This window comes from Leucoraja erinacea, chromosome 39 (assembly GCF_028641065.1).
Source record: "Leucoraja erinacea ecotype New England chromosome 39, Leri_hhj_1, whole genome shotgun sequence".
NCBI classification, from domain to species: domain Eukaryota; kingdom Metazoa; phylum Chordata; class Chondrichthyes; order Rajiformes; family Rajidae; genus Leucoraja; species Leucoraja erinaceus.
The window spans coordinates 3722266-4010623 of NC_073415.1; the positions used below are offsets into that span (position 1 = coordinate 3722266).

Sequence of the window (288358 nt, forward strand, 5' to 3'; positions counted from 1 at the left end):
GTGTGAAAAATATTTTTCTCATCTCGGTCCTAAAAGATTTCCCCCTTATCCTTAAACTGTGACCCCCTTGTTCTGGACTTCCCCAACATTGGGAACAATCTTCCTGCATCTAGCCTGTCCAACCCCTTAAGAATTTTGTAAGTTTCTCTAAGATCCCCCCTCAATCTTCTAAATTCTAGTGAGTACAAGCCGAGTGTATCCAGTCTTTCTTCATATGAAAAGTCCTGCCATCCCAGGAATCAGTCTGGTGAACCTTCTCTGTACTCCCTCTATGGCAAGAATATCTTTTCTCAGGTTAGGAGACCAAAACTGTACACAATACTCCAGGTGTGGTCTCACCAAGACCCTGTGCAACTGCAGTAGAATCTCCCTGCACCTATACTCAAATCCTTTTGCTATGAATGCTAACACACCATTGGCTTTCTTCACTGCCTGCTGCACCTGCATGCCTACTTTCAATGACTGGTGTACCATGACACCCAGGTCTCGTAATGGAGAGAGGAGAGAAGAGGGTGGAGGGGGAGACGGGGAGAGAAAGGGGAAGGGGTAGCGAGATTAGGGGAGAGGTAGGAGAGGAACATGGGGAAAGAGAAAGAGAACTGAGGAAGGTAAAGAGAGGATGTAGAGCAGTGTTAGAGGATGGAGAGGGAGAGAGAGAGCACGAGGAGGGAGGGGGATGGGAGGCGATGAGAAGGGTGATGGATCGGGACACAGGGAAAAAGGCATAAAGTCCTGGAGCTGATCAGCAGGCAGACAACATCTCTGGGGAACCTGGGCAAGTGACATTTCGGGTCGAGACCCTTCCTCAGACTGAATCAGGAATGAGAAATCAGAGGAGGTTCAGTGCAGAGAGGGGAGAGGGAAAGTGGGAGAGGGAAGAGTGGAGATAAGAGAGGTAGAGTGGATGGGGGATGGTGGGAATGGGGAAATAGAGGAGAGACAGAAGGAAAAAAAGATGTGAAATCAAGGAATGGGGAAAAGTGATGAGGGAAGGTGGGAGCAAGGAATATGGTGAAGGAGACAGGGAGGGAGAGGAAAATATTTGGACATTTTTTGGAGGGTTTGGCGGTTCGACACAGGGTCATTTTCATATGGTTTGATTTTGTTCCTGCTTCCAGTTAATCCTTTTGCTGACCTCAAGGTGATCACTATGGCCCCATGTTTGGCTGAGACCTGGTGTTCACACTGGCTGGCAAATCCCAGATCTAAGCCCGATCCTGTGGCACAGAGAGACCAGGACCAACCCCTTATCACCAGGAGTGGCGGTGGTGGCGGGTGATACAAGCACAGTAACGAGTACTTGTGCAACTTTGTTGGTGCTGAAATGTGGCAACTATTTTGTGTATTGCGTGCAAAAGCAAATAATTTCTCTGTAGCTAGGTACATGTATGTGACAATGCAGTATCATTTACTCACGTCGCAGCGGCCTCTGCAGTCCGTCTGTCTTTTTATTATTTTTTGTCTCGTTTGAATGTAGTTTTTATTTTATTTTTTTGTGTATGTGTGTGGGGGGCGGTGGGTGGGGGAAACTTTTAAAATCTTTCCCCTGCACGGAGAACCCAACCTTTTCTCTGTCGGGTCTCCGTTGTCGTTGGGGCCGAGCACCGTGGAGCGGCCTCCAGCAGGAACGACCTGGGGCTCCAGTCGCGGAGCCTGCGGACCTACTCACCATCGCAGAGCTGGCCGAGTTCGGAGCGGGTGGAGCGGTGGTGGCGAGCTGCTGCGACCCGACCCCGGGGATTTGGAGGCTCCAACCGCAGGTCTGGCAGACAGGAACACCGGGAGCCCGCGGGTCCCTACTGGGAGACCGCTTTTCGGGGCTTCCGCAACGGCGACTGCACCCGCCCGAGTTGCAGGGTTGAAGATTACCTGGTGCGGGTCCTTACATCACTGCCCGGCGCGGCTTGGAATGGCTGCGGGACTTTGCTAGCGCCCGCCGGGGGCTCCAACACCAAGACCCGGAGCGTGGCCTTGCATCACGGTGTTAATGGTCACGGGACAATTATCATCGCCCGCCGGGGGCTTTGACTTTGACTTTGACTCTGACTCCGGGAGGGGAATGGGGAGTGCAGGGGAGGGATAAGTCTTTGCCTTCCTTCACAGCGAGGAGGAGAGGAGATGCGCTGTGATGGATGTTTGTGTAAATTGTGTTGTGTCTTGGGTCTTTCTTGTGTGTATGACTGCAGAAACAACATTTCATTTGAACCTCAATGGGGTTCAAATGACAAATAAATTGTATTGTATTGTATTGTATTGAATCATTAAATCATTGAACCATTGAACAGTGGCATTTCAGCGGCTTTTGGATCGGCACATGGATATGTGGGGAATGTAGGAATATGAATCACATGCAGCAGAAGTTTAACTTAGATTAGTTTGACAACACGGTGCCTCAGGAAGGCCGTCAGCATCCATAAAGACTCCTCACACCCTTGTAACGGACTGTTCGAACAACTTCCCTCCGGCAGACGTTACAAGGCCTTCTACGCCCGCACCTCCAGACGCAGGAACAGCTTCATTCCCAGAGCTATAGCGGCTCTGAATCGGCCCTGCTGAGTGCCCCCCACCCCCATGGACAGTCTCCCTTGGATGGTCACGGACAGACACATCTGCACTTTAGTCTGTTTACTGTTTTAATGTTCTTTTTACAAACCATGTTCTCGGGGTATCTAAATTTAAATTAAATGAGTTATTTAAGTTATGACATTGGATGGAAGCTGCATACCAAATCTCGTTGCACTTATGTGCAATGACAATAAAATATATTATTATTATTATTATTATGTTCACCATGGACATTATGGGCCGAAGGGCCTGTCGCTGTGCCGTGCTGTTCTGTGCTCTATACTCTATGTATCCACCTACTACTTGTGTAGGAAAGAACTACAGATGCTGGTTTACATCGAAGGTGGACACAAAATGCTGGTTTAGCTCAGCGGGACAGGCAGCATCTATGGAGAGAAGGAATGGGTGAAGTTTAAGGTCGAGTCTGAAGAAGGGTCTTGACTTGAAACGTCACCCATTCCTTCTCTCCAGAGATGCTGCCTGTCCCGCTGAGTTACTCCAGCATGTTGTATCTACCTATTACCTGCTCTCTTTAACCCACCCATCTCTCCACTTCATTATACTGGACACTGGTTGCTTAGCCTCTAGACATTCAGTCTAGCAGAAGGTTCCTGACACAAAACATCAACTGTCCATTTCACTCCACAGATGCTGAAGGATTGAGTTCCTCCAGTTGCATTTTTTCTCTTGTGCCTAGAATGATCTTTCATCTTTTCTTCCCTCACTACATTTCCCTTTCTCCAATATTTCCTCAGTCATTCTTCTTTCTTTCGACATTTGGACTTTAGAGATACAGCTCGGAAACAGGCCACCCGGCCCACCGAGTCCGCACCAGCCAGCGATCACCCCGTACACTAGCAGTATCCTACACGCTAGGGACAATTCACAATTTTACAGGCGCCAATCGATCTGCAAATCTGTACATCTTTGGAGTGTGAGAGGAAATACCTCACGCGGTCACAGGGAGAATGTACAAACTCTGTACAGACAGCACCCGTAGTCGGGTGCCAGCTCCAGCTCCATCTCCAGCCCTAGCTCCATCTCCAGCTCTAGCTCCAGCTCCATCACCAGCTCCATCTCCAGCTCCATCTCCAGCTCCATCTCCAGCTCCATCTCCAGCTCCATCACCAGCTCCATCTCCAGCCCGAGCTCCATCTCCAGCACCATCTCCATCTGCAGGATCGAACACAGGTCTCTGGTACTGCAAGGCAGCAACTCTACCGCTGCCCCACTATACCACCCTTTCTCATTCCCCTTTCTCTGCTTAGAGACTGTTGGTCTCAGTTACGTGTCCTGCATATGCCGGCCCCCTTATTGTGTTTTCATCAGCTCCCACTTCCAGCAAGTTACTGCAACAAACATCTCCAGGTTGACAAGAGGGAGCGGTGGACTTAACGAATGTGTTGGTGCCATGTGGTCCTCCAGAAATTCCTGGGCCAGACCCCCCCCCCCCCCCCCCCCCCTTCGCAGAAGGTCGCAGTACTTACATAGAAAGACTCCAGCAATGAGAATGCCTGCAGACAGCAGAATGGAGAGGCCCAGGAGAAAGGAGATGACAAAAGGCCGATGACATCCTCTGGCAGCTTCTGATCTTCGACCTGTAAATGAATACTGGATGGAGCAAGGAAAGTGGTTTGGAAATTATGCTCGGTGTTGAACGTTGCGGTCATTGCCTATAATTGTATTCTGCCATTCCTGTGTGTAAAAGATGTCCCTCAGGTTCCAGCTAAATCTTCTGCTAAATCTAAAGCACATCAGCGCCTCTACTTCCTGAGAAGATTACGGAGAATCGTTATGTCAAAGCGGTTTTGAATTCTTTGAAATAATCGCCGGAACCTAGAAGTAGTGGAAACCATTTTCGACCATTAGGGAGACTGACAAAAACCTCCGGGAACCGCACGGGAACCTTGGGTGGGGCTCAAAGTCTCCAGAGGTTTCCGTTCAGGTTTCCTAAGTGGGACAGGGGCATTAGTGTGTAGGGAGTGGATGCTAAAGTGGGATAACATAAAACAAGTGTGAGCGGGTGATCTATGGTCGGTGTGGATGCAATGGGCCAAAGGCTCTTTTTTCTTACAATCAATCAACAAGGGAGATTATTTGGCCGGAAAGGTTTGCATCCAATTAGAAAGTGAGCTTTCACTGCAGTAATTGATCTGAAGGTTTATATTCTGATGTTAATTATTCAGCAAATGACTTCTCAGGGAACCTAATCCCTTTCCAGGAGCTGGCTGCCACTGTGTACCTTGTCTGCTCTCCTTTCTCCCCTTCACTTCCACACTCTGCTGGTCAGGGCACGTTGCACTGATGGTCTCTCCGATGACATCCAGCTCCATGGTTTCTGCCCGCAGAACGATCCCCCTTTGGGAAGAGAGCACATGCGTCTGATGATGGGTCTCGACCTGAAAACGTCACCCGTTCCTTCTCTGCAGAGATGCTGCCTGTCCCGCTGTGTTACTCCAGCTTTTTGTGTCTATCTTCAGTTTAATCCAGCATCTGCAGTTCCTTCCTGCACATGTGGATGAGTTCAGCTTCCCGACATGACTTAATAGATAGACACAAAATGCTGGAGTAACTCAGCGGGACAGTCAGCATCTCTGGAGAGAAGGAATTATTAAGGATTTGGACATGCTAGAGGCAGGAAACATGTTCCCGATGTTGGGGAAGTCCAGAACCAGGGGGCCACAGTTTGAGAATAATGAGTAAGCGCTGACCCTGAGATAACGCGGTGGAAATGGTTACCAAGTAATCGTGTTTAGCAATCTCACTGTAATCTCACTTCCTGTCTTTCAAGCCACTGTTTGGAGAAATAAAACGATGTCTTATTCCGGTGGGGGAGGTGGGGACGAATGAACAGGCAAAGGTTTCATGTCTGGATCCTTTCTTTAGGTCGATTCAAGTGACCAAGAAAATCCATTCCCTCCCCAGATGCCGCCTGACCCATCGAGTTCCTCCAGCACTCAAGACTCTTATCATCTGCAGTTTCCTGTGTCCCCGATTTCTGTCATTTTATTCAATGCCTTGTGAACATTGCAGGATACAAAGTGCTAGAGTTATTCGGCAGGTTAGGCAGCATCTCTGGAGAACATTGATGGGTGATGTTTTGGGTCGAGACCCTTCTTCAGACAGTAAACATTGACAACCCTGAACCAGTATGGAATGCGTGAAGAAAAATATCTTGGCAGCATTTGCACAGATAATCCAGCTATCTCAACAGCAAATGTATTTTCTGTACAATGAATTACATAGTAAAAGCAATGTCAACATTTTGTTGCTCCTCAAATCCATGGGCAGCAACACCAGATGTTCAGGCATTAACACTTGCAGTGAAATTGTGAATGTGGATTCTGTATCATGAGTTGTCCACTGAAGCTATAGTTCCCATTGTGTTCTGATGCATCCTCACACTCTGCCCCTCTCTTTCCACACAATCCACCCCAAACCCACCTGTCCACTCAGCCCCCTCCCCTCACAACCACCCGTTCCCTCTTCCCAGATCCCTCCTGATACCCATTTGACTCTCCCCCATTTTCTCCCCACGCTCACTCCATTCTTTCACCCTTCATCCCCCTGGCTTTCTCCACACTCCAGGCCCCAACCTTCCTCTCTCTCCATACATTGCCCCTGACTCTCCCTGTGCCACCGCATCTCTCTCACACCCTCCCCCTGTCTACGCAATCTCCCTCTCCCACCATCACATACCCTCACCACACTCCAACAGTGTCTCTCACTTCCTCTCTCATATCGTGTAACCCTCCCTCGCACTTGTTTGTCCATCCATATTAACGGGACGGAGGTGGAACGTGTTTCCAGCTTCAGGTTTCTGGGGGTCAACATCTCTGATGACCTCTCGTGGACCCTGGTCAAGAAGGCTCACCAGCCTCTCTTCTTCCTGAGGACACTAAAGAAAGTCCATATCTGTCTCCTCAGATTCTGGTGAACTTCTACCGCTGCACCATGGAGAGCATCCTTACCAACTGTATCACAGTATGGTATGGCAACTGCTCTGTCTCCGACCGGAAAGCACTGCAGAGGGTGGTGAAAACTGCCCAACACATCACCGGTTCCTCACTCCCCTCCATTGAGTCTGTCCAAAGCAAGCGCTGTCTGCGGAGGGCGCTCAGCATCGCCAAGGACGGCTCTCACCCCAGCCACAGACTGTTTACCCTCCTACCATCCGGGAGGCGCTACAGGTCTCTCCGTTGCTGGACCAGCAGGTCCAGGAACAGCTTCTTCCCTGCGGCTGTTACACTACTTAACTCTGCACCTCGGTGACTGCCAGTCACCCCCCCCCCCCCCCTCCCCACTCCTTTCCCCAGAAAAATTGCACTCTTGCTACTGTATGTACATATATATATATATATACATTGCTGTTCCATTATTCTATGCTCGTTCTTCTGGATGAGATACTAACTGCATTTCGTTGTCTCTGTACTGTACACTGCACAATGACAATAAAGATTGTATCTGAACCACCCTTCCCTTCATTCTCAACCCACCCAATCTCCACACACCAAGCTTCCCCATCAAAGCCATTTCTCCATGTTGGCTGTCTATGTGGAGTTTGTGCGTTCTCACCCTGACCATGTGGGTTTTGTCCGGGTGCTCCGGTTTCCACCCACACTCCAAAGACGTGGTTATTGACAGGTTAATTTGTGGAATGAGCTTCCAGTGGAAGTGGTGGAGGCAGGTTCGATTTTATCATTTAAAAATAAATTGGTTATATGGACGGGAAAGGAATGGAGGGTTATGGTCTGAGCGCAGGTAGATGGGACTAGAGGAGAATACGTGTTCGGCACGGACTAGAAGGGCCGAGATGGCCTGTTTCCGTGCTGTAATTGTTATATGGTTATATGGTTATAATTTAGCTTTGGGAGAAATTGTACATTGCACCCCGTGTGTAGGATAGTGCTAGTGTATGGGGTGATCGATGGTTGGCATGGACTTGGTGGGCCGAAGGGCCTGTTTCCGCGATGTATCTCTAAACTAGACATGGAGCAGGTGATCGATGGTCAGCATGGACTCGGTGGGCCGAACGGCCTGTTTCCACGCTGCATCTCTAAACTAAACAAAACTGATCCCAAATTCGCTCTTCCATACTTCATTCTATTTCTCGATTCTCCGACCTTCTCACTCCCTCTTGCTACTGATATTCTAATATCACAATCAACATCACTCTTTGCTGTCCCATTCCATCCTCACACCTTCCCCACCCTCTCGCCACATTGTTTACAACACCAGCTTTACTGTAGACAGTTAGAGAGGCAGCGTATGAAACAGTCGGCTCACCGTGTCTGCACTGACCAGCCATCACCCCCTACACTAGCACTGACCTACACACTGGGGACAATGTACACTTCACGGAAACCAACTAACCTACAAACCTACACGTCTTTGTAGTGTGGGAGGAAACCAGAGCACCTGAAGGAAACCCATGCGGACTCGGGGAGAATGTACAGACTCCATACAGACAGCACCCATAGTCTGTATACAGACAATAGACTCCATACAGACAGCACCACACCTCTTCCTTACTATGCTATCTCTCCGACCATACCCCATCTTCCTCTTTCACCATCTCCTATCTCTTCATGTTGTCTTGCTCACATCCTCACCTTCCTCTTTTCATACTGTCCCCCAGCTCTGCACTCTGCCAGTCTTTTTGTCTGAATGCCTATCGCACAATGTTCCTCTCTCTCCCTTTCTTTTCACAATCTGCTTCCCACACGTTTGCTCACTTTCTCTCTCTCTCTCTCTCTCTCTCTCTCTCTCTCTCTCTCTCTCTCTCTCTCTCTCTCTCTCTCTCTCTCTTCATACCCCCTCTCTCTCCCCTCCCTCTCTCCCTCTATCTATCTCTCTGTCGCTCTCTCTTCTCCTCCTCCCCCCTCTCTCTCTTTCCGTCCTCGCCCTCACTGTATCTCTCTCCACACTCTCCATCTAAAACGATCACACTTTCTCCGCATTATCCCCTCTCTTCCGACGCTTCTCCTGATCCATTGCGTCATGTCCACCTTGCATTGATGGTGATTCTAGTTGACCTCCACCATGTCCCACTGGGACCCTGGTCAAAGACACTGGTCAATGACTTTGTACATCAGTCTAATGACACACAGCACATTATTGCCTCGTCACAAGCATCTTGACCCCTGCCTCAATGCCGGCTGCGGGCTTCATCACTTACCCGGGTCATGGGATCATTTGATGTCAAGTTCCAAGCCTGGCTGAGTACGTCAGATGGAACAGAAGAATAGAAGGCTGAGAGGGAAAGGTTCCAACCCTCTGCTGATCGTCTCTGACTTCCCAGCCCCGTGGAAATGTGATAACGAGAGGAAGGGCCAATTCAGGATAAATAATGTAGGGTGTGAAGTGAGATCGGCATTCTGATTTTACATTTGCTATTTCCATTCTGTGCTTTTTTTAATTTCACCCCAACAACATCAGAAACATTCACGAAAATTTTCAATTTGTTGTCATTTTGTCAGAGAGAGGAAAGGACATACACGTGCCCACCAAGTCATAGCAAAAGGATTTTGGGGAAGTCCAGAACAAGGGGTCACAGTTTAAGGCTAAGGGGGAAGTCTTTTAGGACTGAGATGAGAAAAACAATTTTCACACAGAGAGTGGTGAATATCTGGAATTCTCTGCCACGGAAGGTAGTTGAGGCCAGTTCATGGGCTATATTTAAGAGGAAGTTAGATGTGGCTAAGGGGATTAGGGGGTATGGAGAGAAGGCAGGTACGGGATACTGAGTTGGATGTTCAGCCATGATCATATTGAATGGCGGTGCAGGCTCGAAGGGCCGAATGGCCTACTCCTGCACCTATTTTCTATGTTTCTATTCGGGAGTAGGTTTATTACTATCATGTGTAGCGAGATCCAGTGAAAAATCATTTTGTTTGAAAATCTCTGTAAAAATTGTGCAGGATGGGACTAGGGGAAAATAATTGTTCGGCACTGACTTGCGGGGCCGAGATGGCCTGTTTCCGTGCTGTAATTGTTATATGGTTATATGATTCCGTAATCCTGCATTAGTTTTAGATGTTTATTCAGAGTGCAGGTCTATCCACTGCTTTTCTCCCTCTCCTTGTATAGGGTATATTCCTCTGCTGGTGTAGATATATGGCACGTTCCCACTGATCTACAGTGGATGGTGCTGATTCCTTTTGATACCATTTAGGATACAACAGCATGGTAAGTTTACTTCTGGTTTAGTTTCGAGATACACCACTTAATCAGGCCCTTCGGTCCACTAAGTCCATGCCGACCAGCGATCCCCGCACACTAACACTATCCCACACACACTAGGGACAAGTTACAATTTTACCGAAGTCAATTAACCAACAAACCTGTACGTCTTTGGATTGTGGGTTGCAACCGGAGCACCAGGAGAAAACCATGTGGGTCACGGGGAGAACGTACACACTCCGCAAAGACAGCACCCGTAGTCAGGATCGAACCCGGGTCTCTGACGCTGTAAGGCAGCAACTCTACCGGTGCGCCGCTGTGCCGTCTGAGTTCAATGGCACACCAAACCTCAAGGGCTTGGCACTGTAATGCAATCTAGCTAGGCCGCCATCTATAAAGAGCAATCGGGAAATTTATGCAGGAGGTGAACTCATTGTTGTCAGGTTCGTATTGGAGCCACCGATGAATTGCAGACAGGGGCGGATTAAGGCTCACTGGTGCCCTAAGCACTGACCAATCTTGGTGCCCCCCTCCTTTCCACACTGACCCAGTCCATTTTAGTTGTTGACCTGTCTGACCAGATATACAATGCAGGTTGCAGCAGTACAAAAATGTATTCATATGATAACACAATATACTGTACAAACTAAGCCAAGCTTGGGCTACATACATTTCTACAAAAATGCAATACAACATCTATTTTAATATTTCACAAGTTAAATGTATCAAAGTTCCAATATTCATGACCTGAAAGGCATTTTTCTACATTTCATTTTTGCAAAATCACTGATAACATCCTCGAAATTAATACTTCTCAGAATGTCTGCTTGAATTGTTAATATACACAGTGAGTCGAGTCTTTCTTGAAGCATAACTGATTTATTTGGGGATTTTACACGTTTCAGTTGTTAGAAAGACCTCTCTGTTGTGCAGTTGGTGACCATTAATGTTAAACATATTCTTAAGGCAACTTCAACATTTGGAAAGGCACTCTCTAGTTTGTCTTCTGTAATTGTGTTGTAACGTTCCATGTGAGTGAAATATGTTTTCTTGGTTGTTTTAAACTTATGAAGAACATATGAATGGAACTGCTGAAGCTCTGTAGACAAAGTGTTGTTCATGTCATCTGGATAAACATCAATGAGTGTCTGACAAGTCTTTGAGTACCTTTCACTTTCTGATAATTGGGAATTAGCACCTTGTTGGGTGGCATTAGGAGCATCAGTCAGACAAGAGAATCTGTCTGCTATTTCAGTGTACACCTTTCGTCTCCTCCTCATTTCCGTTTCTAACTTTTCAACAATTACATAAAAAGTGGAGATACGGAATTTTTTACAAATTGCCATTAGTTTTTTTTTCTTTTTACCCTTTTCCCAACTTTGAGGTGCCCCCTTTGGCCCTGGTGCCCAAAGCACGTGCTTAGTCTGCTTAATGGTTAATCCGCCCCTGATTGCAGACTATTCATAGTAATAGTTAGAGGGTTTCTTTACAATATGCCAACATCCATGGTCCTGTGCTCTGTAGCTAAGTGAGGAAATGCATTGATTTTGATCTTCCAGAATTCCTTAGATCTCAGGATACTTCGCTTGGTTTGGAAGCCGGCAAATGAAGCTCACAGTTTGTGAGAGAATTAAAACAAAAACAGGGAAACGCAGAACAACTTAATTTAGCAACAGTACAAGACAACTTAGTTCCATTTATTGTGTAGGAAGGAACTACAGATGCTGGTATATACCGCAGATAGGCACAAAGTGCTGGAGTAACAGCGGGTCAGGCAGCATCTCTGGAGACCCTTCTTCAGACTGAGCGTCAGGGGAGAGGGAACTGGAAGTATGAAAATGTTCAGAACAAACCAGAGCTGACACCAATGACCCAGGAAAGGTGAAGCCCACAATGGTCCATTGTTGGCTGTGTAAGAGGTGACAACGAAGGGGTATATGGATTGGAACAGTGGAACAAGCAGGATGACCAGGGTGGGAGAGGGCTGTAGAAAGAGGGAATGCACAGTGGGAGTGAGTGAGGGTATGAGTGGGTACGGGAATGAGAGGACATTCCCACAGAGATTACAATGTGCTGGAGTAACTCCGTGGGGCAGGCAACATCGGGTGGCTCCTTTGGATATACCTGAATGGTGGTTCATTGCGATGTTGGTGTAGAATAAAGGAGCAATGCAGAATCTGATTAGTGGGCTTTACTTTGGATACAGCGGGGAGAGGGAGGATTACGCACCCATATAGCCAAACACAGCTGACGGCTGCTCACCTGTTACACAGGTGTGGGACATTTACAGACAGACTGGCTGAGTGTTTTGTCCTGACTGTAAAGACCGGGGGGAAGTGTCACTCTTCTGGCTTTTCACAGATGAAGAAATGAGTGGAACTGCATGGCCAATCGTGCCATGTTCCGTCGGGATGCATCAGAGCGCAGTCTTCATCCCGTTGTTGATCGGGTTGAGTTTCCCCCCAAAACCTGAGGGGGAAAGAAAATGCGCATCCATTGGACAATTCAGGAAAGGACCATTTCTATTTAACCCGTTGCCCCAATACAGCTGGGTAGAAATCTCTCCTGAATCTGGAGGTATACGTTTTGTCAACCACTAGCCCTGAAGAATGGTCTCGACCCGAAATGACACCTATACCTTCTCTCCAGAGATGCCACCTGTCTCGCTGAGTTACTGCAGCATTTTGTGTCTGTCTATCCCTGCACGAGGGGCGAGGGGAGAAGAGGCAGCGAGGCTGGTCCTCGATTACATAGAAACATAGAAAATAGGTGCAGGAGTAGACCATTCGGCCCTTCGAGCCTGCACCGCCATTCAATATGATCATGGCTGATCATCCAAATCAATATCCCATACCTGCCTTCTCTCCATACCCCCTGATCCCTTTAGCCACAAGGGCCACACCTAACTCCCTCTTAAACCTAGCCAATGAACTGGCCTCAACTACCTTCTGTGGCAGAGAATTCCACAGATTCACCACTCTCTGTGTGAAAAATGATTTTCTCATCTTGGTCCTAAAATACTTCCCCCTTATCCTTAAACTGTGACCCCTTGTTCTGGACTTCCCCAACATCGGGAATAATCTTACTGATTATGAGATGAGAAAATTATTTTTTACACAGAGAGTGGTGAATCTGTGGAATTCCCTGCCACAGAATGTAGTTGAGGCCAGTTCATTGGCTATATTTAAGAGGGAGTTAGATGTGGCCCTTGTGGGTAAAGGGATCAGGGGGTATGGAGAGAAGGCAGGTATGGAATACTGAGTTGGATGATCAGCCATGATCACATCGAATGGAGGTGCAGGCTCGAAGGGCCGAATGGCCTACTCCTGCACCTATTTTCTATGTTTCTATGTTTCTAAATGCAGATAATGTTTTACAAAACAAACGAGACAAAGTGCTGGAATTACTCATTGGGTCAGTCAAAATCTCGGATAAGTATCATTTTTTAACCAGGTCTCTTCTTCAGACTCCATGAGTTACTCCAGCACTTCGTATCTTTTTTAAGAAAGATCCTGGAGGAAAGATCCTCCAGAACCAGCGGCCACAGTCCTAGAATAAAAGGGAGGCCATTTAAAACTGAGGTGAGAAAAAAAAAATTCACCCAGAGAGTTGTGAATTTATGGAATTCCCTGCCACAGGCAGGTGGAGGCCAAATCACTGGATGGATTTAAGAGGGAGTTAGATAGAGCTCTAGGGGCTAGTGGAATCAAGGGATGTGGGGAGAAGGCAGGCACGGGTTATTGATACTGGACGATCAGCCATGACCACAATGAATGGCGGTGCTGGCTCGAAGGGCCGAATGGCCTCCTCCTGCACCTATTTTCTATGTTTCTATGTTTCTAAGGATGTTTCCAGAATGATGGAAGGTGTGGGTCAGTGGCACTGGGCAACCTCCAACATACTGCAGAATGTTCTGAAATTAAAGAGGACTGGAATGGCCGCGAGTGTAAGTACTGTATCTTACCGTGGGATGCTAAGCAGCACTTACTTTACATTCAAGTCATAATGTGTCCCATCTACCCAACGCCAGGTGCCTTCCACAGCAGTGTCATGGAGTCCAATCCAAGAAGAAGAATCCATATTCTGCACAATGTACGTCTGCCGGATAAGAACAATGTCTCAATGTGAACAGATGTCTTGTGTTAGCGGCACAAGCAAAGGATTGTCTGTGTGGCCAGTCACGGTGGCGCAGAGGTCGAGTTGCTGCCGTGCCAGCATTGGCTCGACGGCCGAAGGGCCTGTTTTTATTCTGTATCTTCTAAAGATCCATTGAAATGCTTCTCATTATGCTGCATGGAATGAACAAATGTATGGAATGATATGATAAAGGAGACAGAAATGTAGACTTGGAGAGTCGTGGGGTCATAAAGGCAACCTGGCCTGACTAGTCTGAAGAAGGGCTTCAGCCCAAAATGTTGCCAATTTCCTTCACTCCATAGATGCTGCTGCACCCGCTGAGTTTCTCCAGCATTTTTGTGTACCTGGCCTGACCTTGTCGTTGCAAACCAGCAATGCCCATCTACGCTAGTTAAATTCCCACGTTTTTCACCCATCTCATTCCCCACCCAACAGTGAAGAGTAAATAGTGTTTTATTGTCATAGTATGTCCCAGATAGAACAATGAAATTCGCACTTGCAGCAGCACAGCAGAATATGTAAACATAGTGCACTGCAAACAATATAATAAATGAGAAAGAAATCATTTTTTCCAAGAAATGTTGGATCAAATTTGGGATAACAATAACAATTGGGATAATCATAACAATAAAAGTCAAGTTCAAGTTCGTGAGTTTATTGTCATGTGTCCCTGTATAGGACAATGAAATTCTTGCTTTGCTTCAGCACACAGAATATAGTACGCATTTACTACAAAACAGATCAGTGTGTCCATATGCCATAATACCATATACCATAATAATATGGTATATGGAACCATGTAGTTCAGAGATTATTTGAGGTTGTAGTGTGTAATAGGTGTAATGAAGAGGCTATTCCTGAACATCCAGGAAGTTCCTGAACCTGGACTGCATCCGGATGTAATAATGTAATTGGCAAGTGGTCCAACCCAAAGATCATGATCTTTGGTCCTACCTGCTCCAGATTACTGTTAATGACCAAGAGCTTGGCTTTCATCATGGCACAGACGTCTTCAGCTTCACCCCACTCTTTTTTACCCGATGAAAAGTAATAAAGTCTTCCATTGAAACGTTTCCATTGCTGGGACAAGTCTGTGCAGACATTTAAATGCAAGTTAGAAGCACTTGAGAACTATAGAGACTCACAATTTCCCCCCCCCCCCCCCCCCCCCCCCCCCCCCCCCCCCCATTCAGATTTTTCACATGGAATATATTTGCATATTGTTTCACACAAATATAAGTGATTAACCCCGCACATTGCATTACTTAAAGGGCCGTCACCAATCCAAGCTCTCACCAATCTGCAACCCTACGATCAACGACTATTACACCTCAACAAATAAAGGAATGTGGGGTTGAAGAAGCTCAAAGATTCTGTGCCTTGATGAACTCCAATATCTGGGGGATTAACATTGATCTGGAGCAGGTCGGGCCCACTTACATCAGGATAGTGAATGTTTAAAGGGATGGGTGATAAATGGTGAAATTAAACTAGCACGAATGGGCAGTTTCCAGGAACACACATGAACACCCGTCCTCGACTAACTTCAGTGCCCACTGAACTGCATCGGTTCCCCGGGCAAACAACACCTGAGTTACTGACTTCTGATCCTTGCACCAAACCCCCACCAGGCTTTACACCCCCTCCCAACCCCGATCCCCATCCACCTCCTCTTCTCGGAAACCTTCTCCTACAACTTCCCAGAGATCACTGACATATTCCAATTCTCAAATTTGATCTAACATTTCGTGGAAATATAGAAACCACAGGGCCTCTGGCCTTCACCCTTCCACGTACACTTCCCTTTCAGGGCAGCTAAGATCCTTGGATGAGTAGGGACAAGTAACTGAGTAGGTTTTAACTCCCCATCCCATATAACATCATTATAGGATAAACGTTTGTCGGCACTGGGCCTGTACTCGCTGGAGTTTAGAAGAATGAGGGGGGACCTCATTGAAACGTACAGAATAGTGAAAGGCTAGTATAGAGTGGATGTGGAGAGGATGTTTCCACTAGTGGGAGAGTCTAGGACTAGAGGCCTTTTGTGGATGAGTCATTAAATGATGGCTATACTTACTCTCCTTCAATTTTGTAATCTCAGCCCGAAGTTCGGCGACTGTGATGACGATCTTCGCAAGGGTTACTGCAACTGAAGAGGGGCAACAGTTTAGATTGGGAGCCTGTGTCTCAATGAACTTGTATCGGAGCCAACACTCCGGGTTCTTTCCATAGTTCAGAGATAGACACAACAAAGCTTGAATAACTCAGGCAGCATCTTTGGAGAGATGTTTCGGGTCGAGACCATAAAATTGAATGATCACCGCAAATCTCAACCCGTTTAACCCGGGTAAATTGTTGGGCGGGTTTAGCAATGCCCTGCATTCATATTATACCAGTAGGATTAGTCCATTCCGCCCATCAAGTCTACTCCGCCATTCGATTGTGGCTGATCTATCTTTCCCTCTCAACCCCACGTTAAAATCGGGTCGCGACCGTGCTTACCGGAGATGTCGCGGTGCTGATGACGTCATCAGTAAGCGCCGTGGATTTAACGGAGGGAAACCGATTTTAAATGAAAAATACAGCTACAGGTCAGAGTCCTCAGAGGAAAGTGTCAAAACAACTGCTGAAGTCTCAAGAACACCAAGAAACTGCAACACTAACCTCTGGAGTGGATTCTGGAATGGCTACACGATCTAAGACTGAGTTGATCACAAAAGAGAAAACTGAAATGGAGGAATTAAGGAACTCGGTAAGAGATTTGAAAGAAGATGTGAAAGCTGGAAATTTAAACTTGATTGCTGGTAATGAAAAAATACTTGCGGGCATTGGTGCTCTGCAAAAAAAAGTTGATGATGTGCAAGAAGAGCTAACGGGGAAAATTACTAAGGTGGCAGAAGAGTCCACAAAGATGTTTGAGGCTGTGCACGAAACTATTTCCGCAAATGCAAATGCAGTGAAAGATTTGGAAGCTGTTGTGGAAGAGATGGCTGGAGAAATGGAGGCAATGAAATCAGAATTACACAGCCTTAAGAGCCAATTTACAAAAATATCTGATAAATGTGTTGACCTAGAAGCTCGCTCAAGACGTCAAAATATACGAATACGTGGAGTGAAAGAGGGAGCTGAGGGGGAAAACGCTCGTGAGTACACTGCCAATTTAATTAAACATGTACTCAATTTACCTGAAGCACCAGTAATTGAAGAAGCACATCGACTACCCAGATTTAAACCAAGATTCACAGGAGAACAAGCCTACCCACGACAGATTATAGTCAAACTTCGGGATATCCCAACAGTGGAAGCGCTGTTGAAAAAAATTAAATACGGAGAGAAGATGATATATGGAAATGATTCTATTAAACTTCTACGGGACTACCCTTATGAGATTGTGCTAAAGAGAAGAAAGTTCTCACAGACCAGAGAAGCTCTCTACGGTGTCAAGGGCGTCATATCTGGTGTGTTTTATCCGGCGAGGATGCGTATCACTTTTAAGGGAATCTCAAAAACATTTACCGATCCGGTAGAATCTCTTAAATACGCACGAGAAATCGTTGTTAAGGCAGCAGCAGAAGAAGATTGATCACCAGACGTCAGGACCTAATTAATGTGCTTATTCCCCCAACAAGAATATTAGTAGAAAATGTAAAAAGTGAATAACATCAAGATTTAAAAATGGCTATTTGCAACAGATTTTCCATGACACTTGTCTAGACATTATAATCTTCTCTCGAATTTAATTCAAGGACATGCGATGTTTAAACCAGGAAAACAGATATAAGCACATCTGCCGAAGCTGAGAGAGAGTGAAAAACATCACATGACCTATCTACATATTTTCACAGACTGTGTAAATATAGAGAATTATTACTAATTAACTACTAACAATACTAATACATAATACATAAACTGTTATTAATAAATATGTGTTATAACGTAGATAACATTGTAATCTCACAGGTTTCGCAGCTCGAGTGGGGAGGGGAAGAAACTCAGACACCTGGCTTAATTCCAGGAGCCTGACTCTGGTTAACCCTTTCAACGAACAGCTCACTTTTAACAATACTAAAACCAATTACAAATAGTTAAGAGATAAAGAGAGAGGAATATGTGTAACTGAATAACTGATTAGATTTGATAAGTCGGAATGAAACATATATATATATATATATACTGTAATGGGGTGAAATAGAACTGATTTGGAAACGGTACCTACCCCCTAGGTTATGAGCAATAAATTCAGCGGGGCTAACCTCATAACAGCTACGCCGGAAGCAATATTGATGTCATATCCCACAGACGAGTGGGCCACTCACTACGGTGTAGGAAATCCAGACACCGGATATTTACTTTATATACTTTTTTTTTTTTATTACCACAATATGTCACATTTGTGTGTTTTTTTTTCAAGGACAATCGCAGAGGGGAACTACCAAGAAAGTCTATAATATAAATGCTTCCAAAATAACCAGAGTCCTGAGGTATGGATGCACCATAATAAGTACGGTCATTAAAATTGGTAAAAATGTATGACGACAATCAAAGGAAAATGGGAGGAGTCACACTATGTAGTTGGAATATAAGGGGTATTAATGAACCTATTAAAAGGGGCAAGATACTAGCTCAGTTGAAAGCATATAACACGGACATTTCGTTCCTACAGGAAACTCATCTTAAACATCAAGATCAGATGAGATTGAGGGCTAACTGGATAGGCCAAACATTTCACTCTTCATTCACTTCTAAATCTAGAGGCACTGCAATTATTATCCGTAAAGGAATCCCATTTAAATCAAAGAATACTATTTCAGATAAGGAAGGGAGATATCTTATAGTAGCAGGAGAGATCAATAATATGCCAATTACGCTGGTAAATATATATGCGCCCAATTTTGATAACCCTCAATTTTTTACTAAAATTCTGAATAAAATTGCCGAATTTAATTATCAAAATGTTATAATCGGAGGAGACTTCAACTGTGTTTTAGACCCTTATTTAGATAAATCGATGCAAAAACAAAAAGGTAATATGAAATCTAAAACCAGTGAACTCTTACATACATATATGGAAAACACAAATATAGCAGATGTATGGAGGATTGCAAATCCGACGGGAAGGGACTACTCATTCTATTCAACGGTGCATAAAACATATTCACGGATAGATTATTTTCTTGTTGATACAAAATTAATTACACACACTATGAATCCTAAATACCACATTAATGCGATCTCAGATCACTCTCCTTTAACCTTTGTTTTAAAATTAGAAGGAATGTCTATGAATAAATCGTTCTGGAGGTTTAACTCGCAACTTTTAAAAGACCCACAAGGGAGTATATATCTAAAAAAACAGATGGACTTATTCTTTGAGATAAATGATACACCAGATATATCCCCCACGCTATTATGGGAATCCTTTAAAGCATTTATTAGAGGAGTCATTATTTCATTTCAAGCTTACCAAAATAAAAAGAATAAGAAAGAACAAAGACATTTAGAAGAACAAATAAAACAATTAGATACAGATAATGCTAAAGATCCAACTATGGATAAACATAATAAAATCCTACTATTGAAATTCAAGCTGAATAAATTATTGTCAGAGAAAGTTATAACATTATTCCAAGTTACAAAACAAGAACACTTTGAATTCGGGGACAAACCCCACAAACTCTTAGCACGCCAGTTGAAAAAACGGGAAAAAGAGAATGCAATACTAAAGATTAAATCAGACAGTGGGGAATTATTAACACTACCCAAGGATATCAATAAAAGATTTGCTCAATTCTATGAAAATTTATATACATCTAAAACGTCAATAGATAATAATAAAATTTCAGAATTTCTGGAAGATTGTAACCTTCCAAAATTAGAATTGAGGGAACAAGAGGAACTGGGAGCAATAATCACTTCTAAGGAAATAGAAGACACAATAAAAACACTAAAGAATGGTAAAACACCAGGACCAGACGGATTCAGTAGTGAATTCTATAAAGCCTTTTATGATATAGTTACCCCACGATTACAGAAAATGTATACACACGCTTTTAAAGAGCAAAGCTTACCCGAAACATTAGCAGAATCAACGATCACATTAATACTTAAAAAAGATAAAAACATAGAAGAACCAGGCTCATATAGAGCTATTGCTTTGTTAAATACGGATCAAAAAATAATAGCGAAAACACTAGCCAGTAGATTAAGCAGGTACGTTAGTAGATTAATAAATGGAGATCAAACAGGATTTATACCTAAGAGACATTCATTTAATAATTTGAGACGTTTGCTTAACATAATGCACTCACATAAACCTCACGACCAAGAGTTATCTATTATCTCACTGGACGCAGAAAAAGCGTTTGATCAAGTAGAATGGGATTATATGATTAAAGTATTGCAAAAATTCCAATTGGGAGAAAACTTTATCGCATGGATAAAACTATTATATAACAAACCTACGGCTAGAATATTAACTAATAATATCTTATCCTCGAAATTTGAACTATCAAGGGGCAATAGACAAGGATGTTCATTATCACCGCTGTTATTTGCTTTGGTAATTGAACCCCTTGCTGAAAAAATAAGAACACATCCGGATATCTATGGTTATAATACAAAATACTCAAAGAATAAAATATCCCTATATGCCGATGATGTACTACTGTACATCACAAAACCACAAATTAGTATTCCAAACATATTAAACTTAATAGAGGACTTTGGATCCTTTTCAGGATATAGAATAAATTGGAACAAAAGTGAAATTATGTCGATAAAACCAAAAGACTCAACACAGCTTCGGAAATTTCCCTTTAAAATAGCCACAGAAAAATTCAAATATTTGGGAATTGAAATTACTAGAAATTACCAGGATATGTTTAAAGCCAATTATAATCCTTTACTCAAGAAACTGAATAATCTGATTAAATTCTGGAAAACACTTCCGATGTCCTTAATAGGCAGAATAAATGCTATTAAAATGGTTTTCTTACCACAAATTCTATACCTATTTCAATCAATACCTATATACCTGCCAAAAAAGTTTTTCAAAAAATTGGACTCAGACATTACAAATTTTATATGGGATTATAAATCCCATAGAATACAAATAGCACACCTTAATAAACGAAAAGAGCTGGGGGGTCTAGCGCTCCCTAATTTTATGTATTATAACTGGGCAGTAAATATTAAAAATATGATTCACCTGCTGGACAATTCTGTACAGCAGGCGGACTGGATGGTAATGGAAAAAGGGGACTGCTCCCCGAGTAATATAGGAGCGACCATCCTCTCACCAACAAATTTGAATAATAAAAATTATAATAAAAATCCAATTATACATAACACAATAAGAACATGGAAACAAATAAAACAGACTTTAAAATTAAGAAACCTATCTCTTTTAATACCAATAGTCAATAATCCATCGTTTAAACCATCAATCATAGACAAATCATTTATACAATGGGAAAGAATGGGAATTAAAACGCTCGAAGATCTGTATGAATTAGGGAATCTATTATCATTTCAACAACTACAACTGAAATATAATTTGAAAAATAACCAATATTTTAAATATCTTCAAATTTGTGATTATCTGAAAAAACACACAAAAAACTATCATAAGATGCCTTCCGACTTATTGGATGAAGCAATGAAGACCAAGGCGGAATCAGCTAATTTAATATCGTACTTATATAATATCATTTTAAACATAGAAATACCCACAACAGATGGAATTAGAAAAGATTGGGAACAAGAATTAGATATAAAAATCTCAAAAGAGACCTGGGATAATCATTTACTACAGGTGCATAAATGTTCGATCAACGTACGGCATACGCTCATCCAATTTAAAACATTACATAGATTATATTATTCAAAAACTAAATTAAATAAAATCTTCCCTAATGTTTCACCAATCTGTGATAAATGCCTATGTCAAGAAGCTACCATAGCGCACTCTTTTGTTTTTTGTACAAAAATCCAAAAATTCTGGTATGAAATATTTGATATTTTTTCGAAATTGATCAAAATAAAACTGGTACCAAAACCAGAATGGATTATCTTCGGAATATCGGAAGATAACCCTGAATTAAACGTGTTTCAGAAGAATTTATTTAATTACGGGCTAATAATGGGAAAAAAGCTTATACTTAAATTCTGGAAAAATGCGCCGACACCAACAATAAAAATGTGGATATCAAATATGTTTGAAACATTACATCTGGAAGAGATGAGATTCCTCCTAGCAGGTAAAGCAGACCAATTTCAAAAGACGTGGTCTATGTTTCTGGACCTATTACAAGCATGAGGTGCAATAGTAACCTAAAAAAAAAAAAAAAAAAAACAAATATATAAATAAGCGGAATCAGGACCTGGTAACGGGAGGTTACTTCCTTCTCTAACTTCTTTCCTAAAAACACGACTTGGTTGGTAGTCCCCTTTCTGCGGAGTTTAATGTTATAATAGAGCGATTGTTTCTACTTTCTAAAAATTTCTCTCTTTTCTAGGGTCCCTTTTCTCACTTTACTTCCTTCTCTAACTTCTTTCCTATGTTGGGCTTTCTTTTCCTTAACGTTTAAGATACAGATACATACAGATAGGACAGATTTGGAGGGATATGGGCACAACGATGGGCTTCGAAGTGCTTTCATACTTCACAAATGTTCTTGAACCCAAACAGGTAGACAAAATGTGCTGGAGAAACTCAGCGGGTGCAGCAGCATCTATGGAGCGAAGGAAATAGGCAACGTTTCGGGCTGACATCCTTCTTCTTTAACCCAAACACATGTTTGAAACCAATTTCAGACTCCGGGTGAGAGGTTCTTTCTTATTTCTATTTGACTGCTTAAAAAATGCTTGAAATCTGAGCCGCCTAGTTTCAGGCTCATCTACTTAGGGGAGTATAGGTTTAAGGTGAAGGGGGAATGGTTTAATAGGGGTAACATTTTCACACAAAGGATAGTGGGTGTATGGAACAAGCTGCCAGATGAGGCATTTGAGGTAAGGACTATCCCAGCATTTAAGAGACAGTTAGACACAGGTACATGGATCGGACAGGTTTGAATGGATATAGACCAAACAAGGGCAGGTCGGACTAGTGTAGCTGGGACATGTTGGCTGGGACATGTGAGCAAGTTGGGCAGAAGGGTCTGTTTTCACCCTGTATCACTCTATGACTCTTAGTAGGTGTTACTAAACACCTAAAAAAATAAAGCGCCCTGTTAACCCATAGTGATCTACAATGATGCCACACTGCAGACATCCATGCGGGTGCTAGCTTCACAGCTCCGGACACAAAGCAAACGGTGGTTAAATGACAAGTAGACAGGTACATGGATGTTTCCTTGCGGTCTAACCACCTGCTTCAATACTACGATAGAGAACGGCCAGGTTGAATTTATACACTCACCCGCGGCTCGCACACTGTCCATCGGAAAATCAGCGCCCGACCTCTTCGTTTCACTCAACCCCCGTATCACTGAAATGGAAACAAGGCTTTGGTTCTCATGTCTCCGACACAATTATCCTCCACCACAACGCCACGGCACATTGCTGTCCATTGTTCGAGGCAGACAATGAAATAGAAATGTTCTGCTTGAAATGTCTTAGATCACAGGGGTTGGACAGGCTAGATGCAGGAAGATTGTTCCCGATGTTAGGGAAGTCCAGGACAAGGGGTCACAGCTTAAGGATAAAGGGGAAATCCTTTAAAACCGAGATGAGAATAACTTTTTTTCACACAGAGAGTGGTGAATCTCTGGTACTCTCTGCCACAGAGGGTAGTTGAGGCCAGTTCATTGGCTATATTTAAGAGGGATTTAGATGTGGCCCTTGTGGCTAAGGGGATCAGGGGGTATGGAGAGAAGGCAGGTACGGGATACTGAGTTGGATGATCAGCCATGATCATATTGAATGGCGGTGCAGGCTCCAAGGGCCGAATGGCCTACTCCTGCACCTGTGTTTAGTTCTATGTTTCTATGTTTCTATCACAGCTGCGAATACCCTGTCCCATATAGGAAACCTGAACGGAAACCTCTGGAGACTTTGCGCCCCACCCAAGGTTTCCGTGCGGTACCCGGAGGTTCCCGGAGGTTTTTTGCCCGAAATGTTGCCTAATCCTGCCCCTAATTTGGTGGTAAACCAGACATTTAAAGTATGATGAGCTACTGAGAGGAGAAAAAAGGACCCAGATGTTGAGCTAACCCAAATTTCACTTGCTATTATATTACCGCCTACATAGACCTTCAGCTGATATCAGGTCCTCCCTTGGTCTCGACCCGAAACATCACCCATTCCTTCTCTCCAGATATGCTGCCTGTCTTGTTGAGTTACTCCAGCTTTTTGTGTCTATCTTCAGCTCTTCTATTTCTCTCGCCAATGGAATTATTGTCACTTCTGAAATTAACGCGTTATTAACAATTAATTACTGAAATTAACATGTTCCTCAATCGGCGTTTGAAACTGATCAGAGTTACAAGCACTGGGAAACTAAACTACAAGGGAAAAGATAAGCATCTGCGAAGCGAAAAACTTCACTTGAGTTCATAGCTTTAGCAATGGAGTATATAGACCACGGTACTTGTTGCCCATTCAATTGTGACTTTATTTCACGACATGAGAAAAATTCTGGTTATTTTACGATTTGACTTCACCCAGTTTCGCTGTTAAGATTGGCAAGGTGGAACAAGTTTCAATGTTTGGACTTACTCAGCATAACCAGGACACCAAGAGTGAAAACCGACAGCAGAATGCTGAGGCCATGAAGAGTGTAGATGATCCTCGGTGCGAGATTTCCTCGAGAGGGATCTGCTCCAGGTCCTGCAAAGCCCAATTGAAAATCATCACTGAAAACAAACGCGGAAATCACTGGAAGGACCTGCAGATGTTGGTTTAAATCGAAGGTAGACACAAAATGCTGGAGTTACTCAGCAGGACAGGCAGCATCTCTGGAGAGAAGGAATGGGTGACGAGAACATTCGGGTTTCGGGTCGAGATCCTCCTCCGACTGATGTCAGGGGAGTGGGCGGGACAGAGATAGAATATAGTCGGAGACAGTAAGACAGGTGGGGGAATTGGGAAACGGGAGGGGATGGAGAGAAGTTCATACCGCTAGGGTGTAAACTACCCAAGCGAAATATGAGGTGGTGTTCCTGTAATTTGCGCTGGGCCTCACTCTGGCGATGGAGGAAACCCTGGCCAGAAAGGTCAGATTGGGAATGGGAGGCGGAGCTAAGGTTCTGAGCAACCGGGGGATCAGGTAGGTTAAGAAGGACTGAGCAGTGGGTGTTCAGTGAAACGATCGCCGAGCCTGCGCTTGGTTTCGCCGATGTACAGGAGTTGATACCTGGGACAGCGGATACAGTAGAAGAGGTTGGAGGAGGTGCAAGTGAACCTCTGCCTCACATGGAAAGACTGTCGGGGTCATTGGATGAACCTCTTCACTGCTCCACCCATTCTGTTTTCACTTCCAAACTTAAGGGCCTGTCCAACTTGTGCGTCATTTGCACGTCACGCAGATGGCGCACGAAGATTTTGTACGTCCCAAAATCCTGGCGATCGCGCGTCTGCCTACGTCACCAAGCACCATGCGCGCATCACGTGACGTGTAAATTACGCGCAAATGACGCCCAAGTGGGACAGGCCCTAACCGACCCAGGATCACATCCTTACACCACTAACCTCTGTCATCTCAGGGCAATTCAGATCTGAATTCAAACTATTCACAGTAGATCCCACACAAAGTATTCTTTTGGATCTGACTACCATTAGGGGATTTATCGTATGTCTTGCTAAATTCCAAGTCGGCAATATCCACCGACATAGAGTTATGGAGTTATAGAGTCATACAGCGTGTAAACAGGCCCTTCAGTCCAACTTGCCAACACGTTCCACCTTCACTAATCCCACTTGCCACTTGGCTCTGATCTTTCCAAACCTTTTAGACTGACTTTTTCAATTCTGGCGTTATGATTCTTAGGATAAGTAAAACGGGGGTAAAAATATCACGAAGTTCCTGAGTGAATTCATCTGCCCCACTAATTGCGATAAATCCAAGGTTTTCTTTGGTTATGTGAAACCTCTGTATTCAGAGATACTAATCACGTCCACTCTTCCCTGTCCACCGTTGAATGAATGCAGACACGTGAACAATATTTGCTTAGTTTAGTCTAGTTTTGTTTAGTTTAGTTTAGAGATACAGCGCGGATACAGGCCATTCGGCCCACCGGGCCCGCACCGACTAGGAATCCCCGTACATTAACACGAGCCTACGATCACTAGGGACAACTTACACTTATAGCAAGTATAGAAACCCCAAGTCAATTAACCTACAAACATGCACGCGTTTGGAGTGTGGGAGGAAACCGAAGATCTCAGAGAAAGCCCTCGCGGTTATGGCGAGGACGTGCAAACTCCGTACAGACAACACCTGTGGTCGGGGTCGAATTCGGGTCTCCGGCGCTGTAAAGCGTCAACTCTACCGCTGCGCCACAGTGCCGCTTATTTAAGCACAACCCTTAATTAGATTATTTGTTCACGCGATAAAAGACATTTAAGACGATAACACTTCCCCCAAACGGCTTAGTTCAACTGAGCTCAACGCCAAATGATAGAATGCACATCAATAAAGAAAAGCTGAAGAGAGCGTAGAGAGTGTTTTTCTTGACCAGGCTACAGTAGTGCCACTTTCTACAGAGTACAAGTGAAAACTTCACCGAAAACACATGATAGAGACGGCCAATTGAATTTAGTTCAAACATTTTCCGATTGGGATTTGGGGAAATGTCAGAGCAGGGACTTTTATTTGTCAACGTCTTTCAACTGTCCAAAACAAATGCCTTCAATCTTAGAAAATACACCCGCAATACGCTGGGATTTTGCTGGGCAGAGGATTGAAGTGTTGCAAATGCACGACAACGGGATTAACATCTTATTCGCTCAGATAAGATGGAAGAGCAGGAAACGAAGAGCATTCTCCAGCCCCAGAATCAACCCTTCTTGTTCGGTAACATTTCCCCACCCCTCCCCCTGAATCATCATTTGCAGTCTCTGCTGAACTGAGCATGTGAAGAAAATTCCAATTCATTCAGTGTAACTGAAATATAAACATTCCACATTTCTCCCCGTTCAACCCCTGATATTCACCTGGCTGTGGATTCCCGCTCTGTTGTTGTACTCTACGGCCAGACATACGAAGAGTTTCATAATCTTCCATCTTGTTCTCTGCTAGAAGACCTTCTTGCCATTGAGGAAACAGGAGGATGTGATGCAGCTTTTGATCGCACCCAGTTCCGCAAAATGCATTTTAGTTTCAAGTATCACCCAACTTCCTTAAAATGCAATTACTTCAACTTCTTGTTTTTGAGTTCCTTGCAAAGCCTCTGAATTGAAGAAGCTGAAAGCACAGAGCCACCACTGGCCTGAACACGCTCCTACTGTACATTCGGGGCTTTTAGACTGAGCCCAATATCCGTTAGAAACTTATGCCCCTGTCCCACTTAGGAAACCTGCACGGAAACCTCTGGAGACTTTGGGCCACACACAAGGTTTCCGTGCGGTTCCCGGAGGTTTTTGTCAGTCTCCCGACCTGCTTCCACTACCTGGAACCTCCGGGAACTGCACGGAAACCTTGGGTGGGGCACAAAGTCTCCAGAGGTTTCCGTTCAGGTTTCCTAAGTGGGACAGGGGCATTACTGTATAATTCCAGATAGACAAAAATGCTGGAGAAACTCTAGGCAGCACCTATGGAGAGAAGGAATAGGCGACGTTTCCGGTCGAGACCCTTCTTCAGACTGATTTCGGGAGGGGTGGGGTGGGAAAGAAAGAAAGAGGCGGAGACAGTAGGCTTGTGGGAGAGCTGGGAAGGGCGGATAAAGCAAGGACTATCTGAAATTAGAGAAGTCAATGTTCATACCGCGAAATATGAGGTGCTGTTCCTCAAATTTGCGCTGGGCGTCACTCTGGCAACGGTGGAGGCCCAGGACAGAGTTCGGATTCGGAATGGGAGGGGGAGTTGAAGTTGAAGTGCTGACCACCGGGAGATCAAGTTGGTTATTGCGAACTGTGCGGAGGTGTTGGGCGAAGCAATCGCCAAGCCTACGCTTGGTCTCACCGATGTAGAGAAGCTGACACCTGAAACAGCTGATGCAGTAGATGAGGTTGGGGGAGGTGCAGGTGAACCCCTGCCGCACCTGGAAAGACTGCTTGGGTCCTTGGATGGTGTCGAGGGTGAAGGTAAAGCGAGTATAGATGAGGCTCTCACCAGGGTCTCCTCCATATCCTGCAGCTCTGCTCTCACTCACAACAAGGACAGAGTCCCCCTTGTCCTCACCTTACACCCTACCAGCCGTCACATACAACATATAATCCTCCGACATTTTCGCCACCTCCAATGTGATCCCACCACTTGTCACATCTTCCCATCTCCTCCCCTGTCTGCTTTCCACAGAGACAGCTCCCTCCTAACTCCCTGATCAATTCGTCCCTTCCCACCTGAACCTCCAGGCACTTTCCCTTGCTACTGCAAGAAATGCTACACTTGTCGCTTTACCTCCCCCCTTGACTCCATCCAAGGACCCAAGCAGTCTTCCCAGGTGTGGCAGAGGTTCACCTGCACCTCCTCCAACCTCATCTATTGCATCCGCTGCTCTATGTGTCAGCTGCTCTACATCGGTGAGACCAAGCGTAGGCTTGGCGATCGCTTCGCCCAACACCTCGGCTCGGTTCGCATTAACCCATCTGATCTCCCGGTGGCTCAGCACTTCAACTCCCCCTCCCATTCAGAATCCGACCTTTCTGTCCTGGGCCTCCTCCATGGCCAGAGTGAGGACCACCGTAAATTGGAGAAGCAGCGCCTCATATTCCGCTTGGGCAGTTTGTACCCCAGCGGTATGAACATTGACTTCACTAATTTCAGGTAATCCTTACTTTCTCCTCCCCTTCTCAGCTCTCCCTCAGGATACTGGCTCCACCTCTTCCCTTCTTCCTGTCGCCCCCCCCCCCACCATAAATCAGTCTGAAAAATAGTTTTCAACCGAAATGTTGCCTATTTCCTTCGCCCCGTGGATGCTGCCTCACCCGCTGAGTTTCTCCAGCATTTTTGTCGACCTAATCAAGAATATGTCAATCTTTGCCTTACAAATATCCATTGACGGTCCCCATGGCCTTCTGTGTCAATTAATTCCACAGATTCACCACCCTCTGTCTCAAGAAATTGTTCATCAACTCCTTTCCAAAGGTACGTCATAAAGGTACATCCTAATCTGAGGAAGGACATTCTTGCCATAGAGGGAGTACAGAGAAGGTTCACCAGACTGATTCCTGGGATGTCAGGACTTTCATATGAAGAAAGACTGGATAGACTCGGCTTGTACTCGCTAGAATTTAGAAGATTGAGGGGGGATCTTATAGAAACTTACAAAATTCTTAAGGGGTTGGACAGGCTAGATGCAGGAAGATAGTTCCCGATGTTGGGGAAGTCCAGAACAAGGGGTCACAGTTTAAGGATAAAGGAGAAATCTTTTAGGACAGATGAGAAAAACATTTTTACCACAGAGAGTGGTGAATCTCTGGAATTCTTTGCCACATAATGCCGTTGAAGCCAGTTCATTGGCTATATTTAAGAGGGAGTTAGATGTGGCCCTTGTGGCTAAAGGGATCAGGGGGTATGGAGAGAAGCCAGGTACAGGATACTGAGTTGGATGATCAGCCATGATCATATTGAGTGGCGGTGCAGGGTCGAAGGGCCGAATGGCCTACTCCTGCACATATTTTCTATGTTTCTATGTTTCTGTTCAGAGGCCATTGGCTTTGGTTCTAGACGCTGTCACCAGTGGAAACATCCTCTCCACATCTTTCACTTTTCGGTAAGTTTCAATGTGGTGGCCGCTCATCTTTCTGAATTCCAGCGATTACAGGGACATGCTGAACTTTGAAATCAACATTGACTCCCTCTGGGGGGAACTGTGAGATGACACACACAATTACCGCAAAGTGCTAGGATAAACACTGGCACTCCTCTGAGTATGGAGATCGATATTTGTAACATCGAGCACAAGACTACGTCTCCCTAATCCCTCCCACCGCTGACAAGGAATACATTCAGACCCGAAGAGCCAGAACTGTAAAGCTTGTTTTATTAAAGCAGATGGTTAGCAGGTACAAACATGGAGAGAGAAAACACGTTTCTGTAGATTATTTCTAGAGAAAAATAAAATCATTCTGGGACAATCCTGTTGTTGCAGACTCGGCCATTGAACTGCCTCCCAGAAAATCAGGGGAGTTGGGATTTGGAAGGAAGTAGGCATGTGGTCGGTGGAAGGAAGAAGGTGATATTGGGTGGAGAGGATTTGCGGACGTGGTAATAATTAAAGGGAAGAGATTTCTTTCGGGGATGCTGTGTTTGAGTTGTGTTATCCTTCTCTGCTGGGAATAGCAGTTTGAACCAGAGAAGCGCAGTTGAAGCAAGTTGGACTACGAGCAAAGCTTTAATTTGAAGTTTGCATAAACGAGGTGACACTGTTAGGGCGATCGTAAGCGATGGAGGTGGGTGGGTGGGGGGGGGGGGGGGGGGGGATGGGGGGGGGGGGGGGTGAGGCGAGGGGTTGAGGCGGGGGAGGGTGGGTGGTTACAGGGAAGTGAGAGGAGTGTACGGAGAGGATACGCTATCAACCAGACTTGTTTTATGACAGCGGAACCTTGTGCTGTCAGAGCGAGCACCGAGTGCCAGCGGTATCGGGAACTAGACAGATGTATATATATCCATCAAAGGAGAGCGCTGGAGAATACAGTTACGAAAGAGCATTGTGAATAGAGGACTTCCCAGGAGAGCTTTGGTTCTAAATTGCCGGATACTGCAGTTGTACAGGGTCTTGGTGAGACCACACCTGGAGTATTGCCTACCGTTTTGGTCTCCTAATTATGAGGAAAGACATTCTTGCCATAGAAGGAGTACAGAGAAGGTTCACCAGACTGATTCCTGGGATGTCAGGACTGTCATATGAAGAAAGACTGGATGGACTCGGCTTCTACTCGCTAGAATTTAGAAGATTGGGGGGGGATCTTATAGAAACTTACAAAATTCTTAAGGGGTTGGACAGGCTAGATGCAGGAAGATTGTTCCCGATGTTGGGGAAGTCCAGAACAAGGGGTCACAGTTTAAGGATAAAGGAGAAATCTTTTAGGACCGAGATGAGAAAAAACATTTTTCCCATAGAGAGTGGTGAATCTCTGGAATTCTTTGCCACATAATGCAGTTGAAGCCAGTTCATTGGCTATATTTAAGAGCGAGTTAGATGTGGCCCTTGTGGCGAAAGGTATCAGGGGGTATGGAGAGAAGGCAGGTACAGGATACTGAGTTGGATGATCAGCCGTGATCATATTGAATGGCGGTGCAGGCTCGAAGGGCCGAATGGCCTACTCCTGCACCTATTTTCTATGTTTCTATATGACGTCGTGAGGGAGCGGAAGCACCAGGGATTAAGTTGCTTTATTCTGCAATATTGGATCTTGGTCTCACAGCAAAGGTTATTGAGGGTATTGAGTCTTTAGAGCCGCAGGGTGGAGATAAAAGAGCAAAGCTTAATGTGAGCACTGAGCATTGGGCCAGATATAATGATTAGGGGGTAGATGTGATCAGAAGACGTCTGATCGTGCTTTTCTTTATCAATCCCAGTACTAGACTGCTGCCCGCCCGTTCTATGTACGTGGTGTATCGATTTACAAAGAGCTTCATGGCCGAATTTAATCACCAGGTACCATGGATTGAGACATCATTGTTAATGGTCTTTCGCAGATGAGGTGATGTATGGAACGGCATGGCCAATCGTGCCATGTTCCACGTTCTGATAGCACAACGCAGTCTTCCTCTATTCCCGGAGATACTTGGGGTTGCCCTAATCCCCAGAACCTGAGTGAGAAGAGAAGCATGAGTCAGATTGGACAAGGGCCAGACATTCCCTCATGGTTACCTTGTGAGCTTCAAATGGTTACCATCACCCCATGCCTCAGCTTACATTGATCCAATGAATTAGTTGAAAGATACAGCCCATCCTACTCCATTTTCGCAGTACATGTCCGGTCTATATTCTCACATTCTGGGAACAATTGAAATATATAGTTTTTTTTTTCAAATTATATTTAGAAATGATGTAGGAAAACATACATCATATATAATTTAAACATAATTCCCAGAGCTATTTGACCTCAGTATTAACCAGGTTAAGTCAGATTGGTCAGATTGGATAATTCAACGATGGGAATATATTTAACAGCAAGATTGTACCCTCTATATTACGACCGTTCGGTTTCACCACCCTGTGCGTAATACCTTGTGCGTGTCTACCGGCACCAACACTCGAATAGGAAGCATGTAGTTTCCTGAACCCAAATACTGGCATACCTCTCAATACAGAGTTGGATTGAGGGCCGAAAGGTTCAATACTGAACAGTTAAAGACCCTATGAAGAATTAAGCATCTTAAGATTGGCCCAGATCACTACACTGCGCTAACTTGTGCATTAGAGCCCAGGTCCCGGCCCAATATCTGTTGACAACCTTCTGATGACTGTAAATTCCTTTTTTTTTAATTGTTCTATATCACCCCACATCTCTCCATTCCCTTTTTCTCTTCCACCTGTCTACCCGTTTCTCCAAACACTTTCTTCCACTCTCCGTTTCTTTCTCCAAAAGGCTAAATAACCTGTCCCGTGTCTTGGTACATTTTTCTCCGATTTCCGATCTTAGTTTGTTTAGACTGTGTGGTGGTAAGTTGTTCACAGTTTACCACGGGGTTTACCCCCCCTCCACCCCCCCCCGCCCCCCTTCCCCCTTCCACATCCCCAATCCTGGACTATCCACTTGTCACTTTAATTTGATGTTTCAGGGTATCTGGTTGTGTTTTATGACTGTTGACAGACCAGTGTCCCTCCTGGGATAAATAAAGTGCTATCGTATCGTATGTTATCGCACAAAGCTCTTTTGGCTGACCGCACTAAACGCGGAAATAACAAATTGATAGCGGCTCAACTCTGTGGGAACCTATAATAATAATAATCTTATTTATATAGCACATTTTTAGTCAACTAGCATTGACCCCAAAGTGCTTCACATAATTACATTACATTTACACACAGGCAAAGGTGGGTGAAGTGTCTTGCCCCAAGGACACAACGACAGTATGTACTCCAAGCGGGATTCGAACCGGCTACCTTCCGGTCGCCAGCCGAACACTTAGCCCATTGCGCCATCTGTCGTCCCACATTATTGTCCCACAGTATGGCGAGGCACATACAACCTGGATGTACTGCCTCGCCGCATGATAAACGACACTCACTTGGCATTAGATTCATAATCTGTGCCATCCACCCAACGCCAGGTTCCTTCTCTTGCACGGTCATGGAGTCCAATCCAGCTGTCGAAGAGTTGAGACCGAAAGAGGAATTCCTGTGGGAAAAGTGACAGTTTATGAACAGATTTACTAGTGTTAGTGGCACGAAGAAAAGTCGAGTTTCCAACTGCCATCGGCCCATAACAGAGTTAACCACAATATTTAATTTAATCTGCCAAGATGTATTAATGTGGACGATTTGGCCTTCCGCTGATGAAAGAAAATGCCGTAATTAGTACAAACGCTTCCCAGGCTCCAATGGCCATCTATACTGCTCCCGTCTAATAAGTCACAAGTCATAAAGTGTGCAGTTGTTTGCTTCAGAACACTCCACGAGGATCTATATGTTGGAAGGAACTGCAGTTGCTGGTTTACACCGAGATAAAATATAGAAGTCTGAAAGATGGAATTAATGGGATCCTGGGGGTTAAAACGTTTACTCAAAGGGTGGTGTGTGTATGGAGGAGGTAGTTGAGTGAGGTGCTGTCGCAATATTTAAGAAATTAAAATTATTTTCTATGTTTCTATATGGAATTCCCTGCCACAGAGGGCAGTGGAGGCCAAGTCACTGGATGGATTTAAGAGAGAGTTAGATAGAGCTCTAGGGGCTAGTGGAGTCCAGGGATATGGGGAGAAGGCAGGCAAGGGTTATTGATAGGGGACGAGCAGCCATGATCACAATGAATGGCGGTGCTGGCTCGAAGGGCCGAATGGCCTACTCCTGCACCTATTTTCTATGTTTCTATGTTTCTAAACGTTTATATACCTGCATGGGATATGTTTAGAGGGATATTGGCCAAAAGCAGGCAGGTGCTATTCATGTCGATGGGGCATGTTGGTCGGTGTGGACATGTTGGGCCGAATGGCCTATTTCCAGGCCATAGCTCTGTGACTGAACCTCACGTAAACACAATATGACAAAAAAAATGACCGTTTGTCCGCGATTTCCGGGGCATTAGAGTGTTAACAATTAGTCTGTGGGGCTAAAACCTGACCTCCGCTTCTAAGATCGAACCTGAGATCTACGACTGGCAACAAAATGCTGGGGTTACTCAGCGGATCAGACAGCATCTCCGGAGAAGAGGAATATTGCGCACTCAACTCTCTATTTGATCCACATTCTGATGTAACCAGAGACCACTTTTTTTTCTATCCACAACAGTACAACTTTCTCGGTCCCACTTAGGAAACCTGAACGGAAACCTCTGGAGACTTTGCGCCCCACCCAAAGTTTCCGTGCGGTTTCCGGAGGTTGCAGGTGGTTGCTGGAGGTTGCAGGTAGTGGAAGCAGGTAGGGAGACTGACAAAAAACTCCGGGAACCGCACATGAACCTTGCGTGGGGCGCAACGTATCCAGAGGTTTCCGTTCAGGTTTCCTAAGTGGGACAGGGGCATGATAGGCTTACATTGAATCCTTATTAATCGCACCTCACATCCATGAAGTTAATATCTATGTCGCATTAAGCACAGTTCCCAGCACTGTTCCCCGCCGAACTACACTGGATCTGCTATCAGCAAAACAATGTTGGATCTAATTAGTCAGCTCGCCTTAGATCTTTACACCGTAGCCTTCTGTATATCAGACCATGCTGTAAAATACATTGCTAAAGTATACATTTACAGCATCTACAGCCCCGTCTTCATCACCCTTCTTAGTTAAAACTGAATGTAACGAACAAAGGACTCTTACCAGCTCCCTTAAACTGGTAATGACCACAAGGTTGGAGTTCATAGAGGCACAGGAAGTTTGAGATTCATTCCAAGTTCCGCGAGTTGATGAGAAATAATACAATGCTTGATCGAAGGGTATCCACATGTCGACAAAGATAATTGGACCTGCGAAAACATCAACATTTAAGTTAGAAACAACTTGGAAACTCACAGTCCTCCAACGCCCTCTTTACCTGCCCAGGTGTTGCACGCTGAACATATTCATACATTTAAATATAATTTGGCACATTCAATCTGTCCCATGGTACATTGGTACATTGTGTGTTGGAAGGAACTGCAAGTGTGGATTTACACCGAAGATTGTCACAGATTGCTGGAGTAACTCAGGGGGGAAAGCGGCATCTCTTGAGAATAGGTGAAACCCTTCTTCTGATGAGAGTCCCCTATTCACCTATTCATTTTCTCAAGAAATGCCGCTGAGTCGGTCCCCACTCGGAATCGCTGTGTCCCAATTCAGATCGTTTCAATGAGGAATCCATGGGGACAAAATATCTCTCTGTTGTTCATTAAACTTACCTGGTATTTGAGGTGGCATCAAAGGACAGGGTTCACGTGGCAAGGTGCAGCACCGTTGAACTGTAAAAAGGGACAATACATTACATTATATCACGAGGCCCGGCTTCTCAAATAACTAGTACGCGCCTTCACTCCCGATTTACCGTAAGAACGCAATGATGCTCACCGATGTATCATGTAAAAATGGAAACCTTGTGTTCCAGGTATTTCACGGGGATTTCAGACAGCCTCAATTAACAAAAGTCAATTAACCTACAAACATGTGCGCCAGTGTAAACGGGAACACCCGGAGAAACCCTCCGTGGTCACGGGGTAAATGCACAAACACTGTCAGGGTCGAACCCGGGTCTCTGGCGCTGTCAGGCAGCAACTCTACCGCTGCGCCACCGTGCCACCCCAGTTAAGCCCGGAGAATCACAAGATCAATTAACGAGGTAGCAATCTCTCTGAATTGGAATCACGTAGATTTGTCATGATGAATTTTAAACGCACCTTTAACGCTTGTCTCCATAGCGAGCCTCGAAATATCTTCAACTGACGTCTTCGTTTCGCTCAGCAACTGTACCACTAAAATGGAAATAATGTTACCACACACATTCACGTTTAAATAGATGGGATTTGCATCCTGCGACCCATGTCGCGATTAGACGATTCATTTCATATAAGACCAGAGGGCTTTTGCTAGAAACTCACACGACCCTTGTTAGAACACAGCTTGGGAGAATGAGCACAGTTTTGATCACCGTGGGGGAATGACATACATATTGCATTGGAATATGTGGTGAGAGGATCCACAAGTACGTTTGTCAGAAATAAGAAATTTCATCGCATTAGAAAGATGCGTGAATGTGACCTTCGGAGCATTTTTTATCCCCTGTCCCACCTAGGAAACCTGAACGGAAACCTCTGGAGACTTTGCGCCCCACCCAAGGTTTCCGTGCGGTTCACGGAGGTTGCAGGTGGTTGCCGGAGGTTGCAGGTAGTGGAAGCAGGTAGGGCTTGTCAGTCCAAACTCAATTTGTTTCCCCCCATCACTTTCTTTAGCGATCCCTATTGAGGTTATTGAGTCAATCTCCCCCGCCCATCCCATGCAGCACCGCAAGCTCGGGCGAATAACCCCTGCAACTCAGCAGCAAGGTTAAGAGAATGTCCCAGACGGAGATCATTTGCAAGTAATGACCCTGGGCTAGTGGTGCGCCTGGATAGTTTTCTCTTGATTTAATTAAAAATGTACAGAAGATTCAAATTTGGTAACCTGCACCACCTCACCATTATTTAAGTTTAAATGTAAGGGGCATAAAAACATAGAACATAGGCAATAGGAGCAGGAGGAGGCCATTTGGCCCTTCGAGCCAGCACCGTCATTCATTGTGATCATGGCTGATCGTCCCCAATCAATAACCCGTGCCTGCCTTCTCCCCATATCCCTTGATTCCACTAGCCCCTAGAGCTCTATCTAACTCTCTTAAATCCATCCAGTGATTTGGCCTCCACTGCCCTCTGTGGCAGGGAATTCCACAAATTCACAACTCTCTGGGTGAAAACGTTTTTTGTCACCTCAGTCTTAAATGGCCTCCCCTTTATTCTAAGGCAGTGGCCCCTGGTTCTGGACTCGCCCAACATTGGGAACATTATTCCTGCATCTAGCTTGTCCAGTCCTTTTATAATTGTATACGTTTCTATGAGACACCCCCTCATCCTTCTAAATTCCAGTGAATACAAGCCTAGTCTTTTCAATCTTTCCTCATATGACAGTCCCGCCATCCCAGGGATCAGGCAGATAACAGTAAAAACATAATGTGTTTTGCCAAATAGCAGAGTAAGATGACCAACGGAATTACATTCAAGGAAAGGTGACATTAGCTGCGAGTATGAACCAACATGATTGCAAAACTACTGTTGAGTGGTTGATGTTGGAGTAAACTGCTCGGTATAGAATGTCTGATGAATTAGGGGAATGTGGACAGATCAGGAGGACCCAATAAATACATAACACGGGAGAGAGGCGTCAAAATACAATTTTAAAAGCGGGATCAACTGATGGTATTGGTCTGGGGTGGATTTTGTCTTTTTGAGAAACGAGAACAGTGAATTGCAGTACATGAAATAACTGGAGGTTCGTTGCTGCTATCAACACTTTCAGAAGTTTGTAAGGTCCAGTAGAAGATTGGGGCATTCAGCCCATCAAGTCTACTCCGCCATTCCATCATGGCTGATCTATCTTTCACTCTCAACCCCACTCTTCTGCCTTCTCCCCATAACGCATGACCCCCCTTACTAATCAATAATATGTTAATCTGCACCTTAAACTTATCCATTGATTTGGCCTCCACAAGCGTCCGTGGCAACGAATTCCACAGATTCACCACCCTCGGACTCACTTCCACGGGAAAACCTCGTATGTTGCGACATTCACGGGAGGGACTCAAACCCTGCAGCATTGAACTTAATCCGAGATGGACTCCAAGAGTACGTTTAATGACCCACTGGAGAATCTGAACATCTCGGCGTATCTCCGAATGGCAGACACGGAACGGTCAGATTGAATTTCACACTTACCATTGTCAAAATACCGAGCAAGTGTCATCTGGAAAACAGTGTCAGATGTCTTCCTTTCACTAATCCAACGTGTCACTGAAAAAAGAAACCAGATTTTGACTCACGCGTTAAAATATATTGCATGAACCCAACCACCCGGCCACCCCTATTCCCCAATGTCCTGAGCTCCCTTTAGGCGATGTATAGAATACAAATCTACGTTGGTTCTGCTGAGGATGTGGACGGCACTAGTAAGACCATGGGTCAGGAAACCAACACGGTTCTGTTCCCATCGTTCCATGAAACAACCCGATTGTACTAGATTGGGTACATGGTTATAGAGAAATTCTGCATGAATTTGGCCAAGAAAAGAAAAAATGTTATCTCCTAATCATGATGGGTAAGATTGTGGCTGTATCATCGGAACAGGGTTGCCTAAGGGGAGGATTAAGCCTCAAGTGTATCGAATTTTGAGTCTCAATTACGTATTTACGAGGGGAGGGGGAGGGGAGGGGGGTGGTGGGAGGGGGAGGGGGGGGGGGGGAAGGGGAGGGGCATATGATGTTTTATAAGTGATATACTAAGATTTTACATGTACATGATATTTTTTAATATGCAATACATTTTTATGTAATGTTGCCCCTTGTCTGGACCTCGAGTCCGTAATAAAGTCATTAATATTATTATTATTTTTTTTAAAAATATATAAATATATTTATTTATTAAACATTTTTTTTATTTTTTTTAAATTATTATTATTATTATTATTATTATTATTATTATTATTATTATTATTATTATTATTATTATTATTATTATTCTGTCTGAACGGTGGGTGCGGGAAAAGGCAGCAGGGGTTTCAGACAATTTCCGGAAGTCCATTTCAAGAGGCAAGGTCTCATGTGGAAGGGTTGGATCTGGGAGTTCCTCCTCGACTGTCACTGACATGATGGGCTGGATACTTTTTCTTTTGTATAGTGATATTTTGTAGCGATTGCCAACACGCACTTATCTTCCCTTCTTCACTAGGTCTGTATGGCTTTGCTGAATAAATCATCCATCGATCATAGAGGGACTTGGCAAGATCTGGCAACACCTCCCCCCTTTCCATCTACCCCTTTCCAACCAGCAGGCTTTTAGTCCAGTCAACCAAGTGTTGTTATTAACGAACACGCACTATATGGAGACGTGTGGCAAGCCAACTTCCAGGGAGTAGTTGCAGATTACCTTTTATGCCCGGTTTGACCAAGCGGAGGCTTGGCGATCGTTTCGCCGAACACCTCCGCTCGGTCCACAATAACCGACCTGATCTCCCGGTGGCTCAGCACTTCAACTCCCCCTCCCATTCAGTATCCGATCTCTCTGTCCTGGGTCTCCTCCATGGCCAGAGCGAGCAACACCGAAAATTGGAGGAACAGTACCTCATATTCCGCTTGGGGAGTCTGCATGCCCTCATATTCCGCTTGGGGGCATGAACATTGGATTCTCCCAATTTTGTTAGCCCTTGCTGTCTCCTCCCCTTCCTCAGCCCTCGGGCTGTCTCCTTCTCCTTTCTCTCCCTCCACCCCCCGTCAGTCTGAAGAAGGGTTTCGGTCCGAAACGTTGCCTATTTCCTTCGCTCCATAGATGCTGCTGCATCCGCTGAGTTTCTCCAGCATTTTTGTGTACCTTAGAAGATTTTCCATTTGGTTGTTTGCACTAGCGATAGCGTTCAGTGACATTTCAAAATAAGAAGCTTAATAACAGTAACATCACTTCATAACACATCGGTAAGTACTTCAGGGCCTGTCCAGTCAGATGGGAAACCGAGAATCATACAGCGAGGATGTTGACGTGGAAAGCAGAATAGGGGCAAATAAGGTGTGAACACAAACAGTCTTTGTTTGGTCGATGTTGGGGTCCCTTATCCCTTATCTCTTATACCTTACAGAATGCACGAACACTTAGAGATATCTGGACTTATTATAGGGAACCAGCGTGGATTTCACAATTGTTGGTCATGTTGGGGAAGTCTAGGACAAGGGGTCACAGTTTAAGGATAAGTGGTAAATCATTTAAGACCGAGATGAGAAAAACATTTTTCACACAGAGAGTGGTGAATCTGTGGAATTCTCTGCCAAATAAGGTAGTTGAGGCCAGTTCATTGGCTATATTTAAGAGGCAGTTAGATGTGGCCCTTGTGGCTAAAGGTATCAGGAGGTATGGAGAGAAGGCAGGGATGGGATACTGAGTTGGATGATCAGCCATGATCATATTGCATGACGGTGCGGGCTCGAAGGGCCGAATGGCCTACTCCTGCACCTATTTTCCATGTTTCTATGTTTCTTCCCAAAATCATCAACTTGATTAAATTAAAGGATTCAATTTGCCTCCTTGAGAAAGGATAGCAATACATTGGGCAAAGTGGGTTGGGTGCTGGTTCGGTGCAGTTGCTGCGACTTTCATTACTAACAGAAGACTTCCTGTGTGGCGGCTTTCACGTCAGAAGCCTGAATGCTCCAGTTTGCAATATGTTTGAGGGGATTCTCGTTTGAAAATCCAGGGAATCGCCAAAGAAACCGAACAACTCCAAACCTCCGGGGTTGGAGACACATAGAACCGTCAGATTGGGTGTTGCACCTACCACTGCCAGTCAAGTTAGAAATGTCCGCCATGGCGCTCGAGTCTGATGCCTTCATTTCATTCAACAGCTGTATCACTGAAAAATACATCAGGTTTTGACTTTCACACATTCAAATAAACGTAATTAGCTTCCCTTTGCATTTTTGTCTGTCCCTGTCAACCGAGGCATAGAATAAACGATAAGAACAGTTCTAATAGAAACGGAGATAGCAGCATTTAAATAGATTAGGGAATTGAGTACATGACAATTCATCGCGTTACAAGAAATGGTGATTGTCTTGCTGTTGGTGCAGAGAAAATCTACGACGACTGATCCAGAACTGAACATTTTATCTCTGATTAAGCTCCAATAAGGCTTATAGTCTTATTAATCTCTGATAACAATGTGTCTGTGACTTTCGGAAGAGAGGCATTTGAGGGGAGACTTTATTAACGTTTCACAAATTATGAGGGGCCTAGATGCATTCACTTTCTTATTTGACTTTTCAAACGAGTATTTATGCCCCTGTCCCACTTAGGAAACCTGAAGGGAAACCTCTGGAGACTTTGCGCCCCACCCAAGGAATACAGGGGAGATGAGGAAGAACTTCTCACCCAAAGTTCTGTGGAATATGCAACATACTGGCCGAAAGGGTGCCAGCGACTGAAACTGACAACACAATGAAACAGTGTACAGAAGTATTTCAAGGCCCATTGCCCTGTGCGGAATGTTTAGGGGAAGTTGGTGAATTTAAGGCAGGATTTAGCCATCTAGAAAAACTCAATAGCTCTTCAAGGAATCCTCCTTCAAGGTGATTTTCCTGTCCGTGTTGCCAGTAGAGATATAACAGAAATACAACATCCTCAAAGACCTGCTGGGTCAAACCGCTAATGCCTATAATCTCTACAGAGGAGAGACATGGCAAGCTCTGAAATTTGCCCAAGCAGTATTGCAGCATAGTTGGATTAATTTGGGTTCATAGAGATGTGATGTAGAGCATGGTTGCAAGTGATGTATCGGGTGAGTATAAGCCATCTTCACTTCGTGTTTTAGATTTTCAATCTGGTACCTTACAGCATCCGCTTCCCACATTTACTCAACTTTCCCCGAAAAAGGGTTTGATAAAAGAAAAAGCACAATGCACTTTGTAAAAGGCGTCTTGGAGACGTGGCCTTTTACATTTGAAATGCAGCTTCATACAAAACATGGTGCCATTACTAGGAACATTGCATGCAAAATTTGACAAACCCGTTTGCACACAGCTGCTGAGGTGGTGCAGGGATTCTGATGCATTATTGATCGCAGAACATATGAACGATTAGAGAAGTGTCGGCTGATCAGAGGGAGCACTTTTTGAATTTATAAGTGTGAGTCGCGTCTGCCTAATGCTGGGAAATAATTGAATCAAAGGATGGCGAAGGTCTGTGGTTGGAGTTTGTTTAACGATAAACTGCAGAATATGTGATGGGTGCAGGGTCGGTAGTTTCTATACTTCCTCTTTTGTTGCAACTTTTACAAGAGAAGCAGGGACTGCTCAGCCTTGAAATTAGCATGTGGTGGTGTCGATCGAATGTAAAAAATAACATCAGAACACCTGAACAACCGGAGGTCTCTTGGAATTGGAGACTCATAAAATCGTTTGATTGGATTTCACACTCACAGTCATTCTTCATCTGTGCAAGTTCCATCCGAAATCCAGCGTCCGATGTTTTCATTTCACCCTGCAGCTGGCTCACTGAAGTAGAATCCAGGGATGATTTCACACATTGAAACAGAAGGCATCCCCCCCCCCCCCCCCCCCCCCCCCCCCCCCCCACCCTCCCCGTCCCCCTCTGAGCTGATAATCTACTAGCCGAAGCATGGAACACAGAAGCATAGATGCCCTCTGCCCCGCTGAGTTACTCCAGCAGTTTGTGTCTCTCTCCGGCGTAAACCAGCATCTGCAATTATTTCCTACACATATTTTGCTTGGGCAGCTGACAGCACAGTGGTATGACTAGTGATTACTCTCACTTCAGCTAGCCCCGGCATTAGGACGGGGGGGGGGGGGGGGGGGGGGGCAGAGATTTAGTGGGAACCTGAAGGGTAACCTTTTCGGACAAAGGGTATTGGGTGTATTGAAGGTGGTTGGATGCATAGGAGGTGGTAGTTGAGGCAGGTACTATCGCAACGGTTAAGAAATATTTGGGCAGGTACATGGATATGACAGATTTAGAGGGATGTGGGTCAAATGCAGGCAGGTCGGACTAGTGTAGACGGGACATGTTGGTCAGTATGGGCAGGTTAAGCCTAAGGGTCTGATTCCACACTGTATCACTCTATGACTCTATAACAAAGAAGACATTTGATACTTACTCAGTCCAACAACAGTGCCGAGAGACGCGATGGATAACAGGATAGAGAGGCCAATTAAAGCACAGATGATCAGCGGGATGTGTTTTCCTCCAAAAGACATTGCGGGTCGGTCGCCACTGTCTACAAAGTGGGAGTGAAATGTTAACTGAAGGAATAAGATGAAAGCATCAAGAGAAAAACCACCGCATGCCCTTTGCCTGCATTAGATGTGGGGATTAGGCTGAGGAAAGTCGAGCTGTGATCTTTAAATCATCAAAAACACGTCTATTCAATGGACGAATCGACACATGTTGGAGGTTAAACCTCTACATTTGACAGGGAATGGAAGTGTTGAAACATAGAAACATAGACAATAGGTGCAGGAGTAGGCCATTCGGCCCCTTCGAGCCAGCACCGCCATTCAATATGATCATGGCTGATCATCCAACTCAGTATCCCGTACCTGCCTTCTCTCCATTCCCCCTGATCCCTTTAGCCACAAGGGCCACATTTAACTCCCTCTTAAATATAGCCAATGAATTGGCCTCAACTACTTCTGTGGCAGAGAATTCCACAGATTCATCACTCTCTGTGTGAAAAATGTTTTGCTCATCTCGGTCCTAAAACACTTTCCCCCTTATCCTTAAACTGTGACCCCTTGTTCTGGACTTCCCCAACATCGGGAACAATCTTCCTGCATCTAGCCTGTCGAACCCCTTACGAATTTTGTAAGTTTCTATAAGATCCCCCTTCAATCTTCTAAATTCTAGCGAGTACAAGCCGAGTCTATCCAATCTTTTTTCATATGAATATCGTGACATCCCAGGAATCAGTCTGGTGAACCTTCTCTGTACTCCCTCTATGGCAAGAATGTATTTCCTCAGATTAGGAGACCAAAACGGTACGCAATACTCCAGGTGTGGTCTCACCAAGACCCTGTACAACTGCAGTAGAACCTCCCTGCTCCTATACGCAAATACTTAACGCAGTGTATCCTTCGCCATGGTAGTTTACATAGAGGTATATTGAAGAAACATCCGCTCACCGTCCCTTTACACCTTAACATTTAACAAGCGCTCTCGACATTTTGCTTAATTTTGCTTTTTGATATCAAAGTGTCGAGAATTATAGTCCACCCACTGCAGTTGCAACCACATCAACTATTCACTCTCTAATGACTAATTTTTTTTAATTTGGTTTCGAGATAAAGCACGGAAACAGGCCATTCGGCCCACCGAACCCGCATCGATCAGCGACCCCCACACGTTAACACTATCCCACACACACTAGGGACAATTTTACACTGATTCCGAGCCAATTAACCTGCGTCTTTGGAATGAGGGAGGAAATCGAAGATCTCGGAGAAAACCCACGCGTTCCCTGGGAGAACGTACAAACTCCCTTCAAACAAGCACACGTTGTCGAGATCGAACCCTGATCTCTGTAAGGCAGCAGCCCTACAGCTGCGCCACCGTCACGCCCTACATGATATGAACCTGGCTTAGGATTTCCCGGCTGATGTCCAACTCCAGAGTCAGGTGCACCAGGAGTTTCACGCACCCCCTGGAGCTCCATGTTCTCAACTTGAAGACCTCCTTATCTTTGAAGAACATGAGTTAAAACTATTTGCAATTGGCTGCAGTTCCCCAGGTTGAACTTCAGTATTCCGTGTAAAATTTGGGGCTGAATTCCACATAATCTAACCACTTCTGTTTCTGCTTCTGCCATCTGGATCTCACGGTTACCTGCCATTTCAATTCCTCTTTCATTTCCCACAGAGACTGGTTTCTCTTCGGCCTCCTTCACTGCCAAGGTGAGTCTACACGCAAACGAGAGAAATATCACATCATATCCCACATGGGTACCTGCAAACTATCGGCGGGAAATCATTAATTCTCCAATTTCATGTAATGCCCACCCCGGTGTTCCTTCCCATTTCCTCCTATCTATCCTGGTTCTCTCACACCAACTATTTATATCACAATGCGCCCGACCCCGATCACCATATCCTCTGCCCCGTGCCCTATGTGCACATTGCCTACCCACACACTCCACCCATTGGATTCTCTCGCCCTCACTTCTTACTCGCCCCTTCTTTTTGTTCTTACTATCTGCCCACCACCGAACCCGCGCCATTTGGCGGCGTCACTCTGCTGCTTCATGTCCTATCAGGGTCGGAAACCCCATCTTTTTGTTCTCCACTTGCCACCTCCCAGCCTCTGGTGCTATCTTCACCTTTCCCACCTCAGCTGACTCTTATCTACCAATCAAGCCTTCTTCACCTGTATCCATCTATTGCATGCTGGCTCTTGCCCCACAATTCACCTCCCTATCTATAGTACCTGCTTCCCCTCGGCTCATTGACAAGTTGAAGTATCTGCATCCGAATACCCGTTTCCCACCACAGATGTTGTACGACCAGCTCAATGTCTCCAGCAGCTCTACTTTATTGCATTCATCATCTGCAGTGTATTGTTGCTCAACTTCTGCCGCTTGCCGCGGGGTTCCAGTGGCATTATCATAGATCCAGAGCATATCTCTCCAGACATATCCTATCGATGTTCCTGTCCAAATGTTGTTATTGTACCGGCCTAGACTACTGACAGCTCGTTCCACATACCATCCACCCTCACGTGAACATGTAGAAACATAGAAACATAGAAAATAGGTGCAGGAGTAGGCCATTCGGCCCTTCGAGCCTGCACCGCCATTCAATATGATCATGGCTGATCATCCAACTCAGTATCCTGTACCTGCCTTCTCCCCATACCCCTTGATACCTTTAGCCACAAGGGCCACATCTAACTCCCTCTTAAATATAGCCAATGAACTGGCCTCAACTACCTTCTGTGGCAGAAAATTCCACAGATTCAATACTCTCTGTGTGAAAAATGTTTTTCTCATCTCGGTCCTAAAATATTTCCCCCTTATCCTTAAACTGTGACCCCTTGTTCTGGACTTCCCCAACAACGGGAGCAATCTTCCTGCATCTAGCCTGTCCAACCCCTTAAGAATTTTGTAAGTTTCTATAAGATCCCCCCTCAATCTTCAAAATTCTAGCGAATTGTGCCTCTCGACCACGTGACCAACTTGTTTAATTCTTGTTTTAAATGCACAATGCGCACCCACTTCAGTATTCCCCACATTAACTCCATCTCTGGAGTGTAGAAACCACCCGCCATTTCACCGGGGAAAGCAATGTTACCCTGATTTGCGCTGAATCGCTCGATAGTCAGCCGAAAACATAATGCTAAGATCAACTAAGGCCGTTTGCCTGCATATGACCCATCTCCATCCACTCCCTACATACGCATGTGATAATATAAAACCTTCTTAAACGTCACTATCATAGTTGCCCCTACCACCACACTGGGCAACGTGTTCTAGGCACTCACCACTCATGTATACATGACGTACCACACATCTGATGTGTGCCCCTTTGCCCCTTTCATCTTAAAGTTAAGCCCTTTGGTCTTTGACATTTCCATCCTGAGTAATGGGTTCTGACTATCAACATTAGCCACATCTCTCATAATATTATTAACTTCAATCAGGTCTCCCTTCAATCTCAGGCGCTCCAGTGAAAACAAGCCAAGGCTGCCCAACTTCTCATTAGAGCTAATATCCCCTAATCCAGACAGCATTCTGGGAATCCTCTCCAAAGCGTCCGCACCCTTAGTACAATTGTGCGCCCAGAACTGCTTGCAATATTTCACATGTAGATCATCAGGTTGCCTATCTGAGCACAGTTTTTGTACCACCCCACGTGTTCTCTCTCTTCAGCTTTGCAAGTCATTCTTCGCCAGATATGTATCCAGTTCCTGTATTTAATACCACAAGTACCAGGCTCCACACTTCAGTTTCCAATCACAAGCTGCGAAACATTTCTTCATCTTTGCCCTCTTGAATTCACTTCCCCTTTAAGTTACACTGGCGACCTGGTCCTGAACACGCAAACATAGCACTTCCCACTTTACACTGACCCCTCATTTTTTTTTAATTCAAAAGCAAATTTTCTCTTATCCGTCTCTTCAATAAAGAATCAATTCCAACATCTCCAAACTACCCGTGTAATCATGGTCTTTGCTCCCAGAAGCAGTTTTCATCAGTCTGTTATGGAAATTCTCTAACGCCCTCGTTCATTTCCTACTGAGCAGAGGCTATAATGGAATCAAATGTTGAAATAGAGACCGGACCGGTTTGTTAAAGGTTCAGCTCAAGGACTATGTATTTTACGCTACAAATGATAAAATACAGATCTATGTGTGTCTTATTTACTATTTTATTATCCTGTCCACAAAGTTTAATGTGAACTGCTGTGGCGTCGGCACATGATGCCTTGTTCGGCAGTGACCACATCAACACGGTTCAGTCCTTTTTGTCTTCCAAAGAGGAGACGTGGCGATCTCTCTCTCTCCCCTCTCTCTCTCCCTCTCCTCTCCTCTCTCTCTCTCTCTCTCTCTCTCTCTCTCTCTCTCTCTCTCTCTCTCTCCTCTCTCTCTCTCTCTCTCTCTCCTCTCTCTCTCTCTCTCTCTCTCTCTCTCTCTCTCTCACGAATATCGCTCGGTAATTGGAAAGTACCCAGTCTGAAAATAGTCATGTACGAGCATGTGACTGAGAGATGACGGCCCTCAGTTCGAGCCCGTTCCTCGTGTAACCAGCGGCAGGAAACTGATGTAATGACATTTCATGGAATTAATGGGAACACATTTCGATTTAATGGAAAGTACTACGTGGGAAAGAGTGTAGCCAGAAACGACATCTCTCTAACTGAACCCCCACCCCCACACACACGTGTTCTTAAAAAAAAACAGGAACAGATCCTCGTTGACATGATCGGATGGCACGCAAACAAGACTTTTCACTGTACGTGTGAAAACAAAAAGGAACTAAACTAAATTAGTTCATATACTCGAGGGATTCATGGTTGAGAGTTTGTAAAATCATTGGTAAAGATTGCACATTCTAAGGAATGGGTGTATAAACTTATTTGTTACACAAGCAACATCTACGCTATTGAATTAATTGATGCAAGCGTATAGTTGGAATTGGAGTGCAAAATCGATTAAGTTGTACAATATACATTATAGACTAGGTACACATTGACGGAAGGAAGTGTACAATGGTGAAACTAATGAAATTAATTCAATACAATGGAATCATCATGAGGAATCGGAGTGCACGTTGTATGCAGTTCACAGCCACATTTAACCGTAATATCCCTGCATTAAGTTGCACCTGCATGGAAAGGTCTGCAATGAGATGAGCAATCAGTTAAGTTGGAATATAAGTCCGATGAAATGTGTGCATAGTGGAAGCATCGGGGTACACACATTCAATCGAATGGAATGTCAAACACAATAGAATGTGGATGGGCAATGAATGGAATTGGTTTGTACATTCATTGTAAGCAGAGCCTGAAATGTCTTGTCTAACATGTGGATATGTTTAGTTCAGTTTAGTTCAGTTTAGTTTAGTTTAGTTTAGTTTAGAGATACAGTTCTAAACTCTCAGCCCCGATGAAGGGAAGTCCGCACCGGCGCATTATGAACGCACAATGATGGAATGCAATTGTGGTGCCATTATGTATTCGCTCATTGGAATTGAGATAATGAAATCAACGAAATGGAGTGAAATCGCGAAACACAATGGATGGAATGAAGTACATGGTTGAACAAGTGGAACAAACACAATTAATGGAATGCAGTGTTCAAGAAGGAACTGCAGATGTTGGAAAATCGAAGGTACACAAAAATGCTGGAGAAACTCAGCGGGTGCAGCAGCATCTATGTAGCGAAGGAAATAGGCAACGTTTCGGGAAATATCCAGAAGCCGCATCTTGCGATGTGTGTTTCATAAACATGAAAATCTTGCAGCTAAAATAAACATGGAGCAAGGGGGTAATAACGTGAACCTCTCGGGGTTGCGCTATGATGAGAGAAATGATGACAGGTTTCAGACTGAAAAAAACAGAAACCAGTGGTTTCATCATTATTGTAGATATTATAGATATTACTTTCTGGGTTGAATCATCCAGTTAGCACGTCACATAAAGATTCTCGCTTTACGGCGGCACACATGACAATTATTGACCAACCGATGCCAATATCGGTATGTTCCAATGGGTAGGCGGATACACATTGCATATTGACATTTAGTTTAGTTTAGTTTAGAGATAACATCCACCCCCAGTCCCAGACCGTATTTTTGGCGGGAATCTCTCTGTCATCACTAGGACCCTTCAGTTCATACCACTCCAGTTTTGAAAAACATTCAACATTAGAAGCTGCTGCACTTCCTGAATTAAGCAGAAGTGATATGGAATTGTGAAACTCAGCACGTCATCTGACCATTGGTATTGTGTATCCTTGTGAGAGGCGCGGATGAGTTTACTATAATTCGACCGCGCATGTTCTTCAATGACTAGAAGGTCTTCAAGCTGAAACATGGAGCAGATGGAGTATTATGCAAACATTGATGAGGTTCACCCCAATGAACAGAATAGAGACGGTTGCCGGCCGGGAAAGCGGAATACAGGTGGGTTCCTTGGTGTTTTGTCTTTATTCTGTTCCAGCGATTGAGTTTGGCATTCAGTTTCGAAGAAGGGAGAGATGTGGGATGATTATTCTCTACTTTGATCTTGTATAAGCGGGTGCCATTATAGGTCCATTGGGATCCAGTGTCAAGAATGTGCAACACGTCTATTCCCCATCGAGTTTAGATATCTATCCTGCTGTGGGTTCCCATATTGACGAATCGGGTGTTGGACAGTTGACAGATCCCGATATTAGCAAAACACAAGGCTCCATTGCCCCGTCCTCCGGAGTAAACAAGGAAATAAATTCCGATTTTTTCTACTGATGTTTCCCTCACCTACTTGATGAGATGTCCTTCACTTGCACTTTGCAGACCGTGGCATGAAAGCGGAGGACCGTAGCGGACACAAACTCTCCGCCCCGTGCGTCTACTCTCTGCTGGGACTCAGCATCGTTTTATCGGCTGCGGCTCTCTGCGTTGCAGTTATTTTGTGTAAGTTGTGGGGAAAAAAATCTCTAAAATGTGAAGCTTGTCTTATTGTATAAAATATCAAAACGAACAAATGTGCAGATAATTATTTGATTGGTAATTGTTGCACAATACGTGCAGACCGTGGTTCCGATATTAATTGAGGGGCAGGGGGGCGGGGGCGTGTGCAGTGAGCTGAACCACATCAGGGGAATATGAGAATTAAACTCATTGTGTCTGTCGGAGGCTTTTCCACTCGAAAATGCTGTTAATACCGTGTTTTCAATGCCATTTTTGCGGTTGGAGCCGTGATAAACACACAACTCCAAAACGGATTAAAAAGCCCGGATCAATGTATATGTTGAATTCAGTTGAGAGAAGTGCAAAATTCTAAAGTGGGTCATCACTTTCATGGAATAATTTTCAAAGTAGACGCAGTTTCACTGCCTCACTTCCCAAGCAGCATGCACACACCCAACATCCCCAATTCTCGCAATATGTGTCCCCACTAAAGGAAAACGAGTGTGTACTAGGGAACTGCAGATGCTGGTTTCAACCGAAGATAGACATAAAAAGCTGGAATAACACAGCGGGACAGGCAGCATCTCTGGAGAAAAGGAATGAGTGACGTTTCGGGTCGAGACCCTTCTTCAGACTAGTTAGGGAAAAGGGAAACGAGAGATATAGATGAGGATGTAGATAAATGGAGAAAAGTGAATCTCGGGATGTCAACAGACTTGGTTAAACATCCCACTGATAAAACAATCCCCAACATAGATATTTTTGTAGTTGCCACTTCTTTCCAATGTCCTCTCTGTCTTCCTCTCTCGCTCCCTCTCGCTCTCTTTCATTTTCGTTCTCTTACTCTCCCCTATCACGACGCGCTCAGAATTAATGTGAGTAAGAATGAAACATGAAACTATTTAATATGTTGCCTTCTTTTCCAGTTACAGGAAATATTCGGAGCTTAAGCAGCTCAGTGGCCGGGCTTCAGGTTGAAGTTTCACATCTAAAGAGTAAGTTGTATAGTTATCAAAGAGAAATCTCAAATCGAATAATTTATATGGGGAAATGTCTAATTGGTGATATTGAGATGGGGGTCGCTGCACCAAGCACCTTCTCTCCCCGATTCTTCTGGCTACCAGGACCACCAGGCTTTCCTGCTACCTTGGTAGCGTTGAGATATGAAGCGGCGGAGGCAAATCATTACGTTTCGTCTACCACAAACGGTCCTTTTCAACGTACTCGATAATCAACGAAAATGATTGTGCTCATGTTCACTATGTTTCCATTTTTAATGTTACCCTTGTAGTTTTTTATTGCTTTCCCAAGTCCAAATAATATGAGTATAATACAGGGCCTGTCGCACGAGCATGCGACAAGCGCGACCAAACCGGAAGCGGGGGACGTGCGGAGGTCGAGTGATCTCCGTGCGAGTTGACGTGAATTTCGAGCGAAGTCCGCGGGGTTCGCGCTAGGCGTACGCCGTCAAGACGCTGCGTACGGCGTCGAGGCGATGCGTACGGCGTCAAGACGCGGCTTACGGCCTCAATGCGGCTGAGGGCCGACAAGCCGTCGCCGCACTGAATCTTTGAAGACGCTCAGCTTTTCGGAGCCCCGCGCGATGTCGGGCCCAGCTCGGCACAACTCCATACGGCTCCGGCGATCGAAGTGGGACCGGCCCCGCAAGGCCATAAGGCTCAAACGACCACGTTAGGTTGAGCTTGCCGCATGCACTCGCATGCTCGTGGGCCAGGCCCTTTCTTTACAGTGCCAGAGACCCTCGTTCCATCCTGGCGGCGAGTGCTGTCTGTACAGAGTTTGTATATTCTCCCCGTGACCTGCGTTGGTTTTCTCCGAGAGCTTCTGTTTGCTGCCACACGCCAAAGGTTGGAGGTTATTTAGATTGGTATAAATGTAAAACAAATGTCCGTAGTGTGAGCAGGATAGCGTTAATGTGCGGGGACCGCTGGGCGACGCGGACTACGTGGGCCAAAGGACCTGTTTCCCCGCTGTATCTCTAAACTAAACTAAACTAAATTAAAATCGCTCTCCAGCCCATGAGAAAATCTTTCACACCTGATCTCTGTTTCCAGCTGGTTGACGAATTTACTGTCTGTCCAATTACTGATACTGATATTCCTGGATTATAATATTGATCGTAAGTCTTTTGTTTGGGACCAACGTTACCGCTTTGTTGAATTCTACTTGGGAATATCAAGTGCATTCCCTTCAGAGAGATCGTCAGTTCATTTAAAATAGAAAAACTCCATCATGTTGGTCAGTGATGATTGCCTCTGACATGCCTCGAGTGCCTTTCTGCAGGCAACCAGGATCATGAGCATAGCATTGATATTTCTAGAGACTGACCCCACCATTTTAGTTGAGTGCAGAATACACAAAGCGGAAGCAGAGTCTCTGAGAAAACCAACGCAGTTCACAGGGAAAATGTTCAAACTCCGTTCAGACAAGCACCCGTAATCAGGATCGAACCCGGGACTCTGGCGCTGTAAGGTAGCAAAACTACCGCTGCGCCATCGTGCCGGGTTAGAAACATGGAAACATAGAAAATAGAAAATAGGTGCAGGAGGAGGTCATTCGGCCCTTTGAGCCAGCACCGCCATTAATTGTGATAATGGCTGATCGTCCCCAATCAATAACCCGTGCCTGCCTTCTCCCCATATCCCTTGACTCCACTAGTCCCTAGTGCTCGATCTAACTCTCTCTTAAATCCACCCAGTGATTTGGCCTCCACTGCCCTCTGTGGCAGGGAATTCCACAAAAGGTGTAATGTGGAATTGATTGTTTTGGTGCTAACTGGTGGTGACCTCTTTGCTCGTGTTTTAGACTGATCATATTTCTCACACGTTCCCCAGTGTCTCGCTCTCCAGTGCGTGAAACCAGGATCTGAAATAGGCGTTGGTTTAGTCCAGGCGAATGTCTCGGTTGTTAAACCCAGAAGCACGGACCCGGCAGATGAGGCCCCCCCCCCCCCCCCCCCCCCCCCCCCCCCCCCCCCCCCCCCCCCAAACCCCTCGTCGCGCTCCTCCAGATATTGTCTCTGACATTTACTTCCTTGTCTTCACAGAACAGCTGAGTTGCCCTCACGGATGGGTCAACTTCAAGCAAAGCTGTTATCTGTTTTCTTCAAGCTCACAAACCTGGGAGGAGGCCCAGAAATCTTGCGTGCCAGCGGACGCCCACCTTGTTGTCATTAATAATGCTGAAGAACAGGTAGGCGTTTATCCGTGACCCCGTTTGACGGCAACTTTGCCTGCTCAGCGGTGTTGCCATCCACACAGTTTAGAGATATAGTGCGGGAATGGGACATTCGGCACATCGAGTCGGCGCTGACCAGCGACCCCCGTACATTAATGCCCCTGTCCCACTTAGGAAACCTGATATACAGAAGGCTACGGTGTAAAGATCTAAGGCGAGCTGACTAATTAGATCCAACATTGTTTTGCTGATAGCAGATCCAGTGTAGTTCGGCGGGGAACAGTGCTGGGAACTGTGCGACATATATATTAACTTCATGGATGGAGGTACGATTAATAAGGATTCAATGTAAGCCTATCATGCCCCTGTCCCACTTAGGAAACCTGAACGGAAACCTCTGGATACGTTGCGCCCCACGCGCGGTTCATGCGCGGTTCCCGGAGGTTTTTGTCAGTCTCCCTACCTGCTTCCACTACCTGCAACCTCCGACAACCACCTGCAACCTCCGGCAACCGCACGGAAACTTTGGGTGGGGCGCAAAGTCTCCAGAGGTTTCCGTTCAAGTTTCCTAAGTGGGGCAGGGGCTTTAAAAACACTACAATTGGACATACAAGGCATCCATCGCTTGTAATTCGCATAATGCTACTCCGACCAGACTCACTGCCCATGGAATCTAGGCCATGAGTTCTCACTGGCCAATGTTCACCCAAATAGCCATGTAGATTAAGACAGATCAGGAAATGACGTACATGGCGACCAGGTAAAGTTCCTGCTCTCATTTAGGCCAACATTCTTGAAGCCCCCATCTTTGAAAACGGAGAAAACCTTACCAGTGGGAGCAGTACCAAACACTTTCCATATTATATCCCTCTCACTCATACCCGAGGAACATACAGCTCTGTATACATAAATGGCTGAATGTCATAGAGTAGGTGATTGATTGCACTGTTTGTCACTAATACTGCCATGAACTGTTGTTCCCACATATACTAAAACATTTTCGTTTCAATGACAGGACTTCTTAAAGAAAAAAGATGGTGTCCGTCGCTGGATTGGTCTCACTGACAAAGCCTCTGAAGATGACTGGCGCTGGGTGGATGGAACCGATTATAAATCCTCTGCAAAGTGAGTTACTTTCCAGTGCACGTTCTATTTCACCTCTGCGGTGCTGAATGTGAAAGAAAAAAACACAATGTGTCACACACACTATCCTACACACTCTAGGGACAACTTACATTTATACCAGGTCAAATAACCTGCAAACCTGTACGTCTTTGACTACGTGAGGAAATCGGAGAACCCGGAGAAAACCCACGCGGTCACCGGGAGAGCGTAAAACTCCGTACAGACAGCACCCGTAGTCACGATCGAACCAGGGTCTCCGGCGCTGAAAACGCTGTAAGACAGCAAGTCTACGTTGCGCCCAATGACAATCTCTCTAAGACAATTTCTGACCTCAATTCCTGAGCGCCAAACACAAGGCGCTCAGGAATGGAAGAAAAAGTTGGGTGATCCATTTTAATTTCTCCTGTAGTATCTCGCCATCAGAGTACCAGGATCAGTTTTCTCGATGTGATATTAGCAAGCAGACAAGACCAGTGGAGAGAGTAGCAAGGGAAAGGCTAAGAATCCACACAACATCCCCGAGGTAATGCTGCTGATAGTTTCTCCATGTTAAGAAACACCTCCCACAAATTGTTCCTACGCATCTCCAAAACTGACAACATCTCACAACTTGGGGGCACAAAGAACTGCAGATGGTGGAATCTTGAACAACGTACTGGAGGAACTCAGCAGGTCAAGCAACATCTGTGGGGCGCATGGTTAGCCTGTCCATGTCCTCCACATATGCTGTCTGGGCTTTCTGAGTACCTGCTGACAAATGTATCCAATTCCAATCGCAGCTTCTCTCAAAATGAAGTAGACGCTGCCAACATATAGCAAGACCTTGCATAGGCTAACGTGGTAAGCAATGTTCATATCACATTGCAGCAGCAACATAAACATCCATCTAAACGCAACCTTCCCCCTATATTGAAGCTATTTATCTAGGTATGTTACAAAACCTACCTGAATCGTGGCTGAGCATCTGCCCCACCCCTTGTGTGTGATTTTGGCGCTGTTTAGCGGGGGCGGGTTTAAAACGCGATTTTTACTAGGCTGTTGCAATCGAAAATGTTCAGCCTAGTAAATCATTAACGGAAAATCGCTGAAAGACCCCGTCGCAAAAGGTATTATTAGTTTTTATGGCCCTGTAAAATAGTTAGAGTAGTTTAAAAATCACTCTCTAAACTCGCAACCTCTCGCAGCCCCAGGGTTTTATAAAGCAAACAATTAAAGGTATGTACCTTATTTTTACATTAAATGGGGCATGTATATAACCCTGTATATAAAGTTTTCTATAGCGAGTAGCTCATTTTGGGCTCTTTATATCCCGCAGTATTTTTCTGGGCATTTGAGGGCACAAATCCAGCGCAATGTGAACGTTCTAAACCAGCGCGTTCACAGGAACCCACTAGAAAGCCGATTTAAATTGACTTTAATTTACAGCAATTGAACACTAAATTCCTTCCATTTGGCCTATAAATTGATGTAAATGAGATTTAAAAATCATGTTTTATTGTGAATTACTTGTGAATATTATTTGCACACTTGGGCTATTTAAAAATGTTAATCATTTATTAAGAAATGGATAGATGTTTAGATCTAGTAAATTGAAGTTTGAAATTAGCTACAATTGGGTAACTAACTAATTATATGCTTTAATTTCAGGTCATCCAAGTTAGATTATTTAATATTTGTTTCAGAATGGTTCAATCTATGATAACTGAAAATTTCATTCAGTTCTCTTAATTTTTAAGAAGGTTATGTGCTTTTGACTGTCCACGATCACAGCTTTTTTGTTATGTCCATAGAAAATCAATAGGGAACAAGATGCTAATTTCCGAGTATGAAAATAGCCATAACTTTTTTATTACTTGAGATATGAAAGTGAATTAGGTGTCAAATTAAATTTATTTTTATGCTTTATCTGATGGGATAAATTGCAGACTTGATTTTTTAAATCTCAAAATTTTGTAACATTGCTAATTTATCAAACTCTGCCCCATCACCATTTATATTTTGGGAATAGCATTGACACACAACACACATGGATCGGCTGCATAAAAACCGTGGCTCCTTGAGCAAAATAGAGGCTGGATATTCCAACTAATTTAGACAGAAAAAGCTGGAGTAACTCAGCGGGTCAGCCAACATCTCTGGCGAAAAGGAAAAAATGACTTTGCGGGAAGTGACCAGAAAAGTAACCTATTTCTTTTCTCCTGAGATGTTGCCTGATCCGCTGAGTTCCTCCAACTTTTTCTATTTTTCTTCTGTTTAAACCAGCATCTGCAGTTCCTTCCTACACATCCTGACTAATTTACTCGCCTCACAAGGTATTTTTCGCCGTGACGAGGCACGACACAGGATCGTGAAGGTAAACCTCATATTTTGCTAAGGCTAATCCATCTGCAACTTCCCACAGGAGAGCAACTCCACACATGATAGACTTCTTGGGAGGAAGCCAATAGTCCTCTTTCATCATTCATTTCCCCACTAAAGTTGCACTCTGCAAAGAATTTTACCGTGACTTGTCACATGTGACAATAAGTAAGTAAGTAAGTAAGTTTATTGGCCAAGTATTCACATACAAGGAATTTGCCTTGGTGCTCCGCCCACAAGTAACAACATGACATACAGTGCCAGTTACGAATGACTCAGAAAACACTAAACATTAATAATAATGAAATATTAATGATAAAACACCATTGATCAAGCACGTGAACCAACAAAATACCAGATCAAAGGGAGGCTACAGATTTTTGGCTGTTGAGTAGAGCAACTACTCGTGGATAAAAACTGTTTTTATGTCTGGCTGTGGCAGCTTTGACAGTCCGGAGTCGCCTTCCAGAGGGTATGCTATTCCATTCCACCCACACAACGCACCATATCTAGCTCCAAGCGTTATCCCAACACTATCTCCCAAAGCCCCTATCTCTATCTAGAGTAGTAAGAGCCGATGATCACCATTAACAACAGGGTTGACATCAGCATGCACTCCATCCTGTCATGGACATTTATTACTGATTGTTCACTGTTCCCGAACCAAAGCAAATATGTTTGCAGGATTCCTAGCAAAGGAACCGTCATGGTAGTCACTAGATCACTTGGTGAATCGCGGTTTGTCGGTCCCGGTGTTTTTGTCAGTCTCCCTTCCTGCTTCCACTTGCAACCTCCGGCAACCCCTGCAACCTCCCACCTTGGTGGGGCGCAAAGTCTCCAGATTGTCTTTTAGAGGAGTAATGAGGTAAAGGGTTAGTTAGCAATCTTGTTGTACGTGACCCCTTGGGCAAGAGTGACCATAATATGGTTGAGTTCTTCATTAGGATGGAGAGTGACATTGTTAATTCAGAAACAATGGTTCTGAACTTAAAGAAAGGTAACTTTGAGGGTATGAGACGTGAATTGGCCAAGATTGACTGGCAATTAATTCTAAAAGGGTTGACGGTGGATATGCAATGGAAGACATTTAAAGACTACATGGATGAACTACAAAAATTGTTCATCCCAGTTTGGCAAAAGAATAAATCAGGGAAGGTAGTACATCCATGGATAACAAGGGAAATCAGGGATAGTATCAAAGCGAAGGATGATGCGTACAAATTAGCCAGAAAAAGCAGCATACCAGAGGACTGGGAGAAATTCAAAGACCAGCAGAGGAGGACAAAGGGCTTAATTAGGAAAGGAAAAATAGATTATGAAAGAAAACTGGCAGGGGAACATAAAAACTGACTGCAAAAGTTTTTATAGATATGTGAAAAGAAAGAGATTAGTTAAAACAAATGTAGGTCCCTTGCAGTCAGAAACAGGGGAGTTGATCATGGGGAACAAGGATATGGCGGACCAATTGAATAACTACTTTGGTTCCGTCTTCACTAAGGAAGACATAAATAATTTGCCGGAAATAGCAGGGGACCGCGGGTCAAAGGAGTTGGAGGAATTGAGTGAAATCCAGGTTAGCCGGGAAGTGGTGTTGGGTAAATTGAATGGATTAAAGGCCGATAAATCCCAAGGGCCAGATCGGCTGCATCCCAGAGTACTTAAGGAAGTAGCTCCAGAAATAGTGGATGCATTAGTAATAATCTTTCAAAACTCTTTAAATTCTGGAGTAGTTCCTGAAGATTGGCGGGTAGCAAACGTAACCCCACTTTTTAAGAAGGGAGGGAGAGAGAAAACGAGAAATTACAGACCAGTTAGTCTAACATCGGTAGTGGGGAAACTGCTAGAGTCAGTTATTAAAGATGGGATAGCAGCACATTTGGAAAGTGGTGAAATCATTGGACAAAGTCAGCATGGATTTACGAAAGGTAAATCATGTCTGACGAATCTTATAGAATTTTTCGAGGATGTAACTAGTAGCGTGGATAGGGGAGAACCAGTGGATGTGGTGTATCTGGACTTCCAGAAGGCTTTCGACAAGGTCCCACATAAGAGATTAGTACACAAACTTAAAGCACAAGGCATTGGGGGTTCAGTATTGATGTGGATAGAGAACTGGCTGGCAAACAGGAAGCAAAGAGTAGGAGTAAACGGGTCCTTTTCACAATGGCAGGCAGTGACTAGTGGGGTACCCCAAGGCTCAGTACTGGGACCCCAGCTATTTACAATATATATTAATGATCTGGATGAGGGAATTGAAGGCAATATCTCCAAGTTTACGGATGACACTAAGCTGGGGGGCAGTGTTAGCTGTGAGGAGGATGCTAAGAGACTGCAGGGTGGCTTGGATAGGCTGGGTGAGTGGGCAAATGTTTGGCAGATGCAGTATAATGTGGATAAATGTGAGGTTATCCATTTTGGTGGCAAAAACAGGAAGGCAGACTATTATCTAAATGGTGGCCGATTGGGAAAGGGAGAGATGCAGCGAGACCTGGGTGTCATGGTACACCAGTCATTGAAGGTAGGCATGCAGGTGCAGCAGGCAGTAAAGAAAGCGAATGGTATGTTAGCTTTCATTGCAAAAGGATTTGAGTATAGGAGCAGAGAGGTTATACTGCAGTTGTACAGGGTCTTGGTGAGACCACACCTGGAGTATTGCGTACAGTTTTGGTCTCCAAATCTGAGGAAGGACATTATTGCCATAGAGAGAGTGCAGAGACGGTTCACCAGACTGATTCCTGGGATGTCAGGACTGTCTTATGAAGAAAGACTGGATAGACTTGGTTTATACTCTCTAGAATTTAGGAGATTGAGAGGGATCTTATAGAAACTTACAAAATTCTTAAGGGGTTGGACAGGCTAGATGCAGGAAGATTGTTCCCGATGTTAGGGAAGTCCAGGACAAGGGGTCACAGCTTAAGGATAAAGGGGAAATCCTTTAAAACCGAGATGAGAAGAACTTTTTTTTTTCACGCAGAGAGTGGTGAATCTCTGGAACTCTCTGCCACAGAGGGTAGTTGAGGCCAGTTCATTGGCTATATTTAAGAGGGAGTTAGATGTGGCCCTTGTGGCTAAGGGGATCAGGGGGTATGGAGAGTAGGCAGGTACGGGATACTGAGTTGGATGATCAGCCATGATCATATTGAATGGCGGTGCAGGCTCGAAGGGCCGAATGGCCTACTCCTGCACCTAATTTCTATGTTTCTATGTTTCTATGTGACGTTTTGGGTTGAGACTCTTCTTCAGACAGTAAACATTGACAACCCTGATCCAGTATGGAATGTGTGAAGAACAATATCATAGCAGCAATTACACAGATAATCCAGCTATCTGTGGATGATATAGTAAATGGATTACATAATAAAAGCAATGTCAACATTTTGTTGCTCCTCAACTCTATGGGCAACATCTCCAGATGTTCAGGCATTAACACTTGCAGTGAAATTGTGAATGTGGATTCTGTATGATGAGTTGTCCACTGAAGCTATACTTCCCATTGTGTTCTGATGCATTCTCACACTCTGCCCCTCTCTTTCCACACAATCCACCCCAAACCCACCTGTCCACTGTCAATTTCATTGTTTGTCCTCACATCACAACTCTGCCCAAAATCTATAGTCTCACGCACTGTTTCTCTCACCCAGCCCCCTCCCCACACAACCACCATTTCTCTCTTCCCAGATCCCTCCTGGTCCCCATTTGACTCTCCCCCCCTTTTCTCTTCACGCTCACTCCATACCTATCCTTTCACCCTTCTCCCCCCTCGCTTTCTCCACACTCCAGGCCCCAACCTTCCTCTCTCTCCACACATTGCCCCTGACTGTCTCCCTGTGTCACCGCATCTCTCTCACACCCTCCCCCTGTTTACACACTCTCCCTCTCCGACCATCACATACCCTCACCACACTCCAACACTGTCATATCATGTATCCCTCTCACTCAATCACTAGTATGCCTCCACCCTTCCCTTCATTCTCCACTCTCTCACTCACATCCGCCCAATCTCCACACACCAACTTTCTCCATCAAAGCAATTTCTCCATGTTGGCTGTCTGTGTGGAGTTTGCACGTTCTCCCCCTGACCGCGTGGGTTTTGTCCGGGTGCTCCGGTTTCCGCCCATACTCCAAAGACGTGCAGGTTTGCAGGTTAATTTAGCTTTGGTAGAAATAGTACATTGTCCCCCATGTGTAGGATAGTACTAGTGTATCGATGGTTGGCATGGACTTATTGGGCCGAAGGGCTTGTTTCCGCGATGTATCTCTAAACTAGACATGGAGCTGCTGTGTGACCAGGTGATCGATGGTCGGCATGGACTCGGTGGGCCGAACGGCCTGTTTCCATGCTGCATCTCTAAACTAAACTAAACTGATCCCAAATTCTCTCTTCCCTACTTCATTCCATCTCTCTATTCTCCAACCTTCTCACTCACTCTTGCTTCTGATATTCTAATATCACAATCAACATCACACTTTAAATTAACACTCCACCCTCACACCTTCCCCACCCTCTCGCCACATTGTTTACAACACCAGCTTTACTGTAGACCGTTAGAGATGCAACGTATAAAGCAGAGCTGTCGGCCCACCGTGTCCGCGCTGACCAGCGATCACCCCATACGCTAGCACTGACCTACATACTGGGGACAATGTACACTTCACGGAAACCAATTAACCTATAAACCTACACGTCTTTGGAGTGTGGGAGGAAACCAGAGCACCTGAAGAAACACCAGAACAAACCCCATACAGACTGCACCAATAGTCAGGATCGAACCCGGGTCTCTGGTGTTGTAGGCAGCAACTCTACCGCTGCGCCACTGTGCCGTCTGAGTTGAATGGCATAGCAAACCTCAGGGGCTTGGCAATATAATGCAATCTAGCTAGGCCGCCATATACAAAGGGCTCATACTGGAGCCACCGATGATTGCAGACTATTCATAGCAATAGTGAGAGTTCTTTTTTACATTATGCCAACATCCATGGTCCTGTGATCTGTAGCTAAGTGAGGCATTGTCTCCAAGGCCTCCAGGACCATCAACTCCCCCCTCCCCTCAATCCATTCCATTTACCTCCAACGTACCTCAAAACGGGCAATAAAGATCATCTCGGACCCCTCCCATCCAGCAAACCACCTTTTCCAGTCTCTCCCTTCAGGGAGGCGCCTCGGGTCACTTGCCACAAAATTCACCCGTTTTAAAAACAGCTTCTTCCCCTCAGCAATAAGAACACTAAATTCCCTCCAATAACAGACAACACTAAGGACTATTGATGTATATAGTGTTTTGTCTATTGTCTTTGTCTGTTCTTTTGCACTATGTTCTGTTGGTGAGATTTGTGATTTGTGATGTGGTATGGATACACTTTGTTACTATGATCTGTGTTGTTATATGTGTTAATGTGACTAAAGCAGTGTGCCATCATGTACCGAACCTAAATACCACCGACCCTGGTTGCGTGGCAAATAAAGATTCTATCTATCTATCTGTCTATCTATCTATCTAAGTGCGTTGATTTTGATCTTCCAGAATTCCTTAGATCCCAGAATACATCCCTTGGCTTGGAAGCCGGCAAATGAAGCACACAGTTTGTGAGAGAATTAAAACAAAAACAGGGAAACGCAGAACAACTTAATTTAGCAACAGTACAGGATAACTTAGTTCCACTTATTGTGTAGGAAGGAACTACAGATGCTGGATCATACCGAACATAGGCACAAAGAGCTGGAGTAACAGTGGGTCAGGCAGCAGCTCTGGAGACCCTTCTTCAGACTGAGCATCAGGGGAGAGGGAAACTGGAAGTATGGAAATGATCACAACAAACCAGAGCTGACACCGATGACCCAGGAAAGGTGAAGCCCACAATGGTCCATTGTTGGCTGTGTAAGAGGTGACAACGAGGGGGTATATGGATGTGAAATCAGCCAGCATTGAGACAAGGGTCAAGATGCTCGTGACGAGGCAATAATGTGCTGTGTGTCATTGGACTGATGTACAAAGTCATTGACCAGTGTCTTTGACCAGCGTCCCAGTGGGACATAGAAATTTAGGAGGGAGTTAGATGTGGCCCTTGTGGCTAAAGGGATCAGGGGGTATGGAGAGAAGGCAGGGTATTTGGAGAATGCCGTTTTCTCCTACCTGTCCCAGATATATTTTCGCGGGCTACTACCTGATGCTGAAAAATCGTTCCGACTTGCGTTCTCGCAAGTTAAAAAAAAACGATGGACAATTTAATCGCTGGAGTAAAATAAAAATCTACTTCTAACGCTGTCAACGCCGACAACGGGACGGAACTCACGTAGGGACAAAACATAAGGTAAGTCGTTTATTTTACATATAAACTTGCTTCTTAGGATTACTTTAATCAAAATGTAATCGGCACAAATGTGATTAAGGCCCCAATGTGATTAAAGCAAATGCCCAGTAGCTGCTCTGCATCATTGTCGCCGCCAGTGGCCGCTGTTATCCGAGAGATGTGAACTGTAGAGGACTGCCGTTCAGTCAAGGAACCAGCAGGTGGCGCAGCTTGTAAGAAGCTGCTTTAAGAGGTCTGGACTCGAAATGGCACTTAGCTGCCACTTATGGCATGACACAACATTATTCCCTACACATTCGGAACAATTGACCCATTGATCCGCAGATCTATCGGGATAGAGAAGGTGAGATTGGGTGTCTACATTACAAAGATCAGTCAGATAACATTATTACACTCACCATTGCACTTCCATTGGAAAATTTCCATCCGAAATAGAACCCAATGATTCGAACAGTGCGGAAGACTGTGGGGAAATTGTTGATGGACATTGGAATGATCAACCGTGTGAAATTAAACAGAGGTGGATCTGTGAGAAACCAACACAGTGATGTTCTCCTTAAATTCGAAGTTCGTGCAAAATGTGCAATGAACCGGCTTGGCAATGTTGAACATGTCGCGGGAATGTGATAGCAGTGTAGGAGGCCATTCGAATTACATGGTCTTTGCTGACATTTTGCAAAATGCTTTAGAACCTTTTCGCACCTTTTCTCCAGTAGCGCTACCCAATATTTGCCACCGTCTTCTGAGCAGATGCCATTTCAAATCCTTTAGTTGTGTGTTTCAGCCACTCGCGCAGTGGCTTTTTCCACCCCTCCAGACCCCCCCCCCCCCCCCCCCCCCCCCCCCACACACCACACACACACACACACACACACACACACACACACACACACACACACACACACACACACACACACACACACACACACACACACACACACACACACACACACACACACACACACACACACTCTATCAACCCCCAAATCCTATGTGTATCACTTTGAATTAATCCCTGCTGATTCTTGGAGCATGCTGTAATAAACTAACTTCACGACCTTAGCTTAATCAAATCCACCAGAACCCTATGTATCTCATGAAGTGCTCCACTATGTGACCCCCAAACTACTCTCCAGTATATATTCAGAGTTCGAAAGTCTCAGCCCCAGAGGCAGTCTAATTTACTACCATCCCACTCTGGGCCGTCCGACAAGATGGTTCATGACAGTCCCCTTGGTCCTCCAGTCCAACTACACAGAGGCTGTGCCTTGTCCTTTAAAAATGCTCGAACGATTTTGGCTCTGCAAACCTAACAACTATAAACATGCTTTGTTTCGTAGCTGTAACTGAACCTCTGTAGATTAAGCTGATTTATTTTCTATTCGCTGGTATGGAACAGATTTGAAAACATTATTCTTGTAATACTTCCACAGGAACTTCATATCTTTAGACAGTCGGCTCTATCTAACCTCGTATTTCTCCTCCACGCACACACACTTTCCAGCTCCCAGTCTGAGGGGCAATATTATAAACTGTTTTGTAACTATAGGATTGTTCTTTGGATCTGAAAGTTTATAAACCACTGGAACGTGATTTTCTACTTATTTTACACCGCTAAATAAATCCCACATCTGTGATCTTCAATAAACGCAATGTGTGGGATTAATTCTGCGGGTCAGTGTGTGTGTGTGTGTGTGTGTGTGTGTGTGTGTGTGTGTGTGTGTGTGTGTGTGTGTGTGTGTGTGTGTGTGTGTGTGTGTGTGTGTGTGTGTGTGTGTGTGTGTGTGTGTGTGTGTGTGTGTGTGTGTGTGTGTGTGTGTGTGTGTGTGTGTGTGTGTGTGTGTGTGTGTGTGCAGGTTTCGCTCCTGACCCTGGCATTGGAGGTGACTGAGTAAACACAGGTCGCTGATGGAATGGGAAGAACATTTGAAATGGCATCCAACACGGAGCTCGGCATCACTCTACGTCCGACAGAGAGTAACTGCTCTGCATATCGAATGTCTGGCCTACATTTGGTCTCACTGACACAGCGGAGGTGGAATTGCTATTTTACCTGCCTCAACTAATCCACCCGGCAACTTGTTGCTCCCCTTTACAGACAACTTTGAGTAAATAAGTGGAATTTCAGACTGAGATGACAAAACGGATAGAAAGCAAGTTTAATTTAATCAGGAGACTTCTCGCCTCCATTTATTCACCCGGCAATATAATGGCTAGTTTACACGGGGCGACTTGACGCAAGATGTAGCCAGAGTGGAGTGGTCGTGGTCTAGCACGATATCACACGATATAACGGGGGTAGAGTAAAGAGTTCCCACGGTACTCGGCAATTCTGTCATTTGTGCGAGTGACTTGTCCGTCTCCCGATCTTTCCCGAATGAACATCGTGGACTGTAGTGTAGTTAATCACGTGGCACAAATGATGTTACTTTGTTGTCACACACTCTATTCGTTTTTTTCACCCGAGCTCTTTAATGAGCTGAAGAATAATCTGTTTTTTTAGACAAATGTTGTTTGGTGTGATGCACCTTCTCTCAATATGTGCAAGAAGTCGTCTTTTTATTTTGTCAAATATGAATAAAGACTGTATCTCACATTGACCGTGATTATTGTGTTATTTTATGATCTACTGAGAGGTGAAACTTTCAGTCTGAAGAAACTTTCAGCCCGAAACGCCACCCGTTCCTTCTCTCCAGAGATGCTGCCTGTCCCGCTGAGTTGCTCCAAGCAACTGGTGTCTATCTTCAAAGGACTGACCAGGACTGCCTCTCTCTCTCTCTCTCTCTCTCTCTCCCCCTCCCTCTCTCTCACACAGGCATGAATGGAGGAACTCCGCGGGCCAGGCAGCATTTACGTTCCTTTCTCTCCAGAGGATGCTGCCTGTCCCGCTGAGTTGCTCCAAGCAACTGGTGTCTATCTTCAAAGGACTTACCAGGACTGCCTCTCTCTCTCTCTCCTCTCTCGCTCTCTCTCTCTCTCCCCTCTCTCTCTCTCGCTCTCTCTCTCTCTCTCTCTCTCTCTCTCTCTCTCTTCTCTCTCTCTCTCTCTCTCTCTCTCTCTCGCATCTCTCTCTCTCTCTCACTCTCTCTCTCTCTCTCTCTCTCTCTCTCTCTCTCTATCTCTCTCTCTCTCTCTCTCTCTCTCTCTCTCTCTCTCTCTCTCTCACACAGGGAGAGAGAGAGAGAGAGAGAGAGAGGGAGAGAGAGAGGTGGAGAGAGAGAGAGATAGAGAGAGAGACACACACACACACCCTCACTCCCCCCCTCCCCCCCTATCTCTCCCCCCCCCCCCCCCCTCACCCCAACTCACTCCACTCCACCCACACACGCGAATGCTGGAGAAACTCAGCGGAACGTTGTCTATTTCCTTCGTTCCATAGATGCTGCTGCACCCGCTGAGTTTCCAGTCCGCTGTCTGTCTGCATTCGCGTGTGTGGGTGGGAGTTGGGGGGAGGGGGGGGGGGGGGGAGAGGCTTGGAGCAACTCAGCGGGACAGGCAGCATCTCTGAGAGAAGGAACGGGTGGCGTCTCGCGTCGAGAGCCTTCTTCACACTCTCCCTCCCTCACTCTCACACAGGCATGAATGGAGGAACTCCGCGGGCCAGGCAGCATTTACGTTCCTTCTCTCCAGAGATGCTGCCTGTCCCGCTGAGTTGCTCCAAGCAACTGGTGTCTATCTTCAAACGCCTGACCAGGACTGCCTCGCTCTCTCTCTCTCTCTCTCTCTCTCTCTCTCTCTCCCCTCTCTCTCTCTCTCTGTCTCTCTCTCTCGCTCTCTCTCTGGGAAAGAGAGAGAGGGAAGGAGGGGGGGAGAGAGGGAGGGAGAGAGAGAGAGAGAGACGCACACTGCGAAATCTTACCTGCCTGTTTCAGTGACAGACACCCACCGCCAGTAAATGAAGACACCCCCATCTTTCAGACAAAAAGAGACACACTGACATTAATGAAATGCTTAGCTAGTTTTATTAGATTTGTATGTAAATAGCAAACTGGCTGGATTCACTCTATCCAACTTCCGGGTTCACCGTTGGCAGGAGTTCCCACGGTGACCGCAAGAGTTACTACCGATATCGCACGGGACACTTCGTTCATAAAATGTTGCAATGCTTAACCACAAGTGCACAAGACACTCTTGGACAAATTCAAACATGTTTGAATTTTCTCCCGAGTACCCAAGGTACACGATTACATGCCGTTAGCGCCACGGTGGTCCACGAATGCCGTATTGTTACCGCACGAGATTCCCACGATGTCAAACTCTGGTTACCTCTTGCGTCAAGTCGCACCGTGAAAAGGGGGTTTTAGAATGATGTAATTAAATAATGGCGGGGAACGGTAGTTTTACTCCTGCCCGGTTACGTAACCCAGGCTCTGGGTACGACCTGCTTGAGGTTTGATGTCATTACAGCAGTAAATTTTGTCTCATTTATATGTTTGTCTCATAAATGACAGACTCATTTAGTCTGTCATGAAACCTAACGGGAAGAGCGATGTATACTCGAGAGATTCCTGCTGCTCTGTGAGGTGTGGATATGAATAGAGGGAAGGGCCATGTTCCTGCATCTTCGCCATATTTGCCATTTACAGTGACATTCCACCTCCAGCATCATCTTCCCAACCCTCTACATTTCCGCTTCCGTCGGGGACCATCCCGTCCGTGACGTCACGACCCCTCTGATCCCTCTACACCCACTCCTCCACCCCTGACACTTCACATGATCAGTGCGGGAGGGGCAACACCTGTTCCGACAATGATTCTTCCCCGCCATCTAGGGGACATCGCCTTTCCATTACATCTGTCCTACCTATGGACTGCTACGACCAGGTGCCCCACGCAATATAGTGCACACGCCTCGCTCACCAAACGATGACTGTGTCCCGACCCGGAAACAGCACTGTGTCCTTCTCTCCAGAGATGCTGCCTGTCCCGCTGCGTTACTCCAGCTTTTTTGTGTCTATCTTCGGTGTAAACCCGCACCTGCAGTTCCTTCCTACATATTTCGGCATGTGGGCTTTTGCAATGCTGTGTTAGGAGAATGAAGCAAATCGGAATCTGAGCAGGTGGATGCAGCGGGGAGAGGAATAGAGGGAGAACACGGCCGACGCAGTCAAATAGCCAAACTCAGCTAATGTTTACGCACCTAAGAATCAGATGGATCCTATAATGGGATACACACATATTATGGACGCATTGCCATCACTCGCTGGAGTTTAGAAGAATGAGGGGGGACCTCATTGAAACACAGAATAGTGAAAGGCTTGGATAGAGTGGATATGGCGATGATGTTTCCACTAGTGGGAGAGTCTAGGACTAGAGATCAGAGCCTCAGGATTAAAAGACGTTCTTTTAGGAAGGAGATGAGGAGAATTCCCTTTTTCTATAGAGGGTGGTGAATCTGTGTAATTCTTTGCCACAGAAGGCAAGTCAGTGGATATGTTTACGACAGAGAGATAGATTCTTGATTGGTACAGTGTCAGAGGTTATGGGGAGAAGGCAGGAGAATGGGGCTCGGGGGAGAGATAGATCAGCCATGATTAAATGACGGAATGGACTTGATGGGCCGAATGGCCTAATTCTATTCCTATCACTTATGACCTCATGATGAGGCGGAGCTACGCGATAGAGAGTGGAAGTGAAAGCGAGAGTGTGGAGAATAATGCCCCTGTCCCACTTACGAGACCTGAACGGAAACCTCTGGAGACTTTGCGCCCCACCCAAGGTTTCCGTGCGGTTCCCGGAGGTTGCAGGTGGCTGCCGGAGGTTGCAGGTAGTGTAAGCAGGTAGGGAGACTGACAAATGCCTCCGGGAACCTCCGGGAATTACACGGAAACCTTGGGTGGGGCCCAAAGTCTCCAGAGGTTTCCGTTCAGGTCTCCTAAGTGGGACAGGGTAGAAGTGCGAGATTGTGAGCGTGTGTGTGAAAGGACACAACTACAACATTAGCACATGCCTTGGTACATTAATAGAGTCGTAGAGTGACACAGCGCGAAAACAGGCCCGTCGGCCCAACACTATCCCACCTGCCCGCGTTTGGCTCATATCCTTTAATACACGGACCCGTTCAGGGGTCAATTAAGTTCACAACGCGAGCTTAAAAACCGCAAAAAAACAGCCACAACAGGTGCGTTTGGAGTGTAGACGTGCACTAGAGCATGGAGGCCTTCATCCCCAAACAGGTGTCGCTGACCACGAACTGAGAGGAAGCGCAGTCACCGACAGAATTTTCTGCAATTAATTTCCTTCCACATCCCAACACATGCGGGTCTGTAGATTATTTGATATTTCTGATCGAAACTAAAAGCTATAAACTGGCAAACCCGCATGCTAACAGTTCAGGATTGAAAACCAAGCATCGGTTAGGCTGGTGTGGACCTGTTTACATGTCTGGTTATTTTTTTCAACGGTTCCAGCAAACGGCTTCAACGGCCTTGTCTTGTTGTCAGCTTTTTCGCAAGAAATACCATCTTGAACCATTTCGGTAAAGTTCCTCTCGTCCGTCTCAGTCTGATTCCGCTTTCCCACATCAGCAGGAGTACGCCAAGATAGTTGGGCATTTTATACAAGAAGAATAAAACTGTCCTCTCGTCCCCCACACACGCGCCTACTTTGCACAATAACAAAACACAATGTAATTCAAACGACTGCACTACATTGTTGATTCATCAATGGTCTTTCCTCCATCGTTAGATCACAATTAATGAGTGCACAATATTAGGTCACAAGGTCATAAGGAATAGGAGTAGAATTAGGCCATTCGGCCCATCAAGTCCACTCCGCCATTCAGTCATAGCTGATCTATCTCTCCCTCCTAACCCCAGTCTCTTGCCTCATTCCCATAACGTCTGACACCTGTACTAATCAAGAATCTTCATTCCCATTCACTTATTTGGGCAAATGAAGCAATGTATAGCCAAAAGCACGATGCAGATGCGAGTATCACTTAATCTAGAGTACACACTCAATAGACTGGGCACACAGACAGTAGAACTCGAGTATATTGGAACTGTTGAACTGTGTGTACACTTATTTGAATGTAGTGCGTCCAGAATGGAATGGACACATGGACTGGAACAGGAGTTCAGTGCCATGGAGTATACACCAGGTGAACAGAAATCATAAGGCCTTAAGGTCATAGGGGGGTATGACTAGAATTAGGCCATTCGCCCCATTATGTCTACTCCGCCATTCAGTCATGGTTGACCTATCTCGCCATCCTTCTCCCCATAACCTCTGACATCCGCCAAGGGTCAACTCAATTGAACTGGAGTTAGCGAAATACTGTTTAAACTTTCCACACGGGCTGACAGGTGTGGGAACATTGTTGGAGAATTCCATGAAAATGTGATGATGTGACATCGGTTTCGGGAAGTGGTGCAAAGACACGTATTAGTATTGAAAAATGGAGCGTGCAATAAGATCCCAGAAACAATCTTCGTGTTCAATATCGTATTTGTTTATGAATATCTGATCTCTTCTGGGGTCATTTTTTCCAACTGGGGTTTTACTGGCCGTGAGCATTTACATTTTCGCGGTGATCTGTATAATAAAAGATTGTCTGAGACCGCGTTAAGGATTGGAAACTCTGATGGTTCCTCTAGGCTCTTTGATACACGACATGGAAATTGGACCACACTCCAACTGGAAGCAGAAGTGGTCACGCACCAGAAAATACAGCAGAACAGGTTCTTCACAACTGAGCACTGGAGGTTCAACACGAGGAACCAGATGTCACATCTCTCCCACTGCCTCTCACGGTGTTGAGGGAGACAAAGTGTGTGTGAGAACATGGAATCAAATGAGGATTATCAAAATATCGATTACTTTTATTCCAGGCCAACGAGAGAAATCAAAAGACCCCCGGTGGAGTTGAAACCAGGTAAACACCAACAATATAATTTGTAGATTACAGTCAAACACGGAACGGCATTCGTTGGCATATTTGCAGCAATCCGCTACGAGGAAAACTGACTTATCACTGACTGAGATGGGAGACCCCTTCCACCCTTGCAACGGACTGTTCCAGCTGCTACGGTCAGGCAAACGCTTCCGTTGCCATGCTGTGAGAACGGAGAGGTTGAGAAGGAGTTTCTTCCCAGAGGCCATTCGGACTGTAAACTCCTATTTCACCAGGGACCAACATTACTGAACCACTCTATTGCTTTTTTTTTAAATTGCTGTTTTGTTTCCCCTTTTCCTTCCGCCCACAATATTTAATATGTAAAATAATATGTGATTCTGTTCCATTCTGTTTGTAGTTTGTTTGGTTGTTTGTTGGTTTGTCTTTTTGCACAATGTCCGCGAGCATTGCCACTTTTCATTTCACTGCACATCTCGTATGTGTACGTGGCGATAAACTTGACTTGACTTGACTTGACACAAAAGACCCAGTAGCAGTCCTCAAGAACTGAAGCATACATTCCACATACTCACCTTCGTACCTCACTACCGCTTGTCCGATCGTTTTGTGGTATTTCAGAGTATTTGTTTAAAAATATCCGGGAGCACGGATTTGTTAATGCGTTGAAGCTTTTAACAGATGTTGATTTTATTTATATGTCTAAGTGATTCAGAAGCATTGAGGGAGGCAAGGTGACGCTCGCCAGCCAGAGACTCGGCCTCTAGTGCTGCCTGTAAGGTGTTTGCAAGTTGTCCCTGTGAGTGACCGCGTGGATTTTCTCGGGGTCCTCCGGTTTCTTACTATATGCTAAAAACCTGAGCGTATGTGGCGTAACTGTTCCGCCTGTTTCCACGTTATTTGTTTAATTCAAAGCTGGGATATGGTGGTACGCTGCTGGCTTGAACCACACGTGTAAGGCTGTAGTTATAACACCGGTAGATAGACACAACATGATGGAGTAACTCAGCGGTACAGACAGCATATCTGGTTAGAATGAATGGGTGACCTTTCGGGTCGAGACCCTTCTTCAGGCCCAAAACATCACCCATTCCTTCTATCCAGAGATGCTGCCTGACCCGTTGAGTTACTCCAGCATTGTGTGTCTATCTTCGGTGTAAACCCGCATCTGCAGTTCCTTCCTACACGTCATGACAAGGGTGGTGGTTTGCGATTTCATTTTTGCAGAGAAAATGTGACATTCAGTCATATTGTGGTGCAACTGGCAACACTTATAAGCTGGGCAAGAACGGTAGATTTAGCCCGGCTGATCTTCCACTGAGAGTGTGTATCTACACACCCGTAGTAGTCGGTAAAAAATAAAAAACCGAGTCCGAGAGTGTGGTTCGGACAAAAATGACCGAGTGACTTCTCGAGATCCCTAGATCCGATTACTGCGGTTAGAATCCGGCATCAAGAGTTAGAACTCGTTACATCTTATGACATTCAGAACAGACTTTAAGTTGTATGACCATGTGGGTCATTTAAAAAAAAATGCAATTGCTCCAGGTGCGGTGTAAACAAGAACTTGCATCTCTACGATTGCACCCCATCCCCCTGCGCCACAAACCCCCCCCCCCCCCCCCCCCCCCGCCCCCAACGCCCCCCCCCCCCCCCCCCCCCCCCCCCCCCACCCCTGCACCCCCCCCTCCCCCTTCCCTTGTTAAAAACCAAAACATATTCAGCTGAGAGCACGGCGATAAATTACGATTTGGAAACACACATTGAAGTTCAACCTAATGGTTAGAATCCAGGTAGATATTAGCCAAAGGAACTGACGTCTGCTTCATATCAGTGGCCCAGCTCGTTGAAATTGATCAGATCCTGTAAATGAGATGGAATTGAGAACAGTGTCAGTTAGCTTAGTAGCACATTCCGAAAGTGATGTTTCTGGGATGCAGGTGGTGAAACGTTGATGAGGAAGAATGGAGGTGGCGAATGACAATAGACAATAGACAATGGGTGCAGGAATAGGCCATTCGGCCCTTCGAGCCAGCACCGCCATTCAATGTGATCGTGGCTGATCATCCCCAATCAGTACCCCGTTCCTGCCTTCTCCCCATATCCACTGACTCCGCTATTTTTCAAGAGCTCTATCTAGCTCCCTCTTGAAAGCATCCAGAGAACCTGCCTCCACCGCCCTCTGAGGCAGAGAATGCTCTTGCTTCCTTGTACCTTGTGTTCATCTGTCCGAATTACAATTATAATTTGAGTCTGTTATGTGGAACTTGTACAGAACTGGCAACTGCTGCATTCCATGAGTTGTTTAGATCACACTCTGCCGTGAATTACGGTTCTTACTTTGAAGAGAAGTGTGTGGTGGTCAGTTCATAGAATCTCCTGATATAAACCATGAACGTGTTGAAGGCGTTTCCATTCGGCCATTGTATCTCCTGCTTTCGTCAATGACTTTCACTTGCATTTTGCAGATAATGGCGACCAAGCAAAAAAGTCTGCCCTAGGAAGATGGTCTCTCCCGACTATATACACCATTATGAGTCTCTCCACTCTGTTGTCGTGTTTGACCCTCGTCGCTGTGATTATAATGAGTAAGTTTTTTTTTTTTGCGACGTTGAAACCATAATCTCAATCATCAGGATATGCATAACCCGTAAAATAATAATGCGAGAGGCGTGAGTTCAATAGTGGGCGAGAAACAATGGTTCAAGCGTTAAGGTGGTCTACTGAATGCAGGATGGTGTTACAATATCAAGGCATTCATCAAATTATCTTTTCGCTCAGCTGCCTCATTATATTTGACAATTACTTTCCGTTCAATCGGGGAAGGTGTGCTCCACAAGGCCCAACGTCCTAAAATCACAACCCCCGTATTTAAAAGGCTAATATGCACGTATATAGATCCATAGGGGTGTAACCATGCTCTATAGGGTGATTGCACGAAAGATAGAAAATATCGGGAATTATCGCGTTTGCTCACTGCATTTCATCAAAACTAAGGCATTATTGATGAAATATTTTGATGAAATGCAGTGAGCAAACCCGATCATTCCCGATATTTTGTATCTTTATATCTGCACGGCCAACAACCTCTGCTGTTGTTGCCCCTTCAGCTCTCTCTTCTCTTGACCTTCATTCTTCTTAATCTTTGGAACTCTAAAGTAGGATAACTGTGTCTCACGGTCACCCCCCGCCTCACGGTCAGCTCCTCTCTCTCTCTCTCTCTCTCCCTCTCTCTCTATCTCTCTCTCTCTCTCATCTCTCTCTCTCTCTCTCTCTCTCTCCCCCTCTCTCTCCTCTCTCTCTCCTCTCACCTCTCTCTCTCTCTCTCTCTCTCTCTCTCTCTCCCTCTTTCGCTCTGATATTCTCTCTCTCTCTCCATCGGTATCTATCTATCTATCTATCTATCTATCTATCTCTCTCATCTATCTATCTATCTATCTATCTATCTATCTATCTATCTATCTATCTATCTATCACTATCACAAATCCACACACACAATCACACAAATAACACGCACACACACACACCAATCACCCCCCCCCCCCCCCCACACACACACAATCACAATCAACCACCCCCCCCCCCACACCCACACACACACACAACACACACACACACACACACACACACACACCACACACACACACACACACACACACACACACACACACACACATCACACACACACACACACACACCTTGACATTGATCATATATTCAAAATTCAGATTGGTGGTATTTCCGTTTCACAAACATTTCATCTTTTACATTTGACCAGTAATGTGACTGATGTGATAACCAGTGCCTCTGTGCTGGCGGTGTGGCCTCATTGGGTTCAGGTGGCACAGGGCCCACGATAAAACGAGTGTCTTTGCCCCCAGGAGAATAATTGCGGCTTGAAGGGTCTGGAATGAGGGTGGGAATGAGTTTGTTGGGAAACAGCGCCAGCGATATCAATTGTCCATTCTCTTTCAGTTGCAGGAACCTATGAAGAAATGAACAACACACTCATCCAACTTAAAGCTGAGATTTTCCGCCAGGGGCAGTGTAAGTTTCGTAATCAGCTGAACAGATTTCCACCTTATTTATCCCAGAATCTACCCGAGTAGTGCACTGTAAAACCGCTCATGTTGGCCAAAACACAAAGTACTTGAGTAACTCGTCTGTGGAGGGAATGGACAGGCGACATTTCAGGTCAGGTTATGTTAATCTTTCCCTGCCACGTATCCCATTCTGCTGGTGACCAGGACCAGAGGAAATCAACCAGTGGATGAAGGTGTCAGCAACAGATACGTTGACACAACTGTGACAGTGGAAGCCTCTCTAGCTGAAGCTTATCTGGGCAGTAAATGCATCCATTCATATGAAGATAGACTGGATAGACTCGGCTCGTACTCGCTAGAATTTAGAAGATTGAGGAAGGATCTTATAGAAACTTACACAATTCTCAAGGGGTTGGACAGGCTAGATGCTGGAAGATTGTTCCCGATGTTGGGGAAGTCCAGAACAGGGGGTCACAGTTTAAGGATAAGAGGGAAGTCTTTTAGGACCGAGATGAGAAAAATATTTTTTACACACAGAGAGTGGTGAATCTGTGGAATTCTCTTCCACAGAAGGGAGTTGAGGACAGTTCATTGGCTAGATTTAAGAGGGGGTTAGATGTGGCCCTTGTGGCTAAAGGGACCAGGGGGTATGGAGAGAAGGCAGGTGTGGGATATTGATTGGGATGATCAGCCATGATCATATTGAATGGCGGTGCAGGATCGAAGGGCCGAATGGCCTACCCCTGCACCTATTTTCTAAGTCACACACAATCTGCTTCAATCACTGCAGACACAAGGCATGCAAATGCTGGAAACATATGTAGAATATAAAGTGCTGGAGTAACTCAGCGGGTCAAGCAGCAACTGTGGAGGACATGGATGGGCGATGTTTCTGCACGGGATCCTTCTTCAGAGTGAAGGTCTGCAGAAAAATCCCATTCAGAAACTCGCCAATCCATATCCTCCAGAAATGCTGCCCGACTCACTAAGTTCGTCAAGTACTTTGCGTTCTACTTCAGTCTCTGTGGTCAGATAAAGTGGTCGAATTTTACCTAAATTTCTGACTGGAGTCGTCGTTTTAATGGTGACAGCCTCATATCATTTGATTTGTCCGCTCCCAGGAAATCTCCTCTTCCCATCCACCGCCTCGCCAGCTTCGTCGTTTTAATTGCGGGTTCTCTCAGCCTTCTCCCTATGAAAGGGAAAAGTCCTGACTATTCTGTCCTTCCTGATACGGATACCCACCGTGGTCCCATCTCTACCCCGTGAAGCTTTTCCACACGTCACCCAGTGAGATGGTCTCCATTGTGTAACCCAGTAATTTAAACGTGGCACTGTGTGTATCCCTGAGGCGGTCCCGAGCGCTCAAATGCGACGCCTCGGCTCGAACCAGCACTGGACATCGAATGAGGGTTTTCAGTTCCAGATGCCCCAGGATCATCCCCTGACTAAAACAGCCACTTGGTAGCGACCAAGCTGCATCTGATGTTTACCTCAATATCGTTACAGATTCGCCACCTTGTCCGGAAGGATGGTGCTGGTTCGGTCAACACTGTTATTACTTTTCCTCAAGCGCAGATACTTGGAATGCCAGTTCATACTGTGCGTCAAATAATTCCAATCTCGTTGTCATTAACAGTATTGATGAACAGGTAGGAGTTTATTATTTGATCAAACTGTTCACCGACCCACAGATACCGAGTTGTTATTGCTCGGTCACAGTCATGTGCCGCAAGGCCGGGGAAAGTCGATTCTATAGATATAAAAGTTCAATAAAAGAATGTCCGAATGAGGTAGAAGTAACGACCCTGTCCCACGTAGGAAACCCGAACGGAAACCTCTGGAGACTTTGCGCCCCACCCGTGCGGTTCCCGGAGGTTTTTGTCAGTCTCCCTACCTGCTTCCACTACCTGCAACCTCCGGCAACCACCTGCAACCTCCGGGAACCGCACGGAAACATTGGGTGGGGCACAAAGTCTCCAGAGGTTTCCGTTCAGGTTTCCAAAGTGGGACAGGGGCATAAGAGTACGTGACAACGATGCTGGGAAGGCAGAAGGTTTGTTTGTTCAGGGGTTTATCTCACGTCTTGATGTCCGGGCCTTGCCAGCACAGCGCTGGAGGCTTGTTCGCTTGAACATACTGAGCCGACGGGCTATGTGTGAGCCCCAGCTGTTCCAGAGCAGGCATAACCGCCATATATATATTACCGTTTGATAACAGCTCATAGTCCGCCAGGGTAACAACACCTCATATTCTGCTTGGATAGCTTTAAACCCAGCGATGTGAATGTAGAGGTGTCCAATTGTAGGCAACCTCTGACTAACACCCCCCCCCCCTTTCTCCCTTGTACACCTCTCCCCACCCATACTACCAACTCGGATAAAACCCACGCAGGTCATGGGGAGAAGGTACAAACTCTGTACAGACAAGCACCCGGAGACAAGATCGACCCCGGGTCTCCGGCGCTGTAGGGCAGCAGCTACTCTGCGCCACCGTGCCACCCAATGAATACATATAGATTGTTTAACATAGACCAGATGAGGGGGTGTATGATACATAGAAACATAGAAACATAGAAACATAGAAATTAGGTGCAGGAGTAGGCCATTCGGCCCTTCGAGCCTGCACCGCCATTCAATATGATCATGGCTGATCATCCAACTCAGTATCCCGTACCTGCCTTCTCTCCATACCCCCTGATCCCCTTAGCCACAAGGGCCACATCTAACTCCCTCTACATCGTATCAGCCCTGCCCTCTAGTCGGGGGATTCCTCTTGAAACGCCCTCTGGAAAGTGGCAAACACATACACATCACCAACTGAGGTAGTATTAAACATTGATCATCGCATATATTGTTCACCCCGTTATGGCAGGGCATCGAGCTGGTTGGATGTAAAGAGTTGTGCTTCAATTAACAGGCTGATAATTAAAGTATTTGACCCTGACATTGACATTCAACCGTTATTGCCACGTGTACTGAAATACTTTCGTTTCCACGACAGGGCTTTGTAAAATGTAATCTTTCAGATTCTCACTGGATTGGTCTTCGTCGTAATGCAGGCGATGCAAAACAATGGCACTGGGTGGACGGAACCATTTATACCGCTTCTGAGGGGTGAGTTTTGTTTCCAATCGCACGTTCTGTTCCATATCTCTGAATGCAGAAACAAAGCTAAGATTGAAGTAGGAATCCTATTAACAGTTATTTTCTACGTCCTGTTTTATTGCAGAAGTTCGATTACTCCGGATTCCTGTGGTTGCAGCGGTGGGGACAACTGTAAAGAATGTTGTGGGGTGATAAATTCGGGCACATATTTGAATGCTTCAACGTGTACGACTCCTATGAAATGGGTCTGTGAGAAATCAGCTCATCGATGTCCTTCTGAATGTCACAGTTAATGCAAAATGGCAAAGAACCAGTTTGTTCACGATGAGCATGTCGTGGGAATGTTATAGCATAGAAGAAGGCCATTTGATTAAGCAATCCATGTAGACCATTTTATCGAAGATAGGCACAAAATGCTGGTGTAACTGAGCGAGCCAGGCAGCATATCTGGGGTAAAGGAACAAGTGACATTTCGGGTCGAGACCCTTCTTCAGACCCGAAACGTCACATATTACTTGCCTCAAGAGATGCTACCTGACCCGCTGAGTGACTCCAATTTTGTGTCCACCTTCGGTGTAAACCAGCATCTGCAGTTCCTACCCACACATATTGAGCATTTCACCGATGATTCCGAAATTACTAGCTTACATTCCCTGCAGCACTGCACATTAGTTTCTATCAAATCTCTTTTCGAAAGCTTCAATTGCCTATTTACAACAATCCAGCAGCAACGAGTTAGAGCAGGAACACAAACGGTGTATAAAATATTTCCTTGATCTCCCTCTCTCCCCGCCCCCTCCACCCCCACAACCCACAAAATTATTCCCTCCCATCACTCTGAAGCCATCTGCCCTAGCCCTTCAATGTGCCCTATTGGAACAGCTTCACTCTGAGAGCAATGAAATCCATGGGAACCTTATACAGCACTTTCAGATCGTCCAGAACCTCTCTGCTGTTTGAGGCTCAATTCCTTTGAGCTGTTGACCGGAGGACCATATTACAAAATGTGGCGTGCCTGGCACGGCCGGCATTTACTGCCATGTGTAGGGAATCTAATAGACAATAGGCAATCGACAATAGGTGCAGGAGTGGGCCATTCGGCCTTTCGAGCCAGCCATTCAATGTGATCATGGCTGATCATCCACAATCAGTTCCTGTCTTCTCTCCATATCCCCTAACTCCACTATCTCCAAGAGCTCTATCTAACTCTCTTGAAAGCATCCAGACAACCAGCCTCCACTGCCCTCTGAGGCAGAGAACTCCACACACTCACAACTCTCTGTGTGAACAGGTTTCTCCTCATCTCCGTTATAAATGGCTTACCATTTATTCTTAAACTATGGACCCTGGTTCTGGACTCCCCCAAAATTGGGAACATATTCCCTGCCCAACCCCTTAATAATCTTATATGTTTCAATAAGATTCCCTCTCATCCTTCTAAATTCCAGAGTGTACAAGCCCAGCCACTCTAATCTATCAACATATGACAGTCCTGCCATCCTGGGAATTAACCCCGTGAACCTACGCTGCACTCTCCCAATAGCAAGAATGCCCTCCCTCAAGTTTGGAGACCAAAACGACATAAAATACTCCAGGTGTGGCCTCACGAGAGCCCTGTACAACTGCAGGAGAACCTCTTTGCTCCTATACTCAACTCCTCGTGTTATGAAGGCCAACATGCCATTCGCTTTCTTCGCTGCTTGCTGTACCTGCATGCCTATTTTCAGTGACTGATGAACAAGGGCCACCAGATCCGGTTGTACTTCCCCTTTTCCCAACTTGACACCATTTGGAAAATAATCTGCCTCCCTGTTTTTGCCACCAAAGTGGATAACCTCACATTTAATCTGCATCTGCCATGCATCTGCCCACTCACCCAACCTGTCCAAGTCACCCTGCATCCTCATAGCATCCTCCTCACAGTTCACACTGCCACCCGGCTTTGTGTCATCTGCAATTTTGCTAATGTTCCTTTTAATCCCTTCATCCAAATCATTAATATATATTGTAAATAGCTGAGGTCCCAGCACCAAGCCACTAGTTACTGCCTGCCATTCTGAAAGGGACACGTTAATTCGTACCCTTTGTTGTCTGTCTGCCAACCAATTTTCTATCCATGTGAGCACCCTAGTCCCAATACCATGTGTTCTAATTTTGCCCACTAATCTCCTATGTGGGACCTTATCAATCAATGGGAAATGAATTTGGAAATGATCCCTGGAGCAATCTGATTCACTGCCACCCCACTCTGCACTTAGGGACACGGCATCGGTTGAGTTTAGTCCTCGTGTTGCTCCAGTCAACCACTCACATGCTACGCCCGTTAGTTCAGCTCAGTTTAGTTTAGTTTAGTTCAGTTTAGTTTAGTTTATTTAAGTTTAGAGATACTCGCCGAATCCACGCCGCCGCCGAGCAGTGCACTAACACAATCCTACACACAAGCGACAATTTACAGAAGCCAATTAACCTACAAAACTGCGCCTCTTTGGCATGTTGGAGGAAACCGGAGCACCCGGAGACAATCCACCCGGTCACAGGGGGACGGGCAAACTCCACACAGAGAGCACCGGAGGTCAGGATCCAACCCGGGTCTCCGGCGCTGTGAGGCTGCAGCTCTACCACTGTACCACCAGAAACGTTACGTTATAAACGAATGAAATCGGGCCGTGCACTCCTGCGCTGGCAACCCAGTGGGAACCCTTGACTCAGCAATGTATCACCCCAAGATTCGGTGAAGAGATGCTATATGTGAGGGCTGCTGTAAGAAGCAGGGGGAAGGGTTGATGCCGGCGCTCAGTTCTGAACACCACACTCCAGCCGGCACGGTGTCCGACAGGGATTACTGTGGGCTGGTTAGTTGCCTCTGCTCGGTGTTTTAACTGGCCGTGCAGAGCCCCAGGTCTCTCTCCGAACGTCCACTTGGATGTGATGGGCGATGCCGCCTCGCCTTCTCCCTTCTTTCGCTGGACAGCTTTCCGAAGTTCAGAGATTTCTCCAGGGTCATGAGCTTAGAATGAGAGAGGCGCATTTACCAGAAAAATTGGGGGGTTCCCCACGACTGAAAATGTTTAATGCAATGGCCTCCTCCATTGTCAGAGTGAAGGAGCAGTGCCTCATATTTCGCTTTTGCAGCTTACACCCCAGTGGTATGAATATTGATTTATCTAACATCAAATAACCCCTGCAACCCTCCCCAACCCAAGTTGTATCAGCTTCAAAGTTATTGAGTGATTATCTGTAACGCGTTCTTACCTAATAAACAGCTCACAATGACTTGTTTCAATTTGTCATCGTTACTGCTTTTTTTTGCATATCTTTCATTCATTTGTACTATATATCTCTCTACATCTCCATTCTATGTTTCTCGTTTCCCCTTTCCCAGACTCACAGTCCGAAGAAGGGTCTCGCCCCAAAACGGCAGGTATTCCTTTTCTCCAGATATGCTGCTTACCCCGCTGTTACTCCAGCTTTTTGTGTCTATCTTCGGTCTAAACTAGTATCTGCCATTCCTTCACACAGCCGATGCAATGAACCAGTTTTTCCGCTTTTTATTCCTCCCCCCTCCCCCTCCCCACATCTCCCCCCCCATCCCCACTCTCCTCCCCACCTATGTTGATGTTTAATTAAATAAATGTGTTACATTGTGCTCCTGGAGTCTCGCCTTATTCTTTGTCATTCTTATAGAAACATACAAAAGGACTGGACAACCTAGATGCAGGAAAAATGTTCCCAATGTTGGGCGAGTCCAGAACCAGGGGGCCATTGTCTTAGAATTAAAGGGGGGGGGGTCATTTAAGATTGAGGTGAGAAAAAACTTTTTCACCCAGAGAGAGTTGTGAATTTGTGGAATTCCCTGCCACAGAGGGCAGTGGAGGCCAAATCAATTGATGGATTTAAGTGAGAGTTAGATAGAGCTCTAGGGGCCAGTGGAATCAAGGGATATGGGGAGAAGGCAGGCACCGGTTATTGATAAGGGACGATCAGCCATGATCACAATGAATGGCGGTGCTGGCTCGATGGGTCGAATGGCCCCCTCCTGCACCTATTTTCTATGTTTCTATGTTTCTATGTCAGGAGAGATTAGGACGTTACAGTTCGATGCTATTAATATTCACTTGTATGGGCCAAAGGAGCTTATCCCGTGGCATGGAACCATGTGGTAATTTGCGCCTGAACGCGCGGTCTCGCCATAGAGAGCAACATGAGGAGTAAAGGTATTAATGCAAATCCGACCTGATTTTCAGTTTTACGTCTGCATCCGTTTTAAATCATTTGGGTGTCGCTGGCAAGACCATCGTTTACTGCTCGACGATGCCACATGGAGAGTGGGGGAGGGGGAAGGGTGGGGGGGGGGGGGGGGGTGGAGTAGCCTTCTCCACCGCAATTAACTTCCAGAATGTTATTTTATTAACTCCCCCCCCACCCCACCCCCCCCCCCCCCCCCCCCCCCCCCCACACACCACACACACCATCATCAAATCCCATGATTATTTGTTTTTGCTGTCCATGTAGTTTAGTTTAGTTTAGCGTGGAAACATGCCCTTCGGCCCGCCGAGTCCGCACCGACCAGCGATCACCCTTACCCTAGTTCTATCCTACACAATCGGGACCATTTACAGAAGCCAGTTAACCTACAAACCTGCACATCTCTGGAGTGTGGGAGGAAACCAGAGCACCTGGAGAAGCGCCATGCGGTCTCAGAGTGATCGCGCAAACGCCGGACAGACAGCACTCGCAGTCAGGATCGAACCCGGGTCTCTGGCGCTGTGGGACAGTAGCATTACCGCTATACAATGTGCCTCTCTAGTGAAGTGCAGAGTTTTACCCGTTTCCTTTTTCTGATAGATTCACTCATATTGTGCCCGAAATAGCACCATATATCTATATTACTAAAAGTATGTTCTTGACCGGTTTTTGGCCATCTGTGCTGCGATTTCCGAGAGAACGCCACCACCTACGGCCGTCAATTTTGACCACCTCGCTCAGAGCCCCCCTCCGCCGCATATGTGTGCCGCGGATTTTTCCCGTCGATGAAAAATGACAGATATATTAATGTTTTTACAAAATTCCCCATTCTCTCTGCTGCTCCTGCTGGTGGGAGGGGGAGGGACTATAAAACCAGGAAGTGGTGTGCCTTACTTAATCTCTGCAAGCTGGAGCTCTGTCAATTAGTCTATGTCACTGAGCTCTGAATGACATTGAACATGCCTACAGCACTGTGAGTACCCTTAATTTGGTTTGAAAATGAAAATATAGATAGGTTGAAGTAAAAAAGCACTGCCTGCAAATGGTTGTTTGGGTTGAGTAAAAAAGGCTCTCTCTCTCCCCTCTCTCCCCACCTGTCTCTCCCTATCCCTCTCTCTTTCTCTCTCTCCCCCCTCTCCTCTCCCCTCCCCTCTCCTCCCTCTACTCCTCTCTCCTCTCCTTTCCTCTCTGCTCTCCCCTCCTCTCCTCCTCTCCCCCCCCCTCTACCTCTCCCCCCCTCTCCTCTACCCACCCTCCCTCCTCTTCCCCCCTCTCCTCCTCTCCCCCTCCTCTAATCCTCTCATCCCTCCCCTCTCTCCCCCCCCTCCTTTCCCCCTCTCATCTCAACTCCCTCCCTCCCCCCTCTCCCCCCTCCCTCTCCTCCTCCCTCTCCCCCTCCCCTCATCTCACCCCCCCTCTTCAGTACATCCTCCTCTCCCCCCTCCCCCCTCTCCCCCCCTCTCTCTTTCCTTCTCCCCCTCCCTCTCTCCCTCCCTCTCTCTCTCTCTCCCCCTCTCTCCCCTCCTCCCATCCCCTCCTCCCTCTCCCCCCCCTCCCTCCCTCCCCCTCCTCTACCCCCCCCTCCCTCCCACACACCACTCACCATCCCCCCCCCCCCCCCTCCCTGCTCCCCCCCCCTCTCCTCTCCCCCCCCCTCCTCCCCCCTCCTCTCCTCCCCCTTTCTGCTCAGGAATCGAGCATCTGCAGTTCCTAGTGTCCCCAGTAAAATAAAGCAGGTGTGCAAGAAATGTGTAGAAATAGGAAGGAACTGCAGATGCGGGTTTACACCCACAGCCATCAGACTATTAAACAAACTCCGAACTGCACTTTATTTGTTTATTTATGTGTGTGATTATGTAACTGGTTTTCTCACCAACATCCGAGAAATATTACAAACCGTAATAAAAGTAAATAATTCAGACGGCAATGATCAAAGCTGTTAGAATAGTTTGGGCACGAATAGCAAAACAGGTTGACAAGTGTGTGCTTTACTCCCACCTCACCCCTCCCCAGCTCCCCAGGCGTTCGCGTCTGTTGTCCAATTCAGTCAGGCGCCATTCATTGGAATCGCTAGTTAAGTATTCAATCGTAACTGACGCGCCTTCGATAGATTGCCCTGGCACTCATTCATGGCAAAGTTGATCAGTGAGAAGAGTCTGTGGTGGATGAATCGTGTCAAACAGATGCCACATAGTTCCACAGGGAATGTGTAGTGCTCTGAAGCTTGTAAGCAGGAGCAGGCGCGGCGCACAATTTGGGACAGAATATGGATCATAAAACACAAAGATAGGTTTTGATTGGCAAAAAAAACTCTAATTTGTATCCACCTACCAATTGCCAGGCTTTGTCCCGCCCCAGCAAATAACAGCTTTCTTCCCTCATCTCCGGTCCCAACGCAAAACGTCATGTCCATTCCCCCCTGAAGCTGCCTGACCTACTAAGTTCCTCCACCACTTTGTTTTCTGCTCAGGATTCCAGCGCCTCGTGTCTGCAGTAAAATTAAGCAGGTGCTTAAGGAGTGTTTAAGAAGGAACTGCAGATGCTGGGAAAATCGAAGGTACACAAAAATGCTGGAGAAACTCAGCGGGTGCAGCAGCATCTATGGAGCGAAGGAAATAGACAACAGAAGGGTCTGAAGAAGGGTTTCGGCCCGAAACGTTGCCTATTTCCGTCGCTCCATAGATGCTGCTGCAGCCGCTGAGTTTCTCCAGCATTTTTGTGTACTTATGAAGTGTGCTTCCTTCTGTCATGAACCTGGAGACAGTTTCGCTGTCTTCTGCTCAACGAGCTGCCTCGACCATAAGAGGGCAGCAGATGACCACGTTAAGTCTTTCCCCTTTCATGCCTTGCATATGACTCCTGGACTTTCCCAGCCCGTTGACATAATCGCTTTGCGCCACCTGCTACTTGCAGCTGAAGCGTGGTCGTCGGCCAGTGCTATTGATCCTGAATCACCCCTCAATCAACCTCTCTTCACCGATCAGATGCCGTCACATGCCCTACCCTTCAATGCTTTCGACCAGCTGTCTTCCGTCCACTCCACCAGTATCAAGGGCCCCAAAATATCACCTTCACACATTCTGCCTGACTCATTGAGTTCCTCCAGCACTTTGTCTTTTACTTAAGATTGCAGCACCTGCAGGCTCTCCTGCTCGCAGTTCTCCGCTTTTAACGTTTAATGTTGAACGTTTCCCAGGTCTAAGATCCAAACAATTTATATTTTCATATATAAGCCTTTTCTTCAGTTGAGGAGTCTGTATAAAATTAGAATAAGAATTTATGTTTGGAGACATTGATGTGCCTTCTTAGCTGTCAATCAATGTGGTTAGTCCATGACAGATTATTGTTAATATTAGATACATAGATAATAGGTGCAGGAGGAGGCCATTCAGTCTTTCAAGCCAGCACCACCATTCAATGTGATCATCCACAATCAGTCCCCCGTTCCTGCCTTCTGCCCATATCCCTTGATTCCGCTATCCCAAAGAGCTCTATCTAACTCTCTTTTGTAAGCATCCAGTGAATCGGCCTCCACTGCCTTCTGAGGCAGAGAATTCCACAAATTTACAACTCTCTGGGTGAAAAAGTTTTTCCTCATCTCAGTTCTAAACGGCCTACCCCTTATTCTTAAACTGTGGCCCCTGGTTCTGGACTCCCCCAACATCAGGAACATGTTTTGTCCATCTAGCGTGTCCAATCCCTTAATAATTTAATATGTTTCTATAAGATATCCTCTCATCCTTCTAAATTCCAATGAATACAAGCCCAGTCGTTCCATTCTTTCATCATATGAAATCCCGGGAATTAACCTCGCAAACCTACTCTACCCTCCCTCAATAGCAAGAATGTCCTTCCTCAAATTAGGAGACCAAAACCGCACGCAATAACCCAGGTATGGTCTCACTAGGGCCCTGTACAACTGCTTACTCCTATACTAAAGCCAATGGACTTGAAGTAGCCATTTCCACATCCACACTACTGATGCTGATTGGGGAATGTAGTCCACCCTAGTTGCTGAAATCAATAACTAGCTTATTCGTCCTGCTGACATTGGAGGAGATGTTATTTACTCACCGTATTACCATTTATTATTTATGAGGAAAATTATATTTTCCTCACTTATGAGGAAGTTGTTTTTCTACTGATTAAAATTAATTTACTCCATTTGCTAATTGTGCTTAATCACATTTGTTCTTCAAAGCTTGTACAAGGGGGAAAAAAGGCTTGGCTTTATCTAATCTTAGGACGCCCCTAAGTGCTTTACAGTCAATGGTATACTTTTGACATATGGCCATTGCTCCCTGCACAGAAAAAGCATTTGCCAATTTGCACATAGCGAGTTCCCACATATCACAATATCACATTGAACAGAACAATGGTTTTTACTGATATTGAATGAAATATAGTACGAGAGATCAGGGAGGACATTCTCCATTTGTTTGAGAGCATCACGGCATATTTCTAATCAAAAAGGAGCAGCAGGCGAGACCTCCAAGCCTCAGATTGAAACCCTCTCTCCATGTCGATTAGATCTGCACTCAAATCCCCGGAGCATGAATTGAACAAAGAACTCTATGCAAAGAACTCTACGACATGAAGGTGCTATTCACTGAGCCATGGTTGATTCTAATAGTAAATAAGGGCTGACTTCACTGAAGAACATGCTTTTATTAAATAGGCACATAACAAAACACTGCCATATATATTATTTCCACAATTTGACAAAAAGTCAAGAAAATAATTTTGTGAGCTGGAGGATAGTTTTAGACTGACGCCTCTTGAACATATCCAGTTTATATCGTTCTATCAGTTTACAATCCACCTATTGTCAAAACCTGATTTTCCTAAATTATATATTAATCTAGTGGAAACAAGGAACTGCAGATACTGGTTTACACAAAAGTACACAATGTGCTGGAGTGATTCAGCGAGTCAAGCAGCATCTCAGGAGATCATGCATAGGTGACGTTTTGAGTTGGGATCCTTCTTCCAATTATGTTGAGAAGACTGCAACAGAATCTGCTTCCACCACATCCTCAGGTGCTGCACACCAGATTCCAACCACACACTCTGGAAGATTGGTCTTCCTCACATCCTTATTAATTCTCTTCCTCCTTATTTGAGGAGTATGTAGCACGTAACGTAGGTAGGACGTTAGTACCTGCACCGATGTACAGCGCTTTGGTCAATGAGAGTTGTTTTTAAATGTGCTATAGAAATAAAATTGATTTGACTTGACTTACTTCAGATCTGTCACCTCTCATCCTTGCCCCACACTAAAAGGCAACAGACCCCCCCCAATAACAATTCTGTCCAGACCACACATTATTTGATATATTTCCATCAAATTTATCCACAAGCCTTTTCATTTGTAAATAAAACACTCTCAGCTTTCTAATCTATCCTTGAATCTTGTGCCAGATGTGAATTGCTTTTTTAAACCCAGACTAGGGGAATCAAGAACCTGTGGGCATAGGTTTAAGGTGAGAGTAGAAAGATTTAATAGGAACCTGAGGGTAACATTTTCACACAGAAGATGGTGGGTATATGGAACTTGCTGCCTGAGGAGGTATTTGAGGCAGATACTATAACAACATTTAAAAGGCATGTGGACAGGTACATGAATAGGAAGGGTTTAGAGGGATATGGGCCAAATGCGAGCAGTTGGGGCTAGTGTGGATGGGGCATCTTGGTTGACATGTGCAAATTGGGCTCAATGGCCTATTTCCGTGCAGTATGCCTCTATCACTGTTATTGTTCCACTAGAGTCCAAACTGATGATTAGAAGGTTTCTGAACACACTGTGCTGGAGAAACTCAGTGGGTCAGGTAACATTTGCAGAGGGAATTGACAGATGATATTTCAAATCAGGATCCTGTTTTAGACATGCGTTCATAAGGGTTCATATGGTCATAAATAAGTGATAGGAGCAGGTTTAGGCCATTCGGCACATCAAGTCTACTCCGCCATTCAATCATGGCTGATCTATCTCTCCCTCCTAGTCCCATTCTCCTGCCTTCTCCCCATAACCCCTGACACCCGTACTAATCTATCATTGCAGTACTGCTGTACTTCCCTGCTTTTACATTCTAAACCTCTATAAATGATCATCTTGTCTACTTCTTACCTGCAATTGGACTAACAGTCATTGAGATAAAGGAAAGGCATGGAATCTTCCTTTATCCAGACAATTGGACAAAGTCCATGCTGTTTTGCAACAACTCTGCAAAATTTTCTCCAAGAACAGAATGTAGTTCATCTGAATAAAAAGTCAAATATTCCACAGATAATGTGCATTCAAATGTAAATTATATTTCCTCATTCACATGGAAGCTGTACTTTTCTGCTGATTAAAGTAATCTGTAAAAAAAAGTTTGCACAGCCTGAGAAAAAGGCAAACTGCTGGAGGAGCTCAGTGGGTTAGTGAGCATCACAGATATTGACCACAACACAATCAAAGGGGGCGCTGCCTGAAAAAAGTCAGCCAATATCATCAAAGACCCTAACCACCCTGGCCACATTCTCATCCAACCTCTATCATTAGGAGGAAGGCATTGGAGCCAGAATACCATCATCTCCAGGTTCAAAAACAGCTTTTCCCCCAGCAACTATCAGGCTCTTGAACTACTCTGCATGACACTAACCTAAACCTCACCTTAACAACGATCTACTATGGACTGCATTTTGGGTACACTATGTACTTCAGTTATGCACTGTTAAGTTCTGGTTACCCAGTACTGAATAATTTATTGTTATTGATTATTGTATAATTATTGGTATTAATTAAAGGGAGATGCTAAATGCATTTCGTTGTCTCTGTACTGTACACTGACAATGACAATTAAAATTGAATCTGAATCTGAATCTGAATCTGAATCTGAATCTAATTGGCCCGTTAAGCTGCTGCAAGTAAGAATTTAATTGTTCTGCTCCTGGTACAAAGGACAATTAAACATTCTTGATCTGTGCAGGGATAAGGACAGAAAACATTTTTTTATCAGCATCCTTCTTCAGACCGAAGATAGATAGACACAACATGCTGGAGTAGTAACTCAGCGGGACAGCCAGCATCTGGAGGGAAGGGAAGGAAGAGAAGAACTTTTTTCACACAGAGAGTGGTGAATCACTGGAACTCTCTGCCGCAGAGGGTAGTCGAGGCCAGTTCATTGGCTATATTTAAGAGGGAGTTAGATGTGGCCCTTGTGGCTAAGGGGATCAGAGGGTATGGAGAGAAGGCAGGTACGGGATACTGAGTTGGATGATCAGCCATGATCATATTGAATGGCGGTGCAGGCTCGAGGGGCCGAATGGCCTACTCTTGCACCTAATTTCTATGTTTCTATGAATGGGTGATGTTTCGGGTCGTGACACTTCTTCAGAATGGCCATTTCCACTCGCTGATTCTGCCTGCTGTTTGTCGTTTGCTCAAGAGTCCAGCATCTACCTTCTCTTACGTTAGTCGGAGTTATTCCAGCATTTTTGTGTCTATCATCTTTCATTTGGGTGTCTAGTTGGCGGAAATTGCCGAGTCCAGCTCCATTCTCCCGGAGATTGCCGAGTTCCACAGCTCAGTCCAGGCTCCCGGAGATTGCCGAGTCCCCGCCCCATCCCAGCTCCCGGAGATTGCCGAGTTCCACAGCTCAGTCCAGGCTCCCGGAGATTGCCGAGTCCCCGCCCCATCCATCCCCGCCTGGCCGAGTGTTCCCGGAGATTGCCGAGCGAGAGACAGGGCCGAGTGAGCCGCCGCTCGGGTGCCCGTCCGCCGGCAGCACCATGGCCACTTCAACCGAGCGCCGCGCGTTCGCTCAGAAGATTAACCGGTGAGTTCGCTCGAATCAACCCCCTTGTGGGGGGGGGAGAAGCTTCTAACTCCTCGGCGGTAACTTTTCACCGACTTGAGGAGCTTTGGGGTCGACAGTCCGTGGAGGGGGAGGGGGGACATAGAGCGAAACTGCGGGAGTTTCAATTCACTCTGACTGAGGGAGGGATCCCTAAATTTACCTCAGGAGCCGACAACAATGAGGCGGGCCGGGCCGGGCCCAGGCCCAGGCCGGGGAAGGAGGGGACCAGGCCCGGGAGGGGACCGTGGCCAGACCGGGGCCGCCGCAGGTGTGAGTCCGGCTCCCGTCCCGCACCGTTTCCCGCTCGTTGCTCCTGGAAGCGGCTTTGTTTACAGCCGTGTCCCCGCCGCTCACCTTTACACCGCTCACCCCAGCCAGGCAGCCTCCTTCCCTCCTCCCTCCCTCCTCCCTCCTCTCTCCTCTCTCCTCCCTGCCGCCCAGGTGCGAAATGTTTGCCGGACTGGAGACACAGTGTAGTTTAGTTTAGTCACAGTGATGAGGAGATTGTGTCTGTGTAAGTATATGTGTGTGTCTCTGTGTGTGTGTCTCTGTGTGTGTGTGTCTCTGTGTGTGTGTGTCTCTCTGTGTTTGTGTGTCTCTGTGTTTGTGTGTCTCTGTGTTTGTGTCTCTCTGTGTGTGTGGCTGTCTGTGTGACTGTGTGTAAGTGTGTGTGTCGGTGTGTAAGTGTGTGTGTGTTTAATTGTTTGTGTGTCTTGTACGAATTGTTTTGTCTGTATGGCTGTAGAAACGGAGTTTCGGTTGAGCCTCACTGAGGTTCAAATGACATGGAATAAATATTGTATTGTAGTCTCAGTGGTACAGTGGAAAGCTTTTTGTGTAGGAACTGCAGATGCTGGTTTAAACCGAAGATAGACACACAAAAAGCTGGAGTAACTCAGCAGGACAGGCAGCATCTCTGCAGAGAAGGAATGGGTGACTTTTCGGGTCGAGACCCTTCTGCAGACTTGTTGGGGATAAGGGAAACGAGAGATATAGACAATGATGTGTGTATATATTTATATTGTGGTATTTGGACACACTGATCTGTTTTGTATTAAATGCCTAGTATGTTCTGTGTGCTGAGCAACGCAAGAATTTCATTGTCCTATCAGGGACACATGACAATAAACTCACAAACTTGAAGTAGTAGGATTCCCAACCTGAGATAAATTTCGCCTGTGGTAAATTTGTTGATTCTGGATTTGTACATATTTATTTCACATTGACTGACTGTGTTTGGTTCTGGTTCTGTTCATCATTAGTTGTAAACAAGTGAAATAACATTGTTATGTGTTATTAAAGTTGCTGGGGTAAACGGGATGAAAAAGGTTGGGAATCCCTGATGTAGAGAGATAAAGAACGATGAATGAAAGATATGCAAAACAAAGTAACGATGATAAAGGAAACAGGCCATTGTTTAAGAGGGAACTGCAGATGCTGGAGAATCGAAGGTTACACAAAAAAGCTGGAGAAACGCAGCGGGGGCAGCAGCATCTATGGAGCGAAGGAAATAGGCAACGTTTCGGGCCGAAACCCTTCTTCAGACTGATCGGGGGCGGGGGTGGGTGGGGACAAGAAAGGGAAAAGCAGGAGGAGCCCGAAGGCTGGGGGATGGGAGGAGACAGCAGGGGGGCTGAGGAAGGGGAGGAGACAGCAAGGACTAACAAAATTGGGAGAATTCGATGTTCATGCCCCCGGGATGCAGACTCCCCAAACGGAATATGAGGTGCTGTTCCTCCAATTTTCGGTGCTGCTCGCTGTGGCCATGGAGGAGTCCCAGGACAGAGAGGTCGGAGACGGAGTGGGAGGGGGAGTTGAAGTGCTGAGCCACCGGGAGGTCAGCTTGGTTATTGCGGACCGAGCGGAGGTGTTCGGCGAAACGATCGCCCAACCTCCGCTTGGTCTCACCGATATAGATCTGCTGACATCTAGAGCAGCGCACCGATATAGATCTGCTGACATCTAGAGCAGCGATTGTTAGCTGTTTGTTGGGTGAAAATGAGAAGCAAGTGCGACTTGGGTGGGAGAGGGATAGAGAGTGGTTACTTGAAGTTAGGGAAATCAATATTCATAACCACTGGGCTGTAAGCTTCCCAAGTAAAAAACTTTTTGTTGCATGCTGTCCAGTCAGCAGAAAGACATTACATGATTACAATCGAGCCATTTACTGTGTGTAGATTCATGATAAGGGAATAATGTTCAGTGAAAGGTAAAGCTAGCAAAGTCTGATCAAGGATAGTCCGAAGGTCACCAAAGAGGTAGATAGTAGTTGTCTGAAGAAGGATCTCGACCGCAACATCACCCATTCCTTCTCTCCAGAGATGCTGCCTGTTCCGCTCAGTTACTCCAGCATTTTGTCATCTATCTTCGGTTCAATCTTTCCCTTCTCATCTTAACCTCCCTTTTCCGATTCCCCTATTCTGGGTAAAAGCCTATAATGATCAACCTATCTATCCCCTTCATAACTGTATACACCTCTATAAGATCATTCCTCATCGTCCAGAGCTCCAAGTCTTCTGTAGTAAACAAATATGGCTGATCAGGGATCAGACGTTGTGGCATACACAAGTTCACACAAGTTTATAGGAGTAGAATTAGGCCATTTGGCCCATTGAGTCTACTCCGCAAATCAATCACGGCTGATCTCTGCCTCCTAATCCCATTTTCCTGCCTTCTCCCCATAACCCTTGTCACGCGTTCTAATCAAGAATTTGCCTTAAAAATATCTATTGATGTGGCCTCCACAGCAATGAATTCCACATCCCTATCCATGCCTTTCACTACTCCACTGTCCCTCCGTCCCTCTGTCCTCATGGCCAGAGTGATTCCCTCCACCGGCATGGGAGCCCTCTGACTGGAGGTAATCGCAGGATCCGATAAGGTCTCAGTAAAAGACGGGCATCTCTCAGACACATCATGCCTGATGCTTGACATTGGGTATTGCATGTCATCGTCAAGGCAGTCACGTGACAGATAAAATACATTGCCAGCACACACAGTCAGGGAGGCAGCTCAACATATAGGTATCTCTACAGGCTGCTCAACATACAGGTATCACTACAGGCTGCTCAACATACAGATATCTCTACCGGCTTCTTAACATACAGGTATCCTCTACAGGCTGCTCAACATACAGGTATCTGTACAGGGTTCAAAGGCAGAATGTCACCACCAGATTTAGACATACACTAGCGACTGACTCAAACAGGAGACTCTGAACTGCAGCAGAGACTTCTTACCCCAGAATAATTCACCACTACTGAATCTTGGTCACAAAGTCAGGGGGGCAGGACCAAAGCAGCAGTGAGCCGAATGCTGAACCATCAGGAGTTTTGGATAGTGAATTTTGTGGACAGTGAATGTTCTGAGTTTTTATATATTCCTTTCTGGGATAATGTGTTTATTCCCATCCTGATTATGTGGAAGTTTTTATAACCCATCCAAAATATGTAGAAAGGTAAATGTACTTTTACACTTATTCCCAAGGGCAATTCCACCTGAATATTCCAAACTGGGTCCTCCTTTTCTTTTGAAGTATTATATTAAAATTATTGACATTATCGCTTTAAACAGTTTGCATATTATTATAATGCTGTGATATAGGGGAGGATACTTGCGTGTAAAAGCAAACCAACTGCAGTGTATAAGTCGGTATGTTATTGTTCATATTAGTCAATCAATGTTAATTATAATTCAACACATGAAGAATTGTGCAATGCTATCTGCACTTGTGCTGCATATGCCTTAGTAAAGCTCCAAGTCAGATCCCATAGTCTTTTTTCATGTATTCCCTATTCCTATTGTAAAGGAAATAACAGTCGATTTTCGCAGGATGCATTGTGCCTTTTCAGCAATGTGTGCTTCCTTGGGTCCAGGGAGGGACAATGAGAGGAGTGAGACTCTTTCCTTTATCACTGTATCTCATGCACAGTATCCGTTTCCCTTAACCCTATCTCGGCTTTGCTTTTAAAAACGCATTAATGGGGTATTGGTATCACTTCATTGCTACATCCCTTCCCTATCTCTATAATCTTCAGCCTTACAATCATGATACATGCCCTTCTCCAGATCAACCCCAAATGTATGTGCTCCACTGTTGATGACCTTGTGCCAGAAATTTGCCTCTTATTCCCCCCCCCCCCCCCCCCCCCCCCCTCCCATCTCCCATTCTTTCGTTGAAAATGCTTCTTGAAACCTACTGCTTTGATCAAGATTTGATTTGAGCCTCTGCCTAAACAAGTTGAGCATGGTGAACCCAGTCGATCACAGGCTTGACACTTCATTCCATCCAATTCACCTTCATGGTGTGTTGCACCAGGAAGGCTGAAAGCGTGGTCAAGGATGCTTGCCATTCTGGCCACTCCCTTTTCTCTCTTTTATCATCTGGAAGAAGATACTAGCGATCGAGAGCTCTGACATCTAGACAAAAACAGCTTCTTCCCACTGCTATTAGGCTGTTGAACCAATCACCCTTTTCACACTTCCTTCCCAGTTATGCTTCCACATACTCATAGTCATAACTCTACCACATTCAGTTATTGCATTATTGGATCTTCAATGTGTTTTTGTATGACAATCGTGCATCATTCTGCCGTTTCACACTCATTGCATTTGTTGTATTTTATCATTACTATACTATACTATTTAGTCTGTAAGCTTCATGTGCACAAAGAACATCATTGCATCCTGGTGAAAATGACAATAAACTAACCTGAGTCTTAAGGTTTTGCTTGTCAGTTACTAATGTATCTTCATGTGGTTTAGTTTAGTTTAGACATACAGTGCAGAAACAGGCCCTTCGGCCCACCGAGTCCGCACAGACCAGTGATCGCCGCACACTTACACCGTCCTACACACACTAGGGACAATTTGTACATTTATACAAAGTCAATTTACCTACAAACCTGTACATCTTTGGAGTGTGGGAGGAAACCGAAGATCTCGGAGAAAACCCAAAATAATTTGAGCAAATAGCATAGAAAGCAGATAGACATGGTCACGCTTGGAGCAAGTTATAAACTGATTCATATCAGGCAGACCTCATTGATGAAGAAAGAATATGTAAAATTACTGAACACACAAATGGTGGGTTCAATAGGGAGTGTAAGGTAGTTCTGGATTGATGAGCAGATAGATGAATGGCCTCCCATCATCCATGATCATTGCAGAATTACAAATGTAGGAGTCTACTGGTTTATTAAATATCCATAATAAAGTATTAGAGATTGTAAAGAGAAGCTGATACTTTTCTCTAGTTCTTTCAATTTTATGCAGTTTTAAGAATGAAATTGTATAAACTTAATCCGAAAATTAAATATTAGGTGAAACCCCAATAATCCAGTTCAGATATCGTCAGAGTCTGGCATCTGGTGTACTCATTTGACAATAATGTGATTCAAGATCCAGAGTGCAAGCAGGGTGCGTTGCCAGGGCTGGGGTTCTGAGGTCTGAACAATGGGCCAGATGTGAGGATGGAGCCAGGGATGGTGCCTGGAAGACTAGGAGTCAAGAACGTGGGTGGATTTGCAGCCAGGGCCCCGAGTCTAGTGCTTCTGTATTTCTTACCTCCTTTAAACGTATGGGTTGACATGACTTGTTATTATACTATTGTGTAACATGTAAAAAGAATGAAATAAAAGTAATGATAGACAAAAAATGCTGGATGAGGCATTACTCAATGGATGAGGCAGCATCTATGGAGAGAAGGAATTGGTGGCGTTTCGGGTCAAGACCCTTCGTCAGATTGGGTACTAATAAGAAAAAACATCTGATAGTCTGGAAAATCTGCTAGTCTGGCACTACCAACGTCCTAATGTTTTATTGAACATGATTCTAATCATTAAATTCCCACTTTGCTGATTTTCCACTGCTTAATTGTGGGCGGAGCACAAAGGCAAATTCCTTGTATGTGAATACTTGGCCAATAAACTTAATTAAAATGAATGGAATATTGATGTCTCTTGTATATAAAAAAAAAAAAAGAATCACCAAGAATAAGCTGTTTGTATTTTCTGTCAAGTCTTACCCTTGTATTAGTCTACATTAGAATGTGGCGTGAACACAAACTGATTTATCTTTTATGGATGCTTCAAGGAAATGTTTGGGTCCAGAAGAGAAGTGAAAATTGCTTAAAATCCAACTTCATAAATAGCAAAAATTTTGTTTGTAATATCAGTATACATTCTGCTTTTTGCCATTGTGTCTGATCAGTAATATCCTAGTTCCTCTTATTTTAAAATGTTTTGGTAATTTACAGAAATTGGTAGTTTCTACTATTTCAGTTTCATGATATAACTGAGCACTACAAATTGATAATGTACTTTTTCAATGTTTGGTTCATGCTGGGGGTTGCCCATTTGCAACCAGGGACATTTGTCCTGGATGCACCCAAAGCTTCTGCCACTGATAGATTCGCAGATGCTGTCCACAGTAATGGGCTTGCCAATTTGTTTCAGATTGATTAAAGCTGCCTGTCATTTTAACTGCCCAGTTAAAATGATAGGTGACAGATTTTTTGTGTGCGTTGGACAGACTCATCCTTTTTTAAGAATCATGGTGCATGAAGAAATACGTCAAAACTTGCAAAAAAAAGGGCACTGCTCATATTTCATCACAAAACCTGTGAGGTCCTATTTGATAACTCTTCATGCCTTGTCACTTTGCAGCCCACTTTGTGACTCAATTTGCGGGGTGTGCGTCAGCAGAACCATATTGTGACTTTTCCCAGGCCACTAATCTATCTGGTGGCTGATTATTTACATCTGGGCTGTGCAGCCCAGAATTACTTGCACAGCATGTACTACAGAAAGAGACACTGGAGTTGGCAAAGAGATAGTCAAAGTTTTGTATTTATATTGCATCTTTTACAACTTTTCTGAACTCCAAAATGTATTGTGGCCAACAGTGTCCTTTTGTAATGGAGTTATTGTTGAGGTTAGTGAAAGGCTATTAATAGGTAAAGGGAGATGCAAGGGATGTTCCATGTCGCTGCATGGACAGGTGGAGGAAGATGAAATAAGCTATGATCATTGGATGGTAATGAATGAATGAATGCATGTTTGTGGTTGAGCATTGTATTAGGTGTGCAAAGAAAATACAACTAAATATGTTTTGATTCAGAGAGATGTGTTGCAGTGCACATGCTAAAATATATTGAGTTTAAGAAGGAACTGCAGATGCTGGAAAATCGAAGGTACACAAAAATGCTGGAGAAACTTAGCGGGTGCAGCAGCATCTATGGAGCGAAGGAGATAGGCAACATTTCGGGCCAAAACGTTACCTATCTCCTTCGCTCCATAGATGCTGCTGCACCCGCTAAGTTTCTCCAGCATTTTTGTGTACCTAAAATATATTGAATCAGGTGATGGAGGACAGGGAATGAAAATGAGCAAATGCATAAAGATAGCAAAGAATGAAAACCATCAGGGCAAGGCAGCATGGAAAGAAAATCTAAATGGTACATCCATTTTAGTTTGTGTTCCCTTTCAGTCTTCAACTTTCATTATATGGTTCATCTTGTTATTTTATTTTGCTATGAATGTTTTTTAAAGATTCAGTAGTTTGTTCAGACGGGGCTAAGCACTGATCTCGTTGTCTGGGGAAGTAACCGGACCTGACTTTGTGATGGAGCTAAGTGCGAATGTAGTTAGTTATTTCACACAAGCAAGGTGCTAATGAATCATTGTTGGTACATTTAGGCCAGGCTTCCTGATATTGTTGCACTTACTTTTAAAACCAGGTCAAAAATACAATTTATCAAATTGACTGCGAAAAGTTAATTCTTGAAATTGTGGAACTGAAATGATTGAGTCATTTGATCATTTATACTTCTCTTTTACAATAGCTTGCTAAAGCTAATTGGCTTTGATTCCTTAATTGGTTTGTTGGCTGTATGTTTATTTTGCAGATATGATATTTGAGCTTGTTATGTGAAAGTCTGGTGTACACTTTGTATTGAATGTTACAATATATACATGTCTTCCACTTGTACCATTTTATGTATGTTTTTTAAAGTCGTGTGTTATTTATATATAGTAAGACATCATAAATTATTTTTATAAAAAGAAATGAAGTCGGTCATTGAGCTGAAGGCTAAAATTTACCAACCTCTATATGGCCTTAGCAATTTATAAATCCCTGCAATTATCTAAATTACTGTACGGCATGAGGTAAAATCAGTTAAATCTCTCATCTGTATCAGACTCTAGACCATGTATGAGCAATAAGTGACTGTTCCCTAAATCAAACGTCTTTAAAATGCCTGTCTGACATAAGCCAATTGGAAAAAATGTGATTCACTGTATGGATGGAGCGTCGGATATATCATCAGAACACTGCTGTTTTAGCAGTATCATTCATAATCATCAGCACAGCTACTCATTAAAGGACAACTAAAAATGATTCCAGCTTATGTCACCCAAGCTCATGATCAATTCATTCCCTGAATCATAGGCTTGGAAGAAGCCTTAACTCTTTGTCACTCATGGTTCACAGTACAAATAGTCATCTATCAGTTAACTGTCCTCAAGCAATCTTCAGCAGCTTCAGACCTATGAAAATGTATGTTTCTTCTTTGTCCGTGGCAACGGTTCACAGTAGTCACCAGGATGTTGCATTTCTCCAAGAAATCTTTGAATATATCCTCTTTTTTTCTGTCTGTCCTGCATTCCTCTCCCAGAACAGAGCTTAGAAAAGAGCATTTGCTTTGGGAATCTGGTCCCAGCCATGTGAACGCTGTGTCCTGTCCAACTAAGAATAACAAGGCATGTCATGCTGAGGATGTTGATCTATTTATCCAGTGAGTAAAATTTGAAGGAGTTTGCATTAGTTGTATTTTTCCTGGCCTTGAGATCCCTGATGTAAGTAGTTCATATCTCAAATAAGGAATCAATGCTGCTCAGCAGACCACAAGTTCAATTCCAAGAAAGGGCTTGGTTTTCATATACTCATTCCTTAATGATCAAATGTTGTGCTGGTATTTTTAAGGTGACAGTGGTGTGCTGTTTCATAACTACCCAATTACTTCACGGATATTAGTGAGTAAATAGGAGAAAAGATGTGATGATTTTAATGTGTCCTCGGCATCAGGGTATCTTACACAATAAACTTTTTTTTCTCTGTCCAGCTGCCGATTTCAGAGTGCCCACGAGTTAACACGGTAGACTCAAGAGTCTCTAAGATTAACTCACGGGCCACCAAGTTCTTACAACGAGTTTAAATGTTTTAATTTTTACCTTCAACAGTGGAAAACTTTAAACATGTTTGAATTTTATCAAGAGTTATTAAGTTTCACGGGTACCTGCCCTTACGCCACGAGCCTCTAAGTTGCGTCCACGAGTTCCGACGTTCCCGCTACGTTAATTGACGTGATTACCACGAGTTCAATTTGTTTTAAACTCGGGGTCATCCTTGTGGGTCAACTCGCACCGTGAGACGGGCGTATTAGTATAAGCTATTCTGCCATCATTTTGCATATTACACCTCTTCCAAGATTTGCCAATATTCTATTTATTTCTGACCATAAATGGCCCACTTGCCTTCTCACTATTCTCTCTTAAAGTGTTTTTTTTTTTAATTTGGTGACGTGTTTGCATGATTAACTGGCAGTTTGGAGACTTCTACAGGCAGCCAGTTTAATGTTGCTAAGCAGAATTAAAATTGTTTCAAATATATGCAATAGTTGACCCCATAGGATTGTTGGGGTTGTAACGGTCTTTTAATTTGTCATGCAGAAGCTTACTGGAGATGACAAGGTTGGATCTCTTCCTCCTACATCAACCCTCGTTTTGATATTAGTGGGTTTTTTTAACATTTGTCATTTAACCACGAGAGGCTGAAATGATCAAACACTTTTCACCAACTCTTTTTAGGATTCAATGCACGCCAGACACTAATGAGATTTATTTGGAATCATATGTCAGCAAAGTAATATATTTAATTGTTTCTAAATACTGGAACTTCAGAAATGAAGTTGAAAAAGTAAAAGCATTTATGTGGACCTGATGGCTAATGTCTCTACTGGGTTAAAATTTAATGTTGCAAAGGGCTATTTTACTGGAAATGGTGTTGCTTCTAATGTGACAAGTGGTATGAGTGGCCTGTGATATTTCTCCCCCCTTCCCCCCCCCCCCCCTTTCAATTTCAGGTTATCTGATTAAAAATTAGCACGAATCGTAGAGAAACTAAACCTCTGGTGTTATTGCAGACTTGAAGATAATCTGTCAGACCAAAACATTTTTCTCTAGCATGCTCTTGTGTGTTGGAGAAGAATGATAGAGCAGGTGTTTAATGTACTGGGGAATGAAATGTAAAACTCACCATTTTTTGACCCTGGAGTGAAAAGCTCACATACAAGTTTGTGTCCGAATGTTTTATTTCTGACTAACATTTGTTGATTTGATAGAAGCAGTGCTCCAGCACCTATCACATCTGGTTACAATCAAGTCAAATCTTTAATTAGTGCAATTACTGTCGACTGCAAGAGGTGTCAATGTATCTTAAACAGTGTCAGAACCTATTATCACATGAAAATCATTAGTTGGACGGGGGTCCCAACCCAAAGAAGGGTTTCGGCCCGAAACGTTGCCTATTTCCTTCGCTCCATAGATGCTGCTGCACCCGCTGAGTTTCTCCAGCTTTTTTGTGTAACCTCCGTTACCTATCCATGTTCTCCAGAGGTGCTGCCTGACCCGCTGAGTTACTCCAGCACTTTGTGTCTTCTTTTGTAAACTAAGATCTGCAGTTCCTTGTTTCTATCACATGAAAATTAACTGAACAAAGTTCACTATTATCTAAATCTTCTCATAGATTCTTTTTAATTTTTCCTTGGAGGTTTAAATTGTATATAATATTGCATAGCAGAATTAAATGGGGTTCTTTGTGGAAATTGAACTTGTGGAGTCAGCTTCAAAAATTATAACCTGTATGATTTACAGACGTATAAAGGGTTTACAAGATATACAAGGGAGAAACACATTACAGTATTTTCTTTATTCATTCAAGGGTTGTGGGTTTTGCACGCTGTGCCATCATTTAATTGCCAATCCCTAAGTGCCCTTTAAGAGGTGGTGGGTGGTGAGCATTCTTCTTGAAACGCTGCCATCCTTGAGGTGCTGACCAGATGACGGTGAAGAATATTCTAAGTCTGCACATACGGTAATTCAGTAGCAAACAACAAACTGCTGGAGTAATTCAACAGGTCAGGCAGAATCTGTGGAAGGAAATGAACCGTCAATATTTCTGGTTGAGACCCTTCCTCCAGATTCCAGCATCTGCTGTCTTTTGATTCACTCCACTTAATCAAGCAGTCCTGAATTTCCCTAAATAACCATCATCTGGTTTGGAAATATCAACTGAAAAGCGTTGAAATTTGTGATTGATCTATTGACATTCCTGAGTTGTTGGCAAGTTTTCATTTTTTTAATCTGAGTAGATATGCGGGTAGATTGCAGCATTAAGTGTTACTGTGTTCATTGTGGTTAATGGTTAGTTTCGTTAAGAATTATCAGTTCCTCATTAGAATAAGTGGAAAGCATCGAGTTGTGAGAATATTGGTTTCGAACATCGAGTTGTGAGAAGTTGTAAGTTATTGGTTTCCTTTCCTCTTTGAAAACCACTCACGTGCTGAGGCTTTGATGCATCATATGCTTTTGAGTGAAAATGTGAAATGCATCGTGTGCATCAGCTTGGCAGAAACTTTTAAAGCAGAATGTCCAGTCATTTTGATGCCAGTACTTTATCTCCCAGAATTGAAGTGTCGATGAAAAGATATCTTGCATGGAAACGTAAGCTCTTTTTGACACAGCATTCCACTGCCTCTTGAATGATTTAAGATTGACTTTAGATTGGTTTCGAGATACAGCGCTGAAACAGGCCCTTTGGCCCACCGAGTCCGACCATCGATCCCCGCACACTAACACTATCCTACACATCTAGGGACAATTTATAATGTTAACAAGCCGATTAACCTACAAACCTATATGTCTTTGGACTGACGGAGGAAACCGGAGAACCCAGAGAAAACTCGGGTAGGTAACAGGTTGAACTCCATATACTCCGTACAGACAGCACCCGTAGTCAGGATCTAATCCGGACCACTACCGCTGTAAAGGCGCCTTCGTACCGCCTTTTTCATCTCTCTTAACCAAGGCTACTCTGGGAGTTAACTCATCCCAGCCTGATTGCCCTTACCAGTCAGTGCGTGAACAGTATTTTTCTGTAGGACACTTTAAAATGTGCACTTTATAAACTTATGCATTTACAAACCAAACGAGAAAATATCAGGATGCATAAAAAACATGCGTGTTACTTAAGTTCATTTTCACAGATGCCTCCCATGTCCCATGAATCTATACTTTAAATTTATTGTGTGGGTCTTTCAGAATAATGTTGAGCTGCCAGGCGAAGGGTCTTCAGTTTGAAACATTAACTCTGTTTGGGAAGGAACTGCAGATACTGGTTTAAACCGAAAATAGACACAAAAAGCAGGAGTAACTCAGCGGACAGGCAGCATCTCTGGATAGAAAGAATGGGTGACGTTTTGGGTTGAGACCCTTCTTCAGACCTATTGTTTCTTTGCCCGCCAATGCTGCCTGACCTGCTGAATGTTTTCCACATTTTTGTTTTATTATTCCGCAATGTGAATGTTGGTTAATTTGCTTATCCTAACTCTGATCTTGCAGTTCCAGAGATCTGAACAGCTCACCTTGATGTGAACTATGTAACCTATCTATTTAAGTTTACTAAATACATTTGCTCTTTTTAATCAACAAATAGTACTGCGACTAAGAAGATGGAAAGGTGACAGAAGAGCAGCAATCATTGTAGAAATGAGCCCAGGGTTCGATCCTGACCATGGGTACAGTGGTACAGAGTTTTTACGTTCTCCCTGTGACCGCATGGGTTTTCTCCGGGTGCTCCGATTTCCTCCCACACTCCAAAGACGTACAGATTTGTAGGTTAATTGGCTTTGGTAAAATTGTAAATTGTTCCTAGTGTGTAGGGTAGTGTCAATGTACGGGGCGATCACTGGCCAGCATGTACTCGGTGGGCCGAAGGACCCGTTTCCACGCTGTACCCCTCTAAAGTATTTAAAAAAACAGCATGGCCCTTCAGTCCACCACAGTTCCAAACGCCCAACTTCCTATTTATACCAATCCTACATTAATCCCATTTTTGATTCTCCTCATATTCTCAATAAAAGCCCTGTCCCACGGTACGAGTTCATTCCAAGAGCTCTCCCGAGTTTGCCCCGATTCGAACTCTGAGATTTACGGTCATGGCCACTCGTCGGTACTCGGGGCTTTCGTGGACATTTTTCAACGTTGAAAAATCTTCACGAGTCTTCCCGTGCTTACCTGCCGTTAGCGAGTCTTCCCGAGTACCTGCCGTTAGCGTTACGAGCCGCTAAGAGACGTCCCCAAGCTCCGACGTACCCGCTACGTTCATTCTCCGTGCTTACCACGAGTTTGATTTTTTTTTAACTCGGGAGAGCACTTGGAATGAACTCGTACCGTGGGACAGGGCTTTAATGCTATTTTACCTTTGACCTTCACACCAATTAACAGTAGATGACCTTATAATTAAATAAATGTAGCTAAAGTTGTAGAATTATCTGAAAGTGGCGCCGAGATATAAATGACACATGCGATTTTGGTGTTGTTCTGTAACATGTAACAAACACACTAACTTTTGTTTTGCACTGCTATTTGTACTGTGACATCATTGTTTTGACGACGACTTCCTTTTTGGCAGCCCTTGGGATTAGGGATGGCTTGCTTCGGATTTGATAGGTGGAGTCTGGGATGACTAATGAGGTTAATGTGGCAGTTTCAGACCTCAACAAATGGGCCAGGAAGTGTCTGATGGCATTGGTAGTTTGTGATGTGGTGCGCTCCTTCTGTTGTGTGTTCCTGAAACATGAACTTGAAATTCTCAGTTTAGGTTCACGGGCCAGGAATTCCCGAGAGTCACAATGAAGTTGTTGCCATTTTCAAGGAGGCTTTAAACACATTCTTGCGTCTTTTTCTCCGTCTGTCTGGTAATCTTGGCCTGTGGCAGAGCTCAGAATAGAGTATCCATTCCAGTGTCGGGCATGTGAATGATGTGGCTGAACAGTGTGGTGTGCCCCTGGAGTCGACTGTAATTAGGGGACGCTGACATAGTTTATTTACCCGAGAATTGATTTTTGGAAGATTTTGCATTGGTGGTGCCTTTCAAATGCCTTGGAGGCATCTACTGTATATAGTCCAGGTCTACAAAGCAAATAGGAGCGCAGAATTCACGATTCGCTGGGCAATCATTGTTCTTATTGTCAAACTGCATCATGATCTGTGGCCAGATGCATGAAAGTGTGCATTGAGAACACATGGTTAATGTATACTGTATCTATTCGCTATTCTGTGTTCAGCTTGCCTGGGATTTGAAGATGTATCCTTGGATCTACTCAAAGTTTGAATGGCAGTTTAATCCCTTTATCCCTTATGTTTCAGAGTTTGTTTAAAGGCTTGCTTTTCAGTTGTAATTTCTAAATCGGGTGATGATTGTTATCCAGAGTAAAGTACTAAGATAAAAAGAGGTTTTGGGGAAATTCGGAGCTGCTTGATTGAGTACAGGGTTTGACTGTCAACATGCGTTAGGGTAAACACCTTAAAAATGTAGGCATAATCCAAAGTATAAATGACAGGGGTCAGAAAAAAAACCTGTTCCTCGGTAGCCCAACAAAAGATCAGCTTTTGTTAGGAATGAACGTGGAAAATCTCCGGACTTCATAGAATCTTTGTGTAAAATTACAAAACTTAAAAGGGATTCCATATGATCATGAAGGAAAGGTTAGTTAAGGAAGCCAGTCACATCGTGTAAACACAAAATGCTGGAGTAACTCAGCGGGGCAGGCAGCAACTCTGGAGAGTAATCGGGTCGAGACCCTTCTTCAAACTGAAACGTCACCCATTCCTTCTCTCCAGAGATGCTGCCTGTCCTGCTGAGTTACTCCAGCATTTTGTGTCTATCTTTGATTTAAACCAGCATCTGCAGTTCCTTCATATACATCGTGTAAACGTTCAGGTTAGAGGGAGGCTGCTTTCTGAGGTCTCCAAATGGACTATTCAATTTTCATTCCATAGTTGCATGTAGATGACTCCAAAGGAACCTGTTGCTCAGCTAGTTATTCAATGTTTAATTATTTAAAACTTGTGTGCTCATGTGGCCTTGAGAAGTATTTTTATTATCCACAGCTGTTTTTTTTAATAAGTTTTTCATGGTGGGATGGGTAGATATTGTTGGAAAGGGAAGCAGTTATTGCTCATCTACAGTTGCCCAAGGTAATAGTGAGCTCCCTGGAATTATTGATATTGGAAAGCATCTTATGGCAGTGCAATTAGACAAATGTTGACATCATATCAGAGGATAGGTGATCACAAGCTTAGATGGGTGTGTATGCTTTTAGGATGCATCTTAAAGAAAGATTCAGAAACATTATTCCACACCTGTCGTGGAAGCATGGCCACTTGTGGTCAGGGGAAGGAAGTGCGGGTTGAATGTGCAAACAACATAATCACGAGATCAGATTTCTTGTGTAGAAAGGAACTGCAGACCAAAGATAGACACAGAAATCTGGAATAACTCAGCGGGTCAGGCAGCATCTCTGGAGAAATGGAATAGATGATGTTTCAGTCGAGACCCTTCTCCAGCAGTTTGTATTGCTGGGGCTTTGATAGGGATGGCCAAAGACTAGGAATTGCCCACTGACAAAGGGGGTGTGGAAACACTAGCAACAAGTTGGTACAGATGCTGGCCTCCAAGAGTTCAAACTAAGTGCCGCCAAGGTGATACTAAAAATAATAATAATAATAATATCTTTTATGGTCATTGCACATAAGCGCAACGAGATTTGGTATGCAGCTTCCATCCGATGTCATAACTTAAATAACTAATAAAATTTAGATTTAGATTCATGTGGCAATTCAAAAAATCATCCAAGGCCTGTGGAACTTGGCTAAGCACAAAACTACTGTGTGTTGAAGGTTCTTGACTGAAGTAGTAGCCTAGCAGCCTAATTATATTGCCAGAATGGTCGTCATGGATTCTTTCTGTGGGAGAAACATACTGTGGATCCACACAGTGAATTAAGTAATGCAGATTGCAGATGCTGGCCACGATAACAAGAGCTCTGAATGGCAGGAAGCAGGCAATGATTTCCTCACAATAACTTGACTGATAAGGGATTAACAGAACACATTGTCTGTGATTCTCCTGTGTTGACATAACTCCAGGATTTCCCCAAGATTAACCCACTCATTGCCAAAGTGTAAAATTGCAGCAGTGATAGGCTGGGTCTGACCTTTCCTTATCGTTAAAGTAAACATCCCAGCCAATTTGAAAACTAGCTACAGAGATAGGAAAGTCTAACGTTTAACTTCGATTCTTAAGGGCCTGTCCCACGATGCGAGTTCACCCAAGAGCTCTCCCGAGTTAAAAAAAAATCAAATTCATGGTACCTCATCACGAGTATTTTTTTTTACTCTTGGATATTTTTCACACTGTTGAAAAAACTTCACGAGTTTCAGCGTTTTCTGAGTACCTGCCGTTAGCATTACGAGCCACTACGAGACATCCACGAGCTCTGACAGGCCCTTTAGTGTTTTGGAATAGTTTGTTTGATCTCAATGCTGTCAGATTGGGAAATCAACCAAGGTTTTTGGTTTCAATTGCTATTACAGGGCCAGGCTGTGGCTACGTGCATGCTGGCAAAGGATAAGGATGTGTTCACCTGTCAACCTGCAGTGATTAATTAACTAGTGACTCACTGTCAGCTAAAAATCTGGCCAGGCAGCCTGATTTGTGTTATAGATGAACAGAGTAGAGGCTAGACACAAAAAGCTGGAGCAACTCAGCGGGTCAGACTGGGTCAGATAGCATATCTGGAGAAAAATAAATTGGTGACCTTTCAAGTCTGAAGAAGGATCCCAACCCAAAACGTCACCTATTGCTTTTCTCCAGAGATGCTGCCTGACCTGCTGAGTTACACCAGCATTTTGTGTCTATCAGCAGTTTAAACCGGCATCTGCAGTTCATTCCTACACATCAGAGTAGAGGCAGCAGTTTGTGATTATGAAGAAAATGCACAATGGCAACAATCTACTGAAGGTACCACAGAATGAGAGAACTGAATGCTTGTGGGGTGAAAGTTGTGTGTAGACAAAAGTGCTGGAGAAACTCAGCAGGTGCAGCAGCATCTATGGAGCGAAGGAAATAGGCAACAATTCGGGCCGAAACTCTTCTTCAGGCTGTTGTTTTCTGAGTGTAAATGGAGCTGAATATCTTTTTGCTCTTGTATGAATTTGTAAATATTAGTTGGGTACTAATTAGATCTATCTGTATTTTCCCTATCAAGCAACTCGTATTCTGGTCAGTGTATAGGAAGGAACTTCAGGTGCTGGTGTACACAGAGGATAGACACAAAATGCTGGAGTAACTCAGCAGGACAGCAGCATCTCTGGAGAGAAGGAATAGGTGACGTTTTGGGTCGAGACAGTTAATCACATTGAGTCACATCCAGTGAACGTGTCAGAACTTTATTAAGGACCTGATATTTAGCAATGTACAAAAGAGATAAAGGAACTTGCAATTAAATTTTACTTGTCAATTTAAAGCCTTGGTTTTTGTGTTTTTTTTCCTGTTAATGTTTTATGTATCATTTAATGTTTTACGTATCATTCTTAACTGTCACTGTATGTCAGTTTGTCACATGCGGACGGGGCACCAAGACAAATTCCTTGTATGTGAATACTTGGCCAATAAACCTATTCTGCCACAGACGGTAGTTGAGGCCAGTTCATTGGCTATATTTAAGAGAGAGTTAGATGTGGCCCTTGTGGCTAAGGGGATCAGAGGGTATGGAGAGAAGGCAGGTACGGGATACTGAGTTGGATAATCAGCCATGATCATATTGAATGGCGGTGCAGGCTCGAAGGGCCGAATGGCCTACTCCTGCACCTAATTTCTATGTTTCTATATCATATCATATAATTGAGGCACAAGTGAGGGTTTTAACGGCAGATGAGCAGATAATTGGGTGCCTGGAAATTGGCCGCCTTTGTGGAGGTTAATTCATTTAATCTGAAGATTATTTTACTGGGTAATTATCCAGCAAAGTATCAGTGAAATGTTATTCAGTCCAGGAGCGGAGCTTTGAGTGGGACGGTGAATGAGAGCAATGCCCCATTAATGACTATAAAAGATGATCAACAACAGTTTCCACGATGATTTGTTGCTTAGGGAGATTAAACTTTTTCCCTCCCTCCTGTAAAGACCAATGTTAGGGGAAGCAATTCAGCTGATAAAAGTAGATGTTGCAAGAGTATTTGTGGGAATTCTAGTGTAAACATTCTCCCTGTCACCCAAGCAGCATGCAAGAGTGTAGGAAAGAACTGCAGTTGCTGGTTTAAATCAACGCAAAGCAAGAATTTAATTGGCCTATCTGGGACACATGACAATAAACTCTCTTGAATCTTGAAGATCGACACAAAATGCTGGAGTAACTCAGTGGGACAGGCAGCATCTCTGGAGAGAAGGAATAGGTGACGTTTTGGGTCGAGACCCTTCTTCAGACTGTAAGAGTGCTGGCTGGTCTAACTTAATACAAGAAAGAAAAGTGCCTGTGACTAATTTATTTCCTGGAAGAGATGACGCTTGGGTTCCCAAGTTATTCATGTTAAGAGCATGTTGGTAAGAAGCCACTGAATCCCGCGATTTCAGCCAGATTCCTGCCTGGCACGTCACATGCTACACATGGGGTTTTAATGGAATAATACCAAATCCACATTTGTTATTTCTCACAATGTGACAGTTAGGTTATATAGCTTGGAAGGAAATTCTGTGGAAAAGCATTACCGAAACATTTGTTCTTGCCAGACAATGAATCAATTCCTGTTGCAAAACGAACCAACAAAACAATGAATTTAAACTTATTGTTTTGATTCACTCTTCTGGAAAAGAGTTGATAAGGTATCCACAGCCTTTTTTGAATTAATGGCCCAGGATTATGCTTCATGATAAATATAAGAAGCCTCTAAGCCAAAAAAATCAGGATAATCTTGAATTTTACTGCTCAGTTATTATCCATCATCGTTTTCCTGTATTTTGCTATGAGTCAGGAATAGTAATGTTTTTAAACATCAATTGCACCATTGTTCCATTGAAGTTGCTCCATAGATGATGTAATTAGATTAAAGATAGACACAAAATGCTGGATTAACTCAGCGGGACAGGCAGCATCTCTGGATAGAAAGATTGGGTGTCGTTTTGGGACGAAACCCTTCTTCAGACTGAAGTTAGGGAGGGAGTGAGATACAGAGATGAGGAAGTGTTAGGTGTGAAAATAGGACAAAGGGGGCGGAGATCAAGTAAAATGTAGAATCGATCATTGTTGGCTAGGAGAAGTTAACAACAAAGCAAACAGAGATAAAGTGTGAATGAGGACAGTCAGGCTAGTCTGAAAACTGGGAAGGGGGGAAGGAGAGAGAGGGAAGGCAAAGGTTACTTGAAGTTAGAGAAGTCAATATTCATATCGCCGAGCTGAACACTTCTGCTCAGCCCCCTAAAGGGCCTGTCCCACTATACGAGTTTACCCAAGAGCTCTCCCGACTTAAAATAAAAAATCAAACTCGTGGTAAGTACGTAGCGGGTACATCGGAGCTCGGGTCGTCTCTTACCGGCTCGTAACGCTAACAATACAATACAATTTATTTGTTATCATTTGAACCTCTTGAGGTTCAAAAGAAATTTGGTTTCTGCAGTCATACACACAAGAAAAAGAACCAAAGCACAACACAATTTACACAAACATCCATCACAGTGAATCTCCTCCTCACTGTGATGGAAGGCAAAGTCTTATCTCTCCCCTGCACTCTTCCTGATGTCAGAGTCAAAGTCCCCGGCGGGCGATGGTAAGTGTCCAGCGGCCATTAAAGCCGTGCCGGGTGATGCAAGGCCGCGCTCCGGGTCTCGGTAACGGCAGGTACTCGGGAAACGCGGTAAGATCCTGAGGTTTTTTCAACATGTTGAAAAATGTCCACGAGAGCCCCGAGTACCTATGAGCGGCTATTACCGTAATTCTCCGAGTTTGAATCGGCGGAAACTCGGGAGAACTCTTGAATTACCTCGTACAGTGGGACAGGCCCTGAAACCTACCTGATCTCCCTGTTGTAAAACACTTGAACTCCCCTCCCATTCCCACACTGATCTTTCTGGACTGGGCCTCCTCCATTGTCAGAATGCATCCCGGTGCAAATTGGGAACACCCATATTTCACTTGGCAGCTTGCACCCCAGTGGTATTAATATTGGTTTATCTAACTTCAAGTAACCTTTGCCTTCCCTCTCTCTCCATCCCTCCCACCTTCCCAGTTCTCCGACTTGGTTGTTACCTTCTCCCATCTAACAATGATCTATTCTACATTTTCCTTGATCTGCATCCCCTTTGTCAAGGTTTTCACACCTTACACTTCCTTGTCTCTGTATCCCCCTCTCCCCTGACTGAAGAAGAGTCTTGCCCCAAAATGTCGCCCATTCCTTCTATCCAGAGATGCTGCCTGTTTCGCTGAGTTACTCCAGCATTTTATGTCTATCATTGGTTTAAACCAGCATCTGCAGCTCCTTCCTACAACATGTAATTAGATTACACAGGTTTTGGCAAAGAACTGATGAGTTCTGGTTCGAGGTATTGATTCCAAGATTCCAATTAATATATTTTTGTATTTAGTCTGAAAAATAAGCTAGTGCTTCCTAGATTTATTCTGCAATGTTTCTTGAATATTTGTAGTCTGCTCACTTTAAAACTGAGCAGTTGAGAGTGGGGAAAAAAACAGTACGTTAGACATTGTGGTGCTCATAAACAGTCATGTTGTCCAAAACTTATATGTTTTTGGGCACAACGCAAATTATAGGTATTTGAATCTTCACTACAAGTTTGTAAATATTCACTTAATTGCTATTTGCCATCTATATCAATGATTTGGTTGAAAATACACAAGGCATGATTAGTAAGTTTGCACATGACACTAAAATAGGTAATATCATAGACAGTGATGTTGGTTATGATGAATTACAACATGATCTTGGTCGGCTGGGCAAGTGGGCTGAGGAATGGCAACTGGAGTTTCAGGTTATGGCGAGTCAAATCAGGCCATGGCCTTCACAGTGAAGGTAGGGCCCTGGGGAATGTTGTCGAGCAGATGAATCTAGGAAGCCCAGGATTCCCTGAAAGTGGAGTCACAGGTAGATAGAATGGTGAAGAAGGCTTTTAGCACATTGACTTTCATCAGTCAGGGAATTGAGTATAGAAGTTGGAATGGTATGATACAGTTGTACAAAACGTTGGTGATGCTTTACTTAGAGTATCGTGTTCAGTTTTACTCATGCTGCTATGGGAAATATGCCATTGAATTGAAAAGAATGCAGATAAGATTTACAAGGATGTTATTTGGGCTCGAGGGCTAAAGGGAGAGGTTAGACCAGCTTTTTTTGCTGTGATAGGAGCATCAAGAACTGGGGGGATAGGTTAAAGGTGAGAGGGGAAAGATTTAATAGGAACCTGAAGGGCAACTTTTCACAGTGGGAAACCTTGTTAAATTCAAATAGCCATGAAAATTGTTTTAGTTCCTTTGTAGCCAAAAGTGTTCACTATGGATTATGGATACGTAGGTATTTTCTACTAGTTTTTTTCTAAACAAAAAATACATAAGGCTAAGATAAACCAAATTTGATTGAAACCTACTGTGCTCTGAAAGTGATAGCACTGTCTCAGTTCTTAGATGGGTGAGAACATACAGTCAGAAAGTTGTTCACTGAAACTGGTGGTTTATGCATATAGTCTCAGTTAGTCAGGTGCATGAAATCTAGGTGTAGTACCAACCGCATCAAAGGTTTCAGCCTTTCAAATGTGACTTTAATCTGAACTCCTGCCTTCTATGTTTGCTGGACATTGAAAAGACAATTGTGCCATTAGAATAAGTCCCTTACTCCCCTATCGTTTATCTGGTTAATACAATGGTCTTGTTTTTGTAGTCTGTGAAACATTGTCTTGCACAAATTCGCTGCTGCAGTTCTTGTATTATATAACTGCTTGATTTCCGATAAAATACTTTGGAACAGCTTGAGATTGTGAATGGAGCATTGTACACGCAAATTATTTTGTTCTTGCTCACTGACAATTTTATATCAATGGAAGTTTTTTTCTTGACGAGTTGCTGTTTGTAAGATATGAGCTGTGACTCACGAGTTTTAGGAATCCAGTTAAATCCTTCTCTTCTCCAGTCCCTTAATTGCACAAAGCAAAACAACAAATAAATAAATGATATTTTATTGTCACATGTACCTAGATACAGTGAAAAGCTTTGTTTTGCATACAACCTGTAATGGCGACTTCTCCCGCCCGAGTTGCGGGGTCGAAGAGCTCCTGGAGCGGGGCTTAGCACCACTGCCCCGCGCGGCTTGGAATGCGGGACTTTGCGAGCGCACGCCGGGGGCTCCAACATCAAGACCCGGTGTGCGACCTCGCACCACCCGGCGTGGCTTTAATGGCCGCGGGACAATCGCCATCGCCAGCCGGGGGCTTTGACTTTGACTCTGACATCGGGGGGGAGAGAGTGTAGTGGAGAGATAAGTTTATTTGGCCTTCCATCACAGCTATGTGATGGATGTTTATGTCAAATGTAATTATGTTGTGTCTGGGGTCTATTTGTGTGTAATGTATGGCTGCAGAAACGGCATTTTATTTGGACCTCCAGGGGTCCAAATGACAATTAAATATTCTCTCTTGACTCTCTCTCTTGAACCTACGCTGTACACAGTGTTGGCACCAACAAAGTTACAAAATTAAGGAGAAGTCCTATCTACTGCTGACCGCCACACATGGCAGCAGCCCCCCTCCTCCCCGCTAGTTCCCCTTTGTTCTCAAAGATAGACACAAAAATCTGGAGTACCTCAGGCAGCATTTCTGGAGCGAAGGGATGGGTGACGTTTTGGGTCGAGACCCTTCTTCAGATACATGCTGCTCCCCCTCTGTGATTCCTCCTGCTCTTCGACACCCCATCCCCCCCTTTGTTCTTGACGGGGGCCCCCCCACGCTGGGACCGTCTCATTGTTCTCCGCGGCCCCCGATAGCTGGGTCTCCCGATAGCGCTCGCTCACGGAGGCGTGGTTCCGTCGACACCAGTGGCTCAGGCCGATGGGTGAGCCGGGCCTACTGGCAGGTTCCTCCCATTGTCATTCCACGGTGGGCGAGCCGGGCCTGCTTCCCGGGAGTGTCCCTGCCCGCTGCTTATCCGGGCTGTATGGTTTTCAGTGAGAATTTGCTTGAGAATCCTTTTCATTACAGCTGTAGATGGATTCTTATCATCATGCGTTCTGTTTGAATTTCTTGCATTTCTTCTGAAGGCAGTTAGGTCAATCTTATCATTATCAAAGAGCCAACCACAGGAATAGAAGATAAATAAATAGGTACTCATTCACTTCCAAGTGGTCTTTGATATCTTGTGGGTTAGACAATTAATGACTATTAAAGCTAGTTATTTCACCATTTGCATAAACTCTACATCAGGATAATTAAACAAAGTACATATTTGCAATTTTTATGCTAATTGTCATCCCTTTCAAGTAAAGTACATTGCAGTGAATGAGTTAATTTTTAAGTACAGTAACGTTGTGAAATGGTGACGACATATTCGTCCTGCTGAGAAAGCAGACAAGACTGTGGTATAATCCCTTGTCTGAAAGGTATTCAGTATTTCGCTGGAGTAGCAATATTGATTTTTGTACTCGTCAAGAGGCTGGAGTGTTCAATTGTCGGCAACCTAACACTGAAATTCTTATTTGCTGCAGCTTTGCAGACTCATTTATGCAATATTGCAAATAAATGTACAATCAATAAATAATACAAAAAAATAATAATCAGTAAATCTAGGTAATCAGACCGTAATAATGCATAACTAAGTACTTGGTGCAACGCCAACACAGTGTGCAGTTGTTGGAGTAGGGTGGTGGTTAGTATTGTGCAGCGTTCAAGAGTCTGATGGTTGCTGGGAAGAAGCTGATCTTAAATGTGGTGGTCAGAGTTTTCAGTCTTCTGCACCACTTACCCAATGGCAGTAGTGAGATCTGAGAGTGGCAAAGGTCTTTGACGATATCGGCTGACTTCTGAGGCAGCGCCTCCTGTAGATCCTTACGATGGTGTGGAGGTCAGTGCCTGCATTAGGCATATCTCTGGTGAGGTTTGAAGTCTCATCAAAGCAGTCATCATACCTAACAATAGAAAGGAAGTGCTCAGGTGAGAAGAACCAAAACGTCAACTATTCCTTCTCTTCACACCCCCGCTGAGTTAAGGGGCTGTCCCACTGCGTCGACCTAATCTGCGAATTTAGAAGAGTTTGCCCTCGACTCAAACTCGCAGCATGGTCGACACGTGGTCCTAGGAGGTCCTATGAGTTCACTGGAACTCTCCTTCATGGTTTAGGGAAGTACCTGAATACTCGCCGCCTCAGCTAGGTCAGCATGTTGAAAAAAATTTGCGAGTAAGATTTGGTGGGCATGGTTCTTTTGAACTCGTAGTGCAGTGGAGTGGGGTCGCCATGTAGTTACAGGCAGCTAAGGGCAGTCCTAGGCAATCTCCTTTGATGACCGGGTATTTTAATTGGCTCATTGGCACTTTCAGGACCAAGGAAAACCAATCGGTAGGTTAAAAGCCGCTAAACTTTATTAAACATTGTCTGACTTCTTAAAAGTGTCTCCCCCCCCCCCCTCCTCTCTCCCTCTCTCCCCTTCTCCCTCTCCGGTCGATCCAGTTTGAGGTGTTCCAGGCGAGTGCCCTTGAGCTTGAAGGTCGAAGACACTCTTCTGAACTAGCGGATTAGGTCGCCGCAGTGGGACAGCCCCTTCACTCCCAACATTTTGTGTCTGCTCATGTTGTCACATCTCGATCGGAAAAACACCTATGCCAGGATCCTCTTCATAGACTTCAGCTCCGCTTTCAACACAATCATCCCGCAGCAGCTGGTGGAGAAGTTGGAGCTGTTGGGGGTTGATGCTGGCACATGTAGCTGGGTCCTGAACTTCCTGTCGCAGCGGCAGCAGACAGTCAGGGTGGGCAGTAGGACATCAAAAACGATAGCCGTGAGCACTGGCTCACCCCAAGGCTGTGTCCTAAGCCCCCTTCTGTTTAGTCTGCTGACACACGACTGTACTGCCAGACTCAATAACAACTTCATCAGCAAGTTCGCTGATGACACAACAGTAGTGGGTCTCATCAGTGACAACGATGAATCGGCGTACAGGATGGAGGTGGAGCTGCTCACAGGTTGGTGCAAATCCCACAACCTCATTCTTAACGTGGGAAAAACTAAGGAGATGGTGGTTGACTTCAGGAGGGCGGGGAAACAACACCATACACCTCTGCACATCGACGGAGCTGATGTGGAAAGGGTCAGCAGCATGAAGTTCCTAGGACTACACCTGTCTGATGACCTGACGTCCACGGCCAACACCACAGCTCTGGTCAAGAGAGCCCAGCAGCGACTTCACCCCCTCCGAAGACTACGGAAAGCAGGCCTCCCCACCACACACCTACGGACTTTTTACAGGGGGACTGTTGAGAGCACACTGACATACGGCATCACTTCCTGGTTCGGGAGCTGCAAGGCGTACGAACGTCACCAACTGGACAGGATAGTGAAGACCGCAAGCAGGATTATTGGTGCTCCACTCCCCTTCCTGCTGGACATATACAAGAAGAGATGCATCAACAGAGCCATCTCCATCATCAAAGACCCTTACCACCCATCGCATGACTTTTTCACCATCCTCCCATCTGGGAAGAGGTACAGGAGCATCAGCTGCAAAACCAGCAGGATGCTCCTCAGCTTCTTCCCACAGGCTATAAGACTGTTAAATGAACTTTCCCCCCTGCCAAGTATCGCGCACAAACACCCCGCTGCCAGTCGGAACGGCTGTTGAATGTTATTGAATGTTATTAGAGGGTTAAATTGTTCATGACATGTATTTTAACTTTAATTGCTATTTATTTTGTAACGAAAACTGAATGGACACTGGTCGAGAAACGTTTTTTTTGTTTCCTCTGAGTATGCGAATACTCAGGAAATGACAATAAAGATTTACAATTACAATTACAATTAAGGAGATGGCCAAAAAGTTAAAGTTAAAAGTTCAATTTCTCTTGAGTCTGAATAACATTAGAGTTCTTTTATAATATTGTAAACTCAGTGATGGGTTTGTTTGTGGTACTGAGTGACACAGGTGAGAAATGACACCCTGAAACACAAGAATACACTTTTGAAGACTAACCTCTCTGAGAGTTAGTGAGATGTGAAGAAACCTTGAAAGAATTCCCATGCGGTGGTCTGGTATTTTTCAAACTCTCCAGATCCAACAGTACTCTGCAATTAGGCTGACTGTTTATGATAAACATTTTGGCGGGTGGGAAAACTTTGTTGTTCTTTGGTTTGGAAATACTTCTTTGAGCTTGGCATCAGAGTCCATTGCTACTGGCAAACTTGTATCTGTGCTCAGAAATAAACATTAATTATACATCATTAAATTACACAGTATTCTGCAGTTTAAAATAGCAGTTCTGTTAATTTCTAAGAATTTGCTATGGTAAAGTTCCTTTGCTGTGTTTTGTGTAGTACTAATTGTAGGACATTTGATATTAATAAATGCTCAGCTGCAATTTTAAACTGATAGTTAATTATTTATACTTAAAGCCGTTGCAAATGAAAGTCACCCACCTCTTTTTGATTGTTTTATGTAGCAGTGCATATATTCGACTTATTTGTGTGGACCAGCACAACTCTGAGGTGTCTTTATCAACTGGGGTAAAATGTGTCTGCTCAAGAGCTGAGTGATAAAGACCAAACTCAATTGCAAATATGTGACTAAAGAATTGTTTGTAAAGTGGTTTGTGGTGTGATTATAGAGGCATTGAGGTTGACACGCTATTAGGCAGCGGGTTCGAGAGTATGGGAAGGCCTGAGCAATGATCAAACCATAAAATTGTTTTAATTACCCACCATGAAACGAGGCAACGTCATCTTGTGGAGCTCCTTGTTGCAAAATTGTTTAATTAGTCTTTGCTGTTTCTAGAATGCTCTCTTTGTGGGCAGAATTAAGAATCAGTTTATTTATGGCATGTCTTTAACATTCAAGGAGTGCGATTGCATTCGGTTACGTAGAATATTCAGCAGTAAAGGGTCTATTTGTTCCAATCTGTTCATGCTTAGCTGCCCCTTGACTTTCTCCATCTAAATCTATCATTGGTAGCTCACTATACCCTTCCTCATTGTTTCAGTTTAGTTTATTGTCATGTGTGCTGAGGTACAGTGAAAAGCATTGATGTGTTCATCCAGCCCCACCTTAAACGCATCAACACTGATAATTTAAACTGCCCCTTCCCTCCTTTCCCCCACCCTCTCCCATCGAACCACATTCCTCATTATTGCTCCCACTTTTTGGCATAGAAGTTTGTTCTGAATTCCTTTTTACATTACTTGGTAATTGTCTTGCATTAATGGTTGCTGGTTCGGCTATTCCCTGCAAATTGAATCATTTTCCTCCATCGTTTCTAAGAGCTCTCCCCTTAGTCTTGCTTTTTCAAAATAAAGAGATCGAGTCTGTTCACCCATTCCTAATATATATATCCTAACAATTAATGTGTTGGAAGGAACTGCAGATGCTGGTCACATTTAATTTAGTTCCTTGATAGTTTTCTCTGTGACAAACATTGAGTATTATAATGTGGTCTAATCAAGATTCGATGCAGTTTACCATACCTTCCCCAGTTTTCAATTCAACCCCTCTAGCTTGCTTTTGTTTTTTTTTAGTGGTGAAACAAATTACTGCAGCTTGGTATTTATTACCTGAAAATTTAGAAATGTTGCCGTTGCTTCGAGATTTGAAATTGGTCATGGAAGTTCTGCGTGATGTTGGCCAAGAAGTGGAACATTATTTGCAGCCTAATGTGAAGGAAGGAACTGTAGATGTTGCTTTAAACAGAAGATAGACACAAAATGCTGGAGCAACTCAGTGGGACAGGCAGCGTCTCTGGAGAGAAGGAATGGGTGATGTTACGGGTCGAGACCCTTCTTTAGACTGACCAAAGAAGGATCTCGTCCCAAAGGACCACATTCCTTCTCTCCAGAGATGCTGCCTGTCCCGCTGAGTTACTCCAGCATTTTGTGTCTATTATCTGCAGTCTTCCATTGCAACTAGCTGCCCTTTACTCCCACTCTCTGTTTGCTAACTTGTAGCTGATTAGCAATCCATCATGTTTTCTGATCTTGGCTCCACTTTCTCTCAACTTGTACTCGTTTACTATGAGGTATCACATCAAAGCCCTGTTGTAAATGTAGATGAATCACATTTATTGCATTAACATTGTCTACTTAGTCAGTTACAATCTGACAAACTTCAATTTTTCATGTATATTCATTTGCACTCGGGTGGATGATTTTAGTTTTAGTTTAGAGGTACAGTGCAGAAACTGGCCCTTCTGCCCACCGAGTCCATGCCAACCACCGATTCCCATACATTAGCACCAACCTACACCACAGGAACAATTTACAATCTTTACTGAAGCCAATTAACTTAGTATGACTTTGGAGTGTGGGAGGAAACCGGAGCACGCAGAGAAAACCCACGTGGTCACGGGGAGAACGTACAAGGCAGGCAGCACCAAAGGTCAAGATCAAACCCGCGTCTCTGGTGCTGTAAGGCAGCAACTCTACCGCTGCACCACCATGCCATTCCACCGCAACTTGGCACAAATGTTACAGAGACTTTATACACTAGTAACTGGGACTTATACACGAGATTGCAGTATTTCAGCTATTTTTGAACAGTTGCTGCAAGTTTATTAGTCAGTCAATGATTGTGGTAAATGGTCGTTTCCTGACTTATGATGCAACATTGTGGATTGTCACTGAATGACAAGCCCTGATTGCTACATGTCTGCCAGGGTTGGGAAGAGACTTTTACCCTGTACTATATAAACACTATTATGAAATACATTATTGACTGGAGTCAAAAAGAAAACGTTCACATTTCTGCTTCTCAGTGTAGATAGAGCGCTTGGAGCTAGCGGAATCAAAGGGTACGAGAAGAAGGCAGGCACGGGGTACTGATTGTGGACGATCAGCCATGATCACAATGAATGGCGGTGCTGGGTCAAAGGGCCGAATAATGGCATCCTCCTGCACCTATTTTCTATGTTACTGAATATACAGTAAATCTTTGTTTTAACAGAGCACAATGAGGAGGAACGGTGTCTGTTATTATCGATTGTCCGCTATGACTGAATAAGAGATTATCATTGCACAAGTAGAAGAAACAAGAAATGCAGATGGTTAATACACAAACAGTTATAAATTGCTGGAGTAACTCAGCAGATCGGGCAGCATCTCTGGAGAACATTGATAGGTGATGTTTGAAGGCAAGTCAAGACCCCTTCTTCTGACTCTCGGTCCAGAACTGGGCTGGGAATCTAGGTAGTTGACCGCCTTGGCTTGCTGACGACAGGGGAGAGGTGAGGAATGGCGGAGTCATTAGTTGTGGCCAGAATGCAGGTAAAGGTCGGTGGTGTTGGCGGCAGTGGGCCGTGGACTGGAAGCAAGCGGGGAGGCAGTGCAGGCCAGTGGTGGCATCAGGAACCCGGCCTGGAGGTAGCCGGGGAGGAGGTGTGGGCTGGAGGTGGCTTCGGCATTTCGGCCTAGCTGTGCACGTCGGTAAGTCCGTCCGCTGTAATCAAAATCCATTATTAAATGGAACGTAATAACAAGGATCTACTGTATTTTTGAGATTCATAGATAATAAAGTACACATTAGAAACATGGAACAAACTGGCTGGTACTTTCCTAGGGCAATTAATAATAGTGACTGTGTCTTATATTTAATCCTTGTATGCTGAATACTCTTATTCAGTAAAAAATATGGCCTGTTGAATTGGCCTCCAGTTCCTAATCACCATCTCTAGTTCTAAAATGCGTGGATTGGATTTGAGTACAAGATAGGATTCATTGTGATCTAAAGGAATACATAGATGGGCATGATATTGCTGCCATCATGCATTGAATTCTGTAAAACTCGGCAACTTCACACAAGCAAAGAGGCTGAGAAACAAGACACTCCGTGACAAATGTTGAATAGTATGCATCTAGGAAATGGAAATGTGGATTCTTTCCAAACTTCAATCTCAATCGAAACGTAAATTAGACTCAAGAGGCTGAGACTTGATTGAGACCGTAACTTGAGAATTTCCAAGATAGTATTTCGGCTGGGCTTATAATTTATTTGTTTTTGTCCTAGATAAGTGATTTCATAGTCATTATGCAATTCTGATTGAGTTAGAGGAAGAATTGTTATGAATGCAGCACGGTGACCCAGTGGTAGCTGTTTACAGCGGCAGAGACCTGGGTTTGATACTGACTGTGGTTGCTGTCTGTATGGAGTTTTGTACATTCTCTCTGTGACCACGTGGGTTTTCGCCGGGTGCTCCGGTTTCCTCCCACCATCCAAAGACATACAGATTTGGAGATTAATTGGCTTGGTAAAATTGTACATTGTCACTTATGTGTAGGATAGTGTTATTGTGCGGGGATCGCTGGTCGATGGAAACTTGGTGTGTCGAAGGGCCTGTTTCTGTGCTATATCTCTAAACTAAACTCAACAAGAAGATGTCAACTATTTAAGAGGAGACACCTGCTGGTTATTTACCTTCTGCATTTGAAATTATAAAATATTGTAGGTAATATCTTCAAAAGATAGATTCAAGAACTGTAACAAACAAGCTAGAGTCAATCACTAGCTACATTGGCGTCCTTGATTTTCTCCTGCTGTTATTGTAAGCTTTATCTCCTGCATGTTGGAAAAGTGGCTGTGACCTTGATGTTTGTAAATGTAATGAGTACCTTATATCTATTCTCTGGAGAATTGCTGAACTGAGAATTTCATAACATTCACTGCACAACCATTTAGGCCAACCTGACTCTGCCAGTAATTGTGCTTCTCACAAAGTTGTTTCAAGGACAGCTTGAAAGGAAAGGCAAGATGATCATTAACTATTGCACTTCCTTATAGTCTGAGCAGCTAATCGTAAAAGGGAGAGGCACGCTCCTCTGTCTCTGAGGGCGTGATGCCCCATTAGTTTTTAGCAGTGTTGAATTATTTGCCCATTAAAGTCAAAGCATGTAGTGATCTTCATAAAGAGCTCATTAATCTGCTCTGGATACGTGTGTCAATTTGTTTGGATCATCGTCAAGTGATCTGCCATTGGTTTAGTTTTTTCATTTTAGTCCCTACTTTTAAGATGTGGATTATAAACATGTCCGAGACGCTACATCTTGAAAATATTAGACTTGTCTTGGCAGATAAACCAGAGCATGTTTCGAAGACATGGACACCATTCATTGATTTATTACAAGGATAGCATGGCACAACACAACTTTGGATTTCAATCTAATTACGGGTTGGGTGAGGTGGGTGGGGAGGGATCTGAGGCACTTTATATCACCACTTTATTCTCTCTTTTTATTTTTGTCCTTTTATTTTTTTTTTCTATTCCTCTCTTTCATTCATTCACTCTTTGGCTACACCACTTTGGTAGTCTAGGGATTCTATTTCTGCACATCTCACTTTTTCTCCTTTCTTTTCTTCCAACTCACTAAAAAGTTAAAATTGAAGCTGTATAATAACTGTATAATTTATATGCCGTTGGTTCTATTTTTGTACATTTGCTTCTAATACATTTTTTTTTTAAATAAAGAATAATAATTTTTTCGTTTTGAGCCACAGTGCGGAAACAGGCCCTTTGGCCCACCAAGTCCACACAGACTAGCGATCCCCACAGACTAACACTATCCTACGCACTAGGAGCAATTTACAATATTTACCAAGCCAATTAGCTTACAAACCAGTACGTCTTTGGAGCGTGGGAGGAAACCGGAGCACCCAGAGAAACCTCTCACAAATCACGGGCTGAACGTACAAACTCAGTATAGACAGCATCCGTAGTCGGGATCGAACCGGGGTATCTCACGCTGCTGCAAGGTAGCAACTCTACCTATATGCCAACATGCCGCCCCATTAGTGTTGGCTCAGTGAGTTCTGATTTTGCCGTGTTCACAGTTGTCAGATTTTTGTGTATTCAAGCAAATTTTCATTATTTTGCAGGACTGTGGCAGCTGAAGTCAGGAAGCAAGTATCCGGCCAATATAGCAGCTCGCCGCAGCTGTCCAAGAAACGCAGTGGCTCCCATCAGTTGGTAAGTACACAGCTGTTCCAACATATCCCTGTCAATGGGATACAAAGCTAAACCAGATTGATGGTAGGACAAGAGATAGTTGCTACGGAGAAAGAAAAATTTGAGGTAGTTCTTTTGATAGCAAGAGGTGTACCAATACGATAATGTAACAGTAAGCACCGTGACTCGATGTTTGTGCAATAAATCACATGGAACATGAAATTAAATCCTTCCATTTTAACCCAGAACCTTGCTGGATCTTCTGCTGTGGATATTTTAGGCTAGTTGCCTGCGTAAGTTCAGAGAAAGTCTGTTATGATTGCAAATGTTGCAAACCATTACATTAACATAGGGTGACGTTTCGGGTCACATCCAGAGATGCTTCCTGTCCCGCTGAGTTACTCCAGCATTTTGTGTCTCTCTTCGCTGTAAACCGGCATCTACAGTTCCTTCTCACACATTACATTAACAAATTGGGGGTAGTCTAAATTATCAAAACAGAATGCTTGTTTGAACTTAGCTTTATGTCAAACTGTTTTTGCCTGTGGTTGCATTCTGTTATTTATTATCTATTATTCCTCCCGTATCATTTTACCTTCTGTTGAAGACTTTCCTGTGTCATGAAAACCATTCCCAATCAAGTCAGTACAGTGAGTGATTAGTGCATCTAAATGATGAGATTATTAATGCTGAATGACGTGACAAGTTTGGTTCTTTTCCATCAGTATAAATCTAGTCTAACTCATTTCCCGTAAATGCTTTATTGCCAGTAGAAAGATGAGATTTATTTTTGTCCTCCACATTTTTTGGGTTGGGTTAACTCCAGAACCCAGAGATGAAAGCCCAGTATCTAAGAAATGAAACCCACGTTCCTTGCTGTTGTTTTAATTCCCTCCGTCCTCCATTTGTCTTGGAGTAAAATATTGTTTTGTTGCATTCCATCATGACCCAGGAACCATAACTTTTTTATTTTCCTTAAGTCAGACGGAAAAAAGAATTGGAAAAAAATAGTATTTCTGGTTGACACGCTTTGGACATTAATTGAATTTCCATTTTTGCTATTCCACAAGCTTGTAGTTTGCTGTATAGTTCTTGTTGCTCTTCTGCACTGGACTATCCTGTTTGGCCTAATTGCTTTCAGAAGGTATTTTGGAGCCAGCATTCTTTACTTTACACCTAATAGATGATCCATTTGCACAGAAATCTAAGCACATTAATCTAATCGCTGTGGAATCCTTGGCTCATTTATCTCCGTGGATCTATCGCATCCTCAGTCAAGGTGGTCTAGTTTATGGACATTAAGGTTTTTAATGTGTTTAAGAAGGAACTGCAGATGCTGGAAAATCGAAGGTACACAAAAGAGCTGGATTAACTCAGCGGGTGCAGCAGCATCTATGGAGCGAAGGAAAAAGGCAACGTTTCGGGCCGAAACCGAAGGGTTTCGGCCCAAAACGTTGCCTTTTTCCTTCGCTCCATAGATGCTGCTGCACCCGCTGAGTTTATCAAGCTCTTTTGTGTACCTAAGGTTAATTGAATGATAGAATCAGTTAGGTTGAGATTGAAAAGATTCCAATGAAAATTCATGCTCTCCTCTTGAAGCTCTTGGACATAGCAGTCAGTGGATATTTGGTCTCCAATTAAGTACATCTCCAGCTAATGAGCATTATATTCAATAAGAAGCCCTTGTTTCATCTGCTTTGATCGGAGTTTGCTCCTGTTTCTCAGTTGGCTCTGTAACAGAGATTATAAGAGAATGTGTACGCAAAATGCTGAAGCAACTCAGCGGGACAGGCAGCATCTCTGGAGAGAAGAAATGGGTGATGTTTCAGGTCAAGACCCTTCTTCAGGCTCTGTCTCGACTTCAGTCCCGCTGAATTACTCCAGCATTTTGTATCTACCTTCGATTTAAACCAGCCTCTGCAGTTCTTTACTACACAAAAGAGAATGTATGATTGAACCAGCAACCTCATTGGTATCTTTTTGATCTCAACCCCTGTTTTCATCACCTAGAGAAACGGGATTAGATACCTAGACCCTGTTTCCTTTAAGGCCAATATATCCTTCCTTGGATTTTATGCCCAGAACAACTTTCAGCACTAATATATTCACCAGCCAATATTTTCTGCTGGTGTAGCGTATCCTCTGCTACCCCTTTGCATTCTCATCCTCTTAAAAGTAAAGGTTTGCATTACATTACTCTTTAAGTTTTTTTTTTCAACCTGACCAGTATTATTTTAATGCAACAAACGATCTATTGAAGGAAATCAGTTGGTTGAGCAGCACCATTGAGGGAGTGGTGAGGGGGGGATGGTTGATATTTCAGGTCAAAACCCTGCATTACTGTCGCCAGACAGGGTCATTACATTTTAATAATCTGCCATACACAAGTGGTGCCCTTATGAACTTATAAACAAACGGTTTCCTGCATCATTCAATCACTTTTCAAGCAATTCTGAATTATATTGACAACTATTTGCCATATCTTTTACCATTCAAGAATATGTCTCCAGGTTTCTATTCGAGTCTCCCTTGTTATTCTATGCCTCCTTCTATACTAGTGAGTGTCAATACTTTTTGTGATATCAGCAAGCGTACATATATCTGATTCTGTAGATAGACACACAACATGCTGGAGTAACTTAGCGGGACAGCACTGCATATATGATTTGTATTGTTTCTAAGTTGTTAATAAAAATAATGCGTTGTTAAAGTTGCATGCCTATTAGCAACTATTTAGTCTCCTAAATTAGTCAATATTTTATCTTCAATTTTGTGAACATCCCTTATCCATGTTCAAAAAGGAACTGCAGATGCTGGAGAATCGAAGGTTACACAAAAAAGCTGGAGAAACTCAGCGCGGGTGCAGCAGCATCTATGGAGCGAAGGAAATAGGCAACGTTTCGGGCCGAAAACGTTGCCCCTATTTCCTTCGCTCCATAGATGCTGCTGCACCCGCTGAGTTTCTCCAGCTTTTTTGTGTAACCTTATCCATGTTCTCCTGGAATGTACCCACTGAGTTACTCCAGCACTTTGTGCCTTTGTAATGAGAAAGTGGTAATATTTGATCATTTCTGCAGGGAAATGTTAATGTATACAGCTCCTGTGTGTTGTTGATAGCGACCATGGGACAAGGAGTGTGACTGTAATCAGCTTGGCACATGCGGCAGAACTTCACAGAGATTGCACGTATGAATCCCTCAGACGTAATGAATGTTGAATCCCATGGCAGGCACACTGATGGGGTGGTTTCTATCAACAGTGAAACACCGATAACTAGAGGCCTTCATGACGCGGATAGATCTACATCTCCGAATACAGATTTGAAAAATTCTCTTTTAAGGGGCCTTCTCTTCTATTTCTACTTTCCACTTTCTCTCTTCCTTTTTTTATTTTTTATATACACACTTCACGTTTTTCTACTCTCTACCATCTATTTTTCCACTTTTTCCCCTTTCTATTGTTTTCTTTTTCTTGTCCTGCTTACTTCCTTCTTATAACATAAAACTAGAGGTTGTACATAGAATGGATTACGGTATTACATAGTTGGCACCTAAAATTAGGTTCCACTGTACTGTTTTGTGCTGTATTAACTTCTAATAAAATAAAAAAAAAAAAAAAACTAGAGGCCTTTAGTACATGGTAACAAATGAGCAGTAGGCTCCTCTTGAGCCATTGCATTGTTACATAAAGATAGACACAAAATGTTGGAGTAACACAGCAGGAACAGGCAGCATCTCTGGAGAAAATGAATAGGTGACGTTTCGGGTCGAGATTGGAGACTGGTCTCAACCCGAAAAGTCACCTATTCCTTTTCTCCAGAGATGCCGCCTAACCTGCTGAGTTACTCCAACAGTTTGTGTCTATCTTTGGTATAACCATCATCTGCAGTTCCCTGCTACACTCATTGTTACATAACATGGCTGAGCCTTACTGCTGAACCTTTAATCCTGACTATCAAGAACAAGAGTATATTTCATTGCCACGTTAGTTGCAAGTTAGCTTTGTATTAATTTATTTTTCTTTTATCACCACCGGATGATAGCCTCATCCGCATAGCCTCAGAATAAAAGGATGTTCCTTTAGGAAGGAGATGAGGAGGAATCTCTTTAGTCAGAGGATGGTGAATCTGTGGAATTTTTTGCCACAGAAGGCTGTGGAGGTTAAGTTAATGGATATATTTAAGGCAGAGATAGATAGATTCTTGATTAGTACAGGTGTCAGAGGTTATGGGATGAAGACAGGAGAAAGGGGTGGGGGGGGAGGGGGAGGGATAGATCGGCCATTATTGAATGGTGGAGTAGACTTGATGGGCCGAATGGCCTAATTCTGCTCGCATCACTTATGAACTTATGGACGGAGTTGAGAGAGGAAGATAGATCAGCCAAGATTGAATGGCGGAGCAGACTTGATGGCCTAATTCTGCTCCTTTCACTTACGTACTTATGGATAGTTCATACAGCACTATTGAATGTTCCTGATGCCACAGTAATTTATTATGTCCCATTCTAGGTACCTCTTTCTGAAGTGGTGGAGCCTGTGGATTTTGAGGAATACCTGACATCACATCCCCTTGCTCCAGAACCAGGCCCACTCCGAGAGCTGCTTGAGTTTCCCGCAGACGATAATGAAGTAGCGTACGAGCCACGAGAATGTCGCACCATCGAACCCGCAGTCCCAGAGGAAGTGTGAGTATTTGCCCACATCATTGGATCGGACCTGGGTCATGCAGTAACAACATGTAGAAACAAAAGCTACCCTTTCGCTATCTCAGGTCCTCTTTGCTCAGCATGAGGACATAGGAGCACAGATTTTCCATACCTGTTGTCCTTGCCACTTGATCAATCAACAGTAGGAGCCCAGCGTAAGTGTGGAGGCCAGATGGTTAGGTTTATTCTTATCCTTGTCGGGAACATCTCAGTCTCACCACAGTAGCAACCTGGCATATGTTTCTCTACTCTCCAACTATAACCTTCTCTGATCCCTTAGATTTTAACACTCTTCCATACTGACAAGCTGTTTATCATTATTTGATGTTTAAGAAGGAACTGCAGGTGCTGGAAAATCTAAAGTACACAAAAATGCTGGAGAAACTCAGCGGGTGCGGCAGCATCTATGGAGCGAAGGAAATCAGCAACGTTTCGGGTTGCTGCACCCGCTGAGTTTCTCCAGCATTTTTGTCTACCTATCATTATTTGATTATTTGCAGCTACACTGCCTCACCCACATGCTCCTTCAAAGTGTTTAAGAAAGAACTGCAGATGCTGTAAAAATCAAAAGTAGACAAAAATGCTGGAGAAACTCAGCGGGTGAGGCAGCATCTATGGAGCGAAGGAATAGGTGGCATTTCGTGTCGAGACCCTTCTTCAGACTCTCCTTCAAAGTGCTCTTTGAAACCTACTTCTTTGATGAAGCTTTATGATTGCCTGTCTCAGTGTGAAATTTTGTTTGTCAATGCTCCTGGGGTGCCTTGGGATATTAATTACATTAATGTCGTTATATAGAAAAAAATAGTTATTGACATAAGCAAAATTCTGTGATACACTTGCACAATCTTATTTCTTCCAGGATGGCAATCCCAACAGATCCTGTTAGGTAAATTAGATGCAGAGCTGTACTGCTCCCAGCTGGGTGGCCAGGATTCAAATACTGGCCTCTTGGATACACATGAAAGATTAAAGTATCTGTTGAGAGAAGACCCCATAATTTTAGTTAAATTGGACCAATATTGCAGTGGATTGTTTTTAACAAAGGAAAGAGGTCTGTAGCTGTTGAATTTTCATGAATTACTTCATTCTTTCTCTTGCAGGGGAGCGGACCCTCGAGTAAGAGATGCTGTGCAGATCTACACCGAAGACTGGGTCATTGTTCACAGAAAGTGGGTTTATTGTGGTTTCTCTTTGTAAATCTTATCGTTGGTTCGGCCTGCTCTGTTCATTTATTGCAGAACTGTTTGTTTTACCCAAGGGGCGATATGCAGCAGCTGTGAGATACAGTATCGAGCTAGACATTTAATATTCAGGTAGAAAAAACCAAGGTGAAAATGAGTCCAGGCATGGAGCGGAAAAGGATGCAATATTCAAAAAGGTGCTTAGAATCTCAGAATAAATGGAGCTTTGATAGTTTGAGGCGAAGATAGACACAGAAAGCTGGAGTAACTCAACGGGTTGTACAGCATCTCTGGAGAAAAGGAATAGGTGATGTTTCAATCGAGACCCTTCGTCAGACTGAGAGTTAGGGGAAAGGGAAACGAGATACAAGGATTGGGATCACTTTTTTTGTATCTGTATAATATACTGCAAATCAAATGCGCACTATTGTAAAGCTATGCATGTTAATTTAAGAACAAAGGTCTTTAATTTTGTTCTCTCCTCTTCAATCTCAACAAAAAAAACACTTGTTCAGCTGATGTAGGAATCCGTTATTACTGACTGTCCACTGTAACCGAGTGAGGGGGGTAAAATTAAAGGGAGGGAAGAGGGAAGGAATGTGGCATTTGAGAGGGGGGTGTTCAGCAAGTGGGAATTTGTGGGCTGGGGAGCCACACATGGGGTCCGCTGGGGATGAGACCGGTACTCACGCCACCTTCACGATGCTCGCGCTCTGTGACCGGAACCTCCTGCCAGATAGAGTCAGCTCATTTGATAACTGGTGGTTGTTCATTGTCGCGTCTACCAAGGTACAGTGAAAAGCTTTTATTAGCAGTCAGCAGAAAGACAATACATGATTACAATCGATCCGTTTACGGTGTATAGATACATGATAAGGGAATAACGTTTAATGCAAGGTAAAGCCAGCAAAGTCTGATCAAGGATATTCCTTGGGTCACCAAAGAGGTAGATAGTAGTTCAGCACTGTTCTCTGGTTGTGGTAGGAAGATTCAGTTCCCTGTTAAGTCGAGTTGTCGGTAGTGGTGGGTGGTGCAATGGGAGCCTCAGTCCGCTATAACCGACATCCGCTATGTAGAAGATAGACACAAATAGCTGGAGTAACTCCGCGGAACAGGCAGCATCTCTGGAGCGAAAGAAAGGGTGCGTTTTGGGTTGAGACCCTTGTCCCACTGAGTTACTCAAGCTTTTTGTGTCTGTCTTCAGTTTAAACCAGCATGTGCAGTTCCTCTTACACATTTCGTCCACTATATAGAGGTCCGTGTGTTTACTGTTTTGCAACCCAAAGATACATATTGTATATTGAGCGCCAAGCCACTGTTTCTGATCTTCCAGTTAAAGCTGACATTGTTGATTTTAAAATAAAAACTACTTGTGTAACATTTTCTTCAGTAAGTTCAGAATCTTAGCGTTCTAAATATTTGACAAGTGGGTCTGCCAACAACCTTTCTCCATGTTTCATTTTTATACATTGATTGGCAGTCTTTTTATCTTTTGTGAGTAGTTTTTAAGCTGTGGTCAGAGCCTGCAGCGTTGGTCTGTAACTGGCAATGTAAGTGGATTGAGCTCTTTGCTGAATTATTCTGTAATAGAGTCTTCATGCAGTCATATCACAGTTCCTCTCTTATTCAACCCTTGATGGCACAATGGTACAAAACAGTAAATAGGGCCTTTGGCTTTCAGTGTCGATACTGACAGCATGTGGAGTTCTGAGTGCCACCCCCGATTGTTTCAGCATCTCGTGCTTACAGTTGTAACCTCATCTTTGATTTGTATTTTGGAAACAGGCATCAAAAGCTGAGCACTGCATTTAGCGTCAGCACGATGGATAAGCAGCGTGAGAGACAAAGGGGCCTGCCCAAGCAGATCTTTGAGACTGATGAAGTTGTCGATGAACGAGGTGCCCAAGATGATCAGGTTGGCGTTCATGTTGTGGGACCATGGAACTGTATATGCTGGCTAACACACAAAATGGCACAGAGTGACTTTAGACTTTTGAGATACAGCGTGGGAACAGGCCCTTCAACCCACTGAGTCCGCACTGACCAGCGATCCCTGCACACTAACACTATCCTACACACTAGGGACAATTTACAGAAGCCAATTAACCGACAAACATGCACATCTTTGGAATGTGGGAGCAACCAGAGCACTGGGACAAACCCCACGTTGTCACAGGGAGAACATACAAACTCCGTACAGATGGCATCCGAGGTCAGGATCGAACCCGGGTTTCTGGTGCTGTGAGGTAGCAACTTTACGGTTGCGCCACCATGCCGCCTGCTGGAGTGACTCAGTAGGTCAGGCAACAACCCTAATGAACATGGATGGGAGATGTTGTGGGTCGGGCCCCTTCTCCTCACTTTGGTCTTCATGTTGTTTCAGTGTTCCTCAAGAAACATTGCAATGGTTCTCATCTGATGACACGTTTCCTGTCTGAACCATACCAACACAAAAGGCTCCGTTTTTAAATTCTCATGCAGATTTTTCAGATATAAATGCAATGAACCATGTATGGGTCTAGTATCATGCACATTTAAAGTAAAGGAACAGAGTGAATAGCTGAAGCAAAGGTTTCAAAGGAGAAGCAGATATACAGTAAAGAATGTGTAAGGCTCTGGACTTCACTGAATAGTTACAGATAGTCATACAGCATGGAAATAAACTTTCCTGTTTGACATGTCCATGCCAACTAGATCTAAACTAGTCCCATTAATCTGCATTTGGCCCACATCACTCTAAACCTTTCCTATCTTGTCCTACAGTATATTAAATGTTGTGGTGGAATCTACTACAACTACTCCCTCTGGCAGCTTGTTCCATACACTCATCACCTACTGTGTGGAAAAGGTTACCCCTCAGATTCCTATTAAATCTTTTCCCCTTCACTTTAAACCTTTGTCCTCTGGTTCTCAATACACCTACTCTGGGCAAGAACTGTGCATTTATCCGATCTATTCCTCTCATGGTTTTATACACCTCTACAAGATCACCCCTCATCCTCCTGCGTTCCAGGGAATATAGTCCCAGCCTACTCAACCTCCCCCTATAGCTCAGACCCTCTTGTCCTGGCAACATCTGCGTAAATCTTCTCTGTACCCTTTCCAGCTTGACAACATCTGCTTCCTTGGATTGTAAGTGCTGCTGGACTGTTGGAACAAATGGGGAATGTTTCTTAACGAAAGCTGCAAGTAACTGACTACCTCTTCTTCGGTAGGATGAGTTGAAGCGGCGATCGGTGTCTCTGGATGACACACCGAGGGGGAGTTGGGCCTCCAGTATCTTTGACCTGAAGAACTCCACCGCCGACTCGCTGCTGCCCAGCCTTCTGGATCGTACGGCCATTGACGAAGTGGACAAGCGCAATGGGGAGCAGAGGAAAGAAAACCGACACGGGGAAGTGCTGGCACTCTTCCCTCCTCCAGATGAGGTAAAGAACTTTCTCTGGGGTGGGGAGGCTGGTGATAATGTGAAGCACCTATGTAATCACAAACATGTGGCTTATCATTTGCTTGTACTTACTTACTTACTTACTTACTGCCTATTATGCCTCCTGGCATGTAGGGCAGCAACGAAGGTCCTCCACTCAGCAGTGTTGATTCCTTCAGTTGCTGTTTCCGTAACATATTTGTTTTACGAGACAGGGTTGTTAGCCCAGTGCTCAACCTCCAACCTGGAGGACCAGTGGATCGCTCTTCGTCTCGCCTCTACCCTTTGACCTGTCCAGCATGGGAGACCCTAACAGGAGACTAATCTCCCGCTGGCAACATCTTGAGATAATGCAATTCTGCCATTTTACAGAAAATTGAAGGGCTTTGATGCCCTCGAATCATCTTTAACAGAACCTTAATAGTGGGAGCTTTGATGCCACCTAGTGTGCAACTGTGTCAATATTATTTATTTGATTCATGATCCTAACCACCCTCCCCAACAACAACCACCCACAGACACGACAATTGCACCCAGTATGTTAAACTATAATGTTGCCCACAAGGCTTTAGATTCTGATAAAATGAAACTGTGGATTATTCTGCCAACAAGAATCAAAGTTACCCCTGATCTCTCTTAAGACTATTATGCAGAGTGTGAATTATTATAATGCAAATGGTTCTATTTATTCCACTGAGCTTCGGTCGCTGATTTGTAACTCTCAACGTAGATTCAAAGTTACCTGGAGCCAGTCACATCTTTAGTTGACACCCTTCCTGTTCTCGAAAAGTTGTGCCATATAATTATCCCATTAAATGGGAAATACCCATTGCAATTTATTTTAGTCACCAGAATAATCTGTGACGGTAAGGTTTAATATACTGGATAGAGTAAGAACTGCCACTTTGTGTGTTATGAATATGATTATGTGCCTTGTAATGTTTCTGATACCTATGGGCAGGCACAGTGGCTCAGCAGTAGAGTTGCTGTCTTACAGTGCCAGAGACCCGGGTCGATCCTGACTATGGGTGATGTCTGAATGGAGTTTGTACATTCTCCCTGTGATCTGCATGACCACAATGCCATCACAACTGAGGCTAACCTCACCACTGCATCACCTATATCTGTCTCTTTAGTTGGTAACAAAGAAAGGGCAAAGTTTACAAAACTGCTTATTTCTGCTCTGCATTGAGAATACCCTGGGTATTTGTACCTCGCACTGTTCCGGCAAGGCCAGCTGCATAATCAAGGACGAGTTGCACCCCGGCCACTTCCTCTTCTCCCCTCTCCCTTCAGGCAAAAAGGTATAGAAGTATGAAAACGCACACCTCCAGGTTCAGGGACAGTTTCTTCCCAGCTGTTATCAGGTAACTGAATCATCCCACCACAACCAGAGAGCGGTCTTGAACTACTATCTACCTCATTGGTGACCCTCGGACTATACTTGATCAGACTTTGCCTGCTTTACCTTGCACTATACGTTATTTCCTTTTCATGTAGATACATGTACACTGTAATGTGTGTTATGAATATGATTATGTGCCTTGTAATGTTCCTGATACCTATGGGCTGGCACAGTGGCTCAGCAGTAGAGTTGCTGTCTTACAGCGCCAGAGACCCTGGTCGACCATGGATGAACATCTGGGAAGATCGGAGGGGAAGCTGGCTGGACTATGGTGCCTTCCTCACCTTGGTGCCACTGTGTTGTGTTGTGTCGTGGACTTTCTGTGTTTGTGCTTTTTTTTTAATTTCTATTTTATTTTTTTAATATGTTTTAATATTTATTATTTATTTATTTTTATGATACTGACTGTAAAGGGAAATTCATTTTGTTGTCTCTAATTGAGACAATGACAATAAATTTGAATACAATACAATACAGTACAATACAAGTAATGGCTAGATGGTAATCATATATTGTCTTTGCTGACTGGAAAGCATGCAACAAAAGCTTTTCACTGTACCTTGATACACATGACAATATACTAAGCTGAACTGAACTGAAAATTGGTCAAGGGCTAGCCCGAGGATGAATTACACAAGCAGGCACCCCTGATCTTAATAACTCTCCATTATCCCCTGCCCTGACTGCTCTGCTATGAAATAAAATTGCTCTTGTTGACATGGAAGCCATAGGTATTGAACCAGTCTAAGCAATGGGCTTGTCAGCAGGTGTTCCAAGTCTAGAAACTTGCCAGCTGATCAACCTCCACTCTGGGCATTTTATTGATGGTCATTGCTGGCTTCAGTATCTGAAGAAAACTTGCAAATGGGAAACGTGCAATGGTTCCAGCCATCGTGAGATAATATATTAGCTTACCAGATTAATCCTTGTTAATTTCTGAAGAAAGTTTACGCACCAGTTTACAGGAATTCTAAACTGATTATATTTTTTCTTCTGGCAGGATGAAGCTGTAGAACGATCCTCTATTCCTGAAGTCCCGAAAGAACATTTTGGGCAAAGAATTCTTGTAAAGTGTCTGTCGTTGAAGTGAGTAAATACCTCTTGAGAAAATGTAACTTCTCCCACGTTGTGTCGAACAGACAATGGGACAATCCATATTAACCCATGGACAAATAAATCACAAGTTTGGGTGGAGCTAACATGGGACAATATTTCATTCCGAGATCAACCAAATTCTGCAGATCCCTCACTACAATTTGTAGTTTATTTTCCTGCATTTTCCATTGATAATTATATAGGGTCATACAATGTGGAAACAGACCTTTCATCCAACTTGCCCACACTGACCAATATGCCACATCTACACTAACCCCACCTGCCTATGTTTGGCCCATATCCCTCTAAACCTCTCCTATCCTCGTACCTGACCAAATGTTTTTGAAATATTGTGGCCGAAACCAGACCCTACTGTATATGTCTTGCCGCTTTTCTGTTGTTCATCCGCAGTTTAATTGTAAGCTGATATTTAATTGTGCAAGCATTGTCTCTAAACTTGGATAGTGGGTGCCTGCACATTGTTGATTGTTATCGGTGAACTCAGTCCGGGGTGGGAGATTGCAACCTTCACTTGGTCCGCCCTGTTTCGACAGATGCAATCAACCCGGTGTGCACAATCGAATAAGATCAAATAGAACAAGTTGTCCTACAACTTTAGGCCGTGCACGCCATACGCAAGAAGAAGAAGAAGTGAACTCAGTCCCATAGTCAATCAACTGGCGGTCTTGCCATTAATAAGAATAACATTAGAGAACACTCTTTAGTATTAGTTGTAGTTTTAGAGATGCAGCACAGAAACAGGTTCTTCGGCCCACCGAGTCCGTGCCGACCCCCGTATATTAACATTATCCTACACACACACACACGGGACAATTTACATTTATACCAAGGCAGTTAGCCTACAAACCTGTGCGTCTTTGGAGTGTGGGAGGAAACGGAAGATTTCGGAGGAAACCCACGGGGAGAATGTATAAAATTAGTACAGACAGCACCCGTAGACGGGATTGAACCCGGGTCTCCGGCACTGAAAGCGCAATAAGGCAGCAACTCTACTGCTGGGCCACCCCTAGCCACCGAGCGCACCTCCCCGGACGTACCCCCGAAAGGTGTGGTGCCTAGGCTAGGTGAGGCAGCCGATCTTGACCACATCGGACTTCCGCAACTGATCAGCGGGTCGAATTTGCCGCCTGCAGCTGGGGCTCTGGAACTCTGGCCCGGCTAGTCGGCAGATTTGTTCCCATTAGCTGACTTCTGGGGCCGACTTAGCGAGCCGGTATCTCGCCCCCCCCAAGTCCTCTGTTGGTCCAGCAAAACGGATAACATTGGCAAGGCAATGGTGCTATAAAATCGGTGGTAGATCTGTACTCGTGAATATCACAACCGCATTGCAGGAACTGATGCTACTCCTGCCACTGATTTCTGTTTTCTGCTCTTTTTTAACAAAGGTTTGAAATTGAAATTGAGCCGATATTTGGAGTTCTGGCCTTGTATGATGTGAAGGAAAAGAAGAAGGTTAGTGATCCAAAGTAAAATCCTTCATTTATATGCAGTGATGTTTATTGAATACAGATGTTATTTGGTGGAATTGATGCTGTTGGAAACAAGAATCTCTTTCTGAAGGAGGAGGACGTAAAAGTATTTACAAAAAAGGGAACACTCATCGTTATTTATTTGTATAATTGTCTTTACAAATGTTCCTGGTTCTCTGTAGATGGTAGACAAATAATTGTTCAGGAGGATTTTGATCACCCTTTCTCTGTTCGTGTTAGCTAAACCCAATCCTTACTGTACCTGCCCTTGCTGTTGCTACTTTCTCATCAGCAACTGAAGACTGGAGGTATTTGTCTATTATCAGACTACAGATCCCATGACAAGTGCTTTTTAGCAGGCTCATAAGAGATTTGTGACTTTTGGCCCAACTCATCCATGCTGACCAAGATGCCCCTTCTAAGTTGCTCATGTGCCCGCATTTGATCCATATACCTCTCAACCTTTTCTGTCCATATCTGTCCAAGTGTCTTTTAAATGCTGTTATCGTATCTGCCTCAACTACCTCCTCTGGCAGCTTGTTCCATATATCTGCCACCCTCATGTTTTCCCTCAGGTTAGTATTAAATCTTCTCCCTCTCACCTTAAACATATCTCCTCTTGATTTTGATTCCCTTAAAAAGACTTTGTGCATTCACCCTATCTATCCCCCCCCCCCTCATGATTTTATACACCTCTATAAGATCACACCTCGGCCTCCTGCACTACAAGGAATAAAGCCTTGACCTGGCCAACCTCTCCCTATAGCCTAGCCCCTCAAGTGCTGGTAATATCCTCGTAATTTTTTTCTGCACTCTTTCCACCTTAATGTCATCACTCCTACAGCAGAGTGACCAAAAAATATGCATGTGCCATAGACATGCGTCAGTCTGAAGAAGGGTGTCAACCTGAAATGTCACCTATTCCTTTCGCCAGAGATCAGAGATGCTGCCTGACCCGCTGAGTTACTCCAGTATTTTGTGTCTATCTTCGGTGTAAACCAGCACCAGCACATATGAATGTGCCATATGCTTTTCAGTCATTGAAATACGGTTGCAGCTATGGTGTTGACAGCAGGTTCTCCAAACTAGTAAAGAGATCATTCCTTGTTAATCTACATTCAGGGGTTAATTTAGGGATAAAAATTGGCCGGCATCTCTCACTTTTCAAATCATTGTTGTGGGCTTGTTTCCTTCACCTATAAGCACAGAATTGTGTTGAATTACCAGAGGTCAATGCAGTGGAGATGCCAATGCCTTCCCAATGTGGGCACTGAAGTTGTCCGAACTCAGGTTCCCAGAGGAAGTTTAAGACATGCTAGTCATTACAGGAGATCTGAACTTTCATTAAGAATATCGTGCCGTTGTGCCCCATATTCCAATGTCAATGATAGATAAAAATCATCTGTATTATTATATGGAGGATTAAAACCACTTTAGAGTTTTAAGCTATGTAGCTACTCAAATTATTTAGATCAAACTAATTGCTTTATTCTTGCCGTACACTGTAGATTTCTGAGAACTTCTACTTTGATTTGAATTCTGACCAAATAAAAGGTCTTCTCCGCCCTCATAATCCCCATGCTGCTATCTCCACATTGGCCAGGTCCACCATCTTCTCCATAACGTATCCTTCTCCTGACATATTCCTCGTAATTAAGGTAAGAACTGAGCTTCCCTGTCTTTGTTTGTTAATCCCTGTTCAGATGTGTATTTGAACTCAGCGCACTGACCATGAATGGATTTTCATGCTCATTGACATGGCTAGACTTGGTGCATTTAATCCAGACTTGTTCATTTTGTATGTGATGCTTCTTTCCATTGCAGCTTGAAAAGGTTCTGCAGCAGGGTGACATTGGGGAATGTGCTGAACCCTACATGGTTATGAAGGAATCTGATTCCACGAAGGTGAGGAGGGAAACTACCTGTGTAATTGTTCACTCTGAAAATCTCTGTATCCAGTATCATAAGTTCCAGGAGCAGAATTAGGCCATTCGGCCCATCAAGTCTGCTCTGCCATTCAATCATGGCTGATCTATCTCTCCCTTTCATAACCCCATTCTCCTGCCTTCTCCCCATAACTCCTGACACCCTTACTAACCAAGAATCTATCTCTGCCTTAAAAATATCCATTAACGGCCTCCGCAGTGTTAAAGAATTCCACAGATTCACCACCCTCTGACTAAAGAAATTCCTCCTCTTCTCCTTCCTAAAGGAACGTCCTTTAATTCTGAGGCTATGACCTCTAGTCCTAGACTCTCCCAATAGTGGAAACATCCACTCTATCCAAACCTTTCACTATTCGGTATGTTTCAATGAGGTCCCCCTCTCATTCTTGTAAACTCCAACGAGTACAGGCAAACGCTCAGCATATGTTAACCCACTCATTCCTGGGATCATTCTTGTAAACCTATGATGGTATCTATGAGGAAATACGTGTTACTTTAGTACAATTGTTTCTTTGCTGAATAAAAAGTCTTAACAATGAACGTCATGAACTACAGCATAAACTAATGTTCTATGGCTGCGTTTACCTATTATAATGCTTGCTACAGTTAGTTGGATAGTTACTAAATGCTCACCTTGATGTTATAGACATTGCCCATATCACACTGTCTGCAGCTTTTGTCTCTGAGAAGGGATCTGTGACCAAGACCCAGTCTGGTGTAAAACTGATGGGGTGCTGTGTCAGTGTCAGTGGTCCCCACATCATTGGCCTGCTCCATTAGAACAACTGGACATGAAAGATGCCATGACATAAGTTAGATGGAACAGTGAGTTTCTCCAGTGCCGCAGACAATATTCCTTCTTCAGCTACAAACCAGAAGCTTTTTCATGATATTTGACGTGCATGTAGCAGATATGCCTTTAACCTGATAGCACATAACCACTCTATATGAGATATTTCCAAGAACTTAGTGCTTTGTAAAATAGTTATCCTTCCAGCTCTTTGTCAGTCTTTGCTTGTTCTTTTTCTCTTGTTCAAAGGTTATTTATTAGTCACATACACCAATTGGTGTAGTGAAATGCGTATTGCCATTGCAGCTCATAAAAAAATAATACAACGTAACAGTAATAAAGAAATTTAAACATAAAAAACATCGCCGCACAATGATTCTCATTATGAGGGAAGGCACAAAGTCCAGTCCCCATCCCCATATCAGGCCTATTGAGGCCTCCACAGTCGCCTTTATGGAGGCCCGATGTTCTTCCTTCTCCCCCTTTCCCCGGGTTGATAGAGAACTATTAACAAACACTCTTTTCCTTGTTTGTATCTCTGCCCGTAGCACAAGGAGAAGGTGGAGAAATTGAAGAATCAAGCAGAACATTTCTGCAACAAATTGGGCAAATTCCGAATGCCCTTTGCCTGGACCGCAATCCACCTCATGAACATAGTGAACAGTGCCGGGAGCCTGGAACGTGACTCCTCTGATTCAGAAAATGGTGAGATCCAAACCAGTAAAGTTGTTTGCGTAGGAAGGAACTGCAGATGCTGTTTTTTCACCGAAAATAGACACAAAATGCTGACGTCTTGACCCGAAATCTATTGATTTTCACCAAAGTCGCTGCCTGACCGGCTGAGTTCAGTTAGGTTAGAGATACAACTTGGAAACAGGCCCTTCGGCCCACTGAGTCTGCACCGACGATCGATCCCCGCACATTAACACTATCCTACACACACTGGGGACAATTTACACATATACCAAACCAATTAACCTACATACCTGTACATCCTTGAAGTGTGGGAGGCAACTGAAGATTTCAGAGAAAACCCACGTGGTCACGGGGAGAGGGTGCAAACCCCGTATAGACAGCACCGGTAGTCGGGATAAAATCCGGGTCTCAAATCAAAAGCTTTTAAGAGGCTTTTGGATGGTACATAGATATGCAAAGAGTGGAAGGGTATGGATCACGAGCAGGCAGAGGAGATTAATTTAAATTGGCGTTATGTTCAGCACAGATATTGCGGGCCACATGGTCTATTCCTGCGCTGAGGTGTTCGATGTTCAGTAGTAATAGATTGATAGAGAAATAAATTGTCATTTTACAATTGCTTTGTTTCTAGAGCGAAAGGGCACGTGGACAGACCGCAAAAAGAGAACATTGGAACGGATGAACCTTGGGGACGATGCCTGTAACTACACCAACTTTCGGCCAGCTACCTTGACGGTCACAAATTTTTTTAAACAGGTAAATAATAATGAAATATCAAGCAATGTCATGGGAATTGACTTGACCATTTAACATATTTGGTCAAGATTCCTCTCTTTTGCAGATCACAAAATCAGATTTCTTTGATTATTCCTCATTATTTGTGATTGAGTAGAGGTGTAATTTTCTTTGCATCAGGTTAACTGCTGTATGTGCCTCCACGTTACCTCTGGCAATGCTTTCCATGCACCTGCCATTGTCTCCATGAAAAAACTTGTCCCACATATCTCCTTTAAACGTTGCCCCTCCAACCCTAAAGATATACCCTCTCGTCTTTGACATTCCCAGCCTGGGATAAAGTTCTGACCGTCTAGGATGTTATACTAAAGAAATATTCAGCTGACAGCCTCAGTATTTTAAACACATTGTTCACAGACTATACCAAACCCAAATGATGCTTTCCACAGTGTCAGCTGTGTCTTACCCTGCTTCAAACTATTGTGTGTACAGCTGAAGCCAAAGGGATAAATGATTCCTGGTGTGCATAGTCTGTGAACAATGTGTTTATTGACTCGCTTCCTTATTATGTTCAGGCACTGTCTGGATTCCAAGATAGCATTGTGTTTCTTTCCTGGTCCAACAAAGAAGCATTCTCGAGCCGAGGGTTTGATGTACCAACGTCTTTTGTTTCCTCAGGAAGGGGACCGTTTAAGCGATGAAGACTTGTACAAATTTCTGGCAGACATGAGAAGACCCTCCTCAGTTCTGAGGAGATTACGCCCAGTGACAGGTAACTTACTCAATACTGAAGCGTCAATCAATGCAATGTGACAATATTAACAACTTTCTATATTGAAAAATACACGCATTGCAGTTTTTGTTGCAGATTGACACAAAATGCTGTAGTAACTCAGTGGTAGAGACAGCATCTCTGGTTAGAAGGAATGGGTGATGTTTCGGGTCGAGACCCTTCTTCAGACTGAGCTTGTTGATACCAGCTTGTTTGGCTATGCCCAGTTACCGTTTTGACTGAATTCACATTTTAGGTTATTAGCTTGCATTACAATCTATTCAAACTCCAGATTCAGGGACCGTTTCTTCCCACACATGGCAATCAAAAACTAAACTAAACTAAACTTAGGGGTATAATATGCTTTCACCCTTGTGAAAAAAGCTAAAATTGAAATTAAAACCCTAATTGTGCCATAGTTTACTGATAAATCTCCAAGATGTAACCTCTCTTCACAATGGGATCCGCACATACTGAATCATGCAGTTCTTAGACACTGAGATATGGCAACATAAGGTTGATTTGATTATAGGGTTGAGAGTAAATACATGGCACCTAGCATATTGCCGATGAGTGGTTATTTGGCCTGTATATCAATCCCTGTAAGAATCTCAAGGAAACCAACATATGGTGTCTCAGTGGTCGATATTTCACACTCTGATTAAAGTTTCTCTCAACCACAAAGATATTTGGCTTTATCAGAAATTTGGTACAGAAATGTCAGGATCAATGTTCAATCTGCATTATTACCTAAATGTTTTTAGGAGGTGGGTATAGTGAACGCTTGTTTATTCAGTATTCATGCATCCAGAATCCACGTGCATCTGGCAAACATTTGTTTTATTGAAAATCACAATTTTTATTTCAAGTGTGAAAAGATATTTTTGATATAATGATGACATTTATACACACAGGGGGGATCTTATAGAAACTTACAAAATTCTTAAGGGGTTGGACAGGCTAGATGCAGGAAGATTGTTCCCGTGGTTGGGGAAGTCCAGAACAAGGGGTCACAGTTTAAGGATAAGGGGGAAATCTTTTAGGACCGAGATGAGGAAAACTTTTTTCACACAGAGAGTGGTGAATCTCTGGAATTCTCTCCCGCAGAAGGTAGTTGAGGCCAGTTCATTGGCTATATTTAAGAGGGAGTTAAATGTGGCCCTTGTGGCAAAAGGGATCAGGCGGTATGGAGAGTAGGCAGGTACAGGGTACTAAGTTGGATGATCAGCCATGATCATATTGAATGGCGGTGCAGGCTCGAGGGGCCGAATGGCCTACTCCTGCACCTATTTTTTATGTTTCTATGTTTCTATACAGATAAGACCAGTGCCATTATAGACTGATTAGCTGGCACTTCCTGTGATGGTGATTTATGTGATTTAGTCTTCCTCTATTTTACATTAATACACTTTAATCTTATTATTAATTGCAGTGGCACATAGTTAAGTAATTTATTTCAAGTTCATGTATAGAATACATGAGGGTAATGTATAGTAGGCATTTCTGGAGACCAGCATATTCATGCATTCAGCATCCTCACTCCCCATGGATGTCAGATGGCTGAGAGTGTATACTGGTCTCAGCTTTAGCTCCAATTGCTGGCAGCAACCTCGCAGAGGGGAAAGAACATTTGTGCATTTCTATGCTCTGTCTTTACATCTTGAAATTGTTCCCCTCTGTTTGTAGCTCAACTCAAGATTGATATATCTCCTGCTCCTGAAAGTCCACACTACTGCCTCTCCCCCGAGCTACTACATGTCAAACCGTACCCAGATCCTCGAGTGCGCCCAACTAAAGAAATCCTGGAGTTTCCAGCGAGGGAGGTCTATGTACCATACACTGCATACAGGTGATAATAATTCTCATTCATATTAACTTGATAGTTGGTTTGTACCAATGCCATTGAAATAGACCAAGTGGGAGAAGAACATCTTGTGTTGTGCAATGGTTTTAATGTCCCTTAATACTATGTCTATATACCAATTATTGCTTGCTGGTCATGTCCCAAAATTCACTGGACCTTACCAAGTGCAACCAAACTATTCTGTTTCTCTGTTTCAAAATTGGTTGCAGCAAGTTCAGTGACAATGAAGAGCATAGGAATATCCTAAAGATTTGTTGGAGAGTGTATTAAATTAAGTTTCTCTCTTCCACAATGCAGAAAATGCTGGAAACACCCAGCCATAGTTAAGCTGCAGTGCCTTTAACTGCCCTCATTTCATAGCTTTTGTTCCTCTGTTCAAGCTCTCTCTATCATTCTGCAACCCCCCTCATTAACATTTAAACATATGACTGCATCCACTACTGATCTCCAGAGCAGCACTTGCCTCAACCTTTTAGGGAAATATCCATTGTTCTAACCATTGTTCCCCCAACTTCTCCAACTTAAGACTATATTGATCCCGGTCTTTCCCAATTTTGACGAATGGTCTTTAACTTAGTCATAGAGTGATACAGCGTTGAAACAGCCCCTTTATCCCAACTTACCAACGCCGACCACCATGTCCCATCTACACGAGTCCCACCTGCCTTAGTTTGGCTCATATCCCTCCAAACCTGTCCTATCCATGTAGCTGTCCAAATACTTCTTAAATGTCACAATAGTACCTGCCTCAACTTCCTCCTCTGGCAACTTGTTCCACCACCCTTTGTGTAAAAAAACTTGAAACATTAAATCTTTCCTTTCTACACCTTACAGATTTCTAAAATACTTTTATTTCTAAATCTCTGGTGATTTTTAAAAAATTTTTTTTCTCTCTTCCAGCTTTTTTCTTTTTTTAAATATTTAATTGCCAATGAGGTATTATTTGTGATATTTAATTGTAACCCTGGTTATAGGAAAAAAGCAGTTGTTTATGTAAAAGCAACTTGAGCAGGTAATATTTTAGTTGGTGTTGTATGTAAAATTGGAACCTCTGTTATAGGAAAACCCCATCTATACCTCCCATAATTGAATATACAGGCACTCCCCAAAGTACATAAGGGTTACGTCGCACAGACCCTTGTGTATCTCAAAGTCCTGTGAACAACTTATGCAGGCAATATTTTAGGTGGCGTTGCATGTAAAATCAATTACAGGTAGAGGATCCTTCCCCTCCTTTCAGAATAATTCCACTTAAAAATTTCTTTGGAAATTGACAAACAGAAAAATAGCTGTCTTGGATTGAAACAGTATAGGGGGAAACAAAACCGGTTTCCATGTAACCTCCCCGCAGTAATCAGACACCATTGTCTCTTAAGAACAGTCTGTTAATTTCACTGTGGGAGGCCTTTGAAATTGACAACATTCGCTTCCATTGTCTCTTTTACAAGGAAACTTGCAGTAATGAAATAAAAATAAACATAGCTGTTAAAGTCTTTTATTTTTGAGAATCCTACAGGAAAAATCTGAAACTCTCAGGTCTTTAGCCCCTTTACCCCCATTGATACAATTTAATATATAACTGTTTTCTCTCACACAAGGTTTGTTAGGACACAGCTATGGCAGAACTACCTGTGCTGCAACTGAGCCGAGTTGTTAGCTGGTCTTGGTCGGCTGCTCTCTGTGTGTCTGTACCAAAGATACTAAAGGAGCCTTCGGTCTGTACTATCATGTCCAGCCACCAGGTGTCCTTAGTTTTACATTGAGGGCCCTCCAGTGGCATAAACATGACGATGCAGCTTCCTTTCAAACAATTGATTAAAACTAAGTTTAGTTTTAGTTTAGAGATACAGTATGGAAACAGCCCCTTCAGCCCATCATCGATCATCTATTCAGACATATTCTATGTTATCCCACCTTCTCGTCCACTCCTTACCCACCAGGGGCAATTTACAGAAGAATATTAACCACCAAACCAGTGGGAGGAAACCAGAGCATCTTGTGGTCTCAGGGAGAACGTGCAAATTCCACACAGCCCAAATGCTGGAGTAACTCAATGGGTCGGGGAATAGAAAGATGAAATTTCACTTGGGGAACATTCTTGTCTGAAGCTGCCTGACCCACTGAGTTCCTACAGCACATTGTGTCGAACTTTCATCGCATCTGTTGAGAAATAAGAAGGCTCATAAGTCAGATCTTGCTGAATTATGCCTCTAGCTAAATCTTTCAACCACATTTAGCTGATATCAGGGTGATCCTGGTGAACCTAATGAAGAAATAAAAATGTGGACTGATTATTATGGCTATGGTGATGTTAGAGTCAGTTTAGGTACATAAGAAAAAGCAAGGGAAGGAAGAGTTAAACGTGTATTGGTGCTATTAATTATTGAGCATAACCAACAACGAGTGGCAAGGTGAATGGCCAATTTCTAGGTAGATCCGAAAAGTTCAGAAGTAGCAGCAGGGATATTGGCCCTTTGTCCAGAACAGCAAAGTGATGGCATAGGAACAAGCAACGTCTGGAGATTCACAACTTCCCTCTCAATCTTCTGACTTGCTGATTTACGCATTTATAATTGCATGCTAGTACATCATTAAGGACTCGAGAGCGTGGGGGGCACACAAAGAGTGCCGGGAAAGCACTGGATGGTGGTGGAGGCAGATAGGATAGGGGCATTTAACAGGCTTTTAGATAGGCATGTGGATGGAGGGATATGAATTAAATGCAGCAGAGGAGATTAGTTTAACTTGGTATCATGTTTAGTACACCCATTGTGTGCCAAATAACCCGATACTGAGCTGTACTGTTCTGTGTTCTATCATTACAAATATTCAGGGTGGTTTTGGCCATTTATATGGATAATTTTATTAAGAGAACCATTGTCAACGTGTGCTAATTTGTACAATGTTTTGTTTTGAAATAATATGAGAGCGCAACTGATGTGCAAGGATTCCATTTACGAGCTATAAAATATGAGCAAGATTCCCTGCATGTGGCAACTGAGTCGGGAGTGTGAGGGGTTTTGCAGTTTGTAAATGGTGTCAAACACAAATTTTTAATCTTTAAAAGAAATAAGATGCACGATTGAACATCTCAATCCTGTTTAATTTCAGTAACTTGAGGTGTGTGTATCCCCACAGGTAGTCCAGTTTGTTCAATTTGATCTGTTATAAGTGCGCTTTTAAAGTAGAAATGGAGAAATGGGGGTTGATGTGATGCCTGGGGACTAGGAGCAGAATACATGTTGAACCAGAACCCTTTAGGCACGGTGAACAATAGCAGCTGTTGGAGCAGATGGCAATACCAGCTTCTTGAGCATTTACCTAACATACTTAAAGCAGCAGAAAAGCCCATTTTAAAATGTCCGTGCTCCTGCATAGACCAACAGAAACTTCAATACCTTTCTGGATAATTGTCAGGAATTATTAACATGAATGAGTGTGTTTAACCCCACTGGGGATTGAATATTTGCCAAGTGCTTGGCTCCAGTGCACTGTAAAGAATGTTGCATGAAATGTCTTTATGTTCCTTTAATCCTCATTCAGTGCAACATTATCAATGGAACAATGACAATCAATGTCATTGCTTGCAGAAAATTGATAGGATTTTACCTACAAATGGATGTGCTCAATAGCTAACTATTTTCAAAATATTAACAAAAGCTTGTGACTGTACCTCGGTACATGTGACAATAAACTAAACTAAAATTATGGATTTATTAATACACTCCATAAAATTGTGATATAATGAAGTTTTACAAATGGTGTTCACTTTGATTAAGGCAATTGAGAAAGGGCAAGGTCTTGGTGACAAACCAAGGGACAAATTGCTGGAGTAACCCAGTGGGTCAGGCAGTATCTCTGGAGAACATGGATAGGTGGCATTTTGGGTCGGGGCAACTATCCATTTTCTCCAGAGATGCTGCCTGGCCCACTGTGTTACTCCAGCATGTTGTCTTTTCTCCAGCATCTGCAGCTCCTTGTTTTTATCAGTTTTGTTCGTGCTGCCCAAACCCTACAAATACAAATATAATCATACTGCACGCCTACATCATTCTGTGTGCATCCATTATTTTTTTCAATTTCTCTACTTTCTAAGTTTCAAGGCGTTTTCCCATGATTAACTCAAAAAGTCACTTTCACAACATTGCTCTTTGAAACAGCCCACTAATATGCCAGGTACACAAAAATGCTGGAGAAACTCAGCGGGTGCAGCAGCATCTTTGGAGCGAAGGAAATAGGCAACGTTTCGGGCCGAAACCCTTCTTCAAACTCGGGTTTCAGCCCGAAACGTTGCCTATTTCCTTCGCTCCATAGATGCTGCTGCACCCACTGAGTTTCTCCAGCTTTTTTGCGTACCTTCGATTTTCCAGCATCTGCAGTTCCTTCTTAAAACACTAATATGCCAGGTAGTTTAATCAGGAAAAAAACAAATGAAGAATAAACCTTGATAACACGTATACTTAAAAGCACATTACGTCTGCTCTCAGGATATTAACCTGCCTGTGTACAAAATTAAAAAGAAAATTTGCAAAATGAGAAAAATCTGAAATAAAAATAGTAAATATCGGAAACAGGTCAGTCAGCATCTGTGGAGGACAGAGCATTTAATTTTCCAGGACAATGACCTTTAGCAATCTTGGATTAATAATCAATGAATAAATAGACAGAAACTTTTACTTGATGGGAAGGAACACTTGATGTAAAACTTGAATAATGTTCCATAGTTCAAAAAACGAACCTGTTGAATGTATGAAACTGCAAAATAAAAGCTAATAACTGTAACAGTCCAGGTAGCAGAAAAGTGACTGCAGAATTGAAAATGGAATTTTCCGAGTAAGAATGTTAAAGGAGTTGTTGCATTTGACACAAATTTATGCGCGTGTGTTCGTGTGTGTGACAAAGAATTTATTTACTATTGGACTTCTAATTTCTCCCTCACTTGGTTCAAGTCTGCCGAGCACTACTTTATCATAAAGAGAGGTAATGCCGTTTGTTAGTGAGCTTGATGTAAAGCAGTAGGCCAACAAGTGACCATTTTAATATTCTCCCACCTGTCAAACAAGAACACACTTTATACAAAGACAGCTGTGGCTGCCTGGATATTACTTTCCACAATGATATACATTGCTGAACGGGATTTTGGCAATAATATATGCAATCGACTCCCAAAAATGAGAGTCGTACCCTCAAATGTATTCATCCCTTCTATAATTCATCCAAGAATTATATTAAATACTTGTTTGATATGTACCACTTTTAAGGATTCGAGCTGATACACGTTGTGGTTTATAGCAGTTAAATTGGAGTCTCATAAATACAACAGGGATTTGTTTTTAGCTATAGTTTATTTTCATCTACATTAAGGTGAGAGAAGTTTCAAGCTAGTTGTAAAAGATAAGTGGTGCCATTTATTAATAGATGCCAATGGCAGCCTTGGGGACAGCCTGATTTTGAACAAATGTTAGGGCCTTATTTATATATGTAGACACCACAGTATGCATTTCAGGAGTGGCTGTTGAAAGCGTTGATCCACAAGGTGTAAATTATTACAGCAGAAATAATTAATTACCTGAAATTCAGAGCATCTCAAGGGTGTGAAAGGAGCTGTACAAGCAAAGCTTGATTTGATTTTCATTACAGCTTTCATTACATTGCATGGAGGAGGTAAATTACTTTGTATTGATAGTTGGTAGACAAAAATGCTGGAGAAACTTAGCAGGTGAGGCAGCATCTATGGAGCGAAGGAATAGGTGACGTTTTGGTTCTTCTTCAGACACATCAGTCTGAAGAAGGGTCTCGACCCAAAACGTCACCTATTCCTTCGCTCCATTGATGCTGCCTCACCCGCTGAGTTTCCCCAGCATTTTTGTCTACCTTCGATTTTTCCAGCATCTGCAGTTCCTTCTTAAACATTTTGTGTTGATAGTTGTACACCTCTGCTTCCCTATCCATAGATATGGCACCTGAGAAGGGAGACCCTATTTGTCTGGTTATTTAAGTATGGGCGGCATCGTGGTGTAGCAGATAGAGCCGTTGTATCACAGTGTCAGAGACCAGGGTTAATTCCTGATTTTGGGTGCTGTCGTGGAGTTTGCACGTTCTTCCTGTGACCGCATGGGTTTCCTCCGGGTATGTTGGTTTCCTCCCACATCCCAAAGACGTGCAGTCTTGTAGGTTAATTGGCCCTCTGTAAAATTGCCCCTAGTGTGTACGGAGTGGATACGCAAGTCGGATAACATCAAACTAGTGTGAATTGGTGAATGAGGGTCGATGTGGATTAGCTGGGCTGCTTCCATGCTGTATCTTTCATTCAGGTAGCAATAAAGAGCTAGTAATTGGCAAGTCTGGTTTGCGGCTTCATTTTGAACGTGTGTTGCTCACCCTAACCCACTCTCACTGTTGCCTTAGGAACCTGGTCTATGTCTACCCACAGAGTTTGAACTTCAGCAGCCGCCAAGGCTCTGTGCGGAACATAACAGTGAAGATCCAGTTCATGGCAGGAGAGGATCCCAACAGCGCCATGCCGGTAAAAAGCTTTTTGCATCAATGTCTTGCAGCTTTAGTCTGCAAACGTGTGTTAGCAACATGCCTGCTTAGTCATGCCATCAAAGCACATATTGCAGAACCAGTGCAGTCCTTATTAATTATTGAGAAGTCCAAATGAAAGGCTTGTAAATGAGATGATCACCCTTGCAAAAAGGGGTAAATCAGCTTGATGTTATCAAGCTTTAATTCTGAGACTCGGGATAAAAGAAAGTTTAAACAAATACTTTGTTCATTAATGTTTAGTCTCACAAATATCCAGGATAACTGTGTGCTCTTCATTAGTTTTGAAGTCCTGTCAAATTATCAAAAATACTCAGAAGGGCAATAATAGAACTGTTTCTGTTATTGGCAATGGATGTTGGTCATTATAGAATCTTTAATTTCCATCTCATCAGGCTAATGGCTGAATGCCTTAAATGAAGATTAGTTTACTTTAGTTTATTGTCACGTGTACCAAGGCACAGTGAAAAGCTTTTGTGGTGTGCCAACCAGCTAGCAGAAAGACAACACATGATTACAATTGAGCCATTCACATTGTACTGATGCATGATAAGGGAATAACGCTTAGTGCAAGATAAAGCCAGTAAAGTCTGATCAAAGATGGTCCGAGGGTCTCCAGTGAGGTAGATAGTAGTTCAGGACTGCTCTCTAGTTGTGGGAGGATGGTTCATTTGCCTGATAACAGCTGGGAGGAAACTGTCTCTGAATCTGGAGGTATGCGTTTTCACACTTCTATATCTTTTGCCCGCTGTGAGAAGGGAGAAGAGGGAGTGGCCAAGGTGCGACTTGTCTTTGATTATGCTGCTGGTCTTGCCGAGCGTAGCTCCTTTAATATTGCCCTGAAAGTTTGAGATTCTCGGAAAGAATAAATGTGAGACGGTGCAATAAAATCATGACTTGAGCACGGGGAAGAAGAGGAGTGTGGAGAATTAGAACCTGCACGCAGAAGAAAAGGAATGAATAAACGTAGTATAAAAATCAAGACAGGAACCGTGCAATAGACTAAGATGCTGGAAGCCAGAGGGTCGAGAGAGATCTTACTTTAGAAGCTTTCCCAGACAACAGGTTCTGTGTTTGACAGGAGCAAGTAAGACTTCATCAAAGTTTAACTGTGGGAAGAGTTATTTAATACCAAACTTACAGGAGCAAGTAAGACTTCATCAAAGTTTAACTGTGGGAAGAGTTATTTAATACCAAACGCCCAAGCATGAGACTTTCCCACGTTTAGTGAGCCAGCATGTTCCTTTCACACTGATTTCACCCGTTGCTTCTTGATACTGATAAAGTTATATAACACATTTTCACCTGCATTTGTACAGTTTTACAGTGTGGATACTTTGCAGAAGTACATATTGTACTTGCTGCTGTATCTATACTATTTAAAGCTCAATCATCGATGCTTGAGAAAATCGCAAGATCTTTTACTCCCACGGGATCTTTGTGAAATATCAGATGTATTAACTAATTAATTCTCCGTTTGATGTTGAAATCATAAACTTTCTTTGATCTGGAATTTGGCTTCACTTGCTGCCTGCAGTGAAATTTATAATCTATATTCACCTTAAGGTTTGTTCTTTCCATTTTACTATTTTCTGCTAATAGTGATGATTCTTTACTAGACTGGTTATCTATAGTTTAGTTTAGAGATACAGTGTTGAAACAGGCCCTTCGGCTCACTGAGCCCACACAGACCGGCGATCCCCACACATCCTGCACACACTAGGGACAATTTTACACTTATACCAAGTCAATTAACCTACAAACCTGTCTTTAGAGTGTGGGAGGAAACCGATGATCTCGGTGAAAACCCAGGCAGATCACGGGGAGAATGTACAAACTCTGTACAGACAGCACCCGTGGTCGGGATTGAACCCTGATCTCCGGCGCTGCAAGCGCTGTAAGGTAGCAACTCTACTGCTGGGTACACAAAAATGCTGGAGAAACTCAGCGGGTGCAGCGGCATCTATGGAGCGAAGGAAATAGGCGACGTTTCGAGCCGAAACCCTTCTTCAAACTCTACTGCTGTGTCACAGTGCCACCCATATCATGCTAGCTCCATATCATATCCACAGTTCTTTCGTTGCAAGAGCTCAAGTAGTAAGCAAAGCCTGAGAACAAGACTCGCACACAAAATCTCTTGTAACAAGGATGGCTCCACAGTAACTAGGATCAGGCACCCAGCACTATCTTCACATGTGGAGCTACATATTTTTCTGTTCCTGACCTCTCCAACCCCATTTCTTTCATGAACAGAAAATGCTGGAAAAACTCAACAGGTTATGCAGCAGATATGGATGGAGAAAGTTAATGTTTCAGGTCAAAGACCTCTCACCAGAATGGGAAAGAGAAAACAAAATTGTCTTGTTAGTCAAATATCAGCCGTTTTAAGAGGCGTTTGTATAGATACATGGACATGCAAGGAATGGAGGAATACAGATAACATGCAAGCAGATGAGATTAGTTTATCTTGGCATCATATTTAACACAGACGTTATGGGTCAAATGTCCTGATCCTGTGCTGTGCTCTATGCATTTCTTAGCCTCCATAGAGGCTGCTTGACCTATTGAGTTCCTCTAGTAGATTGTTTTTCCTCAAGATTCCAGCACCTGCAGTTTCATGGGTCTCCAGGTACAAGGTCTTGTTTCACACAACTCCTTTCTTCACTGTTCGGTGTTGGCTTTGAGTATCTATCCATTTGTTTTCCCTGTCTACTGCATTTCATGGTTTAAGGCATGGTTTTATGTAAAGCCCTCTGTATGCTGCCACTTTTACATCCACTAGATTCTATGTATCTTTCAGCAGCTTCCACTGTTTGTTTCAGATGCAAGGCCACAAATTTGTGACTTGCTTTGATGGTTTTGTTTTCTATGATCTATGTTTTTATGTTTCTATGAACCCCTCGGAACCCCTCTAACCCTCTCTAAACCCCTTGGAACCACTCGTGTCCCTCCTAAAGCACAGTCCATCCTAACTATTTGTTTCTGCTTTGTGTATAAATGCAGGTTATCTTTGGGAAGTCCAGCTGTGCTGAATTTTCAAGAGAAGCATATTCTGCTGTGGTGTACCATAACAAGTGAGTTCCTTGTGTTAAGGCATACAAGAGAATGACATGCTATGCAGATGTTTCTGCTTGTTGCTGCAGTGTCAAAAATAAACTGCACCTTCTTTAGTTAGTGTGACTATGTCAGCTGTCCATGGAAGTTCTTCAGTTATTTGCCTCCATGGAAGGACTAAGTTCTATAGTTTAGTTTAGTGATACAGTGCGGAAACAGGCCATTTGGCCCGCCAAATCCATGCCGACCAGCGATCCCTGCACACTAACATTATCCTACACACACACACTAGAGACAATTTACAATTTTACCAATCAATTAGCCTACAAACCTGTACATTGTTGGAGTGTGGGGGAAACCAGAACACCTGGAGAAAAACACAAACATAGGGAGAACGTGCAAACTCCATACAGATAGTACCCGTAGCCAGGATTGAGCCCACGTTTCTCGCGCTGTGAAGCAGCAACTCCACCGCTGTGCCACCATGTTGCTTAGGGCATCCCTTGCATGGTGCAGCCGAATAATGGAGAGTTGCTGTTGTGTCACTTTACACCTTCGCAGCACTTTAATCTGGGCACTGCCAGAAACCGTCAGAGGTTCTGTAAAGGACCAAATTAGTAGCCCGCCTTGACAACCAAACCAGCAGCCGGTTCAACCTTTGTAATCTTTGAGTCTTGCTTATATAATGTGAAGTAGTCGGCTCACAGACGCCGATCACAAATTGGATCAATAAAACGATCTACTCTAATGACGTTGCCTGCGACCTTACACATCATAAGTAACTGTGGAAAGTGATTTAGTGTCCCCCGTCTTGTCCAGTTATCAGCAGCTCAAACGTCACTGTTTTCCCTCAATCACTCTGATGCATCATCCTCATTCCAGCGCTGGATAATTTGGTGTTGATTGATAAATTGACTTGCTTCTCGCTGAATATTGATATAGAATGCCTGAAGAAGATATTGGGAATTAAAGATGGGAAGTAGCTACGTGGTGACATTTATTGACAGGGGCTCTTAAAATAGTTTTATAGAGCAGACTGCAAACCTGTTCTTTGAGGCTACACCCACTCCACTCCATGCTGCCTTACAGTGCGAGAAACGTGGGCTCAATCCTGGCTACGGGTACTGTCTGTCTGGAGTTTGAAAAACCACCCACTTTGAAGTTTGGTAAACGTTTCCACAAACTAATTACCAATTCTTTGTGTATGAGCCTAGGCCATCAGAACCAATGACCATTTCAGTTCAGTTTATTATCAAGTGTACTGAGGTACAGTGTATTTAACTATATAAGCAGAACTAGGACTAGTAAGTCTTCAGAGCCGTCAGAGGAAATATTGAGGCAGGTGCAATAACATTTAAAATATATTTGGACAGGTACATGGATAGGAAAGGTTTAGTGAGATACATGGGCCAAACATGAGCCAATGGGACTAGCTTAGATGAGGCACCTTAGTTGGCATGGATAAGTTGGGTTTGCTTTCATGCTGATGAGACTCAGACTCATCTCTGGCCTCCTGTTATTATTAAATTGATACAACACTGAAGCAATAATGACAAGAAATACAGGGAGGACTTAAATACCATCATGGAGAGGTAGTATTAAGCAGACTAACAGTGTTAAAGACTGATAAGTCCCTCAGAGATGATAGATGTGGCGACACAGATAGCGAATGCATTGGTTGTCATATTCTAAACGTGTTTGGAGAAGTACCAGATGATTGGAAATCTGCCAAAGTGATGGCCTTATTCAAAAAGAGTGGGAAGCAAAATCTAACTATCTAGCCTGGTGGTCTAATGCCTAATAGTGTAAAATATTAGAATAATTTAAGGAGTGTACTAGATGAAGTTGGGAGCAACTTCCATAGATGCTGCTGCACCTGCTGAGTTTCTCCAGCAATTTTGTGTACCTTCGATCTTCCAGCTTCTGCAGTTCCTTCTTGAACATAATGCTTTATGTGCCAGTTTTCAACAGCCAAACAAGCTCCAGATCAGCCCGTCCCCAAGCTGGCTCTGACCCATTCATCTCGGTGACAGGTCAGATCTGCTTCCAGGGGAATAATCTCTGGAATGAAAGTGAATGACGCATCCACATTAATATTTGCTTACTTACCAGAATATTACACAAAATCTGACACATTGTGTGTTCTTTGTGGCAATTGAGGCCCTTAGATAGGCTTCTCTGAAGACCCAAAACATCATTGCTTCCTTTTCTGCAGTTGCTGTGTGTCTGACCTGCTGAGTTACTCCAGCTTTTTGTGTCAACCTTAGATAGGCAGGCACATGGATATGCAGAGAATAGAGTGATATATGGATCACGTGCATGCAGAGGAGATTAGTTTAACTTTGTATCATGTTCGGCACGGACATCATGTTCAATGTTCTTGTTTTTCCACAGATCTCCAGAGTTTTACGAGGAAATTAAAATGAAAATCCCAGCGAACCTGACAGATAATCATCACATGCTCTTCACCTTTTACCACATCAGCTGCCAGCAGAAACCCAGTTCATCGCTGGAAACACCAGTGGGCTACACGGTAAGTGGCTATGGATCGTTAAAGCAGCCAATGCAATTCTAGGCAGGGCTCCAAAGGCAGTAAAAGATAATGAATAAGGCCTTACTCATGTTAATTAAATATTAACGTTTGCTCAACATTTAAACTGGTGGGTTGGAATTGTTTCCTTTTTGGAACTATTTCCAAAATAATCTTTCTTTTGGATACTTGTCAAATACACTGAATGTTGATTAACCAGTCCTACAGTAAATTCAACAAGACTTGGCACTTAAATGATGAAATCACAACATGATGCAGCTAACAGATCCTGTTGGGATTTTATGTAATTTATCTTGCTTTTACTTGGTATTAAGTAATACCACTGGAGTTGGGTCCGTTAAGTGTTTATACTGATAGTGCAATCAAAACTACAGGCTCAAACAACTCTGCAATAACATTGTCAATGCAGGATATTATAGGGGGAATAGAAGTATTTCTGACAAGTAGGAAGGAAGCATGGGGAAACAGGGACCCGGTGAGTCGATGGAAAGTGTGGGAATGCGGCCCCAAGGAATGTGGGACTGGGTCCCAGGGAGTGGGAATGTGCGAACGGGGCTCCGGGGAGTCGAGGGGGAAAGTGGAGATGGGCCTAGGTAGTGGAGAGTGGGAATGGACCAGGAATGAAGTGGAGAGAACACCACAGGAGATCCTTCTTCCCTGTAGCAATCTAACTACCTCCTCCCCCTTCTGTCGTGGGGTAGACTGACTCCCCTTCCCCCTCCCTCCCCAAATCTTTGCACATCACCAATCCTTTCCACTCGTCACTGTGCTGCTAGTATTGTTATAGCCTCTAATTTCAAACTTTCCAACTCTCTCATTCAGTGGATCCCTTTAATGCAACACGGCCGCCTCCGAACGGGACAATTCAGCCTTCCCGTGTCCGTGGACAAGCCACCGCCCAGTTACTCCGTCCTCACTCCTGATGTAAGTATGATCAAATGCTGCATTGCTTCATCCTCTGCGTCCTCCTCATGCCTGGATTTTGTTCGGCACGGACATCATGCCTGGATTTTGCATTGAAATAATAAACCTACATCGGCTCCTGCCTTTCCTGTCTCAAGCTTGCAACCGTAGTTGCCATTCCTCCTATTCATCTGTGTAAGAAGGAGCTGCAGATGCTGGTTTAAACCGAAGATAGACACAAAAAGCTGGAGTCTGAAGAAGGGTCTCGACCCGAAACGTCACTCATTCCTTCTCTTCAGAGATGCTGCCTGTCCCACTGAGTTACTCCAGCTTTATGTGTCTATCCTCCTATTCATCTGTTTAAAAAAAAAATGTATGTTAAACATATGTATTGTATTGTATTCAAATTTATTGTCATTGTCTCAATTAGAGACAACGAAATGAATTTCCCTTACAGGCAGTATCATAAAAATAAATAAATTTGGAATATTAAAAAAATTAAATAGAATTTTAAAAAAAGCACAAACACAGGAAGTCCACGACACAACACAACACAGTGGCACCAAGGTGAGGATGGCACCATTGGCCAGCCAGCCTCCCCTCCGATCTTCCCAGATGTTCATCCGTGGTCGGGGATATGACTTGTCAACCCTTGTTAGATTTGGCATTATGAATCTTGGCCATTGGCTAATTTTCCCCAATAAGAAGATTTATTTATTTAGCGAATGCAAAGTCCTTTAGCCAAGCAGTTGCCTCTTGATCTGCTGTATGAAGGGTGACAAGTCCTCCTTTGACTCTTTGTTGAGGGCAAGCTTCAATGATGTGTTGCATTGTTTGCTGCTCTCCACAAGCACACCGTGGGGTTGGACTGCTGCCCCATTTGTGAAGGCTGGCCAAGCAGGGGCCATGTCCAGTCCTGAATCTATTCAGCGTCGTCCACTGCTTCCTTGGGAGATTGGTGCCAGGGACCGGTAGGGTGGGGTGTGACACCAGACGTGTATTTGGGATGTCCTTGGACTCCCATTCCTTTTTCCAAGCTGATTGGATGGTGAAATCAGCTGGTGGTGGGTTCTTCCAAATTGGTCGTCTAGATGGAAGTCGAGCAGTGGGTGGGTTGAAGATGTCCATGTGAATTGGCAGGTGAGGGGAGTATTTGGTCTTTTGGAGCATCCTTTGAGTGAGGACTGACTACTCGCCGGATGTGTGGAGGGGCTGAAGATGCAGTGAAGCCACATTAGGAAATGTTTGGGGCATCATCGACTTGGAGCAGATGGTATTGGAGGGCAAGAAATACAATCAAATGTTCAAATCTTGAGGCTTGAGTAAAATAAATATAATTGACTGGAGAAACAAGAAACTGCAGATGCTGGAATCCTGAACAAAAGACTACATACTGGAGGAACCCAGCAGGTGAGGCAGCATCCGTGGAGGGAATGGTCAGACAACATTTGTCCACAGATGCTGCCTGAGATGACCCACTGAATTCCTCCAGCACTTTGTGTTTTGTTACCTTTAAGGCTGCTGTGATTTGCAATTGAGAACTGGTTCTTCAGCACCTTAAAAAAAATCGATAGGATAGAGCTGGATTAACAGCTGACCTTTCTAAAACCTTGCATTATTTTTTCCTAATATGTTGATTTACAGTGTTACAGAGATGCTGCCTGTCCCACTGAGTTACTCCAGCATTTTGTGTCTACCTAGCTGGCACGTGACTGCATTAGTGTTACGCAGACAGTGGTTTTCTTTGAAAAGAGTGATGTGGGTGAAACAGAATTATTTGTGTGAATGTATGTTAGTTAACCTTGACTCCTTGTTTATAGTGATCCCTTACGTTTGACTTCCTCTGCCAGATGACATTACATTGTATTGTTGATTGTAGGCTTACAGTTAGTTTTCCCCAGCTGGCACTTTGGTATTTTGTCATTTTTCAATGGGAGGAAGGCAGACAGTTGTGGGAGAGAGGAAGTTTATCCCATTCATTAGGTATCCGCAGATTCTGCAATTCAGATGAAACTTCTTGTTGAGAATTCTGCATCCTAAATCGTATTGTGCTCCTGAGAAGGTTTGATTTACAAAGGATACTATGGAATATATGTGTAGGAAAGAACTGCCGATGCTGGTTTAAATCGAAGGTAGACTAGACACAAAATGCTGGAGTAACTCAGCGGGACAGACAGCATCTCTGGAGTCTGAAGAAGGGTCTCGACCCAAAACATCACCCATTCCTTCTCTCCATAGATGCTGCCTGTCCCGCTGGGAGACTCCAGCATTTTGTGTCTACCTATGGAATATGTGGTTTGTGGGTTAGTTAAGATCTATTAATATGGAAGTTGAGGTTGATTTTATTTTACTTGTTATTAGGATACATATTGCAATAGCAATTAGTATGTCCATATTATCCTGGATGCTTGTAATGAGCCAAAGTCTTCCATCATGGGAGTTCCTCAATTGCAGGCATTCTCACAGTGCTATTGTGTAGACAGTTCTAATATTTAGACTTCATCATTCCTATATGTCACACTCATGTTAAATTATCAGTTCTTGCCATGAACCTCATGAGCATCGAAGTTTACGTTCATATATTTATAGATGTTTTGCTCTTATTTTGTGTTCAAAAAGGTCCAGTTGCCAGGTATGAAGTGGGTCGACAACCACAAAGGAGTTTTTAATGTGGAAGTACTGGCAGCATCATCAGTCCATACCCAGGTACAAATACATTGCTTGGCTGATCCTACACTAAAAGCTCTCCAACAACTCTCTTAATACTTTGCTCCCTTTCAGAAGACAGATCTTTCTCTTATTTCGGGCGAGAAAATCCAACCGAGAGTTTGTAAATGCAAGCAATTGTCAGCATCCAGTGGAATAGTCGGAGGGATATCTTCCCAAACCTCAGATGACTCTGCAGCATTTTTGTTGAGGAGTTTTAAAGGCAATCCAGTTGCATAAAAGATTTTTAATGAAGATTACAATCATTATACTCTTGATAACTGCAAAGAGTGTATGATCCATATGGTCTTTCAAATCAACTGGACCAGTTTCATGGCTTTCCCCCACCCTAAACCCCCAGCTGCATCTTGTAACACAGCACACTCAGATCAAGCAGACACCAGAACAACCTCCTTTCCAAATGTTTATCCTGCCTGATGTGCAAATATCCCAGAATATAAACACTGGACTGAATGGCCAAGTAAACCTTGCCTCTTGACATAATTTCACCTCCAAATGAAAACAGACCTAAGATAATAGTTAAAAACACCAGTGATTTGTTATGATCTATGATATGTGGGTAAAACAATGATTGAACCTGATTCAGCATAGCCTTAAAAGGACATTGAATGAAGATTTGAACGAGAAAACAAATGATTAAAATAACAACGTAACTTGGTTGCTCCTGAGCAGCATTATTTTTTATAAATATTGCACAAAAACCGGAAATTATTCCAAATTATTATTAATTTATATCCTCGTATCCTATTTTCTTGATAAATGAATGTGACAAACAAATGTAAAATGGAATTGCTATATTTTCACTAATACTATTTTCCAAAGGCCTGGTCTATTTTTTTAGATTAATGGTATTTATTATCCATCTTTAATAATAACCGAGAGGTTATTTTAATTAAAAGGTGACTGCTGGAGCTGGATTACATGGTAGAGCAGCCTGGGTATGGATGAGGAATCATTCAAGATACCTGCACATAGAAACATTGAAAACAGGCGCAGGAGTAGGCCATTTGGCCCTTCAAGCCAGCATTCCATATGATCTTGGCTGATCATCCAGAATCAGTACCCAGTTCCTGAGTCCTAAGAGCTACATCTAACTCTCTCTTGAAAACATCCAGTGAATTGGCCTCCACTGCCTTCTGTGGCAGAGAATTCCACAGATTCACAACTCTCTGGGTGAAAAGGTTTTTCCTCATCTCAGTACTAGATGAGGAATCATTCAAGGGTACATGCACAGTGCTTGATTAATCACTTATTGTGCTTTTAATCCTTAGGACCAATTTCTGGATAAGTTTTTTACTCTAGTGCACGTTCTGGAAGAATATTCTTTCCCGTTTCGACTGAAGGATGTGATCATCACAGAGAATAATGTGGAGACAGAACTGAAGGCCAGTATAAACAACCTGCGGTCAGCAAAGATGGAACCACTTCTTCGATTTGTCCACCATGTCCTCAACAAACTCATCCTCCTAATTGTGCGGCCTCCAGTTATCAGCGGCCAAATAGGTATGAGCCGACTTTCTCCCCAAAGCTCACATGTGCCATTTATTATTTAGAACAGTTCATTATATCTCATCATTTATGCTTGCACAGAAAGCATGGCTAATAACTCAGTGCAGAATTTACCAATGTTAAGCAGTGAAACAAAGTGGCCTTTTGGATGCCATAACAATTGATAGGACACTTGAGACTAACTGAAATAATCATGAGGTCATAAGTAATGGGAGCAGAATTAGGCCATTCGGCCCATCAAGTCTACTCCTCCATTCAATCATGGCTGATCTATCTCTCCCTCCTAACCACATTGTTCTGCCTTCTCACTATAACCCCTGAACTACTCAAGATGGTTCATCCCAATGTCATTCCTGCAAAAGCAGTTACACAATGAAGGAGATGATCAGGTTTCCAGCTATTGCTACCTTGGTTTTCCAAGTAGAACATTTTCTTTGAGAGAATGCTGAAGGAAATAAATATTGTTCCAGAGGTGTTTACAAGGTTTTGGGTCATGGTTAATCTTCTGAATGTCAGGAAATTCATCTGGCCAATATGTGCACCCTGAACTAATGTCAACAAGTAAGGGTGAGTTCATCACTTTTGTAAGTGATTGGATTGATCAATTTAAAGTTGGGAAGCTACACCAATTCTAACGTATTTGAGTGAACAAATTTACAAATGCAGAAAGCTTTCCTTAAGGTTGGGAAAAAACAGCAGTGGAAAGCTTATGTGGTAGAACAAAAGACGGCGAAATGATGCATCAAGGCTCACATGTCCCTTGATCTTGGGAACCCCAAAAGATCCACGTTCATCTTATCTTTGTGATTTTCAGTCTTAACAAAATAGTTGTTGGGTGTGTATAGTTTCAGCACTTGATGTTTCATCAGCTAATAACACAATGTTCTAGTTTTAATTTCCTCGCTGTAAGTCATGTCAGGCCACGTTCCCAGGGCAACTGTAATCTGTCCACTCATTGGATTATGTGTCCTTCATTTGAAGCACAACTGCAGTGGGGTTATTGACATATTTCTTTATTCCCATCTCCTTGTGTTTGGGGGATTAATTTCCTCAACAAAGGATATCAAGATGCGACTCTTCGTCTGATGAAGAATCTCGACCAAAACGTCACCTATTCCTTTTCTACAGAGATGCTGCCTGACTCGCTGAGTTACACCAGCATTTTGTGTCTACAGTGTAAACCAGTATCTGCAGTTCCATCCTACACATATCACAATTAATACTGTACGAAAATTCATTTGTAATGTGAACATTAGCCAGGGTCAGATTTGATTTGTAGTGCTCTTGCTATATTGCATAGCACACCATTGTGAAGCCAGGTCATGCAAATCACTTGCTTTAGGGGAACTGGCAACATCCATAGCTATGGCTCCATGTGCTCTTAGTTTTCCAGGAGCAGCATTTACCTCACAACTTCACCTCCTCTCGGTTTGGCTATCTTTTGTAGCTGTATATTGCCTCACACCTCTCATGCATAATATTCAACATGCCTTTAGATGGATGTTTGGCAGACTCCTGAAGTACAACATCGGATAAATAATCGACGGAAAATTCATGGCTTGCCGCAATTTGGACTCTCCAATGGTCACATTGACACAAACTTTTCAATAAAATTAAACTATTATAAATCTGGAAATTCAAACTTGCCAAATATATTCCTGCAGCATTTCCACATCCTATGATGTGTGAGTTTAGGCGACACAGTCTCCGGGTGATCCGGTTTCTTCCCATATTCCAAAGACGTATAGGTTTATAGGTTAAATGGCTTCAGTAAAATTGTCCCTAATGTGTAGAATAGTGCTGGTATACGCAGTGGCGGACTGGGTCTAAAAATATTGGTTGCCAGGAGACAAAGGGGGCCCACCCATAACTACAATGCTATCATTTAACAGGGGCCCACTTGCCATCACTTGCTATCACTTCATCAGGGACCCACTTGCCATCGGGCAAGCTGACACCCTGGCCAGTCCGCCACTGGGTCTACGGGATGATCGCAGGTCGACCCGGACTCGGTGGGCCGAAGGGCCTGTTTCCGCTCTGTATGTCTAAAGTCTAACGGTGAAGCACACTAATGTCATATCAATGCATCATCTTTACAGTTTTAAATACACTATAAATGTTAATAAAATGGCTGTAAAATATATTGTCAAGGCAGAGGAAATGCAAATTGACAGATTAATACTTTGCCATGTTGTCACCAAATAGATTAATTTAATTCCCCGAAGAACGGAGTAAGTATATAAATCTTTTTATATTACAGTAAATCTGGGTCGAGCTGCTTTTGAAGCAATGGCTCAGCTCGTCAATCAGATCCATAAAAACTTAGAAGGAAATCAAGATCAACATGGACACAACAACCTGCTGGCATCCTATATATATTATATGTTTCACCTTCCAGACAGTGACCACCATCCGCAGTTCCCCGGTATGTATGCATGTGAATGCTGTACTTATCCTGGGATAATATGTCATTACTGCACTAAATGTTTGCCTTCGTCAGGGTGACTCGTTAGTACACTCTGAAAAACTAACTTCAAGTCCGTCAGAGTATCCATTTTTAAATGTCAGTTGGGGATTTATAATGGGAAAAATAAAAATAAATCAAGCTGACTTTGAAGTAAGAACTTAATTATATGTGCCAATTATCTGTACCCTCCACTTGAAGAATCACATACAGTGCTACTGAATGTAAATTTGTGTTCTGTCTGTGTCCAATGGACTACATTTTTGACTTTGATTTGAGATGTGCTGGAGAGCGTGCAGAGGAGATTCATCAGTTTTTGCCTTGATTAGAGGACTTCAATTTTGGGAAAGATTGGATCGGATTGTTTTCTCTGAAGTGATGGAGGCTGACAGGCAATTTGAAGTTTATAAGAGGCATGGATGGGATAGGTATTCAAAATCATTTTCTCATGAAGGAGTATCAGAAACAACTGGACATAGTTTTGAGCTGAGAGGTAGGATCTGAGGGGTTAGTTCATTACATGCACACACAGATATCTGGAACACATTGTCAGAGGTGGTGGTGGAATCAGTTACAATTTCATTGTTGAAGAGGCAGACCTTGTATCAGCAAGGCATGGAATAATGTGACCCTAATATGGACAAATAGGATTAGTGGAAGGGGACAAAAGGGTTAGCATGGCCTTGTTGGGCTGAAGGGCCCATTTCTGCACTGTGCAGTTCCGTGAGTCGTTAAGTAACCATTTGCAGTGCCACAGACATCCTGAGTACACTCCTGGTTGTCCTTCTCTAACTAATACATAGATCTTAAATTCAGCCATAACTGCTTTGTTCACATAATGTTGTCACCAGAAACTGAGATCAGTTCAATGCATTTAATATGGGGTAAATGTGTTGCTGTTTCATCTGTAGTTGTATTAATCTGAAGGTGTGTGCAGTGCCAGAGGTGTTTACAATGTTTTAGGTCACGGTTAATCTTCTGACTGTCAGGAAATTCATCTGGCTAATATGTGCACCCTGAACTAATGTCAACAAGTAAGCGAGAGTTCCTCACTTTTGTATGTGATTGGATTGATCAATTTAAAGTTGGGAAGTTACACCAGTTCCAACTTATTTGAGTGTGAACAAATTTACACATGCAAAAAGCTTTCCTAAAGGTTGGGGGGAAAAACAGCAGTGGAAAGCTTATGTGGTAGAACAAATGTTGGCGAAATGATGCCTCAAGGCTCACATGTCCCTTGATCCTGGGAACTCAAAAGGTCCACATTCATCCATTTTATTCTTATCTTTGTGATTTTCAGTCTTAACAAAATAGTTGTTGGGTGTGTATAGTTTCAGCACTTGATGTTTCATCAGCTAATAACACAATGTTCTAGTTTTATTCCATAAATAAAGGTGTTCCACAGTTAAGTGCCAATTGTCAAAAGTGTAATATCTCAGTCTCCTGCTTGGATTCAAGACAACACTTTATCTTGCTGGCAATGTGGCTATAGCATTCCCAGAATATATATCAACGTCTTTCCTTTGTTAGATTATGGAGTCTTTACCTGCTCCTGGGACATAAGGGCATAATGAATAGGAATAGAATTAGGCCATTCGGCCCATCAAGTCTACTCTGCCATTCAGTCGTGGCTGATCTATAATGATGGGCATCCAGGAAGTATCACAACAGAAGTGTCTCGTCCCGAAACGTCACCCATTCCTTTTCTCCAGAGATGCTGCCTGTCCCACTGAGTTACTCCAGCATTTTGTGTCTATCTTTGGTTTACTGTCACTTGTACCGAGGTACAGTGAAAAGCTTTTGTTCTATGCTAATCAGTCAATGGAAAGACAATATAAGATTACAATCAAACCATCCACAGTGTACTGATATATAGTGTACATGTGACTGCAGGCGGCCCACCAGGTCCCTCCTGATTCTCAGCAGCACAGTCCACCGGGTCCCTCTTTGTTCTTGACAGCATGTTGCAGCTCCATGCCACTGTGCTTTTGTATCCTTAGATGGTGAGTATTTTGGATAGTCACGTCTTTTTTATGTTTTGTTAGTTGAGCCACAGATGTTGGACAGAACACCAGCATGATCTCTCCTTTGTCTTGGACGATCTTTTGACTCCCCCTGTCAAGGCCCCTGTGTAATATTTAATTCAAAGGGTGGTTGTACTCTCTCATTGCAGCATTGGGACACAAACACATTCTCAGTAGTTGATAAAGTTATGGGTGTATTGCATATTTAGATGTATCGGTTTAATTTCAACCTTTCCTACATTATACATTCACCAATATACTGAACAAGTGTAATATCTTGCTAATCACATGTTTTATTATATTCTACTGCTTGCAGGATTAAGCAGCCCGTTATACGCAGGCCCCATTCAATATGCCACCTTGTCTCGTGCTACTGCCAGGCCTACCAGCCTAAACCTGTCTCGTTCAAAGAGCATCAGCAACAGCAATCCAGATCTTGCCACCACGCCAACAACGCCAGATGATGAGGTGAAAAAAATCATGGGTTGCAAAGTAAGTGCTAATGAATTTGCAATGTAACTCTTTATAAAGCACTGGATTGCACCTGACTGAAGCAGATATCAGTGCGCTGGCCTGCATATGCATGTTTCTGGACGTTATTCACACAACTAACAACACTGGTGGTTAAATGAGCCTGCTCTTGCCTATTGCACCTTCCATGGTTTATATGTGTTGCAGGGAGAAAGTGTGTGGGGAGTTTTATGCTTTCTGACCCAATGATATGTGAAAAAGCTAAGTTCCTATACTTGTTATGCACTTTCTGTTCAATCTTTTTTTGTTTCTGGCAAAGTTAGATTCCTGCTAACAGGTCGGACTGCTTTGTATAGGGTCCACATTATTGATCATGTATTACCAATGAATTCAATTAACCCGTTTAAATGTTGTTATAATCAGAGACATCGGAGCAGAATTAGGCCATTCGGCCCATCGTGTTTACTCCGCCATTCAATCATGGCTGATCTATATTTCCCTCTCAACCCCATTCTTCTGCTTTCTACCCGTAACCTTTGAGGCTCTCACTAGAGACATCGTTGCAATCACCAAAGAAGGTATGGAGGTGCACCCCAGTGCAACAGTCGTTGGATTTGACAGGGCCCAGCTGATCCCAGAGCTAAAGAAGACTGCTGCAACTATGACCAGAGGCAGCACCTGCGTGCTTGTATGCTTCTTTGCATTTTGTGGAGAGTGACTGTTTGATACCAGGCTTTGGGTCTGTTGTGGGAATGCGTAGGAACTGGAGCAGGCTGATTTGCATTTGGCTATCCTTGGCATGGAATCCTATCAATGCTTTTAGTTCTTTAACTGAAGTCGGAATTCAATTTTTGATTGTCGGACAAGTAAGGTGAAAAAGATTTGTCCTGTATCGTAGCACAGATTGTAATTTTAACAGCAAAATGTGCACTTAAAGAGCAGTTTATGATTTGACAACAGGGATACGGGTTCTGAAATTCCAACCAGCTTTCAAGAAGTTTCATCGACTTTAAAGCCACTTTTTAATAAAGCTAAATATTGGCCCTTTTTCAGAGTTTGTGCAGCTTTTACAGTAATATAGTCCTGCCAGAATCATAACATGGCGAGGTTGTGTTAGTTTCCCTTCTATGTGGGGAAACGAAAAACAATGCACTTGTTTTTCAACTAATTGTTAGAAATGCAACAAACATATATTCTAGCTTGGTTTATAGATCAGCCTGGTGCGGACAGATCAAAGTACTGAAGGGAGAACCATTGGCTGATAGTTGACATTTGTTGTTGTGCTAAGCCAACATGGAGCCATCTGCTCCATTTTTATTTCAATTACAGTTTTATGACTTAGAATGCTTAACTTTTAAATTTTAATCCAAAAAGTAGGGATTGGTGGTGAATGTGTTTTTTGTTCCAGATCCATCTATAATGCCATATGCCAAAACATGGATGCTTAAGGAAATGACATTTTTCACCAGTCTTTAGCTGAAAGCTGGGGTTTGAAGTCTAGAAAGTGGGCTCTATTCTATTTTGATCTTGGATATCATGCTCAGGTTCTGCACTAATAACATTTCTCGTGTTCTTGAACTCATTAGAGAAAGGGACTTGAAAACCAGCAGAAGGGATCTCCAATAAGTGTCTTGGAATTCTTCAGGTGTCTGCTGCATTGGTAGCGGGTAACCACGAGAAACGTGTCTGACATTTGGAAATATATGGCAAAGTACTTTTCAACATTGAAAAATAAAAGATCTTGGAATGATGGAGAAATCAGAAAATTGGATGATATATTGACAATTATGAAGCAAAATAATTAGGAATTAACAGATTGGTCCTTAAGTTGAATGTTGATTGCATTGAGTCACTGGCAGCTTTATCACATAATAATAAGGGTGAGGTTCATTACCCTGTAAAACTATATACAGAATGTCACATGGAACTTTGTTTCTGGTTGAATTTGTTGTTTGTGGTATCGAATGTTTCTGGTTATTGGGCTGGACTGGAGCTTCAGCTCCCACTTATAACTTATTATTATAGAAGGCAGCTGTGTGGTGTTGGAAGATATTGTTTGCGTTCAGCTTCTCCACTGTAGCAGGCCAGATGTTAGCTGTTAGTATTTATTGACTGAGAGGGGCCATTGCCTTGTGTTCTGCAGTGTGCTTATGTGATAGATTATACTTGAATGTAGCAATACCCACTGGGAAAATTCCTTCTAAGCAGTAACTTAATGGGATAATAAGGCCTGGAAATAATGTTTGATTCTGACTTTTCTGCCTCCAATGCTGGTATTCATGGCTCAATGTTAATTGCTGTATTATATTTAATGGTGATGAATAGTAAAATTGCTGATGGAAAAAAATCATGGGACTTCTTTTACTGACAGTCTGCTATACATCTGTGTTTCCAGATGGGACTGCATGCCTGTCCAAGTCTGGGATGGTGGGCACTTACTACTCTGGGAATGAGGGATATCACGATAATACTGTTCCCTTGGCGATGTACAACCAGATACTGGCTTATGTTTAAATTATGGGCTTAATGCAGGAATTTATATGAAAATGTGGCTATAAAATTACTAACTGTTTTTCAAATATTATTGCTGGTGCTTTATGGTTGGCATGCAACCAGAACAGGCCACTTAGTCCATGAAGCTGATAGTGGTTTTTTGGATGTAATCTAATCAAACTCCACTCTTCTAACCATGCCCCGTGCCTTAAAGGTTTCTTTACTTTCCTCGTTGAGAAGCTAATTTAGTTTTGATAGTTTTTAGGAATTTTTTTAAACGGTGTTTGGAAAATGGAACAGATAATCCCACTCGGGAGTCTGCCAAAAAAAGGTTGTTGTTGAGGCAAGGTATCTCTCTTGAGACGGAAGAGCAATTGGGAGGATTATGTAAAATGCTGAAGTTGCAAACAAATATTTATACGTTAGAGATACAGCATGGAAACAGGCCCCTCGACCCACCAAGTCCACACCGACCCTCGAACACCCAGTACACTAGTTCTATCCTACACAAGGGGCAATTTATAGAAGGCAATTAACCTGCAAACCTGCACATCTTTGGAATGTGGAAGAAAACTGGGAGGGAAACCGGAGAAACTCATGCGGTCACGGAGAGACTCCGTTCCAACACCTGTAGTCGGGATCGAACCCGATTCTCTGCCGCTGTAAGGCAATTGTAGGAAAGTAGATCAGAGCAAAGGCAAATACTGCATTAAATCTGATTTAAACCCCTTGTCTTAATTAGAGTATGTGGAGGCAGGCTAGCAGAAAGAAAGACCATCTGCTCCATGAAATCTTTCCATTCTGCTCCTTTTGATAATCGTAATCTGTTATTCCACTTTACAGGGTGTGGTTATTTTTCCTTGTAAATGAGATTTGAGATCCAAAATAGATCCAAAACCAGAAATATCTGCTTTGTGTATTGCAATCTCCATGCCAATCAAGTTAAGGTTACCCAGTTTGGTGGCCGATATTTTAAAGACAGAATAATGTCCAATCTCAAGGAAAAGTCTAACAAACACATTAAGACAAATTGAGGATTGCAGTTAAATCGACAGAGCACGGAAAACAGGGACATGTATTTCACACAGGATGGTGGTAATATGGAAGGTGCTGCCACAGAAGCTATCAATTAAAATGTTTAAAATGCATTTTGGATATGAACAGAGTAGAGGGATGCGAGGAAATGGGATGAATATAGATTGGGCCTCATGGACAACTTGGGATGAAGCCCTTGTTTCTGTGCTGTACAAACAACTAGGACTCTGCGACTCCATAACCCAAGTTAAAAATAATGATGTAAAATCAGGCAACCGTTTTCAAGCAAAGAGAAGCCAAAATATGGAGTTTGTAAATCTTTCAAAAGGTTAAAAGTGGACAGGTTAAGTTAACAAGAGATATAAGCTGCGTTTATATGTCAAAAATTATGAGGCTGCAGATGGATAAATGGGATGATCTGTAAAAATAAGCAGCCCAGTACCCTCAATGATTTTACCAATTCCAGAGGATTGTCCTTTCAAATGGATAAATATGAATTTCAAATTCATTGGCTGTGGTAAGGTTCTAACACTACCTACCTAGCATAATGCCCCAAAATTAATGGAGAGCCAATGTTTTCATGAAATTTTGTAAGTTGTGTTATCTAGTATGTGGTTTGCCACGATTTGCAAGTTGGCTTAGAAAAGATAGTCGGAGTAAGTCAACGTTAAATTGACCATTTAAAATGCATCCAGGATGCAGATTTATCGTGATATCCCAGCTGCTACTCTCTGTTCTCACTGTTAATGATTGTGTTATAGCTGGACTCTCGTTTTTACCTTGTGTTTCCTCCTTATCCTGCCTCCTTTACCTGCCAGGGAATCGATCGTTCACACTCCTGGGTTAATTCTGCTTACGCTCCCGGTGGGCCAAAGGCTGTCTTGCGGAGAAACCATCCCAATTCAAGCTGTGATCTAAAGCAGGTGCAGAACTGGCATTTTCGTCTTAAAACATTCATCAAAGCATCATCATCAATCACACATTGATTGCTTTCTCATTTTGCCATTTTCTACCAGGACAAACAAGTGCAGTGCAAAATCACATCCAATTCATTTATCTTATTTTCATTCTCTCTGTTCTACTAATAGGTGATGGGGGACAGCAGTACAAGGAAAGAGTGCTCTGATTCCAAAACTAAATCTTCCTTCTGTTCACCAAGCTGAGGCAAATCCCCTCGTGCACCAATCTCACCTCAGCTTCTTTCTGCGATATATCATTTTGTCCAATTGCTCTAACTATACAACCCAATCAGGGTTATGATTTTGATGTGGCATTGCTTGACAAACTGGGCATGCATCCAGTCAGAGTTGCAAGTTTGTGGTTAGAATGAGAGACCGCAAAGGCATGAGCATCTGAACACAAGGCTTATAACCCCGTTCAGCAGTTGCTATTTACTAAATGCAGCGATAGTCCCAGTGTGTACCACTGAATCGGGCAAGGCATGGTAGAGCTTTTGCTAAGTGTTAAAACGAAAACTGTGATGTTAACATTTTGCCTGTAACAGGCTTGTACCATCCCTATTTCTTTTCCTTCTGAGTAAAGGATAAACTTAGTGTGAGAGTACAGGAGCAGTTTCGAATGCACTGATCCATCCCCACGTCCCTACAACTAAGAACATTTTGCTCTTTATGTGAGTTTCTGTAGTTCCACATGGCTGATGGAACCCATGATAGAGATCCAAGAGCCTGCAAATGTTGGAATCTAAAGCACCAAACAAACTATTTGGGGAACTTAACAGGTCGAGCAGTATTTGTGATGGGAAATTGCCAATATTCATCGAGACTCTGCATTAAGACTGAGTGGAGGGGGGAGATAGCCAGGGGGGTAAAGGGGGAGTGGTGAGACGGGGCCAGCAGGTGATTAGTGGACCAAAGAAGGGGTAAAGGATAATAAACCGGTGGAATCGGGAGCGGGAGAACTGGAGTTGTGATGCAGGGGCAGGTGGATGACAGCTAGAGGCAGAATAAAAAGGTAGATGAAGAAACAAACAAAATAAAGTCAGATGGAACCAGGTGGGAAGAGGTGAGCACGAAGATGAGGGTGGAGCCAGCTATGAGCGTGTTAAGCGGGAACAGAGAGACCACCATATTGGAACTTGATAAGTAGGGAGGGTGAAATGGGGACCATGAGAAGAGGGGTGAAGGGCAGGTGGAATCCGAACCAGATTGGATGGGCAGTAGATGAAATGTTTGGGTATAGGAGGATGAAACCGGGTAGGAGAGGGGGATCAAAATGGGAGGCAGACGGGGTGTTTGGGGTGTGAAAGGGAACAAATATGGGAAAATTGGAGGTGAGTTGGAAGGAGAGTGGAGGACACAGGTGACAAGAGTCCCAATTTCAAGCAACCCATACCTACCTTGTTTTTCCAACCCCCCTCACCTTCTGATCAGCCGCCAGTCTTCCCATTTTTGTCCCTTTTTTCATCCCCCTCCAGCCCTTCATTGCCCATTTTTGAATACCTCCCTTATGATTCTATCTCCCTTCTTCCCACATGTTTCACCCACTGGATTCCCCCTTCCCTCTCCATCTGGTCCTGGTCCGACCTGCAGTCTACCTCTCCTCCAATGGTTCCCAATATCACCTTTCATATTGGGTTCTAGCACCTGTGATCCCAATTAGCACCTTCTTAGCTGTCTTCATCTTACCCACCGCTCCCCCCATCTGGCCCCATCCGGGTTTTTCTAAGAGTCTCCACCTGCCCTAGTCTCCCAACCCAACCGTGACCATGTGCCCAAGGCCCTTCACTCCTCTTTAGTCCACCAATTATCATGTTGCTCCCTTCTCTTCTCTTTGCACTGCCTCTCGCCCCTCTCCACTCTCAGTCCAGATGCAAGGTTTCGACCCGAAGCATCAACCATTCTTTCCCTCCACAGATGCTGCTCGGCCTGCTAAGTTTCTCCAGAGATTAATTGTATCCCGCGATGGCTGTTTCAATCCCGACAAACTCAGGTTGATAACGTCACAAAACTGCAGACAGAGTTTTGGTATTTATTTATTCATTCTGTAATAGTTGAACCATGGTTAGATCATATGAAGAATTGGTCTGGTCTCCATTCACAAAATTTAACATGAAGGGCAAAATTTAAATACTAATTAAATGATTAGAAAGATTATGCACGTCTAGAAAGATAGATTGTGAAGCTCTTTCCTTTAGAAAAGTAACAGTTAGTTCGAGAGATTTTTTTAAATTGAAAGATTTATTTAACAAAATAGACTTGGCGTATATTTTTGCCAATGAGAGAATCCAACATGAGAGCTCAAATCAACGCTTCAAGGCCAGTTTATTGTCACATGTATTAATTAAGGTACATTGAAATTTGAGTTGCCATATAAATCAAATATGGAATTAGAGAAACATTCCTTATACAGGGAGTTGTTGAGAATCTTCAGTTTGTTACAATGTGGAATAGTTGAGACGATTAAGAGGATGCCCAGTACAAGCGGGAAAGATTTAGAAGATGAAAATCAAAGAAACTGCAGATGAAAATTAAAATGAAAGCAGAATATGGTAGAAATACTCAGCAGCTCAGTCTGCACATGTGGGAAGAGAAATAGAGTCAGCGCTTCAGATCCAACATCCCGTGCCAGACCTGGGAAAGAGAAGGAAGCTTGTTAAGCTGCAGGTATAGTGAGGGGGAGGGGATGTTCTATGGCCAGGGGCATCAGCTGTGAACAAGGTTACATGTTCATTGGGTGAATGGGAGCCGTTAGAGAGTGAGAACATAGACAAAAGAATGTAGAAGTTGCAAAATGCAAGGCTCGCACACTAGGTCAGGCAAAAAAGGTTGAGAGGAAGCTCTTGTGGATAATCATGGGATTGGGTAGTGAAGCCAAATAGTCTGTTTCTTTGCTAATACTCCTATGTAATGTTTACTCCATACACAGTGTTGTTGGAGTATCTGTACATGTTCCTCATGAACTTGGCTCATCAGTTCTAAATGTTTACTATTGGCCTTATACCAGCCGAACGCCCAATATAATGTGCCTTGGTTACCTTCATCCCTCCTCCTTGTTTCATTCTGACTGTTTATCTTATACTCACCATCTCATTTTTTTCCCCATCCACTAATATCTGTTCTACACCATCTTGCTCCTGTCCCTCATTTCACAGGCAACTGAGCGGAGTCCCAACCGCATGTCCTCATTTTTGGACGGCTTCACTCATTCACAGCACAGTCAGCCAAGATTTTCAACAAAAAAGGTAGACGTAACAGAAATGGTTTGCAATAAATCGGGAAAATAAAACTATCTGTACATGGTGAGGCAAAGGATGGTGATGCTTACAAGTGAAATGCATTTTAAATATCTGCCTTTGGTTTGATCTGCAGATTTAATAAAGTGACTGTCCAGGTGTTTTTTAATCTTTATGATGCATAACACTGTGATTTCACAGCACAATTGATGAGGAACATCCATTTTACTAAAGGCAAAACTTGTGTAGGAAGGAACGGCAGATGCTGTTTTAAACCAAAGATAGACACAAAGTGCTGGAGTAACTCAGCCCGGACAGGCAGCATCTCAGGATGGTCTGAAGAAAGGTCTCGACAGGAAACATTACCCATTCCTTCTATCCAGAGATGTTTTCTGTCCCGCTGAGTTACTCCAGCATTTTATGTCTATCTTCGGTTTAAACTCATTATGGACAGAGAGCCTTTAGTGGAGAAGAATTCTTAACCACTTTAGTGGATGAGGACACCACACCACTTTCGTCTCAATTTTCCAGATTTTCTACTGACCATGATCCTACACTGAGCTTTGTATTTAGTCTGTAAATGCTTCTGAGGACTTACTCAAATCCCATCAAAAGGATTTTACTCATCAAAAGGTGTAACTCAAATCACATCAAAAGTTGCACTTGGTTAGTTACAAACATGCAGCAAAGCCACTGTACAATGTCAATGCAAAACTGGCACTGATCCACTCTGGGGATCAGAGTTCGGAGTTGTCGGGATGCAAACTCCAGCCCATACAACTAACATGGAAGTCACACTTCTAGTACAACATTATCTGGTCTCCTGAATGCGAGTATCACACTTCACCACAGTATAGTCCTAGTTTGACCATATGTTTGGATTTGTACATGCTTATTAAAGTCATCAAGCATGTTTACATTTTATTATTAAGCAGTGGCATTCTGTATCCATGTGAGCACTGCTCCTGCTTCAGTAGTGTGAGCCCAACTGCCCTGTATCCACTGTATCGGTGCTTGTATCAGGCTTACATTTTGATACATCCAACTACTGTGACCCAGTAATGCATCCTTTTGAAGAAATAACACCATAAGGCATTTTCCAAAAGCACTCACTCAGATTTTTGATCAGCCTCAAAGACAGGCCCACTACTTCACTGAATGCAAACTGTGCTTCCTAAATCCCCCAAGATTGAAAGAAAAAATAGATGATGTATTGATAATGTCAGGAATAGCATGCCAGATTATGTATTTTGGGGGAGATTTTTGTGTAATATAAATTGTCCCAAATAAACCCAGAATGTGTAAATGTTTAAATGTTTATTCAGCCTGTGAAGAATAATAGCTGTTATTATTTTAATATTGGAGCTGAGACATCCTAGAATTCATTTATCTGTTTTGGATTAGTACCAAAGTGTAACCTTTGACTTAACATCTTTTAAAAAGTAAACATAGATATTGTCAATGTGTAGGAAGGAACTGCAGAAGCTGGTTTAAACTGAGGATAGACACAAAAAGCTGGAGTAACTCCGCGGGACAGGCAGCATCACTGGATAGAAGGAATGGGTGACGTTTCGGTCTGAAGAAAGGTCTCGACCCAAAAACGTCACCCAATCCTTCCGTCCAGCGATGCCGCCTGTCCCGCTGGCTGAGGTACTCCAGCTTTTTGTGTCTGTCTTCGATGTTTGCAATGTGTTCCACTGTCCTCTGCCTTTGTGTGATCTCTGTGTCTGTGCTACGCAGCTTCTCCATGAGGAGTTGGCCTTGCAGTGGGTGGTCAGCAGCAGCAGTGTGCGGGAGGCAGCCATGCAGCAGGCATGGTTTTTCTTTCAGCTAATGGTAAGTGGAGTTGATGATTCAGAGTTCTCCTATACTTGTTCTCTCAATCAATCTGAAGTGTGACTCAAACTCTGACGTCTCTGAGTCTATTCAAGGACATTGAAATGCATCTAATTCAGGAAAACAACCTGTTTTGTAAGCGATTTATGGTCCTTTGGATTGAATTATTGCCATTTAGCAACATCCTACTCGTTCTAAAAACAAAATCTGTCCAGCAAATCATTCAACATCTGACAAGAAGTAAAATATCGATGCTACAACTTTGTGAGGCCGTGTACCTTAAATGTAACCAATCTTTCTTTTTGATCTCAATGATGACAGGTATGCTGTACCTCTTGTATTTTTGCTTTTTATTTCTAAGTGCTCACATTTGCCTGGTTACATATTATTCTTCATCATGACTAACTGACAGAACAGCCCGTTATACAAGCACTGTCCCAAGCTGACAGAACACCATGTTACTGGGGATAGACACAAACTGCTAGAGTAACTTACCAGGTCAGGCAGCATCACTAGTGAACAGGGCTTCGGGTCGGAAACGTTCTTCCACCTGACGAGTCTGAAGAAGGGTTCGCGAGCATTGCCACCTATTCCTTTTCCTTAGAGATTCCTTTTCCTTAGAGAAGCTGCCTGACCCGCTGAATGACGCCAGCATTTTGTGTCCATCATCAGTATAAAGCAGCATCTGCAGTTCCTTCCCACCCACCATGTTACTGGGGACATGATAGCACCTATTACACAGCGACTGCCACAGATTTTCACCATTCCCCAATTCACATGGATTGCAGCTTACTCAATACCTTGTTGCACTTTAGACAGACTTTGGAGATACAGCATGGAAAGAGTTACATTGTCTACATCTACATGGGGAGAGTCAGTGATTGATACAGTCTGTTGTAAAGCAGTCACTCTAGCCCATTCCATCGGCACTGTCACTTCTGAAGACCCCATTGTACTGACATTAGGTGTATGAAATGTGACAGGAGAGACGGGTGAATCCATTTCTCGTTTTTCAGAGAGATTCTCCCAATGGGCCACATTGCTCGGTGCTTTACCTTTGCTGAAAGTATAAGCTGGCTGCCTACAGAATGCAGCAGCGAGGTGGGGGGGAGGGGGAAATTGGATTGAAAATACCAACATTTTTGTCACCTTTTCCAAACAGTCCTTCAATTAACCTGAGCCTTTCCTGAACAAGGGAAGGCATAAATCAGCCCTGGTTCCTTGATGCTCGCTGATGAGTGACCCCCCTCTGATGAGTGTCTATATGTGTACTGACATTTGCTGACATATTTGGCCCGCTGTGATTAAATAACCTGCCAACAGAAAATCACAAAGAAGATTGAGGGGGGATCTTATAGAAACTTACAAAATTCTTAAGGGGTTGGACAGGCTAGATGCAGGAAGATTATTCCCGATGTTGGGGAAGTCCAGAACAAGAAGCCACACACAGTTTAAGGATAAGGGGGAAGTCTTTAAGGACCGAGATGAGAAAAACATTTTTTTTACACAGAGAGTGGTGAATCTGTGGAATTCTCTGCCACAGAATGTAGTTGAGGCCAGTTCATTGCTAATATTTAAGAGGGAGTTAGATGTGGCCCTTGTGGCTAAAGGGATCGGGGGGTTATGGAGAGAAGACAGGTACAGGATACTGAGTTGGATGATCAGCTATGATCATATTGAATGGCGGGTGCAGGCTCGAAGGGCCGAATGGCCTACTCCTGCACCTATTTTCTATGTTTCTATATGGATAACGAAACAACCAGCACATAAGTAGCCGAATGCTCACATGGATAAGAAAAAGGGTCTCGACCCAAAACGTCACCCATTCATTCTCTCCAGACTTGCTGCCTGAGTTACTCCAGCTTTTTGTGTCTATCTTGGTTCACATGGTGAGATAGGATTTCAGTGAAGCTGTGATGGTGATGGTGTATATTTGACATTTGTGCACCCTGCTCCATTTGTATTAGATATTCTCATTCATTCATGTACTGGAACTTAACTATTATCCCTCAACTACCCGCATACCTCCCATTGAGTGTATGAGCCTGTGTTGGAAGGGACTGCAGATGCTTGTTTAAACCGAAGAAAGACTCAAACAACTGGGGTAGCTCAATGGGTCAGACAGCATCTCTGAGTAAAAAAAGAATAGGTGATGTATAGGGTTGAGACCCTTCTTCAGACTTGCATGTATGAGACTTGCAGCTTTTCATGTGAAGAATTAACATCGCATATCCCCGGTTCTCACCATGGATATGATACTTTATGGTTGCTTATCAATTATTAGAATTACTATATACTTCCGTTTTGAGTTTGCGCAGGAATTGTTTTGGAGATCCACTGTATCGTGTGTTGATTTTCGTGTGCATGTTTTTTTGAAATAGGTGAAAAGTATGGGGCATCATCTCCATCTGTCAGACAAGCTTGAAACCCCTCGGAAACTGAGATTCCCAGAGAGATTTGTGGATGATATAACCGCTTTAGCCAACATGATCACAACGGACATTGTCAGCAGGTTCCAGAAGGTATTATTGCAGTTATTTAATAGTTTACTTGAGCTAAACACAAAGCACTAGAGTCAGACAGCATCTGTGGAGGGAATGGACAAATGGTGGTTTGGGTTGCACTCTTCTTTGGACTCACCCTAACCCTAATATTTTACTTCACTTAATATTAACAGCAGATGAGAACTCCAAGATGAGGTGGAGATGGCAGTCACTAACAGTCACTCTACAGCTTACAGTATTGTTCAGACACTCCTGCATTCATAAGACCGAAGCAGAATCTGACCATTCGGCCCATCAACTCTATGCTGCTATTCGATCTTGGCTGATCTATTTCTCTTCTCAATCCCAAAGAGTTTCACAGATTCACCATCCTCTGCTAAAGGAATTCCTCCTCATCTCCATTCATAATCCCAGTGATCAATTAAACCTAAGCCGTTAGCTTTAGAAATGTTTGAATGCTGCACTGACTGGCTGACATTTTAAATTTCGTTGTACATGGCCCATGTTACAATGACAATAAAGAAACTATTCTATTCTATTCTATTCTATTCTGTTACTTTGGAAAACCATTTGACAATGCGAATGTTTTAAGTTTTACGTCTTAATATATTCTATATTTGTGATATAACTTGTATGTGCATCTTTTTTTAGGATGTTGAGTTGGTGGAGCGGCTGAATATCAGCTTGGCATTCTTTCTCAACGATCTACTCTCCCTGATGGATCGAGGATATATTTTCGGTCTCATTCGCATGTACTACAAACAGGTATTTTGTTGAGTATTTTGGAGGCCTGAGGTGGTGGAAGCCCAGAATAAAATAAAGCAGTTCCAAATTATACCCCTGTAACAATTAGGTTGTGATATTGTGGTTTGATTCAAGATGCAGGCTATATATGCCGCCTTGTACATCTGCAGGAATGAAACGAGTGAAGCTTAGATGTGTGAAGCTGTGAGAATGTGATTTGATTAAAGCCTTGAAGTAAAATGGCAAATAAAAGCAATCTGAAACTGAAGGTGGAGACTCCTAACAAAGCCTGAGTTAGCAAGTTGGCAAACTTTTGTCAGAACGAGATGAACTGCTGACATCTTGTCTCAAATGCTTCTAAATCTGACATCCCGTTACCTGTGGCTGTTCTAGTTAGTTTATTTTTGTTCTGGTCTCCATAAACTTGAGATCTCCCTTAGCTGGCCTAACTCACTGAGCTTGTTGACCTATTTTGGTTCGCTGTTCAAATACATTTTTTTTTTTTTTTTTAATTCATAAATTCTCATAAATCCCATCAAGTCCGCCATTCAATCATGGCTCCTCTATCTTTCCCTCTCTACCCCATTCTCTTGCCTCCCCATAATCCATAAGGAATCCATAACATAGAAAATAGGTGCAGGAGTAGGCCATTCGGCCCTTCGAGCCTGCACCGCCATTCAATATGATCATGGCTGATCATCCAACTCATAACCTGCCAATATCCACCTTAAAAATATCCTTTGATTTGTCCTCCACGGGCCACTCTGACAATTAATTCCATAGATTCACCACCCTTTGACTAAATAAATTTCTCCTCATCTCCTTTTTTAAGGTGCATCCTAAATCTCTGATAATGTTTGCAAATTGTTCCTATCCTAGTCCCTCCCGTCACTAATTGCCTCTAGTCTTGTTACCCGCATTTCTCCAATTCTGACTTTGATCATTCTCCAATGCAGTAGTTCCATCAAAGACAGCCACGTCTTCAGATGCCAAGGACAAGTTCTGGATTTCTCTCCATAGGCATCTTTTACTACTCTCTTTCTACTGCCATTACTCTTCTTTAAATGTGCAGTCATTCATGTAGCACGACATTGCCAGGTTTCCTTTCCAGCTGTTACCATGGTAAAAGGAATTAAAAATTATAGGTTGCCTTTTATTGCTAGAGGACTTAAATACAAGAGTAGAGACATTACGCTTCGATTATTTAGAGCAATGTTGAGGCCCCATGTAAAATATAGTCCCTAGATCTGCGTACCTAACGGTGAATATACATTAGAAGAACTGCATTGACTGTAAGAATTATGGGGTGATTCCTGAGATGGTGGATTTGGTGTGTGGAGAGAGATTATCTAGATTTGGCATATACTCTTTTCAGAATGGGAGATGTATTTAATGACCTTTGTGTTTTTTTTTGAGGACTGACAGGGTAGATATAAATATTCCCTGACATTATGCATTAGGAAGAAGAGAAAATTCCTGGTTTGCGTGGTGATATTAAGGAGACAGCATCACAGAGTCTCCAAAGCTAATTTCCCTTGTTAAATATTGATCGTTATCAGCCTGAGGAAATTGAGAGCCTTTGCAAATGTTAACTACATGCCACTCATTGTAGAATGAATTCCCTTCATGTCATTCTCCATGAAGGTGGGCACCTGTACATCCAATTTGCAGGAAGTCGATTCTGCTCCAACTTTATTTACAAATAGTGCAAGTCAGGAGGTGTCTTAGTTGGAAAGCAAAAGGATATGATCTTCTGACTAGACAAAAAAGCTGGAGAAACTCAGCGGGTGAGGCTGCCTCACCCGCTGAGTTTCTCCAGCTTTTTTGTCTACCTTTGATTTTTCCAGCATCTGCAGTTCTTTCTTAAACACTGATCTTCTGATTAGGTCTGATTTGCATTCCACAGCCTTTGTTGGGCATTTGATTCCACCGCAATGATGATGGATCATCCCGAACATGTGGATATCTCTGACTGATGCTGTTCCAGGCTGTATTAATACTCTCGTGTTTAAGAGGGAACTGCAGATGCTGGAGAATCGAAGGTTACACAAAAAAGCTGGAGAAACTCAGCGGGTGCAGCAGCATCTATGGAGCGAAGGAAATAGGCAACGTTTCGGGCCGAAACGTTGCCTATTTCCTTCGCTCCATAGATGCTGCTGCACCCACTGAGTTTCTCCAGCTTTTTTGTGTAACCTTGTATTAATACTCTCATTGTTTTCTTTTATCCAAAGGTCAGCAATAAATTGCAGGCAGCACAGAACCCTCATGCCCTTATTTCTCTGCGACTGGACTTCATTCGCATCATCTGCAGCCACGAGCACTACATCACGCTGAACCTCCCGTGCAGCACACTATCTCCCCCTGCCTCTCCATCCCCATCCGTCTCCTCGGCTACCTCCCAGGTAAGTACAGTTCTAATGCTGCCCCTTCAACTCCTGGTGATACATTTTGAGCAGAGTGATGGTACAAATATCGAGCAAGTGAAAGAAACTGGAGGCAAAATAATATAGTTTGTGCATCCATTTATTACATTCTCGAATATGCGGCTGGGAAGAATGGTGAGAGCAAATTGAAGAACAGCATAGAAACATAGAAACATAGAAATTAGGTGCAGGAGTAGGCCATTCGGCCCTTCGAGCCTGCACCGCCATTTAATATGATCATGGCTGATCATCCAACTCAGTATCCCGTACCTGCCTTTCAAAGGGGAATTGGATAAAGATGGGGGGGAAATTTGCAGCTGCAGGGAAAGGGCAGGAGAATGCCACTAAATTAATCATCCGTTCAAAGATTCAACACAGCTACAATGGTCAATAGTATCATTTGTACAATGGCGCAGGTGTAGAGTTGCTGCCTTACAGCGCCAGAGATTCGGGTTCGATCCTGACTGTGGGTGTTGTCTGTACAGAGTTTGTACGTTCTCCCCGTGGCCTTGTGGATTTGCTCCGATTCCCTCCCACATTCCAAAGACGTATAGGTTTGTAGGTTAATTGGCTTCGGTGAAATTGTCCCTTGTGTGTAGGGTAGTGCTAGTACACGAGGTTTGCGGGTCAGTGCAGATACTGTGGGCTTAAGGCCCCTTTACCGCACTGTATCTCTAAACTGAACTAAACTACTGCAAGATGAAAGAAGAAGATCATGTACAATGTCCCAGGCCTTATGCACAGTAGTATCGGTAACTACTCATCTAGTCAGGGAAAGAACTGCAGATGCTGGTTTAAATCGAAGGTAGAAAGAAAGGGTGACGTTTCCGGTCGAGACCCTTCTTCATACTGATGTCAGGGGAGTGAAGGGTCTCGACCCGAATCGTCACCCATTCCTTCTCTCCAGAGATGCTGCCTGTCCCACGTTGCCACATTGTGGATCACAATTTGTGCATCACCGGCCTGGTTTACGTTGAGATGGTTTGACAGTTAAATACTGCTCCCTGTTGTCGGGGTCATTCAGGATGTCAAGGAGCAGTCAAAGTCCCAGATTTTTTTAATTTTACTGATCTAGATGCTTGGCACTGAGACAAAATTGAACATTGGACTTTTATTTAACAATGGCTTTTGTTTTGACATTCTGCCACATACTCCAGAGGTAAAGGTTCCACGTGATTTTGATCTGATTGTGCAAAATGCCAACTGAATGGTGTCTGATACTGTGATATTTCTAGAGGGTCGTGCAGGCTGAGTTGTGAGCCCATGCTATCTGCACCCTTCATTTTCTAGTTAACAGTGAAGTGTTCTATATAGTAAACCCTCGTTATAATGGATCTTACGGGGGAGAATGGTATCCATGATTATTGCCGATTATCAGTTTTAACCGAGAAGTGTATTATCATTGAATGTAGTTGAAACAAAGAACTGCAGATGGTAGTTAATACATAAAAGGACAGAGAGTGCTGGAGTAACTCAGCGAGTCAGTTAGCATCTTTGGATAACATGGACAGGTGATGCGAAACCTATCTTCAGACTGATTCAGTCTGCTGATTTGTGCACCCATGCCATCTGCCCCCTTCATTTGATTTCTATAGTGTACTGTTCTGTGTCTTTTTTCTTTTTTCTCTTTTTTGTTTTTATGGATTTATTGACCTTTGATCTGTTCAATTAATTTAATCAATCTCTGTAAAGCACTTTGGTTCAAATACTGGTTTTGTTGAAAAGTGCTATATAAATAAAGATTATTATTATTATTATTATTCATTTGATAGTTTAGTTTAGAGATACAGCACGGAAACAGGCCCTTCTGCCCACCCAGTCCGCGCCGACCAGCGACCCCCGCACACCAACACAATCCTACGCACGCTAGTGACAATGAACAATTAAACCAAAGCCAATTAACATACAAACCTGTACGACTTTGGAGTGTGGGAGGAAACCATGGATCCCACAGAAAACCCACACAGGTCACGAGGAGAACGTACAAACTATGCACAGACAGCACCCGTGGTCAGGATTGAACCCGGGTCTCTGGCGCTGTAAGGCAGCAAATGTGAAGTGTTCAGAACTTTAATTGCAGCACGTCTTAGACTCTTATTTAAAAGCAGATGTTTTAATGTAAATAATGCAAGGAATTAAATTTATCCTGCTAGACCAATGGTTTGTGAACTGATTGAGTTGCTACTGACACACATGTTGTACTGTACTTCAATTTTCAGAGTTCGGGCTTTTCCACTCTCGTCCAAGATCAGAAGATAGCCAACATGTTTGAGATGTCGGTGCCTTTTCGACAGCAGCACTTTCTAGTGGGGCTGCTATTGACTGAGCTGGCCTTGATCCTGGAACCAGATGTCGAAGGGTAAAAGCATCTTATTCTCATTGCCAAACGGAGTGAAGGTAGCGTTAGTTATGTGGAGATACATCAAATTAATCTGGAGCGCTATTCATCCCCTGCTTGGATGGGCATTTCATTCAGTAGGGGGGAAATGATTAGCATTAGTGTTACAGGTAAATAGCCCAGGTTCCACTGTCCAGTTCATTTCTGAGCAGCTGACGTGGGAAGTCAGCTGTGATGGACTCCAACATGGCATTAGCCAGTAACCTGTCAGTAAGCTGCCAGTTTTCACCGCAGGGGTGGGTACCTGGAACAAAGCTGCTGGAGGTGATGGTGGAAGCAGAGACTTTTAGACAGGCACATGGACATGCAGGGAATGGAAGGATATGGATCATATTCAGGCAGATGGGATTAGTGGGTGGCATAGTGACCCAAAGGTAAAGTTGATGTCTTCTAGCGCAAGAGACCTGTGTCCGATCGTGATTACGGGTGCTATCTATATGGACTTTATACATTCTTTCTGTGACTCCATGGGTTTTCCCCAGGTACTCTGGTTTCTTCTCACACTCCAAAGATGTATAGGTTTAGAGGTTAATTGGCTTTGGTAAGTTATCAACTACCCATGTGTGTGTGTAGGTTAGTATATGGGGTGATCACAGGTTGACGCAGAATCGATGGGCCGAAGGGCCTGTTTCCACGCTGCATCTCCAAAATTGAACGTAGCATCATATTTGGCACCGAAGGGCCTGCCCCTGTGTTGTACTGTTCTATGTACATCCTTGCGGTGTGGGGGTGCAGATATGATGCGGGCTCATTACAAACTAACATTCTCTATTAGAGGGAGTTGCGGTATATTATTACCATTTACTTGAGATCAGCCTTCTGAATATTCCATAGTAATGGAAAGAAGCTTCTGCAGCAGGAAGGTTAATTGTGTTTCTGACCCTTTCTGTGTGTGTGTACATTTTCTTTTCCAGTTTGTTCTTTCTGCATAAAAAGGCGATTGGCGCAATCCATAACCTGCTGTGCAGTCATGATGCAGACTCGCGCTACACTGATAGTGAGGTCAAAGCTCACGTTGCCAAGCTGTATTTACCACTAATTGGCATCGTGATGGACACCCTGCCTCAGCTGTACGACTTCACAGGTAGGAAAGCAACTAACAGGGAACGGGGGTTCCCCTCTTCTACTATAGATGAGGCTCTCACCAGGGTCTCTTCTATACCCCGTAACTCTGCTCTCACTCCCCATCCCCCCCACTCGTAACAAGGGCAGAGTCCCCCTTGTTCTCACCCTCCACCCTACCAGCCGTCACATACAACAAATAATCCTCTGCGATTTTCGCCACCTCCAACGGGATCCCAACACTGGCCACATCTTCCCATCTCCTCCCCTTTCGGCTTTCCCCATAGACCGCTCCCTCCGTAACTTCCTGGTCAATTCGTCCCTTCCCACCCAACCCACCCCCTCTCCTGGCACTTTTCCTTGCAACCGCTGGAGAAGTTGCAGAAAGAGAGATCAAGGCACCATTGGGATATGAGATTAGCCTTCTGGCATGCCGGGGATTATTCAACAGCGACTGAAAGAAACTTAGGAAGGTGGAAGATGAAATAATTCAACATAAAAGGGTAGGAGGAAGAGGCCCAACAAGAAGTTGAAATGTAATTCACAGATGTGGAGCTTGGCATTCTTGCGACCAGTGCAAGGTCATCCATAATGTTGTGATCCCAGCAAACGTAATGTGCAGTGACTGGAATTACTCAATGTCTATGTTCCTCAACAGAAAACGGCAACCCAAAGGGACGCCTGGCTGCGTCAGTGATGGATGAGGTGGACAATGAGAACAGCAACATGATCAGTCAGACCATCGCCATGGCAATAGCAGGATCGCCTGTGCCCCATCCAAACAGGAACGCCCCGTTCCAGCTCCCTGTTGTGGTAAGCAGTGCTGCCAACTCTCTCGCATTCAGCGTGAGACTCGCATATTTCACGCAATTCATGTTCAGTTGTCGGTGACAGGGTCAAAGCTTATCGTATCTTGTTGTGAGTAGATGTAACTTTGGTTGTCGTAGGTTGTCGCCTGTGTGGTCGTAGGTGGACGTCCCAATTCAAAGTCAAAGTAACTTTATTGTCAATTCAATTATGCAACAGTAGTTACACATAGGATCGAAATTACGTTTCCCCATACTCCAAATGTGCAAGTAATATTAAAAACACAGACAGACAACATATCAATAAAAATAGACAATAGACATACATTATTTAAAATATTAAAATATTCACAGTATGCCAAAATGTAGCAAAACCGTTGAGGTATTTTACACAGGGTGCAACAATGAAAGGTGCAATATAGAAAAAGTGCAAATTCCATACTGGAGACATTGAGCCAAAGTTATTTTCACAGTTTGTTGTCTTTGTTTGGGTACTGTTCATGGAATTTACTTAAGTGTGTTGAGTAGTCTGATGGCCTGAGGGAAAAAGCTGTTTTTGAATCTGGTGGTTTTGCTCCGCTTGTTGCGGTAGCGCTTACCGGAAGGTAGGAGGGTGAACAGTTTGTGTGCTGGGTGAGTGGTGTCTTTGATAATGTTGCTTGCTCTCTTGCGACAGTGAGAAGGGTATAGGTCCTGGATTGCTGGTTGGGGTGATCTGGTGTCCTCACCACTCTCTGTAGGGCCTTCTGGTCAGCAGCAGAGCAACTGCCATAACAGACTGAGAGACTGCTGGTAAGAATGCTCTCAATGGCACCCCTGTAAAAGGTCGTGAGGGCAGAGGGAGGAAGAGGCCATTCGGCCCTTCGCGAGGAATTGTGTCGCCGGCCGACGTAGCTTGTCGCAGCGACGTCGACTAGGTCGAAGCTTGTCGTAGACATCGTCGTGGGGGGGGGGTCCAGATTTCTCACTCTCATCTCTCACCCAATGTTGGTAGCCCCGGGTAAGATACCAAATGGCGATGGGTGAACAGTTGAAGGAACTGGTTCCCATTAATGCTCATCGGTTTATTTATTTGTGTTGAGCATTCAATACAGATAAAGACAAACTCGTAAACTGGGTGGTGAGTTAGTAAATCACATATCCAGTATTGTGTCGCAAGGATTTAATCTCTCTAGCCTCGATCATTATCATAGCTGGCTATCATTCTTCTGCTCTGGATGGTAGCTGGTTTTATTTTTCCAGTCAATTTATCCACACATTAAATATTAAGGCCACGATCGCCAGGGTTCAGTGAGGAATGAATACTGGAGACCTTGAAAAAAGCACAAATTGTGAGGAAATATGGTAGAAATAAAAGCATCAGATTTCTTAAGGACGTTTCACTTGTTGCATTCTGCCCTTACTCTTCCCTCTATATATCATTCCCCATGTGAAGGGACTGACAGGTTTCCTTGCCCCGTCGTTTTGATATTTTGTTTGAATTGTCTAGGAAAGATTTGTGGAGATACCTCTTGTGTGAGTCATTTAAAAAAAAACATGCTTTCAACCAGAGTGGGAATTTCCTCAGTGAAAAAATGGAATGGACTTCAGAATGGAACTATGAAGTTATGAAAGACAGACATGAAATGCTGGAGTAATTCATTGGGACCCTTCTCAATAAGGCTCTCGACCCAAAGCATCACTCATTCCTTTTCTCCAGAGATGCTGCCTGACCCACTGAGTTACTCCAGCATTTTGTGGCTATATTTGGTGTAAACCAGCATCTGCAGTTCCTTCCGATACAATGAAGTTATGAAACCTGAAATCAGTGGGTGTCTAGCTGGATTTTGGAAAATAGGTGCAGGAGGAGGCCATTCGGCCCTTCGAGCCAGCACCGCCATTCATTGTGATCATGGCTGATCGTCCCCTATCAATAACCCGCGCCTGCCTTCTCCCCATATCCCTTGACTTCACTAGCCCCTAGAGCTCTATCTAACTCTCTTAAATCTATCCAGTGACTTGGCCACCACTGCCCTCTGTGGCAGGGAATTCCATAAATTCACAACTCTCTGGGAGAAAACTTTTTTTCTCACCTCAATCTTAAATGACCTCCCCATTATTCTAAGACTGTGGCCCCTGGTTCTGGACCCGCCCAACGTTGGGAAAATATTTCCTGCTTATAATGGGAGGAGCGTTGATTTTTCCAGATGCATGAGTTTCTTATATTGTTTTTTGCCCTTTCAGTGACAGAAAAAAACATTAACTAATCCGCTGTACTATCAAGCCACACGTGAATATTATTACATGTAACTGTGGTTGGTACAAGCTAATTTCTACTTAAAGGAAATAACATTATCTTAACTAAAAATAATTTATCCAAAATCTGAAACTGATTTATCGGTCTTTATGAATCACACTTAATGAACCATATTGTTGTTTAACTGCAGACATTCCTCCTGAAGTCATGCAACAGCTGGATGAATTGTAATTCATACTCTGTACCTTTGTAGCCTAGCCGGCAGTACTCAACATTGTCAGCTGAATCCAGTCGCATCCTTCTCATCTGTTTCCTCTGGGTCTTGAAGAATGCAGACGAGGAGATCCTGCAGAAGTGGTTCACAGATCTCTCAGTGTTCCAACTAAACCGCCTGCTCGATCTATTGTACCTCTGCATATCCTGCTTTGAATACAAGGTAAATTCCGAGCTGCGGGCAATTTTTGAAAATAACTACCTTTTATTTGGCAGGTCTGATAGATAGCTACTTCATCGAGTTGTGGTGGTGTATTTTGTTTGATGCCCCCTTCCCTTGTGTCTGTTTAGTTTAGTTTTGAAAAAGAGCGCGGAAACAGGCCCTTCGGCCCACCGAGTCCGCACCGACCAGTGATCCCCACACAATAAAGGACCTGTCCCATTTGGCCGTCATTTTCGCGTCACGCAGGTGGCGAGCGAAATTCTGAAACGCCGGGTCACTGCCTTTGTCATCGTGCACCATGTGTGCGTAATGCGCACCACATGCGTGTGTCGTGACGCGTAAATAATTTACTCGCAAATGACGGCCAAGTGGGACAGGCCCTTAACACTATCCTACACAAACTAGTGACAATTACACATTTATACCAAGCCAATTAACATACAAATATGGATGGCATTGGAGTATGGGAGAAAAAAGTACATTCTCATTAAAGATATATTCTATATATATATATATACACCATATTTAAAGTTCTCTTGAAAAATTTCTCAAAAGCGCAAAATTTAGATACGTTAATTCACTTTTTTTGGAGTTATTGGAACTGATTTATTATTGTCACATATACCGAGATACAGTAAAGAATTTAATTTTGATTGCTATCCCGTTAAATCATGCCATATACAAGCACATCAAGTAGTGCAAAGGAGAAAATAAACAGTATAGAGGATAGTGTTATAGTTACAACCTGTACATCCACATAGTGAAGTTTTAAATGCACCATTCTCTTCTGTTAGAGCTTTAAAGGTTTAAAATATCTTCACTGCATTCGTTCCTCTGATGAAAGTAGTGATCCAACAATTCTGAGGATTAGAACATCTCATGGGTTGTTGTGACTGAACCATCGCTCTTTGTTTTAAAAGATTTTAAGATTGGCATCATTACTAAACATCGCTTGCTATTGTACCTTTGCATCTCTTTATTGTATTTACCCTTGCCTGGAATCCGTAAACCATGGAGCCATAATCATCTGTGTAGCTATTGGTGAGGGGAAATTTGGTATGAAGTAAATGTTTGTTAAACTTCGACCTAAACATATTTGTTTGAACCAGATAGATGTAATTATAAAATCTTTCTGATGATCCAAAATAAGAATTGTGGACTTCATAATATCAAGCAACTGCTCTGTTGCAGAATGTACTCCGTCATTTCTTCCAATGAAACAAGCCAAGAATAAGGCAGGAGTGAAGGAAATCATTTTGTGAGTATGAAGATATTCAGGCAATGATTGATTTTTTTTTTTTTTTTTTGTTTGTTTGTTTCAGGGTAAGAAAGCTTTTGAACGGATTAATAGCCTAACATTTAAGAAATCCCAAGACATGAAAGCCCGGTTAGAAGAGGCCATTCTCGGCACTGTAAGTGCTCGCCAGGAGATGGTACGACGTAGTCGAGGTAAGCACGATCTTTGAATTCTCTCCAGTAAATATGCCCATCCAACATTTATCTTTTAATCCAAACCACGTAGACAGAAGTGCAAGATCCTAAGCCTGGTTCCCGCAAACCACTGTGTCACCCTGCACCTTGTTCAAGTTGTTTTTACTATGCACGAAGCTGAACTGTGAGTGTTTTCGTTTAATGTCTACACTCTTCCAGTTCCAGAGAAGGTCACCGTGTGGACAGCCAGCATCCTGAGCAGTTTTTCACACTGCAATGATGCTATCTCGAGTCTCTAGCGGAGATCATACGGTCACAAGTGATAGGAATAGAATCAGGCCATTTGGCCCATCAAGTCTACTCCACCATTCAATCATGGCTGATCTATCTCTCCCTCCCAACTCCATACTCCTGCCTTCTCCCCATAACCTCTGACACTTGTAATAATCAAGAATCTATCTCTGCCTTAAAAAATATCCACTCACTTAGCCTCCACAGCCTTCTGTAGCAAAGAATTCCACTGATTCACCACCCTCTGACTAAAGAAATTTCTCCTCATCTCCTTCCTAAAAGAGCGTCCTTTAATTCAGAGGCTATGACCTCTCATGCAAGACTCTCCCACTAGTGTAAACATCCTCTCCACATCCACTCTATCCAAGCCTTTTACTATTCTGTATGTTTTCCCCCTCATTCTTCTAAACACCAGCGAGTACAGGCCCAGGGCAGACAAACGCTCATTATAAGTTAACCTACTCATTCCTGGGATCATTCTTGTAAACCTCCTCCGCCAGCCAGAGGCCTTACCCCCCTCCCCCCAGCGACCCTTTTGCTCTTAATATATGTGTAAAATCTCTTGGGATTCTCCTTTACATTATTTTCAAAGTTGTCCTCTTTCTGCCCTCCTAGTTTCCCTATTGTGTGCACTCCTACTTTGCTTATACTGCCTGTTTAGGGACTTTTTCCTGACCAGTACCTCAATATCTCTCGTCAACCAGGGTTCCCTAATGCTGCCAGTTTATCCTTCACTTTAATGGGAACATGCTGTCCCTGAATTCCCCTTTTCTCACTTAAAAGCTTCCCACTTGCTTGCCATCCCTCAACCTGCAAACAACCTGTGCAAGTTCATCCAAGCCCTTTGCACTATGGCAGTGCATCAACATGAAGGAGAACACTGTGTGGCCTGATCTTTTCTGAAGCTATTTAATAAAACACACGACCATAATTATCATGGACCTTTGAGCGTCGAATCTGTTCACTTACTGATCAATAGATGGAGAGGAGTCGATGAGCAATTGAACCTGATCTATTGTTTTCCAAACTCTTGTAGAGAGGAGTCCTTTTGGAAACCAAGAAAATGTTCGCTGGAGGAAGAACATTACCCACTGGAGGCAGAATGCTGATAAGGTTGACAAGTAAGTGGCAGTCTCTTGAAATTTGGGGCTATCTGCTTCTCATCCCATATAGTATAATCCCTCTGCTGGCTTTTACATTCCAGTTTTAACACGATGGACTGACCAAATCTATCTCCTCATTCACTTATCTCCCTCAATCCCTCTCCCCTCTCCACCGCCCCCCTCAATCTCTCTTTCTCACTTTAGGACAAAGTCTGAAATTGAACATGATGCCTTGGTGGACGGGAACTTGGTAACTGAGTCTAACCTGGTGATTTTGGACATACTTGAAATCATTGTGCAGGTAAGCTGTGGGGTGAGTGAGTACTGCAATTGGTAATAGTATGAACACAATTCCCTTCTGTCATTCGTCTGATTCTGAGATGCTTCAGTTACATGAGACTAACATCGAGCAGAGAATAATCTCAGTTTTTACAATTATACCAAGCCAATTAGCCTGCAAACCTGTACGTTTTTGTAGTGTGGGAGGAAACTGGAGATCCCAGAGAAAACCCACGCAGGTCACGGGGAGAATGTACTAACCCCATACAGACAGCGCCCGTAGTCACCATTGAACCCGGGTCTCTGGCGCTGTAAGGCAGCAACTCTAACGCTGTGCCATCATACCACCCTAAATCCAAGTGTAATAAACTGGGTTGATGACAAAGAGTTTGTGCTAGGTAAATAATCCGTGACTGAATGACATAGAAATAATTGTCTAAAAGAAATGAAACATTGCAGTTTGGCTGGAACGAGGTAATTCAAGTTTAGACTGTCTAACATTGTACTATTTTGCAGACAGTCATGGTGTCGGAATCTAAAGAAAGTGTGCTGACGGGAGTGTTGAAGGTCATTTTGCACAGCATGGCTTGTAACCAGAGTGCCCTCTTCCTGCAACACTGCTTTGCCACCCAACGGGCACTTGTCTTCAAGGTACGTAGCGAGGCTCACGTTTGGTTAACTTTATGTACAACTGCTTTAACATTAAATTGGACGAACAACACCTCATATTTCACTTGGACAGTTTTCAACCCAGCGGTATGATTTCTCTATATTTTAAGTAACTCCTGGCTTTCCTCTCTATCCCCCTCCGCCACCCCAGTTGTCCAACTAGTTGTACTGTTCCTATCCTTGTATTCCCTTGTTATCACATCTTCCCCAGCCAACAATGGGCCATTGTGGGCTTCAACCTTCCTTGGTCGTCTGTTGCCGGCCCTGCTATATTCCGGCCTTTTCTACCTCCACCTCCTCCCTCCTCAGAATTTATTATGTAAATTCTGTATTATGGCTTATAATCCTAAACTGTTAACTTATTTGTTTAAAACAATTTACTCTTTTTTGAAGAGTAAACAAGGCGACAGATAGCACAGGAAGGCGACAGATAGCACAATGGGCTAAGAGTTCAGCTGGCGACCGGAAGGTAGCCGGTTCAAATCCCGCTTGGAGTGCATACTGTCGTTGTGTCCTTGGGCAAGACACTTCACCCACCTTTGCCTGTAATGGAATGTAATTACGGCGGCAGGCGCGGGCACACTGCGACGCCCTGTGTCTCCCTTTCAAGGGAGATGCTAAAAATGCATTTCGTTGTCTCTGTACTGTACACTGACAATGACAATAAATTGAATCATTTCATTTTTTTCATTAAATAAGTAAGATATTTTCACTGATAGCTGCGGAAATTCATTCCTATTCCGGCATTAAAGCACTGTGTTAGAAACATAGAAATTAGGTGCAGAAGTAGGCCATTCGGCCCTTCGAGCCTGCACCGCCATTCAATATGATCACGGCTGATCATCCAACTCAGTATCCCGTACCTGCCTTCTCTCCATACCCCCTGATCCCCTTAGCCACAAGGGCCACATCTAACTCCCTCTTAAATATAGCCAATGAACTGGCCTCAACTACCCTCTGTGGCAGAGAGTTCCATAGATTCACCACTCTCTGTGTGAAAAATGTTCTTCTCGAAACGTGTTGTTGCATTAGGTTAGAAGGTTTTAGCTATATGGAGAGTCGAGCGCCGAAACTTCTCTCCATAGATGCTGCCTCATCCGCTGAGTTTCTCCAGCATTTTGTGTTTACCTTAAAGCCCTGTCCCACGATACGAGTTCATTCCAAGAGCTTTCCCGAGTTTGCCCCGATTCAATCTCGGAGATTTACGGTAATGGCCACTCGTCGGTACTCGGGGCTCTCGTGGACATTTTTCAACGTTGAAAAATCTTCACGAGTCTTCCCGTGCTTACCTGCCGTTAGCGAGTCTTCCCGAGCACCTGCCGTTAGCGGTACGAGCCGCTAACAGACGTCCCCGAGCTCCAACGGGTAAGTGCGTTCATTCTCCGTGCTTACCACAAATTTGATTTTTTTTAAACTCGGGAGAGCTCCTGGAATGAACTCGTACCGTGGGACAGGGCTATTAGAAAGAGATTTGTTTAAGCTGGCATCATGTTTGGCATGGACATTGTATGTCAAAGGGCCTCTGTTATATTGTTCTATGTTCTAAGTCAGTACTGTGTCAGAAAATGGTGAGGTGATCCCTAATCTGCTGTTTGATTTGTCTTTTGAATGCCTTTGCACAGTTTCCCGAAATGCTGTTTGAGGAGGACACTGAGCTCTGTGCTGACCTGTGTTTGCGGCTACTTCGACACTGCAGTAGCTGTGTGGGCACCATCCGGTCTCATGCCAGCGCTTCCCTCTACCTCCTGATGAGGCAGAACTTTGAGATTGGCAATGTAAGTACATCAATTCCTTTTGGTGTTGAATAAGGGAAGGCAGCAACTCGTTATAATCCAAAAGTGATCCAAATAAATCACAATCACAATAATACTTTATTAGCCAAGTATGTTTTGCAACGTACGAGGAATTTCATTTGCCAAGTCAGTCGTACAATAAAAAGCAACAGAACACACAAAACACATTTTAACATAAACATCCACCACAGTGACTCCTCCACTTTCCTCACTGTGATGGAAGGCGAAAAGAAGTTCAATCTCTTCCCTTTGCTCTCCCGCGGTCGGGGGCCTCGAGCCCTCCGTTGACGGGACGATCTTGACCCCCCGTAGCCGGCAGTGTTAATATGTTGTATGTTAAACCATTAATATGTGATACTGAAAGCACATTGTCTACATTTAAAATGACATGCACACCCCTAGAAATAGCACCATTAGCAAGGAGAAATACAATTTTTACATACATGGTGTCGAGATCCCTCAAAGTCTTCCATTTGTCAATTAAACCCCACTCACTCTTCTGAATGAATTGCCTTTTTAACATTTTCTCTTGAGGCAACCCACCCATTCCAGATATAAGTCTAGCTAACAATTGCTGAATTGCTGACAACATATTAACATCCTTCCTCAAATAAAGAGACCACTCCCATGCACAGTAATACAAATGTGATCCCACCCAAGCTGTATAGAACTGAAGCATAACCTCCGTACTTCTATGTGTGGGAAAGAACTGCAGATGCTGGTTTAAATCGAAGGGTAGACACAAAATGCTGGAGTAACTCAGCGGGACAGGCAGCATCTCTGGAGAGAAGGATTGGGTGAAGGTTCGGGTCGAGACCCTTCTACATTTCTTGCCTATACATTTGCAAAGACATTTGCCCATCTAAACATGTTTTAAAGACCACTCTCCTATCTGCCTCCACCACCCAGTGCATTCCAGGCACCAACCACTCTCTGTGTAAAAATACTCCAGGCTGAGGAAGGGTCTCGACCCAAAACGTCACCCATTCCTTCTCGCCAGAGATGCTGCTTGTCCCGCTGAGTTACTCCAGCTTTTTGTGTCTACCTCCCTACTCCTATAAATACAATTCCCTGGTCATTTTAGACTCTCACACTTTTAGAGATACAGCGTGGAAACAGGCACTCCAGTCCACCGAGACCATGCCGACCAGCGATCACCGCATGAATATATTTAATAATCTGTCCCAATCTATTGATCTGTCACTCGTTTTGTGAGATTGGTTGATTTCAATGATGCTCAAGACACATTTGCCTGCACTCCATTGTAAGCAGAAGAGCTTGAATGTGTGTGTCCATAACCTTACACATTTTATAACTAAAGTTGCGTGATTGGAGTTCTGAAGAAAGGTTATCGACCTGAAACATTAATTCAGTTTCTCTCACCACAGATGCTGCCTTATCTGAAAACTATTTTCTGCTTTTATATCAGATTTCTAATGTGTAGATATTTTTTGCTTTTCAACGCAAATTATTTTTGGATAGTTGGGTAGGAGCCAAGCCCCGACATGTCCTTTATCCAACCTTGTCCCCCTTGTGTCATGTGGCCATCAGCAGAAATTGAGTAGGTGATCCGAAGGTGCAATGTATTTTAAAAACATGTTTTTTCTGATCCCTGGTAAATTTATGAACTTATCTGGACTCGTTAAACAAATTAATCCATTACTTTGAGTCAGGAGGAAGTTCGAGTGTGAACCTGTAGTCCCATTAGTCTGTAGAGGACCCAGTGATATCTTAGAGTTAGCTCAGCTCACCGGTCACCTCGCTGTCTCCACTGATGATTCATCACTGCCCTGTTTTGTCATACAGAGGCTGCCGATGAGGTCTTAAGCAATATTTATTCTACAGCAGAGACCATTGTTCTGGTAAGAGCAGAAAAATATCGGCCAAATTGTAGCGCTAATAGAAGAAACTAACCCGATCATCCACTCGTACGTGCACCCACTGTAGCATAATACTGGGAGTTTGCCTCTAATCTATAATATTTATCCTGGCATATGAAAAAACTGAACGGAGTTTCTTTGTCTTCTTTAAGAACTTTGCCCGAGTGAAAATGCAAGTCACAATGTCACTGTCTTCGCTGGTGGGAACTTCCCAAAACTTTAATGAAGAGTACCTTCGACGCTCTCTGAAAACCATTCTGACATACGCAGAGGAAGACCTGGAACTGCGAGAAACCACCTTTCCTGAACAGGTAAAACTTTCTACTTGCATACTGCCAACTCTGTAATATGGACCGAAATATTTACTTCAAAGTTGCCAGTAATGGCCTGAGAATTAGCAATGACCATTGGACAACTCTCTGGCCATTCTGGCAAATGACTAAGCATCAGTTCAAACATTACTTATCAAACTAATTTTGACATTTATAAAATTATGATAAAAACTGAATTTGATTAAGTGAGCATGTTAACCCATTTTGATTTCATCCATTAAAAAAGAGAGATTCCTCAACTTCCTTCCATCTGCATCTTTCATCATTCATTCCTTCATCCACCATTTAGCCCCAAATAGTCATCATTCTTTCTATTTTTTTTAAAATATTTTATTTTATTAGAAGTAAGTACAATCATATGGCACCAAAGTGCCTAATATATATTTTCATAATACATTTTATGTACAGCTTCTTTCTATGAAGAACATCCTGACTATTTTTAATTTGTGGATATTTTGCTTGAATTCATATGTTGAGATTCTACCTTGTAATAGTGCTCTGGCTTCACCTCTTCTAAAGCGTTCATTCAAAACTATGATTGTGCTCGTCTGTGGTTTTATTATGCTGCTTATGGTGGATAATATTCTTTTTACAAACATCATTTTTCTTATCTGAAGTGATTTCCCCATTGGGACTTAACTGAGTGAAGTGTTTTGTCCCAGAAGCGAAGTGAGAAAAACATGTATTCAGCAGTCAAGGGACATGGCTTTGAAGTCTACTCTGAGGTTTAGTTTAGAAATGCAGCGCAGAAAAACACCCTTTGGCCCACTGAGTCCGCAGCGACCAGCGATCCCCACACCAACACTATCCTACATACACCTGGGGCAACTTAGTTATACCAAGCCAATTAACCTACAAACCTGTGCGTCTTTGGAATGAGGGAGGAAAGAGAAGATCTCGGAGAAATGCGGAGAACATACAAACTCCAGACGGGCAGCTCCGGTAGTCTGGATCGAACCCGAGTCTCTGGCGTACATTCATAGCAAAAGGATTTGAGTATAGGAGCAGGGAGGTTCTACTGCAGTTGTACAGGGTCTTGGTGAGACCACACCTGGAGTATTGCGTACAGTTTTGGTCTCCAAATCTGAGGAAGGACATTATTGCCATAGAGGGAGTGCAGAGAAGGTTCACCAGACTGATTCCTGGGATGTCAGGACTGTCTTATGAAGAAAGACTGGATAGACTTGGTTTATACTCTCTAGAATTTAGGAGATTGAGAGGGGATCTTATAGAAACTTACAAAATTCTTAAGGGGTTGGACAGGCTAGATGCAGGAAGATTGCTCCCGATGTTGGGGAAGTCCAGGACAAGGGGTCACAGCTTAAGGATAAGGGGGAAATCCTTTAAAACCGAGATGAGAAGAACTTTTTTCACACAGAGTGGTGAATCTCTGGAACTCTCTGCCACAGAGGGTAGTCAAGGCCAGTTTATTGGCTATATTTAAGAGGGAGTTAGATGTGGCCCTTGTGGCTAAGGGGATCAGAGGGTATGGAGAGAAGGCTGGGACGGGATACTGAGTTGGGTGATCAGCCATGATCATATTGAATGGCGGTGCAGGCTCGAAGGGCTGAATGGCCTACTCCTGCACCTAATTTCTATGTTTCTAAGGGCTGTAAGGCAGCAACTCTCCTGCTGCACCACCATGCCACCCTAAATAGGTGATTGCAAAATACCAATTCCCAACTAAATAGTACTCTCTCGACTGCAAATTTAGGGCATTCTTTTATTTTGATGGAAGAAAGTCTAAAATGTTTTTCCCCTTGGCTTTTTTGTGTGTCCATGTTGTTGTGATTTGATGAGCTATTCCTTTCCTGTCCAGGTTCAAGACCTGGTGTTCAATCTGCACATGATCCTCACAGACACAGTGAAGATGAAGGAACACCAGGAGGATCCTGAGATGTTGATGGATCTAATGTACAGGTCAGCACGTCTTTATGTCCCATTGCGTACCTCGTGACCCGGACATTTGCTGTTCTCCAAGCCCAAATACGTGCTCTTTAAGCTAACGCTGTGCCTTAACCTGACAGAATTGCCAAGGGCTACCAGACATCGCCAGATTTGCGTCTGACGTGGTTGCAGAACATGGCAGGCAAGCACTCGGAGCGGACGAACCATGCGGAGGCAGCGCAGTGCCTGGTACACTCCGCAGCATTGGTGGCTGAATACCTCAACATGCTGGAAGACTGTCGGTACTTGCCTGTGGGTTGTGTCACTTTTCAGGTAAGAAGGTGTTTCCTTTAGCTAGTGGCACAGTGACAGTGAGCAGCGTTCCAGATACCAGGGTGAACGAGTCGGCCAGGACAGGAGAGGGTGAGGGGCCAGAGATCATGGTCCATATTGGCATCAACGACAAAGTAAGAATAAAGATGTGGTCATAAAGTCATAAGGAATAGGGGTAGAATTAGGCCATTTAGCCCATCAAGTCTACTCCGCCATTCAATCATGGCTGATCAAAATTGCTGGAGAAACTCAGCGGGTGCAGCAGCATCTATGGAGCGAAGGAAATGGGTAACGTTTCGGGCTGAAACCCTTTGTCTGAAGAAGGGTTTCGGCCCGAAACGTTGCCATTTCCTTCGCTCCATAAATGCTGCTGCACCCGCTGTGTTTCTCCAGCACTTTTGTCTACCTTCGATTTTCCAGCATCTGCTGTTCCTTCTTAAACAATCATGACTGATCTATCTCTCCCTCCACACCGTATTATCCTTCCTTCTCCCCATAACCATAGTCATGCAGCACGGAAACAAGTCCGACATCTCAACTCGTTCCTGCCAACCGACAAACCCCTTCTAATGTGGTCCTATTTACTCATGTTTGGTCCTGCAAAGAGATTTAGAGGGAGACGCACATAACTGCAGATGCTGAAAGCTTGAGTAAAAAAACACACTGCTGGAGGATCTCTGCAATGGGGGAAAAAACAGACAATGTTCTGGAGTCATAGAGTCATACAGAGTGGAAACAGGCTCTTCAGCCCAACTTGCCCATGCCAACTAACATGTCCCATCTACACTACTCCTACCTGCGTTTGGCCCATGTCCCTCTAAACCTGTTCGATCCATGCACCTGCCTAAATGTTTCTTAAATAGTACCTGCTTTAGATGAATAATGTTTAGGAGAACTGCATGATCTGACAAAGTGTTGTTAATTTGAAATACAGTTCTGGTGCCTGCTTTAATCTTCTTTCAACCAGCTGAGAATCTCTGATCTTAAGAGGTTTGCCTGTAATATTGTCAGTAAAAGGTGCTGTTGCCATCACTGAGGCTTTTTGATGATAGAATCTGATCTGCCCACACAGCTGATGAATATCTGGTAAAAATGTGAACTTTTGGGAGGCGGTGGTTAATATAGCACGAACAATGAACAGCTTTCAGTTCGATAACACTTTCAATATCCCCAGTATTTCACAGGTCAACAGCAAAGGAGAACAAAAAGCTGCAGTTGCTGGAAGTCTAAACTAAAAATAGAAAATGCTATTAACACGCAGCAGATCAAGCAGCATCTGTAGAAAAGTGAAACAATAAATCTAATGTTTCAGAACTTTGTCAGAATTGAGGAAGGTTTTGAACTTGAAAGGCCCCTCCTAAATGTCCAAGGAAAGAGATGTACAAAAACAGAGGACTTTAGCGCTTGGCATCTGAGAATATCATCAGTATTGAAATGATTAATTTCAGCAATGCTCAACATTCTCAGGCTGAAGGAGTTTATAGAGAAAGAAAACAGAAACCACAGAGGAATTTGGAAGCTGGATTAAGGATTGTCAGTTCCATGCCCCTGCCTCAGAGGGCGGTGGAGGCCGGTTCACTGGATACTTTCAAGAGAGAGGTAGATAGGGCTCTTAAAGATAGCAGAGTCAGGGGATATGGGGAGAAGGCAGGAACGGGGTACTGATTGGGGATGATCATCCATGATCACATTTAATGGCTCGAAGGGTCGAATGGCCTACTCCTGCACCTATTGTCTATTGTAAGTTGTTTAGATGGGGGCTACCACATGGGGATGGCTGAATGGTATGTTATGGTTGGGATCAAAGTTTAGATTACCTTAAGTCTGCAGAGAATAGAGTGAGGAAGGCTATCATTTAAAATGGTGGGTGTCTGTGAGTAGCTTCAACATGTTTAAATTTAGCCCAGGAATAAACTTGCATTTGTAATTTTACGTACTTCTCTCCATAAAGAATATATCATCAAACGTCCTTGAAGAATCGGCTGTATCGGATGACGTTCTTTCTCCAGATGAAGAAGGAATTTGTGCTGGGAAATATTTCACAGAAGCTGGCCTGGTAGGATTGCTAGAACAAGCAGCAGCATCCTTTACGATGGTACGTTAATATGGTTTGTTCTTTCCCCCTCTTGATTGGAATTTTATGCTAATTATTTTCTCTTGGAATCATAGTGGTAGAGTCTTGCATTTTGTCCAACTTTATCTCTCTTCCTGCGTCTGGTACTTCACTCCTTCCATTTCCCTCAATAAGAACAGATAGTTTCTTGTATTATACAATGGTGGTGGGTGTATGGAACGAACTGCCAGAGGAGGTAGTTGGGGCAGGGACTATCCCAACGATTAAGAAACGGTTAGACAGGTACATGGATAGGACAGGTTTGGAAGGATATGGACCAAGCGTGGGCAGGTGGGACTAGTGCCGCTGGGACATGTAGGGCCGAATGGCCTGATTCCACGCTGCATCACTCTATGACAGTGACAAATTCAGAACAGCAAGTTTGTAGTGTGATCTGAAGTAGTGCAATTGCAGAATAACTGAATGAGGTGGAGTTAAGAGTAAAGAGTACATGGCAACACCTATGGGAATGGTGGCCGATTGGGAAAGGGGGAGATGCAGCGAGACCTGGGTGTCATGGTACACCAGTCATTGAAGGTAGGCATGCAGGTGCAGCAGGCAGTAAAGAAAGCGAATGGTATGTTAGCTTTCATTGCAAAAGGATTTGAGTATAGGAGCAGGGAAGTTCTACTGCAGTTGTACAGGGTCTTGGTGAGACCACACCTGGAGTATTGCGTACAGTTTCGGTCTCCAAATCTGAGGAAGGACATTATTGCCATAGACGGAGTGCAGAGACGGTTCACCAGACTGATTCCTGGAATGTCAGGACTGTCTTATGAAGAAAGACTTGATAGACTTGGTTTATACTCTCTAGAACTTAGGAGATTGAGAGGGGATCTTATAGAAACTTACAAAATTCTTAAGGGGTTGGACAGGCTAGATGCAGGAAGATTGCTCCCGATGTTAGGGAAGTCCAGGACAAGGTGTCACAGCTTAAGGATAAGGGGGAAATCCTTTAAAACCGAGATGAGAAGAACTTTTTTCACACAGAGAGTGGTGAATCTCTGGAACTCTCTGCCACAGAGGGTAGTTGAGGCCAGTTCATTGGCTATATTTAAGAGGGAGTTAGATGTGGCCCTTGTGGCTAAGGGGATTGGGGAGTATGGACAGAAGGCAGGTACGGGATACTGAGTTGGATGATCAGCCATGATCATATTGAATGGCGGTGCAGGCTTGAAGGGCCGAATGGCCTACTCCTGCACCTGATTTCTATGTTTCTATGAATGGTTGTAAAATGAATGAATGGGCAAAATGGGGGGGTAAAGAGGTCTAGCTTTAGATGGGGGATCTTGGTTGGCATGGATGAGTTGGGCAGAAAGGCCTGTGTTCTTGCTGTATGTTTGAAGTGACTCTATGACACTACCTAGGTACAAGTGACTATAAAGTACCATTGCACCATTAAAAGAGGTAATTGGTTCAGGAGTCTGATAGCAGTGGGGAAGAAGATGCTCTTAAGTCTGTACATCGGGGCTTTTAAACCCGTATCTTCTCCCAGAAGGTGGAAGAGAGAAAACAGAATAGCCAGTCGGAGGCATCTTTGGTGATCAGCCTTCCTGATTCATCGCTTCCTCCTGTTCTTCTGCCCAATCTGATTGTTCCGTTGTAGGAAAATCTTACATGCTTTTGTTTGATGCGGCTACCTATTGACATCGTTACTTCTGAACCTACAAGCCCTCTGCCCAGAGAGTACTTTCTAAACTACCAGCCGAGATTTTCAAGATATATAAACATCCTTCATGTATAAACATGTGAAGGAAGTACTCCTTGTAACACTAATCTCTTCAGGAAGAATGTCATTTTCTAAAACCATGGAGTAGATATGTAGTACAGGCACTAATCGCTGGAGTAACACAGCGGGTCAGGCAGCATCTCTGGAGAAAAGGAAAAGGTGATATCTCGGGTTGAGACCCTTCTTCAGACTCCATCAGGTAGATACATAATGGTGATCTACCTTGGCAGACTGTCTCCAGCACAAATTTTAGCCTGTCCTGGTTTTCTGCAGTTTTTAAGGATGAAAAAAACATTTGCTCTAATACTCCCAAATGAATTCACTGTTGGAAAAAAAAATCAGCAACCCCTATCCCAATGCGCAGTCCCAAGACTGAACGGCTGATCTTTCTTTTATCCCCGCCAGGCTGGGATGTACGAAGCTGTGAATGAAGTTTACAAGATCCTGATTCCAATTCATGAAGCCAACCGGGATAGTAAGAAACTGGCAACAATCCACGGGAAACTACAGGATGCTTTCAACAAAATCTCTAATCAGGTATTGGACGTGCACACAGTAGCTGCCTTTTTAGGAAATGGAGTGTGTGTGTGTGTGTGTGTGAAACATGTTTGTCAAATGTGCTGAATATTTTTAACGGTAAGGGCTGGGCTGGAAAATTAAGTTCATAAGACATAGGAGTAGAAGTAGGCTATTCGGCACATTGAGCCTTCAATCTATTTTTTCCCTCAATCCCATTCTCCTGCCTTCTCCCCATAACCCCTGACGCCAATCAAATTCCAATTAATTATGTGCCAATTTCCGCCTTAAAAGGACCCATTGACTTGGCCTCCTCTGCCGTCTGTGGCAATGAATTCCACAGATTGACCACCCTGCGACGAAAGATATTCTCAACCAATCTACTTTACTCCACTTTCATTGCCCTTCCCAAAGTTCACATCAAAATAAGATGGGAGAGAATGTGCCTTTAGTGTTGGTTAATGCTTCCTGTGAGTTGGTTGCTGTGCTTTGCAAGTGGAGCTTCCCTCCTTACTTTCTCACGCAATTGTGGAAAGAGCCTCACCCATGCCTTTGCCTCTTCCCCAAATCACTCTCCCTAAATCACGCAATATTAGATCAGCACTAGCCTGTGCATTAGAGAGTCAAATTAGCACAGTTTCTTGAGCACCTAACAATTTTTAAACATGGGGATTTTAACCTGAACAGCAATTTTAAACTGGTGTGAACTCAAGCTGTTTTGGAGAAGTGACACTAAACAAAGGTGTATACCAAACCATGTTAGGAGATATTATGTAAGTTTTAAGAAACATTTCAGGTAAAGAGGGAAGTGGAGAGATTGGGGAGAACATGCCAGTTGCAAGCATTACCAGCAAAGCCACCAAAAGCAGATACACAAGGTTAGAAAGTAAACCATCCAGGGATTTGGAGGAAAACCACAGGAGAGAGAGCAAGGAGATTGTTTTTACTCAAACCTTGAGTAAATAGGATAGACACAAGAAGCTGGAGTATCTCTGGGGCGAAGGAGTGGGTGACGATTCAGGTCGAGATCCTTTTTCAGAGATGCTCCCTGTCCCGCTGAGTAACTCTTTTTGAGTCTCTCTTTGGTTGAAACCAGCATCTGCAGTTCCTTCCTACACCTTAAGTAAATGACCCCCGTGTGTTAATAAAACACAGACGCCCAGTGTAAACGGCAACACCTCACAAATACCTGCCCACCTGTCTTGCACTTCCTACCTCATCTGTGGGGAAATCACCATGAGTCCACTAAACCCAGCGGGGAGGAAGTCTTCTCGATGCCCAGGAATTGCCTCGGGAGAAGGATGGGCAGATAGACGTGCTACAGATTTTGATAGGCAAATGAATGAAGTTGACTGCACACACTTTTGACAAAGCCAGCAACCAGAGATACGGAAACTTGCTGCAGCATTCTGATCCTTCACTGGCACTAGTGCAGTGCAACACAAAGAAAATACAGTGGACAGATTTAAAAAGCCGCACCTCTGGTCTTGTCGATCCCAAGCCCTGCCACAAGGTGGTGCACACGCACTTTCTTCCTTGTGTTAAATGAGCTGCTGCATGAGTCGGGCTCACAGTCAGCTTCCCAAGCCTCAGTAAGAGGATCTGTCAAAGCAACAATGGAAGTTAGAGCTCCATTTAAAATTCTTTTGAGTCAACTCCAGGAACCCCACGTTTAAGTCCTGGCTGATGTTAATTGGCTCTTCCTGTGGAGTTGTTGAAGGATTCAAGTACAGCTCAGCTGAGTGACGAGGTGGAGATGGGTGCAACTTTGGAATATTGCTTTTAAAATGTTCTGCTCCATTGTTTTGCAATCAAACATAGTATAACCCATTCAGACATGAAGCACTCTGGCAAAATTAACCCAACTCGATGGGGTTGCTATCCATTGTACATCAGGGTGAATGGGGGAGATGGAAGGTTATGTTGGGTTAACTTGGTCATGTAGGTATTGGTCTCGGATAGGGCTCTCTCATCATCTGTTGATGAAGGGAAAAATGCTAAATGCACAGAGAATCAAAAAGAACGTACAGTGCCCCCTTGCTGTGGTGTGTGTGGCATATAAACATTGTGCAACTTGCACTAATGCTTTTCCTGTACCAGACATATTGATCAGATCCCTTCACAGGGATTAACATGTCCTATTGACCATGCCGTCAGTGGCTGACGGGTACCCTTCATCATGAGGTTGACTGACATGTACCCTCTTCATGAGGCTGGCTGGTGTTCACCTCTCACGGTGACATTGGGTCATGTGATTGCATGAGATAGTGACTGGCTGACTGCATTCCTTGCTATGTCATTGTTGATTTGTAGTCCTTATAGTAACAACTGGCGTATATCTCTGACCGCGATGGTGTATTTAACTGCGTACACTGCACTATCATGCCTGTGTTTCCATTACAGTGTACCCTTCACAGTCACTGAATGATAGGATACCCCTCACAGTTGCTGACTGACTGTACCCTCTCACTGTAGCTGTGTACTCCTCACAGTCTCTGACTAACTCTCCATACCCTTCACAGTCATTGAATGACAGGATCGCCTTCACAGCTGCTGACTGACTGTACCCATCACAGTCGCTGACTGACTGTGTACCCCTCACAACACTGACACATTCCCCTCAAAGTCACTGATTGCATTCCTGTGACCGTGACTGACTGATGCGTAGATCCCCGAGATCTTCGTTTGTCACGGTGCTTGCTGCATTTGTGACATTTTGCACCACACACACTCTCTATTGTTATTTAAGATTCTGCACCAGATTAATTTTATAAAACACACACCTGAAAACAAACATATCGATTGCAACGCTCTGCAGCTCAAAACTGTGTGCTCAGCCTTGGATCTGTTTGACCGTTCATTGATTAGTAAATGTTGTCTCTCTTTTGCCTTACCTCTCCCCTTACCCCTCTCTGTCCACATGCAGAGCTCTGGCTGGGAGGTAGGCGCATGGACCTGGTGTGGATTGCATTGTTTGTACAGTGATAGAGCTTTTGCATGTCACGGCCTGTGTCACATGAGCAGATGGCACACACTGTAGCAGGGAACTACTCCCATGTTGTCACTAATGTTTCATCAGCTAACTCTGAGTTAGACATCCAGCGTCACTTCAGGCAGCCCTCTGTTGTCCAGGTGGGAGGGATGAATGAAAGCTCATTTATACCTTTTGGTTCTATTCTTATCCTTCTTTCAATGATTTCCTCCATTCTATGTGTGTCCTTCCTTGTATATACTTTTCTGGTTTGAATCAGTGGAAAATCAGCTCTAGGGACCTTTCACCTAGTTTAAAGAGGTTGTCTTAATTTGTCTAATAACTGACTTGTCGTTGATGTTCCATCCCGACTAACTCTCCCATACCCTAGTTCCTACCCAGCAGAGGTTAGAATAGAATAGAATAGTTTCTTTATTGTCATTGTAACATGAACCATGTACAACAAAATTAAAAAATGTCAGCCAGTCAGTGCACCATTCAAAAATTTCTAAAAGCTAACGATACATACAAGATAAAATATTAAAAGATAAACAACTAAAATAAATATCATGGAAATAGCACGCATAAACATGAGGCAGGGATTATTGCAATGTTATGAAACAATTAGACAGGTACATGGATAGGTGAGGTCTAGAGGGATATGGGCCAAATGCAGGCAGGTGAGACTAGTGCAGATGGGACATGTTGGTCGGTGTGTGGACAGGTTGGGCCGAAGGGCCTGTTTCCAAGCTGTATGACTATGACTTCTATTGCTATGCTTGTCATGTGAGATTGTAGAGCAGTTGTCAGCAATCTACAGTGGCAGAATGAGATGACTGTATGCTGTCCTCATATACCACCTTCATCATGAGTAAAGAGTTTCCAGAGCTTGTGCTGCAGCAAGCAAGACAAAGGAGACTTAACAGATGTAGTTCTATGGTGCAGCGGTATTGTTGCCTTACAGCGCCAGAGACCCAGGTTCCATCCTGACTACGGGTGCTGTCTACGGAGTTTGTACCTTCTCCCTGTGACCACGTGGGTTTTCTCCGGGTGCTCAGGTTTCCTCCCACACTCTAAAGACGTACAGGTTTGTAGGTTAATTGGCTTGGAATGACTGAGAGAGAAAGGTTGGAGCACTCTGCCAAAGAACGAGTTTGAACCCAGCCTCAGATATATATCTGCATTTGGGTATCCCTTGAAAGTTATGCATTTCATCCCTCGGGTCACCTGTCAAAGGGTTGACATCATTTGCAGCTTTGAAAGAAGAAAGGCAAGTCCTATGTGCACAGCTAACCCAGGCTGATGGGGAGCAGTATTGTAATGGAGACATCATTGGCATATCCAATGCTGGCTGCACTCCCCACGTCTCAGATTCGGGAGAGTGGCTCGGATCGGAAATAATGGGAATTCTCAAGTTTTTTGCAGAATATCAGGTGTTTGTTTGTCCAGTCACATGTTTTCGGGGGTGGAAAAATGAGCTCTCATTAAGGATTCATAGAGCGTGCCTCTGTACATCAGAGAATAACTTCATGCAGAAGGCTGCCTGAAAACTGCTAATATTGCATTGCCTAATCGTTCCGTGATCACTCTGTGTCGCTGACTGATTGTTTCTCAATGGATCACAAGTCATAATTCTTGCACACAAGCCATGTTATAACCAAGTAACCCCCATCACGGCATGCACGTGTTGTGTTTGCAGAACACCGGCCAGTATAACTGCAGAAGTCCTGTCAATTAGGTGGAAGTGGGACAGAGAAGTCAGTTTGCTGAGTTCTCTTTTCTGAGCCGTCAAACTTCAGGAAAAAAAATCAACTTGACTAAGAAAGGGATGAAGTGACAATACTCTGTTGTGCTGCAGCAAGCAAGAATTTCATCGTCCTATCTGGAACACATGACAATAAACTCTCTTGACTTGAATTAAATTCTGAATTGATATAAACTCTCATGAAATAACATTCCGTGAGATTTGATCCAGGTCTGAGATGTGTTAGAAAAGATTGTCACCTGATTATGGCTGTGTGGGAATGTGAGCAAACTAAATATATAAAAGCCGTTGTCCTTAGCTTGCAAACTCTTTAACCTGCAGCTGTCAGGTGCAGTGATTCCCATCTTGGGCAAGCTGAGCCGAAGAGCCTGTTTCCATCCTGTTTGACTGTGACCTGCTGAAAGCTGCAATTTATTGAGAAATTCCGATGAAGGTTTTTTGACCTGAAACATTAGCCCTGATTTGCGTCCCACAGATGCAGCCTGACTGCTGAATATTTCCAGGAATTAGATTTCAATATCTGCAGGTTTTTTTAATTTTCAGTATATTGAGCGAAACCAGGAGGTTTTATGTCAGAATCGAGCATTAGGCAGGCAGTTCATTGCTTTCTTTTATTAAGCTGCTGACTCACCTTCATCCCACCTCCAGAAACTGCTGGTTTAAAGGGCAATGGAGTAATTACTAATTATCGTCTGATAAATGGTTCAGATGGAGTCCAAGGCCTACGCAGTCACGGATGTTCTGCAGAAGATCTTTTGGTTCATTTTGAACCTTAGATTGTACATGTTTGTGCCCAGTCCTTTTATAGACTACTGATGTATGTCTATATTTCATTTAAATATGATTCTGAACAAAGTGAGCTTTGTGGGGTGGAGATGTGCTTTTGTAAAGTTGCATCCTTCACTTCTGATGACCTCAACCCAAGAATATTAGAAATTGGAGGAGCTGAGGGTAAAGGTTCAGGGAGTGACTGCGTTGTATTTCAGTCTGAGGATGTTATTGCAGACATTTGCTCACCGGGGACCCTGGCATGCTTTTCTTGGGGTTGCAATGTGCACTTGTTGAAAACTGATTTCAGACCCAAGTGTAGATGCCTGCGCTTTGTGATGTGACCGGTGTGTGTTCCACCAATGTTTGAGTAAAACAAAGTTCCCCTTGTATTCCTGGTCAGGGAGTTTCCTGATGACATCCGCTGTGATGAAACTGCTGCTGCGAGCCTGAATTAAATATGGTCTATGCTTAAAATGCCATCTCTCTGAAGAGCATGGCCTAACTTCCCAACAGCAGGAAGTGAAGCCTGAACGCCTGCTTGAGACTTGGTCGTCTGCTCATTCAGCAGGAATTATGTTGAGGCATATTTAACGGTGGGCTGTAGGAGGAATTAACTTAAATGAAATGTGTGTCTGTATTATGAATCTCACACTTTCCATGCAGCAGTGCTATGACTGTGGTGTCACAGGAGACCTCCTGTAGCCTGTACATATAAGAGTAATCGGTGTTTAGCCTATCAGTTAATTATTCTTTCTATCTGCTTTCTCTTTTACTGCATTTGCTGCCGATCACATTGTCCTCTCGTTATACCTTGTGGTAAGTTGCTATATTTTATTAATTTACTGTGATTTTAAAGATATAATTTGCACCCAAGATTACTTAAAATGAACTGACAATTACTTATAAATGCTTCTGGCATTCTAGCAATTGCTTCGTACTTCAGCTTCCAATTCTGTTAGATTTCTTTGATTTTCAAAGTTCTCTCGTAGAGTTTGCTACCTGACCTTCCAGCTGGAAAGGTGGGTTCTACTTTTGATGGAGTAGCATTAAAGAAATTTCGAAGCTCCCTCGATGTATTAAATAGCAGCCTTTCATCAGTGGAACTTGATGTGAAACCCTCCCAGAACGCTGCGATCTATCTGCTACCTTGAGTGCCCTGTGATATGAAGCCAATTAATAGTTGTCTCAAATTAGAGTGGGTGCCCCCCACAGTCCAAAGCTGTGATACGGTGCAGGATTGAGTTGGCCTGTTGGATCTACAGATCACACACAGGTAAAGTTGAAGTGTTGAAAGATAGGGTTGTGTCAATTTGGTGGCGCAGTGGTAGAGTTGCTGCCCGGAGACCTGTACGGAGTTTGTACGTGCTGTCTGTACGGAGTTTGTACGTTCTCCCCGTGACCACGTGGGTTTCTCTCCCAGATCTTCGGTTCCTCCCACAGTCCAAAGACGTACAGGTATGTAGGTAAATTGGCGTAGCAAATGTAAAAATTGTCCCTAGTGTGTGTGTGTGTAGGATAGTGTTAATATGCGGGGGTTGGCGCGGACCAGGTGGGCCAAAGGGCCTTGTTCCATGCTGTATCTCTAAACTAAACTATGGATGAAGCCTACCCTCACAATATTGGATGATGAGTAGTACTTCCTATAGGTGGCAGAGCGGTGCAGCTGGTAGAGCTGCTGCCTCATGACGTCAGAGACCCGGGTTCATCTCCATACAACCCACTGTGTGAAGTTTGCGCATTCTCTCTGTGACTGCGTGGGTTTCCTCCCACATCCCCAAAAATGTGCAGGTTTATAGGTCAATTGGCCTGTGAAAATAGCCCCTAGTATGTAGGGAGTAGATGAGAAACTGGGATAACTTCGACCTAGTATGGATGGGTGATCGATGGTCAGTGTGGGCTGATGGGTCCTGTTTCCATCCTGCATCTCTAATCTGAACTGTGAAGCAATGCCATTCGCAACTCCCTGTTCCCGGTCAGTTCCACTCGCTAACCCTGTCCCTCCATTTTCAATATTGGTGATGGTGCTTCAATGGTGTGTCCTTCTACCTTTTGCTTTCAATCTGTACCACAACTCAACTCAATTGATGCTCAGTAGGGTAAAAATATTTCTGTACTATTCCAGCATATGATCCGACCTCACCGTGTCATGAGTTGCTATTCTAAATTGGTAACACGAGATACCGATGTTTCTCTTACGATTTCCTAGCTGTTGTGCCTATTTATGTCAAATTATTTTCCACAGTGATATGAGTGACCAACCGGCCTCAGACTTGACAACTTCATTCTGGATATTAGACACCAGACGTTACAAACGCAGCTCCAAATTTGGAACATTTGGGAAAAGTTTAAGATGAGTGTGTGGGAAATTAAAAAATGTAGGCTGCTGCACCCTGCCAGGTGAAAGAGTTAATATATGCAATTAATCTGAGGTGAGATTATTTAAACAAGGAAAACCAAAACTAATGATGGCCTTTCAAAGAAAGTCTGAGGTCTGATCAAATATAATGTACGTTAACATCAAGTTGCAATCTGTATCCATTTTGTGAGGCTGCTTTTGAATAACTGCACTTAAATTCAGGCTGTTTTTTTTTTTTAAACCACTGACGTCTTTAACTAACCAGTGCAAAATAAGAGCAGAGCAGATGTTAGGTGGAGGATTGAATGAATTTCTACGGTATATGTTAACGGTCTTTCCTCAAACATTTCCGCAGGCCACAAAGAGGATGTTTGGGACTTATTTCCGGGTGGGTTTCTACGGTTGTAAGTTTGGAGACCTGGATGAGCAAGAGTTTGTCTATAAGGAGCCCTCAATCACCAAACTGGCGGAGATTTCATACCGACTTGAGGTGAGTGGGTTCGCCAAATCCATCATAACGTTGCCCAGGTGTGTAGGAAGGAACTGCAGATGCTGGTTTAAACGGAAGATAGACACAAAAAGCTGGAGCAACTCAGCGGGTCAGGCAGCATCTCTGGAGAAAAGGAATAGGTCTCGAGCCAAATCGTCACCTATTCCTTTTCGCCAGAGGTGCTGAGTGACCTGCAGCTTTTTGTGCCTATGTAAAGTTGCCCAGGAATCTGTAGCACCATTACTTTCCTTCGCGACCTGAACATGTACGTACAATTCTCAGGTACACAAAAATGCTGGAGAAACTCAGCAGGTGCAGCAGCATCTATGGAGCGAAGGAAATAGGTAACGTTTCGGGCCGAAACCCTTCTTCAGACTGATTCAGACTTCAGACTGTACAATTCTCATACTTAACAATGATGCAATACATGGATGTGTAGTGTACAATAAAGAAGATAGTAACAGATGTAGGGGATAGCACCAGATTGGTGTATGGGCAGATAGGTGGCAAGTGAATCTTAGTGCTGAGAAATACAGTGTTTGATTTTAATGGAAGAGGCAGGATAAATTAGAGTGCACTGTTCCTGCACAAACCAACCTCCCTTCCATTGACCATTTATACCTCGTGCTGCCTCGGCAAGGCCAGCAGGATAATCAAGGACCAGTCCCAACCTGGCTATTCCTCCTCCTCCCCTCTCCCATCAGGCAAGAGGTATAGAAGTGTGAAAACGCACACCTCCACATTCAGGGACAGTTTCTTCCCAGGTCTTATCAGGCAACTGAACCATCCTACCAACAACTAGAGAGCAGTCCTGAACTACTATCTACCTCATTGGAATCCCTTGGGCTTTCTTTAAACGGACTTTACATAGAAACATAGAAATTAGGTGCAGGTGTAGGCCATTCGGCCCTTCGAGCCTGCACCGCCATTCAATATGATCATGGCTGATCATCCAACTCAGTATCCCGTACCTGCCTTCTCTCCATACCCTCTGATCCCCTTAGCCACAAGGGCCACATCTAACTCCCTCTTAAATATAGCCAATAAACTGGCCTTGACTACCCTCTGCGGCAGAGAGTTCCAGAGATTCACCACTCTCTGTGTGAAAAAAGTTCTTCTCATCTCGGTTTTAAAGGATTTCCCCCTTATCCTTAAGCTGTGACCCCTTTTCCTGGACTTCCCCAACATCAGGAGCAATCTTCCTGCATCTAGCCTGTCCAACCCCTTAAGAATTTTGTAAGTTTCTATAAGATCCCCTCTCAATCTCCTAAATTCTAGAGAGTATAAACCAAGTCTATCCAGTCTTTCTTCATAAGACAGTCCTGACATCCCAGGAATCAGTCTGGTGAACCTTCTCTGCACTCCCTCTATGGCAATAATGTCCTTCCTCAGATTTGGAGACCAAAACTGTACTCAATACTCCAGGTGTGGTCTCACCAAGATCCTGTACAACTGCAGTAGAACCTCCCTGCTCCTATACTCAAATCCTTTTGCTGGACTTTATCTTGCACTAAACGTCATTTACATTATCCCCCTGTTCATCATGTATCTGTACACCATGGATAGCTCAATTGTAATCATGTATTGTCTTTCTGATGACTGGTTAGCATGCAACAAAAGCTTTTCCATGTACCTCAGTACATGTGACAATAAACTAAACTAAACTAAACGAAGGTGTGCAAGAGAAAAGAGACCTAGGGGTATATGTATTTCATGTGAATGTTTCCAGGAAGCTTGCAAGAATGTATAGAAGAAATTTACTGAAATGATTTTGGTGATGATGGAATTTAATTATGTGGATTGACTAAGGACTAACCAAGAAGGTTACATGGGCATCTGATTGTGATATTTAAAAACATGCGCTGGTGCAGAGAGAGTAGACAGAGAGAATCTATCCATGTGGAGAGCCAAGAGAGAGAATAAAGATGATTAGCAAAAGAATCACAATTGATATGAGGAAAACATTTTCGTAAGTTATAGGAGCAGAATTAGGCCATTCGGCGCATCAAGTCAACTCCGCCATTCAATCTTTCCCTCTCAACTCCACTCTCTTGCCTACTCCCCATAGGCAAGTCAAGCCAAGTCAAGTCGAGTTTATTTGTCACATACACATACGAGATGTGCAGTGAAATGAAAGTGGCAATGCTCGCGGACTTTTGTGCAAAAGACAAACAACAAAACAACAAAACAAATTATAAACACAATCATAACACACATATTCTTTCACATAATAAATAATGGAAGGAAAAACGTTCTGTAGAGTTAGTCCCTGGTGAGATAGGCGTTTACAGTCCGAATTGCCTCTGGGAAGAAACTCCTTCTCAACCTCTCCGTTCTCACCGCATGGCAACGGAGGCGTTTGCCTGACCGTAGCAGCTGGAACAGTCCGTTGCAGGGGTGGAAGGGGTCTCCCATGATTTTGTTTGCTCTGTAGTTGCACCTCCTGTTGTTATAGTTCCTGCAGGGGGGGTGAGTGAAGTTCCCATAGTGCGTTCGGCCGAACGCACTACTCTCTGCAGAGCCTTCTTGTCCTTGGCAGAGCAATTCCCAAACCAGATGGTAATGTTCCCGGACAAGATGCTTTCCACCGCCGCTGCGTAGAAGCACTGGAGGATCCTCGGAGACACTCTGAATTTCCTCAATTGCCTGAGGTGGTAAAGGCGCTGCCTTGCCTTACTCACGAGAGTAACCCCTGACATCCTTTTTTACACAATGAGCCGTTCAGGCCTGGTACACATTGCAAGAAGTAACAATGGAAGCAGATTCCAGTATGATATTCGAAAGTGAACTGGATAAGTATCTGAAAGGAAAGATTTGTAGATTTGAGTGGAAAGATTGGGCCAGTGGAACTAGGTGGATCACTGGTTCAAACTGCTCCCTTTCTGCAAATCTATGAGCATTTAAAAAAAAAAGGTTCTCACGTGTGTGATTTTTATTTAATGTAAAGCTTAAACATTTTCAGCCAAATAATTATTTGTAAAATGTAATTACGCTTGTATCATAGGAAGCCTGACGGCTGATTTGCACATAAAACAGCAGTGTTATCAGCAAGATAAAATTTAAGTGCTGATGATTGAGTGATAAATATTGGCCAAGATTGTAGGGCAAACTCCCTCGCTTTTCTTCAGACATAGCACAATGGGAATTTGGCATCCATTTGGTTTCTGTTTACTTTCCATGTGATATGTTTTGGAGTGGGGCTGAAACATGTGACCTTTTACTTGGAATGAGAATCCTTCCAGTGAGGCACAAGTCAAGTCTATATCTCTTACAGTTTTATAACTTGAGACTTTAAAAATTCTAACTATTGCGATTTTAATTGAAGAGTGTGTGTATACTGGGAATGCCCCCACAGTATCGGTACTCTGCTTCTGTCAGTGTAGGGTGACTGAGGACAGTTGTCTTCCTATAGAAGGTTGAAAATAGTGCTTTGGTTCTAAGGATATAACGTGCTGCTGCAAATGGAGTTGTGATGGATCTGCGAGAATTGCTTGGTGTTGGAGTTGAACTGGAATTTAGCACTTCCCTGCTATGTGCAACAGTGGCAAAGCCTGTCGTTTTTATTGCCCCGCTTTGCTGATGCTGATGTCCCACTGTACGAGCTAATTCAAGAGTTCTCCCGAGTTTCCCCTGATTCGAACTCGGAGATTTACGGTAATAGCCGCTCGCAGGTACTCGGGGTCTCGTGGACATTTTTCAACACGTTGAAAAATTGACATGGTGTTTTTTCCAACATGTTGAAAAATCTTCCCGAGCTTACCGCGTTTCCCCGAGTACCTGCCGTTAGCGTTACGAGACGCTAAGAGACGTCCCGAGCTCCGACGTACCCGCTACGTACATTCATAGAACATAGAAATTAGGTGCAGGAGTAGGCCATTCGGCCCTTCAAGCCTGCACCGCCATTCAATATGATCATGGCTGATCATCCAACTCAGTATCCCGTACCTGCCTTCTCTCCATACCCTCTGATCCCCTTGGCCACAAGGGCCACATCTAACTCCCTCTTAAATATAGCCAATGAACTGGCCTCAACTACCCTCTGTGGCAGAGAGTTCCAGAGATTCACTACTCTCTGTGTGAAAAAAGTTCTTCTCATCTCGGTTTTAAAGGTTTTCCCCCTCATCCTTAAGCTGTGACCCCTTGTCCTGGACTTCCCCAACATCGGGAACAGTCTTCCTGCATCTAGCCTGTCCAACCCCTTAAGAATTTTGTAAGTTTCTATAAGATCCCCTCTCAATCTCCTAAATTCTAGAGAGTATAAACCAAGTCTATCTACATGCTTACCACGAGTTTGATTTTTTTTTTAAACTCGGGAGAGCTCTTGAATTACCTCGTACAGTGGGACAAGCCCTTTAACAAGATTTCAACCTTGCATTACTGGTGCTGTAGTAAAATGGGTTCCATATTGCATTCTTGTTCTTGCCATGACAGGAGTTCTACCGAGACCGGTTTGGGGAAGAGGCTGCTGAGATTATCAAAGATTCCAATCCAGTCGACAAAGGCAAACTGGACCCAAACAAGGTAATAGCAACTTGGATGGTAAAATTACTGGCTGTGGAAACATGAACAATTAATTTGCTGCTCAAGTATTTAACTTGGTCTAACAACCTTTCATGCCGTGAATAGGCAAGGTGTAGAAGAATGCGGACAAATGAGATTAGCGTAGATAGCAATAAGTGTCGGGATGTGTAGGAAGGAAATGTAGATGCTGGTTTAAACCGAAGATAGACACAAAATGCTGGAATAACCCAACAGTTCAGGCAGCATCTCTGGAGTGAGGGAATGGGTGACGTTTCAGGTCGGGTCTCGATCCGAAATGTCGTCCATTCCTTCTCTCCAGAGATGCTGCCTGTCCTGCTGCATTACTCCAGCATTTTGAGTCTAAGATAAAATGGTCTGTCTGCTATGGTAAGGCAAAGGGTCCCTTTCTGTGTGGTATGACTCTGTAGGCCTAGTACATAGCATTTGAGCAGTTAAAACTCAGATGTTGCAGTTGAGAATCTTTTAGGTGATGTTTTCGGGTCAAGACCCTTGAACCCAAAACATCACCTTTCCATGTTCTCTGAGATGCTGCCTGACCTGCCGTATTACTCCAGCACTTGTGTCCTTTTGTGTATTAACCAGCACTGCAGTTCTTTGTTTCTACAGTTCATAAGAAACTTGACAAGAAATTGACAAGAAAGGGATGAGGGTTTGAATACAGAAACTTGAGGAAATTTGGCTGCAATCATAATGAGACCACAACTGTAGTTATTGTGTACAGTTTTGGTCTCCCTATCCAGAAAAATATACCCTGAACATAGAGCAAGTGAAGAAGCGTAGGGCAGTCACGGTGGTGCAGCGGTAGAGTTGCTGCCTTACAGCGAAGGCAGCGCCGGAGACCAGGGTTCGATCCCGACTACGGGTGCTGTCTGTACGGAGTTTGTACGTTCTCCCCGTGACCTGCGTGGGTTTTCTCCGAGATCTTCTGTTTCCTCCCACACTCCAAAGACGTACTGGTTTGTAGGTTAATTGGCTTGGTAAATGTGAAAATTGTCCCTAGTGGGTGTAGGATAGTGTTAATGTGCGGGGATCGCTGGTCGGTGTGGACCCGGTGGGCCGAAGGCCCTGTTTCCGTGCTGTATCGCTGTACTAAACTAAACTAGTGCTAGGAAAGCAGGCTTACATATGAGAAGAGATTGAGTCGACTAGTCCTGTATTCTCCAGAGATCAGAATAATTGAAAACATTCTTACAGGACTTCACAGGCTAGATGCAGGAAGAATGTTTTCCCTGACTGAGGAATCTCGAAGCCAGAGTCAAAAAAGGTTTCAGACTGAGATGAGGAGAAATGTTTTAATTCCGCAGAAGAATCTTTGGAATTTTCTAACCCTGAAGACTGTGGAGGCTCAATCATTGAGTTCATTAATAACCAAGATTGTTGGGTTTCTGGGTGTTAAAGTTATTGCGGGATATGGGTTTAGTGCGACAACATAGTGCTGGGCAGATCAGCCGTCATATTGATAAATGGCAGTAGTCTTCAAGGACCGTTTGTCCTCCCGCACCTTCGCCTGCTGCTGCTCTGTGCTTGTAAATGAAGGGACAGGAGAAAATAGTTGTCGAGCTGTTAAGTGTATTATATAAGGGGGACCTGGTCGGGGGGGGCTACTGAGAACAAAGGGGGATTCAGTAGTGAGGTGGCACCGAAAATGAAGGGGACCCGGCAGGGGGAGCCCATCAAAAATGATGAGGGACCCAGGGCTGGGGGTTGCGGGGAGACAGTAAATAGGAATGTTCAGTGAACGTTTGTAACTGTGTCGGCGCCAAACGTGGCAACACTTGTGTACAGTCCAGCTGAGATCTGCTGTATGATTTGTCTGGGTTGTACGCAAAACAAAGCATTTCACTGTACTTAGGTACATGTGACAATGAAGTATGACACAAAAAGCTGGAGTAACGCAGCGGGCCAGACATCATCTCTGGAGAAAAGGAATAGGTCAAGATCTTTCTTCAAACTGAGTCAGTGGAAAGGGAAACGAGAGATATTGACGATGATATAGACGTTTCCAACAAATGAATCGTTCGTTCGTGCGGTCACTCCTGTGTCAGACGATGTCGCTCGCTGTTGGCTTCTGTCGTTGTCCTACACGTTGACAGAATTGTCGCCCGACGCGTCACAGAGTGCATTGTGTCCTCACTTCCAGGCAAAGATTCTAGAGGAGCTTTGCTTCCAGGAATCTTTGTTTCCAGGAATCGCGGTGAGGAGGCTTCTGTCATGATCCCCAAATGAATGAAACGTCTGCAAAAAAGTAGCAATGATATTGGAAACAAACCCTTCTTAGCTGTGGGCTAGATGAAAACGAGTTACAGACAATGAAACTCATCAGGAAACTCACTCAATAAAGTATCATTGAATTGTTGAATCATCGAAGAGAGATGCAGGAGGATTAGGAAATAGGGGAGAAGAATGTGGAGAGGTTAAAGCATTCACTACCAGAGTTACTGACAGGAACAGAGATGGAGAGAGGAAGAATGTGACGGGGGAATGTGGGATGATGCTGATCTGGAGGATTATCCTTCATCATTGTTTTAACTTGCAAAGTTTGTAACCATTAGGAAGTGTCCATGTTTCTTTCCAGGCATATATCCAGATCACGTATGTTGAACCGTTCTTCGACACCTACGAATTGAAAGACCGCATCACTTACTTTGACAAGAACTATAACTTGCGCTGCTTTATGTACTGCACGCCCTTCACGTTAGACGGCCGTGCTCACGGTGACCTGCACGAGCAGTACAAGCGGAAGACCATCCTCACCACCTCGCACGCCTTCCCCTACATCAAAACCAGGATCAACGTCATTCACAAGGAGGAGGTAAGATATGCGTTCCAACGTGGCTTTCAGTTACAAAGGAATGGGTGATGTTTCAGGTTGAGACCCTTCTTCAGACTGTGCTGAACTACTATCTACCTCTTTGGTGACCCTCAGACTATCCTTGATCGGACGCTCTTAGCTGGCTTTACCTTGCACTAAACGTCATTCCGTTATCATGTATCTATACACTGTCAATGGCTCAATTGCAATCATGTATTGTCTTTCTGCTGACTGGATAGCAGGCAACAAAAGCTTTTCACTGTACCTCAGTACACGTGACAATAAACTAAACTGAAACTCACCCCAAATGTCGCCCATTCTTTCTCGGTATAGATGCTGACCGTCCTGCTGAGTTACTTCAGCATTTTGTGTCTATCTGCGATATAAACCAACATCTGCAGCAATTGCTTCCTACACATCTCTGTACTCCACCACTTTGTGTCCATCTTTAGTAGAAACCAGCATCTGCAGTTCTTTGTTTCTACAAAGTGAAAAGGGTTCTGACCTGAAACATCGCCTGCCCATTCCCTCCACAGATGCTGCCTAACTCATTAAATTACTCCAGTGTTTCACTTAAGATTCCAGCATCTACAGCTCCTTGGGTCTAAACAGGAACTTGTATTGAGTCTTCCACTAGTGATACCTATCAAGATAACTGTTGTCTGTACCCTGCATTTGATTATCATGGGTTTTCATCAAGGAGACTTTAGAGATACAGCGCGGAACCAGGCCCACCAGGACCACGCCGACCAGCGATCACCCCGTACATTAACACTGTCCTTCACACTAGGGACGATTAATAATTTTACTAAAGCCAATTAATCTATATACCTGTATGTATTTGGAGTGTGTGAGAAAACCGGAGCACCTGAAGAAAAGCCACCCGGTTACAAGGAGAACGTGCAGACTCTGTATAGACAGCACCCGTAATCAGGATCGAACCCGCGTCTCTGGTACTGTAAGGCAGCAACTTTACCGTTGCGCCACAAATGCAAGAAATTATTTTTAAAGCCTTTCCGGACAGGATCTGATCAATTCCCTTTTCCCATTTCTCCCATTTTCAGATTATATTAATTCCAATTGAAGTCGCGATCGAGGACTTGCAAAAGAAGACTCAGGAGTTAGCTTTTGCCACACACCAGGATCCAGCTGATGCCAAGATGTTGCAGATGGTATTACAAGGAAGTGTGGGAACCACCGTTAACCAGGTAAAGTGGCTGCAGTCTGGCCTTTTAAATTAAAGTTTAGTTTATTTCACTGGAATGTCAGAGGTTGAGGGGAGACTTGATGGATGTATATAAAATTATGAGAGGCAGAGATAGGGTAGACAGTCAGAACCTTTTTCCCATGGTGGAAATGTCCATCACTCGAGGGCATAGCTCCCCATTGGATTGCAAGCTTGTCGTGGTCGGGGAGCTTGTGTGTCTCAGTGACCCCCTAGAGCTATGCCAGTGGGAGATTTGTCTCCTGTTAGGGTCTCCCATGCAGGACAGGTAGAGGCAAGACGAAGAGCGATCCACTGATCCTGCAGGTTGGAGGTTGAACACAGGTCCACCCTGTCTCGTAAAACAAATGTGTCATGGAAACAGCATCTGTGGGAAACAACACTACTGGGTGGAGGACCTTGGTTGCTGCCCTGCATGCCAGGAGGCATAATAGGCAGTAAGTAAGTTATTAAGAGGGCATAGGTATAAGGTGAGAGGGGTACGTTTTAATGGAGATATACGGAGCAACTTTTTTACACAGAGGATGGTGGGGGGCTTGAGCACACTGCCGGGCGTGGTGTAGGGGGCAGATACAATAGTGGCGTTTAAGATGGCTTTCAGCTAGGCATGTGGAAGTGCAAGGAATAGAAGGATATGGATCATGTACAGGCAGATGAGATCAGTTTAACTAGGCTTCATGTTTGCCACAAACATTGTACACCAAAGGGCCTGTTGCTGCATTCCACTGTTCTATGTTTCTTAAAGTGTTATGTTTCCTTTATTGGAATAAAGTGGGTTTTTTTTGCCCTTTTTGAATAACAATAATTCTGCGTTTATTAAGTTCTGGCAGTTCCTGCAGTGTGGGTAACAGTAACTGGAATGGAGCATTTTTCAGTGGTGAGCAATTTGGCAGCTTATACACACGGGATCACATGCTGTTGGCATGACATAGATGTCATGTGTTTTACATAGAAGCTGTAAGGAGCTGAGAGAAATTGCCATCAGCTCAGTGCCATTGATGCAGTTCTCTTATTCACAAGTGATCTTTGGCCCATAGATCCCAGTTACTTCACTCAATACCCACGACTGTTGTATGTTCACATGCATGCAAGTACAAACCAGAATGCAAGTGTGCATTATGTTGAATGCTTCTTAAGTTAGCCTTGTTTAGTCATGATTTTATTACTTTGCATTTTTAGTTCATATATCAGGTCTCACAGCTAAAGAATCATAGAGATACAGCATGGAAACTTCGGCCCCCTATGACCCATCTACACTAGTCCCACCTGCCTGCGTTTGGCCCATGTCCCTCCAAACCTGGCCTATCCATTTACCTGTCCAACTGTTTCTTTAAATGCTGGCATAGTCCCTGCCTCAATTACATCCTCTGGCAGCTCGTTCTATACACCCAGCACCCCTTGTATGAAAAAGGTTCCCCCTCAGATTCCTATTAAATCTTTTCCCCTTCACCTTAACGTATAAATTAAAAATGCCATCTCAAAATTGCTGAAACTCTTTAATTAAAAGCTACCTGTAGTTGTGACATGGCCGAATTTGATTCATGAGTGCAAGTGGAAGGCCATTTATTTTTCTAACCTTGTTTCTTACTGTACATGGGGCAGCCATAGACGTTAGTTATATGGTTGTAATATTTTTACATCTGAGTGGTATCAAATATCATAGCACAAAACCAACACTTTTCAATCATACTGTAAGTACTGACTCAGGGGTTTATGGATCATTGAAACATCAGTGTCCCTACACAAACCTCCCTGCCATGCTATTTTAAGCTACCTTCAGGCAGTAGAACAGTTGCTCTCTGCACATGCTTTCTACTGACTTTGTTTTCACGGCTTCCAACAACATGTAAAGTATCAGTATAATAATGTCAGCCCAATATGTTGTGTTATGTTCTCCTTGTTTATCTGCCACTGCCCTCTTCAAGTCAAAGATCCCGAGGTCACTTTTGGCTAAACCCGGCAACCTTCTGCTTGTAAACTGAGGCTTTGCCTTCTCTCCAAAACCAGCTGAGTTCACACCCCTTGCATCTGAAATAGTTCCTGTGTCTACTTGCCCAAGAGCCTCGGGGTTGGATCTCCCCAGCACAGGGTCTTGCTCTCTCCTTCAGCACCCTGAATATCCCCCCCTATTATCAGCTTCCACTGCACAGTGGGTTAGTTCCACAGCCGGGCCTTCTGACCACATAAGTGGTAAAATGCCCATTCTGATCCATAAGGTTTTGCTTTCCCACCAAACTTGTGCGTTTTGAAGTACATCTTTTAATAGAACAGTTCGCCCTTGAAAGTTGAAGCATGAATGACAGTGTAGATAAACCACATTGCGTGAGGAGGTGCTGAGCATTCCAGGCACACACATTCCCAATCTCTGCTCCGTTATGTGATCTCAGGCTGGTCAGTGGCAGGCATTTTAATAATTGACCTTGAAGGCTCTAATGGGACAGGGTGGGTTCAATGACGAGGGAGGGAGGGGGGGGAAAGAGCACGTACTCGTAGTCACAGAGTCTTACACAGTGGAAACAGGCCCGTCGACATTACTAGCCCAAACCGCCTAACATGTCCCATCTACACTTTTCCCACCTGCCAGTGTTTGGCACATAAACCGGTCCTATCATAGAAACATAGAAAATAGGTGCAGGAGTGTACTTGTCTAAATGTTTCTTAAACGTTGCGATAGTTCCTGCCACAACCACCTCCTCTGGTAGCTCGTTCCATACACCTAACATCCTTTGTGTGAAGAAGTTGCCCCTCAGATTCCCATTAAATCTTTCCCCTTCACCTTGAATCTCATGGTTCTTGATTCCCCTACTGTGGGAAAGAGATGCTGTGTGTCTGTCTACCCGATCTATTCCGCTCATGATTTTATACACTTCGAAAATTTCACCCCTCATCCTCCTACGCTGCTGCTATACAGTGTAATTTTTGAATGGGCACAGGTTTGCGCTTGGCCACGTAGCCCTGACATTCGGAATTCTTCACTAGTACATGAAGACAGACCCCGTCAAAAGACTGCACTGCGAGCAGCTGGTATTCATGTCCTGAAAGATTTAGTGTATTGGTAAAACAGCTGAGAAAACGCTGGGAAGAAATTCAACTATGACTCCTTCAAACTGTATCCTGTGTATTCCGAGCATTTTCCTTCCATCCTCTTATAACCCTTCACCTTTGAAATATGGCATTGTCAAACCAGCTGGTGATTGAAAGTTATGAACAGTCCCTGGGTTTGTACAGTTGTAACAGATGTATCTGAAATAATGCTGGTTTTCCCTTGGAACTCTCTCAGGGGCCTTTGGAAGTGGCCCAGGTTTTCCTGGCAGACATTCCCGATGACCCCAAACTCTTCCGACATCACAACAAGCTCCGTCTCTGCTTCAAAGACTTCATGAAGCGGTATGTCATTATCTTTGTGTCTAAACTGTGCTGATTAATTCTGCGTTGCGCTTCACAACTTCCTTAACTCTGAAGGCACCAGCTGCATAAAGACATGCCTCTTTTAAACTTTCCCTTCAATTCCTCTGTCAAAATCCGCTGCCCTGCAGCTGAGACGAGCTCGATGAGCCTACACAGTCACAAGTCTGCATCAGACTGATCACGAGGAAGATTCAAGAAAGTGCAGATGTTGTCAAGTGAAAAACACAAAATGTCGGAGGAACTCAGCAGGTCAGGCATCTTTTCTAGAGGAAAAGGACAGATGACATTTCTGGTCAAGACCTTTCTTCAGACTGATAGGTGATGTTTTTGATCGCAATCCTTCTATGTACTAATATCTGAAGGAGGGCTTGACCCAAATCATCGCCTGTCCATTCCCTCCATAGATGCCTCCTGGGATGTCAGGACTTTCATATGAAGAAAGACTGGATAGACTCGGCTTGTACTCGCTAGAATTTAGAAGATTGAGGGGGGATCTTATAGAAACTTACAAAATTCTTAAGGGCTAGATGCAGAAAGATTGTTCCCGATGTTGGGGAAGTCCAGGACAAGGGGTCACAGTTTAAGGATAAAGGGGAAATCCTTTAGGACCGAGATGAGAAATACATTTTTCACACAGAGAGTGGTGAATCTCTGGAACTCTCTGCCACAGAAGGTCGTTGAGGCCAGTTCATTGGCTATATTTAAGAGGGAGTTAGATGTGGCCCTTGTGGCTAAAGGGATCAAGGGGTATGGAGAGAAGGCAGGTACAGGATACTGAGTTGGATGATCAGCCATGATCATATTGAATGATGGTGCAGGCTCGAAGGGCCGAATGGCTTACTCCTGCACCTATTTTCTATGTTTCTATGCAGCCTGACCCACTGAGTTTAGACAACAGACAATAGGTGCAGGAGTAGGCCATTCGGCCCTTCGAGCCAGCACCGTCATTCATTGTGATCATGGCTGATCATCCCCAATCAGTACCCCGTTCCTGCCTTCTCCCCATATCCCTTGACTCCGCTATTTTTAAAGAGCCCTATCTAGCTCTCTCTTGGAAAGCATCCAGAGAACCTGCCTCCACCGCCTTCTGAGGCAGAGAATTCCACAGACTCACCACTCTCTTTGAGAAAAAGTGTTTCCTCGATCCCTGTACACCAGCACTATCCTACACGCTAGGGACAATTTACAATTTTTTTTTACCAAAGCCAATTCAACTACAAACCTGCGCGTCTTTGGAGTGTGGGAGGAAACCAGAGCACCTAGGGAAAACCCACGCGGTCACAGGAAGAACGTACAAACTCTATACAGACAGTACCCATAGTCAGGATCGAACCAGGGTCTCTGGCACTGTAAGGCAGCAACTCTAACGCTGCGCAGCCATGATCTCAGGCCGATCGTTGCAGTTTGTCGGTGAACAGTGGCTGTAATCCAGCCTTTTTCTCTCAATCCAACCTTCTCACAGTGTAAGCAATGTACAGCCCATATCGGGAACACACTGGGCAAGGAGTGCAGGGCAAATACCACATCAACAAACCATATCTCGCTGCGGATAATATCAAACGGCACTGACTGCCATGAAAAGTCGTTGTATAATTGGTTAAATATGCTTGCACTTGAATAAACTGTGCTTTGTCTGCAGATGTGATGATGCCTTACGTAAGAACAAGACTCTGATCGGAGCTGACCAGAAAGAATATCACAGGGAGCTGGAACGTAACTACCACAGACTGAAGGAATCTTTGCAACCCATGATCAGCATGAAGATCCCCCAGCTCTACAAGACCCTTGTGCCCAGTACAAGTCACCGGTAAGGGGCTTCATGAATTTCTCGGCGTTTACAACATGGCCTCATCGATTTAATTCCATTTTGTTGTGACATTCCCACAGCCATTAAACTTTGCCTGTGCTTTATTTCAGAAATTCTTTCAGCAGATCGAGCTTGCGTAAAGTGGAAATCTGAAGATCCGGTGGGTGCAGTGGTTTTATTTTTGTTTTGACTCTCAAGTATGAAGGACCTGGAATGGAGGAAGAGTGAGGAAAGATCAAGGTTCAGGGACGGAGCGTTTGCTCTTTTTAAAGCCCCCTCCTCAGGACCACTTCGACGTAGGGCAGTTGTCGACTGCATCTTCACCTCCACCATCCCGTCACAGCGGACCAATGTCAAAGTTAGAAACATTGCTCCACGAGAGTCTGGCTGAGTTATTTTCATGTGGTCCTGAACATCATTCTACTTGTTGAACGATTAATTTGACCTTTTTATCAGTCCAAACATTTAAAGCAATATTATCAACAATGTGTTTGTGTCTGCACCTCGATACTGAAATGGGCTGTTGTTTAATTTGAGGAGCTTTCCTTGGCCAATGCACTTGTGCCCTGTACAGTACGTATTACCTGGTGTACTCTAAATGACACTAAAAGCCACCTGCAGCAGCTAAGCGTCGACTTGCTACGAGGTGTGAAGAGGTGGTGAGCTCGATCTTTCAAAATTTACTTTTGTTTTCATGTCGTGAATGTATCTTGAAATTCAGGAAGGATGCACTTTGGCACTGGTTTAAGTTTCTTGCTGCCAACTTAACACATACTCAGTCAATACCATCGCACTAACAAAAATCAAATACTTCAATATCAAATAACTTGGGGGAAAAAAAATTGGACCACTCTGGTGCCTCTCAATCTAAGTCATCCAATATCTGTTTTATAATTTATTACCAGTTCCCGTTGTGCACATATTTTATGTACTAATGACCTTTTAAGAAAGACTAAAAAATCACCCTATCATTCCAAGCGTTAACTCCTTTTCATTAAGTATGTGTTGGAGTGGTTTAAAGAATGACATCACTACAGTTATCTTCTAATGAAAGGTGCCGTTTAGTTTCTGCTCAGTTCTTACACTGTTTTCCTTCTTTGGAGTTATTTTTTTGATGATATAATTTAATCTTTGAGATGATTAGCACCAAGTGGCACTAGAGAGTGTCTGACAGGTCAGTCCTTCACTTTGCAACTCAAAAGGCACATGAATCCAATAGCTCTCCTTTTTAAAGATCTACCTGTTGGAAGGTGTTTGACAGTGTCGTCACCTGCTGAGGGGACATTTTGGCCAAGCCAAGCAGCCATTGCATTTAAATGGAAAGTCAAGAGTGTTTTATTGTCATTTGTCCCAGGTAGAAGAATGAAAGGTTACTCCTGAAGGAAGAAGGAGAATGTATGGAGCTGCAACCCATATCTTGAGAGTTGGCTGGTGGTCATCTTTGCTTCGATCTAACTTGTCGTTAAGAAAGGGAACGGCCAAATGCAGTGTTAGAGGACTGATCAGCATTAGTGATGTAAAGTTAATGCTGTTTCAGGTTTTTAAAGAATGTTTTTTATCAAAAACATGATGGTCTTACAGTAACTGTTATTTAATGCTCATGCCTGTTATTGGGGGCTTGGCTGACAAAATAAGCACTCTAAATAAAATATAACAACATCCGATGATTAATACTGTACCTGCAGTAACATATCAACTCACTTTAATCCTTATACAAGCATTTCTGTTCAAGTGCATTGATCTGTGTTAAATCCTTTAAGTTTAACCCTTCAATCCATTGCCACATTTTATGACTGAAGCACTCCAGACTCGGCATCCTCTTTCACATTGTGCGTCTGATTTTGTCAGAAGTGAACAAATTCCAGTGCTCTCCCTTCCTCTCTCGACTACCGTGTGGCTATAGGTAGGTCCTGAAGTCGGCATGTTCCCAGATTTTTATCCATGTTTTATACAGGCATCTCGTATCGCGTGTTGTAATCAGTTTCCGAGTCGAGGCAACTTCTTGACTTGCCCAGGGTAGAGGCAGCTTCCTTTACATCCCTATTCTATATGTGATGCAGATTAGAAGGCAGTGCTGAGTAAACCACTTTTCTATTTAGTTCACATTGCCTTTGCCTCTGGAGTACAACCTTTGTAGTTGCTGTCATGTGTTATCTGAAACCTAATCCTTCTGTGTAATTTCAAAAGAGGTGATTGTAGTCTTTACTCTTTTTACATGATTTATTCTTATTTATTCAGATTATTTAAGGATATAATGGAATATTTTACACAGAGCATGTTTATTTAAGACTGTGTGAGTCTGACACACTTTAAAAAATTCCAGTATCCAGAGGTTTTATTTGGTCCTTTATTAGGCCAGGGTTTTTCTCTACTCCCAAAGATTTACCAGATTTGTATGTTCTCTCAATTTCATAGCCCTGGCTACTTCAAACAGGAGGGAAAGTCTACCAATGCTGTGTTCACAGTGCCCAAGCAGTCGTATTTATGGTAGAATCAAGGAACTGCAGATGCTGGTTTACAAAAAAAGGACACCAAGTGCTGGATTAACTCAGCATCTCTGGAGAACATGGATAGGTGACGTTTCAGGTCTTCAGACTCTTATTGGGGGCACTCTCATTTGCAATTCTCCAGTGTAAAAAACACAATTACTACTGTGCAAATTTCCACTGCGAGTGGCAATGAAATGGCGGGGGATGAATATTAACATTGGAGATGGGTCTCGACCCGAAACGTCACCCATTCCTTCTCTCCAGAGATCCTGCCTGTCCCGCTGATTTACTCCAGCTTTTTGTATCTATGGTTTAAACAAGCATTGTAGTTCCTTCTTACACATTAACATTGGCTGGTTCTGCTGCTCTTTCTATGCGACGTACACATTCGCACACACATGAACGCACAGACTCTCAAAATGTGACCAAACATTTGTGGCCAGTATTAGACCATAATATACTAGGGAGGGAGGGGGGGGGGATTCGGATCAATATTATTAATGTCGGAGCAGCACAAGGATCATAAAGCAGCACCTTTGGAGAATGCAGTGGGAATTATCCCATGCTGGTTGGACTCTGTGAGAGATAAGGGAGTCCTGCAATGTTGGATTCGTCTACATGTCTCTCATTGTGCAGAAAGTGGATACGAATCAGTCAGCTATAATAATAATAATGGCTGTATTGAAGAGTTAGCAAGTCCTGATACAAAACCACTACTTAATGACACTGAATTTGTGTTATGAATTTGTTTTTTTTAATATAATATTCTTTTATATTACTTTTTCTTAATGTTATTACCATGTGAACAAGACTCGTAAACACATCAATGACTGATGGATGCAACCACTGAAACTGAAATAAGAAATTTCTATGAACACATTTGCAGGTCAGTTAACGAGAATGATATGCACCAATGTGGCATCTTCCTCGTAAGGCTCTTTGGACTCCTTGAACTGGGGGCATTATTCAAGACCTGGTAACCATTTTCCCGTGAACCTCCGACTGCTGTCTTTTTAATTAGATAATTAAGTTGCGGACATATGCGTTCATTACAGTGCTTCTTGGATGTACATATGTATGTGTTAACTATCTTATCATCTAGTTATGAAAGAGAAGTCCCAACTGATTGAGAACACTAAAAGGATATATCGTCGGACTGAGACTTCATCCTTAATGTTCACGATTTATTTTTAATTGAAGGAAAGCCGCTCATGGGATGGGACTCTTTGTTTACAGCAGACTGACTTTATTCTGCACTGTAGATAACTCTGTTGTACTGTGGAAACACAAGCACTCTCAGTTTACCAACCTACGGGCCATATCCAAAGTACCAGTCGCAGGGAGTTCTCGACTTCTGTGTGTTTCCCACCTTATCTTCAAAACCTGCTTTTCTCAGGTTGATTTGTTGATTCTGTATTTTGCTAGACAACCTTTGCACTTTTTATTTGTTGTGGAACAGGAATGGGTGTGAATTGGATTTAGAAGGGTGAGGGGTGTTGCATTATTGAAATGGATTTTTTTTTTTCTTTCAATTTGTAATAATCTGTGTTGTCAATAAAAAAAGACCAAACAATTCTGTCGTTGTAATGGTTACTTTTCTCCCACACTTCTCAGAACATCACCAAACCGCTGATTCTTGCTCAAAACCCTTGATGTTTCTAGCTGCAAACATGGTGGACAGTAAAAAAATAAGAATTCCACTATGTTTTGCACTTTGTGATTATAAAGCACTATTCATCCAATGAAAGATTCATTGTCAACTCCCTCTGGAGCACAGGACCTTCCAGGCATAAATCACCATTGTACGGCCAGCCCTGAACAAGCTTCACCCTCAGAAATACTGTTTTTAAAAAATGTCAGCCTGCTAAACCACAGCTTTGCCAGCAGTTAAAATCCTCAAAAATTTATTTTTTTTCTGATAAGGAGAAAGTAATTAGTTTTAAAAGAATCAAACTTAAATTTTAAATAAAAAAATTTAGCTGGATACTGGATAGTCTCGGCTTGTACTCGCTAGAATTTAGAAGATTGAGGGGGGGTCTTATAGAAACTTACAAAATTCTTAAGGGGTTGGACAGGCGAGATGCAGGAAGATTGTTCCCGATGTTGGGGAAGTCCAGAACAAGGGGTCACAGTTTAAGGATAAGGGGGATATCTTTTAGGACCGAGATGAGGAAAACATTTTTCACTCAGAGAGTGGTGAATCTGTGGAATTCTCTGCCACAGAAGGTAGTTGAGGTCAGTTCATTGGCTATATTTAAGAGGGAGTTGGATGTGGCCCTTGTAGCTAAAGGGATCAGGGGGTATGGAGAGAAGGCAGGTACAGGATACTGAGTTGGATGATCAGCCATAATCGTATTGAATGGCGGTGCAGGCTCGAAGGGCCGAATGGCCTACTCCTGCACCTATATTCTTTGTTTCTAAAGTTTTCAAAATCTAACAAACCTTTTAATTATTTTGTATTTTATGAACATTAACTTGATTTAGAAAATTAAATTTCTTAGTTAATACTTAACCTGGGTACCACATGGTGGACAATGCTTCATCTTCCAAACCTGGAAATCTGTGAAACAAGGCTGCCTGCATTCAATTTGCAGCCTCTGCATAAAGTTGTTTCTTTATTGATCTCTTCAATGCAAGCAGCAAATTCCTGTTTCAGTAAAATTGGCAAAGTGAGGCTCGGGGCTTTGATCTTTTAAAAATGTTGCCTCCTTAAATGCGTTTCTGTTTCAGTTTATTTTTTGAAGGTTCCTGCTGTGTATTGTTCCAGGTTGAGCATTTACAAAACGGGGTAAAATGCCCCCCTCCAGTTCTGTTGCAATTGATTTTCCAACTATTCCCTGGTTATTGGTCAAATCATTACATATGACCTGTAAACACTGCAGTTCTTTAATAAACAAAATCAAGTTGAATTGCTAGTAGCGGGCATCCTTTTGTAGATTTTAGCTTGTTCATGCAACATTGATGGTGGTGGTGCAAGAATATATACCATCAGGTCTCGCAAGCCTTTCTCACCATCCAGTATCATCAACTCCTCTGTAGCAGATCTCTCATAGATTCCCTCATAGAAACATAGAAATTAGGTGCAGGAGTAGGCCATTCGGCCCTTCGAGCCTGCACCGCCATTCAATATGATCATGGCTGATCATCCAACTCAGTATCCCGTACCTGCCTTCTCTCCATACCCCCTGATCCCCTTAGCCACAAGGGCCAGATCTAACTCCCTCTTAAATATAGCCAATGAACTGGCCTCGACTACCCTCTGTGGCAGAGAGTTCCAGAGATTCACCATCTTTCAAAAAGGGTATTTCCTCCACTTTTAAGCATTTATATTGATCTAGCCTCCACACCTGGGATAGAGAATTCCAGAGATTTGCTACGTTCTGTGAGAAGAAATGTCCACATACCTTGGTTTCAAATGAATGACCCTTTCTTGAAACTGCAGCTTCATTTGAAACTCACCACGAGGACATAACAAAGCGTTTTGTCCCATCCATGTAGAGCAAGTGGCTTCTCACTAAGCATCGGCCATTATGTTTTGATCAGATCAGATGGATTAACTTGTCATATACAGCAGGTGCAACGTTATTCTTAGTTGCATGATGTTCATGCATAACCAATAAAGATAGGCACACTAGTGCAACACCAAATGCTAGAGCAGCAAAATTGAGTCAAGATTGGAGTCGCAGCTGAATTAGTACAAAGAAAGAAGTATAATATTCGAATGTACACAAAAATGCTGGAGAAACTCAGCGGGTGCAGCAGCATCTATGGAGCGAAGGAAATAGGCAACGTTTCGGCCCGAAACGTTGCCTATTCCCTTCGCTCCATAGATGCTGCTGCACCCGCTGAGTTTCTCCACCATTTTTGTGTACCTTCGATTTTCCAGCATCTGCAGTTCCTTCTTAAACACATATAATATGAATGAGGTAGAGTTAATAGTTAAATTATGTGGCAGCAGCAACAGGAAAACATCTCCAAAGAGTTGGATGGTTCAGGAGTCTGATCGCCCTGGAGAATCTGTTCTTAACTATGGACATCCGAGCTTTCATGTTCCTCTGGATCTTTACGATTGTTCGTGCGACAGGTTAGAGGATAGAAGAGGGGAAAAGGGAATGGCCAGGGAGACGGGCATTCTCGTTGATACTTCCATCCCTCCTGATGCAAAGCACCGTGAAGATGAGCTAGTTGGAGTTAAGTGACGAGCATGTGATGGACCGGGCTGTGTCTGCAGACTCAGGTGGTCAAGAGCAGAGCAGTTGTCTAACCAGGCGAATTCCAGAGTACTGGGAAGGGATTCTTAAGGGTTTGGACAAGCTAGATGCAGGAACAATGTTCTTAAGGGATTGGACAAGCTAGATGCAGGAACAATGTTCTTAAGGGATTGGACAAGCTAGATGCAGGAACAATGTTCTTAAGGGATTGGACAGGCTACCCCCGCTCAGTCCGCAATAACCTACCTGAACTCCCGGTGGCTCAGCACTTCAACTCCCCCTCCCATTCCCAATCCGACCACTCTGTCCTGGTTCTCCTCCATTGCCAGAGTGAGCAACACCGGAAATTGGAGGAACAGCACCTCATATTCCGCCTGGGTTGCTTGCGTCCGGTTGGCATGAACATTGAATTATCCCAATTTTGCAAGCCCTTGCTGTCTCCTCCCCTTCCTTAACCCTCGAGATGTCTCCTCCAATCGCCCCTCCCTTGGGCTCCTCCTCCTCCTCCCTTTTTCCTTCCTTCTCCCACCCCCCATCAGTCTGAAGAAGGGTTTCGGCCCGAAACGTCGCCTATTTCCTTCGCACCATAGATGCTGCTGCACCCGCTGAGTTTCTCCAGCATTTTTGTGTACCACTGATTTTAGATGATTAGCCATGATTATATTGAATGGTGGTGCTGGCCCGAATGGCCCACTCGTGCACCTATTTTCTGTTTACCGGATAATCCGTGATAGAAATGGGTGATATACAGCTTGGAGGCGGTTGTGCTCACATGATATCTTTGCTTGTTCTTGGTGGTAAAAGTGATAAGTCACAGCCAAAGTATTTTAGGAGCCGCACTGCAAAGTGTCTGTCGATAAGAGGCCATTACAATGTGCATCTGTAGAAGGGTGGATATTGAAGTCAATGACCACACCAAGTCAAGTCAAGTCAAGTCAAGTTTATTTGTCACATACACATACGAGATGTGCAGTGAAATGAAAGTGGCAATGCTCGCGGAACAACAAAACAACCAAACAAATTATAAACACAATCATAACACACATATTATTTTACATAATAACCAAACGAGAAACTGACTGCCTTGGATGATATGTTTAGTTAGCAACCATTTAGGTGACTTAGTCCTGATTTGAGCAGAATAACTGGGTGATTTTGAGGCCTTTTGGGGCAAAATATACAGCAGCAGCGCTACAGAACCTTGCCATTAAACAATGCAACTATGTTTTCTCATAGAAATGGGAGGAGAATGGAGTCTTTCCTTCTCTGATCCCATTGCTTTATTGGGCAGGGAATGCTCAACGCGTTTGGAAGACGTTAATACAGCAACTCCTTTATATTTTGCTGTGACATTACACAGCTGGTAAAATTGGCTTGAAATATTTTTGATACTGCTCACCCAGAGCAACAAAATAATATAACATGGAGTTTGATGCAGGGGTGGGAAAATCCAGCAACAGTCAAACCACTCAGAAGTATCCAGACTGCCTATTTGCGGGATATCAACTCCATAATCTACCATAAAAGTAAATGAAATGTAACCCATGAGGTCCCGTACCCTCCCTGTACTTGGGGGATGTCTCAAAATATCTAGTTAAGCAAAGTGTAAAATTACTAAACACAATTCCCACACTTTGTTGTAGAGTAAGTTTAGCCTGATAGGCAGACCCAGGTTCGTAGTATAGTTGCTGCCTGAATGTACTCCAGGGACCCGTGGGTCCTCGATCTCCGGTACGGGGGGGGCTGGGTGCAGTCGAGGTACAGTTTGAAGCCGCCGGAAAGAAGCTGTTCCTCGTACTCCCTGGGTAACCGTCCATGGTTGGGGTGAGAGGTCCTTGGCTGCTGAGTGCCCTCCGCAGACAGCGTTTCCTGGACAGACTCAATCCACAGACGTGAACCGGTTTGTAGGTTAATTGGTTTCTGTCGGAGAATTAGTTGCCCCTACTGTGGGTTGGTAGGATGCTTCGATGGTGCAACTAGAAGTTCACCAGGAGGGTGATTGACCTTCTTCAGTCTTCTGGGAAGAAGAGACGCTGATGAGCCTTCTTGGACTCAAAGGGCTTGTTTCCACGCTGTATCACTAAACTAAGTCCCGGTGATATAACCCAGGCTAGTTTGTCATTGGGCACTATGCAGCCAGGAGTATTATATCCTAACAGCGTATGGTATGCTGCTCCTTCTGTCATAACACGCTTGTTCCTGAGCAAGATCGGGAGAAATGGCTCAAATTTACCCTGGTAGAAACGAAGAACTGCAGATGATGGTTTACAAAGAAAGCCACAAAGTGGTGGAGTAACTCATCTCTGACCCACTGAGTTACTCCAACACTTTCAACTTTTCCTTTCTTTTGGCAAGACTCAGACAAATTATGACAAGTTCACTGCTTGAGTGCAATGATCTAATATAACACTGAATACATATAAAATCCCGGATCTCCCTGTCCTATATGGATCAGTATGTGACTATACTTCCTTCCGGAATGAGTACTCTTTCCATTTTTCTTCAGACATTTTCCCTCAATAGAAATTCATCCCTAGGACATTTTCATTGATCTAGCAGAGTTGCACTTACAGCATAAGGGCCGGTATCAGTGGTGCAGCGGTGGAGACCCGGGTTCGATCCTGACAACGAGTGCTGTCTGTGCGGAGTTTGCACGTTCTCCCCGTGACCGCGTGGGTTTTGTCCGGGTGCTCCGGTTTCCTCCCACACTCCAAAGATGAGCAGGTTTGTAGGTTATTCGTTTTCGGTAAAAATTGTAAATTGTCTCTAGTATGTAGGATGGTGCTAGTGCACGGGGTGACCGCTGGTCAGCATGGACTCGGTGGGCCGAAGGGCCTGTTTCTGCGCTGTATCTTTAAACTAAAATCTAAACTAAACTAAACACCATGTTCCCGATGTTGAGGGAGTCCAGAACCAGGGGCCACACTGTTTAAAAATAAGGAGTAAGCCATTTAGAACGGAGACAAGGAAACACTTTTTCTCACAGAGAGTGGTGACTGTGTGGAATTCTCTGCCTCAGAGGACGGTGGAGGCAGGTTTTCAGGATGCTTTCAAGAGAGTTAGATAGGGCTCTTAAGGATAGCGGAGTCAGGGGATATGGGGAGAAGGCAGGAATGGGATACTGAGTTGGATGATCAGCCATGATCACATTGAATGGCGGTGCTGGCTCGAAGGGCCGAATGGCCTACTCCTGCACCTATTGTCTAGTCTATTGTCGAAACCTCAACGGTGGAACAGGTGGAGGATGGAGGCTGGATAGAGTGTGGAACACCACAGCAGCTGAGAAGATTGAACAAGGTTGCAGCAAGGAGAGGTGGTGGAGTCCATGCTGTTGGAGCTGAGTCTGCCTCTGCCAAGGACCGTGTGGTGGCTGTCCATGCACCAGTGGCCCCACGGTAAAATATGTCACGCACAGGCGTCCACCTGGAGGAACTTCGAAACATAGAAAATAGGTGCAGGATGAGGCCATTCAGCCCTTCGAGCCAGCACTGCCATTCATTGTGATCATGGCTGCTCGTTCCCTATCAATAGCCCGTGCCTGCCTTCTCCCCATATCTCTTGACTCCACTAGCCCCTAGAGCTCCACCCACATCTCTCTTACATCCATCCAGTGACTTGGCCTCCACTGTGGCCGGGAATTCCATCAATTCAAAACTCTCTGGGTGAAAAAGTTTTTCCTCACCTCAGTCTTAAATGACCTCCCCATTATTCTAAGTCTGTGGCTCCAGGATCAGCCATCTGAAGACCCACAGAAAGGACCTACGAGGAGGACAATCACACTTAGACTTCGAGTGATCGCAGATGATGGTTCGGCATGAGATTTGTAAAACATTTGGAACGGATGGGAAGGAGTAGGATGTTGGGCATTGTAACAGCAGTGGAAAGTTGAAGTCAATGCCGAGAAGTCATGCGTTGCCCAAGCAGGATATTGATAGAAAGAGCAGATAGAAAGCCAAGTGGTTTGGCTGCTGTCCCAGAAAGTAACCAGAGAGAAATGGGTCTGAACGAGAGAGCCCGGACTGCACTGATATTACATACAGGGTTGTGTCGAAACAGAAACAAAAAAGAATAATGAGATGAATGAGGATGGCCAGCTTTTAATACAGAGAATGTCAGGGGGTCCTGACAGTGCTGACTATGCAAGGAAGGAACGCCACTGATTAGTTGGAGTGTGTTGAAAGGGAAGGCTGTCGGGATACGTAACCATATGGTTCTAAACCAAAACCAGTTTTACAGGGTGGGAACGCAATAAAAGTAGCCAAAGGAACAAATGTAGCATCGCACAGTGGCGAGGTAAAGATTTATAACAGCTGCACACATGCGGTACAACTGTAAAGAAATGTGAATGTGATTAATGAAGATGTGACTTCACACTTCTGTCTGAAGGAGGGTCTCGGCCCGAAACGTTGCCTATTTCCTTCGCTCCATAGATGCTGCCTCACCCGCTGAGTTTCTCCAGCACTTCTGAGGTTCCCTTTATACTAATTCATCAATAATGCAAATGCAATATTAGAGAGGAGAAGAATAGAATAGTTTCTTTATTGTCATTGTAACATGGACCATGTACAACGAAATTTAAAATGTCAGCCAGTCAGTGCAGCATTCAAACATTTCTAAAAGCTAACGATACATACACGGTAAAATAATAAAGATAAACAACTAAATAAATATCACGAACACAGCACGCATGCACACCCAACCCTCCATCCTTCTGTCGATTTCACAGTTACCACAGTCCCTTAGTCTGTATCGCCCCTGCGTTCCTTGGCGGCTACATTTAGTGCCTTTATAGCAGTGGGGTAAAAACTGTTTTTGAGTCTGTTTGTCCTTGTCCTTGTAGATCTGTACCGTCTGCCTGACGGCAACAGTTCAAACAGGGAGTGTCCGGGGTGGGAAATGTCCTTTATGATACTCTGGGATTTTTTGGTGCAGCGGGAACTGTGTAAGTCCTCCAAGGTAAGGAGAGGGCAGCCGACAATCCTCTGGGCGTTGTCAATGGCCCTCTGGAGCGCTTTCCTCTGAGCCGCTGTGCAGCTGGTGTACCACACGCATACACAGTATGTTAGTATGCTCTCAATGGAGCACCAATAAAAGGACAGCAGCAGTCTCTGAGTGATGTTGTTCTTCCTGAGCACCCTCAGGAAGTGCAGTCTCTGCTGGACCTTTTTCAGCAGCGCAGTGGTGTTCACGCTCCACGTCAGGTCCTCCTCAATATGGATTCCCAGGAAGCGGAAATCCGCCACCCTCTCTACACAGTCCCCTCTGATAGTCAATGGTACCATGTCCGTTTTGTATGATAGTCAATGGTACCAGGCACAGCTTTAAGGTAAGAAGGACAAATTGTGCGGGACATGTCTTTTACACAGTGGATGGTGGGTGCCTGGAACGCACTGTGATGGAGGCAACTGTACAATAATGGCATTGAAGAGGCTTTTAGGAAGCAGGGAATGGATGTATATGGATCACATCAGGCAGAGGAGATTAGTTTAACATGGAATTATGTTCATCACAGACTAGAGTCCTAGCCTACTCAACCTCTCCCCATAGCTCCCCACACTTCCTGTGCCGTTCTATGTTCTATAATGCCCCTGTCCCACTTAGGAAACCTGAACGGAAACCTCTAGAGTATTTGCGCCCCACTCAAGATTTCCGTGCGGTTCCCGGTGGTTTTTGTCAGTCTCCCTACCTGCTTCCACTACCTGCAACCTCCGGCAACCACCTGCAACCTCCGGGAACCGCACGGAAACCTTGGGTGGGGCGCAAAGTCTCCAGAGGTTTCCGTTCAGAATTCCTAAGTGGGACAGGGACATTACTGTTCAGATTAGCATTGCACAGTACAGCTGGGCACAGAGTCTGAGGATGGACACAAAATGCTGGAGTAACGCAACTTGTCAAGCAGCATCTAAATGGTGGCCGATTGGGAAAGGGGGAGATGCAGGGAGACCTGGGTGTCATGGTACACCAGTCATTGAAGGTAGGCATGCAGGTGCAGCAGGCAGTAAAGAAAGCGAATGGTATGTTAGCTTTCATTGCAAAAGGATTTGAGTATAGGAGCAGAGACTTCTACTGCAGTTGTACAGGGTCTTGGTGAGACCACACCTGGAGTATTGCGTACAGTTTTGGGTCTCCAAATCTGAGGAAGGACATTTTTGCCATAGAGGGAATGCAGAGAAGGTTCACCAGACTGATTACTGGGATGTCAGGACTGTCTTATAAAGAAAGACTGGATAGACTTGGTTTATACTCTCTAGAATTTAGAAGATTGAGAGGGGATCTTATAGAAGCTTACAAAATTCTTAAGGGGTTGGACAGGCTAGATGCAGGAAGATTGTTCCCGATGTTAGGGAAGTCCAGGACAAGGGGTCACAGCTTAAGGATAAAGGGGAAATCCTTTAAAACCGAGATGAGAAGAACTTTTTTCACGCAGAGAGTGGTGAATCTCTGGAACTCTCTGCCACAGAGGGTAGTTGAGGCCAATTCATTGGCTATATTTAAGAGGGAGTTAGATGTGGCCCTTGTGGCTAAGGGGATCAGGGGGTATGGAGAGAAGGCAGGTACGGGATACTGAGTTGGATGATCAGCCATGATCATATTGAATGGCGGTGCAGGCTCGAAGGGCCGAATGGCCTACTCCTGCACCTAATTTCTATGTTTCTATGTTTCTATCTCTAGAGAAAAGGAATTGGTGACATTTCGGGTCTTCAGACTGTCCTTCTCTCCAGCGATGCTGCCTGTCCCGCTGAGTTACGCCGGCTTTTTGTGTCTATCTTCAGTTTAAACCAGCATCTACAGTTCCTTCCTACACACACAGTATGAGGAGTTTAGTGATCTCTGCCTGGTTCTGCCTTTGGAAAGCCAGTCAAGTCTCCTAGAGTTTTTCTGCAGTCCATTGCAACATGTCTGAATTCTGGAGTTTAGTTTTATGGCCAGTTATTCATTGAGTGGGACATCTGCGTAGATCCAAGATTTAACGGACTTCTTCATAATGGATTTCCACCCTAGCAGACTGACCTACCGACGTTGCCCGCCCATATGCTCTAATTTTGGCCACTAATCTCCGGCGTGGAACTGTGCGATGAATGGAGAAACCTTTGGGCTGGAGAGCTGAGTCTGGGGAGTAGGTGGGTGAGCCAATTCGCTGTGAACTAAAGCACACAACATCCCCTCACACCCCTTTGGTGAAAAACTCTTGCTCTTTAGTCCTCAATCTTATTCTCTAGGGTCTTAATTAAGAGGATGTTGAGTATTGTGTTCAGTTTAGAGTATTCTGTTCATTTCTGGGCACCACGTTAAAGGAAAGATGTTGTCAACTGAGAGGATTTACAAGGATGTTGCCAGGGCTAGAGGGTCTGAGCTATGGGGAGAGGTTGAGTAGGCTAGGACTCTAGTCATTGGAGGGAAGGAAGATGATGGGTGCCCTTATATAGGTGTATAAAATCATGAGAGGAATAGATTGGGTAGATGCACAGAGTCTCTTGCCCAGTGCAGGTGAATCGAGAACCAGAGGACATAGGTTTAAGGTGAAGGGGAAAAGATTTAATAGGAATCTGAGGGGTAGATTTTTCACACTATGGGTGGTGGGTGTATGGAACAAGCTGCCAGAGGGGGTAGTTGAGGCAGGGACTATTGCAACGTTTAAGAATCTGTTAGACAGGTACATGGATAGGACAGGTTTGGAGGGATGTGGACCAAACGCGGGCAGGTGGGACTAGTGTAGCTGGGACATGTTGGGCAAGTTGGGCCGAAGTTCCCCGATTCCACACTGTATCACTCTATGACTATTTGACTCAAATGTTAGGATGGGGAGGGGAGGGGGGGGGGGGGGTAGTCTCTGATCCTTTGCCCTCGCAGGCTGCAATGTGGTCAACATTTCTGGGTGCAATGGGAACCTCCCTAGTGTTTCCAGGTACTGTCCTTACTGTGTCTGCATGCCACACGCTCCACATGGGCTGTCTATGTTAAAAGCATTATTGGGGTAAGAAAGAAATCTAATCTTTCACATCTGGGCGAGTAAACAATTTAACACTTCCCACTCTCTGGTTACGGGGTAATGTCAAATTAGAATCTAAAAACAAGCTGTACATAGTAAGAATGAAACCAAAAAATTGGTATATGTGGAGCCAGTAGCATATAGTAGATGATGAGAATGTAGCGGTTTGTATCATGGACATCGAAACTGCTCTCACTTTATAGTGTTATTTACTCTTACACTGCCTATATAACAAGAGGAATCGAATATAGGGGCAAAGAGGTCCTTCTGCAGTTGTACAGAGCCCTAGTGAAACCACACCTGGAGTATTGTGTGCAGTTTTGGTCCCCTAATTTGAGGAAGGACATTCTTGCTATTGAGGGAGTGCAGCGTAGGTTTACAAGGTTAATTCCCGGGATGGCTGGACTGTCACATGCTGAGAGAATGGAGTGGCTGGGCTTGTACACTCTGGAGTTTAGAAGGATGAGAGGGTATCTCAATGAAACATATAAGATTGTTAAGGGCTTGGACACACTAGAGGCAGGAAATATGTTCCAGATGTTGGGGGAGTCCAGAACCAGGGGCCACAGTTTAAGAATAAGGAGTAAGCCATTTAGAACGGAGATGAGGAAACACTTTTTCTCACAGAGAGTTGTGAGTCTGTGGAATTCTCTGCCTGGTGGAGGCAGGTTCTCTGGATGCTTTCAAGAGAGAGCTAGATAGGGCTTTTAAAAATAGCGGAGTCGGGGGATATGGGGAGAAGGCAGGAACGGGGTACTGAATGGGGATGATCAGCCATGATCACATTGAATGGCGGTGCTGGCTCGATGGCCAAATGGCCTACTCCTGCACCTGTTGCCTATTATCTATTGACTGTAATATTTTCTCGCTTAATCAACTTCCACGGAGGTTTCTGTTTCTGCCTCAGTAACCTCAGAAACAATGCTCCCTACATTCTTGCAGCTTGTGTAGGTGGCAAGAATGTGTTTTGAAATATCTCCCATTCTGTTTAAACCAAGGTTGTGTCCCTCGTGTTCTGGATCAGGTACATGGATAGAAAAGGTTTAGTGGGATATGAGCGACATATGTGGGAGGTAGGACTAGTGTAGATCGGGCATTTTGGTCAGTACTGGCAAGTTGGGCTGAAGGACCTGCATTCGTGCTGTATGATCCTATGAAAGAGAAGAGAATCAAATAATTATATAGTCATACAGGCCCTTTGGCCCAACTGGTCATCAAAGAGAGGAATTATTCTTTAAAAAAGACACAACGTTTTGGAGTAACTCAATGGGTCAGGCAACATCTCTGGGCCCTTCTTCTGAAGAGAGGAATTCTTCTTGTCATTACTTTTAGTTTTTAGAGATAGAGCATGGAAACAGGCCCTTCGGCCCTCCTAGTCCTCACCGACCAACGATCCCCACACATTAACACTATCCATGCCTTTGGAGTGTGGGAGGAAACCGAAGATCTGGAAGAAAACTCACGCAGGTCACGGGGAGAACGTACAAACTCCATACAGGCAAGCACCCGTAGTCAGGATCGAACCCAGGACCCGGGGCTCTGGCGCTGTAAGGCAGCAACTGTACCACTGTGCCACCATGATATGACCTTCCCCCCTATATCACCAGCTGAGTAAATGCCCACCCAGTCCAGAACAAAATCCCACAGAAGTCTTGACATCCTCCACAACCTCCAACATTGAACTCGGCAAATCCCAGGGGTATTTCGAAACAGGACGGTTTGGTTTTGTAGGATTTGAACTGAAGGAAATGTTGACACATCCATGACTCCTGCCTTTAATTTGTGCCACAGGAATTGCCATCATTTTGTGGTACGTGATTTCCTGCTCATCTACAGCCAGCTATTAGTGGCAATGCATTTTCTAATACCACGCTGTTTCACCACAACAACCCCGCCCATGCTCTGGACAATCATAGTTACATTTCCCCAGATACCCGCCTCCTTACTGCATCCTTTCTCCCACCACCTAGGCAGGAGGTTGACTGCTAAAGTACCATTTGGGGGAAATGGGCGATCCTAAAAGTCCTGGAAGAATGAACGAAAAACATTTATTTAAAAGATGAGGCTACAACATGTTGTGGTACAAATGGACTTGGTGTTCCTCGTACATGCAACACAAAAGGTTAATAGATGCAATAGTCAATAGGTGCAGGAGTAGGCCATTCGACCCTTCAAGCCAACACCACCATTCATTGTGATCATGGCTGATCATCCACATTCATTACCCCGATCCTGCCTTCTCCCCATATCCCTTGACTCCGCTATCTTTAAGAGCTCTATCTAACTCTCTCTTGAAAGTATCCAGAGAATTGGCCTCCACTGCCTTCTGAGGCAGAGAATTACACAGATTCACAACTCTCTGGGTGAAAATGTTTTTCCTCATCTCCGTTCTAAATGGCCTACCCCTTATTCTAATACTGTGGCCCCTGGTTTTGGACTCCCCCCAACTTTGGGAACATGTTTCCTGCCTCTAACATGTCCAATCTTTAATAATCTTATATGTTTCAATAAGATCACCTCTAATCCTAAATTTCACAGTATACAATACAATACAACACAATACAATTTATACAATATATTTGTTGTCATTTGAACCCAGAGGTTCAAACAAAATTTGGTTTATGCAGTCATACAAACAAGTAGAAGAACCAAGACACAACACAATTTTCACAAACACAAATTTACAAACCCAGCTACTCCATTCTATCAACCTATGACAGTCCCACCATCCCAGGAATTAACCTTGTGAATCTATGCTGCTCTCCCTCAATAGCAAGAATGTCCTTCCTCAAATTTGGAGACAAAAACTGCACACTGGACCATCCTTCCACCAAGGAGAGAGCAGTCCTGAACCTCAATGGAGACCCACTTTAATCAAATTTTACCTTGCACTACACATCATTCCGTTTATCTGAGCACTGTGGGCGGCTCGATTGTGATTATGTACAGTCTTTCCGCTGACTAATTAGCACGCTGCAAAGAAGCTTTTCACTGTGCCTCGGTACATGTGACAATAAACTAAACTGAACCAAATCTAAACTAAAGATAGACACAAAATGCTGGAGTAAATCAACGGGTCAGGCAACATGTCTGGGAGAAAGAAAATAGGTGACGTTTCAGGTCAAGGCTCTTCTTCAGACCCTATAATACTAAACTAATTGTCTGCTATGAACTGCCCATGTGGGTAAGGTAGAATCTAAGGGGGAGTTGCTGAGATAATTTTAAAAATAGGATTTATGTAGGCGTAAATATAAATAATGCAATTGGCAGGGGGCCTGTTTGTGTACTTCATCTCTCTATGATCCCATGACATAATCTAAAATGAAATTGCTTACTTCCTAGAGTGTTTACTTTTGGGCAGAAAGCTCTATTTAAAACGGGGCCGGGATTTGGAGCTCTGGAAAAGGCGTGTGCATTGGTTGCTGTGGATCCTGAAGGTTACGTCGTGCGCTTTGTTCCAGATGTGGCAATTTGGAGAGAGTCCCTAAGCCATCTCGGCATCGGACTCTCGCAATTAGAATCGTTCAACTCAAAGCCGGAGGAGGATTTGACTGCGGCGCTGGGGAGTCAACTTTTAATGTAAGTCGTGGAAGTTTTAAAAGTACCGTTTGTTTCGAAGCAAATTAATACGTGAATGTATTCAGAGCTTTGCAATAACTTTAAGAAGCATTGTTGATATTAAACATTTGTGCCTTTGATGTTTTGAATGAACGTGGGATGTTTACAGTCAGAATCTCGGGACGTATCTTTGCAAATAGCAGCCGACTAGTTCCCCAAACATTAAACTGTATGTCTAAAGTGGCTGGCCGATCTATTTGGAGTTAAACGAATGCTCTTTCTGGATATAATTTAGAGAGGGGGGGGGGGGGGGGGGGGGGGGGGGGGGGAGTTTTGCACCAAGAAAAAGTGTTTTGGGACGAAATTAGACTCCTCGTCCTCCCTCGACAGACGGGGACGTGGTCGATATTCCCAACTGAATGGTCGGAAGTCGTTGGGGAAACAGGGTCAGCCGGACTAACTGAACCCAACGGTGATGGAAATAGGAGCAGTCGCCAGAGAACAGAGTCCGAGCAATCCCAAACACCCCACCCAGGGCTGGGAGGAAAGACTTCACTTTTGTTTTCAAACCTGCCCTGAATTCTCGTTTGGTTTTAGATGTCAGTTTGAACAATCGTGCTGCATTTGAGCCAAACTCTCCCCGGAGTTCACAGGAATCGCCTTTGTTGTCCCCGTGTTTGGTTTCCGAAACAAATCGTTTGATATTTCTTTCATTTTTATTTTTCACTCTCCGATCTCCTTTAGTCATAGATTCACAGAGCGTTGCATCATATAAACAGGTCATTCGGCCCACCTTGTTCATGCCGACCAAATTGAATGTTTGCCTTTTGCATTTCATGTTGGCCCCTAGCCCTCTAAACCCTTCGTATCCATGAGTAGGAAGGAACTGCAGATGCTGGTTTAAACCGAAGATGCTGGAGTAACTCAGCTGGACAGGCAGCATCTCTGGAGGGAAGGAAGGGGTGAGTCTGGGGAAACGTCACCCATTCCTTCTCTCTAGAGATGCTGCCTGTCCCGCTGAATTACGCCAGCATTTTGTGCTTTCCTATCCATGTACTTGTTCGAATGTCTTTTAAAAGTCACAATTGTATCTAATGTTATAGCTTCCTCTGGCAGCTGATTCCAGATACGGATTACCCTCTGGTTGAACAAGCTGCCCCTGAGGTCTCTCTTCAGTCTCTCTCCTCTCGCCTTAAGCCTGTGTCCTCTAGTTGTAGAACTCTCTACTCCGGGGGGGAAAGACTGTGAGCGTTCACTTTATCCATGCCCATTATAATCGTGTACACCTCAATAAGGTCACACCTCCGCCTCCTACACTACAAAGAAAAAAGCCCCAGCCTATCCAACTTCCCCCTTCAACTCAAGCCCACAAACCCTGGTAACATCCAGGTGAATCTTTTCTGCATCCTTTCCAAATACTTCACCAGGTTAATTCCCGGGATGGCATGGCTGACATATGATGGAAGAATGGATCAACTGTGCTTAATATTCACTGGAATTTAGAAGGATGAGTGGGAATCTCATAGAAACATATGAAAGAGTTGTGAATCTGGGGAATTCTCAGCCACCGAAGGCAGTGGAGGCCAATTCACTGGATGTTTTCAAAAGAGAATTAGATATAGCTCTCAGAGCTAATGGAATCGAGGAATATGGGGAGAAAGCAGGACCGGGATACAGATTTAGGATCATATTGAAAGGCGAATATTGAATAATGAAACCCCTTACAAAATTCTTAAGGAGTTGGACAGGCTAGATGCAGGAAGATTGTTCCTGATGTTGGGGAAGTCCAGAACAAGGGGTCACAGTTTAAGGATAAGGGGGAAGTCTTTTAGGACCGAGATGAGAAAAACATTTTTTACACAGAGAGTAGTGAATCTGTGGAATTCTCTGCCACAGAAGGTAGTTGAGGCCACAGTTCATTGGCTATATTTAAGAGGGAGTTAGATGTGGCCCTTGTGGCTAAAGGGATCAGGGGGTATGGAGAGAAGGCAGGTACAGGATACTGAGTTGGATGATCAGCCATGATCATATTGAATGGCGGTGCAGGCTCGAAGGGCTGAATGGCCTACTCCTGTGCACATTTTCTATGTTTCTATGGCATTGCTGGCTCGAAGGGCCGAATGGCCTCCTCCTGCAATTACCTTCTATGTTTGGTATCATATTTTCAGCTGAGAGTTCCTCTTCCATGTTCTCAAGAGAACGAGGTTTTGCTCCTCAAATTCTCCTCACAGCTCGTTCAACATGCCACAAGTGTCGAGTCGGTACATTTGTGGTGGGATGAATGTTAACCAGAGGGCGAGGAACTCCCTTTGTATCTTCAGGCTGTTTTGGACTGAACAACTATTGGCACACTGTGGCCGTGACTGTTTACTGAAGTCTTCTCATAACATCTGACTCCCCTCGCTCTGACACAATGATAGGAACGACACAAAACTGCCGAGCCATCACATTTCCAATGTCTTATCTCGTTTAATACTGGAGCCCACTGAAAGCACAGAAGAAGGCCATGATACCCACCAGGCACAAAGTTCTGCATAGAGTTATGGAGTTAAACACCGTGGAAACAGCCCAATTTGCCCACACTGCCCAACATGTCCCAGCTACACTAGCCCCACCTGCCTGCATATCCCTCCAAACCTGTCCTATCCATGTCCCTTGCAGAGACAAGGACTTAAGACTTTTGGCTTCCATCACAGTGAGTGGGCCTGGTGGGCTCACTGTAGTGGATGTTAAATATGTGTTTATTGTGTGATTTGTTATTTTTATTCTATGTCACGACTGCAAGGCATGAAATTTCGTTCAGACTGAAAAGTCTGAATGACAATAAGGGATACTTGACTTGACTTGACTTGACTTGACTTGACTTGAGATGCTAGTTCAGTCGGAACAAGATTCTCGTCCCGAAAAATCACCTATTCCTTTTCTCCAGAGACGTTATCTGACCTGCAGAGTTACTCCTCCAGTTTGCATCTATCTTAGGCACAAAGCCCTTCTTTTCACTGCTTCCAATGCATGAATAAATTCTCGGTGATCAGATCTGGGTACAGAGAGCAAGTTATAATTTGACCACAGTAAGGTTTAGGCAGGGATTTCCCAACCTTGTGCTCCAGTGAATGAACTGTGTAGTTTCGTGTCCAATTTGTGATGTTGAACGACTGGTTTAATTACGTTTAACACAGATGCAGCTGTAACACTACAATCGGAAAAGAAAGACACAAAAAGCTGGAGTAACTCAGCGGGCCAGGTGATGTTGCATATGCTGGGAATAAATTCCTGATCTTCCAATCTACCTCATTACGAACCTCGTACTTTTTTACCTGCAATTTCTCTGCATTTGTAATACTACAATCAGGAAAGATAGACACAAAAAGCTGGAGTAACTCAGCAGGACAGGTGATGTTTTAGGTCGAGACCCTTCTTCATACAACGATCACCCATTCCTTCTCTCTAGAGATGCTGCCTGTCCCGCTGAGTTACTTCAGCTTTTTGTGTCTATCTTTGGTTTAAACCAGCATCTGCAGTTCCTTCTTACACACTACAATCAGCAATTTGTTTGTTTCCTCTTTGGCACTTCCTGAGGCACTCAAATATATTAGGAATTGAACTTTAGTACATGCAGCGATAATAAACCGATAGCAACACTATAACTGAATGTAAAGATAGCCATGCACTGCTTTTGATTTTAGTTTGTTTAAGAAATACCAGCGTGGAAATAGGCCTGTCGACCCAACGAGTCCGCACCAACCTACAATACCTGCGCACAAACACTCTCCTACACACTACAGACAATTTACAATTTTGCAAAGTCAATTAACCTACAAACCTGCACGTCTTTGGAGTGTGGGAGGAAACTGGAGAAAACCCATACAGGACAATAGACAATAGGTGCAGGAGTAGGCCATTCGGCCCTTCAAGCAAGCACTGCCATTCACTGTAATCATGGCTGATCATCCAAAATCAGTACCCCTCCCCATATCCCTTGGCTCCACCATCACCATGAGAACGTGCAAACTCCTTACAGACAGTAACTCCGCCACTGTGCCGCAATATTTCTTACATTTTTTATGAATAAAATTTATTATTGATATTAAATAATCCATTCCCATTGAATATTCCCAGAGATTTTTTATTTCCCTGAATTTATTTTCATTTCTGACCTTGCATTTCTTCCCTCTTCCCATTTTGGAATTATGTGCAGAATTTGAGAGAAGGGAGTCCTTTTGAAAAGTAGAGCTCATTAAAATCCATTTTCCTCTTCAGAGCCTATTTACTCAATTGCATAGATCAATATCTCGTGATTATCTGACTAATGAGACAGGGTTTCTTTGATCAGCGATGCTGAAACCAGCTTCAGTAGCTGCTGTGTTGTTGCTATTCTCTCCCTGCCTGCATTGTCACTGCATTGGCTGTCCGTTCTTCCACTGAATCGAACTACCAAATCAGTGAACTCTCTTTTGGAGGAGTTTGAGGAAGCTACTGTAATTATAGAGTGGTTGAGCTGTACAGCAACAAAACAGTCCCTTCAGCCCACCTTGTCCATGCTGGCATATTGCTGGCTAAAGATAGACACAAAATGCTGGAGTAACTCAGCGGGACAGGCAGCATCTCTAGAATGAAGTGTTCAAGAAGGAACTGTAGATGCTGGAAGATCGAAGGTACACAAAGTTGCTGGAGAAGCTCAGCGGGAGCAGCAGCATCTATGGAGCGAAGAAAATAGGCGACGTTTCGGGCCAAAACCTTTCTTCAGACTGATTGGGGGTGGGAGGGGAGAAGGAAGGAAAAAGGGGAGGAGGAGGAGCCCGAGTGCGGGGGGGTGGGAGGAGACAGCTCGAGGGTTAAGGAAGGGGAGGAGACAGCAAGGGCTAGCAAAATTGGGAGAATTCAACATTCATACCATCAGGATGCAAGCTGCCCAGGCGGAATATGAGGTGCTGTTCCTCCAATTTCCGGTGTTGCTCACTCTGGCAATGGAGGAGACCCAGGACATTTCGGGTGAAGACCCTTCTTCAGACTGCCCGACCTGAAACGTCACCCATTCCTTCTCTCCAGAGATGCTGCCTGTCCTGCTGAGTTACTCCAGCATTTTGTGTCTATATTTGGTGAAGCCAGCATCTGGCATATTAAGTTATTTGTATTTGTGGCCCTAGGATCAGGGAGGTTCTACTGCAGTTGTACAGGGTCTTGGTGAGACCACACCTGGAGTATTGCGTACAGTTTTGGTCTCCAAATCTGAGGACGGACATTATTGCCATAGAGGGAGTGCAGAGAAGGTTCACCAGACTGATTCCTGGGATGTCAGGACTTTCATATGAAGAAAGACTGGATAGACTCGGCTTGTACTCGCTAGAATTTAGGAGATTGAGGGGGGGATCTTATAGAAACTTACAAAATTCTTAAGGGGTTGGACAGGCTAGATGCAGGAAGATTGTTCCCGATGTTGGGGAAGTCCAGAATAAGGTCACAGTTTAAGGATAAGGGGGAAATCTTTTAGGACCGAGATGAGAAAAACTTTTTTCACACAGAGAGTATTGAATCTGTGGAACTCTCTGCCACAGAAGGTAGTTGAGGCCAGTTCATTTGCTATATTTAAGAGGGAGTTAGATGTGGCCCTTGTGGCTAAAGGGATCAGGGGGTATGGAGAGAAGGTAGGGATGGGATACTGAGTTGGATGATCAGCCATGATTATATTGAATGGCGGTGCAGGCTCGAAGGGCCGAATGGCCTACTCCTGCACCTATTTTCTATGTTTCTATGTTACCCTTCCTATCCATACATCTACCCAGATGTCTTTTTGGACTATTGTAGCATTTGTATTTAGTTTTAATTTGAGTTTAATTGGATTCCAAGTAAATACCTTTCACTGTTACTTTTGATCAGAGTGTGTTATGATTTTAGCGGTGAGGTCAGTTCTACAAGAGTGCATAATCACGACATGCTATTTCCATCTATCAGTAACAACTCTGTAAACTTGACATTCTCATAAGATACGGGGCTGTTAGTGGAAACGGCTTTTTTTCTACGAGGCTACATATTCCGTGGGAGACTGAAATGTCAAACCATGTCAGTTAGTTTGTACCGTTGATCTGCTGTGACCACTGTGTGTGCTTTGCAGCTATTGTCACTGAATGTGAGACCTGTGTAGATCTTGGACTGTTATTTAAAACAGTGCTGGAGTGCATCATTTTGACAGCCACCCACTTGAGCCATACGAACCTTTGTCTCATCGGAATGTTCCATCCTTTCAGCCGTGTGGCTCCACGATTGTGATTTGGAATAAATAAAACATGACTTCTCCACTCTGCTCAACCCAAGTTCAGCAAACAATGCTGGTGAACCCATGTTCGATCCAGAGCCAGCTCAGATTGTCAATGTGGGTTGGAGTTTGCTGGGATGCTGGAGGTTGAGGGAGACTAAGTAAGTAAGTCAGTAAATTTATTGGCCAAGTATTCACATACAAGGAATTTGCCTTGGTGCTCCACCCACAACATGACACATAGTGACAGTCACGAATGAAACACTAAACATTAATAATAATAAAACATTAATGATAAAACACCATTGATCAAGCATGTGAACCAACAAAATACCAGATCAAAGGGAGGCTACAGATTTTTGGCTGATGAGTAGAGCAACTACTCGTGGATAAAAACTGTTTTATGTCTGGCTGTGGCAGCTTTGACAGTCCGGTGTCGCCTTCCAGAGGGAAGTGATTCAAAGAGTTTGTGGCCAGGGTGAGAGGGGTCAGAGATGATCTTGCCTGCTCGCTTCCTGGCCCTTGCAGTGTACAGATAGACATATATAGATAGGCATATATAGAATTATAAGAGGCATAGATCGGGCAGAGAGACAGAAATTTTCTCCCAGGGTGGAAATGTCAAAGACTAGAGGGCAGAGGTTTAAGGTGAGAGGGGCAAAGTTTAATGGAGTTGTGTGGAACAAGCTTTCTTGTACACAGAGGGTGATGGGTGCTTAGAACACACTGCCAGAGGTGGTGGTGGAGGCAGATGTGATCATGGGATTTAAGAGGCTATTAGATAGGCACATGGTTTTCTGCAGGAGATGGAGGGTTATGGATCTCATGCTAGCAGAGAAGATTACTTTAACTAGGATAGACCCAAAATTGCTGGAGTAACTCAGCGGGACAGGCAGCATCTCCAGAGAGAAGGATTGGCTGACGTTTCAGGTCGAGACGTTTCGATCCGTTCCGTCACCCATTCCTTCTCTCCAGAGATGCTGCCTTGTCCCGCTGAGTTACTCCAGCAATTTTGTGTCCCTTCGATTTAAACCAGCATCTGCAGTTCTTTCTTACATAGACAATAGAGTAGGCCATTCAGCCCTTTGAGCCAGCAGTATGATCACGGCTGATCATCCAAAATCAGTACCCCGTTCCTGCTTTCTCTCCATATTCCTTGATTCCGTTAGCCCGAAAAGCTATATCTAACTCGCTTTTGAAAACATCCAGTGAATTGGCCTCCACTGCCTTCAGTGGCAGAGAATTCCACAGATTCACAACTCTCTTATACGCTTCTATAAGATTCCCTCTCATCCTTCTAAATTCCAGTGAATATCAGCCCAGTTGATCCATTATTTCATCATATGACAGTCCCGCCATCCTGGGAATTAACCTGGTGAACCTACGCTGCACTCCCTCAATAGCAGGCATGTCCTTCCTCAAATTAGGAGACCAAAACTGCACACAATATTCCAGGTGCAATCATCTACTGTATGCGGGCTTGGATTCCTTCTGTACCTTTTCATACCTCTAGTTTCCCTATCCCCCTACTCTCTGAAACATAGAAACAGAGAAACATAGAAAATAGGTGCAGGAGTAGGCCATTCTGCCCTTCGAGCCTTCAATATGATCATGGCTGATCATCCAACTCAGTATCCTGTACCCGCCTTCTCTCCGTACCCCGATCCCTTTAGCCACAAGGGCCACATCTAACTCCCTCTTAAATATAGCCAATGAACTGTGGCCTCAACTACCTTCTGTGGCAGAGAGTTCCAGAGATTCACCACTCTCTGTGTGAAAAAAGTTTTTCTCATCTCGGTCCTAAAGGATTTCCCCTTTACCCTTAAACTGAAGAAGGGTCTCGACTCGAAACATCACCCATTCCTTTTCCCCAGAGATGCTGCCTGGCCCGCTGAGTTTCCCCCGGCATTTTGTGTCTATATTCAATGGAAATGTTTCATTTTGAGTCCGAGGTGCATTAAGTGCTCCCTTCCCAAACCAAATCCACACCAGTCTATCAAGGACGCGGAGACCCTCTGCGATCTCGACAACATCCTTATCCAACCACCTAGTGAAACGGACTCTCTCATTCCTGTTCAAAGCTGCACAAAATCCTGCAAGTATTTTCACTTGAAAATTGTTGAAACTTTTTTTTTTTATGGGGATTCCTGAACAGCGATCATAGCTTTAATGTTTTTGCAGTAATTTCCGCTGAGCTTTCTGTCCCAGTTGAAGGGCTGTGCTCACTCAGTGAGGGTTTGGAGCTGACTGCTGTTGTTTTGGACTTGGCAGATGTTCACTATTAGTCTAATTATTACTCCCCCCTCCTCCCCTTGGTTTGTGTTTCATATGGGACTGATTCTGATTATTTTCTCTGTGTCGATCGAAGGCAGAGACGGCTTGGTGCCAGGAGTCTGGAAGCTAGCAAGGAGGGGAGAGCGAGAGAGAGAGAGAGAGAGCCCGAACATGAAGGCAAGGCAGGGAGGGGATGGTCAGAATGTGAAAGGAAGAGAGAGGAGAAAACGGGCTTGAGAGTTGGCTAATTGAGGAACCTCCCTTTTTAATCCCCTCCTCAGCCACATCCCATCCTCAGTCGACAGTCCTTCTCTCCGGAGATGCTGCCTGACCCGCTGAGTTACTCCAGCATTTTGTGTCTCTCTTCGGTGTAAACCAGCATCTGCAGTTCCTTCCGACACACTGCGTGGTCTCGACATGAAACGTTCTCTGGAGAAAAGGAATTGGTGACGTTTTCGAGTCTGAAGAAGGGTCCCAACCAAAAAGTCACCCATTCCTTCTCTCCAGAGATGCTGCCTGTCCCGCTGAGTTACTCCAGCATTTTGTGTCTACCTTCGGTTTAAACCAGCATCTGCAGTTCTTTCCTACATGTTCTTGTGTTCTGTTCTGTTGGCTATGGGTGTGGTCTGACTGCTATAGTAGACAATAGGCAATAGGTGCAGGAGTAGGCCATTCGGCCCTTCGAGCCAGCACCGTCATTCAATGTGATCATGGCTGATCATTCCCAATCAGTACCCCGTTCCTGCCTTAATCTGAGCATACAGGGTGCCAGGTTAGGATGGTGTTTTATACAGCAGTGCCCAAAGGTGAGGAGTTTCAGGACATCTGCAGCCAGGACACATGAGTGACCACGTCCCACTCTGTCCCTTGGGCTCATCGGGCAACAAGTCTGGATCTGCTGCACAAAGGATCTGCTGCCAAAGGAAGAGTTGACGTGATTGCCTTGTATGGTAACGACTAACTATAAACTGGCAGTGTTTAAGTCCGTGTAATGTCGAAAAGAGCCGACCAGATTTTATTTTTGGCAGGCTGCGTTTGTAGGTTCGGGTCCAGTTGGCACCAACACCGGTTTGTGGGAAACATTCGCGGTTTGGCTTCAGATCAAAGACCCACCGAAGCAGCTCTGATCCAACCCACCCCTGGCACTGCCCTCCATCGCGGGCAACTCCTAGCACCCGCACTCTCCTCCTTGTATTGATCTGTCCTGTTAACATGCGGTGAGCGATTGTCGGCACTTGGCCTCGACGCTCTGGAGTTTAGAAGGATGAGGAGGTACACCATTGAAACTTACTGATTAGTGAAAGGCCTGGATAGAGTGGATGTGGAGAGGAGGTTCCCATTCGTGGGAGAGTCTAGGACTAGAGGTCACAGCCTCGCGACGTTTCTTTAGGAAGGGGGAGGAATTTATTTAGTCAGAGGGTGGTGAATCTGTGGAATTCATTGCCACAGAAGGCCAAGTCGATGAGTATTTTTAAGGCAGAGATAGATAGATTCTTGATTAGTGTGACTGTCAGCAGTTATTGCGGGAGAATGGGGTTGAGTGGGAGAGATAGATCAGCCATGATTGAATGGCGGGATACACATGATGGGCCAACTGGCCTAATTACATGGACATCACTTATAACTAATTGGTTATCAATGGTTTGGGTGCATAGATCCTGCTACTGGCACCCATACACAAAGTGCTCACCTCTACCATCCCCCTCCCCCCTCACAGATCTCTGCATGTTATCCTCCTGTGGTCTCTGCTCAACATGTTGCATGAGCCACCTCTGGGTGTTTGCTGGCTTCCATTAACCCCCCCCCCATGGATCCCTGCTTTATCCTCAAGCCCATTGGGAATAGTTGTAATAGCGGTGTAGACTCATTTTATTTGACTAACTTCAGCAATGATGATCTTCGATGGACTTTAGTTTATATAGAGAGAGAGAGAGCAGAGAAACAGGCCCTTCGACCCACCGAGCCCATGCCGACCAGCAGTCACCCCGTACACTAGCACTCTTCCACACACTAGGGGCAATTTCGTCTTTAACAAAGCCAATTAACCTGCAAACCCGCACGTCTTTGGAGTGTGGGAGGAAACCGGAGCACCCAGGCAAAACCCACATGGTCACGGGGAGAACGTGCAAACTCCACACAGGCAGCACCCATAGTCAGGATGGAACCAGGGTCTCTGGCGCTGTGAGGCAGCAACTCTACCGCTGCGCCACCATGCTGCCCTGTAGCACTCCACGTCTATGGAGCTTGAACTGTTCGACTCGCCTCTACATCATCATGGAAGACGTTGGATATTGTTTGTGGAACTAATGCACCATCATGCTGAGATTTATATTCCCAACTCTGTGTAGTCCCCTTTGCTCTGTCTATTGTAGTTGGGTTTGAACTGAATGATCTGATATGGTATATCTGACCTATTGGACAGGCCATAGATCTTTAGTTGCACCATGGACCTCAGTTTCCTAAATTCCTTTGGCGACTTCCTACGTCAACTGGCAACAGGTACCGGCGGCTGAATTGTCTTGCCTTGTTGTAGCTTGTGGACGTAGATTGTTGTAGGTTTGGCCGTCCTAATGGGTTGTCGGTAGCTTGCCTTAGCTGGACGTAGACTAGATGGTAGGTTGTTGTAGACATTGTCATAGACATTGTCGTAGGGGGTGTCCAGTCGCTGTTTTTTCGGCGACCTGCTACAATTATTACAGTCGCCGGCAGTTGCCGAAAAAATCTCCTAAGTGGGACAACTCCAGCTTTTTGTGTCCATCTTCAATGAACAGTAAAGTACCATTGAACCATTGAGGCAGAGCTCTGAGCTTCAGGAGGGGGCATCTGGAAAGATGGTATGTATGTGTGTTGATGTGTGTGATTAATTGCAGGCGTGTGTCTCTGACAGCCCACCCTGGGAGCAGTGTCAGGCTGGGAGTCATGTGTTTGCCTGTAAGATGTAACACCAACCCTACAAACCCAACCAGTACCTCCCTCTTGCTCTGATGCGGTTTGAAACAAACATTCCCACCCCTTGCCACATTCCTCGGCAAGCTGTAGGATTCCAGACACAGATAACAGATATAACCTGGGTTCGAACTTAGCCTCTCAACTTGAAAGTGGTTCAACTATCCCTGGTACTTAGACCAAGATCAATGCTGGAGTGGGCCCTTCTCTCTCAGCCTTTCATCTGGTCGGGAAACAGCATTTAAACGGAATGGGAGTTTCTAGTTTGATCTCGGGTATAACTGATTCTTGTCACAATGCTGTGAATGTTACATCTTATTGTGTGAGCTGCAGACTCTCTCTCCGCCCCTCTCCCATCAGCCAAGAGGTCCAGCAGTTTGTGGGTGGCACGGTGATGCAACTGTAGAGCTACTGTCTTCCAGCGCCAGAGACCCGGGTTCGATCCCGACTACGAGTGCTGTCTGTACGGAGTTTGTACGTTCTTCCCGAAACCTGCGTGGGTTTTCTCTAAGATCTTTGGTTTCCTCCCACAATCCACAAACGTACAGGTTTATAGGTTAATTGGCTTGGTATCCATGTAAAATTGTCCCTAGTGTGTGTAGGGTAGTGTTAGTATGCGGGGATCGCTGGTCCGTGGGCCAAAGGGCCTGTTTCCACGCATAAAGTATCTCTAAAACTAAAAACGTGTGTGTGGGCTTCTTACACCCACTTAGCACCTGGTTAGAGCTTACTCTGGACATTTGTAAAACCTGCCAGATATGTGGGAGGAATGGCCTGTTGCAGGGAACATGGTCGACTTTGGGTCAGTCCTTGTTCAGAAGGAGGAGAGTGGTGAAAGAAGGAAGGAGGAGCAGCAAAGGGGAGCATGGGAACAGAAAACGATGCTAATCTGCCCTCCTTGGGTGACATATACAAGGCCCGATGCTTGCGCAGGGCCATAAATATCAAGAAGGACACATCCCACCCTGCCAACCACCTTTTTACTCTGCTACCCTCCGGGAGGCGATTCAGGTCTCTGCAGGCTCGCACTGGTAGACTAAAAAATAGTTTCTACCATTGTGCGATAAGAAAGCTTAACTCCAATAGTGAACACTGGGAAGCAAGAAGTAACTTCGAGGAATACCGCTAAATTCTTTTAAACTCTTTTAAAAATGTATTTATATTCTACTATTAACTGTACATATGTGCATTGGTGTCGTGTTGTATTTCTTTTAACGGAGGAGAAGCAAATGGAATTTTGTTGCTCAGTTTTGTGCAATGACAATAAACATATTCTATTCTATTCTATTAACTCGATCGCTGAATAGAAATTCTGCTAAAAACAGCACAATTCTGCTCCTGTGACAATTTATGAAGGGCCATCTCTGGTTCCATTTCCTTCCACTCCTCTGATGCTCAGGACATTCCAGTGAGCTGATGTGGATGAGTCTGGCCACACCCAATGTAATCGGCCAAGGCACTGGTAGTGGCGTCATCAGTCTGCACTGATGACAAATGTGTGACCTTTTACTTTGGTTCCATGTCTGTCCCCTGAGGTGGAAGCGGAACCGAGATCCAGGCTCCTGACTTTCCACCGCTGCTGGATCTGGAGAATCTCTCACTCAGGGAGGGCGGGCGGGCATTCAGAGAGTACAGAGTAGGCTTTAGAGATTTAAGAGGGCCTAACCTACACCTGAGTGGGCGGCACGGTGGCGCAGCGGTAGAGTTGCTGCCTTACAGAGCTATAGACCCAGGTTCAATTGTGACCACGGGTGCTGTCTGTATGGAGTTTGTACGTTCATCCTGTGACCTGCGTGAGTTTTCTCCCCCACACTCCAAAGACACGCAGGTTTGTCAGTAAAATTACAAATTGTCCCGAGGGTGTGTAGGATAGTGCTAGTGTGTGGTGATGCACAAAAATGCTGGAGAAACTCAGCGGGTGCAGCAGCATCTATGGAGCGAAGGAAATGGACAACCTTCCGGGCTGAAACCCTTCTTCAGACTGATCGCTGTGTGCGGTGGTCGCTGGTCGGCATGGTCTCGGTGGTCCTAAGGGCCGTTTCTGTGCTGTATCTCCAAACTAATCGAAGATACAGTGTGGAAACAGGCCCTTCGGCCCACCAGGTCCGTATCAGCCAGCAATCACCCGGGACACTTGCACTATCCTACACACACTAGGGACAATTTGCAATTTGGAGAAGCCAATTAACCTACAAATCTGTACATCTTTGGAGTGTGGGAGGAAACTGGAGCTCCTGGAGAAAACCCTCGCGAGTCACAGGGAGAATGTACAAACTCCGCACGGGCACGCAGGATTGAACCCGGGTCTTTGGCGCTGTGAGGAAGCAACTCTACCGCTGCGCCACCGTGCCGCTCTGATCCTTGTGCCTCTGTCCAAGAACAGAGTCTGCACCACACCCCTGTGTGGTCAGGGCCGAGAACTGGGTTCTCCACTCGTGATGTTTTGATTCATCTGAATGGAATGCATTTATAAACGAGTGTATCAAATGCCCGTTCAAGCGCTGTGTCTCGCGGGGAGGCTGAGAACAGTCCGTGAAATGGAAATTGGGTGAATTTGCAGCAGAGTTAACAGTCCCCTATCTGAGAGAAAACCTGACATCTCCTACCTTCTACCACCATGGCCAAATCCTTAAGCTGGAAATACGAGGTGCTGGTCTACAAAAAGAAACTAGTGTAGATGGGACATGTTGATCGACAAGTGAGCAAGTTGTGCCAAAGGGTTTGTTTCCTGTTTCCGCGCTGTATGACTCTAATGCCCCTGTCCCACTTAGGAAACCTGAACGGAAACCTCTGGAGACTTTGCGCCCCACCGTGAGGTTGCAGGTGGTTGCCGGAGGTTGCAGGTAGTGGAAGCAGGTAGGGAGACTGACAAAAACCTCCGGGAATCGCACGGAAACCTTGGGTGGGGCGCAAAGTCTCCAGAGGTTTCCGTTCAGGTTTCCTAAGTGGGACAAGGGGCATTATACTCTGGATCAAGTGGAAGTCTTTGTGAGAGTGGCAGGTGACTATTTGCCAGTCAAGGGTTTCACAGCTCAAACATGTTTCCCTAACATAGAATCCATCAACTTGCCAACATCCTTCCCCAGACTCCCACCACACCCAACACCCATTCCAAAAAACACTTGTCCATGTCTCTGTGCCAATGGCCATGACTGGGAATCCTCCCCAGTTGCAAGGCTGCACTGCACCGGATCGCAGTTGCCACTTTAAATCTTTAACTGCAGATGCTGGTTTACAAAATGGGACCAGTGTAGATGGGGCATGTTGATCGACGTGGGAAAGTTATGCCAAAGGGTCTGTTTCCACGCTGTATGACTAAGATTTTGGACAGAAAAGACGAGGAGGAATTTCTTTAGTCAGAGGGTGGTGAATCTGTGGAATTCACGGTCACAGCCGGCTGTGGAGGCCAAGTCAATGGGTAATTTTAAAGCAGGGATCGGCAGATGCTTGATTAGTCTGGGTGTCAGGGTTGTGGGGAGACGGCAGGAGAATGGGGTTGAGAGGGAACAATAGATCAGCCAAGATTGAATGGTGAATTAGACTCAGTGGGTGGAGTGGCCTAATTCTACTCCTGTGACTTATCAATATGACACAGCTACAAAATAAGGACCGGCTATTTAAAAATGAGGTGTAGAGATTTCTTCTTTCAGAGGGTGGAGTCTCTCTGCCAGCTAGACAGGTGGTTAGATCCCATTTAATGTGGAGAGAGAGAGAAAGATTGAGGGTGATAGGGAACTAGCACAGAGGGGAGTTGAGGCCAGTGTAGATTGGCCATGATGCCACTGAGCAGTGGGACAGGCTTGAGGGGCCGAGTGGACTACTCCTGCTCCTGCTATCCTGTGGCCAGGGTTTGGCCCAGTCTTGTCTTAGTCAGCTGCTTGAATCTTAACATGTTTTAATGCAAGTTTGAAATTGATTGAATTCAGTGTATTCAAGATATACTCAAGAGGGAGTTGGATAGTGCTCTTAGTGCTAAAGGAATCAAGGGGATATGGGGAGAAAGCAGGAATGGGGTACTGATTCTGGATGATCAGCCATGATCATATTGAATGGTGGTGCTGGCTCGAAGGGCCGAATGGCCTACTCCTACACCTATTTTTCTATGTTTCTATGAAATGTTTGAAAGATACAGCATGGAAAGGCGCCCTTCCCTTCGGCCCACCGATCACCCGCTCACACTTGTTCTGCTATCCCACTTTCTCGTCCACTCCCTACACACTTGGGGCTAATGAACCTACAAACCAGAATGTATTTGGGATGTGGAAGGAAACCGGAGCACCCGGAGAAATCCCACGTGGTCATTAGTGACAGGAGAGGAATTAGGCCATTCGGCCCATCAAGTCTACTCCGCCATTCAATGATGGCTGATCTATCTCTCCCTCCTAACCCCATTCTCCTGCCTTCTCCCCATAACATAGAAAATATAGAAAATAGGTGCAGGAGGAGGCCATTCGGCCCTTCGAGCTAGCACCCACCTCTGACACGTATACTAATCAAGAGTCTGTCTATCTTTGCCTTCAAAATACCCCCTGCCTTGGCCTCACAGGGAGAATATGCAAACTCCACACAGACAGCACCTGAGGTTACTGTAGGATCGTTCCTGGGTCTCTGATGAGGCAGCTCTACCCGCTGCGCCACTGTGCCGCCCTTCTTTTGTTACAGTGTCTTGCCCCAGTGCTAGCTTTGCCTCTCCAGCCACCCACACATAAAAGCAATGAGACTTGTATGTGTAAGGGAGAGAGTCAGGGATAGCAGCAGTTTCCACAGACATAATGAAAGATAGAGTGATTTATCCTTCTGGAAAAGCTTCTGGCTCCGGCAGAAAAAATAAATGCTGTTTTTGGAAACTCAGAGTTTGTTTTTACCAGTTAATTTTTTACTGTTTCCGTTCCGTGTCTGCTTTCCCAGCCCCTCTGTCCCTCCCCTTCTAACTCCCATATCACCCACTACCTCACACAATCTCTATCAATCCATGCCCCACCCCAACGCTCTCACCCCCCGTCTCTCCCTCCCTCCACTCTCTACCCCTCCCGCTCCGTAGAACATAGCTCAGTACAACACAGGAACTGGCCCTTCAGCCCACAACGTCCTTGCCGAACATGATGCCAAGTTAACTTTCTTTCTGGAGTCCAGAACCAGGGGCCACAGTTTAAGAATAAGGGGTAAGCCATTTAGAACGGAGACGAGGAAACGCTTTTTCACACAGAGAGTTGTGTGTCTGTGGAATTCTCTGCCTCAGAGGGTGGTGGAGGCCGGCTCTCTGGATACTTTCAAGAGAGAGCTAGATAGGGCTCTTAAAGATAGCGGAGTCAGGGGATATGGGGAGAAGGCAGGAACGGGGTACAGATTGGGGATGATCAGCCATGATCATATTGAATGGCGGTGATGGCTCGAAGGGCCGAATGGCCTACTCCTGCACCTATTGTCTATTGTAATATTCCTTGTATGTATACATACTTGTCTGATACATTTTTAAATTATTTTAATTGTCTATTGTCTATTAACTAATCTCCTCTGCCTGTAAGTGATCCATATCCCTCCATTCCCTGCATATCCATGTGCCTATCTAAAAGCCTCTTAAATGCCACTATCGTATCTGCCTCCATCAGCACCCCTGGCAGCGTGTTCCAGGCGCGTTCCACTACCCTCTGCGTAGAAAAAACTAGACCCACAAATCTCATTTAAACTTTGCCCCCTCTCACCTGAAAGCTACCTCAGCCCTGCCTACCTCTCTGCCCCATGCTCCGTCCCTGACACCAATCTGCCCCGCTTTCCATCTCCCTGCCCCTCCACCTTGGTCAGTGTGTCCCGTTGCCCCTTCTCAGCAAGCCCCGAAACATGGGCGTTAAAGGAGTTATTTGGAGAATGCGCCCCGGCTTTTGCTCGTGTTATTGCGATTTAATAACGTAAGTTCTGTCGCATGTTCCGCTAACCCATCCCAGACGCTGCACATTCCTCTCAAGCAACAGTGATCTCTCCGACTTGATGCTATCCAGGGATTTAGATTCAGTGATCAAGCTCAGATAAAGATGGGAAACAGATAACCACTGCATCGTTTCCGTTCCCATGCCCCCTTTGTTGCTCCTCCTTTCTTCTCTGACCTCTCTCCTCCACAGGTTCTGAACAAAGACTGACCCAAAGTTGAACATAAGATAGGCACAAAAACCTGGAGTTAAGGGCCTGTCCCACTTGGGTGTCTTTTGCGTGTCACGCAGGTGGCGGGCAAAGATTTTGTGAATCCCAAAATCCTGGGGCGCCGCGCGCAACCGCGCGTCACCACGCAGCATGTGTGCGTAATGCGGGCCACGATGCGCGCCACGATGCACGCCACGATGCGCGCCACGATGCGCGCCACGATGTGCACGCCACGATGCGCGCCACGATGCACGCCACGATGCGCGCCACGATGCGCGCCACGATGCACGCCACAATGCGCGCCACGATGCACGCCACGATGTACGCCACGATGCGCGCCACGATGCACGCTGCCTGCATCGTGACGAGTAAATTATGTCACGTAAATGACGCACAAATGACGCCCAAGTGCGACAGGCCTTAACTCAGCGGGACAGGCAACATCTCTGGAGAGAAGAAATAGGTGAGGTTTCTGTTCTAGACCCTCCTTCAGACTGAGAGTCAGGGGAGAGGGAAACGAGAGATATAGGCGGTGACGTGGAGAGATATAGAACAAAAGAATGAAAGATGTACAAAGAAGTGACGATGGTAAAGGGCTAGGTGAAAACGGGTTACAGACAATGAGACTCAACAAGACGGCTGAAGCTATCACACCGACTTCAGTGAGGGAGGGACGGAGAGAGAGTTGAAAGTGTACCCTTCAATAGGCAGTTCCTCCCACTTATCTAGCAGGTTTTAGAGATGTCCAGAGTAAGGTGTAACTAGGTGCTGATAGGTGTAAGATGCCCACACCCACCTGTATTTCATATGTCATAGGAGCAGAGTTGGGCCATTCAGCCCATCTACTCCGCCATTCACTCGTGGCTGATCTATCGTTCCCTCTCAACCCCATTCTCCTGCCTTCCAAAAATAACATTCACACCCTGACTAATCAAGAAACCTTTTCTTTCATTTGCATTTGGAAACATCCAGAGGAAGTTCATTTCCAAAAATAGACTTTATTTAGAATAAAAACTATATACAAAAACAAAACCTGCGTACAGACTCTACAGATATTCTCAGCGTTGATGCAATAATAAGTGTCATGCTCAGTAATGTTTGCAACACATTTTTGGAGAAAATGAAACTCCTTGTAACTCCCCTGGGGTGATATCCCGTACCTTGTTTGGGGGGTGGCCCCACCAGACTCTGCCCCCCCATGACCAGCAGTGGAAGGACCCTAGTGGTCCTCCCCCACACCGAGCCTTGGCTGTTGGCTGCACCGAGCTTCAGTGCGTCCCTCAGCATGTACTCCTGCAGTCTGCAGCGGGCCAGTCGGCAACATTCCCCGACGGACATCCCGCTCCGCTGGGAGACCAACAAATGCAGAACAAAGAGCGTCTTTCACCGAGTTGATGGTCTTAAGTTCACCACCAAAACCGGGATACGTTTGCCTCCAACCCCTGCTAAGTGGCTTTCTTCCGGGTTCTCCGGTTTCCTCCCACATCCCAAAGACGTACAGGTTTGTATGTTGTTTTGCCCCCTGTAAATTGCCCCTAGTGTGTAGGGAGTGGAGGAGAAAGTGGGACAACATAGTACTAGTGTGATGGTCGGCATGGACTCGGTGGGCCTGTAACGTTGCTGTATCTCTAAACTAAACTGACATTTGCGTGGACCATTTTGCCAGTGAGAACTCACTGCTCTTCACATGGACTTCAAGGCAAGCTACAGGGAGGGACATCGCGGGCAGGTGGGACTAGTGTAGATGGGGCATGTTAGCCGGTGGAGGCAAGTTGGGTCGAAGGGCCTGTTTCCACACTGTATCACTCCAACTGCTACAGGCCATATGTTGCTGAAGCTATTGGGTTAGTGTTGGTTTCTGCTGTATCGTAGTCAGCTGATGATGATTTTCTTAGCATGACTGCACCGCGATCAATATTTGTAGTTCTGATTAATAGGATGTTTGAGATCATTATATTTTATGTTTTGTCTCAGTTCTGGATGAAATGAAGGGAACATGGTCTTGGCTGGAGCCTGGATTGGCCGTGTTTGGGTTGGCTTGGCGTGAGCGCCTCATGTTATCCACCAGCAGACTTCTGTTTAGTTTAGTTTAGAGACACAGCGTGGAAATATGTCCTTCAGCCCACCAAGTCCGCACCGACCAGCGATCCCCACACATTAACACACACTAGGGACAATTTTTTTTAATACCGAGCCAATTAACCTACAAAGCTGTACTTCTTTGGAGTGTGGGAAGAAATGGTAGACACTGGAGAAAATCCACACAGGTCATGGGGAGAACGTACAAACTCCATACAGACAGCACCCGTAGTCAGGATCGAACCTAGGTCTTTGGCGCTGTGAGGCAGCAACTCTACCGCTGCGCCACCTAACACCATTGTGTTGGATAAAGTTTGACTGATTGAATAGAATACCTTTATTGTCATTCAGACTTTATGGTCTGAACAAAATTTCGTGCCTGCAGTCATACATACAATCGTACAATAATAAACAACAATAAACACAAATTAACATTAACAATGTTAATGTGTTGGCTAATGTCAGAGTGTTGGCGGGAGGGATTCTGGTTCAGGGGGCATGAGGACAAGCCCTGAGCCTGGAGGAACCCATTCAAAACGAATCGAGTTATACCCTGGTAGACAAAAGTGCTGGAGAAACTCAGTGGTTGCAGCAGCATCTATGGAGCGAAGGAAATAGGCAACATATTTTGGGCCGAAACCCTTCTCATTTACAGGAGCTGGACCTGCTTGGGTGGCTTGGTTTTGTAACAGGTGGCTGTGGAGGCCAAGTCAATGGATATTCTTAAGGCAGAGGTAGATAGAATGTTGATTTGTACGGGTGTCTGGGGTGATGGGGAGAAGGCAGGAGAATGGGGTTAGGAGGGAGAGAGAGATCAGCCATGATTGAATGGTGGAGTTGAGTTGATGGGCCGAATGGTCTAATTCTGCTCCTATCACTTCTCACTTCCTCGCTTCTGCTTCAGACCCTCCTCTGCCCCCATGTTGGGTCGGGTTCAGGTAATGTACGACTCTGGGGTTGAGAGTGGCTGCAGTTGAGCCTATCTACAGTGTGTGGGACCATAGTTGGTGCAAGTATCTGCAATGTCCGAGCCTTGAAATCTATGTGGAGCGCAGTGATTTCCCACTGGCCAAAATGTCCACACAAACGTTAGCTTGGAGATACAGCACTGAAACAGGCCCTTCGGCCCACTGAGACCATGCTGACCATCGATCGCCTGCTCTACCACCCACCAAATGGAGCTGTGTCGGGGACTGGCAGATTTTGACGTTCACAGAGACAACAACCTGGCTGCACGATCTAACTATTCCTTTGGTCTATTTATGTTTCATTCGCAAGAAGAAGAATCACACTAGTTCGATGCTATCCCACCTTCTCATCCACTCCCTACACACTCGAGGGCCAATTAACCTACAAACCCGCACGTCTTTGGAATGTGGGAGGAAACACACGCGGTCACGGGGAGAAGGTGCAAACTCCACAAAGACAGCACCCGAGGTCAGGATCGAACCCGGGTCAGTGAGGCGGTGGCTCCACCCACTGCGCCACTGTTCCGCTCCCTTTCTTTCTAACTGCATTGGTACAGAGCTCGTAACCAAACTCTGCTGCCAAGTCCCGGCCCCTGCACTGGCCCCATGTTTTCTCAGAATTACTGGCTAGCAAAAAGCTTCCCGACTTTAGGAGCAGAGAGATGTTATCCAGTTCCTGCAGAATTAGTGACGGGCCCTGGGAAAATGACAGAGCTGCAAACCACAGCTTAAATTAATCAAAATCACAGCAGCGAAAAAGACAACTGCTGCAGAGTCCCCCCCTCTGCTGTTCCTCCCTCTGAACGATACAAACCGTTGCTTTTGTCGAGGGAGGGGGGAGGGAGGGGATGGCTGGCAGTCGAGAGCAGCAGACAGGGAAGAGCTCCTCACAGCGAGAAAGTCACAGGCCCACACACGCACGTATGGCATTAATTAAACCAGGTTTCGCGCCATCTGCTGTACATGTGGGCCGATCACTCTGAGATGCCCATTGTGTGCTCTGCATACCACAAGTCTGCCAGGACAGGGGGGTGGGGGGGGGGGGGGAAGCCACGGACATCCAAACACGAGCTGTAAGACGTATCATTTTGTGCCTGATCTAGCCCACTTGCCTCGCGCTTTCTGCAAGTTACAAGCTCATTCTGCGAGTGGCAACCTTTATTTCCTCTATGTTTCTCAGTTCAGTTTTACTGTCACGTATACCATGGTCAGCGGAAAAACAGTACACGATTACAATCGAGCCGTCCACAGTGTATAAGATATGTGCAAGGAAAGGGATGTTTGGGAACGTTTCATTAACAATGTCCTTGTAACTTTGGAAAGGACAGATTTAGAGGGATAAGGGGCAAACGCAGGCAGGTGGGACTAGTGTAGATGGGACATGTTGGTCGGTGTGGGCAAGGTGGGCCAAAAGGCCTGTTTCCACTGTACCACCCTCTAAGTTGAACTTTCCAAGATGGCGTCCAAGTCAGGTGACTCCCTGTGAGCTGGATCTGTGATCATCCATAATAATTGCTCCACTTTTTTATATATCTTCCCCAACAGCAGCCCTTTAGTTGAGGCCAGTTCGTTGGCTATATTTAAGAGGGAGTTAGATGTGGCCCTTGTGGCTAAAGGGATCAGGGGGTATGGAGAGAAGGCAGGTACGGGATACTGAGTTGGATGATCAGATCATGATCACATGATGCGCTCGAAGGGTGGCCTACTCCCACCATTTTCCAAAGACGTGCACTGTGGATGGCTGTATAATCATGTATTGTCTTTTGCTGACTTGTTGGCAGATGACAAGAGCTTTTCGCTGTACCTCAGTACACGTGACAATGAACTAAAATTAAAGTGTATGTGTGGGAAGGAACTGCAGATGCTGGTTTAAACCGAAGATAGACACAAAAAGCTGGAGTAACTCAGTGGGTCAGACAGCAGCTCCTCAGAATAGGAATAGGTGACGTTTTGGGTTGAGACCCTTCTTCAGACTGAACTGAGAGTCAGGGGAAAGGGAAAAGACGGTGATTTAGTTGACAGTCTTGCTGAATGTGCACGGCGTGCTGCTGCCTAAGCACAGTGACCCAAGTTCGAGCCGGGAGCTGTCTGTACAGAGAAGCGGTTCTCCCAAAGATGCGTGCGTTTTCACGGACCAAAGACGTGCAGATTTTGTAAGACTTCAATTTTAAATTGTCCCAAGTGTGTTGTGTGTAGGATAACACTAGTGTACTGGGATCCAGCATCGAGGCAATGATCATCAAAGCACAGCTCCGATGGACTGGGCACGCCATCAGGATGAATGAAAACCGCATGCCTCGACGGGTCTTCTACAGCGTGCTCTCCTAAGCACAAAAGAACCGTGGGGGCCCCAGGAAGTGGTACAAAGATTGCGTCACGGACCATCTCAAGATTCAAGATTCAATTTTAATTGTCATTGTCAGTGTACAGTACAGAGACAACGAAATGCATTTAGCATCTCCCTGGAAGAGCGACATAGCAAATGATTTGAATAAATAATAATAAGTGTCCGGGGGCACGGAGGTGGTCGAACAGCACCGCCAGCAGCTTAGTAGAGTGAGCGCCGCATGGAGCGACTGGTACCGGAGAAGCGCCTCCCGGGGAGGAGGTAAAAGCATGGTCGCCTAGAACCCGCGAGCGATGGCCTCCGCATCTAGAAACATAGAAAATGGAGGTGCAGGAGGAGGCAATTTGCACGGCCCTCTGCAAGCGGTCAGCAGAGCAGTTGCCATACCATTGTGATCATGGCTGATCATCCGATGGTGCAGCAAGAAGTTCACCAGGATCTGAGGAGACAGATGGACCTTCTTCAGTCTTATGCGGTTCTCGTGAGCTGGTGAGCCTTCTCACCAGAGTTGAGACCATTGTCGGTCCAAGAGAGGCCATCACCACTGTTGACTCCCTGTTCAATGTGGGCTCGTTGGCCCCGAAGGGCCTCTTCACCGAACTCTATAACTGAAAACTAAACATTTACACAGTGTGCTGTGCTAATCAGAACTGTTGACTGTATTCAAGGCAACTCTAATGTGACCTCTCCACTCTCATTCTCAATGCCTTGGCCAGTTCATCAATTGCACATGCTTTCATAGAAAATCTGCCCCACTGCCCTTGTTTATGCGGTTCTCGTGAGCCATGTTAGATGCAGGAAGATTGTTCCCGATGCTAGGGAAGTCCAGGACAAGGGGTCACAGCTTAAGGATAAGGGGGAAATCCTTTAAAACCGAGATGAGAAGAACTTTTTTCACACAGAGAGTGGTGAATCTGTGGAACTCTCTGCCACAGAGGGTAGTTGAGGCCGGCTCATTGGTCATTTAAAACACTCCGGCCCTTGGTCTCCATCAGGGGGTAACGAAGGCAGTACGGGAAACAGAGGTCATCAGCCTTCATATTGAACGGTGCAGATTCAGCATAATGGTTCGCCTGTTTTTCTGCTCTAACTATCAGAACCCACCACAAACCTACTTTGTCGTTCACTTTATTGAGCGCTGTTCGGTGGCGCAGCGGTAGGGTTGCTGCACTCACAGCGCCAGAGATTTACCGTGTGTGTCGATCCTGAACTGTTGACTGTATTCACGGCAACTCTAATGTGACCTCTCCACTCTCATTCTCAATGCCTTGGCCAGTTCAACATTGCACATGCTTTCTTAATGAATCTACCTGCCTGACCTTCTGGGACCAGTCAACCTGCATGTGTAACAAAGACGTCACTGTAATTTGCCCCGTCCTAAATGCAGCTTGACTCAAAAAGTCAAAAACTGGCCCTATGGTGATGCGGGTAACGCGCTGATTGGCGAGGGCCTGGGGGATTCAGCACAGGGCCTTTTTTTCCATGCTGTATCACCCTAGCCACTAAACCGTTCCTCGGTTCCCTTCTTCCTCGTGGACCTTGCAAACATCTTGCATATTTTCATACATGCACCATTATCCAACTTCCTATTTCTCAAAGATAGACACAAAGTGCTGGAGTAACTCAGCAGTGTGTAGGAAGGAACTGCAGATGCTGGTTTACACCGAAGATAGGCACAACATGCTGGAGTAACCCAGCGGGACAGGCAGCGTCTCTGGAGAGAAGGAATGGGCGACGTTTCGGGTCGAGATCCTTCTTCGGACTGAGCAGGTCAGGTAGCACCTCTGGAGAAAATGGATGGGTGACATTTCGGGTCTTCAGACTGAAAATAGGGAGTTGGGTGTGGAGGGGGTGGTCCCATTGTTGGATAGGGAAGGTGTGATCCCATGAGGGATACAATGTGGAGAACGGTAGTACTAGTTAAACGCCAAGGATGGAGGAAGTGGGCGAGGGAGGGGGAGGGGGATGGGGGGAGTAGTGTACATAGAATTACTTAAAATTAGAGAATGTTCATACCGCAGGGTTTTAAGTTACCAAATAGCATTCCCCAAAGATGCTGCCTGTCCCGCTGAGTTATTCCAGCACTTAAGTTCATAAGTGATCGGAACAGAATTAGGCCATTCGGCCCATCATGTCTACTCTGCCATTCAATCATGGCTGATCTATCTCTCCCTCCTAACCCCATTCCCCTGCCTTCTCCTCGTAACCCCTGACACCCGGACTAATCAAGAATCTGTCTACCTGTCTACCTATCTCTATCTATCTATCTATCTATCTATCTATCTATCTATCTATCTATCTATCTATCTATCTATCTATCTATCCATCTATCCATCCATCTATCCATCCATCTATCCATCTATCTATCCATCTATCTATCCATCCATCTATCTATCCATCTATCTATCTATCCATCCATCCATCCATCCATCTATCCATCCATCCATCCATCCATCCATCCATCCATCCATCCATCCATCCATCCCATCTATCTATCCCTTTCAAATATCCATTGACTTGACCTCCACAGCCGTCTTTGGCAATGAATTCCACAGATTCGCTTTGTGTCTTGTTTGTTCTTCTCCGTATCTGGGTGTCCCCTGCTGGGTGAGTTTGTTCGTTTCCCCTGTGACCACGTGGGTTTTCTCCGGGTGCTCCGGTTTCCTCCCACACTCCAAAGGCGTCCAGCTTTGCAGGTCAATGGGCTTCGTTAAAATTGTAAACGGTCCCTGGTGTGTAGGATAGTGTTAGTGTACGGGGTGATCACCGCTCGGAGCATTCAGTGGGCTGAAGGGCCTGCTTCCGCGCTAAATCCTAAAGCTGTGCCACAGGAACATTACCGCTCAAATAATTGACAGCAAGCCACACGAGGGTGTGTTGAACAGAGACAAGAGGCCTAGTCAGACCGGGGATACACAAAGTTTCCATGCCCACCCCTGCATCATCTGTACACTGTGCAGGGATCACGGGACCCTCCCTCTGTTTATCTCCGTCTGGTCCCCCCTCGCCTCCCACCGGGTTCAGCTTCGACAGATCTCTGCCTGCTGTTTGTCACTGTCACTTTCTGCAGTACAATCTGTATCCAGAGACAAGGCGGTTCAACATAATGAGGCCTGTGTGTGTGTGTGTGTGAGTTCCGCAGGTTACCAGCTGTTCTGCTGTCACGTACTACATGTGTGATTGTCAGGAGACACTGCAACTTTCTCTCTCCCTTAACTCTCAACTCAACAAGCCGTTAGCTGCTCCTCCCACAGCCTTCTGCGGCAAGAAGCAAATCTCCCAGAAAACTCTGTGTACCGATGGTCAAATTTCCTCGTCTTACTTAGAATGATCGATTTTTATTAACAATAAAAATAAAACGTATGGTGGCACAGCAGTAGAGTTGCTTCCTTACAGCGCCAGAGACGCAGGTTCGATCCTGACTATGGGTGCTGGCTGTACAGAGTTTGTACGTTCTCCCCGTAACAGCGTGGGTTTTCTCCGAGTGCTCCAGTTTCCTTCCTCCCTCCAAAGACGTGCAGGTTAATTGGCTTTGGTAATAATGATAGTGTGTAGGATAGTGCTAGTGTATGGGGGTCGCTGGTCGGCATGGACTGAAGGGCCTATTTCTGCGCTGTATCTCCAGAGTCTAAAAGAATGTGGAACAAAAGCTGACAGTAACGGGCCTGTCCCACTTGCCGATTTTTTTAGGCAACTGCCGGCGACTGTCGTAGTCGTAGCAGGTCACCGAAAAACCAGCGACAACCCACGTCATCCTAGCGACAACCTACGACAGCCCCTACGTCAGAGAAGTCACGCTACGCTCATCGGAGTCAAACCCACTGTCGGCGAAAAATTTTCAACATGTTGAAAATTTAGCAGCGGCCAGAAAGACACTATGACTTTTTGCGCGACTGAGGAGACTTCTCCCAACGACAAACTAGTCGCCTGTAGTTGCCGTAAAAATCACCTAAGTGGGACAGGCCCGTTAAACTGTAGATGAGCTGTCCTCAAGTGTCAAGATTTTAGTTTTGAGATACAGAGTGGGAACAGGCCCTTTAGCCCACGGAGTTCGTGGCGATCCCTGTACATCCTACGCACTAGGAACAATTTTTTTTTTTTTTTTTTTTTTTTTTTTTTTAATTTTATTTTTATTAGAAGTACGGTAAATTACAATCCTACACAACACATATATCTTAATACATTTTTTGCACCATTTTGTACTAGGAACAATTTTGCGAGTCTTTGGAATGTGGGAGGATACCTAAGGTCTCGGAGAAAACTCACGCAGATCACGGGGAGAACGTACAAACTCCGTACAGACAGCACCCGTAGTCGGGATTGAACCCGGGTCTCCGGCGCTGCATTCGCTTTAAGGCAGCAACTCTACCGCTGCGCCACCGCGACAGTCCAGGAATAATCCCAGGAACAATTGGGTTAACATATCATAAGCGTTTGGCAGCACTAAGCCTGCACTCAATGGAGTTTAGAATGATGAGGGGTAGGGTAGGTCTCATAGAAACTTACCGAATAATGAAAGGTCTGGATAGAGTGGATGTGGAGAGGATATTTCCACTTGTGGGAGAGTCTGGGACCAGAGGTCACAGCCTCAGAACAAAAGAATGTACATTTAGAAAGGTGAGGAGGAATTTCTTTATTCAGAGGGTGGTGAATCTGTGGAATTCTTTCCACAGACGGCTGAGGAGGCCACAAGTCAGTGGATATTTTTAAGAGGGAAGTTAACAGATCCTTGATTAGTACGGGTGTCAGGGATTATGGGGAGAAGGCAGGAGAATGGGGTTGAGAGGGAAAGATAGATCAGCCATGATTGAATGGTGGAGTAGCCTTGATGGGCCGAATGGCCTAATTCTGCTCCTAGAACTTACGAACTATTGGTGAATCTGTCAATGAAAGTCATTGCTACTGATGGGAATCTCAGCAGGAGCCAACATTGTACATGTGTGGGTTTTAACCAAAAGGCATTTAAAATATTTTATTTTCTCCCACATAATGATTGCAAAATGGAGAGGTTTGTGAAACTTTGCATCATGTCAGAGTCCGACTGAATGCTGGCCTGGATGCGATGTTCCTTGTGACTTCCCCACAGCTGTGTTTGTGGTCTCTGCTTCCAGCGACTGGCCTGGGGGGTGTCCCAAACATTAACGGCGCTCCCTATCCTGTGGCACAGCTGGGACACCACAGTCATTGCTACCAGGCTTTGCTAGAGTCAGGGAGGCATGGTGGCGCAGCGGTAGAGTTGCTGCCTCACAGAGCCAGAGACCCGGGTTCCATCCTGACCACGACCAGTGTCTGTACGTTCTCCCCTGACGTTCGTGGGCTTTAGACAATAGACAATAGGTGCAGGAGTAGGCCATTTGGCCCTTCGAGCCAGCACCGTCATTCAATGTGATCATGGCTGATCATCCTCAATCAAGTTCCTGCCTTCTCCCCATATAGAAACATAGAAATTAGTTGCAGGAGTAGGCCATTCGGCCCTTCGAGCCAGCACCGCCATTCAATATGATCATGGTTGATCATCTAATTCAGTATCCCGTACCTGCCTTCTCTCCATACCCTCTGATCCCCTTAGCCACAAGGGCCACATCTAACTCCCTCTTAAATATAGCCAATGAACTGGCCTCAACTATCCTCTGTGGCAGAGAGTTCCAGAGATTCACCACGCTCTGTGTGAAAAAAGTTCTTCTCATCTCGGTTTTAAAGGATTTCCCCCTTATCCTTAAGCTGTGACCCCTTGTCCTGGACTTCCCCAACATCGGGAACAATCTTCCTGCATCTAGCCTGTCCAACCCCTTAAGAATTTTGTAAGTTTCTATAAGATCCCCTCTCAATCTCCAATATTCCCTGACTCCTCTATTTTTAAGAGCCCTATCTAACTCTCTCTTGAAAGCATCCAGAGAACCTGCCTCTGAGGCAGAGAATTCCACAGACTCACCACTCTGTGAGAAAAAGTGTTTCCCCGTCTCCGTTCCAAATTGGCTTACCCCTTATTCTTTCTCTGGGTGCTCCAGTTTTCTCCCACACTCCACATACGCACAGATTTGTAGATGAATTGGCTTCGGTAAAATTGTAAATTGTCCCTAGTGTGAGTAGGATAGTTTTAGTGATCAGTGGGATGGGTCCACACTATATCTCTAAACTAAACTAGAATCAATCACTTACAAACCATATATCAGGCGTCAACACTGATCAGAAGCTTGGGGGCAGCTAAGTGGCCTGTGTACGTTGTTTGATTTAGTTTAGAGAGGCTAATTTATTCTGAAAATATTAAAGCCTATCTGAGGGGCAGGTTACATAGAAACATAGAAACATAGAAAATAGGTGCAGGAGTAGGCCATTCGGCCCTTCGAGCCTGCACCGCCATTCAATATGATCATGGCTGATCATCCAACTCAGTATCCCATCCCTGCCTTCTCTCCATACCCCCTGATCCCTTTAGCCACAAGGGCCACATCTAACTCCCTCTTAAATATAGCCAATGAACTGGCCTCAACTACCTTCTGTGGCAGAGAATTCCACAGATTCACCACTCTCTGTGTAAAAAATGATTTTCTCATCTCTCGGTCCTCCCTTATACTTAAACTGTTAAACTAGTTCTGGACTTCCCCAACATCGGGAATAATCTTCCTGCATCTAGCCTGTCCAACCCCTTAAGAATTTTGTAAGTTTCTATAAGATCCCCCCTCAATCTTCTAAATTCTAGTGAGTACAAGCCGAGTCTATCCAGTCTTTCTTCATATGAAAGTCCTGCCATCCCAGGAATCAGTCTGGTGAACCTTCTCTGTACTCCCTCTATGGCAAGAATGTCTTTCCTCAGACTAGGAGACCAAAACTGTACGCAATACTCCAGGTGTGGTCTCACCAAGACCCTGTACAACCGCAGTAGAACCTCCCTGCTCTTATACTCAAATCCTTTTGCTATGAAATAAGTTACAGTGAGGGGTGTATCATTGTTACAGCAAGGGGGTTGGAGTTGCAGAATGCACTTGAATGAGTTCCATATTGTGGTTTTTCACATGTGATACTGTCTGTCATATGGTGTGGTTCATGACTAAGTGGTTCTTGGGTCTGGGGATGTGCGGAACGAGGAATTAATTGCTGGAAGAGCACAAGTCATCTCCAGACTTCCAGCCTAATTGAGTCTGGCATTCATCTTGCCTGCCTCAGACTGCAAACAGTTCCTTTGCTCTGCGCAGCCCAGAACTGTCAATGCATGAAACCTTTTCATCTGCCTGTGAGCAAAGGGTCGCTGAATGGGTGGTCTGTCTCCTGTGAAATTTGCAGTCTTGATTGTAAGATTCTGAGATTGCACGCAATGGGACGTATGAATTTCTGCGTCTGAAATGAACAAAATAATGAAAAATCACGGGGCAGGCTGGGTCTCTAGAGCAAGAAAGTGAATCCCCGCTCTGAGTCGAGGTCACAGAGTCAAAAAATGATAGAGCCCAGAACCTGGACCTTCGGCCCATCGAGTCTATACTGACCCTCAAGCACCTATTTTTACACTAATGTTATCCTAACCCACATTATTCACACATTTACTTTCCCAGGCCTCTCCTAGATTGTACCACTCATCCACATAATTTACATGGATACCCCCCTCACTGTAACACTGTTACACCCCTCACTGTAACAGATACCCCCCTCACTGTAACACTGTTACACCCCTCACTGTAACAGATACCCCCCTCACTGTAACACTGTTACACCCCTCACTGTAACAGATACCCCCCTCACTGTAACACTGTTACACCCCTCACTGTAACAGATACCCCTCCCACTGTAACACTGTTACATCCCTCACTGTAACAGATACCCCCCTCACTGTAACACTGTTACACCCCTCACTGTAACAGATACCCCCCTCACTGTAACACTGTTACATCCCTCACTGTAACAGATACCCCTCCCACTGTAACACTGTTACACCCCTCACTGTAACAGATACCCTTCTCTCACTGTAACACTGTTACACCCCTCACTGTAACAGATACCCCCCTCACTGTAACACTGTTACATCCCTCACTGTAACAGATACCCCTCCCACTGTAACACTGTTACACCCCTCACTGTAACAGATACCCTTCTCTCACTGTAACACTGTTACATCCCTCACTGTAACAGATACCCCCCTCACTGTAACACTGTTACATCCCTCACTGTAACAGATACCCTTCTCTCACTGTAACACTGTTACATCCCTCACTGTAACAGATACCCCCCTCACTGTAACACTGTTACACCCCTCACTGTAACAGATACCCCTCTTCACTGTAACACCGATGCACTCCGCACACTTCACTCTAACTTTGTGTAATCCTCACATATCTTGTTGGGTGTTACGTTGTGGCCTTATATAATCCTGCAGGAAGCCATGGGCTTGCTCATTCCATCACACAAACCAGCCCCCTACCCTCCATCAACTCCATCTACACCCTGTGTAGGGAAAGCAGTCAACATTATCCACCCCAGTTATTCCCCTTCTCTCCACACCCCCACCGGATGGAAGGTGCTGAAGCTTGAAAGCACTCGCCACCAGCCTCAGGAACAGCTTCTTCCCCGCTATTATCAGATTTACTGAACAGGTCTCCCGCAAGCCGAGAGTGTATTCCTGATCTTCCAACCAACCTGGTTGTGGCCCGCGCACTTTCTCTGTTGCTGAAGCTCTATCTTCTGCACTCTGTTTGTTTTCTATGTTGCACTCATGTACAGAGTGGTCAGCCTGGTCAGCACACACTGCAAAGTTTCTCCCAGTATCACTGTATTGAGGACGATAATAAATCAAGGCCACTGTCTGACCACCGTTCACCTGCTGTGTGGGAGCGGGCCACAGTTTCAGAATAAGGGGTAAGGGCCGAAGGGCCTGCTTCTGCTCTGTATCTCTAAACTAAAATCTAGATTGAACTAAACCCCATGTTCCCGATGTTGGGGGAGTCCAGAACCAGGGGCCACAGTTGAAGAATAAGGGGTAAGCCATTTGGAAAGGAGATGAGGAAACACTTTTTCTCACAGAGAGTTGTGAGTCTGTGGAATTCTCTGCCTCAGAGGGCGGTGGAGGCCGGTTATCTGGATACTTTCAGAGAGAGCTAGATAGGGCTCTTAAAGATAGTGGAGTCAGGGGATATGGGGAGAAGGCAGGAACGGGGTACTGATTGTGGATGATCAGCCATGATCACATTGAATGGCGGTGCTGGCTCGAAGGGCCGAATGGCCTACTCCTGCACCTATTGTCTATTGGAATATGTTTAAGAAGGAACTGCAGATGCTGGAAAATCGAAGGCTACACAAAAATGCTGGAGAAACTCAGCGGGTGCAGCAGCATCTACGGAGCTGACGAAGGGTTTCGGGCCGAAACGTTGCCTATTTCCTTCGCTCCACAGATGCTACTGCACCCGCTGAGTTTCACCAGCATTTTAGTGTTCCGTCTATTGTAATATTCCTTGTATGTATACATACTTGTCTGATAATTTTTTTAATTAATATTATTTATTAAAGACCGAACATGATGTGCTTGGCACTTTGGTGCTTTATATGTGAGATGGTTTGAGCATAAAAGGGCTTGCTGTCAGTGCCCGAGTCAGTAGAAGGCTTACTGAGTCTGGCATTTCACACTGGTATTGTTGCCAGGGAATTTAAATCCGCCCAGCAGAAGCAAGAGAGAGGGAGAGAGAGAGCGAGAGAGACTTTCACACACATTCCATCTTCCCCCGCTCTGATCTCTGCTCCCCGCCTGCAGATTTGCCAACACCTCCACACTCGCTGTGATCTTGCTGCTCCCTTTCAGCCCAGTAACAGCGCTCCCTCTTCGCTCTGCCGATGACCACAGCGGGGTAATGCCGGCATCCCGAGCCCAAACCCCCCGCTCTGACTCGATGCCCCACCAGTCAACGTGAAAGTTCCAGGTAGGACCATAAAGAAATGTGCCCGGGACTTGGTCAATTGGTTCACTCCAGTCCCCTGCTGCTCTTTGAGTCCAGTCGCTGGTCACAAATGGTATCAACGTTGGCTTTGGTTCGTAGACACAAAATGCTGGAGTAACTCAGCGGGACAGGCAGCATCGCTGGAGAGAAGAAATGGGTGACCTTCAGAGTCGGGACCCTTCTTCAGACTTTAGTGGGTCAACTTCCCACCCAAGCGCTGGTGGTGTGGCTGTGTGATGCCCTGTCCTTCTCCACTCTTTCCATTTTGTATGATTACACCCTTCACACCTCCGTAACCTCTTCCACCCTCAACCTCTCCACATTACTAATGATGTTCACCCCGCGATCGCGTGGGTTTTCTCCAGGCGCTCCGGTTTCCTCCCACATCCCAAAGATGTGTATGTTTGTAGGTTAATTGGCCCTGTGTAAATTGGCCCCCTCTTGTGAGGAGAATGGATGAGAAAGTGGGATAACACAGAACAAGTGTGAACGGGTGATTGAGGGGCGGCACGGACTCGGTGGGCCGAAGGGCCTGTTTGCATGCTGTATCTTTCAATCAAAAACACTTGTTCTAACAAGTACCCTCATCTTCTTGACTTGTACCCATAATTGGCAACTGTTCTTCGGTCATTATTTGTTAATGAAGGAGTCTCAGAGTTTATATTGATGACAATAATCTGGGTATTGTTGATGATGCGTCCTCTGTGTGTGTGTGTGTGTGTGTGTAGCATTGCATGTGTGTGTGTAGCATTGCATGTGTGTGTGTGTTTAGTGTGTGTGTGTATATATATGTATACAGGCATGTATGTTTAAGAGTGTGTGTGTGTGTGTGTGTGTGTGTGTGTGTGTGTGTGTGTGTGTGTGTGTGTGTGTGTGTTGTGTGTGTGTGTGTGTTTGTGTTTGTGTGTATATATATGTATACAGGCATGTATGTTTAAGAGTGTGCTTTTGTGTGTGTGTGTGTGTGTGTGTGTGTGTGTGTGTGTGTGTGTGTGTGTGTGTGTGGCATTGCGTGTGTGTGTGTGTGTGTGTGTATATATATGTATACAGGCATGTATGTTTAAGAGTGTGCTTGTATGTGTGCATGTGTGTGTTTAGAACATAGAACATATGAAGTACAGTACAAGAACAGGCCCTTCAGCTCACAGTGTCTACATGGAACATCATGCCAAGGCCAACTCTAATCTTCCTGCTCATAATCCATATCCATTCCCCGCATATCCATGAGCCTATCCAAAAGTGTCATAAACAGCACTATCATATCTGCCTCCACCAACACCCCTGGCCGTGGGTTCCAGACACTCAGCAGCTTCTGTGTAAAAACTTGCACTATACATCTCCTTTGTTAGTACGTGTGTGTGTATGTGCGTGTTCGTGTGTATGTACGTACGTGTGCTGTGTGTTTGCATGTCTGTGCCCATTTTGATAGTGTTTGTGTGTGTGTGTGTCCGTGTGTGTGTCTGTATGTGCATTTGTTTATGTGTGTTTGGGCATGTGCTGTAGGTGTGTGCGTGTGTGTATGTGTGTGTCCTTCCGCGTGCGTGTGTGTCCATGTGCGTGTCCGTGTGTGTGTGTGCATGTGTGTGTGTGTGCGTGTGCATGTATGTGTGTGTGTCCGTGTGCGTGTCCGTGTGTGTGTGTGTGTGTGTGCATGTGTGTGTATGTACGCGTGTGTGTGTCCGTGTCCGTGTGTGCGTGTCCGTGTGTGTGTGTGTGTGTGTCCGTGTGTGTCTGTGTGTGCGTGTGTGTGTGTGTGTGTGTGTGTCCGTGTGTGTGTCCGTGTGTGTGTGTGCGTGTGTGTGTGTGTGCGTGTGTGCGTGTCCGTGTGTGTGTGTGTGTGTGTGTCCGTGTGTGCGTGTGTGTGTGTCCGTGCGTGCGTGTCCGTGTGTGTGTGTGTCCGTGTGTGTCCGTGTGTGTCCGTGTGTGTGTGTCTGTGCCTGTGTGTGTGTGTCCGTGTTTGTGTCCGTGTGTGTGTGTGTCCGTGTGTGTGTGCATGTGCACACATTTGCACGTGCTGTTGGTGTGTGTGCGCGTGTGTGACCCTAGTCCATCACCACACGTGACTGAGCTTTGCATCTTCTGATTGCAGCTGACATTTGTGTCGGATGCGGTCCGATCTCCAAGCTTGTCTCTACACCATTGAACATTGCTCACACCTGATTCAGTTCCCTCGCTCCATGGTGGAGTGTGCGTGTGGGGGTCTGTAACACTAAGCCGGCCGATGATGCATGTGGTGTGGCGGTCTATCACACTGAGCCAGCTGATGAAAGATCAGCTCAGCAGAGATGTGGAGTCAAACACTAGCATTTTCCACATCTCTCGCTGCAGATGTGTTGATTTTCGACCTGAGGCCATTGTTGTGTAACCATGGGAACAAACTTGGACTATTTAGCCTCTCGAACCTGTTCTGCCATCCATTGAGATCACAGTTGGTCTGTGAGCCAACTCGAGTCATCTCCACAGTAAACCCGCATTTTAACAGACCTCCTTATTATGGATGTGCGGGAACGAAATGCACATGCTGGTTTAATCCGAAGATAGAGACAAGAATATGTAGTAACTCAGCGGGACAGGCAGCATCTCTGGAGAGACCCGAAACGTCACCCATTCCTTCTCTCCAGAAATGCAGCCTGTCCCGCTGAGCTACTCCAGCTTTTTGTGTCTATCTTCGGTTTGGTATAAATGTAATATTGACCCGAGTGTGCGTGGGGTAGTGTCTATCCTTATTATGGGGATAGCCACAAGGTGCTGGAGTAACTCAGAGATGTCAAGCAGCATCTCTGGAGATAATTGATGGGCGATGTTTCAGGTCGAGACCCTTCTTCAGTCTCAAGAATCGCACTAGGTCCGAAGAAGGGTTTTGATCCGCATGTATTCGGGAGGTGGAATGAAACCGGAGCACCCGGAGGAAACCCACGCAGTCACGGGGAAAACATGCAAACTCCACACAGACAGCACTGTTGTATGTCAGCTCCCAGAGCTGGTGTCGTGGAGGTATACTCCCCCCTATTGATGCTGGCTCGTCCCAAACATCCATCGTCTCCACTCACCGCTTGCCGCAGCTCCATAATTACCACCTTCCCCCACATTGAAGTGCAAGTGTGGTCTGCACCTCCCCCTCACTGACAGCCTCAGCACATCCAGCCTCATGTTTACAGTCTAAATAACAGCACTCTCATTAAGCTGGCCACAGCTTGACCTCTTGGTCCAGAGCTGGTCACCACATCACAGGGGCGATGTAATTACACAGTGGAGGAGATTATTTAACCAAGATGCTGCCAGGTTTGGATATTGGGAGCTCAGAGTAAAGATTGGGCAAGATGGCCTTGTTTTCTTTGGGACAGAGGGGGCGAGATTGTAGATTTTGCTGGGACCTAACCAACGTACACAGAACCGTACGGCAACTGAACAGCCCCCTTCGGACCACAGTCTGTAGCAAGCATGTTGCCAAGTTAAACTAATCTCCTCTGTTTGCATGTGATCCATATCCCTCCATTCCCTGCATATCTAAAAGCCTCTTCATTGCCCCAGCCAACATCAGACGAGAAGCAGCCACGCTGGCCCTCTCTCGAAAGCCACAGACCAGTGAATCCCACCTCCTCCATCAGATCGTCACAGAGGCACCACGACCAGCGCCCCTTTGCCACGCAAGCCCAAGAGCTGCTCTGCCCAACACCGGCTGATGCTTCTAAGGCCTCCTGGGTCAAGACGAGATGGAGAGACCAGTGGAAGTCAGCGGAGCCATCTAGGCGACACCATTACATCGATGACCCCATGGACGTCCCTGGCCAGGATCTGCCCCGAAAGCAGTGGACAACCCTCAACCACTTGAGGACAGGCATCGGACGCTATGGAGTAGCGATGAAGAGGACAGCGAGCGCCTCCTGCGAGTGTGGGGACCCAACACAGACAGTGGAGAACATGGTCACCAGTTGCCCCAAACACCAGCCACCGAATGGTGAACGAGGTCAGATTGACCTGGCCGATGACACATAGAAACATAGAAACATAGAAATTAGGTGCAGGAGTAGGCCATTCGGCCCTTCGAGCCTGCACCACCATTCAATATGATCATGGCTGATCATCCAACTCAGTATCCTGTACCTGCCTTCTCTCCATACCCCCTGATCCCCTTAGCCACAAGGGCCACATCTAACCCCCTCTTAAATATAGCCAATGAACTGGCCTCAACTACCCTCTGTGGCAGAGAGTTCCACAGATTCACCACTCTCTGTGTGAAAAAAAGTTCTTCTCATCTCGGTTTTAAAGGATTTCCCCCTTATCCTTAAGCTGTGACCCCTTGTCCTGGACTTCCCTAACATCGGGAACAATCTTCCTGCATCTAGCCTGTCCAACCCCTTAAGAATTTTGTAAGTTTCTATAAGATCCCCTCTCAATCTTCTAAATTCTAGAGAGTATAAACCAAGTCTATCCAGTCTTTCTTCATAAGACAGTCCTGACATCCCAGGAATCAGTCTGGTGAACCGTCTCTGCACTCCCTCTATGGCAATAATGTCCTTCCTCAGATTTGGAGACCAAAACTGTACGCAATACTCCAGGTTGGCCTGGCTCGCCTCAACTGAGCTGCAGGTCTAAAAGACACACGACAGAAGAAGAAGAAGCCTCTTCAACGCTACTACCATCTACCTCCACCACCACCCCTGGAAGCGCGTACCATATCCCCACCACTGTCTATAAAACAAAACGTGTCCCGCTCATCTCCTTTTCCCCCTCTCACCTTAAAGCTTTGTCCTCTAGTCATTGACTACTTGGGGAAAGGGTTCTGACTGTCTAGACGATCCATGTCTCTCATTACTTGATGTACTTCTGTCTCTGACGCTCCAGAGAAGTGAATCCAAGCTTGTACACTCTGGAGTTTAGAAGGATGAGAGGGGATCTCATTGAAACATGTAAGATTGTTAAGGGCTTGGACACGCTAGAGGCAGGAAACATGTTACCGATGTTGGGGGAGTCCAGAACCAGGGGCCACACAGTTTAAGAATAAGGAGTAAGCCATTTAGAACGGAGACGAGGACATTTTTTTTCTCACAGAGAGTGGTGAGTCTGTGGAATTCTCTGCCTCAGAGGGCGGTGGAGGCCGGTTCTCTGGATGCTTTCAAGAGAGAGCTAGATAGGGCTCTTAAAAATAGCAGAATCAGGGGATATGGGGAGAAGGCAGGAACGGGGTACTGATTGTGGATGATCAGCCATGATCACATTGAATGGCGGTGCTGGCTCGAAGGGCCGAATGGCCTACTCCTGCATCTATTGTCTATTGTCTATTGTCACTTGGAATATTTTCAAACGTGTGAATAAGTCAGGGATATTTTCCGAGAGCTGCGAGACAGGGAGCAGTGATTTCATGGAATTGCCAGATGAGAGGTGATGAGAGCGGGTGGGGTCTGGAACCAAACACAAAGTACTGGAGGAACACAGTGGGGTCAGGCAGCATCTGCGGAGGGAAATGGATAGGTGACGTTTTGGGTCGAGACCCGTTCCTTTGCTGTACTGTTCCCTCTAAACCTCCCACCTTACACTTATGCCTTCATGCATTGGATACCCCATCTTGGGAAAAATATTCTTCCCTGACTGTCCACTTAATGTTGTTCTCTCTATCAGCTCCTCCCCAGCCGCCTGCATTCTGCGGGAAACAAACACTCTGAACTTCTCTGAAAGGAGACACAAGGAACTGCAGATGCTGGTATACTCATTCACCAGTAGTAGAGTTGCTGCCTCACAGCGCCAGAGACCCAGTTTCGATGCTGACTTCGGGTGCTGTCTGTGGGGAGTTTGCACGTTCTCCCCGTGACCTGCGTGGGTTTTCACCGAGATCTTCGGTTTCCTCCCACACTCCAATGACGTGCAGGTATTTACGTTAGTTGGCTTGGGGTAAATGTAAAATTCTCCCTAATGTGTGTAGGGGAGTGACAATGGGCTGGTCGGTGCGGACTCGATGGGCTGAAGGGCCTGTATCTCTGAATCTAAAACTAAAAACAATTAAAATACTGCCCAGTAAACACGCCCCACCCCCAATCCCACTACCCCCCCCCTCCCTCCCCTCCGCCCCCTCTCCTCTCCTCTTCCCCCCCCCCCCCCCCCCACCCCCCCTCCTCTCCGCTTCCCACACCCACATCCCAGTATCCAGCCACCACACAGAGCACTACTGTCCATTCTCCAGCAAGACCCATGACTGACCAGCTGCTGCCTGAGTTCCTCCCTTCCAGCTGTTGGCCTCTGCTGCCATAATGGTCTTTTGTGTGTGTGTGTGTGTGTGTGTGTGTGTGTGTGTGTGTGTGTGTGTGTGTGTGTGTGTGTGTGTGTGTGTGTGTGTCTGTCTGTCTGTGTGTGTGTGTCTGTGTGTGTGTGTGTGTGTCTGTGTGTGTGTGTGTGTGTGTGTGTCTGTCTGTCTGTGTGTGTGTGTGTGTGTCTGTGTGTGTGTGTGTGTGTCTGTGTGTGTGTGTGTGTGTGTCCAGCACCGGAGCCAGTGTGTGTGCGCGACTCTTGCTTTTGAGGGGAACGATGAAATAATAAAGAACTTGATCTTCAGGTTTATATCAATGGAGTGTTACTGCACTGCAGTTTAGTTTAGTTTATTGTCACGTATATTCGAGGTACAGTGAAAAGCTTTTGTTGCGTGCTAACCAGTCAGCGGAAAGACCATACATGATTACAATTGAGCCATTTACAGTGTACAGATACATGATAAGGGAATAACGTTAGATATTCCTGTACAGATCTACTGTAGAGAGTATCGTGACTGTTTGCAACTCGGCCTGGTACAGCAATTCCAACACACAGGTACAGGTGGCAATAACATAATAAATTAAACTAGACTGATGTGTAGGGAGGAACTGCAGATGCTGTTTTACACCGAAGATAGACACAAAATGCTGGAGTAACTCAGCGGGTCAGGCAGCATCTCTGGAGAGAAGGAATGGGTCAACTCGACTGGTCGTAATGCAGAATCACAGTGCATTAGGAGACAGCGCCGGAGACCTGGGTTCGATCCCGACTGCGGGTGCTGTCTGTACGGAGTTTGCACGTTCTCCCCGTGACCTGCGTGGGTTTTCTCCGAGATCTTCGGTTTCTTCCCACATTCCAAAGACGTACAGGTTTGTAGGTTACTATACTTGGTGTAAATGTTAAAATTGTCCAGTATAGAATTGTCCAGCTTCCAGTATAGTCCCTGCTGGACTATTTGGAAGTGATCACCACAAGGTACAAGGTTGTGCGGACTGGTAGGAAATCGCGAAACGTCACCCATTCCTTCTCTCCAGAGATGCTGCCTGACCAGCTGAGTTACTCCAGCATTTTGTGTCTATCCACAGTGTTTCTACCCGATTCACACAGTATGTTTCCAGAGAACATAAAGGGAATCAGGAGTGTTTAAGTGTAATGTTTCTTCAGTCAGGGAGTGGTGAATCTGTCGAATTCTTTGCCACAGTCAGCTGTGAAGGCCAAGACTGGATATTCTTAAAAAAGAGATAGATAGATTTTTGATTAGTACGGGTGTCAGGGGTTATGGGGAGAAGGCAGGAGAATGGGGTTAGGATGGAGAGATAGATCGGCCATGATTGAATGGTGGAGTAGACTTGATGGGCCAAATGGACATATGTATCAGTAACAGATCAATGACATTCTTACTTGCTGCAGCTTTAAAGTCTCATGTACCTCCACCAATGGAAAGCACTTTGGCCAACGAGAGTTGTTTTTTAAATGTGCTATATAAATAAAAGTGACTTGACTTGACATTAATGTAAAACAGGCGGTGCAGCGATAGAGTTGCTGCCACACAGCACCAGAGACCCGTGTTCGATCCCGACTATGAGTGCTGTCTGTATGGAGTTTATATGTTCTCCCCATGACCTGCGTGGGTTTTCTCCGGGTGCTCCGGTTTCCTCCCACACTCCAAAATGTACAGGTTAATTGGGTTGGTAAAATTGGCCCCAGTGTGTGTAGGATAGTTAGTGTGCAGGGATCATCGGTCGGTGCAGACTCGATGGGCCGAAGGGCCTGTTTCTGCGCTGTATCTCTAAAACTAACAACTAATATGAATAAATATGCAATAATGGCTAATACAATAAATTAATGATCAGTAATGTCAACTAGGCAGAACATAATGTTGCCATCAAGACAAAGCCTAGAGAAGATCATAGTAGCTGAGGTTTGGTTTAGTGCAGTGTTCAGGAGATGGTTGTTGGGAAGAACCTGGAGGCCACGGTTTTCAGGCTCCTGTACCTTCTTCCCGATGGTAGCAGCGAGATGAGGGCTTGGCCAGGGTGGAAGTTGTTGGAAGATGCTCACTGCCTGTTTGAGGCAGAGTGTCCTGTAGACCCCTTCAACGGTGGGGAGATCAGTTCCCGCGATGGGCAGATTGTGCGTTCTTGTTTGCTGGCTGGTGGAGAAAGGCGTGGATGGAATAAACTCCGTAGCAGAACGACTAGGGCTGTCCCGTACACAGTCAACAGCTAGCAACTTCATTTACATTTGATATCGGCTTGTAATAATGCCCCTATTCTTTGAGGCGAAAGGTCGCATTTAAACATAGGCGTCCACACAGTAACTGCTTGGTCCTTGAAGGGACTATCGTGTGGGCGTGAGGGGTTTCTCTGTCCAGCAGGGACTCAATGTTTCAGCGTCAAGAATGCTGGGCATTTCTTTAAAGGCACAGAGGAAGGCAGAATGGTGAGGGGATTTGGGGGAGGGGGGAGAGAGAGGGGGGGGGGAGTTCCCAAGAGGTTTCTCAGGTTGCACCATCCCACCTCCCACCTCCAGTGTTGTTGCCGGATCTCCATCCGTCTAATCCTCCCTCCCTCCACCACTCCTTCCCTCCACTGCTCCTACTCTCCACCTCTCCCTCCCTCAAGTTCAAGTTCAAGTTCAAATGTATTTCCCTCCCTCGCTCCCACCCTCCCCCAATCCTCCACCCCTCCCTCCCTCCATCCCTCCCTCCCACCACCCCACTAGCACTAGCCCCCCCCCCCCCCCCCCATCCCACACTCCCTACCTACACCCCTGCCTCTAAATGGGTCGGCCACTTAGGACTGAGATGAGGAAAAACTTTTTCACACAGAGAGTTGTGAGTTTGTGGAGTTCTCTGCCTCCACAAGGCAGTGGAGGCCGATTCACTGGAGGCATTCAAAAGAGAGTTAGATAGAGCTCTTAGGGCTAACATAATCAAGGCGATATGGGGAGAAGGCAAGAACGGGGTACTGATTGTGGATGATCAGCCACGATCACATTGAATGGCGGTGCAGGCTCGGAGGGCCGAATGGCCTATTGTCTATGCATCTATGTATCCCCCCTACCCTCCATCCCCTCCCTTCCCCATTCCCTTCATCCCACCACACCTCCCTCCATTCCTCCCTCCCTCAATCCCTTCATCCCTCCCGCAGTCTAGTCAAAGCCCACTTTACCCGAGCTACTAGTTGCTGACCCTGGTCTGGCTTTAGTTGACGGTTACTTAGATCTGGACAGTGATTTGTCAGTTTGGATGATAAGGTCTTGTGTTGGTAGAAAAATGGCAATGAAAAGATGTTTGCTCTCTCCATGGGCAGTTAGATGCCTTGAGCATTTTCTCTAAGTTCTAGATGCAGGAAGATTAATCCCGATGTTGGGGAAGTCCAGAACAAGGGGTCACAGTTTAAGGATAAGGGGGAAGACTTTTAGGACCGAGATGAGAAAATCATTTTTTACACAGAGCGTGGTGAATCTGTGGAATTCTCTGCCACAGAAGGTAGTTGAGACCAGTTCATTGGCTATATTTAAGAGGTTAGATGTGGCCCTTGTGGCTAAAGGGATCAGGGGGTATGGAGAGAAGGCAGGTACAGGATACTGAGTTGGATGATCAGCCATGATCATATTGAATGGCGGTGCAGGCTCGAAGGGCCGAATGGCCTACTCCTGCACCTATTTTCTATGTTTCTATGTCTCTATGTTCTTCTGTAAATCAACTTGGTGTTCGTCAGAGCAAATCTTTTCAACACTTTGATTCGAGTTGGTTCGACATTTCAAATCTTCTTCTTGCGAATGAAACATAAATAAACTAAAGGAATAGTTAGATCTCAAGCCGGGTGTTGAGCAGCCAGGTTGTTGTCTCTGCGTCAGAGTCCTCACCGACCATCGATCACCCGTTCACACGAGTTCTAAGTTATCCCACTTTCTCATCCACTCCCTGCACACCAGGGGCAATTTACAGAGGGACAATTAACCTACAAACCCGCACGTCTGTGGGATGTGGGACTGGGAGGAAACTTGAGCACCTGGAGAAAACCCACGCGGTCACAGGGAGAACGAGCAAACTCCACACAGACAGCGTCCGAAGCCAGGATTGAACATGGGTCTCCGGCGCTGTGAGGCAGTGGCTCTACCCGCTATGCCAATGTGTCTCCCCAGAGTGCAGCAGCAAGCAACCTGCTAGAGGAAGTCGACAGTTCGAGCAGTGTCTGTAGGAGGTTTGCAATCGTTAACTTTTCAGATTGTCGAGGCTCTTGCCGCATGCAATAGATCGGACTATTCGGTGAAATTTTGTAACATTGTTGGCGTTTTGCAAAATGTGGTGACACTTGTGCACTGCCTAGGTCAGGTTGTACCAGCAAAACAAAGCATTTCACTGCACCTAGGTACATGCAACAATGAAGTATCATTGAATCATTGAATCTAAACCCTTTCTCCCAAAAGATGCTGCTTGACCCACTGAGTTCCTCCACCAGATTGTTTCTCCAGCAGCTTGCATCCTCCACTGCTCAGTTCCTCGGATCGAAGCTTCTGCTGTCACTTGTGGCCCCGTTAGATCCACGAGATATTGTCATATGCACAAGTACAGAGAGGTGAGGCTACAATCCTGTCGGCAGCATCATCACAGGCACTTAGACGCAGGCAAACTCACCGTAACATAAGTTAGACCTAAATCATACACGACCTCCCAAACTGTAGCCCCTCACACGTTCTCGGATGAAACTCCGTCTGCCAACTTAGAATCAGAAGAACTGGCAGCAGTGTGGTCCTTCAGAACAGGCAAACTGCCTCATTGAGTTTAGTTTAATGTAACATGTACTGAAATACAGTGACAAGCTTGTTGTTGCGTGCTAACCAGTCAGTGGAGAGACAATACATGATTACAATCAACCCATCCACAGTGTACATGATAAAGGGAATAACATAAATAACGTTTAATGCAAGACAAAGTCCAGTAAGGTCTGATGAAAGATAGTCTTAGAGTCTCCAATGAGGTTGATAGAAGCTCAGGACTGTTCTCTAGTTGTTAGTAGGATGGTTAAACAGCTGGGAAGAAACTGAAACTGTCCCGGAATCTGGAGGTGTGCGTTTGTTTTCACACTTCTGTACCTCTTGCCTGATGGGAGAGGGGAGAAGAGGTGTGACCAGGGTGAGACTGGTCCTTGATGATGCTGCTGGCCTTGCCGAGGCAGCGTGAGGTTTAGATGGAGTCAATGGAAGGGAGATTGGTTTATGTGATGGTCTGGGCTGTCCCGTTGAGTAAAGGGCCTGCCCCCCCCCCCTTCTGGTGAAGAATGCCAGTCAGCGATGATCAGTGGCATTGTCCACAATGTCCAGTCAGTCAGCATCACTGGAACTATTCCCCCAGGATATTATTTCTGTTTCTGTTTAGATATGGTAGACAGTCAGAACGTTTTGCAACAAATGAGTTACTCCAGCATTTTGTGTCTATCTACCGCTGCACCACCGTGACCGCCTTAAGGAGCTGCGGAAGTTACAAGCTTGGAACCGAGTACAGAATTGTTTCAGAAAGAACTGCAGGTGCAGTCTGAAGAAGGGTCTCGACCTGAAATGCCACCTATTCCTGCGCTCCATAGATGCTGCCTCACTCGCTGAGTTTCTCCAGCATTTCTGTCCACAGAATTGTTTACGGGAGTTCGGGTTTGCGTAAGTCACCTATTCCGTACGGCGGGGAGCGTGTGGACGATGTTCCATGCTTGTGGGATCTTGCTTTGCAGCAAGCGCAATACAAGACTGGGCCTTTGTGTCAGTGGAATGTTTTGAGGTTGTGGAAGGCACTATATAAATGCATCTTCTTTGTCTCTTTCTTTAGGTGTGTGGAGTTGCTGACATATCTCCACCGTGGGTTCCCGTAGAACCACCACAGTCACCACCTTCATCTCACCCATGTTCCCCTGGACTCCAGACTGACGCAGAAACCTGACGTACGGTAAGAAGCTGCAGGAAAGAACTGCAGGTGCTGGTTTAAATTGGAGATAGATGCAAAATGCTGGAGTAAAGGGCCGGTCCCATGAGCATGCGACCTGCATGCGGCAAGCGCGACCAAACCGGAAGCGGGGGCCGCGCGGAGGTCGAGGGAGTGGCGTGAAGTTCGAGCGAAGTCCGCGGGAAGTTCGCGCGTGACGTACGGCGTCAGGACGTGCGTACGGCGTCGAGACACTGCGCACGCCCGTCGAGGCGGGTACGGTGTTACGGTGCTGAGGCGGCTGCGGGCCGGCAGGCCGTTGCCGTGCGGAATTTTTGAACACAGTCAGTTTTTCGGAGCCCCGCGTGATGTCGGGACCAGCTCCGCACAACTCCGTACGGCTCAAGTGACCACGTTAGGTCGCGCTTGCCGCATGGAGTCACATGCTCGTGGGACAGGCCCTTTACTCAACAGGACAGGCAGCATCTCTGGAGAGAAGGAGTGAAGGATGTTTTCTCCAAGATCTTCAGTTTCATCCCACACTCCAAAGATGTACAGGTTTATAGGTTAATTGGCTTGGTGTATGTGTAAATTGCCCCTAGTGTGTGTAGGATAGTGTTAGTGTGCAGGAATCGCTGATAGGTGCAGACTTGGTGGGCCGAAGGGCCTGTATCCTCACTGTATCTCTAAACTAAACTAAACTTCCATACTCAATACTCTGACAGACTGATGATGAATGTACTGTGACCCTATAGTGATTAAGTCACTGAAAATATTGCCTCACTTTGGGGTTTTAAGTATGGTTTTCTGTCTTTTATTTGTTTTTGCTGAGGATGAACTATGTATCTTGGTGATTAAATGTGCGCATTCCTAACCTTTGACTGAGAATGTTTCTGTCTGGGTCAGAGTTCAATTTCCAAACTCTTAAGTAACACACTTAGTACAAAGGACTCCTTCTAATCGGTTTGTTTTCCTGGACATCCCAGGTTGGTTCCATCTGTGCGGGAGAGAGGTTGATACATACTGACTAGGGCCTGTGGATTCTCAGCGTACACGGTTATTAACCGGGGAATCACAGTCGAGGCAGCACGGTGGCGCAGCAGTAGAGTTGCTGCCTTAAACCCGTATCCCACGATGCGAGTTCACCCAAGAGCTCTCCCGAGTTTAAAAACAAAATCAAACTCGTGGTAGTTCATCACGAGTATTTTTTTACTCTTGGAAATTTTTCACGCTGTTGAAAAAACGTCACGTGTTTCCGCGTTTCTCGAGTACCTGCCGTTAGCATTACGAGCCGCTACGAGACACCCACGAGCTCCGACGTACCCGCTACGTACATTCTACGTACTTACCACGAGTTTGATAGTTGCCTGATAACAGCTGGGAAGAAACTGTCCCTGAATCTGGATGTGTTTGTTTTCACACTTCTGTACCTTTTGCCACCCCCCACCCCCCCCTCACCTGTGTTCACCTATTACCTGCCACTCCTCTCTTCCAGCTTTCTCCCAAGCAAGCCAAAATATCACCTATCCATGTTCACGGGAGATGCTGCCTGACTCGCTGAGTTACTCCAGCACTTTGTGTCTTTCTCTGCAAACCA

General features: G+C 44.5%; 6 protein-coding genes and 3 long non-coding RNA genes across 12 annotated transcripts in view; 4 read left to right on the forward strand and 5 right to left on the reverse strand.

The window, feature by feature from the left end:
- Window positions 1-9654, reverse strand: part of LOC129714337 (uncharacterized) — a 14986-nt gene extending 5332 nt beyond the window's left edge. The window contains exons 1-3 of the long non-coding RNA XR_008726336.1: window positions 8744-9654; window positions 4808-4923; window positions 4053-4163 (exon numbers count right to left, since the gene is read on the reverse strand). This is a non-coding gene — a long non-coding RNA (uncharacterized LOC129714337). The remainder of the gene's footprint in view (window positions 1-4052; window positions 4164-4807; window positions 4924-8743) is intronic.
- A 542-nt stretch (window positions 9655-10196) lies between these two features.
- LOC129714496 (asialoglycoprotein receptor 2-like) lies at window positions 10197-16291 on the reverse strand. Its single transcript, XM_055664139.1, has 4 exons — window positions 15962-16291; window positions 14839-14975; window positions 13736-13845; window positions 10197-12216 (listed from the first exon to the last, which is right to left on the reverse strand). Exons 2-4 carry the CDS (start codon window positions 14881-14883, stop codon window positions 12087-12089), a joined length of 285 nt encoding a protein of 94 aa, XP_055520114.1. The 5' UTR covers window positions 14884-14975; window positions 15962-16291; the 3' UTR covers window positions 10197-12086.
- A 14185-nt stretch (window positions 16292-30476) lies between these two features.
- LOC129714499 (hepatic lectin-like) lies at window positions 30477-36286 on the reverse strand. The gene is made up of 5 exons (XM_055664143.1): window positions 36017-36286; window positions 35525-35584; window positions 34968-35113; window positions 33224-33333; window positions 30477-31798 (listed from the first exon to the last, which is right to left on the reverse strand). Exons 1-5 carry the CDS (start codon window positions 36033-36035, stop codon window positions 31633-31635), a joined length of 501 nt encoding a protein of 166 aa, XP_055520118.1. The 5' UTR covers window positions 36036-36286; the 3' UTR covers window positions 30477-31632.
- A 4225-nt stretch (window positions 36287-40511) lies between these two features.
- Window positions 40512-46990, reverse strand: LOC129714501 (uncharacterized). The gene is made up of 3 exons (XR_008726356.1): window positions 43020-46990; window positions 42325-42399; window positions 40512-40760 (listed from the first exon to the last, which is right to left on the reverse strand). It is a non-coding gene; the product is annotated as an uncharacterized LOC129714501 (long non-coding RNA).
- Window positions 46991-49146: 2156 nt separating this feature from the next.
- LOC129714477 (asialoglycoprotein receptor 1-like) lies at window positions 49147-54577 on the forward strand. Its single transcript, XM_055664088.1, has 5 exons — window positions 49147-49535; window positions 49908-50027; window positions 50951-51019; window positions 53092-53237; window positions 54238-54577. Exons 1-5 carry the CDS (start codon window positions 49445-49447, stop codon window positions 54349-54351), a joined length of 540 nt encoding a protein of 179 aa, XP_055520063.1. The 5' UTR covers window positions 49147-49444; the 3' UTR covers window positions 54352-54577.
- Window positions 54578-74854: 20277 nt separating this feature from the next.
- On the forward strand, window positions 74855-81285 carry LOC129714532 (killer cell lectin-like receptor subfamily G member 1). Its single transcript, XM_055664207.1, has 4 exons — window positions 74855-74917; window positions 76423-76565; window positions 77917-78029; window positions 78145-81285. Exons 1-4 carry the CDS (start codon window positions 74866-74868, stop codon window positions 78311-78313), a joined length of 477 nt encoding a protein of 158 aa, XP_055520182.1. The 5' UTR covers window positions 74855-74865; the 3' UTR covers window positions 78314-81285.
- A 5227-nt stretch (window positions 81286-86512) lies between these two features.
- LOC129714349 (uncharacterized) lies at window positions 86513-90310 on the reverse strand. Its single transcript, XR_008726339.1, has 3 exons — window positions 90267-90310; window positions 88393-88524; window positions 86513-87475 (listed from the first exon to the last, which is right to left on the reverse strand). It is a non-coding gene; the product is annotated as an uncharacterized LOC129714349 (long non-coding RNA).
- On the forward strand, window positions 89985-225089 carry LOC129714348 (dedicator of cytokinesis protein 7-like). 4 transcript variants are annotated; one of them, XM_055663893.1, is made up of 50 exons: window positions 89985-90085; window positions 122338-122428; window positions 126917-127092; window positions 128214-128282; window positions 130080-130209; window positions 131510-131722; window positions 134127-134212; window positions 135628-135694; window positions 137220-137369; window positions 137536-137616; window positions 138996-139152; window positions 139775-139899; window positions 140557-140650; window positions 142337-142499; window positions 148923-149040; window positions 152064-152134; window positions 154509-154647; window positions 155488-155589; window positions 158188-158274; window positions 159567-159798; window positions 162065-162229; window positions 164609-164784; window positions 169110-169214; window positions 172403-172492; window positions 174224-174319; window positions 176701-176841; window positions 177475-177588; window positions 179799-179969; window positions 182210-182349; window positions 183303-183472; window positions 184109-184263; window positions 186746-186928; window positions 188251-188377; window positions 189687-189771; window positions 189958-190054; window positions 190549-190683; window positions 192324-192476; window positions 194527-194685; window positions 196526-196626; window positions 196734-196926; window positions 198878-199021; window positions 201174-201305; window positions 204211-204225; window positions 209512-209637; window positions 214069-214158; window positions 216755-216991; window positions 218056-218199; window positions 221497-221603; window positions 223264-223431; window positions 223542-225089. In XM_055663893.1, the coding sequence occupies exons 1-50, from the start codon at window positions 90039-90041 to the stop codon at window positions 223582-223584; spliced, it is 6360 nt and encodes a 2119-aa protein (XP_055519868.1). In that variant the 5' UTR covers window positions 89985-90038; the 3' UTR covers window positions 223585-225089. The 4 variants fall into 4 exon arrangements, with proteins under 4 accessions (XP_055519868.1, XP_055519869.1, XP_055519870.1 ...); XM_055663894.1 differs by lacking the exon at window positions 204211-204225; XM_055663895.1 differs by lacking the exon at window positions 172403-172492.
- Window positions 225090-241556: 16467 nt separating this feature from the next.
- Window positions 241557-288358, forward strand: part of kank2 (KN motif and ankyrin repeat domains 2) — a 90785-nt gene continuing 43983 nt past the window's right edge. Inside the window, exons 1-2 of the mRNA XM_055664138.1 lie at window positions 241557-241700; window positions 286669-286785. The gene's annotated coding sequence lies outside the window, so the exon portion shown is untranslated. The remainder of the gene's footprint in view (window positions 241701-286668; window positions 286786-288358) is intronic.

Excerpts from the sequence above, each read along its gene's own strand:
- LOC129714477 (XM_055664088.1), top strand. The coding sequence starts at position 49,445 with ATGGAGCAGATGGAGTATTATGCAAACATTGATGAGGTTCACCCCAAT. Across the intron at positions 49,536-49,907 it reads GCCGGGAAAGCGGAATACAG|ACCGTGGCATGAAAGCGGAG; the intron begins GTGGGTTCCTTG and ends TGCACTTTGCAG. Across the intron at positions 53,238-54,237 it reads TTAATAATGCTGAAGAACAG|GACTTCTTAAAGAAAAAAGA; the intron begins GTAGGCGTTTAT and ends TTTCAATGACAG.
- LOC129714348 (XM_055663893.1), top strand. The coding sequence starts at position 90,039 with ATGGCCACTTCAACCGAGCGCCGCGCGTTCGCTCAGAAGATTAACCG. Across the intron at positions 137,370-137,535 it reads ACATATTCCTCGTAATTAAG|CTTGAAAAGGTTCTGCAGCA; the intron begins GTAAGAACTGAG and ends TTTCCATTGCAG. Across the intron at positions 196,627-196,733 it reads TTGATGGATCTAATGTACAG|AATTGCCAAGGGCTACCAGA; the intron begins GTCAGCACGTCT and ends TTAACCTGACAG.
- LOC129714532 (XM_055664207.1), top strand. The coding sequence starts at position 74,866 with ATGAACAACACACTCATCCAACTTAAAGCTGAGATTTTCCGCCAGGGG. Across the intron at positions 76,566-77,916 it reads TTAACAGTATTGATGAACAG|GGCTTTGTAAAATGTAATCT; the intron begins GTAGGAGTTTAT and ends TTTCCACGACAG. Across the intron at positions 78,030-78,144 it reads ATTTATACCGCTTCTGAGGG|AAGTTCGATTACTCCGGATT; the intron begins GTGAGTTTTGTT and ends GTTTTATTGCAG.
- LOC129714496 (XM_055664139.1), bottom strand. The coding sequence starts at position 14,883 with ATGATGAAAGCCAAGCTCTTGGTCATTAACAGTAATCTGGAGCAG. Across the intron at positions 13,846-14,838 it reads TTAACAGTAATCTGGAGCAG|ACGTACATTGTGCAGAATAT; the intron begins GTAGGACCAAAG and ends CTTATCCGGCAG. Across the intron at positions 12,217-13,735 it reads CATTATGACTTGAATGTAAA|GTTTTGGGGGGAAACTCAAC; the intron begins GTAAGTGCTGCT and ends TTTCCCCCTCAG.
- LOC129714499 (XM_055664143.1), bottom strand. Across the intron at positions 35,114-35,524 it reads GATGCCACCTCAAATACCAG|GTCCAATTATCTTTGTCGAC; the intron begins GTAAGTTTAATG and ends ATGTTTTCGCAG. Across the intron at positions 31,799-33,223 it reads GATTATGAATCTAATGCCAA|GTTCTGGGGATTAGGGCAAC; the intron begins GTGAGTGTCGTT and ends CTTCTCACTCAG.